This window comes from Sminthopsis crassicaudata, chromosome 1, assembly GCF_048593235.1.
Source record: "Sminthopsis crassicaudata isolate SCR6 chromosome 1, ASM4859323v1, whole genome shotgun sequence".
Lineage (NCBI taxonomy): Eukaryota > Metazoa > Chordata > Mammalia > Dasyuromorphia > Dasyuridae > Sminthopsis > Sminthopsis crassicaudata.
Genome location: NC_133617.1, coordinates 443788185 through 444076542, shown reverse-complemented (window position 1 = coordinate 444076542; position 288358 = coordinate 443788185). Strand labels below are relative to the sequence as shown.

General features: G+C 34.4%; 1 protein-coding gene and 3 pseudogenes across 8 annotated transcripts; 1 reads left to right on the top strand and 3 right to left on the bottom strand.

The window, feature by feature from the left end:
• Positions 1–39325: 39325 nt before the first annotated feature.
• LOC141550379 (nucleolar GTP-binding protein 2 pseudogene) lies at positions 39326–40997 on the bottom strand (annotated as a pseudogene).
• Positions 40998–46498: 5501 nt separating this feature from the next.
• On the bottom strand, positions 46499–47143 carry LOC141550374 (nucleolar GTP-binding protein 2 pseudogene; annotated as a pseudogene).
• Positions 47144–58186: 11043 nt separating this feature from the next.
• Positions 58187–280507, bottom strand: AUH (AU RNA binding methylglutaconyl-CoA hydratase). Of its 8 annotated transcripts, none has more exons than XR_012484554.1 (11): positions 280159–280464; positions 248019–248086; positions 247818–247905; positions 222464–222550; positions 163894–163986; positions 160549–160605; positions 105643–105830; positions 96499–96553; positions 95541–95591; positions 80584–80631; positions 77990–79450 (listed from the first exon to the last, which is right to left on the bottom strand). XR_012484554.1 is itself a non-coding variant. In XM_074280673.1 (10 exons), the coding sequence occupies exons 1-10, from the start codon at positions 280397–280399 to the stop codon at positions 79373–79375; spliced, it is 999 nt and encodes a 332-aa protein (XP_074136774.1). In that variant the 5' UTR covers positions 280400–280507; the 3' UTR covers positions 77990–79372. The 8 variants fall into 8 exon arrangements, 5 of the variants coding, with proteins under 5 accessions (XP_074136777.1, XP_074136774.1, XP_074136775.1 ...); XR_012484553.1 differs by lacking the exon at positions 96499–96553 and adding an exon at positions 93723–93773 and having other exon boundaries at positions 78892–79450; XM_074280673.1 differs by lacking the exon at positions 96499–96553 and having other exon boundaries at positions 280159–280507.
• LOC141550250 (general transcription factor IIF subunit 2 pseudogene) lies at positions 211136–212150 on the top strand (annotated as a pseudogene).
• Positions 280508–288358: the final 7851 nt, after the last annotated feature.

Sequence of the window (288358 nt, the reverse complement as noted above, 5' to 3'; positions counted from 1 at the left end):
TATTTCTTAGCTAATACCAAATGGTTTTGGTGACCACTGCTTTAAAATATAATTTTAGATCTGGTACAGCTAGGCCACCTTCATTTGATTTTTTTTCATTAGTTCCCTTGAAATTCTTGACCTTTTGTTCTTCCATATGAATTTTGTTGTTATTTTTTCTAGGTCATTAAAATAATTTCTTGGGAATCTGATTATTATAGCACTAAATAAATAAATTAGTTTAGGTAGTATTGTCATCTTTATTATATTCTCTTGACCTATTCAGGAGCACTTAATATCAAATAGATGATTTTTTTTAATGACCTATATATTAAAAATACTTATAGCCTCTTTTTTTAATCACCAAAAAACATGGAAATTAATAAGGTACCCATTAGTGGAGGAACTGCTGAACAATTCATGGCCTATGACTGCTATGTAATTTATATATCATGGATCCATAATAAATGACCAAAGAGTAACTTCCAAGGAGCCTAAGAACAGTTGTGTGAATTGATGTAGAGTGAAATGATTAGAATCAGGAAGACCATTTTTAAAAATAATAAAAAGAGTATATATAAAAATAATTTTGAAAAACCTAAGAATTTGGATCCTTGATCAAACATCACTCCACAGGACCAATGGTAAAATATGCTACCTTTTCTGATTGAGAAGTTCTATATTCAAGATAGGAAAGGTGTTTTTTGTGTTTATGCATATTTGTTACAAATTTTTTTAAAAACATTTTTTAATTGAGGGCAGGTTTCATTTCCTACCTCAAAACCTGGAACTATCTTCTATTCCTTTCTGAAGTCATATCAGTGGGCAGTTCTTTTATGAGAGTATTAGAACAATCTTTTCCCCTTCCTATTGGCTTTCTTTCTTTAATCTTTAAAATAATCTGATTTTTCTTTAAATATACTGTTTTTATATCACCCTGATTTCTAAATCTCATCTCTACTGATTCCTCAGCAAGCTATCCTTTATAACAAAGAATGGGAAAAAAAGAAGGGAAAAGCTTTTCAGCAATTTTAACCAACAAGGCAATTATGTTCTTGCTAACATTCTGTGAACTCCAAGTGTAAATTTCCAAAATTCCTTAAGTTTATTGAGTGCTTTTCACTTGAGAATTGTATTTGAATATCAAATTTTATTTCTTTCTTTCTTTCTTTTTTCCTGAGGCAATTAAGGTTAAGTGATTTGCCCAGGGTCACACAGGTAGGAAGTGTTAGGTGTCTGAGACCAATTTTGAACTCAGGTCCTCCTGACTTCAGGGCTGGTGCTCTATCCACTGCACCACCTAGCTGCCCCCTGAATATCAAATTTTCTATTCAGATTTCCATTTTCATCAGGAATGCTTGAAAGTTTTCTGTTTTTCCTTATATATCTATTTTTCTCTTGAAGTATTATACTCAATTTTATGAAGTAGGTAGTTTTGGTTGTAATGATAGTTCTTTTGCCTTCCAGAATATTATATTCTAAGCCCAAAACTCCTTTTATGTAGTTATTTAGTTTATGTATTTAACAAGTGTTAAATCTTGTAATATTATGCCCCAATTACATTCAAAATAAAATTATTTTTTACATTTGTTTTTTTCCTTTTTTTGAGTTCCAAGTTCTCTTCCTTATCCCCACCCATGATTAAGAAACTACATGTGAAGTTATGCAAAACATTTCCAAAATCAAGTTGTAAGAGAAAACATAGATCTCCTTCCTACTCGAATGAAAATATAAACCCCCAGATAATTTAATTTAAATAGAAAGAGAAAGAATGCTTTAATTTGTATTCAGACATAATTCAGTTCCTTCTCTAGAGGTGGATAGGAATTTTCATTATAAGTCCTTCAGAGTAGTCTTAGATCATTGTACTACTGAGAATAGCAGTCATTTACAGCTGGTCCTCAGAACATAGATATACTGTATACAGTACATTTCACTTTACTTGAGTTCATGGAGCACTATAAGATTTGTTGTTCCTGAGAACAGGGTACATCATTGTCTATAGAACAATAAATTCCATCACAAACACATTGCACAGTTTATTGAGTTGTTTCCCAGTTGATGGGCATCCCTCAATTTTTTTTTGCTCTAAAAAAAGAGCTGCTATGAATATTTTTGTACAGATAGGTCATTTTCCTTCCCCCCAAAACCTCTTTTGGTATTCACACCAAGTAGTGGTATTGTTAGGTCAAGGATATGCATTTGGGCACAGATCATATCTTTTGATCATTTATCAATTGGGGCAGGGCTCTTATTTTTTTTAAAATTTGATTCAGTTCCCTCTATGTTTGAGAAATGAGGTCTTATAGCGAAATTTGTTTCCAAATTTTTTTTTACAATTACTATTTTCCCCCCATTTATTCTCTCTCTCGTTTTTTCCCTATCCATGCTCAAAACTGTTTTGGTACTGACCACTCCCTCCCCCAATATGCCCTCTCTTTTATCACTTTCCCCCCTTCCCGTATCCTGTTCCCCTCCTATTTTCCTCCAGAGTAAAATAGATTTTGATACTCCTATTGAGAATTTATGTTATTTCCTCTTTGAGTCAATTCTGATGAGAGTAAGGTTCACTCATTCCCTCTCTCCTTCTCCCTTCCCCTCCACTATAAAAGCTTTTTCTTGCCTCCTTTTTTTTTTTAATGGCAGGTAATTTGCACTATTCCACTTCTTCCTTTCCCTTTCTCCCAATACATTCCTCTCTCCTCCCTTAATTTCATCATTAAAAAAAGATATTATACCTTCATATTCAACTCTGCCATAATAATAAGAGAGTCTAATGAGTTACAAGTATCATCCTCTTATGTAGGAATGTAGACAGATAAATGTTAAGTCCCCTATGATATCGTTTTTCTGATTACCTAATCATGTTTTTCTAGAATCCTATATTTGAAAATCAAATCTTTCATTCAGTTCTGGTCTTTCCATCACAAATGCTTGAAGTCCTCTATTTCATTAAATAACTACATTTTCCTCTGAAAGGTTATATCAGTTTTGTTAGGTAGGTGATTCTTGGTTGAAATCCTGGTCTACTGATCTTCAGATTATCATATTCCAAGCTCTCTGATTTTTTAATGTTGAAGTTGCTAAATCTTGTGTTATCCTGACTGTGGCTCTACTGTACTGCAGGGGTACAGCCTTGGCAGGGGGTCCAGGGGGTTGAGCAGGAAGAATAGGGTCAGTGTCAAAGGAAGACAGGAGTCATGGGGTACTTTGAATGAGGAACTGATGGAAGTGATGCTCCCACTTCTCTCAGGCTCCTTCAGGCTTTATTTTATACTCTTTCATGATCATATACTTTCCTTTAGATCAACATAGTCTTCAGACATGTGTCTGACTTATTGACCTTTATATGTTACATTTGACATTTAATATTTGAGTAAGTTTTTTATGGCTGTGTTAATTATGGATTACATTACACAAAGCGAATAATGAAAGGTAAATGTTATACAAGGTTAAATGTCAGTGAATTTTGTTAGTTTACTTATGTCTTCTTTGTCAATTCTATTGGTTGTTTGATTCCTCTGACTTGAAACCATATACATAGGCATTTAGGGCAATTCTTAATAATACTTTAACCATCTTTTGGTTCCTAGATATACTGATCTTTTCTAAGTTGGTAAACACCATTATTTCTTGGACCTTTAGATTCTCTCCAATAGTGACAATGCTTTCCATGATGTTCTCTCCTTTATCATTTGTCTCAATGAGAGTTTAGTTTTATTAGGACAAAATATGTATGTGGAATCATTTTTAGTTAACTTGCCCGAATTCCCCTCGGCATCAGATTTTTTAGATAACGTTTTAGTGCCAATTAAGCCAATTTTAGTAGTCCACTAATGAGAATCATAGAAAGAAATGTTGTTCCTGCATGAGTGCTGTGCACATTTGATTTCAGTGCCGGGCTTTGCCAATCAGTTTAGAGACTGCAGCTTCAAATACTGTACTTAAATTGTTTCTTCCTGGATGGCTATAATATTTGCTCCTTGACCTGGGAGTTTTGGAATTTGGCTATAATATTTTCATTTTGTTTTCATTTTGAGATCTCTTTCCGAAGGTGATCAATGGATTCTTTCCATTTATATTTTACCCTCTGGTTCTAGAATATCAGGACAATTTTCCTTGATAATTTCTTGAAAGATGATATCCAGGCTCTTTTTTAAAAATCACAACTTTCAGGTAGATCAATAATTTTTAAATTATCTCTCCTGGATTTTGCAGGTCAGTTTTTTATTCCAATGAGATATTTCATATTTTTCCTTTTTTTTTTTTCATTTTGGGGGTTTTGCTTTTGCAGATCAGTTGTTTTTACAATGGGATATTTCATATTTTTTCTATTTTTTTTTATTTGGGGGGTTTTGCTTGACTATCTAGATTTCTCATAAAGTCGTTAGCTTCCATTTGCTCAATTCTATTTTTTCTGGTCCTAGGGATTTTTTCTTAGGGAGTTGATGAATAGCTTGTTCTATTTCTTTTTCTAAAATGGGACTGTTTAACCAATTTACTTCTTCCTCTGTTAATCTGGGCAAGCTATATTTTTGAAGGTATTCTTACATTTCATTTAAGTTATCAAATTTATTGGCATAAAGTTGGGCAAAGTAACTTCTAATTATTGCTTTAATTTCCTCTTCATTAGTGGTGAGTTCTCCCTTTTCATTTTTAAGACTAACAATTTGATTTTTCTCTTTCCTTTTTTTAATCAAATATACTAAAGGTTTATCTATTTCATTGGTTTTTTTTCATAAAATCAACTCTTAGTTTTATTTATTAATTCAATAGTTTTTTACTTTAAATTTTATTAATCTCTCCTTTTATTTTTAGAATTTCAAGTTTAGTGTTTGACTGGGGGTTTTTAATTTGTTCCTTTTCTAGCTTTTTTAGTTGTAAGCAATTGACCTTTTCTTTCTCTATTTTATGCAAACAGGCCTCTAAAGATATAAAATTTCCCCTTATTACCACTTTGGCTGTATCCCATACATTTTGGTATAACGTCTCATTATTGTCATTTTCTTGGGTGAAAATAATAATGTCTATAATTTTCTGCTTCACCCATTCTTTAGGATGAGATTATTTAGTTTCCAATTATTTTTTGATCTATTTTCCCCTGGCTGTTTATTGAATGTAACTTATTACATCATGATCTGAAAAGGATGCATTTACTATTTCTGCCTTCCTGCATTTGAATTTGAGATCTTTATGTCCTAATATGTGGTCAATTTTTGTATGGGTTCCATGAACTGCTGAGAAGAAAGTATACTTCTTTCGGTCTCCATTCAATTCCAAAGATCTATCATACCTAACTTTTCTAGTATTCTATTTACTTCTTTGACTTCTTTCTTATTTATTTTGTGATTTGATTTATCTAATTCTGAAAGTGCAAGATTGAGACCTCCCACTATTATAGTTTTTCTGTCTATTTCTTCTTGCAGATCTCTTAATTTCTCTTTTAAGAATTTAGATACTACACCACTTGGTGCATATATGTTTAATACTGATATTGCTTCATTGTCTATGTTACCCTTTAGCAAGATATAGTGCCCTTATCTCTTTAATTAGATCAATTTTTGCTTTTGCTTAATTTGAGATCAAAAATTTTGGTTTTGTTTTTGTTTTTTTTTTACTTCACCTAAAGCATAATAGATTCTGTTCCAGTCTTTTAACTTTACCCTATGTATTGCCCTGCTTCAAGTGTGTTTCTTGTAAAGAATATATTGTAGGATTCTGGCTTTTTAATCCCGTCTGCTATCCACTTCCGCTTTATGGGGGAGTTTACCCCATTCATATTTATGGTTAAAATTACCAATTCTGCATTTCTTGCTATCTTGTTAAGCTCTGCTTATGCTTTTCTCCTTTCCTTCCCCTTTCTCCCTTCCCCAGCATTAAACTTGCAAGCACTGCTTGCCTCTCACAGCCCTCCCTTTTTAGGATCCCTCCTCCCACCTTAGACTTCCTCCCCTTTTCTTACCCCTTTTCCTCACAATTCTGCATTCCCTTCTGCTTCCCTTTTCACTTTTCCCCTCCCACTTTTCCATGAGGTGGAAGAAGTTTTTCTGTAAATTGACAATATCTAATATTTTTTCTCTTTATGCCAATTCTGATGAGAATAAGATACACACTATGTTCATCCCCCTCCCTTTTTTCCCCTCAGGTTTTCTTTGTGAGATGTAGTTCTCCAACTTTATCTTTTTTCTGGTACAATTTCCTTTCCACTTTTAGTTTCTTTTTTATATTACAATTGTAAAACCAAATTATACATGTGTTCTTTATGTATATTCATAACAGAAATATAATTCCCAAGATTTCTTTTTACCTTTTTATGTTTCTCTTGAGTCCTATATTTGGATATTTAGTCCGTATTTCTTCATCAGAAATAGATGAAATTCACCTATTTCATTGAATGTCCATCCTCTTCCATGGAAAAAAATGCTCATTTTTGCTGGGTAAGTTATTCTTGGCTGCATACCAAGTTCCTTAACCTTTCAGAATATCAGATTCTAGGCCCTTCAATCCTTTAATGTGAACACTGTTAGAACCTGAGTAATCCTTATTGTGGCTCCTTTTTATTTGAATTGCTTTTATCTAGCTGCTTGTAGTATTTTTTCTTGGCCTGATAGTTCTGGAATTTAGTCACAATATTTCTTGGAGTTTTGATTTGGGGTCTCTTTCAGTAGATGATCAATGAATTCTTTCAATGTCTGTTTTACCCTCTGTTTCTATAACATCTGGGCAGTTCTCTATGATGATTTCCTGGAAAATAGTATCTAGGCTCTATTTTTAATCATAATTTTCAGGAAGTCCAATAATTCTCAGATTATCTCATCTGATCCATTTTCCATGTCTGTTGTTTTCCCAAGTATGTATTTAACATTTTTCTCCATTGTTTCATTTTTTTTTTTTTTTGGTTTTGCTTGACTTGGTGTTTCCTCAAGTCATTCATTTCCATTTGTTCAATTCTGATTTTCAATTAATTATTTTCTCCTTTTACTTTTTTATTTCTTTTTTTGTAATTGTCCAATTGAGTTTTTAAGTGAGTTGTTTTATTCTATGTAATGTTTTTCCATTTCACTAATTTTATTTTTTAGAGAGCTATTTTCTTTTTCCAATTCACAAATTCTGTTTTCTTTGGAATTGTTTACCTTTTCCAGTTTACTAATTCTGGTTTTCAGGGATTTGTTTTCTTCATCCACTCTATCTTTAAATGAGTGGGTTGATTTATCCAGAGCCTCTTGCCAAGCTTCCCTTTCCTTTCTCCATTTTTCTTCTAACTCTCTTGTAAGAGCCTTTTTAATTTCTTCTATAAGAGTCTTGTGTGGTGGGGACCAGATCATATTCCCCTTTGGGGATTCATCTGGACACACTCTGTTTTTAGTTTCCTCAAGGTTTGAAGTCTGTTCTCTATCTGTATAGAAGCTATCTATAGTTTGAGTGCGTGTTAATTTTTTGCTCATTTTGACAAAAAAGAATCAAAGAAAACAAACAAAAGCCAAATGGGGTATGCTTTTTGGGCAATTTGGTATTACCAAGCTTCCTCTATAAACTATTGGAGGTAGCAATGAAGCAGAAGTGGAACATAAATGGCTGTGCTGCCTGCACAGTGGCCACTCTCTGAGACTCTGAGAGTGTGCTGAGTCACTCTGGGTGTTGGGTGGGTGTGGTCATGTTCTGAGAGACCCCAGTGTTTTGGGATTGAAGTCTTGACCTCCTGTGTTTATCAGCTTCTCTGCTGATCTACTGGCTTGCTGCCAGGGCAAAGAAATTCACAGTGGATAAAGTTCTCCCCACAAATTTCTGAGGGTTGTGACTACACCCCACCCTTCTCCAGTCTGCTCAGTGTGAGCTGCCTTCTGTGCTCTTGCTGCCTGCCTGCAGTCTACATCTGGTCTAATCATCCCCACCCGGGAGCAAAAACAGACCTTATCTGGGGAATTTCAAGGATATCTTCTGTTGGTAATGTATTCGTGGGTTTTTTCAGTCAAACACTAATTTTGAGGCCATATCATGAAAAAAAAAAAGTATTCTTAGGGCAGGAAAGAGCTTAGATGGATGTGTGTGTCCTCTCCACCATCTTGGTCAGAAGTCTCAATTCTAATTTTTAAGGAATTATTTTCCTCAATGAACTTTTAGACCTCCTCTCCCAATTGGCCAATTTTGCTTTTTTAAGATATTCTGTCATTGGTTTTTTGTAATTCTTTTTTCACCACTCTCAATTCTTTCCCTAATTTTTCCTCTATCTCTCTTACTTGATTTTCATGATCTGAGCCCAATTCTTATTTTTCTTGGAGGCATTTGATGTAAAAGCTTGGATTTACTTATCATCTTCTGAATGTGTGTTTTGATCTTCCTTGTCACCATAATAACTTTCAGTGATCACAAATTTGTTTTTGTTGTCTACTCATTTTCCTAGCTTATTACTCAGCTTTTAACTCTTTGTTAAAGAAGGGGTCTGTTTTCAGGGTGGAGGGTTCACTGTCCTAAGCTTCAGGGCTTTTGTGCAGCTGCTTTTAGAAATCCTTCTAGGAACTTGACCACAAGCACTTTTTTCTGCCCAGGAGCTGTTAGTAGTGTCCCTTCCCTACTATATCTGTAATATTTAGTATAATAAAAAGAACAGTCCTGCTTTGTTCAAGGGCTGGGGCCAAGGGTGGAGCTATGCTGGCACAAGCTATGCCAGTACTGTATACCAGACTCCCATCCTGTTGCCATAGTCCCTTCCTGCTGAGTCCTCCATAGTGTCCCCAGGCTTAGAGGTCTAGAAGCCTCCAGCATTGCTACTGATTCAGATGTTCTACCCCATGAAATTGGAGTCCAGGCTGGGCTGAGACCAGGATTGTATGTATTGGTTCCAATAGACCTTTTCTGCTGATCTTCCAGGTCCTCTTTGTGTTTCTGGGCTGAGAAGTCTTGAAGTCATCAGTACTGCTTCTGATTCAAAAGTCAGACTGGGGTCAGGTCCAGATCCAGGACTAGGGTTGTTCCAGGGCTATGCTGGCCCAGCTGCACTGGGACTGCATGGTGGTCTCCCACCCTGATGTCATAGAGCTTATCTGCTGACCTTCTAGGTTGTCTTTGGCTGGAAAATGTTCTACTTCCTTTTTGAGTGTTCTGATGCTTTAAAATTTGTTTAGAGTCATTATTTAAAGGCATTTGAAGTGGTTTGAGGAGAGTTGGGTGAGTTCCTGCCTTTACTCCCCCATCTTTGGCTCTGCCTCCTGCTCCAGAATGCCCTTGATAATGTCTTGAAAGATGATATTTAGGATCTTTTTCTTAATGATGTCTTTCAGAAATGACTTCTCGAAACTCCAATATTTCTTAAATTATCTCTCTTCAATTTATTTTCTATGTTAGTTTTTTCTAATGAAATGTTTCACTTCCCCCCACCATTCTTTTGATTTTGTTTGTTTCTTTATGCCACCTGGAGTCATGAATTTCCTTTTTTTCCAGTTTTAATTTTTAGGGAATTATTTTCTTTAGTTTGTCTCATTGTTATCATTTCATTTAATGAAAATATTGATTTGTTCTTTAACCCATTTATTCTTTTTTATGAATTAAGCTGTTTCTTTATTACTGAATTGGGAAGTTAGGGCTAGGAAGGTGAGAGTCTCCCTCAGGCAGTAGTTTCAAAGCACATCTTATGTTACCAGCTTTGTCCCATGGGGGTGAGGTTGGGCTAGGGCTGAGGATCCAGGTGGTCACCAAGCATTTCACTTGAAATTACCCAACACATAAAGTAGGAGCCAGAGTGTGGCTTCCAGCAATACAATTACCATTCTCCAATACAAATCCTGTCAGCATTATTTATTCTTCTATGACTTTGCAGTGGTCCTCAAACTTTTTTAATAGGAGGCCAGTTCACTGTCCCTAAGACTGGGAGGGCCGGACTATAGTAAAAAAAAAAACCCACACTCTGTCTCCCACTCAGCACAATGACAGTCAGCAGGAGGGCTGGAGGTCATAATAGATTCTTGTTGTTGTTGTTGTTGTTGGGGCTGTGCTCTCCTAATACATGGGATTGCCCAAGAAAATGGAAAATGGAAACTTTGTACTGCTACTATTTTGTTGTCTCTTTTCTCCTTTTACTCATTTAACTTTTCTTCTAAAATTTAGATGCTATGCAGTAGATGCATATATATTTAGTACTGATATTACTTCATTTTCTATGGTACCTTTTAGCAAAAGATGTAATTTCCTTCTTTATCTCTTTTAATTAGATCTATTGTGCTTTTGCTTTTTCTGAGATTATGATTTTTATTCCTGTTTCTTTTTTGGGTCAACTGAAGAATAATAGATTCTGCTCTAGCCCCTTATCTTTACTCTGTATGTATCTTAATTGTGTTTATAAATTGTAATTGTAAATAGCATATTGTAGGATTTTGATTTTTAATCCATTCTGCTATACACTTCTATTTTGTGGATAAGTTCATCCCTTTCACATTTATAGTTATGATAGCTAACTCTATATTTCCCCCTTTCTAAGTATACTCCTAATTGCCCTTATAGTTAGAAAGTTCTTAATAGTTACAAATGTAAATAGTTTAACTTTATTGAGCCCCTTAAGTTTTCTCTTTTACTTTTTTATGTTTCTCTTGAACCTTGTATTTTAAGGTCTTTTTTTTTTTTTTAAAGTTCTAATCTTTTAATAAGGTATGCAGGAAAGTTCTTTATTTCATTGACAGAACTTTTAATAAAGTTCTCTATTTCAATTCATTCCACTTTTCCCTCCAGAGGATTACATTCACTACTGCAGGGTGAATTCTTGGTTGTATTGCTACCTCTTTTGCCATCCAGAATATTATATTTCCAAGACCTCTCATTCTTTAATGTAGAACCTATTAATTCCTTAATTAGGAATAGTTCCTTCTGACTATAGTTCCTTAATATTTGAATTGCCTCTTTCTGACTGCTTGCAGTATTTCCTCTTTGACTTGGGAATTCTGAAATTTGACTATGATATTCCTGGGAATTTTCATTTTAGGATCCCTTTTAAGAGATGATTTATGATTTTTTTTCAATTTCTATTTTGCCCTCTTATATCAAAATTGTTTTCCATGATAATTTCTTGAAATGCAGTATCCAGGATTTTTTCAATTATAATTTGTAGACAGTCCAATAATTCTCAAATTATCTATTATTTGTAAAATTTTCTATTCAATCTGTTTTCCAGCTTACTTGCTTTTCTAATGAGAAATTTCATGCCTTTTTTTTTTCAATTTTTTTCCCTCTTTTGATTTTATTTTATCATTTCTTGACACCTCATGGAGCCACTAGCTTTCACTTGCCCAATTGTAATATATGTGGAATTATTTTTTTTTTAGTGAGATTTTGAATCTCTTTTTCATTTGATCAATTCTATTTTTTTCTTTCTTTCTTTTTTTTTTTCTTTTTGCTGAGGCAGCTAGGATTAAATGACTTATCCAGAGTCACACAGCTAGGAAGTGTTAAGTGTCTAAGACCAGATTTGAATTCAGGTCTAGCTAACTTCAGGACTGATGTTCTAACCACTGCACCACCTAGCTGCCTTGGTCAATTATATTGTTAAGTAGTTATTTTCTTTGGTATATATATTTTTAATAGAACCCATGTTTTTTTGGTTTCTTTTACCAAGATGTTGATGCTTGCTCTCTTTTTTTTCATTTTCTCTTGCAATTGCCCTGCTTTCTTTTTCTAAATTTTTTTTTTCTAATTCTCTTATTTGCTTTTTTGAAATCCTTTTTAACACCTTTTAGGAATTCTTTTTGAGCCTGAGATTAATTTACATTATTCTTTAAAACTTTGCATGTAATGTAACATTGTTGTTCTAGTTTAAGCTTATGCCTTATTCTTCCCTATCACTATAATAACTTTCTATAGTGATGTTTTTTATGTCTTTTGCTCAATTTATTTTTTGACTTTTCTTTATGATTTTGTATTGTTATATGAGAACTAGGCTCTGCTCCTGCACTATCACAAAGGTTCTTCAGGGAGGGCTTCCATGGCCTAGCTGCTTACTTACACTGTATGTTCTCTGCTGGCATCTACTAGAGATAGCTCCTCCCTGTTGGTATGCTCTGGGAGTGAGACTTAACTGATTGTTTGTTATGGAGACAAGATTTTTTTGCTGGCTGTTTTCAGAGTAGATTCCCTCTGCTGGTCAGTAATGGGTATGGGTCTTGCTAGTGCCCTGCCCTGGGATGGAGCCAGGCTGTCCTGCTAGTCTAGGATTGCTAGCTTTCCTCTTGGGCTACTAGTTTGCATGCTGAAGGATTACTCTGTGGCTCAGAGTTGTACCTTCCTGCTTTCAGAATAGTTCCCCATCCACCCTAGTGAAACAGACTTCCTGCTGTGCTGGTAAGGTGATTCCTGCTCTTAAATTGGTTCTTATATGTTTTTAAAAGGCTATTTGGAGGAGAATTAGGAGATCATTAGGGAATTTCTTCATTTTGCTATTTTTGGCATCAGGCTAGTTCTTGGATTCTACAAGTTTTTGGTACTTCCAAAGTGGTGTGATCTTGGGAGAGGTATGGTCATTGGTCTTCAGTCTGGTTGGGGGAGGGGGGGGTTATTTATTCTTTTTTTTTTTTTTTTAAATAAGAATTGGTTCCTGGTCTGCTACAGCTGTTAGAACTCCTCTCTGCTTTGGTTTTGTGACAAGGGTCCTTGCTCTTTTGTCACTGATCATCAACATTCCTCTCTGCCTTGGAATTGCAATCTATTGTTGCCAATCATATCCTGTGCCCTCAAAGGATCCCCTGTAATCAATCTCTTCTGAGCAGTTGTTGAACTCCTTTGCTGTCTCTGGGCTGAGAACTCCCAAAGCTGCTGCTGCTGCTGTTAAAGCTACTGGTTGTATGGGTTCTGGATGGACCTCCACCAGATCTCAGTTCTGGAATTACAAACTTCTCCCATCTAACTTTTAAGTTTCCTTAGACCAGAAAAAAATATCTCAAATTTTTTGTTGGCACTGCTGCTCCAAAAGTTGATTTGAGGAGCGATTTGAATGTGAATTTGGGAGAGTTCAACTGGGTAGTTCCCCCTATTCCACCATCTTGGCTCCATCTCTTTGGTTTATTTTATTATATTTACAATAATTAAATTTAGTTTAATTCAAATAATGTTTTTAGAGTACTTTGTTTTCTCCCAATTGGCAAAGGAGTAGAACAGTTCTATTATAATTGAAGGATTTTATTTTTGCCAGTACAGACTTCACAAAGGAAGTAGTATATTATTTATACATGTCTCTGATTCATATAAACAAGGCAGAAGAATATTTCATCTACTTACATGCCACATAAACCTGCAAACTCCAAGATTTTTGAAAACGGTCTCAGTGTTTCTATACCAGAAGCCAAAGCTCTGCAACACAGACATTGGCTACATATAGAATATGGTAGATGAGTAAATTCACAAGCTGAACTTTTACACCAATAATAATCTCAAAAATCTTGCAAATATCATTTAATAACTACATTCGCTTAAGCATATCCTGAAATATTTCTTTAGTTAGGATGGATGTGATTCATATAATTTAAATAGTTTAAAATTTGAGATTTGATTTTATTTGTTTCATTAGCTTGTCATTTTTTTAATGTGTAAAATACAGGAGTCTTATGGCCATAGGGCATTCCAGGTAATGATTTGAGAATTATTATCTATAGATATCATTATATTCATTTAGTTACAAACAAAACAATAAAAGTATTTTACAGATTTCACCCTTCAATGTCATTCCACAAAATACATTTTTTAAGCGATGCTCCCTGTATTACAATCATTTTACATTCTTCTCACATATGAAGGCTGAATTTTTATTTTTTTACTTCATTTTAATTACTGAATGGACTGTTGCCTCAGTCAAACTGAGACTTGTTAAAGAGTTTAGTTTAAAAAAAATGTCCAAGGTCTCCCACTGCATCCAGGGTTATCTTCAATAGTCTTGATCTATATCTGGCCATGAGATCCAGATGAATCTGAAGGAGAAAATGAGGCTAGTAGTCTGTGCAAGGCCACAAGGCCCTCCCTCACTCAATTCTAATTTATTTGAATGTCAGGGCATTACCTCCTTGATGTCATAGCCATCTTCGAGAATGAAGGACAAACAGCAGATACTGTAAGAACTACTGGAATTTGAACCTAATGGCCTAGAGAAGAAGGAAATGAAATGTCTCTTCAATATATGATTCAGAATTTCAATGACAACAAATTATATAATTAGAAATTAAATAATGCAATGGGAGAAATCTAGAGAGCTTTCCAGAATTAAGAACTGCAGATAATTCATTGCAATTTATATAAGATCATTACAGATAAAAGGAAGAACTGTGGCCATGTTAGTTGTTGGAAGGGATTTAGTGTTCTCATGTAAAGTGCCACTTGTTTGTTTGTTTTTTTTTTCTATCATCTACCATGTAGCCAAAGAATATGATATATTAAATTAAAGTATTTATAATTTAAGCTTTAGATATATTTTTATTGACACAATGATAGTTACACTATCCATCTGGACATATATGACTGGGAATCAATGTATTATATGTATAATTTGTATATGTTAAGAAAATTTATAGATTCCTGATAACATATACAAAATCCTTACCAAATCAGACATAGCTTTACATGGGGGAAAAATCAGACTATAGGTATTCATTAAGCATATGATCACTATTTGATATATTTATTTATGAATAAAGTACTTTCCTAATTCTTTTTGGTATAGTATAGCAAAAGCATTAGATTTAAAGTTGGAAGCATTAAGTTTGACTGACTCTGCCTCTTACTATCTGTGTAACCTTCCACATTCACGAGATGAGAGTGATGAATAGATATTCACTAAGGTTCCTCCCAGGTATAAGTTCTATGATTTGGGGAACTTCTAGGGATTGAGAGAGCAAATTTCTGGGTACTTAGTAATGAACAGAAATCAGGTAAGAAACTTAGACTTTGTGACTGACTTTTTTAAAACATATGGTTTTGAGGATATTTGTAATGTTTCTGTTTCTTCCATACAAGACTTTAAGCTATTTGAGAATAGGAAACATGTCTTTTATTTCTTTTTAAACTCACACAAATCACTATGTGGAATATTACACATAGTGGAGTTAAATAAAAGTTTGAAGGAATCTTTTGCTATTATGGCATCCTTTCATTTTATTCTGATCTGTTGATAGTTTTATAAAGTAATTAATACTATTTCCAATTGGCTGACTTTATGTCACCTTTCTTTCTGAAGAAAGGTGATGGATTATAGGCAGGTACTACTTTATTTTTTTTTTCCACTCTGGTTTCTATATTGGATGATTTTGTTTTATTGTTCTTGAGGTGGTTATAGTTATTGATGTGAAAAAGGAAAGATGGTATGCATAAATAGCTAGCATTGGAGTCAAAAACACTTGGATTCAAGTCCTGCCTTTATCACAGTCAACTTAATTCAACAAATATTTGTTAAGTGCCCACTGTAAGCCAATAAAAGCTAACATTAGCTTCATGAGCACTTAACTTCTCAATGTTCCCAGCAACTCTCCAAGACTATGAGTAATGAGTGAATTATTAGTTTGTGTTAATGAAAGGAGTTTCCATATTGAAAGTTCACAACTCCAATAAAATTACATTTGTGCTGCCTCTCCTGAAAGTGAGGGTATTACAGGTATAGATTACTGAGAAGTGATTGTAGCATTAAAAAACATAAATAAAGCATTTCAAAATAAAAAAAAACTAACAACATGATTAAGAATGGAGTTCTGAGCACAAGAAGTTTTTTTGGACTTTTTAAATATTAAATATTAAATTTCCTTCCCTTTATGGATTATTTTCAATTTATGCTAGATATAGCTTGTTTATTAATTATTTCCACGTTGTTTCCCCCATTAGACTGTAAGTTCTTTGAGAGCAGAGACTGTTTGTTGCTTTTCTTTGTATCTCCAGAACCTATTGCAGTGCCTAGGATGTAGTGATATTTAATAAATGATTTTTGACTGATAGTTTATGAAAGGCAAAAAAACCCAAAATGCCAAGTGCTGGTGTGAAAAAAAATTAATGATGCTTAAATAATTTAGGTAGTGTATGATCTGAATCTGAAATACTTGATTCCAGCATCATAGCAATTATATACATTTTATATTTTTACTCTGTTGTTGAATTTTCAGAGTTATAGCAGGGACCAACTTTGGAGGTTCAGAAAATGCACTATTTAGTGCAGGATCTAGGTGACTTCACTCTTTTATCAAGTTTCCCAGTTTCATAATTGTAGTCTTCCAGATATTAAAGAGCCAGGATGAGTATAAGACTGTTAAAATGGCTTAAGAAGGTAAAAGGCCAACTACAGGAAACTTCGTGTCCTGGATATATGAGATGATCAGTTCAGAACAGGATTGCTTTCCTTTGCAAGTCATTTGAGAAATAAATTGGCCATTATTTAAGAAAAAACAAACATACAAACAAAAAATACCCAAGTCCCAACCAAAACAATAACAATAATAAAATCTTTAAACCTCCATAGGATCAGAACAGTTTGAGCTCCTAACAATAAGAGAAGGCATTTAAGGATATAGTAAATATATCGCATTTCTAGATAACACTTGTTTTACCTGTTGCCAGAAAACTATGTCACAAATGTGAATTTCATTTTGAACAATATAGAGTGACATAGTCCTTTCTATTTTGCATTGGATTAAAATACTGCTTCAAAGTTGCAGAAAATGAAATTAGATTTGAATTTTCTCCTTGTTTGGTCTAAATATTTCAATACTGGATGCTAGCAAACTGCATCAGCTCACAGTAACTTAAGAAATTTAACCAACTGTCAAGTTTCTGTAACTAGCAGTTCAAAGTCCTGCTTCCCTTTATTTATTTGGTTGGTTATAAAGGTTTTTTTATTGTTGATTTTATTGTTTTGGTTTTTTGACATGGGTCGGTCACAATGATATCAGTTTTAAGTATTTATTTATTTAAATTTTCAGGAAGACTATTACCATTGATTCTGTCACTTAGTTCCTCATAAGCATCTTTGGTGTTTTATTTCTAAGAAATCATAGAACTAGTTATTCATAACACATGATAGCTGGCAGACCAAGCTTAAACTACTCCTAAGATACCCATTCCCTAGTAATGACACAGTATCTGCTTGAATTGAAAACAAAACTACAAATAATTACCTTTTAATAGAATTCAATTCAACTAAACAAACATTTAACAAGCATTTATTAAGTATAAATCCATACTATCATAAAATTGACATTCTATTAGACTCTGTACTTCTTGAAGAATAATAGAATTTAATCATTTTGAGTCCAAAGACTATTTATTTTTGTCTTTATATCCGCAGATGCTAGTATGCTATTTTTTGCATTCCTTAATACTTAAATTAATTTATGATACCAAAGATGTGACTTCAAGCTAAGATTTGATTTTAATGATTTAATGAATCAAAAAATCAATAAAGAAAAATGTATATACATAATACATATTTATTTGTGCATATACATGTACATATGGATGCTGCATAAATATACATATATGCATATTTTGAAAAGTACCTTATTATTATAATACTTTATAATAATATATATTACATATATATTATAATACCTTATAAGTATCTAGCCTAACCTCATTTTATAGAAGAGGAAATCAAGGCCCAAAGATTTGCTTATGGTCCTATCATCAGCAAGTGACAGAATTGAAATGTCAACACATTTATTGTTAATGCACTCTATTTAATATATATAATATATGTATTTTTTGCATAGCAGTTATATATGCCTGCTCTGTATCCTTTCAATAGAATACAAGTTCCTTGAGAGCAGAAATCATTCCATTTTTGTTTCTGTCATTTTAATAACTAGTATATTTAATAAATATTTGTTGAACTGAGTGCATTTCATGGTTGTCTTGGTATTTCATATGTTTTTATTTAACATAAATGACCTGCTTCATTAAAATGAAATATCTATAGAATTCTATTATTTCATATTATATCATGTTATATTATGTCTGTTGATTATAACCATATTATATCATATCACATAACATTAATTATATTATGGTGTCTCAGTTTTAAAACCAGAACAAAGGTCATGGAAAAAATACAAAGATCATAATTTTATTTAGATATTTGATCATTATAGTACAAAAAGCATTTTGTGAAGTTGGATGGATCCAAACTAGAGTTAGGAAATTGGTAGGTTGTATTTAGTGCTTGAAAAGGACCAAATGACATCACTATGTCAGGGTCAAAGTACAGTGTATCCAACTATGGCCAATCAGATTAATACAACCTCAGAAAAATCTACCAAAGTTTAGGCATAAATAGTCTACATGAACATTTGAAGTGGTGATGTAAATAAATTTGGGCATTTCATGTTTATTTTGAGATGCTACAATTTTCTTCACTCATAGAGCTTAGCAGTCTTTGATTCAGGCACACCATGTGGGGAGGTACTATGTTAGTATCTTTCATGCATCACAATTGATTCCAAAGTTCTTCAGAGAGACTCTGAGGCTATCCTTATATCACTTCTGATCTCCATGTGACCACTTGCCTTGTGTGCATTCTTCAGGCAAACATACATTTGACATTTGAACAATGTGGTCAACCACTGAATTTCACTCTCTGAAATAGAGTTTGACTACTTGGCAGTTCAGCTCCAGAAAGGACTTCAATGTCTAATATTTTATCTTGCCAGGTGACCTTCAGGATCTTTCCAGGATAATTCAAATGGAAATGATTTAGTTTCCTGGCACAGTACTTGGTAGACTGTCCATGTTTCACAAGCATACAACAATGAAGTCAGCACAATAGCTCCATAGGCCTTAAGTTTGATAGTCAATCTTATGCCTCTTCTCTTCCACACTTTACTTTGGAGTGTCCCAAACACTGAACTAAATTTGGCAATGCGTGTATGTTTTTGGAAAATATATTTTCAAGGTAAGTGAACTAATCCATAGCATTCAAAATTTCTCCATTTGCTTAAATCAATGGTTCCATGCCATGTAGGGATGGTATGATGCTGGCTGGTGAAGAATCTTTGTTTTCTTGTTGTTAATTATCAGACCAAAATTAGCACAACCACAATAACATTCTCTGTTGCTTCTTAGCTTAAAAGAAGCTTCGTTGATTGCATAACCAACTGAAAACCAAAAATAATGCACCAATCAATTCTCCCTCCACTTTAGTTTTGCCTTGTAGCCTATTCAAATTCAAAAATTATTATCAGTGCAATAAATGATCTTGATGCTATTTTTTATTTTGTTGAAGGCATCTTACAATATTACTGAAAACATTACTCTAAAAAGCATGGGAACCATGTTGACTAAGATGACAGGAAAAGATAATGATAAATGTTGGAGGAAATATGGGAAAGCTGAGACATTGATGATAAACTGATCCAACCATTAAACAATTTGGAACTATGTCCAAAGGTCTATCAAACTGTGCATATCCTTTGATCCAATAGTGTCTCGACTGGGGATGTATCCCAAAGAGATCATAAAAAAGAGAAAAGAATCCACCCACATATGCAAAAATATTTGTAGCAGCTTTTTTTAGTGACTTGGAAATCCCCATCATGAATTGGAGAATGTCTGAATAAGTTATGGTATATGAATGTAATGGAATATTATCGTTCTTATGAAACAATCAGCAAGATGATTTCTGAAAGGCCTAGAGAGATTTACATAAATTAATGCTAAGTGAAGTAAGTAGAATCAAGAGAACATTGTACACAACAGCAATGATATTGTATGATGATCTATGGAAACTAAATGTGGATCACAACATAGTATTTTCACTTTGTTGCTGTTGTTGTAGTTTGCTTGTTTGTTTTCTTTCTCATTTCTTCCCTTTTGATCTGATTTTTCTTGTGCAGCATGATACAGGTAGAAATATGTTTAGAAAAATTGCATATGTTTACCCTATTTTATTCCTTGCTGTTTAAGGGAAGGAGAACAGGGAGCAAGAGGAAAAGATTTTGCAAGGGTGGATATTGAAAACTATCTTTCCATGTATTCTGAAAAATAAAAAGCTGTTATTAATTTTTTAAAAAGAACTATTTAAAATAAGCAATAAGAAGATCCAAAAAGGAATCAACAATAATAAAAATTTAGTCATCAAAAACAAACAAACCAAAAAAAAACCTATATCAGATTGCTACCTGCCTTGGGAAGGGGAGGAGGAATAGTAGAGAGGAAAATATATGGAACTTAATAATTTACATTGAATATATTGAATTATGCAAATATTAAAAACTATCTTTATATGTAATTGGGAAAAAGTACTAGTTAAAAGAAACAAAAAAGATCATTTAATCACTAAAAGGAGGATTAATTAGAATGGGAGAAACTTGAGGCAAGCAGGCTTTTGCTATGGTTCAAGCATTAGAGAAAACCTGCAGTAGTAAAATGGTAGCAGTATCAGGGTAAGAAGGAGGCATATTAGGGTGATATGGTAGAATTATATAAACTGATCTTAGCAATAGATTAGATACTGGCAGTGGAGCTGAGGATTAAGAAATTGTGAGGAGTCCAACCATGATTTCTAGGTTGCAAGTCTTTGGGACTGGGGGGATGGCGTTGCCCTCTATTGTTTATCTTTCATTTTCAAAGATGACCAAAGATGTCATTGGTCATCATTTTGTAGTAATTTGGTACTGAGACACTATTCTTTCCACTTCTTTTCATTATTTCCCTTAAGATCTTAGATATTCATTTCTTCTATGAATTAGTTTTTTTAAATGAAATATTCTTTTGGGAGTTTTAATCAAGCAATAAATAAGTTTAGGTGATATTGCCATTTTAATTATATTGACTCAATCAGCCAATGAACAATTAATGTTTGCCTGTTTAAGCCTTTTTCTGAAAAAAAAAAAAAAAAAAAAAAAAGTTTTATTATTTGTATATTTGAACCTTGGATGATATATTTCCAAGTATCTTACAGTTTCTGCAATTATTTTGAATAGAATTTTTCTTTCTGCTAAGTTTTTTAATTAGATAAAGGAATGCTGATTATTTCAACTTTCTTTTTTTAATAATAGCTTTTTATTTTCAAAATACACATACTGAAGCAAACAAACATAGTAGCGCAGTACTTGTCAAAACTAAAGATCCCAGGTGCTATGGGAAGGACTCACTATATGAGGAAAACCTCTAAGAAAACTGAGTGGCAATTTGGCAGGATTTGGATCCAAAAAGTCACATTATAGAAACATTTAGAAAGGAAAGGAAAAATTTACCATTAGAATTTATACACTAGGGATAAGTGGAGGAGGGGGGAAAGTGGAGATACCTTATCTTTTTTTCTCTCTTCCTACTTAATGATAGTGTATTTCTATATTAAATTCTGTGTGTTTGGGAACTTGAACAATTCCTCCAATTGGAGCTCATTGAGGGAACAAATATTAAGGCAACTCTGTTCTGGGGAAGAAATAAGGAAGTATCAGAGAGGACCAGCCTGAGCTATATCCAAAACAAGCTATCAAGAAACCACTGGACAAGACATAATTTCCCCTTTTCAGGATAGCATGGATTTGTCACAGGCATTTGAGATTAGACATTTGGGGTGGACTTGTTAAGTTGTTTCTATACTGAAGTAGTTTGACATTTCCTTCCCCAGTTCATTTTAAAACTCATTTATAATTCATTTTTCAGTTCATGTTACCTCTAGCAACTGAGGCAAAAAGAGTTAAATGACATGTTCAGGAATCAGGGTCTAACTAAAAAATGTCTGAGGCCAGATTTCAATTCAAGAAGATGAATGAGTCTTTCTGTTTCCAGGCTTGGCATTTTATATATTGAGCCACCTAATTGGCATGAAATAATGATGGAACTGTTAATCAATAAATCTCTTTATTCTGATATGGTAGGTATGATCTAACTTTAGGGAAAATCACTTCAGTACCTGAATGGGGGGTACACTGGACCAGGCTACTATGGTAATATAAGCCCAAGTTGATGAAAGAAAGAATGAAGACTTTAGGATGAATCCTAGGTTGTGAGCCTGAGGACCTAGGGGGACAATGTCACCCTCTACAGTAAAAGGGAGGATAGAGATGGGGGTTATTTTAAGGGAAAGAAAAGGAAAGAAAATACTTGCCTATATGAACTACCTGATACCTCTTTAGGAAGATCCTAAGAGAACATGCAGAAAGGCTGAAAAAAAGTATTGTATCAAATGAAAATGACTTAAAACTTTGTCAAGTGCTAACTTGTTAGCTTCAAATATGGATCAACAAGATATGAGCTTAACCAAGAGAAGTCAGAAACACTCCTGACTAGAATATATAATTAGAGGATTTTCAAGTATTCCTGATGGAAAGAGAGCCGAATAGAAAATCTGACATTCAAACACAAGATTCAAGAGAAGAATAAACAGGTAAGCTTGAAAGAGCAATCAAAGAAATGGTTTACATTTCTATGTGGAAAGATGATACATTTAACTCCTGAGAATTTTATTATTATTAAGACAGAAAGGAGTCTACATAGACAGAGGGCATGCATTCATACCCTGAAATGATTTTGTGGGAATAATCCAAAAAGAAAAAACTTTCAATAATTTTAATTCCAACTTTTTCCAGCCTAGTATTTCAATATTGTGGCAATATACAGTTTTATTATACTTTTTTTATAAATCTTAAACAAATCAGGTGTTCCATGTTCAGTGCTAATTGTTGCTTCTTGACTTGCATTTAGGTTCCTTTAGAGACAAGTAAAATGATCTGGTACTTCCACCTCTTTGATAACTTGCCAACATTTTGTTGTGATCCACACAAAATTTTTAGTATATTCATTGAAGCCAAAGTAGACATTTTTCTGTAATGATTAATTTGGTTTCTAGTTTTTCTGCCTCTGAAAATCAGCCTGCTTTCTTGGTGAATTATCATTTCACATATTATTGAAGCATAACTTGCACATTCTTAAGAATAACCCAGGTGGTGTGTCAAATAAGTTCAATAATTTGATCATTCCTTGACATTGTCTTTCCTTAGGACTAGGATATAAACCGATCTTTTCCAATCTAGTGACTCTTGTTGAGTTTTCCAAATTTGCTGGCATATCAAGTGGCTGGCATACACGTGAACAGCATCATCTTTCAGGATTTTAAATTACTCATCTAATTTCTTCACCTCCACTAGCTTTATTGTTAGCAATGCTTCCTAAGGCCCTCTAGACTTCATTCTCCAAGATCTCACTACAGATTAGTCACCACTTTATTATGGTTATTGTATAGTTGTCTTAGGCTCAAGACAACTTGAGCTGGTTCTGCTGCTCCAGAATTCTGTTTGATATATTTTTAAGGTTTCTTAGAAAGGAATGTTGGAAGAACTCAGTTTGAATGCTCCCTCCACTCTTTTTTTCCACATTTTTGTTTTGAACTATCCAAACAAAAAAAAAAAAAAAAAAAAAAGTTTTTCTTGTCATTCCATGACCTCTGAGGAATTCATAGGAATTACCATTTCTCATTTGTCACTATTGGTTTTCTTTAGATTTTTAAAAAAAGAGCTTTGAATGCTTCTTGATGTTTTATTTATTCTTCCTTATAGTTTCAGGATTCTTTATATTAATTTGTGGATGCACTGTTTTTAATTTTGTTTTTTTTCTTTTGACATGTTTGACATTTCAGTCTTTGTTTTTGTTATAATGTTCCATCACTCTCTTGTTCTTTCTTCTTTTTTGTTTCTTTCAGGATCCCAAGGCTAAACTGTAGATTTCACAGCCTGAATTCCTGCTTTTATTAACCTCTAGGGAGACACAACTGGCCCTAACCAGTTCCCTTTATTTTAGACAGTGTATCTGCCCACACTGATATTCTACCCAGTTGTTACCTTTCTCTTTTCCTTTGTTGTTACTCTTCCTCTTTTCCTGGGCAAAGTCAGTTCTATTTCTTTTTGATTGAGAGTACAGACAGTGGGGGATGGTCGTCAGAGGGGGAGAGAGAGAAATATATTGGGGGCAAAATTACTGCTGAAGCAGAAAACTTTAAAATAAGGCTTTCATAAGTCTATAAGTTTGTTTAGCTTTATGGTGCAGCAGATACATTTGTAGCTTATGGGGAAATGAGCATTGTGAAAATTTTAGTGCTCATTCAATAAAGGGTTTTACATTGTTGAGCATTTGATCTTCTATGTAGTTAGTTGTGCTTACAAGTGGGACATAATTCCTTTTTGGGGAGTTATAATATTGAAGAGATTTAGAAAAAATGATAAATCCTTTATTTTTCTGGTCATGTGGGGGCACTGTTAAAGATGAATAAATAAAAATAATAAGCCCAGTGAATCATCATTTTGAAAACTTCTGTAATCCACACTCCAATCTTATTTACACAGTAACATTCCTTCTCTGTGTGAAGATGACACTCTTCATTTTTCTTCATTATGGATTCTTATTAATAGCTACATTAATACAATGGAATTTAGCTTTCTCAGAGACTCTCATTTTACAGCTATTAAGCAATGCCAGTCTTTACTTCCTCCTAGCATACATAACTACATAGTTTGTTTACCACAGTACTCAGATTATTTAGTCTCATTTAGAAGACCAGGTTTAATTCAAATAGGGTTAATTTAAGAACCTAAAAGTCCCACTGTTTGATATATCTTTTCCCTGACCCTTTTGAGCTTTTGTTCAAAAATTTGAAAGCTGCTTATTAACAAGTGATTTGTTTCCATTAGAACATGCCTTATTCCAGCAATGCGGGACCATTTTGTACTTAGAGCTTTATAACCATCACGTTTCAACATTCCTAAATTCCCAAAGAGGATCTCAAAATAGAATAAGAAATGAGAATTTAAATTAGAAGCAACAGTCCTTTATATTTTTATAGTAGAAAGTATCTTTGCCTGGTCCACTCTCCTCATACTGCCCCTTTTCACAGATTTGTAAACTTTGTTTTCTACACTATTTTGGAGAGCTATATATGGAAATTCTGTTCACTCAACTATTTATAGTACCTTATTTTAAATTAAATTTTTATCCCTTTATAGGGGTGAGGATTTCTACTTTGTTCACACAGGAATTTACAATTTATTTGCTACATCTTCCCATATTCTAACTATAAAGGGAAATGTGGAGAACCAAAGGAAATAAATATGACTTGTATTTAAAGATGTAAAATTTGTAGACTTGGTTTAGTGTTGGAGTTTTTTTTAAGTGATTTAAGCATTTAGAGAAAGCACCAGATGGGCAGTCTTGGAGAATGAAATCATCTCCAGGAAAGAGAGTGGGAGACAAAACTAAAATGCAGTTATTTTTTAAAATTGAAGATAGGATAGAAAAATAAACACACAGGAATCCACTGTTGCTTAATAGTTTAAATTTACTTCCCTGTGAGACTTAAAAATTGTGAAAGTTTTTAAAAATTGTACTCTATCTTCTGATAATATAATTAAATAGCCTTGAAAAGAGGTAGCATAGTATAATGAGAAGTATGATAGATTTGAAGTTAATGGACTTAGGTTCAAATTCTGGCTTTATTAATTATTGTCCCTATGACCTCAGGAAAGTCAGCTTAATTTCTCTGGGCTTTAATTCTTTATGTTAAAATGAAATGGTATCTGAAGTAATCTTCCTTTTCCAAATCTATGATCATTGGTAGTGATCAAAAAGGAGAAGAGAAGAAAGTAAGGACCTGAAGAACTTAAATATTAATAATTTGACTTCAAATCAGCATTAATCTCTAAGATCTATTTAGCTACATCCCAATGGGATGAAGATACATCTAGGATAGAAGAATAGAGAAAATTTTTCCTAAAATGGTACTCACTCTTTTTGGATTTTGGATTTGGGTTTAGTTTCCTAAGCAATTATTTTATGACCTGTAAAAGTGAATGCAACATTAATGATGGTTTTTTGGAACAATAGGCACAGAAGAGACATATTAGGCCTCCCAGCACAATTGTTCATTTTTGAATAAGCAATTTTCATCTTACTTATTGAACACTACTCTGCAACAAATTATTGACATAATGCAAAACCTCTTGTAGCAAAAAGTATTTATTCAAAGCATTTGCAACAATTTCTGATACTCTTTAATTATCACAATGAACTCATGAAATCCTTTATGAGTATTAAAAAAGTTCTTGGCAGTTGCCAAGACATTTAGTTTAGTTGCCTGAGACATTTAAAGGTTACATGATGTGCCAAGGTAACTCATCTATTAAGTTTCAAAAAAACTTTAAGTCTTCCTGTTACAGAAATGGAAAGTTGGAAGGAGCTTGAGCAGCCATTTAATCTTACTCATACTGTTTCATGTTTTCTTGGATACAAATGAAAGCTCTCCAGAGAAGTTTTCAGATTTAATTAGTCAAATCCCAGATGGCTAAGTGGAGCTAATTTTCAGATTTATATAATATTCCTGTTGAAATAGGTTGACTTGTGTTATTAGATATTTCTTCAGTTTATGTTTAATCATGTTTATTATTCCAGGGCCTTTGACAGAATGAAGATGCCTTGCATATCCAAACTGCTTATGGACAAATCAACTTGCCTTTCTTTGTCACAATTCTCTCAACTGTAAAATGATAATAGTATCTCAGGGTTGTAATGAAGATGAAATGAAATAATACTTTAAAAATGCTTAGCATGCTGTAGGTGCTTAATCAAAAACTGGTTTCCTTTCCTCCAAATAAAAATGTTTTATTTGAAAACAGCAAGTGAAGCTTCTTGAGGAAGAAGAAATGCAATCAGCGATCACTTTGATAGCTGTAAGAGAATTGATTCAATGAAAACAATTTAGGCTATTGCAGTGTTAAAGAAAAAGAGATTGATAATCCTGAACTAGTATGGTAATTATGTGAGTACAGAGAAGGGAATGAAGATATTGTAGAGGTAGAATCACTAAAAATTTTTTTAAAAAAGTAGAGTATGACTGAGATTGTGAACATGTTTGAAAAGAATAATAGACTTCTTTGATACAAAAGTGTTGGTGAGTAGGCATGTGTGGTAGAGATAAATTTTGTTTTGAACATATTAAATTTGAGATGTCTATGGAGCATCCAGTTTAATATTTACAGTAAGTGATTGGTGATGTGGGACTAGAAGTCAGGAGATCTGGTAGTCATCTATCTAGTTAGTCAACAAGTATTTATTAAGCCCTTACTATTTACCAGTTACTAGACTAAATTCTAGGGATACAAATGAAGTAAAAACAATCCTTACCTTCCGAGAAAGCTCATGTTTCAAAGAGGGTGACAAATATGAAAGTGATTAAATACATAAAAAATAAATACACAATAGTTTAAGGATAATTTCAACTGGAAAGTACTAGTTTGTAGGAAGAGTGGGAAAGGACAAAAAAGTAAGAGGTAAGCTGTCTTAGTCAGGATAGCTAAAAAGCAAAGATAATGACATGAGAATACGAATGGTTGCTCTCCTTTGTTCTCTAAGCGAACCAAAATGACATCCCCATGTTAGAGCCAAGTTACAGTGTATCAGACTGATCAGAGCTCAGAATGCTCTGTCACAGGTTTGATCCAAATAGTCCTTATGAATATTTGGGGTGGATTTTCTAACTTTGCACATCTCATGGTTTGTTTTTTGGTTTTTGTTGTTGTTGTGGTGGTGGTGGTTGTTGTGGTTGTTGTTGTTGTTGTTTTTCTGAGCTAATTCATTTCTGCTTTGCTTCTGCTTCTTTGCATGAGGGCACCTTCTATGATGAGGGCATGTTATACTGGACAGTCCTGTATCAGGGTCTCCCATGTCATGCAATTGATTCTAAAGTTCTTAAGAGAGACCTTGAGAGTATCCTTTTATCACTTTTTCTGATCACCTTGTGAGCGCTTGCAGTACAAGGAACAACAAATGGACCAGTGTAGTTTGACAACAATAATATATCATGAAATGCTTATTATGTGATATGACTGTTTTCTTATAAATATTTTTCTTTAATCTTTACAAAAAGTCTGTCAGGTAAATGCTATTATTATCATCATTTTACATATTAGGAAACTGAGGCAAACAGAGGTCAAGTAATTTGCCCAAGGACACACTTCTAGTAAATGTTTGAGACTGGATTTCAACTCAACTCCTCCTGAATCCAGATCTAGCTACTGTACCACTCCATTACATGGAAAGTACATGGCAAGGAATAAAATATAAGAAGGTTAGGTCTTGTTGTGAAGAACCTGAAGGAGCACCACAGTGAGAATGTGAGACATGAATCCAGAAGAGATCCTTAAATATTTGAAGTATTTGGATACCCTAGAGGCAGATTTGCTAAAAGTACCTTACTTTCTTAGAATACTAACCTATAGTTTAAGAACTAAACTATGTTTTAGGTAGATAAAGGAAAAGGATATTGTAATATTCTCTTTAAAATTTAATATTCTCTGTTGAGATTTTCTTGGGGTCTATGGAAGCAGCCTTTGTTTCAGTTCAGTAATCATTGTATCCTTCAAAATCTTATCTCCTTCACTTGAGACTTGGCTAGTTTTCTGGAGCCTTCCAGATCTTGTTTTTAGTGGTGAAGTGAAGGAGGAGAGCCTGCCACCATGGTCTCTGTCTTCCCTAGTTCTGATTCTGGGTAAGTTTATCTGAGCTCATATGCTCTCTTATCATAGGTGCAGAATCTTGTGGAACTCATATTGTGGAACTATATTAAGTACTAAGTACATGTACTGAACTAGAGAACTGTTAAGCACCATGCTAAATAATCATTGTCTCTATCAATTCCACCTTGTAAGAATCCTTATTTCAAATTCAGAGTTCTGGCCCATAACAGGATATGGGTTTTTTGGACAATATAGGGCCAATATGAAGATGAATTGTGTTTTTTTCAATCCCCAAATATTTATCCTTTATGGTAATATCACAGCATTTTTGTGGGAACACTATAGAGGAATAAGTATAAGAAAACTAGAAAGACAGAAAAAGACTATGTTGTCAAACAGCATATTTCTTAATTGTTCCTGGAGATAAGAGGGAAGCATTAAAGATTATTAAATAGGAGGGTGAAATGGTTAGTCATATATTTCAGAAAAGTCACTGGGGACTAGAAGGGGAGAATGGAAGCAAGGTGTTGGCATTTCTGCTGAATTTTTCCCTACCCTTTAAACAAATTTTTAAAAATGTGTCAAGTCAAAATCTGAGCATAGGTTTTCCCCCCCCCAAAGTCATGGACTTTCAATTTTTCTGCAGAAGACAAATCAGGACAAAAAAAAATGTCCAGACACTGGGGTTGGGGCTGGCTGGCAGCGCAGTATAGTAGAGCAGTGCCAGCTGTGAGATCTGGACACAGAGGTGACAAGGACAGCAGTGTCACCAGAAGTGTTCAGCACCCAAGAATGGCAGATACTTGATCAGAAAAATATTGCAGGAGACCCTTATACTAGGACTGGGCATAGGGTCCAGCGCCATTTGGCAGCTCATTACCAAAATAGTTCCAAAGCAGAGAAAAACAGTTATGCTCTGCAGTTGCAGGGATGAAAGAGTATAAGGCCAGAACTCTCCTCAGATTATATAACTTTGGAAGCACAGAAAATCTATAGGTCTCTAGATCTAGACAAAAAAGCTCGGGCTAGTCATTCCCCACTCCCACCAAAGGTAAGCAGGGCCCAATTCTAACAAAAAATCTAAAATCAAGAAATAGGCTGGGGGGAAAAATGAGGAAACAACAAAAAAAGTAAAGCCTTCACAAAAAATGTAGATGGAACACAAGCCCAACAAGAATTCCCAGAACAACTAAAAAAAATTCTTTTAAAGAGCAAATGAGACAGAAGGCAAAGCCAAGATGGCCAAGTAAGAAACTTGCCTGAGCTTTCTCAAATTTCCCTCCAAATAGTTTTAAAATAATGCTGCTAAATAATTTCTTTCCCAATGAAAAGATGGGACAAAATAATTTTCCAGCCCAAGACAACTTGGAAAGTCAACAAGAAAGATCTATCTCACTGAGGTGAGAGTGAAGCATAGAGAAGTGCAAGCCAGTAGCAGATCACATTCCAGCAAGTCAGGAGCAAGACCCCACACCTTAGCACACGTCTGCAATGAGGTCTTGTGGGCAAGTGAATCATCAGAAGGGACTTCCCAGAGATCTTACACCATAGATGGTGTGGGAACTGGACAACTAGTCAGAAGGAGATTATAGGGGATACTTTATTAGCACTATTTGCAGAAGTCTGCTGCAGTGTCCATGTGGTCATGGTTATAGAGCACAGAACGAGGCTCAGGGCAAGAGTGAGGAGGATCATTAGCACACTAGATCATGCAGCCAAAGCGAAGAAAAGAGTGCTTGTTGTCTCTGACAGACCAAACAAAAGTCTAGGAGAGCTCTACAAATCATATTACCTTGAAAAGAGCTGAAAACTTACAGGAATATAGAATTAATTTTGAAAATAAGAAACAAAAAACATCTAAAGACTAGGACAGTGTTCCCTCCACCAAAGAGTCAGAGCCCAATTTTAACAGTGCTAGAAAAATGACAGTGGGAAAGAGGACAAGAACCTGACAAAAGAAAATTTATAAAGGATTTTTAAAAATCAAATTAGAGAATTAGACAAAAATTTGGAAAAGAAATGAGGGTGACATAGTAGAATCATGAAAACAAAACCAACAACTTGGTAAAAGAAGCACAAAAAAAGAGGCGAGGGGAGAAGTACAAAATTCAATAAAGAAAACAAACCCTTAAAAAGTGGATATGTTCAAATGGAAGAGGAGGTACAAAAACTCACTGAAGAAATGCTTTTAAAAAAAAATTAGAATTTGGCAAGTCAGAGAAAATGACTCCATGAGATATCAAGAAACAAACAAAATCAAAAGAATGAAAAAAAATTAATGTGAAAAATCTCATTGGAAAAGAAATTGATCTGGAAAACAGACTGAGGACAGTTGATTTAATAATAATTCCAAAAGACTATATCTGGAAGGCATGCTTTTTTTTTAATTTATAATTTTTTTTCACAGTATATATGCATGAGTAATTTTTTTATAATATTATCCCTTGTATTCATTTTTCCAAATTATCCCCTCCCTCCCCTTGATGACAGGCAATCCCATACATTTTACATATGTTACAGTATAACCTAGATATAATATATGTGTGTAAATACCATTTTCTTGTTGCACATTAAGTATTAGATTCCGAAGGTATAAGTAACCTGGGTAGATAGACAGTAGTGCTAACAATTTACATTCACTTCCCAGTGTTCCTTCTCTGGGTGTAGTTGTTTCTGTCCATCATTGATCAACTGGAAGTGAGTTGGATCTTCTTTATGTTGAAGATATCCACTTCCATCAGAATACATCCTCATACAGTATTGTTATTGAAGTATACAGAGATCTTCTGGTTCTGCTCATTTCACTCAGCATCAGTTCATGTAAGTCTCTCCAAGTCTCTCTGTATTCCTCCTGCTGGTCATTTCTTACAGAGCAATAATATTCTATAACATTCATATACCATAATTTACTCAACCATTCTCCAATTGATGGACATCCATTCATCTTCCAGTTTCTAGCTACTACAAAAAGAGCTGCCGCAAACATTTTGGCACATCCAGGTCCCTTTCCCCTTCTCAGTATTTCTTTGGGATATAAGCCCAATAGCTGCAATGCTGGATCAAAGGGTATGCACAGTTTGATAACTTTTGGGGCATAGTTCCAAATTGCTCTCCAGAATGGCTGGATTCTTTCACAACTCCACCAGCAATGTATCAGTGTCCCAGTTTTCCCACATCCCCACCAACATTCATCATTATTTGTTCCTGTCATCTTAGCCAATCTGACAGGTGTGTAGTGGTATCTCAGAGTTGTCTTAATTTGCATTTCTCTGATCAGTAGTGATTTGGAACACTCTTTCATATGAGTGGATATAGTTTCAATTTCATCATCTGAGAATTGTCTGTTCATATCCTTTGACCATTTATCAATTGGAGAATGGTTTGATTTCTTATAAATTAGGGTCAGTTCTCTATATAGGAAATGAGACCTTTGTCAGAATCTTTAACTTTAAAAATATTTTCCCAATTTGTTACTTCCCTTCTAATCTTGTTTGCATTAGTATTGTTTGTACAGAAACTTTTTAGTTTGATGTAATCAAAATCTTCTATTTTCTGATTGATAATGATCTCTAGTTTTCCTCTGGTCATAAATTCCTCCTCCTCCACAGGTCTGAGAGGTAGACTATCCTCTGTTCCTCTAATCTATTTATTATCTCATTCTTTAAGGCATGCTTTTTAGAAAAAAAAAAAAAAAAGAATCTGGATATTATCTTTCAAGAAATTATAAAAAAAAAAAAAAAAAAAAAAAAGAAATTATCAAAAAAAATTTTCCTGGATCTCCCAAAAACAGAAAATAAAATAAAAATGGAAAGAATCCATTGATAACCTCTAAAAAGAGATCCCAAATGAAAAGTCTTAGGAATATTATCAGCAATTTCCAGAGCTCCCAGATCAAGGACAAAAAGACTGCAAGCACTCAGAAAGAAAAAATTCAACAGTAGAGATAACACAAGATTTAGAAGTTTCTACATGAAAAACTTGGAATATGATATTCTGGAGTACAAAGGAACTAGGATTACATTACATTAAAGGAAAAAATGGAACTTATTGAAATAGAGATAATATGTACAGTGTGGGTTGTAAGGGGCCTTTAAATGGGTGCCACAGCAAATCGGGAGATTGAGTGGTCCGGAAATAATTTCTGTGGATTAATATCTGCCCTTGGGTGGGATCCTGGCCATATTGAGATAGCTTCGTAATGGGTGACTCTCTCGCTGATTGGCTGTGTGTGTGACCTCACAGGCCCATGTAAGCCCACTGCAGGCAGCAATTGCTCTCTTTAACCTGGCTTCCTAGCCTGGGTGGCCAAGCCAAGATGGATAGCCAAAAGAGGTAAGGATTTTGGTAGTGAACACGTGGGTCTTCTGACCAGGTGTTCACTAGGGAACCAACAAGTCAGGGCATCAGTCAGGGCATTATGTGAGTAGGTATAATAAAGGCTTTTAAGATTACACGTGGCTGTTCTTGAGTGCGCTACCGGTTATTAAGCTATAGATTCAAGAGATTGTGGACAGAGACCTTAGAAGGCCTCAGAGGAGGCGAGCTGGGTAGAGTTCACACTGCAAAGGACAGTGGTCAAAGGTACTCTGGTGGGTCTAGGACAGACTAGTAATAGTAACTGCCAGGAGAGCACGTTACAGTGGGTTGACACAAAATACAAGAGAAGAAGAAATGAGACATTTTACAGAAGGAATATTGAACTGAGTGATGAAGAGATTTTCTAGTCTACAAGTTTGGATACTGATGCTATTGACTTTCCTTATGATTGATAACTAATTGGTGGCCCAAAATGACTCTGGACTTACATAGACCTGAGTTCATACTTAAAAGGTTTCATAATAACAATGATAATAATGTAATGTGCCCCAATCAGAGACTGTCCTGAGAATATCTGGATTTGGCTCCTTTAGCAATCTTTCTTATTTACTCACCTTTTTTTTTTTTTTTTTTTCTTAAAGCAAAACAGAAACTTTATTACAATGCATTTGAAGAATGAACAATGGCTCTGGATTCAGAAGATTTGGAGTAAAATCCTGATCCTGATACTCATTACCCATGAAATCATGATTGAACTACTAGATGTCACTGGCCTGCCTCAATTATTTCATGGGTAAAATGGAGTTGCAGCAGATAGCTTTTGAAGTCTCTTCTAACTCTAAATCGGTTAGACATGAGTTCAAGTGATTTTCTTACTTTCAATTTTCTCAACCTCTCGTTTGATTTCCAGGATCTTTAATTTGGTTTTAAATGGAAACTTTAAAAATATGTTCCTTTTCTAGGGTTTTTTTAATTGCATGTTCAATTCATTGATCAACTCTTTCTCTATTTTACTGATATGTTTAGAGATATAAATTTTGCCCTAAATTTTTAACTGCATTCCATAAATTTTGGTATATTATCTTACTGTTGTCATTTTTATTTAATTAAATCAATGATTGATTCTATAATTTGTTCTTTGTTCCACCTATTCTTTAGGAATATTTAGTTTCCAATTAATTTTTAATATATCTTTCTATGATCCTTTATTTTTATTTTATCTTTTTTTTAAAAATTTCAGTTTCTTTTTTATAATAGCTTTTTATTTTCAAAATATATGCAAAGATAGTTTTCAACATTCATCCTTGCAAAACTTTGTTACAAATTTTTCCCTCCCTTTTTTCTATCCCTTCCCTAAGATGGCAAGTAATACAATATATGTTAAACATGTGTAATTCTTCCATATTTATCATGCTGCACAAGAAGAATCATATCAAAAAGAAAAAAATGAGAAAAAAAATCAAGCAAACAACAACAAAAAAAGTAAAAATACTATGTTATAATCCATGTTCATTCAATCCTCACAGTCCTCTTCCTAGATGCAGAGGGTTCTCTCTATACAAGTCTATTAGAATTGGCCTGGCCCTTTATTTTATTTTTATTGCATAATTATCTCAAAAAGATGCATTTAATAGGTTTTTTTTTTCTGCCTTGGATTGTGGGGTTTTTATGTTCTGGTTAATTTTTGTATTGATGCCAAGGGAAAATGTTATATTCCTTGCTTTTTTACAATTCATTTTTTTTCAGAGGTCTATCATATCTAAATTTTCTGAAATTCTATCCACCTCCTTAACTACTTTCCCATTTATAATTTGGTACATTATCTTAATTTGTATTTCTCTAATCAATAGTGATTTAAAGCATTTTTTCATATGACTAGAAAATGTTTTAATTTCTCCATATGAAAATTATCTGTTTATATCCTTTGACCACTTATCAATTGAAGAATGGCCAAGCCATCTTTTTTGTCACACATTCCAGTCACATTCTTTTTAAGTTATCCACTTCTTTTCCATTTCCTTTTTAGGTCACTACCATCTTCTGCTGACTGCAGTAAGCTCTGGGTCATATCTTTATACCTCTTTAGTTTACTAGAGAAGTCCCCAATCTAGTTCTGTCAGTATTGTCAGGATCTTCATATAATTTAGTGATACACACTTGTGTGTGTTGATAATGAGATTTTTAATTTGCTTCTGGATCTCCCAACTACCTAATCTGAAACCCAAACCTCAAACTCAAACTTAAATGAAGCAACAGCCTACTGAATTTCAGCCTCCTCAAGTTATATGACCATGGATGTCACTTAAATATTTTTGAGTTTCTCAGATTTCTTCCAGATGTAAAATTTGTGTGCCTTTTAGGTCTTTTGATTATGAAGTTTGGCAGTATTTATTATGTTTATGCCTGTTTTTTTGTATAAAGACATAGAAATGGAACTTAAAAAGATAAGGCTAGATTCTTGATTTTCTTCCCAGGTTATTTTTACCTTCTGAATCCAATTCTTCCTGTGCAACAAGAGAACTGTTTGCTTCTGCACACATATATTGTATCTAAAATATACTATAACATATTTAACATGTATAAGATTGCCTGCCATCTAGAAGAGGGGGTGGAAGGAGGGAAGGGAAAAGTCGGAACAGAAGTGAGTGCAAGGGATAATGTTGTAAAAAATTACCCATGCATATGTACTGTCAATAAAAAGTTATTTAAAAAAAAAAAAAAAAAAAGGTAAGGCTAGGAAGATGTAGAGGGCTGTGCTGAGCACTAGGGACACAAAAAATAGTTTTTACACTTAAGGAACTCACAATTACATGGGGGAGACAACAACCAACTATATATAAATAAGTGATATACAGAATAAATAAGAAATATAATAGAAGGAAAGGCCTAGAATTAAGAGGCATTGGGAAATGCTTTCTGTAGGAGGTGGAATTTTTGTTATTTAAAGGAAGTCAGGGAAACTAACAAACCAAGATAAGTAGGGAAGGCATTTCAGATTGGGAACCAGCCAGAGGAAACACTTGCAGATGAAAGACGATATCTAGTTCACAGAACACCAGTGTACTAGATCAAAGAATGGAGTAAGAAGACTGAAAATAAAGATAGTAGAGGATCAAGTTAAAGACTTTGAACTCCATAGGATTTTGTATTTTATCCTGGAGGTGATTGGGAGCCACTGGAGTTTATTGATTATAGAAGGTGACATAGTTGTGATGGGCCCCTACCTTTGTCCCCAGAAATTCCTCTCCCCAAAGACAGAAAGGGGCGAGTTGATGAGTCAGACTCAAGGGTCTACTCAAAATTGCACACCTAGTTAAGGAATGTGGAGCAATAAAAGCTCTTATCTATTGTTCTTTATTTGTCTTCTGGGGAGAAAAGAAACACATCTTTTCTGATTGACAATACCTTGCTAAAAGAAATCCTATGTCCTTACCTAGATAAAAAGACATCTTGGCTCCTTATCTCTCTTTTACAATTTGCAACCTTGTAGATTGTTAGCTTGCCAGCTAAGCTCCAAATTTTTAGTATATAAAACTCTCCCCAAACTATTTCTAATTTGCTAAACAACCTTTAGAGAGTAGCCCATCATTTATGGAGTAGATAAATTCTTTTGTGACTTTAAAAGAATCTCTTAGAATTCTTTCAAACTATGAATCCTGACTCTCATACACTTCAGTTGGGCCTGTATTTTAGGAAAATAACTTGAAATAAATTGACTACCTCTCACTCCCAACAGGTTTTTACAGTAGTCTAGGTATGAGCAATAAGGGCTTACATCAGAGTGTTGCCAATGTCAGAGAACAAAAGGCAAGATGTGGGATGCATGAAATCAATAGGTCTTGGTAAAAGATTGGATGTGGAATACAAATAATAGTGTGAGTTCTCTGTGTAAGCCTGAGGAACTGAAAGGACAATAGTAATAGAGAAGGTAGAAGGAAGATATATATTTTTGGGGAAAGATAATTTTGTAGATGTTGAGATCAAGCTATTAGACTCTAATTCAAAGACAATTTTCAGATGAATAAATTAAAGCCATTTCTAGTCAAATTCTAGTCAATTCTAGTCAAATTCTCTAGATCACTATTGATTAGAGAAATGCAAATTAAGACAGCTCTGAGAAACCACTTCACATCTCTCAGATTGGCTAAGATGACAAGAAAAGACAATGTTAAATGTTGGAGGGATGTAGGAAAACTGGGACATTAGTGCATTGTTAGTGGAATTGTGAAATGAGCCACACATTTGTGTGAGCAGTTTGGAACTATGCCCAAAGGGCTATCAAACTGAATATCCTTTGATCCAGATTATCTCTACTGAGTCTTTATCTCAAAAAGATTGTAAAAGAGAGAAAAGGACTCTTAGGTGCCATAATATTTGTGGCAATCCTTTTTGTAGTAGCAAAGAATTGGAAATTGAGTGCATGTCCATCAGTTGAAGAATTGCTAAATAAGTTATAGTACATGAATGTAATGGAATATTATTGTTCTATAAGAAATGATGAGCAGGATGATTTCAGAAAGGCCTGAGAGACTTACATGAACTGATGCTGAGTAAAGTGAGAAGAACCAAGAAAACATTCACAATAATAACAAGATTATGTGATGATTTATTTGTGATGGACTTGGTTCTTTTCAACAATGAGGTGATTCAAAGCATTTTCAATAGACTTGTGATGGAAAGTGCTATCTGCATCCAGAGAAAAAATTATGGAGAATGAATATAGATCAGCTCATAGGAGTTTTACTTTTGTTTGTTTATTTCTTTCTTTCACATAGTTTTTTCCCTTTTTGATTTTGATTTTTTTTGCACAATATGACAAATCTGAAAACATGTTTAAAAGAATTGCATATGTTTAACCAATATTGGACTGCTTGATGTATTGGGGAACTGAGGGGGAAAGGGAGAAAAATTTGAAACACAAGATTTTGCAAAGATGAATGTTGACAACTATCTTTGAATTTATCTAGGAAAAAATAAAATACTATTAAAAGTTTTTTTAATCTAATTCAAGATGCCTGACAGGAAGTTGTAGACATGAAATTGGAGGTCAAAAAAGAGATTAAGGCAAAATAGGTAAATTTGAGAATCATCAGCATAAAAATGGCAATTAAATCCAGGGTAGCTGCTGAGATCACCAAGTGAAGTTTTATAGAGGGAGAAGAGAAAAGAACACAGGACAGAAACCTGAGGGAGTTATTTCCTCTTAGAAGTTGTGGTCTGGATGAAGATGCAACAAAGGAGTCTAAGAAGAGAACGAGGTAGGAGAACTAAGACTAATCTCCTAAAAACTTTGAGAAAAGAACGTATCAAGGAGGAGATGGTCATCAAAAGGGCCAAAGGCTGCAGATAAATCAAGAAAGATGAGGATTGAGAAAAGTTCACTGAATTTTTTTAAGGGGCAACTGGGGTTAAGTAACTTGCCCAGAGTCACATACCTAGTTGTCTGAGGCTGAATTTGGATTCAGGTCCTCCTGACTTCAAAGCCAATGTTCTGTCCACTGTGCCATCCAGCTGCCTCAAGTCCACTGAATTTGAATCATTTCGTCTGAAAAATTAATGTGCTGAACTGGCTAACAAGGCATTATCCCCTGGTTTACTACTGTGTGGAACTGAGTGAACATAATTCTATTGCCTACATCTTTCTTTTCTTTGTATCCCTTCTGATACTTCCCCCCATATGTCTACCTCAGAAGAAGCTTTTTAGATCATTAGCCAGGGCACTGTATTTGGATTAAGAAGATTTTCGTGCAAAATAGAGACAAAGCACTGATTTTTAAAGGGGAGAGAAAATATCCCTTCCCCTTTGTAAAGCAATACTAGGAATGCAAATGGAGGGAAATACAAGCCTAACTTTTGTTATGTGCGTGCTCGGGTGCATGTAGCTAAGTCTTCCTTTTTTCTGATTCAAAAAAAAAGTGAAGTGCGTGGGATACCCATTTTCCCCACCTTTTTCTCTATCGTTGACTGTTCTTAATCTCAATTATTTTAGATAGTGATTTCCCTCCTTTTTTCCTACAACAGTCTCCCATTTCAATTTTCTTCGAAAACATCAAAGCAAAGCAAAACTGCCCACAGGTCCTCTGTTTCCCCCCCCCTTTTTTTTTTTCCTCTATGACCCTTGTAGACATTAACAAGGCATTTCTTTTTTCTAAATTGCCATGAAAACAATCACCCCCTTATAGTCCTTTCCACCTGAACAAAGGTGTGCACTTTTCTATTTTTTTTTTAATTCCTGTATTTATATTTAAAAGTGTCTACTTAGCTTTGATCTTTTCATCAGAAATACATGCAAACTCTCTATCCTCTTCAAATGTCCATTTTCCTCCTACTCTAATAGTATTGATAAGTTTTTCTTGATTGTAAAATTTTTTGGCATCTGGAATATTTTCTCTCTTTTACCAGTGGCAACTGCCAAATCTTGAGTAATCTTGACTGTGGCCATTGGTTGAATTCTTTGATTTTAGCAACTTGCAATATTTTTTCCTTTAGTCTGAGAGATCTAGATACTAGCCACGATGTTGCCAGGAATTTTTATTTTGAGATTTTGTTCAGAAGACTGGAGAGTCTTTTCATTTTTCATCTGGTTCAAAGAGAACTGTATAGGTTTTGTTATAAATTTTAATAAACTAATTAAAAATTTACTGCTTCCATTTGAGCTTTGAGCTAATACATTTGTCCCCTTGAGTAATTGGTCTTTTTTTAGTTACTGTACTTGCTTTTTACATTGGGAGTGTCACAGTAGTGAATACAATCTTTTTGGCTCTCTTCTGCTGGTCTGCTCACCTTCACACCTTTAATGTAAGCTTTTGAGACTTATTTTTAGAATTCTCCTTTTCATGTATCTCTTTTTTCCTTTCTTGGTATGTCCTTTTTCTTCTACATCATTTTGCTCTCTGGATTTAGGCTCAGATTTGGATAGTACTTTTTCACTAAGTCCTTTGGGAATTCTAACTGCTGAAAATGTTCTGGCTTTAACTTTGTTTAAGAATTTCTTGTATTTAGCAATTTTTTCATCCAGAGCTTTAATAACTGCTATGGTGCCAATTTCCACATCTCCTTAGTTTGACTTAACATCAGATCCTTAGATTGTTCTTCCTCTACTTCTCTACCAGAGGAGTCATCACATTCTCTGTCACTATGTGAGATCTACAAAGGGACCAGATTTTCTCCTCTAAACTGAGCATTGATCTCACTACATAATTCTATCAAACATGTGCCAGAAGCTTTCTTATATCAACATTTGTATCATTGCTCTCTTCCTCCTTTTTTTTCAATTACAGGTGTGGCTTCTTGACATTTAGTTTCCTCCTCTTCCTCCTTGGTATCATGTGGTAATACTGTTGAAAGTAATTGATGAGGGTTCTGTATTATGGAACTTGACAAAGAAAGGGATTTGGCCCCTTTGCCAGTCATTGAGTATCATCTTGCCCACATCTGCAAGTCAGATTCTACACCTTTTAAAAGCTTTCCTGTTCTGAAGACTAGTTTTACCAGGGAGTCCAGCCTTTTCCATAAGCAATCTTATATGTCTTATGGATATATTCTGGCATTGCTGTTTTTAAGTATAGCTTTTATATGGTCTTCAGAACTCTCCATTTCTTTTTTCAACTTGAATCATTCCTTTCAACACAATGTCTGTTTCAGTCACCAGATGGCTAAATCACAACTATGTATACTATGCTCTAGAAAAGAGCCCCCATGCTGGGATGCCAAAATATATTGTCTGGACTAGCTCTCTGGAGGATCTCGGGACCAGCCCGAATCCTTGGTCTTGCTGGAGGAGTGAAGAAGGCGGGAGACCCATGTGGATAGTCAAAGATGGAGTCCTTTATTTCAAGTCCTCTCACCCTTTACATACCTTAGTATGATTATATCATTACAGCATACTAAGCATGTACCAACTAGAGAACCATCACCTCACATTGAGCAAGTGCTAACTACAGTAGCATTACATTACCACAGCACACAGTGCAAGTGCTAACTATAAGCACCCTGCTATTGATATGTAAATGCCTGTCTTTACTGTAAGTATCCCATGCTTCAAGTAGAACACAGGTGGTCATGCTGACCTTGACTTCTCAGGAAGGGTGAGAGCCCTTAAGGAAGGTGGGGAGCCAAACCAGACATTGTTAGCAGGTTCCCTCTGGGCTGAAGGGTCTTACACCTTACCCACAGTTCTCCCACTATCTGCAGACCTCTACATCTCCTGCTATCTTTTGTTTTAGTTGAAACCGGTATACATAAATCCAACAGCATGGGCCGTATTACATAAGCAAGTAGTAATATAACATAGGTAGTAATATAACATAGGCTAGTAGTAATGTAACAAACAATATGAATCAACACGAGGAATCACACATGCAAGTAATGATGTAACAAACACTATGAATCAGCATGAGAGGAATCACACAGGCAAATAGTGATGTAACAACAACAATATGAATCAACAAGGTATTATAAAAGATTTCCATGAGTCCTAGAAGGAGGATGTATAAATAACAACCATACATACACCTCCTTCAGCAGCCAAGAGGTAGTCCAAAACCAATCTATTGTCCATCACTTCATATGTCAGGGAATCTAATGATTCCTGTGGGTTTTGAAGTCCTGCATAAGTCTCATCATGTGTCAGGGATTCCTGCAGATTTTGAAATCCTGCAACAGTCTCATGAGCCAATTACCATACACATAGAGATAACTGTCATGCTCTTTCAGTGGCACATGTAGTCAGAGATGGAACTACTAGCTGTTTCTTGGGTCTTCTCCTTCATTTCGAGGGTCTTCTTCTTTTCTGTCTCTCTCCAATGGACAAGGCGAATACGGCTCATTGGTACCCATTTGATTCCTTCTCCTGTAGAGATACAAGCAAACCCTCTCCCCCTTCCATTCACCACTTTCTGGATCTCTCCACATCACCTGGCAATTATCTAAAGATATTAATATCAAATTGCATATCAGGAATATATATCAGGAGACCTGATGCTACTACTTCTCCCAGATGATAGATTACACATTGTCTACCTACATTAGTGACTAGGATATTAGCTACACATTCCCTAGTTTCCCAAATCAGTGCATGGATAGACACTGTTTTGTAAGCACTCTCAGAAGATGAAATGGTCAAGCCTACTGTGCCTGGAGGCAAGGGATTTATAAACCATACAGGGACAGATTTCAGCTCTCCAGGGGATATATCAGTAGTCCCAGCAGCATACAGCTCTATTCTCCCTAATTGCAATCCCCTTCCCCCATCAGGTTCCTTCTCAATTGACTGATCATATTGATGTACTGAACTTTTAAAGACTCTCTGGGTGTAATGGCAGCTGCCATCATGCCCCAAGTGTTGTTTTTTGTTGTTGTTGTTGTTGTTGTTGTTGTTGTTTTTGCCTGGGGCCCTGGAGCCCAGCCCTGCTTCTTATTTCCCCAAGTCACTGCATTCTGATGCCCAGTGGAAGTCCTTGTTCCATAATTTTGGACATAGGGTTTTGGTCTTGTTCTCTCACTCTGTTCTTTCATTTTATCTTTTTGCCAACATTGAGCTTTCAGATACCCTGCCTTACCACATTGAAAGCACCGCCAAGTTTCTTTGGAAGTCCCTTCCCAAAAGGCTCCCTGTCTTCCCATGTTCAGATCTTGAAAAGCCTGCATCATAGTCTGGGCTTAAAGATACTTGTGCCCACTATGGCATAGCATCTTATGAGGTCATCTAAAGGAGCATCCTTTTTTAGTCCTAGTATAATTCTTCTAAAATCCTTATTAGCATTTTCCTCAGACAGTTTCTTTTAATCATAATTTCTATTGCTACATTTTCTCCAATAGTTCGTATGGCAGCTGTCTGCAGATGTCCCACAAAATCAGCAAAGGGTTCATTTGGACCTTGCACTATTTTCGTGAAGGCTTCTCCTCTATATTGTCTTCCTGGGAAGGTGCCCCATGCTTCGATAGCAGCAGAAGCAATTTGTTCATATGCTGCTACAGGGTAATTAATCTTCACTAAAGTGTCAGCATAAGGGCTTATACCTGCTAGTTGGTCAAAGGTGACTGGTATATTAATTACAGGTTGCCTATTTTGTTGGGCTTGTATTCTACAGAATATTCACTATACTCAGAAATCCACAACAAGTTTTGTCCAGATTCTAAAAATGTCTTTGCTATAGATTTCCAATCATTAGGGGTTAAAATTTCATAAGCCAAATTCTCTAATAGCTTCTTAACATAAGATGATGTAAACTCATAAAGAGTGCAAGCCTTTTTTAGATCTTTAATAATTTCCAGATTAAAAGAGTGTATCTTCTTCTGACTTGACCTGAAGAGTCAAGCTCTTCAATCACAGCATATGCTTCTATTCTCAAATCAGATATATCCCGTCTTTCCTCTTTAGCTTTAACAAATGTCTTTTGTAATGCTGACTTGGGGGAAGAGAGGCAAAACTACTGCATGGGCAGTGCTGATGGTGTCACTGCCCCTCCCACTCCTCCTTCTCCCTCTCATGAAGGTGGAGTTGAGGGAAAAGGGTAAGGAGATAGGGAATACCCTAAGGGCACATGCTTGGGTGTAGGCAGAAGTGAAATTGAGCTGTGAAAGTGAAAAGCACCACATCCCTTAAGCTCATCAGCACTGTCCTTAAGATATTTAACTCTTCCCACCCAACTCTCCATGCCTTCTAGCTTCTTTGTCAGTACCATCCCCCTCCTGCTTTTTCTCCTCACACTTCCTTGGCTGGCTGTTCATATTAAAACTTGTGGGATTCTTTATTTTTTATTTTTTTTTCTGGTAGGTTAATTGTTTTTTTTTTTTTTTAATTAATTTTTATAATTATAACATTTTCTTTGACAGTACATATTCATAGGTAATTTTTTTTTTTTTTTACAACATTATCTGTTGTACTCCTTTCTGTTCCAAATTTTTCCCCTCCTTCCCTCCACCCCCTCCCCTAGATGGCAGGCATTCCCATACATATTAAATATTTTATAGTATATCCTAGGTACAATATATATGTGCAGAACCGAATTTTGTTGTTGTTGTTGCAAAGGAAAAATTGTATTCGGAAGCTAAAAATAATCTGGGAAGAAAAACAAAACAAAACAAAACAAAACAGTGCTCACAGTTTGTACTCATTTCCCAGTGTTCCTTTTCTGGATGTAGCTGATTCTGTCCATCACTGATCAATTGGAATTGGATTAGCTCTTCTCTATGTTGAAGATATCCACTTCCATCAGAATACATCCTCATACAGTATCATTGTTGAAGTGTATAATGACCTTCTGGTTCTGCTCGTTTCACTTAGCATCAGTTGATGTAAGTCTCTCCAAGCCTCTCTGTGTATTCCTCCTGTTGGTCATTTCTTACAGAACAATAATATTCCATAACATTCATATACCATAATTTACCCAACCATTCTCCAATTGATGGACATCCATTCATTTCTAGCCACTATGAAAAGGGTTGCCACAAACATTTTGGCACATACAGGTCCCTTTCTCTTCCTTGGGATATAAGCCCAGGAGTAGCACTGCTGGGTCAAAGGGTATGCACATTTTGATGACTTTTTGGGCATAATTCCAGATTCCTCTCCAGAATGGTTGGATTCTTTCACAACTCCACCAACAATGTATTAGTGTCCCAGTTTTCCCACATCCCCTCCAACATTCATCATTATTTGTTCCTGTCATCTTAGCCAATCTGACAGGTGTGTAATGATATCTCAGAGTTGTCTTAATTTGCATTTCTCTGATCAATAGTGATTTGGAACACTCTTTCATATGAGTGGAAATAGTTTCAATTTCATCATCTGAAAATTGTCTGTTCATATCCTTTGACCATTTATCAATTGGAGAATGGCTTGATTTCTTATAAATTAAAGTCAGTTCTCTGTATATTTTGGAGATGAGGCCTTTATCAGAACCTTTAACTGTAAAAATGTTTTCCCAATTTGTTACTTCCCTTCTAATCTTGTTTGCATTAGTTTTGTTTGTGCAGAAACTTTTTAATTTGGTGTAATCAAAATGTTCTATTTTGTGATCAATAATGGCCTCTAGTTCTCCCTTGAACACAAACTCCTTCCTCCTCCACAAGTTTGAGAGGTAGACTATCCCCTGTTCCTCCAATTTATTTATGATTTTGTTCTTTATGCCTAAATCTTGGATCCATTTTGATCTTATCTTAGTATGTGGTGTCAGATGTGGGTCCATGCCTAGTTTCTGCCATACTAATTTCCAGTTTTCCCAGCAGTTTTTGTCAAATAATGAATTCTTATCCCAAAAGTTGGGATCTTTGGGTTTGTCAAACACTAGATTGCTGTTTTTATTCACTATCTTGCCCTGTGAACCTAACCTATTTCACTGATCAACTAGTCTATTGCTTAGCCAGTACCAAATGGTATTGGTGACTGTTGCTTTATAATATAGTTCTAGATTAGGTACAGCTAGAGCACCTTCATTTAATTTTTTTTTCATTACTTCCCTTGAAATTCTCGACCTTTTGTTGTTCCATATGAATTCTGTTGTTATTTTTTCTAGGTCATTAAAATAGTTTCTTGGGAGTCTGATTGGTATAGCACTAAATAAATAGATTCATTTAGGGAGTATTGTCATCTTGGATTCGCTCGGCCTATCCAAGAGCACTTAATGTCTTTCCAATTATTTAAATCTGACTTTATTTTTGTGGCAAGTGTTTTGTAGTTTTGCTCATATAATTCCTGACTTTCCTCTGGTAGATATATTCCCAAATATTTTATACTATAGACCGTTATTTTGAATGGAATTTCTCTTTGTATCTCTTGCTGTTGGATTGTGTTGGTAATGTATAAAAATGCTGAGGATTTATGTGGATTTATTTTATATCCTGCAACTTTGCTAAAATTTGAATTATTTCTAATAGCTTTTTAGCAGAGTCTTTGGGGTTCTCTAAGTATACCATCATGTCATCTGTGGGATTCTTTAAAGTCAATTGTACTATATTGTACATGAGGAATGTGTCCTCAGGAGTTGAATCAGGACCCATAGCTTTGTAATATTTAATTAATTGCCCTCCCACTATTTTCCATATCTCTGCCTCTCATTTTTCTTTCTTAGAGAGCCAAGGAGACATGCACACTAATATATTTAAGAGTCCAGTGATCTGCTTCTGAGTTACCAACAAACCTTACTTCTCTATTAACCTAACTATTCATGCTTCATACTTCCCTCAGGGTGGGAGAGGTCCTTTTCTTAATATTTGCCTCATTTTGGCTGAAAAATGAAAGTAAACTAAACCCTTACTGAATCTTCTGCTTGCCTATTTTTATACTCACCCTATTTCTGGTCACAGGGACTTCTCCACTGAACTCACTGATGAAACTGCTAAGTGTAGGGCCTTACATCCAGGCCCTCACGTCTAGGCCCCACATTGAGGTGCTAAAATGTATTGTGCTTTCTAGAGCCTCCAAATTGGAGTGCCAAAATATATCTAGTTCTTTGGAGGATCTCAGGACCAGCCTGAGTCCTTGGTCTTAGTGGAAGAGTGAAGAAGGCAGGAGACCCACAAGGACAGTCAAAAATAGAATCCTTTATTTCAAGTCCTCTCAGCCCTTAAATATGATTACATTATTACAGGACACTAAGCATGTATCGATTAGAGAACCACTACATCACAGTACACTAAGCAAGTGCTAATTATAAGCAACATGTTATTAATATATAAATGCCTTTCTTTACTGTAAGTATTCCTTGCTTCAAATAGAACACAGGTAGTCATGCCCTCCTTGACTTTTCAGGAAGGGTAAGAGCCCTTAGGAGAGATGGAGAGCCAAACCAGATATTGTCAGCAGGTTCCCTCTGGGCTGAAAGGTCTTGTACCTTACCCAGAGTTCCCCCACTATCTGCAGCCCTCTACATAACTAGACAATCAGTAAAGAATATCTGATGCATTAAGGTGATGTATTGTCAGACTTTGATTTCTTCTGTAACGGGAGTCACATCACAAACTTTCTTGAAACAAAACGTTATTTATTTATCACAGAGTTCTTGCCAATGTTTGGATAGGCAATGAATCTACACTGACTTACTTTTTGTTAATGTACAATTTTCAAAAATGACATAAAAGCTATGTGAATACTCCCTTCCCAAAGGGGTTAATGAAAGGCATGAAAGGCAAGTTTTGGATAATCTTGGGAAAGGATCGCAACCCATCATGTTGTTGCCCAAATTAAGACAAAAATGAGATGTTTCCAGGGATTTGCATTTTTGAGATAAGTCTCAATGTGATGAAACTTCACTCCTCTTACCATTACCTTCTGTTTCCAGGTCACAATCTTTCTTTTGGTCATAAGTCTTAGTTGAGTTTTGCATTTTCTATAAAAGATTGCATGCTACTCACAAGAAGAATGGGTTTCTTTGTGACTTTGTGCCAAATGTTGTTTCAAAAGTTTTGTGTCAAGAAAATGAATTTTATAATATACATGTATAACCTATCAGATTGCTTGCTGACTTGGGGAGGAGAGAGGTAACAGAGAAAGGGAGAAAAAATTGAAATAAAAAATCTTACAAAAGTAAATGTTGGGGGCAGATAGATGACATAGTGGATAAAGCACCAGTCTTGAAGTCAGGAGGAACTGTGTTCAAATATGACTCTAGATATAATCACAATCTTCAATCATAGGATATGCTTCTCGTGCCATATATCTTTGTAACTCTGAGCACTTAACCCCAATTGCCTCACCAAAAATAAAATCTTTAAAAACTTAAAAATAAATAAATAAATGTTGGAAATTATCTTTATATGTATTTGTAAAAATAAAATATTATTGAGGGAATAAAAGAATATGAACTTTAGAATAATGAGGCTGGATTCTGTCATGGATGAGAGACATTGGTAATTTGCTTTGCTTTATGAACTTGGTATGGACTCTTTATAACTTGATCCATTTCTTCTTGTAATTCCTTCAATGATGACTGCTTAATCACATGGTGTTTTCAAACCATTTAATACTCAGTCACTGAGCCAGAACCATCAATGACTAATACTATAAAGGTTTAATTAGTTACCACAATGGTTTCTTCATTCTTTTTGTTGATACAAATCAAGATACCGAATTGTTGCATGGTCCTGCATGTTTTAATCCCCCCCGCTCCTTTTAGTCAATCCAGGTTTGCTTTGGAGTTGGATGGGTTGATGGAGCACTGTCCCTTGTAATTGGGCTTCACCATCCTGCTGGGAGTCAGGGACTCAAGGAGATTTGGGGTCTAAAATCTGAAAAGTCTGGGAGGCACCATGACATCTTTAATAGTATTTTGATATTCCTTTTTATTTTGTTTTAATATTCCTGGTTCTTTCATTAAATTGTTTTCATTTGACTCATCTAAATTTTCATGGAACTCAGTAATTCAGTAGGGTTTTCCATTTGTTCTAAGATATCAATACTACTTGACATTTTTTCCTCTTTAGCTGTTCCATATTTTCCTGTTTCATCCTGAAACATCTGTTTCACTTCTGCCAAGCTCTTTTGTACTGCCTATGATCAAATCAGTTTTTTCCATTGAAACTCCATTTGGATCTTACTCTCTTCTTACTTTTTAGATATATTCATTTCTGAGTTTACCACTTTAAGGTACTACTTATTTCAACCATTTCCTTGATTTGCTCCTATTATCGGCCTTATCTCAGTTAAAGAACTTCTGCATGAGTCAGCTTCCACTTTTGTACTTTAAACTCAATGAAAGCTTCCTTCTCCTCATTTCATTTTGAGGATGAGGAAAGCAAGGATACCAAAACTTTACTATTCTTATATGTTATCACTAAGTGTTTCTTATACCTACGAATGGTGGCAAGATTCCTTTACTTTGCTGATATCTCGTAATCACCTCTAATTGTGTTTTCCATGAGCAGTATTCCAAAGGTCTACTCAAATCTTTTCAAAATGGGTAAAATTAGTTCCTTATTTTGATGAGTTCCAACATGGACTCCCTCTCCTGTCCATATAACTTTCTTCAGGTTGTAGCTTTTATAATTATGTTAAACATGATGCTTATATGTTCTCTCTCCATTTTTTGAAGATTATTTAGATTTTTAAAGTCTAAGGGAAGATTATTGTTCCATAGAATCAGGCAGGGTGAATATCTCAACAATTTGCAGTATCTTTAATAGGATAGAAAGTAATTTTAAATTTTGTACTAATTCAGTTATGTACTTTAAAAAAAAAAAGCTTTCTCTAAAATAAAAGTATATGATTCTTCAATTCAAAGAAATTGATGACATATTTGTTATCTGCCCAATTGAGTAAAAAGAATCTGACTCAAACAAAAAATTTTTGTAGAGTATACTAAATGGGCTCTATTTTTAGCTTTTTCCCCCTTACAATGAATCAAAATAGTTTAAAAATCACCATCTTTTCCTAGCAACTGAAAAGTTTCCAAGAATTTTATGATAGCCATCCCCAAATGATAATAAGCATTGCTTTTTCAATAAAGAGGTTGTTTTTTTGTGTGTGTTTGTTTGTTTTGTTTTGTTTGTTTGATTAAACAATTGCTGAGGTAACTGGAGTTAAGTGACTTGCCCAGGATCACACAGCTAAGATGTATTAAGTGTCTGAGGCCAGATTTGAATTCAGGTCCTCCTGACTTCAGGGCCAGTGCTCTATCCACTGTGCCATCTAGCTGCCCCTCATAAAGAGGTTTGAAAAAATATAATCCAGTATTTATCTAAGTGATGACCCTGTAAAAGAGATTCAATTATCGTGTCTTTACTCCATTGAAAAGCAATTAATAATTCCAGTTACAAATTCAATTAAAACCATAAATTAAGAAACTTGAGAAAAAATAATGTCTAGGTTACCTCTTTTTAAAGTTAGAATTTTACAAGTTCATGTAAATTAACACAATCTGTTTTATCTTGGTTATCAAGATTTTTAAAAATAGTCAAAATAAAGGAAATTCTACCAAACTGTCAGGCTAAAGAATATTATGTTAAAATGAGAAAATAAGAAAGACATAAGTTCAAAGTTCCATGACCACAGAAAGTTATATCCTTTAATAATTATCATGGATTATATGATTCTCATATCTATAATGAGTCATTCTCTTCTATGGAAATTCAGGGAGTACATGAAGAGAAGCAGAACAATAAGAATCTGACTTGTGAATAATTGGGCAGTCAAGTATATATTAAAAACATTTCTTTGTTGTAGTACTTGTTGGGGAAAAAAAAAAAAAAAGAATGGCAATGGAAAGAACTACTTAGCATTTGCTTATTTGGTTCACTGCCAGAATATCTTGGTGGCTCATGAGGGGAAGGGCAGTTTCCCAAACAAAATCAGAAAGTCTGACCTAAGGATCTTTGAATTAGTCTTACTTGCTAGTCTGGCCAAACATAGCACTAAAATATTTTTTTTCTTCATTAAACTCGAAAGATTTCTGCTTATAAACATGACTAGTTAAGGAATTCTGTATGAGATCTTCAAATGTTTATACCTAAGATATTTCTGTCAAATAGAAAACTGGCCTGACTCCCATTGCTTTAGATTTTGTCATGAAAAACTGCCCTTATTTTATCCAGCTTAAAAGAATGGAAAAGCTTATTTCTTCTTTGATACAAACCATCTGTTTTAAAAAAAAAAATCTATAAAACCTCTGCCCTTTAAGCAGCATGACAGCTTGTTTGAAGTATCCCCTCCCTCTATTTTCACTGTTTCTTTCCTTTTTTTTTTTTTTTTTTACAAAACAACCACTACTACCACTAGCCACATCCCAAAACAAAGGGGAAAAACAAAACAAAACAAAACAAAACAATACAAGAAAAAAATATAACCCACAAAAGTGAGTCTGTCATTAAAGAAACCAAATCAAATTATGACAAAGAGTTTTGTAATCAGCAGTGAAGTTCACCGGAAACTTCAGCATAACAACTGGTCTCTTACCTTTATCTTATTACAGAAAAAAAAAAATGTATGGCATTTCATCATCATAACTAGAAGACTAGCTAGCTTCGCACATAGGCAGAAACAGAAAAAAGCCTCTTAACAATAATGAGACCATGCTGATAGCTAAGAGTCTGCTTCCTTTTTTTTTTCTTTTTTTTTTTTTCTTCTGCTCTATCATAAATGTTGGAAAACAGAAAAGAGCACCAATTAAAATGAACATACAAAAAGCCAATGTTTAACATTGTTTGCCCCCAGGGAAGACTATTTTATGACAAATGGAATATTTGAGTTGATAACATTTCTGAATTCCGTTCCCCAAAAGTGTATTAGTTTTGAATACTATTACTTATCCAAACATTTTACATGTTAAAGAAATTACATCTTTTTTTTATAGTTAATAAAAGAAAGAAAAGTTAGAATTACAATATGCTCAGTTCACGTGTAAGTGCAAGCAAATCTAGAAAAGAATTAAGGAAAAAAAATAGCAAAAAACTGATAATGAGAATCATGGCTTTACAGTGAACTTTAAATTACTTTTGAAGCAATTATAAGTCCCAAGAAAGTTTTTTTAAGGTTTATTGAGCTAGGAAGCAGAACAATTAATGTCAGGGGAAAGAGATTAGGGAGCAAGGAAGGAATTATGATAATATTTAATTTTTTTTTCTTTCAAGATCTTCTAATTGTAGAGCCAGGGCAAATCCATATTTGGAATACCCTACATTAATTATGGGTCCAGAATAAAATATAAAATATAAATTTTTTCCTTAATAAGTCTAATCATGAGAATGTGTTCACTAATAATAACTAAAAAATACCAGACATAGAAAACACGTATAGAGATATATTAACTGATCAAAAGGAAGGAAAAAAATCTACCACTATTCAAAAGTTGATGTTTGTTCTTCACTAAGCAGTTAAACAGCAAACATTTATCAAGGACTTTCTACATGCCAAATCCTCTGCTAGGACCAGGAATACTGAGACAAAGACTAAATGGCCCCTCTCCTCAAAAGTTAAATGAAAAGGGAACAATATGCACAAATATAGGTGTATACAATTATGTGTGTATACAAAACATATAAACTGCAGATGCAAAGGTAACTTTGCAAAATTGTCATGTAAAAAAGATAAAACTTCCACTAAGTCTTGAAGGAAACCAAAGATTCCATGAGACCTTGGTGAAGAGGGAGAATATTCTAGTTATATTCTAGTTATGATACTGCAAGGTAAAAGGTAAGGAAACAGGAAATGGTGTCAAGTGTAAGAAATAGCAAGGGAGTTGGCATAACTGAATTGCAGAGTGTATAGAGGCAAGTAATTACATATATATATACATAAATATATACATATATTTATTTCTGCAAAAGAAAAACTTATAGAAAAAAAAAAAAACCTGAAAACAGGAATAGGGAAGAATTGATGATTTCCTGCCAGATCATTTTGTAGCATAGTATATAATGCACAAATTTAATAGAAAGCTCTAAAACATAGAGGGTCAACAAAGAGAAATATAAACCTATTGGCTATTTTTGAGAAGCAATGAAAGAACCAAGAAGTGAAAGTGTAATTTTTTTAAACTAACCAACTACAATCTGCCATTGTATTTCTTTTCTTATGTTCAGAATTCTGTTTTCAGTATTTTTTTTTTATTTCAGTATGCCTTTTCAGAATATAAAATGAATAATCTCATTAAGAATTTTTCATGTGGGCACACATGTATGTCAAATAATTTCTAAGAAACATTGCAGACTCATTATTTAGCCCAGAGGTTAAGTTAGAAAATAATTGATATGACTACAGATTTATTCCTAGAGAGGAAATTAAGGGATCACTTAATCCAAGAAGTTAAATTATTTGACTAAGGTCACACAGATAATAAGCAGCCACAAAGTAAGGTTTTGAATGAAGGTGTTGTGCCTTGAAGTCCAGCATTTTCTAATATTCCTCTTGGCAATTAAGAATTTATATAGAAATGGAGGAATGAGAAAGGGGGATGTGAATAAGATTACCTGGTAAAACCCATTTTTACATGAAACTTTCACTCCTCAAATTAAATATTTTTTGTAATTCTCCCTAATAGATTTCTTTATTGTCCTCAGTGGCTTTAAAGCTATTGTTAAGAGCTGTATATAGTAAACAGTCACAATGTGGTTCTGTTATTTCAAAACACATGATTTTGAAGCAATGTTTCAATTGTTCATATTTATATGATTAGAACTATGTCACAAAGTTAATCATTTCCAGTATACTTGCATTTCAAGCTAATGAAAAACTTCTCATGCAAGCAATCATTAATCAGTGAGTATAATATTGCTTAATGCTTTTTGAAGCATGTGCTATGAGATCAGAGTACAAGGCTGCATAATACAGCCCCGTGTTGGTGCCATATGCTGACCTTTTCTGAAATAGAAGCCGAAGCATGTGATATACTTTCCTTGCCAATTGTTGCTTTTTGTCAATAATTAAGTTTGATGATATGGAGAAAGAGAAACTCCAATTCCTTTGGAATTTTAAAAAAGAAGGAACTTTGAAGTCCTTAGTTTCTGGCAAGGCATCCCCCTATTGGCTTGAATCTATTCCTGTTGTGTATTATAGGACCCACCCATTAAAACTGGAGTAAATGTTCTGTGTGAGTACTTTCTGGCATTTGTACAAGAAACAACAGATACATTACTACACTGAGATTATGTCAGCAGCCATAATATAAAGGTCAGAAGAGCTAGAAAACCAAAGGCATGTGCATTATCCCTTAAATCTCATTTGATCATGCTATTTGATGTTCTTGAGCAATAATGTGAGAGGGAAGCTATTACTTAATCTCTGTGCTAGTATTATCCAAAAAGAATACTTGTGAAATAGTTTTTAAAAACTATGTAGTAGTTATAACATGAACAAAGAGCTAGTCTATCATATGATATTTTTGTAATGAAAATATTAGTGGAATAGAGTAGCAATTATTCACTGGAACACAACTCCTTTTTAGAAATGTTTTAAGCAAAATAAAGGTAAAATATTATAGTTATAATAATTAAATGTTCTTAGATTCATGCACCTTTATCACAAACTCTGACTCTTCAAAAAGATGTATTCCATTTAATACTTCTTAAATCATACCTCAAAACTTTTTTAAAAGCTCTTTAGTGTACCTGGGGGGGAAAAAAGTAAGTATTCTATCAAATACAAAGAACATAGGTGTTTTTTCATTTGTAAAAAAAAATGGAAAATGTTGTGTTATCATCTGATTCCATATCAATTTAAAATGCTTTATCAGATTCCTAATATCCATCCAGGAACATAGTTTTGGAACAGTACATCTTTTTACAATACCGTATTGTAAAATACCACTGTATCCTTCCCTTAACCATTCTAGAAAAAAAGATTAAAGATGAGAAAAAAGAAAAAGAAAATGTGGACAAAATTCAGAAAATTAAAAATTGGATATCATATGCAAAGTTTCACACCCATGCACCCTCCTCCACTTTCACAACCAAAAAGGAACAGGGAAAAGTAAAAGGGAAAATTTTCATATTTCTTCTTTAGGGCCAAGTTTTTTCTTCATAATTTCACAGTATTCTTTTTTTTCTTTTAATAGATTAATAATACAGTATTTCACTAGGACTAAAATAGCAAAGTAAATAGCATAGAAAATTGATGAATAATGTTATCCTCAGCATCACCTTATATGTGAAAGGATAAAAATGTCCATCATGTTTCTTTGTCATTAGCAATATAACAACAGCTACCACTACTGCTGCTGCTGTTATTACTACTATTACTGTTACTAGCTAACATTTATATAATACTTACTATGTGTCAGATATTATATTAAATGCTTTACCAAGATTAACTGATTTAATCTTTACAACAGCAGAAGAAAATAAATGCTGTTATTAATTCTATTTTACAGATGAGGAAACTGAGACAAACAGAGGTTAAGTGACTTTCCTGGGTCATACAATTAATGTGTCTGAGGCTAATTTTGAACTCGTCTTTCTAAGTCCATACTGTGCCATGTAACTGCCCCAAAACAGACAATTCAAATTCTAAAGTTAAGAAAGTTTGTGTCATGGCTGAAACAAATCTCAAGATCTCATTTCCCAGGAATTGACTATGCTTCCTTACTTCTTGACTATCTTTCATTATTCCATTTTTAAGGGGTAAAATCCTGTTCATAATATTTTTTCCTTTTAAGTGGTGGTATGTTTTAACAGGGACAGAGGCACATTCTGTCAATACATTGCAATATTACATTACAATATATATTATACATATTTATTTCATTTATTCAATTTTGAGCATTTGACTAGGTAGTTTTTTTTAAATAAATGACTTTTTAAAAATGTTTATGTGTTTTTTATTTTTTATATCATATTCATTTCCCAATGTATCCCCCCTCTCTGTACACTCATGAATCTCATTTGCCCTGTCCTCGTAACTTTCCTTTAGAGGAAAAACTGTTCTTTTACAATATTTATTTTCAATTTTTAATGGTTATTCTTATTCTTTCCACTTATATTTTCAAGTTTATCCAAGAGTAGTTATTCAGTTCCAATATTTATGATTCTCACTTGTCTAGTCTATTCAATAACTACTGTACCATGTTCTATTTTTTTTACCAGTTTTGATTATTGTTATTTTATTAATATAACTTGAAATCTAGAAATTATGTTTCCTAATCATTTATACTTTTAAAAAAATTATTTGACTTGGCATCTTTTAACAGTTTAATTTTAGCTTTTCTCTTTAACATGTACAAACATGCCTTGTTATATTATAAATGTGGTCTAGAAACTTTAAAAATTAATTAAGTCAATTAAGTCATAAATAAAAAGTCAGATATTAAAAGAAACTTGCTAATTAAGGGAATGCTGAGGTGGGGGAAAATATCTATGCATTGGACATGCAATTTGCAATAATAATAAAAAGGGAAGGCAAACCCTTCCTATCTCTTTCTCCAACATGATTTTGATACCAAAACCAGAGAGATGCCAAAACCTGAAGATAATCTTCCTAATGAAAATTGATGCAAATATTTGAAACAAAGCATTAACAAGTAAGCTAAAACAATGTATTAGAAAGATTATATAATATGACCTTGGATTTATATCAAGAATGCATTAAAATTGCATATTAATATAAGAAATATTATATATTGATTATAAGTGCTGAAGAAACTTTATTTTAATAAAATTTAGCACTCTAAGATCATTGGAATAGTTGGGTCTTTTAATGCAAATATTATATGCAGTGGGAAAGGATTCTGGGAAGAAGACAGAGTAGGTCAGAAAATTTCAAACTCCAGTTTTCTCCCACAAAAAGAACAAAATTGTGCCTCTGGGTGAACATAAACCAATAGAAAAAAATAAGATTTGGGGCAGAACAAGGTGCTCCTAGTACAAACTAAGAAGACCTAAAGAAAGACCCTAAGATAAGATTTAATCTTTGGGAAGTGTAAACATATCTACATTAGCTCCTCAAAAACAGCCAGCAAGGAGCCCTGGAGTCAGCTGAGTTCAACTGGAGCCTAAGCTGAAAACACAAGAACTTTCACCTTCCAGATAGCATGGGAAGTCAGGGGAATGAGTCTGAGAAGCTCTGTTGATTAGGAATGCCACTGGCCCCAGCTGTGCTGCTGAGATGCTGCCTTGGTGAGAAGGAACCATACACCCCAGGTGAGTGCAGAAACAGTGGGCAGGGATGCTGCTGGCTGTGAGAACTTGTAGGAGGATGGAGCTTCAAGTTTAGGGTTCCAGATCAAAGGGGAGAGCTGCAGTAAAGCCAGAAACACCATTTCCCCCATCCCAGGATTAGAGGTGCTTACACTAATTAGTTCTCATCAAAAAAAAAAGATGAACAGGTAAAGAAGAAAGAACTCAACCATGGAAAATTACTGTGGAAATATGAAGACTGGGATTCATCTTCAGAGGAGAGTGAAGTACAAAACACTTCTTCTTTCCCAAATAGTATCATTAATGGCTAACTGCTCAGAAAGAATTTATAGAGCAATGCAAAAAAGACTTCAAAAATCAAATGAGAAGGGCAGTTAGATAGTGTAGTTGATAAAGCACTAACCCTGGAATCCAGAGAACCTGAGTTCAAATGTGACTCAGACACTTAACACTTCCTTGCTTTGTGACCCTGTACAAGTCACTTTGTCCAATTGCCTTGCAAAAGAAAAAAATAAATAAAACTCATAAAAAAAATCAAATGAGAGAGATTGAGAGGAAAAAAACTTTTTAAATTTGTTTGTTTTTTAAATAAGGACCATGCAGTCCTTTTTGTAGTGGCAAAAAACTGGAAATTGAGTGGATGTCCATCAATTGGAGACTGACCGAATAAATTATGGTATATGAATGCTACAGAATATTATTGTTCTGTAACAAATGACCAGCAAAATAATTTCAGAGAGGCTTGAAGAAACCTACATGAACTGATGCTAAGTGAAATGAATAGAACCAGGAGATTATACATGGCAACAAGACTACACAACACTCAATTCTGGTGGATGTGGCTCTCTTCAACAATGAGATGATTTAAACTAGTTCCATTTGTTCAGTGATGAGGAGAGCCATATACACCCAGAGAGAGAACCGTGGGAACAGAGTGTGGAACACAATGTAGCATTCTCACTCTCTCTGTTGTTATTTGCTTACATGTTGTTTGTTTTCCTCAGTTTTTCTTTTTCTTTCTTCCTGATCTGACTTTTTCTTGTGCAGAAAGATAACTGTATAAATATGTATACATATATTGGATTTAACATGTATTTACATGTATTGGACTAACTGCCAGCTAGGGGAAAGGTGAGAGGAAGAAGGGGAAAAATTTGGAACAAAAGGCTTTACAAGGATCAATGTTGGGAAAATTACCCATGAATATGTTTTGTAAATAAAAAACCAATAAAATCAAAGACAATAATTTAAAATGTTGAAAGCCCTAAATCTTAAATTATACTACAAAATAGTAATCATTGAAAGAATTTAGTACTGCTAAAGAGAAGGGATGTCTATAAGTGAAATACATTAGGCACACAATGTACAGAATCAAATAAACTAATAGCATAGTATTTGTTAAACTTTAATAGTTACTAGGAAGAAAACTCGCTACTTGACATAAGCTTTTGGGGACAATAGACAGAAATCTGGCATAAATTACGTTGAGACCAATCTCACACCATATACCAATATAAGTTCCAAATGGATACATTACTTGAATATAAACAATAACTTTACAACTAAATTAAAGATATAAGAAAGATATTATTATTTGGATTTATTAAGAATTCATGACTAAGGATAGTGAAAATCACATTGACAATTTCAATAAAGAATGAATATCCTACTCATGGAACAATAAATATTCCTATTATTTAAATCTGACTTTATTTGTATAAAAAGTTTTATGTTCATATAGTTCCTGTGTCTGTTTTGACTGTCATACTTATATTTTTACTATCTATTTTTATGATCTAAAACAACATTAAATTCCACCAACAATGTATTAGTGTCCCAGTTTTTCCCACATCCCTGCCAACATTCCTCATTATATTTACCTGTCATCTTAGCCAATCTGAGAGATGTGTAGTGGTATCTCAGATGAAGACCTGTATTTTCTTGGTGTTAGACCAAAATTATCACAAGCAGCAGAAAATTATTGCATATTTAGTTGCATCTCTGCTTTGGAGGCTACAAAAAAACAAAAAAAAATCATTTACCAACATTCCCTTCACTTTAATTTTGCCTTTTAGGCATTTGCTCATTTGGGTCAGAACCCTTGAAAACATCAAGACTGATATGATGAAAATGATGGGGAAATTCAGAAATTGCAAAATGAAAAATGAGAACTGCATTGGGTGTACCAGCAGGATAATTCTCTAACTATCCTAGGAAGAAATTGCTGACATATAGTGTAGTTTTTCTATTTTTCTCTCTTAATTAAATCCATTTTAGCTTTAACTTTGTCTGAGATCATGATTACTAGGTTTTTTTTACCATAATAAATTGTACTTTTATACTTAGGGTTTTTTTTTTTTTTAAAGAAAGAAATGAAGAGCAGGTTGGTTTTAAGAAAATATGGAAAGACTTGCTTGAAATAATTGAGAGTGAAATTAGCAGAAGAGAATATAAGCAATATTGTTCAAAGAGTAAGTAATTAAGCTATATATATATATATACATATATATATACATATATACATATATATATATATATATATATATATATATATATATATATATATATATATATATATATATATATATATATATATATGTTTGTGTTAAATGTTGGCTAGGAGGAAAACAGCAGCTTGGAATTCAAATGTACTCCCAAAAATATTTAAGGAAAAAAACAAGTTATTTATAATTAAATATTATAAAGTGTTAAAACAATGTTGAGATTTCACTTTGCATTAATCACAATGACAAAGAATCAAAAGAAGATAATAATAAGATAATGATAAATGTGGAAGAAATAATAAATTATAAAAATGGACTGTGACTGTGGGAAAATAGGCACTGCTAGTAGAGTTGTAAATCTGGCCCTACAATAATGGACTGCTTCAGCAATTTGGAACTCTGTTCAGAAAGTTTCCAAATTACCCTTTAGCCTCATTATACTATGTATACCCTAAGATATCAAAAGAAAGAAAATTATCCATATATATAGCAAAAAAAAGTTAGCAACTCTTTCCATGATAGCCAAAATTGGAAACTAAGGATTTATCCTCTTCTTTAAAAATGTCTAACCAAATTATTACACAAATGTAATAGAACATTGTGCAATAAGAAATGATGAAACACATAATTTAGGGAAGATGTGAAATAATGCATAGCAAAGTAAGTATGATTATAAAAATATATAATGATGAGATTATATGTATGTGTATGTATGTATATGATGATGATAATATAATAGAGGGGGGAAAAACCTTTAGAACTCTGACCAATGCCAGGAATTCCTAAATATGAATATGAGACACTTACCTTTTCATAGAGTGGTGATGAACTTGGAATATAGAAATATGTTCCTATAGAAATAGGCCTATATTTTTGGTCATGGCTAATGTGGGAATTGGTGTAGCTGTGTATTGAGGGTTTTATTTTTCAGGTTTGTATTTTCTATTTGCTCAGTTTGGCAAGAAAGGGAAGGAGGGGAGAGAAGACTAATAGAAGGGACAAATTCACTTTAAATTGCATGTTAATGGAAAAATAAAAAATAACTTGACTGTTTATAGATGAACAAAATCTGTTTTTGAAATTCTCAATGTTGTTTTGTTAAGTGATGCTACATATGTTTTTACTAAATCTCGTTTTTAAGAGAAAGTATAACACTTCTTGATTACCAAAACAATCTCAACAGCACTTGTGGATTGGGTTCCCAGGTTCTAGAGATATTCCAGGAGTCTAGGATACAAACACTGAAGGTCATAAGCCCTAATTAGTGCACTTCTCATTTAAGACACTTAATTTGCTCTTAATGGAAGCATTTATTCAGATTACATAATAGCCACAAAACATTCCCCCTTAAACCTGCTGTACACTTTCTAACAAATATCCATAATGTCCAGAAGAAGAGTTGATTCAAACTTACTATATAATGATACACTAGTAGGATACATGTTTGTATTCCCATTCCATTTTCCATCTGATCCTCTGTTTGGTTTCAATTCAAAGGAATTTCTTCCAGGATAAAATCTCACCACTTTGCTGCTAACACTAACCTTTATTGATACCTCATCCTTCAGCATCTTCTATTCTCTAATTTGAGAGCTCAATGGTAGAATATCAAAGTACTGCTAATGTTTTGTTGGGGGGTTTTTTTGATGGTGAGAAGAAATTGTACTCAAGTAACACTACTTTGCATTTGCCATTTTGTCTAGTTTCTACTCTACAAGTTCACCAAAGTGTCAGTCTCTTTCCCCTGCTTTCTTGCCTCCTTTTGTTTGTTGTTTGCTCTTATTGGTTTTTAAATTTTTATTTTTGACATTTTTTTCTTTTAAACTTTGAATTCTCAAATCTCTTCTCCTTCCCAAGTTAAAAAGCAAACAAAATATCAATTATATATGCAAAATCATGAAAACCATATTTTCATATTAGCCATATTACAAAAAAAGTAAAAAGTAAAATAAAATGAAAAAATTATAGTTCAATTTGCACTATGAGTATATCAATTTACCTCTGGAGGTAAACAACATTTTATTGTTTGTGAATCCTTTGGAATTATCTTGAATCTTTTGTATTGATCAGAGTAGTCAAGTATTTGATTGATCATTATTACATTATTGTTACTGATGCTTCACTTCTTTTCATTTCACTTTTGTATCAGCTCATAGAGGTCTTGTAAGGTTTTTTTCTCCTAAAACTCCCTCCCCCCCAATCATTCTTATAGTAATCATACTTCACCACAATCATATGTCACTTTATGTTCAATTGAATTCCATACCCACTGTTTTCCATTCTGTGCCACCCCAAAAAAGAGCTGCTATAAATATTTTTGTACATATAGGTCTGTTCTTTTCTTTGACCTCTTTGAGGTACAAACTTAGTAGCAACATTGCAAGATGAAAGGGTCTGCATAATTTTATAGCACTTTGGACTTAATGCCAAATTATTCATCAGAATGATTGGACCAATTCACAATTCCAACAACAATGCAATTGTGTCCCTACTTCCTTTCATTCCCTCCAATATTTGTCATTTCTAATAGGTATGAAGTGGTATCTCAGAGTTGTTCTAGTTTCTCTAATTTCTGTGTTCCATATTGGTTTGGAACATTTTTTTCATGGCTTATAGATTTCTTCTTACCAATTAATATAGATTTCTTCTGATGAAAATTGCCTATTCATATCCTTTGACCATTTATCACTGGAGGAATGACTTTTATTTGTATAAATTTTCCTTAGCTTCTTATATATTTGAGAAATCAGGTTTTTGTCACAGAAACTTGCTATAAATTTTCCCCTATTACTTCATTGTCTTTTAGCAAAATGCAATTTCCCTGATTATCTCTTTTAACTCTTTTTGCTTTTGCATATTTGAAATCATTATTGCTACTACTGTCTTTTTTAACTTCTGCTGCTGTTAAATCATTTCAATCATATCCAACTCTTCATGATCCCATTTGGGATTTTCTTTCTTTCTTTCTTTTTTAGTTATTATAATACTAAGTTTATTCATAGTCAATTACCTTTTTATGTTAAAATATATGTTAAATCCAATATATGTATACATATTTATACAGTTATCTTGCTGCACAAGAAAATTCAGATCAAGAAGGAAGAAAAATACAGAAAAAAAATGCAAGCAATCAATAACAGAGAGAGTGGTCTACCCTCAGTTCCCATGGTCTTCTTTCTGGGTATAGATGGTTCTCTTCATCACTGAACTGCACTGGTTTGAATCATCTCATTGTTGAAGAGAGTCACATCATAGAAATGATCGTTGCTGTGTATAATGATCTCCTAGTTCTGCTTATTTCATTTAGCATCAGTACATTTAAATCTCTCCAGGCCTCTCTGAAATCATTCTGGTGGCCGTTTCTTACAGAAAAATAATATTCCATAACATTCATATACTATAACTTATTCAGCCATTCTCCAAATGATGGGCATCCACTCAGTTTTCAGTTTCTTGTCTCTACAAAAAGGGCTGCTACAAATGTTTTTGCACATGTGAGTCCCTTGCTGGATCAAAGGGGTATGCACAGTATGATAACTTTTTGAGCATAGTTCCAAATTGCTCTTCAGAATGGTTAGATCCATTCACAGTTCCACAACAATGTATCTATGTCCCATTTTTTCCCACATCCCTTCCAACATTGGCCTTTACAATCTGACAAGTGTGTAGTGGTATCTCAGAGTTCTCTAAATTTGCATTTCTCTGATTTGGAGTTATCTGATCCATCTACTATAGCAATTCCTGATCTGATTGATGGTGGTGTTGACTGGAGTATAGCTTCCAGGGGAAACAGTACTAAAGAAGTTCCCCCCGCCCCAATGTTAAGAGTGTTTCTGTTCTAACAATCAATGATTCTAAAGTCTTCTGGCCTTAGTATTCTAGGTCCTACAAACATTACTGACTAAAAGACAGATAATTTATTCTCTGTGAAGGCAGAGAAATGCACCAAACAAAGGCTGGAAGCCTAAAAAGCTCTGGATTCTGGGAGAGAAGACTCTTGAGCTGTAACAACTTCCCTCAGGGCTATTTTAGGTTTCCAAATAGCCCCTACTCTGTCTATGTTAAATGTTCTGTTTAATGTTGTAATTATGTCATAACACTGCTTTATAATATAGTTTTAGATCAGGTACGCTAGGCCACCCTCATTTGATTTTTTTTTTTCATTAGTTCCCTTGAAATTCTTGACCATTTCTTCTTCCATATGAATTTTGTTATTTTTTCTAGATCATTAAAATAGTTTTTTGGGAGTCTGATTGGTATAGCACTAAATAAATAGATTAGTTTAGGGAGTATTGTCATCTTTATTATATTCTCTCGGTCTATCCAAGAGCACTTAATATTTTTCCAATTGTTTAAACCTGACTTTATTTGTGTGGAAATTGTTTTGTAGTTTTGCTCATATAATTCCTGACTTTCCCAAATATTTTATGCTAACAGTTATTTTGAATGGAATTTCTCTTTGTATCTCTTGCTATCAGATTTTGTTGGTGATATACAAAAATGCTATTTTTGAACTTATTGTGGATTTATTTTGTATCCTGCAACTTTGCTAAAGTTGTGGATTATTTCTTTTTTTTTTCTTCAATAGTTTTTTATTTATCAGATATATGCATGCATAATTTTACAACACTGACAACTGCCAAACCTTTTGTTCTAATTTTTCCCCTCCTTCACCCCCCTCCAGATGGCAGGTTGACCAATACATGTTAAATATGTTAAAGTATAAATTAAATACAGTATATGTATACATGTCCAAACAGTTGTTTTGCTGTACAAAAAGAATCAGACTTTGAAATAGTGTACCATTATCCTGTGAAGGAAATCCAAAATGCAGGCGGACAAAAATAGAGGGATTGGGAATTCTACATAATGGTTCATAGTCATCTCCCAGAGTTCTTTTGCTGGGTGTAGCTGGTTCAGTTCAATACTGCTCTATTGGAACTGATTTGGTTCATCTCATTGTTGAAAATGACCACATCCATCAGAATTAATCATCATAATATTGTTGTTGAGGTATACAATGATCTCCTGGTCCTACTCATTTCACTCAGCATCAGTTCATGCAAGTCTCTCCAGGCCTCTCTGAAATCATCTTGTTGGTCATTTCTTACAGAACAATGATATTCCATAATATTCATATATTGTGAATTATTTCTAATAGCTTTTTAGTAGAATGTCTGGGGTTCTCTATGTATAGCATCATATCATCTGCAAAGGGTCATAATTTGATTTCCTCATTACCTGCTCTAATTCCTTTAATCTCTTTCTCAACTCTTATTGCTGAAGCTAGCATTTCTAATACAATATTGAATGGTAATGGCTATAGTGGGCAGCCTTGTTTCACTCCTGATCTTATTGGGAATGGTTTAAGTTTATCCCCATTACATATGATCCTTACTGATGGTTTTAAATAGATGCACCTGACTATTTTAAGGAAAAGTCTATTTATTCCTATAGTCTCAAGTATTTTTATTAGGAATGGATGTTGGATTTTATCAAATGCTTTTTCTGCATCAATTGAGATTATCATATGGTTTTTGTTAATTTGGTTATTGGTATAGTCAATTATGTTAATAGTTTTCCTAATATTGAACCAGCCATGCATTCCTGGTGTATCATCCTGGGGATGATTTTCTGTAATCTTTTTGATAATATTTTATTTAAGATTCTTGCATCAATATTCATCAGGGAGATTGGTCTAAAACTTTCTTTCTCTGTTTTCAACCTACGTGGTTTAGGTATTAGTACATGTCTGTCTCATAAAAGGAATTTGGCAGTACTCCTTCAATCCCTATTTTTTCAAATAGTTTATACAGCATTGAAGTTAATTGTTCTTTAAATGTTTGGTAGAATTCCCATATAAATCCATCTGGTCCTGGGGATTTTTTCTTATACACTTGATTGATAGATTGTTCTATTTTTTTTTTTTTTTTCAAAAATGGGACTGTTTAACCAATTTACTTCTTCCTCTGTTAATCTGGGCAAGCTATATTTTTGAAGGTATTCTTCCATTTCACTTAAATTATAGAATTTATTGGCATAAAGTTGGGCAAAGTAATTCCTAATTATTGCTCTAATTTCCTCTTCATTAGTGGTGAGTTCTCCCTTTTCATTTTTAAGACTAACAATTTGATTTTCCTCTTTCCTTTTTTAAATCAAATCTATTTTGTTGTTTTTTTCATAAAATCAACTCTTAGTTTTATTAATTCAATAGTTATTTTTACTTACAATTTTATTAATTTCTCCTTTTATTTTGAGAATTTTAGTTTAGTTTAGTGTTTGCCTGGGGGTTTTTACTTTGTTCCTTTTCTAGGTTTTTTAGTTGCAAGTTGCATTCATTGACCTTCTCTTTCTCTATTTTATGCAAATAGGCCTCTAGAAATATAAAATTTCCCCTTATTACCACTTTGGCTGTATCCCATATATTTTGGTATAACGTCTCATTATTGTCATTTTCTTGGGTGAAAATACTAATGTCTATAATTTTCTGCTTCACCCATTCTTTAGGATGAGATTATTTAGTTTCTAATTATTCTTTGGTCTATTTTCCCCTGGCTTTTTATTGAATGTAATTTTCATTGCATCATGATCTGAAAAGGATGCATTTACTATTTCTGCCTTTCTGCATTTGAATTTGAGGTTTTTGTATCCTGATATATGGTCAATTTTTGTATAGGTTCTATGAATTGCTGAGAAGAAAGTATACTCCTTTCTGTTTCCATTTAGTTTTCTCCAAAGATTTATCATACCTAACTTTTCTAGTGTTCTACTTACCTCTGACTTCTTTCTTATTTGTTTTGTGGTTTCATTTATTTAATTCTGGCAATGCAAAGTTGAGATCTCCCACTCTTATAGTTTTGCTGTCTATTTCTTCTTGCAACTCTCTTAACTTCTGTTTTAAGAAGTTAGATGGTATACTACTTGGTGCATATATGTTTAATATTGATATTGCTTCATTATCTATGTTACTCTTTAGGAAGATATAATTTCCTTCCTTATCTGTTTTAATTAGATTAATTTTGCTTTTGCTTGATCTGAGATCAGGATGGCTACCCCTGCTTTTTTTTTTTTATTTCACCTGAAGTATAGTAGATTCTGCTCTAGCCTTTTATCTTTACTCTGTGTGTGCCATCCTGCTTCAAGTGTATTTCCGGTAAATAATATATTGTAGGATTCTGTCTTTTAAACCAATCTGCTAACTGCTTCCTCTTTATGGGGGAGTTTACCCCATTCACATTTATGGTTAAAATGAATAATTCTGTATTTTTTGCCATCATGTTAACCCCTGCTTAGGCTTTTCTCCTTTATTTTGCCTTACCCTACTTCCCAGTATCAAATTTGTAAGCACCACTTGCTTCTCACAGCCCTCCCTTTTTGGGATCCCTCCCCCCACCTTAAAGTTCTTCCCTTTTTCATATTCCTTTTCCGCACAATTTCTGTGTTCCCTTCCATGTAGCTAACTCCTTCCCTTTTCACTTTTTCTCCACCACTTTTCAATGATGTGGCAGAAGTTTCTCTGTAAATCAAATATGTCTAATATTTTTCTCTTTTAGCCAATTCTGATGAGAGTAAGATACACATTATGTTCATCCCCCTCCCCTTCTTTCCCTCAGATATAATAGGTTTTCTTTGCCTCTTTGTGAGATGTAGCACCCCCACTTTACCTTTTTTCTGGTACAATTTCCTTTCCACTTCTAGTCTCTTTTTTATATTATAACTACAAAACCAAATTATATATGTGTTCTTTATATAGATTCATAACAGAAATATAGTTCCCAAGATTTCTTTTTACCTTTTTATGTTTCTCTTGAGTCCTGTAATTTGGAGATCAAACTTTTTGTTTAGTCCCGGTTTTTTCATAAGAAATAGATGAAATTCAACTATTTCATTGAATGTCCATCTTCTTCCCTGGAAAAAAAATGCTCATTTCGGCTGGGTAAGTTATTATTGTCTGCATAGCAAGTTACTTAGCCTTTCAGATTCCAGGCCCTTCAATCCTTTAATGTGGATGCAGCTAGATTCTGAGTAATCCTGATTGTGGCTCTTTTATATTTGAATTGATTTTTTTTTTTTTTTTTAGCAGCTTATAGTATTTTTTTCTTAGTCTGGTAGTTCTAGAAGTTAGCTATAGTATTTCTTGGAATTTTGATTTTGGGGTCTCTTTCAGTAGATGATCAATGAATTCTTTCAATGTCCTATTATACTCTCTGTTTCTATAAGATCTGGGCAGTTCATTTTTCATCATAATTTTCAGGAAGTCCAATAATTCTCAGATTATCTCTCCTAGATCTAGTTTCCAGATCTGTTGTTTTCCCAAGTAGGTATTTAACATTTTTCTCCATTGTTTCATTTTTTTTAGTTTTGCTTGACTGATTCTCGAGTCATTCATTTCCATTTGTTCAATTCTGATTTTTAATGAATTATTTTCTGCACTTTTTAAAAATTTCTTTTTGTAATTGTCCAATTGAATTTTTAAGTGAGTTTTATTGTATGGAATTTTTTTTCCATTTCACCAATTTTATTTTTTAGAGAGCTTTTTTTTTTTTTTTTTTTTTTTTTTTACCAAATTCACTAATTCTGTTTTCCTTGGAATTGTTTCCCTTTTCCAGTTCACTAATTCTGGTTTTTAGGGATTTGATTTCTTCATCCACTCTATCTTTAAATGAGTTGGATGATTTATCTAAACTTTCTTGCCCTTCCCTTCCCTTTCCCCATTTTTCTTCTAACTCTCTTGTAAGAGCCTTTTTAATTTCTTCTATGAGAGTCTTGTGTTGTGGGGACCAGATCATATCCTCCTTTGGGGATGCATCTGGATACACTGTTTTTATTCTCCTCAGGGTTTGAAGTCTGCTCTCTATTTGTATAGAAGCTACCTATAGTTAGAGTGCTCTTTAATTTTTTGCTCATTTTGACAAAAAATGAATCAAAGAAAACAAACAAACAAAAAGCAAATGCCACCTGCCTTTTGGGCAGTATGTTATTCCCAAGCATCCTCTACAGACTACAGGAGGTAGCAATGAAGTAGCAGTGGAACAGCCATGGCCGGGCTGAGTCTGCACAGCTGTTACTCTCTGAGACTCTGAGAGTGTGCTGAGTCACTTTGGTTGTTGGGTGGGTGTGGTCAGGTCCTGAGAGACCCCAGTGTTTTGGGATTGAAGTCTTTATCCCCTGTGTTTGTGGCTTTTCTGCTGATCTACTGGCTTGCTGCCAGGGCAAAGAAGTTCACACTGGGTAAAATTTTCCAAGGGCTGAGCCAAACTCTGTCCCCTCTAGTCTGCTCAGTGTGAGCTGCCTTCTGTGCTCTTGCTGCCTGCCTGCAGTCTGTGCCTGGTGTAACAGTCCCTGCCTGCAAGCAAAAACAGCCCTTTTCTGGTGATTTTTGAGGATATCTTCTGTTGGTAATGTATTTGTGGGTTTTTTCAGTCAAGCACTAATTTAAAGGCTGTATCATGGGAAAAAAAAAAGAAAAAGTATTCTGAGGGCAATGAAAAGCTTAGATAAATGCATGCGTCCTCTCTACCATCCTGAGTGGAAGTCATGAGTACTGAACTTTTAAAGGCTCTTTGGATATAACATCAGCTGCCGTCATGACCCAAGTGTTTTTTGGCCTCGGGCCCCAGAGGTGGGCCTTGCTTTCTGTTTCTCTGAGTCATTCTACATTCAAATGCCCAGTGTAAGCCTCTGTTAGATTTTGGACATAGAGTTTTGGGTCTCGTTTTCTCACCCTGCCTTCTATGGCAACATTGAGCTTTCAGATGCCCTACTTTACCACATTGAAAGCATTGGCAAGTCTCTTTGGAAGTCCCTTGCCTAAAGGGCCTCTGTCTTTCCATGTCCAGATCTTGAGAAGTCTCCATCATAGCCTGTGTATAAAAGGCATTTGTGCTCACTGGGGCACAGTGTCTTATGATCTCCTTTAAAGGAGCATCCTTGTGTAATCCCAATATAATTCTTCTACAAAATCTCATTAGCATTTTCTCTAGCAAGTTGTCTTATAATTTCTGTTGCTACATTTTCACCAATAATTTGTAGAACAGCTGTCTGCTGTCCCACAAAATCAGCAAAGGATTCATTTGGACCTTGTACTATTTTCGTGAAGGCTTCCCCTCTACCTTTTTTCCCTGGGAGGGTGCTGCATACTTTGATAGCAGCAGAAGCAATTTGCTCATATGTTGCCAAAAGGTAATCAATATGTGTTAAAGTGTCTGCATAAGTCCCTATACCTGCTAGTTGTTCAAAGGTGACTGTTATATTAACTCTAGGTTGCCTATTTTGCTGGGCTTGTGTTCTACAGAGTTCACTATCCTCAGAAAGCCACAACAAGTTTTGTCCAGGTTTTAAACATGTCTTTGCCATAGATTTCCAATCCTAAATTCACTTTCTTTAAGAAGGGTCTCCAAGCTAAGAGAGAGTATCTGAACTTGTGACTAGTCTGTCTAAATTTATAAGTTTCAGAGTACTCAAATTCTATTAAAAATTATATGGCCATAATTTTAACTTTTTATTCACAAGTTATTCTTTCCTCTCCATTTTTTTTTCATTTTGTTAAGATCCGAAAGATTCAGCAGTGGAATTGCTAAATCCTTATTTTCAGCCAACTAGTCACCTCACTAATTTTAAAACTTCTTGTTGGCAGTATTAAAAAAGAGTCTTTTCCTCTTTGAATTATTTTAACAAGGAGTAATTAAATCATTTTTGTCATTAGTGGGGAAATTTCTTAAATTTGTTGAGAGGGAACTTTCAGTGGCTCATAGCAGGGTAAGAAAACCATCCTAGGATCAGCCCCTTGATAGGTAGGATTTAGGAGAAAGATTCCCCAACTCAAGTGCTCTACTACCAGAGTGAGAGATCAGCAATTTGGCTAGAACCAACAGCCTTGGGGAAGAGATTCCCCACCTCAACAATGAGCTGTCAAGATATATAATCATCCAGGAAACAATCCTGCCTTCTAATGACCTGAGAAAAAGGCTCATTTTAGTTTTACAGAGATGAGGAAAGGAAATTTTAATTTTGCTTTTATTTGTTTAGGATTAAATCAATCATTGATAATCAGAACTAAATTTTCAGGAAGTTTTAAAGTTAGTAGGTATAAATTTTGCTGAAAGTTCCCTTATAAAAGATTTTTAGACCAGTCTTAGGACCCTAGAGAGTTAGAATTGAAAGAGAATTTGCACCACCCACCTCTTCCCCTCTCCAAAAAAATAATCCTTGAATTTTACTGTCCTATGATAAAGTCACTCATGTAGAAGAGTCTCAGATGGGTAGGAAATTACCCCCTTTGCTTCATATTTGAAGGAGGTAATCTCCAGAACCTTCAATTTAGGAACTTCTCAGAAGGAATAGACAATAGGGAGGGGGTCCTTGGGAATCTAGTCCAATTCTCTTTCAGGAAGTTCTTCCAAAGAAGTGTGGCTCTTGGTCAGGGATACCTACAGGAAAATGGGGTCAGGCATAAGAGGAGAAATGCATCTTATAGGATCCATTTGGGACAGAAATGGACTCCTTGTCTAAGGGTGAGAAAGGACTATTAAGCTGTGCAAAATGTGGTCTGAAAATACAAAGGATTAGGGAATTGTTGTGGTCAAAAGCATGGAATTTTTGATTACTTAGGGAATTATAGAATTTTATTGAACAATTTCTCAAAATCCACTTAGGACAAATGAACTACTAACATTGCTATATTCTTCATCATTTTCAGCTTTTCTGATTACATTTTTGCAAAAAGTCTAGAAGAATAAAAATTTAACAAGTTTTTCTGCTTATTAGGACTTATTCTAAATAAAAAGTTCACTTAAATGGATTAAATTACATGTTTTATTGATAAGATTCTAAAAGCATTAACATAATTAACAAAAAGACGGATTATTTTAGACTGAAAGAAGGACCCCAGGTACAAGTTAGTCATAAGTTCTATATGAAATAGAGGAGGCAATTGGGGATCTTGACTTCAAAATCTCCTTTAGAAAAAGAGAACTTCAGGCCTGATTTAATGTTGTTCATTGTTTATATGTTCTATGCGTGCAGTTTTATAAATGACAAAATTAGGTTTAGGTATTGAGGGTTTGTTACACATCAGATAGAAGGAACCTTATACAATCAGGAAAATCTTTAAGAAAATGAGAAATATGTGTCTATTTTGTCTGTGCTATTTGTGCTTTGTGCTAACTCATAGCTAGCAGATGTTTTACTTATGCCTTTTCTCTAGACATGAACAACCTAAAGAAACAGACTATTAAAAAATAAACTTTCAAAACAAAAGGTTTAAAAAAGGACAAACTTTTCTTTTTTCTCTGTTTCCAACACTAGTCATATTAGAGATTATTGAGATGAAAGAGAGATGTAAAAACTAATTGAAAACTAAGACACAAAAAAATGGAAATCAAATGTATAAAAAAAGGAAGAGGATGAATAATCAAATTTTTTCTTTTTAAAATTATAATTTGGATGTCTTTATAGAGTATTTTGATGACTTCATGGGATATTACTAAATTCTGTGGAGTTTAATGAAAACAACAACAAAAATTCATGGATCAGTTATTCCTTAATGAGATCTTTTAAATTACTAGAGATTGATTTACATTTTAAGAATTGTCTTACTAATCATTAGATGTGTTCAGGAAAGATTCAGTGAAATAGGAAAAATTTAAGAAATAGTATAAGAGAAACTAAATTTAAAATCCCGTGAGCTTAAATAATTTCACAACTCAGAATTCAAAAAGAAAACATTAAACATAGAAAAGTTTCACCTAAGCCATTCTCTATATCTGAACTTTTGGGATATCAAAATATAAAAGAAGTTTTAATTTTATGTAGAATAAAGTTATACTTAAAGTTAGTATAAGTTTGGTATAGGAAAGAATTTTTATTATTAGAAGACAGAACAAGGAAATTTTGAACCATTTTCAAAAAAATATAAAAATCAGTAGAATTAGATTTTATTTATCCTTCATTTACCTTTTCAGTCTGAGGGCACCAAAAAAGACAGATATAGAAATAAACTCAGTGCAAACTAATGGAGGATACCCAGATTAGAAAAGATAAATTAAGTTGAGCATGAGATTTATAAAAATTAAAAAATGCTGACATTTTGAGAGGGAAAAAGAAAACTTGCAAAATTATTTAACAAAATAAGTACACTTAATTTTGAGTGATTTAAAAGGAAAAAGAAAAAGTCATTCCTTGAACCCTTCAGAAAAATACACTCTATCAGATAGTTTTTCAATAGTGCAATTCCTGTTACATTCCTGTGTCAAAGTTGAGCTTTGGGTGATCCCCTTGTGCACTGACAAAAAAGTTAGATGAATGCTTTTCAAGCATAAAAAAAGGTTAACTTTGGGGGAGATAGAGGTTTTCTTCTCTAAAGTCATCTTGCTTGCTAAAACTGTGACATACTACAATGAGAAACTTATGTTGAGTTGTTTTTGAGTTTATTTGCCAATCACTTACAAAACAAAAAACAACTGAAAAACCAAACCACTACCACCAACATCTATGTGTGATGGTAATCAATTCTAATTCCTCAAAAGTCCTTAAAGAAATTGGCATAAATTTTGTATTTGTAACCACTAAAGAACTAAAAAGGGGTTTACTAGAATAATTAAGTTAGTAAAAGACAGAGTAATGTTGCATAAGGAAATAAGACAAGTTAAAGATGAGTAGATAAAGAAAATTGGGAGTTGTTTGCAATTTCAGCATAAATATTGAAAAGGAAATTTCAGAGGTCTTAATCCCATGAAAGAGAAAAGATTTAGGAATATCCTTTTTTTTTTTTCCTGAGGCAATTGGGGTCAAATGACTTACCCATGGTCTAGAAAATGTCAAGTTTGGAAATGTCAAGTGTCCCAGATGAGATTTGAACTCGGGTCCTCCAGACTTCAGGACTGGTACACTATCCACTGTGCCTCCTTAGCTGCCCTGATTTAGGAATATTCTTAAGCAATAGCCCTTTGACAGTTCCTGCATGTTTTTCTTTTCCAATCAATAAAAGCTACAAAATATGCTTCTTAAAATGTATGCTTATTAATTGATTGAAAGGATTATCTTTGTGCTCTAGTTCCAATAGTTATGTTAAAGGATTAGTAATTTAGAAAATTGAAAGGAATTGGTTTGGCTCTTTGGGTAAATCAAAGAATGTAATGGGAAATAGGGAGTGTTACCGTGAAAAAAATTTTTTTTAAATATAAGCCATCTAAAATGATGTTTAAAATTTAATTATTTACCAGTAGTTATTAGCACTAGTGATTATAAATCAAAATTGATTGGATTGGAGATATTTTATTTTCATGTTCATTTATTTATTTTTTTGAGTTGGAGATGCTAAAATACTAATAAATGAGGTAATCTAATCAGTTTGCACCTATCTCACAGGGTTATTGGGAGAAACCCACAATTGTTGAAGTACTAAACATAGTGCCTGGTTTGTGTAAAGATGAGTACTATAGTGCTCAACCTTGTAGGAATTGTAGGAACAATTGAGCAAAATGTTATCCTATTTATAGTGAAATAGATGCCAACCTGCTTATGCACCCCTGAGACCGTGAGAGTATTATTTTGGTTTCAGCTCTGTTTGCAGTTAGAACTATGTTGCCAGCTCTTCATTCCAATTGCAGGCACACACAGCCCCCAGATGTGCCACCTTAACACCTTGACAATTTGACAAATATAAAACTTAAAGAAATATTGCCTCCTTGTTAACCCTTGCCGTCTGTCTGGGAATGGAATTTTTAGTGTGATAAATATTTCAGAGCATTCTTTTGTGGATTTTTTTTTTCTTTAAATATGTGTCTCTGAAACTGCTCTATGCTGACTCCCCTAGTTTGGTTCTGGGGGGCTCAGTTGCTGGCCAGCTAGTAATAAATGCTCTTAAATTTACATTATTTTGACTGTTCTGTATTTTCTCTCGCCCGGTATTTCAATAGGTACTTTTCCTAACTGGCAAGGAATGTTAATAATATCAGGAAAGTATAGACTGAACATTTTGAAGTATTACTAAAAATAGGCTTAAGCAAGTTATAAGGAACAGAAAAACCTGGCACATGTTGGGCACTACATAAATTATTGCGATTAACATGAAAATTCCTGGGGTAATAAGATAAATTATTTTGTATAATTGATAAGTTTGAAAGTTATTTAACTAAATTATTATCTATTAAAGCAAATTTCTTCCTCTTTTTAATCTAGATACTGTTACATTATTAAAAATTCTATTTAAAGCCTCAGTTTCTCTGAATTGTTCTGCCTCAAGTATCCCTGAGTAGAATTGTTGTGGCCACCCCCCTTCCTTGCCCCATTGGGACTGAAAGAATTGGGGCCTCAAAGCTCTGGCCACTCTCACATTCCAAAGAGTCATAAAACTCCAGATGGCTTATCTCAAATGCCTGGATATTTCCTGTCTCAGACCTCTATCTCCTGCTCAACTACCTTCTTGACCCCCAACCTGTCAGAATTAAAAGTTATAGTTCTTTCCTGGAATTTCCATTTACCCATTGCTCTGCCCCATCTTGTCTTTGTTTCTTTAATAGATGGAGCCCTATAAAAGTCTCTGAAATTACTTGCTGGGTGCTAGATGCTTTGAGACAAGAGTTCCATTCAGCCAGTGAGGGGTCGAACATCTTTTGGACATGAGACCTGTTCAATCGATAGTCTAAATTCTCCACTTACTAAAATATTAAAAATCTAATCTATCTTCCCTCAGTTTCAACAACATTACAATGATTGTTAGAATATATTTTAAAAAACTAGAATAACAATAGTAAACTACTTATTGATGGGAGAAAAACAGGGTAAAATCCTCTTAGGAGATCTTTGTAAAGTTTCTTGAGATAAGCTCTACTTAGGGGGACTGTGAAACTCTAGTACTGCCAATCGAGGACCTCTCCCACTAAAAGTGAACAAATGAAACTTCTTAATAATTAGTGGGTGCCATTTGGGATCATTAGGAAACTCATATAATTGTATCTTCTGATGTCATTATTTTGGACCAACTATTCACTGTGTTCATATGAACTTGTGGTAAAAGAAGTATACAAAACAACTACACAAATACAAATAGCTTTCTGAAGAAAAATAATCTGAATGATTGAAATAGGTAAGACATTCTTTCTCAAATAAACCTTTTTAGTTCATAAGCAAGATCAGTATGGCACACAAGGGATAGTAGATTCATTCAAGCAAGGGTGAATTACTACAGACATTACTACATTGGCAACTTACATGAAAGTAATTTAACCACCTTGTGTAGTTTTTAATCAACTTATGTTTCAAGTTATATTGATAGTCTGCTAGCTTGTATCCCCTCTTTGAGCACTTACAGCGATTGTTGTGCATAAGTTAGTCTTTGACCAAAGTTGAACTAGTTCTAAAGTATCAGTTCCCTTTAATACCATAGCTTTCACTTAGTAAATTTTGCCCAGTTATGACCCACTTGATTTATATGGAGTCTATTGGAGAATCTAATATCATTCTCATCCCTTTGGCTTTATCTGCAAACTCAAGGCAGGGGATAATGATAGCAAATGGATGAAAATTGTTAATAATTTTAAAATTCTAAATAAAATTTTGAGGTCAATATATGAGAAAAAAATTATGTATCAGCTATTAGTGAAATTTTGCTTCAATTTGCTATTCTAGGATATAAATGGACTGCCATAGGTGGATATCTGTCCCTGGGAAAGTTGAAAGAATGACCTTGCAAAAGTAAAGAGAGTGTTCTTTTGACCTATCTCCATCTTGATAAATTTTCCACCTGAATAATTCTGGCTATGATATTGTGTCATAAAATTGACTGCCTATGACTCATATGATAGGATATATACTTGGATGTAAAAGAAGATAAACCCTACTGGTAATTTTTAATTAAGTAATCAATCCTAGTAGTGAGGAATAATTTTGAATTGTCAAGTTGAATTACAGATAAGAGACTTTTTAACCTTCTTTCATCATGATAATATGATTAAATAGGAGATGTGACAAATTTCAAAAAATATTAAGATATTCATTTTCCAATTCAAGTCCAGATAATGCAACAAAATTAAAAATCTCTTAAATTTAAAATGAAATGTGTACTTTTAAAATACTAATTCTTACTATACCTCTATTTTATATTGAGTTTTTATTAAGAAGCAGCTCTAAAAGGAAAAAGCCCCTTCAGAGCTAATCTGAGAATATAGCTTGTTTTAGAAATAAAAAATAAAATACCTCATATTTTTTAATCTATATCAAGGATCTGTGATCCTTAAAGGTAACTGAATCCACCTAAACCTATGAAGTTATGAATAGTGGAACTTGTTAGATCCCATGGGACTGAAATTGATATTATTCTGGGTCTAATTCTGGGTATGATCTTCAAGGAATGATATAAAGCCATTGATCCATGATGCCAGTTTGTAATTATTTGGGGCTGACATTCATGAATTACAGGTGGAATTCTCATGGGGAAGGCTGGAAGAACCCCTCTTGGCATGAGCTGGGATTGGTTTCTCCTGACTTGCTTTACCCAATAGGACATTTCCTAAAAGGTAGAAACCTTTTAAGTCTGGTACAATAAATTGTTTATCCATATGACTCTAGTCTGGAATTTACATGAAGTTTGGGAAGCATTTTTCCCTTACTCTATAATGTCCCTATTTTTTTTTCAATTCAAATCATGGCAGATTTTCAAAATAAATATCAAATCTTTATTTCACACTGGAGCATATCTGAGCTATTACAGTAAGATACAGTTTATGGGACCAAATTGTTCTATTAATTATTTAGCAGAAAACATCTTTTTAAAAAAAGAATGATAGAATATCTTGTTTTACACAAATGGGAAAAGCCAACTTAATTTGGATTTATTATTACTATCTGAATGTTGAGCATGTTTTGAAAGGTAAACTTTTTTATTATAAATAAATTATATCTGCCAATAAAAAGATCCAGGGCTTTTAGCCTTGGTGGGTATCTGAGATACAGAGTATCCTGATGAATGCCTGACCAGCATCTTTCCAGATGGAAAAAAGGGGATGTTTCCAGAGAAACGAAGAGCCACTGTATCCTGACTGTATATACTTTTAACATATTTTTTACTATGTTGGCAAAGTAAAACTCATCTTTTACTAAATGTTCGGTGACTCATGAGTACCTTATTTTGTCTCAGCATCAAACCTGAACAAAGAGGATTAAAATTGGACAAAACTTTAGGTCCTTAACAGCTCTAAACTTATGATCCTGTTAAAGAATTAGCATTCCAACATTTGAGAAGGGAAAAAAAGTCTTTTGATGTGGTATGACATCTTGAATGGCCTTTGGCAAGAGGAAAGGGAAAAACAAAGTCAAAGAAAGGAAATAAGCCAATAAATACAAAATACTTGGTCATCTAAAGAATATAGAGATGAAAATAAAAATTTAAGATATATAACTTTAAGAATATAGACTTCCCTAGTTCACAGTGGAAAACTGGGAAATTATTGTCTATTTGGATGACACTTGGGTTTCTTAAGCTTAGATACTGATTTTAAAAGTAGTCATTCACAATTATTTCACTACTTCAAATTTTTAAATGCCCATTTTCCTTGAGTATTTTATATATGTTATTTCCTTATTCCTTTCATGTATACTACAAAATCATCTGTCCATACTTTTCTTCTTTTCAGTTTGTCCTAGCCAGTGACAGGGTGGTATAGACATAATATCCCCTTTCTCCACTTATATATACACTTTTGGTAGCAACAAAGGTATGGTTTCAATAGGGATTAGAAAATGATGCTCTTTACTAGTTTATCTGCTTTTTGGAAGTGAGAATATATGAGGAGTGGGTAGGAATCTGAAAAGGAATAGTCTCGTCTGTTTTAACAAACAAAATATACAAAGTAAATTCTGTAGTAGAAGGAGACACTTTTTTTTTTTCTTTTACATATAAAACCAGTTCCATTTCTTATAGTAGCAAGTACTGGTACTTGATGTACTAGCTTGATGGTGCAGTGAATATAGTACTGGGTCAAGAAGAGTAAGCTTCCTTAGTTCAAATCTGGCTCAGACACTTACTAGCTGTGTGACACTGAGTAAATCACTTAACCCTGTTTGCCTTAGTTTCTTCATCTGAAAAATGAGCTGGAGAAGGAAATGGAAAATTACTCCATTATTTTTGCTAAGAAAATCCCAAATGAGGTCGTTGAAAAGTCAAATTCAACTGAAACAACTGAATAACAAGAAAAATTTTATTGTGCTATAACTGAATATGAAGAATATAGTGAAGCATAAGAAGACATAAACTGATGGAAGGTTGATTAAGTAGCCAGGAAAACATACACAATGACTAGAACAATATAAATGGAAACAAGAAACAACAAAACTGCATGCTGTATAATAATAACAACAACAATAATAATAATGACTGTGAAGGAAAGAAGAGGAACAGCATCTTCTTTGAAGAGACTATTGACGGTGGAGGGTGCTATGGATGGGTAACATTGCATAGATTGTGAGACTGGTTATGCTATTTTTACCAAACTTTTTAACTTTGCTTCCTCATGCAATTCCCTCTTCCAATTTTCTTCCTCTTCCAATCTCCCTTGTATGCTTTGTTATAAGGGATGGTTTTCTGGGAAACGAAGGTGATGTGAAACCAAAATATATCAATGAAAAATGTGCATGCATGTGTATCTGTGTATTGTGGGAGGGGGGGAAGTATGCTACTTCTATGTTTCTAGAAACTTTAAAAACTTTGAACTTTTAGAAACTTTGCCTTTTGGCCTTTAGTGTTTGACATGTTAGTTTAATATTATTCAGCATACCATCATAGATCTAGAGAGGAAAAGTACCTCAGACACCATTTAGATGAGAAAAGTGAAGCAGAGAGCTTAACTGGCTTGACTAAAGTCATATAAGTATTAAGAAGGTACAATTTGAAACCAAGTTCTTGGATTCCAAATCATCTTGGACTTTGTCCACTGTAGCATATTGCTTTGATCATCCAGCCTGCAACTACTGCTAATTTTTTCTTCTGTTTTTCTATATTTACTTGATCTGTTTCAATTTATTTCTCTGAAAAGCTGACATGGAATGATTTAATCAAAAAATGAGACATTGATAATTTTAAGCAGATATAGCTTCATTTCATGAACTTTATTTATATTTTACAACTTACAAATTATCTTTTAATTTCTTCTGAATTATATGTATATTAATACATGTATATGAAATCTACATAAACCTTATTTGGTATGTCTCATATTTTTGGTGTATAGAAGTTCACCTTTTTTTTTTCAATGCAATATGACACATATTTAATGTATTTTAGGTTTGTTCTATAGGAATCATTACATTTTAAAAATTAGGAATGGGATATCTAATAACACATGAAATTAAAAAAATCTGGCTTTGAGTTAGTATATATAGCTATCTTCATAAATTCAAATGAACATAACAGTGTATATACTTATGGGCACATTCCAAATGCAGTCTATGAACAGCTTGTTTTTCATTTAGTGGTTATAAGTCCATTTATTTGCCTCAAGATAGATATACCAGGAAAATACTTCCAGAAGTAGAGAGATCATATTTGAATGACAAAGCTTCTATGTCTTTTTATTCTCCTTTGTAACGAGGGGGCCTTTTTTCTTTAAAAGCCAGAAGACCTTCAAGTCTGTCTTTAGTTGGAATAGTCTAAGAACAACAAAACAATGGGTAAGTGCTAGAATGACAGATCAGTGGGAAAATATATAAATTCTATGAAGGTTTTAAAACAAGTTTTAGATTACATAAATTATATGAGAAGAAAAGCAAAAGAAAAAATATCATAATTATTTTCAAAATTCTCTAAGTTATTTCCTCTTCAAGTTTAGTTTGATGGCTTTTCCTCCTTTGATATATGAAAATGTCTATTTCTAAATTGCTTTATTTAGGAAACAATAAGTAATCATTAAGCAGGTGGAAGCTACATTTTCAGAACAATATAAAAATATATTTTGCTTTTTTTAAGTAAATATAGAATGACCTAAAATGAATTTAAATTTTATGAAGAAAAATGATAAAAATTCATATGATTTATATACATTGTATCTATTTTTCACTGCTAAAATAAATGTACTTTTAAAAAATAAATTGGAAAAGGACTGAAAACTACAGTTCATTCAACTGAAATATTTAACAATTAGGAAGTTTAATATTAAATAGCTAGATAACTAATCAGAAAACTGAATTCTGCTCAAGGAACAATATTCTAATTTAATCTTGATATAAGACAGTGGTGTCAAACTCAATACAAAAAGATCTCTGACAGCTGCATCTTAATTTAGAAAACCACAAATTAACATTATCCATGTTTTATTTACTTTGTTAATTAAACATTTCCCAAATACATTTTATTTGATTAGTACCAGCACAGGGAATATAGGCTCCAGGTTCTTTTTGCCTTGAGTTTGACACTCTGGTGTATTTTAAAATCTACATTAGACCAAATTGCCAGATTATTGATATAAATATACACAACACAAATCTAGACATTTAAGAAGTTTTCATAATTAACATTTTAGTAAAAAAAAAAATTGGGGAGGGTAAAGGAATTCAATGGAAAACTAAAGAATTAACCTATCTCTATTTTATTCTCTTGCTGGTATTATTTATATTAAATCAACAAACAGTAATAAAAATAATTATGACCAAGAACTATACTAATTACTTAATAAAATTAAAACAGGAAAAAATAAAATTTCTTCCTTCTGGAAGCTTACACCCTATTATTATTAAATATTATTTTTAAAAAATTTATTGAAATATAATTTAACTTTAAAAATTACCTGAGCATAACAGGCTTCTTCTATTGCTAAACCTGTGACTAAGTCCACCTGGGGAAAAAGATATTATTTATTTTAGAAAGAAATAACTTAGAGTATAATCCAATTAATTATTTTATCCTCCCAGAATTAGAAGCATAATATTGGAACACAAGAAACATTTTTGAATCTTCAAATGTTGACGGTTTTGCAACCATTAGAAATTATATTTACTAAAATAATCTTTTAAAAGTAAGTTCAGATAAGTTATATGTCCTCTTAGTCCTAGAAGGAAAAGTATTTCTCTTCATCTCTTCCCATAATTTAATTCACAGTATATCCTGGTCAAACCAAAGGCTGCCTAAGGTGGGGTGGAGAAATAAGTCAAAGAAAGAAAGAAGACTGAGGAACTGAGTGATTAGTGTATTTGTCAGTGAGTCAGTGAGGTTTCCTATTATAAGGTTAGCAGTTGGAAAGAAGAGAAAAATGAGAGCCATGTAACAAGCTCATTGAGGAAGGAAGGAGAGAGACCTGGGGTCTGTAAACAATAGTTATCAGGATTTTGATTGGGTAGTAAATGTGAACAGCATAAATTTCAAAGTAAAAGAGGTTACTGAGTGATGGAGCCAGGGAGAAAATCTGGAAGTAGCAATGAGAAGCAAGGAGTATTACAACTGCCCCATCTCAACTTGTAAACAGAGGGGCACAAATGAAGGTAAATAAATAAAGGCAGTACTGGAAAGAGTGGCCATAGAATCAGTGCCATTAGTGGGAACCCTGATTTGACTAAGAGCTAGTAGATGAAAGAAGTGGGAATAGGCCTTCCAAATTGAATAATGAAAAGGTTTGATGGAGTTAGGTTGAAAATTTGGGGTGGGAGGGTTGAAAAGGATGAGAACAAATAATCAAATAGTGGGGGGGTTGGGTGGAGAAAGGAATTTAAGATGATGATCTACAGGAGTTATTGTTTGCTCCCCACTACCACTTTTAAGATTCTACCCTTGCTCAGTAACTTCTCTTCCTTTGAAGTTTAGGCTATTCAAGAGTCAATCTGATGTGAAAGGTATGGTCAGGTATGAAAATGGTCACTCAGAAGAGAGACCCAATTCCCAATTGAAAGAAATCTGAGTTTGGGTTGGATGGAGCTAAGTACAATATGAGAGAGGAGGCACATGATCAGATAGTCAGTCCTGCTTTTCAACTCCTCATCTCTTCAAAGAATATAAAGAAAGAAAAAGAGAAGGTTGGAAAATCAAGATCAATTTGCAAAGCAGGAGGAAGAAGTTTTGTGCTACACCAACATTTTTCTTTCCCTTTAAGAGACAAAGGGAGATGGAAAGTTTCTCATCAAAGGCAAAGATGTTCTTTGCACTGGAGGTGCTCCACATCTCAATTGGGAGACAGAACTAGCAGCAGGAGTTAAAAGTTGCCTTATGTTAACATAGATGGAAGTAGGCGCTTTAAAATAGTTGAGATAGGCCTCCATGCAGCCCTCCCTCAAGGGACACAAGTATTGTACAAATAACTCTTGTTTCTAAATATGAAAAAGATTCTATACAGGTACATATACTTTGTGTATGTATGTGTGAAATGAAACTTTTGATAGAGAAAGTTGAAGCAATGACTTCTTCCCAGTTTAAAATGTTTCTTTTCTAGTTTTAACAGTATTGGGTTTCTTTTGAGGGGAAAAGACTTAAAGAGTCAAAATTGTCCTTTTTAAATTCTATGTTTCTCTCCCTAGTGTGGTCATGCATTGTTCATACATCCAATTCCTTATATATTTCTTTCATTTAAAAAGTGCCTTTTTATATCTAGGACACATAACAATTTAGAGCTTATCTTCCTACATGGCATATGATGTATAGAACTAAAGCTAATTTCTGACAGACTGCTGCTGTTCAGCTTTTCTAGTAGGTTTTGTCAAATAATAATGAGTCCTTATTGCTGTAGCTAAAACCTTCGGGTTTATTGAATACTAAGATGCTAGACTGATTTGCTTCCATGTGTTATATGTATACCTAAACACAGATCCAAAATAAAAAATTGTTAAACAATGCCAAATTATTTTAATGATAATTGGTTATAGTATTGTTTGAGACCTGGTTATACTATGCCTTCTTCCTTCCTAACTAATTTCCTTTCTAACGTTTTATTTCTCTACATGAATTTTTTCCCTTTCCTTTCTTATCTTAAAAAATTCTACCAAGTGACCTTTTGGAAGTTTGAATTGTATAGTACTATATAAGTACAGTGATTTAGGTGGTATTACCCTCTTTATTACACTGGTTTGTTCAAACAAAGAACAAGTACTATTCCTCCAATTAGTTATGTCTCCATTTATATAATGAGGTTTTGTTGTTCTATTTATAAAGTTTCTATGTTAGTAGATAGACACTCAAATATTTTAGAAATTGTATTGATTCTTTAAATAAAATTTCTCTTCTTGCTGCTTCCTCTGGAGTTTTGTTAGTAAAGAAAAGCAATGAAGTATGTAGAGTTATTTTATGTCCTGTTATTTTGCTAAATTTATTATTTCCATTAATTTCTAATTAATCCATAGCATTATTTAAGCTATCATATCACTTTCAAAATTTAATAATTTTGAGGGTTTTTTTCCTAGATTGGATTATTTAAATCCTCCTTTTGTGTTTTTAAAATTTATATATAAATTATACATTTTAAAATATTCATCCATTTTATCAGTTTTATTGGCACACCCTTGAACAATTTTTCCATTCTGATTGTGACATCTTGTTACTGAGGCCCTTGTTTTCTTTTCCTTCCTGATCTTCAATAATTCCAATAAATCCAATAATTCCCAAATTAACTCTTTTTGATCTTTTTCTGAATTCACTTATTTATATATGATGTACCTTATATATTTTTTCTATAATCTTAGGGGGTCATTAACTTCTATATGGTCCATTCTAATTTTGGGGGAGTCTCATACTTGGTAAGAGTACTGTTATACTTCTTATGCTAAGTAGTTACTTTTTTTTTTTTCTCCACGTCTTTTCTCTGTAGTTCTTATTACTTTTCTATTTCTTTTTTCCCTCCTAGCTCTCTTTCATTTAAAATCTTTCATCTTAAAATTATTTTTTAAACTTTTGCTTCATTTTTTTCTAGGAATTCTAGTTTATTTTGTACCCTAATTATATTTTTCTTTAAGGGCTTACTCATAGGTGTATCTGGAATTATACACCTTTTCTGAGTTTCTGTCTTGGTTATCCCTAGTATCACAATATCTTTCTATTTCTTTTTCTTACTTATTTGGGGTTTTGTATTAAGGTCAAGTTAAGTACACTTCTGGTGGCCTGTTTTGATGTCTAAAGGTCCTGGCCTATCTGGTGTTCTGCTGTTGGAGATCAGAGGTAAGAGTGCTACTCCTGAAGATCTTCTAAGATCTTCTCCATAGTTTGGAGAGAAAATGCCATGACATTATTCTGATCCTGATAACTAATTCCATGACTCCCTCTCCCTTGGGTTACTAACTTACAGGGTCTAACAATGACTAGGTTTGAGGGACAGCATGGCAGCCCTGTTCTTTGCCTAGGGACTAAGCTAAAAGTCCCTTGAGAAAGAAGTATAGTCTCAGTACCCTGGAGTGAATATGAGATTCCAAACTTGATTATAGGGTCAGAGTATCAGCCCTTTCTTCTTTTGAGGTTTGGGAAACTAATCTCAGCACACACTAGTTCTACAATTCCTGCTTTGTGGTTTGAATTTTTTATTTTGTAATGAAAAAATGATCCACTGTGGTTTTTTCTTAATTTCTGATCACTACCTTAGTTAACTGCATGCTGAAGTTTTTGTTGCAATTGTAGAGGAATCTATGTTGCTCTTCTTCCTACTCCATGATCTTGGCAAGTTTCTCTAATACTTCTCCAGATAAATGTTTTCTAAGGTCTTGTTCATAGCCTTCATTTTTTTTTTCTTCTTTCTTCTAACATATACTTCCTTGATTGTAAATTTTATCCATTTCCTGATTTTGCTATCATCTCTTTGTATTTCATATCTCTGATACTGAGATCTGGGAAAGACCTTAGATTAAAAAGGCCAAGGTCTCCCATTGTATCTGGGGCCATCTCCATTCATGTTGAGGGATGTTTTGCCATTGGACTCCGATGACTCTGGAGAAGAGACTGAGGCTGATAAATTTGTACAGACCTGTACCACTTAAAGCCAATTCACTGTCCTAACTAGTCCAGATTTCTAAACTATTAAAATTACTTTCTTACCAAGGTTTTTGTTTAAGTACTCTCTTTTTTGGAAAAAAAAAAAAATTTTTTTTTCCTCAATTACATATAAAACAATTTTAAACATTTGGTTTTAAAATTTTTAGTTCAAGATTCCCTCCCTTCCTCTCTCCTTACCCCTACAATTGAAGGTACATGTGAAGTTATACAAAGCATTTCCATAAAAGTCATATTGCAAAAGAAAACACAGAATTTCCCTCCCCCCTGAAAAAAATTCAAGAAAAAATAAGTATGCTTCTATCTATAGTCAGACACAATCAGTTCTTTCTCTAGATATGGATAGCATTTTTCATCAAAAGTTCTTCACATTAGTCTTGGTCATTATATTGCTAAGAATAGCAAAGACATTCAAAGATGATCATCTTAAAATATTGCTATTACTTTATTCACAGTATATTTCACTTTGCATGAGCTCATAGAAGTCTTTCCAGGTTTTTCTGACAGCATTCTACATTTCATGTAGCACAACGGTATTCCATTATAATTACATACCACAGTTTATCTAATTTTCCCCCAATGGATGTGCATCCCCTCAATTTCCAATTCTTTGCCCCCAGAAAAAAGCTGGTATAAATATTTTTGTACATAGAGGTCCTTTTCCTTTAAAAAAAAATCTCTTTCAGAATGTATGCCTACAAAAAATGAGATCATAAATAGATTAGAGGAACAGAGGATAGTCTATCTCTCAGACCTGTGGAGGAGGAAGGAATTTATGACGAGAGAAGAATTAGAGATCATTATTGATCACAAAATAGAAGATTTTGATTACATCAAACTAAAAAGTTTCTGTACAAACAATACTAATGCAAACAAGATTAGAAGGGAAGTATCAAATTGGGAAAATATTTTTATAGTTAAAGGTTCTGATAAAGGTCTCATTTCCAAAATATATAGAGAATTGACTTTAATTTATAAGAAATCAAGACATTCGCCAATTGATAAATGGTCAAAGGATATGAACAGACAATTCTCACATAATGAAATTGAAACTATATCCACTCATATGAAAATGTGTTCCAAATCACTACTGATCAGAGAAATGCAAATTAAGACAACTCTGAGATATCACTACACACCTGTCAGATTGGCTAAGATGACAGGAACAAATAATGATGAATGTTGGGGGGAATGTGGGAAAACTGGGACACTAATACATCGTTGGTGGAGTTGTGAAAGAATCCGGCCATTCTGGAGAGCAATTTGGAACTATGCCCAAAAAAGTTATCAAACTGTGCATACCCTTTGCTCCAGCAGTGCTACTACGAGGCTTATATCACAAAGAAATACTAAAGAGGGGAAAGGGACCTGTGTGTGCCAAAATGTTTGTAGCAGCTCTTTTCGTAGTGGCTAGAAATTGGAAGATGAATGGATGCCCATCAATTGGAGAATGGTTGGGTAAATTATGGTATATGAAGGTTATGGAATATTATTGCTCTGTAAGAAATGACCAGCAGGATGAATTCAGAAAGGCTTGGAGAGACTTGCATGAACTGATGCTGAGTGAAATGAGCAGAACCAGAAGATCACTATACACTTCAACAATACTGTATGAAGATGTATTCTGATGGAAGTGGATATCTTCAACATAAAGAAGATCCAACTCACTTCCAGCTGATCAATGATGGACAGAAACAAATACACCCACAGAAGGAATACTGGGAATTGAATGTAAACTGTTAGCACTACTGTCTATCTACCCAGGCTACTTATACCTTCGGAATCCAATAGTTAACGTGCAACAAGAAAATTGGATTTACACACATATATTGTATCTAGGTTATACTGTAATACATGTAAAATGTATGGGATTGCCTGTCATCTAGGGGAGGGAGTGGGGGGGAGAGGGGAAAATATGGAAAAATGAATACAAGGGATAAAGTTATAATTACTCATGCATATATACTGTCAAAAAAAATTTATAATTATAAAATTAATTTAAAAAAGAATGTATGCCTAGTAGTGGTATTATTAGGTTAAAGGATATTCAGATATTTATATTTAAAGGTTATTTGTAAAATGCTCTTTGGGCATAGTTCATATCTTTTGATCATTTCTCAATTGGGGAATAGCTTGTTTTTTGTTTGTTTGTTTTTGTTTTGTTTTTATAAATTTGACTTAATTATATGTTTAATAAATGAGGCCTTTACTTCAAAATTCTGTTCACAATTTCTACTGCCAACTATTCTCTCCCTTTTTTTACCCTTTCCCTCCTCAAAAGTGTTTTACTTCTGATTACCCCCTCCCTCAATACACTCTGCCTTCTATCACCCTCACTCTCTCATATCCCCTTCTCCTCTTATTTTTCTGTAGGATAAGATGACTTTCTATATCCATTTGAATGCTTATGTTATTCTTTCTTTGAGTCAATTCTGATGAGTAAGGTTCACTCTCTCCCTTTCCCCTCCCTCTACTGTAAAACCTTTTTCTTGCCTCTTTTATGGCAGATAATTTATGCCATTTCACCTCTCCCTTACCCCCAGGAATATTCCTCTCCCATCCTTTAATTTTAATTTTTTTAGACATTATCCCTTGATATTAAACTTATGCCTGTGCTCTGTCTAAATAAACTCCTCCTAGTTGCCCTAATAATAAAAAAGTTCTTATGAGTTTATAAGTATCAGCCTTCCATAAAGGAATGTAAACAGATGAACAAACATTATTAAGTCCTTTTTATGATATATCTTTCCTTATTACCTCCTTATGCTTCTCCTGCAGCCTATATTTAAAAAAATCAAATTTTCTATTCAGCTCTGGTCTTTTCATCATGAACACTTGAAAGTCTTCTATTTCACTGAATATTATTCACTTTTCCCCCTGAAGGATTATATTCAGTATTGTGGGGTAGTGATTCTTGGTGGTGATCCAAGCTCCTTTACTCTCTGAATATCATATTTCAAGCCCTCATATGCTTTAATGTAGAAGCTGCTAAATCTTGTGTTATCTTGATTGTGACTCCCTATTCTCCTTTATCTGAGAGTTCTGGAATTTGGTTATCATATTCCTGGGAATTTTCATCATGGTATTTCTTTCAAGAAGTGATCAATGAATTCTTTCAATTTCTATTTTACTCTCTGGTTCTAGAATATTAGAACAGTTTTCCTTTATAATTTTTGAAAGGTGATCTTAAAGACTTTGTTGATCATGGTTTTCAAGTAGTCCAATAATTTAAAAATTCTCTCTCCTGGATATATTTTCCAGGTCAGTTGTTTTTCCAATGAGTTATTTCCCATTGTTCTTGCCCACCCTCACTCCCCAGCTTTTTGTCTATGTTTTGTTTTTTGTTGTTGTTGTTGTTGTTTTTTTTTTTTGGTCTGGTTTCTTGATTTTTCATAAAATTAGTTTCTGTTGGCTCAATTCTAATTTTTAAAGAATTATTTTCCCCAATGAGCTTTTGGACTTCTTTTTCCATTTGGCTAATTTTGCTTTATAAAACATTCTTCTCTTCATTGTCTTTTTGTATTTCCTTTTGTGCCACTCTCATTTCTCTTCCCAGTTTTCTTTCTATCTCTTTTATTTGATTTTCCAAATCCCCTCTGAGTTCTTCCATGGATTGAGACCAATTATTATTTTTCTTAGAGACTTTGGATATAGGATTTTTGACTTTGTTATCTTCTTCTGAGTGTATTTTGATCTTCCTTGTAATGACAGTTTTCTATGATCCGTTATTTGCTCTTTTCTCAGCCTATTTCTTGACTTTTAACTTTGTTAAAAGTAGGACTCTGTTTCCAAGGTGAAGGGTGCAATGTCTCAAGCTTCAGGTGTTTTGTATAGCTATTTTTAGAGCTCCTGCAAGGGATATGTACATTTTTCAATTCTTTCAAGATGTTATGATCGAGGAAGAAGTGTTTTTACTACTCTCCTGACCTGTGTTTGGTCTGTGAGCAACCACAATCACTCTTTTCTGCCCTGGAACTCTGAGGTCTCCATTCCATTGTGGCTGTAAGTTCTACTGCTTCTCCTTGTCCTGGGACTGTAACTTAATGGGTTAAACAAAAGACTTGCTTCAGTGTTAGCAAAGAGACCTTTCCAATTTCCTCCTAACCATTTGTTTGACCTCCTTTCCATCTGTGGGCTGAGAGCTTTGGAAGCCATTGCTGCTGCTGATTCAGAAGCTCCCAAGGCATCTGGTTTGGTGGACCAGGGCTGTGGTGATGTGGCCTGAGCCCAAAGGGCTCCATTCTCAACTCTACTTCACTCAAACCTTTTCTGCTGACCTTCTAAGTTTGTCTTCAGCTAGAAAATTGCTTCACACTATCTTTTGTGGGTTCTGATGGTCTAGATCTAGAATTTGTTTAGTCATTAAAGGTTGGAGGGGTTTGGGGGAGAGTTCAAGCAAATCCCTGCCTTTTACTATGCCATCTTGGCTCCACCTCAAGAAAGCTTAAAAAATTATAAATATTTAAATCTTATTCTTCCCAAATATATGTAAAACAATTTTTAACATTCATTTTTTAAAAAAAAATTTTGAGTTCTCAATTCTCTCTCCTAGCCTCTCTTTACCCTTCATTGAGAAAGCAAGCAATTTGATATAGGTTATATGGGTGTAGTCAAGCAAAGTATATCATCATATTAGGTACCTACCTCCTTTACCCACCCCCAAATTCAAGAAGAATGAAGTTGGGGGGAAAAAAAGTATGTTTCTATCTACATTCAGATGCTATCAGTACTTCCTCTAGATATGGGTAGCAATTTTCTCAAGTCCTTCAGAATTGTATTGGATCTTGTATTATTGAGAATAGTTAAACCACTGTTAGCTGATCACTGTATAATATTGCTATTACAGTATATAATTTTCTCCTAGTTCTGCTTGTTTCATTTTGCATCAGTTTATGTAAGTTTTTTCAGGTTTTTCCTGCTCATCATCAGCAATATTCCATCACAATTAAATACCACAACTTGTTTTGCCATTCTCTAATTAACAGAAATCCCCTCAATTTCCAATTCTTGCCACCTTTAAAAAAAGCTATTTTATATATACTTTTGTACATATAGGTCCCTAGCAGTGATATTGCTGAGTAAAAGGGTATGCACAGTTTTATGGTCCTTTGGGAATAAATTCAAATTGCTCTCCAAAAATAGATGAATCAATTCCCAACTCTACCTAACATTGTATTAGTATTTCAATTGTCCCAGTTCTCCTCCAACATTTTCTGTTATAGTAGCCAATATGAGATATAAAGTTGTATCTCAGAGTTATTTTAAATTGCATCTGATTAATCAAAAGAGATTATCTTTTTCATATGATTATAGAACTTTAAATTTCTTTGTTTGAAAACTGCCTGTTCATATCCTTTGATGTTAGGATTACTAAGTGAGAACTCGGGTTGTCTGGATAGTTACAAGGTGAGAACTCAGGTTGACTTGATAGAGGGGACAAGCTCATTGGCTGGGGTGGTTCTTCCCAGAAGCCCTTGCATTATCCCACGCCCATTCTCTGGGAGGATAAAAGAGACAGCACTGGGCGCAGAGAGCAGATCGGCCTGGAGAAGGATAAGAGCTGGAGGAGATTCAGAGCCAGGATTCAAGAGAAAGACTCTGAATTGCATCAGGCTTGACGGGGCTCTCTGCAGGAAGGGAAGTCACTTCTTTGGACAAGAGTTAACAGCAACTGCCTGGAGACAACGGTTCGTTACAGGAAGAAGAATCTGTTGGAGAGATTTGAGTAGACACAGCAGATCTCTTCCCAGAGAGCGATCCAGCAGCTTCTGGAGACGACAGCTCGCTACATTTGGCGCCCAACGTGGGGCAAGGACATTTGCTTATCCTGACAAGAGGAGCTAGACCAGACCTTCGCACTTTGATCATTTATCAATTAGGGAATGGCTCTTCATATATATATATGTGTGTGTGTGTGTGTGTGTGTGTGTGTGTGTGTGTGTGTGTGTGTGTGTGTGTGTTTTTATTTGAGAAATAAGGCCTTATCAAAGAAACTTGCTTTAAAATATGTGAAATTTGCAAATATGAGAGGTATTATATTTGATGCACATAGCTTTTGAAACCAAAATCAATGTACTACCAAACACATTCACAAAATGGCATCTCCATGGCTTGAGTTTTTCTCAAAGAACAAATACTGTCTCACTATTTTAAAAATGTCACCTTTGTTGTATATGATGGATAAGAAACAAAAACAAAATAGCATCAATTAATAAATGGTCAAAGATAGTTCTCCATAGAAGAATCACAAATTACTAATATCCATTAATGTTCTGAATTATTAAATAAGAGGAATATAAATCAAAACAACTGCTGAGTGAAATGAGCAGAACCAGAAGATCACTATATACTTCAACAACAATATTGTATGTATTCTGATGGAAGTGGATATCTTCAACATAAAGAAGATCCAACTCACTTCCAGCTGATCAATGATGGACAGAAACAACTACACCCAGAGAAGGAACACTGGGAATTGAATGTAAAATATTAGTACTATTGTCTATCTACCCAGGTTACTTATACCTTCGGAATCCAACACTTAACGTGCAACAAGAAAATTGGATTTACACACATATATTGTATCTAGATAATACTGTAACACATGTAAAATATATGGGTTTGCCTGTCATCTAGGAGAAGGAGTAGAGGGGAAAATCTGGAAAAATGAATACAAGGGATAATGTTATAAAAAAATTACTCATGCATATATACTGTCAAAAAAATGTATAATTATAAAATTAATAAAAAAAATAAATAAATCAATCAAAGCAACTTTGATGTTTTCACTTCACACCAAGCAAACTGGCAAGGATGGTCAATAATGTTGGAGAAGTTATGGGAAAAGAAGCACATTAATATATCACTGGTGGAGCTCTGTTAGTCTAACCATTTTTCAAAGTAATTTGGAATTATTCTACGATAACTGATTCATATTCATACTCTCTGACTCAGCGATCCTATGGTTCAGCACATACCCAAAAGAAAGGAATAATATAAATAATGAAAAAAAACACTTAAAAATAAATATCTTGTATTTACATTAATTATATTTTATAATATATCTTTTTTCCTCTCCCTCCCACAGAGAACCATTTCCTATACAAGTTAAAAGGAAAATAAGAATTTAGCAAAATCAACATAGTATCTATCTACTTATGAATGTTCCATAGTCATAATATCCCTTTCTCTGCAAAGAAGGGAGGGAAATGCAGTCTTATCTCCAAGACCAAACTTGATCTTAATTTCAGACCAGGATAAATTTATTAAAAAGAATTATTATTCTAAACTTAACAAACACCAACAAACTTGAACTTTTCGAATACAAAGAACAGGAAAAGATGGATGATCTCATTACGTACCCACTTTTTAAAAAAGCATATATTAAATTCAGTAAGTTAGTTTGAAAAATTGGTCCACTTGTCTTTGAATCCCATTTTATTCACTTTTCTTTTAAAAAAAAAATGCTCATTGGGGCAGCTTGATGGCACAGTGGATAGAGTGCTGGCCCTGAAATCAGGAGGACCTGAGTACAAATCTGGCCTCAGACACTTAATACTTCCTAGCTGTAAGACTCTGGGCAAGCCACTTAACCCCAAGTACCTCAGGGGGAAAAAAACCAAACCAAAACAAAACAAAACAAAAACTAATTTCTTATCTTTCTTTCTCTCTGTCCCCCCACCCTCTTTTCCCTGTTTTGCTGGGTAGCTTCCCTCTCTTCCAAGGGAGAACCCAATTAAAAAGAAAATTTAAAAATTTTCTTCCCACTCCAAACACCCTTCTGTAAAATAATATAGTTTAAATAAAGCAAGAGATATACATATTGGCAATGTTTAACAATGTATGTCTCATAGTTTACTTTGAAGCAGTAAAGAATTTGAAACAATAGGTACCTGTTCAAAGTATCTCAAAAGAATACTGCACATTAATGTATTGGAACATTATTGTACTATAAGAAAGAAATATGGAAAATACAGAGAAGCAGTGGAAAACTTACATGAACTGGTGCAAAGTTCTAAACTAGAAGAGTAACACACAGGAATTATAACAATGGACATGGAAAGAGCAACCAAAATGAAACTAAATGCTATGTATTTTAATGACCAAACTTGGTCTCAAAGGAAAGATGAGAATGTAAATTTTTTATTTGGAGAGGCAGGTAACAATGAATGTAGAATATGATTGAACTTGATTAATGTATTGGTTAGTTTTGTTTAATTGTGTTTTTTCTCTCTTCTTTTTAAATAAAAGAAATGGCTTTTTTTTTTTAAACAAAGAATGGTTGAGTAGGCGATGAGAGGATATCCAAAGACGATATGAAAATTTAAAAAAACCAACAAAAATTATAAATGTCATTTTTACCTTATTGAACAGATTAAGTATGTTTAATGAGAATATATGCTGATTAGAATACTATTATAACTTCAAAATAGAAAAGGTAATCAAAAACTTGCCTTTTAAAAAAGAGAAACATAACATTTTGATGCTCAACAATACTTTTATGGATTTCACCTGCAGGAAATCAGCAAGCCACTGTGTTGAGATAATGCTAGCATATGTGATCATTTAAGGGTTAGAGTTTTTGAAAGTTTGTTATTCTTGTAGCTTCTGCTATATAAATTCTTCATGGCAAGATATTTACTTTTTTCTAATCCTTGAGTCTAGAAATATGATGCATATCTCTTCTCATATTTAAAAAATATATCTCTCTTCATTTTCCTATGACTCATTTCATAAATTTGAGGACTTGGCTAAATTTGTGGGTGCTGAAACCAAGTAAATAAATCTCCTAAATATGTAAATCAACATGCAATCTAATAGATTTGAGAATTTCCTCCAAGCATTTAAATGCTTACTATGTATAAGAAATTATGCTAGGTCTAGGTCTAATTATGCTAGGGAAAAAAAAAAAAAAGAAAAGTAACAGTACAGTAGACTATGGAAGACTTGGGTTCAAATTAAGATACTTACTAGCTATGTGACTCTGGGCAAGTCATTTAACTTCTTCAGCATTAATATCCTCTGTAAAATAAGTGTGATTAGACTTAATAATTTCTAAAGCCCCTTCCAACTTTAAATATATAATTCTAGAAACTTATGAATGAATCCCTGCCCTTAAATACAACAGGGCAATTTTGAGAAGGAAAGCATTTGGAAATGGGATGATAGAGTAGTAGCTTCATTTAGAACATGATTCTTAAACTGAGTCATGAAGGAAACTAAGGATTTTAAAGGGGCAAGGGCAAAGGGGAAGACATAGGGATAGCCAATGCAAAGGCAAAGAGAATGGAGTACTGTCACCTGTGAGGAATATTAAGGAGGTCAGGAATAAGGAAATCAATTTATCTGAAATTTAGAGTGCACAAAGCAGAGCAATGTCTAATAATAATCAGAAAGATACATTGGGTCCCCAGACTGTGAAGTTCTTATATATGATGCCAGAATCAATACAATGAGCAACATAATCTGATCTTCACTTTAAGAAATTTTGTTTTTGTGGCCGTTTGGAGGATGTAGGGAGAAACTTTGAAGAGGAAGATCCATTAAAAAGAAAATTATTGCATTAATCCAGAGGAGAGGTAATGAGATGAGGGCCTGGATTAGAATGAAATCTTTGTAAATAGATAAAGATGAGAGATCCAGATATCAAAGATAAGAGACATCAAAGTAGAAATAATAAGACACTGTCAAGTCAGTAGATATGTGAAGTCAGTGGGAGGGAAGAATAGAGGGTAACAGGGATGTTAAGAACCTACAAGATTGGTAGAACTTTTATAAAGAATTTTCAGAAGAGAGGCGAGTTTAGAAAAACGATATCTACATCGTGATTCACTCTGTTGGATTACTCACTGGCCATTACTTAGAAACCCAGTTATCCAAAGGTGATCATCACAGCCTCTGTGGCCAGTGTTTGAGTGAGAATAAAGGTACTTACTTTGGGTGCTTGAGAACTGATTAGATTATACTTACTCTGAATAGCTGAGGGCCTGATACAAAAGAGAAGAGAATGGAAGTTTTCATGGTCTCTAGGGGATAAGTTCATTAAGTGTTTACTATATGACCAAAACTATGTTGCAAAAATAGTCCTTGATTTATCAAGGAACTTACTGAGAGAGACAACATGGAAATATTTAGGTAAATACAATATATGCAGAGTAGATGGGAGGTAATCTTAGAGGGAATGACACTAGAAACTTGAGGGTAAATAACACAAACAAGAAGTCTCCCACAAATTGAGCTGAATCTTAAAGGAAATGAAAGAAAACAAGAGGTCGTAGAGGTAAGGAGGAAGATATCACTGTGTTAAGAGTATGATTGCTGATGTTTGTTATTACTAAATTAAAAATTATAACCATAATCTAAAAAGAATAAAATTAACAATAAAAAAATAAAAGCCATGTATTTTTTTATTTAGAAACTTCTATTTCTATTTATGACTTTTTCCCCACAACCTCTGCATGATATTACTTCCCAAGAAAAGTTTAGATTAAATTGCCTAATATGATCACAATGATTATATCTAATAGTTCATGTTGTTATTCACTTTTCTGGTTTAATAGCATGTAATAAAAAAGAAATATGTGTACTATATTTTTCATATTTCAGAATCAACATATATTTGACCTCAATTTTGTAGTCAGACATCTTTTCAAAAGATGTCTTTCAAAAGATATATATATATATATATATATATATATATATATAAAACTTATAGATCTTAAAACACATTGTATTTTTAAATTCTCACTAAATCCTTTCCCATAACAACAGAGATTACAATGAACTTACCTCCATGCCTTGATTGATGGCTAGTTTTGCCACTCTCATTGCTACAGGTCCCTAAAATTTATAAGGAAGAAAAAGAAATTTTGGATGCATATTTATGTAATGATTCTGTTGCATTCCTAGTATAATGCAGAATTCCTTTTAATCAAATCCAAGTCACACTCAACAATAATACCTTTGAGGTGCTATACGTAGATTATAGATTTCTTTGATTTTAATATGCACAAGGGTCTAATTAAAAAAAAAAAAAAAAAAAAAAAAAAAAAAACACTGATCCAAATCTAAGGTTAGAATTTAGATGTAATGTTATTGCTATATTAAATAAAAAAAAAAAAAAAACTGGTTCCAATAAAAATTTAGAAAGGAGATGGAATGTATGCATACTATAACTGTAATAGCTCACTTTTATTTAGCATTTTTCCTATTATCATAAATACATTAAATTAGGTATTTAATAAAAATAAATACTATCACCACACATTGTCCTGACATAAATAAGTTGGTAAGATAAAAAATGGAGAATGGTTGGATATGCTCTCTTAAAGCACTAAGAGTATTATTATACTCTTTAAGAAAATGAAATTTGCTAACTTATCATGCAAATACAATTTGCCCTTGGGAAATACCCCATGTGTGTTCATTTTTTTCTAATAGATTAAAGACTATTTATAAATGATCAAATAACTTGTGGTCTACTTATATCTTTTGTGAATTTTAAAAAATTCACTAGAAAAGGCATTTTTGCCTTCTAGAAAGTCTTCTTAATCATCTGTTAAATGTTGTACTAATTGTGTTCTCTTAAAATATCAAATACCTAAAACAATTTTTCAAAGCTTATTTCTAGTTGCAATATTATTTTGATAAGAAGCAGATTTGGGAAGACAACCAACATTCAAATTCCACCTCTGACTAGGGCAAACCCCTTAATTTTCTGAACTTCATTCTGACAACTAAGACTTACCTAACAATTTAGAGATGAGGTGCTATTCTGCATTAGATGGAGAGAATTCCCACACCTGCAAAATCAGATTCTTGGTTGTAGTTACAAGTTGGCTACAACTTGCATGGGTATCTGTTAGATATAGTTCTTATGAATAGGATTTATGATTTTAAAGAGATACATGCTAAGGATATTAGTAACTCAAATCACTTTTCCAGGAATGGTTTAATAATTATATATCCTTATTTTAGAACAAAACAAAAGGAAAATAATTTTTATTTCCTTTGATCATCCCTTCCTTATGTCATTGGCAAAGCTTTTAAATCTTTCTAGTAAAACATTTTTGTTTAAAAAAATAAAAGCTTTAAAAAATGTGCCTTGAAATCATGCCTGATTTAATTTCCATCATAAGTAAACCTGAACTTCTTATATATTCTTCTCTCTTCTCAAGAGTAAGTTGAGAATTTTTAAACACTTTGAGTTCTTTCGATATAAAAATAAAATAGATGAAATAATCCCATGTTAAAATTTTTTTCTATTATTTAAAAGAATAATCATAAAGAATAAACTATAGGCTCTCTATATTCCATCTCAAGTTTTATTTGGTAATATTCATAAATACAATCTTCTTTATAAATTTAAAAAAATTTGAAAGTCTTTTTTTTTTTTTTTTTAATTTAGTCTTTCATGAAACTTAAGTCTTGCAAGGCAACTTTTCAAAAAACAAAGAAAACTACAAAACAGCCTAAATCTGAAAACACCCCTTTACTTTCTATAGTTTCAAAATGGCAAAAAATGGGGATAATTGTAGGAATTATGTAATTTTTAGATTGTCTATAAATATTATTTGCTCATATTTCTAAACATGAGATTTTTTTTTGTTTACTTATAAACAAATGTATTACAGGAAACACTGAATATAAACTGACATTTTTAATATAAATGGAACCAGTATTCATGAGGAAACTAAATGGAAGAATATTTTACCCCTTCTTCATAAAGGAAAACAAAAGAATTGGCATACTAGGTTTCATCATGCAACCAAGAAATTTTATTTTATGGCACATTTGGTCATCTTTTGTCCAGGGCTCATAACAAACTTAGGCAAAAGAAAGCTTCCATGCTGCAGTTTAAACATCAATATTTATTGAAGAAAATATGGGAGTAGAGAAATTCTATAAGGCACAGGAGTTGATGAGCATAAAATAACTTAATAAAAATAAAACTACTTGTATTTTATTAAGTAGTAAATAACTAATGATATAAGCGTCATTTTAAAGTCAGTTGTGTGTCTTTATTAGCCCATTGATCTTCTAGAGCCAATATCAAAATTAATTCCAAATGAGAAGATAAATGGCAATTCCAAATGGATCTATTTAACAAGTTTTTAATGCCAAAAAAAAGTGAGATATATCAAAAAATGGACATCAAAAGAGATTATCACCACTTTCTAAACAATTCAATTGATGACTACAATGAGGAAAGCAAATGATTCTAGAAATTGTCTCTTGTGGCTAATGCTTTATTTCCTAGCTAAGTAGAAAATCACAGCAGACAAAAGTAACAAGTTTAGAATATAAATTTAGGGGCAACTAGGTGGCGCAGCGGATAGAGCATCAGCCCTGAATTCAGGAGGACCTGAGTTCAAATCTGGTCTCAGACACTTAACACTTACTAGCTGTGTGATCCTGGGCAAGTCACTTAACCCCAGCCTCAAAAAAAAAAAAAAATTTATATAGACTTAATTCAGAAAATCTTTTGGAGAAAAATTGTTAGGCTTCCTCTAAGGAAAAAACTTCCTTAAAAAAAAAAATGAATTGGGGTAGCTAGGTGGCACAGTGGATAAAGTACCACTCCTGATGTCAGGTGGACCTGAATTCAAATTTGGCCTCAGACACTTAACATGTCCTACCTGTGTGACCCTGGGCAAGTCACTTAACCCCAAATGCTTCAGCGAAAAAAAGAAAAGAAAAGAAAAGAAAAGAAAAGAAAAGAAAAGAAAAGAAAAGAAAAGAAAAGAAAAGAAAAGAAAAGAAAAGAAAAGAAAAGAAAAGAAAAGAAAAGAAAAGAAAAGAAAAGAAAAGAAAAGAAAAGAAAATTTGAATTATCCAAAAATACAATAAGCTGCTTCATGAAGTTATAGATTCTCTCATCACTGGAAGGCTTTGAGCAAAGGCTAGATGTGACCACTTGTACAGTATGGTTTTTTTTGACCAATGAATTTATTTCCAACTGTGAAATGTTTTATGTGAAGATTATGAACAAAATAGTCTTAAAAAGGACAAGCAGTAATAAAGAGAAAAAGCAACTTTGCAGAAAGTTCAGAGAAATAAATAATTAAATTATTCTGAGGGTCCAATTTAATCCTTATATTAATCTAATAAGAGCAACAAATGAAATGTGGGACAAATCTATAAAGATTTTTATTACAAGTTTTCATCACAAAAAAACAATGGAACTATCACATTTAGATTTTAATATCAGTTTTCTTTTTAGTATAAGAAAGTAAGAATACCAATAAGAAAACAGAGATGGGAAGAAAATGATGAACTGGATCAAGTATAATATAAATTTAAAGGGTTTTTTTTTGTTGTTATTGAGGTGAATTGTCAAAATATATGAAGGATCAGAAGATAAAAATATCTGGGGAAAATCACCTTAATGTTATTAAAAAAAAAAAAAAGTCTCTGATTCTCTCTCTGTATACATATACATAGATATACTTAATAATTCTTATATATATATATAAAATCACAGATAACTGTAAACACATACATATCTATATCCCAATAACTACTAGTTCATATGACTATTTTCCTTCTTCTATAAACTGTGCATAAAAATACTTTGTACATGACTTTTGAAGGTATGAGGAAGAAATAGATGGGCCTTTGCAAATTGATAGCTATTAACAAACCATACATCTTTAGAGTTACAAAAGCATTTCATCTGGTAAAGTGAGATGCCTTAAAGATTCTTCTTCAACAAAGTATTTCCTGTGAAAATGTTAAAAACATATAAGATTCTCTGAAAGTTTGAAAGATCACTCTAAAAGAGTACAACTATCCTTTAATTACTAAAATCATGTAAGGCATAAAACAGTGTGATATATACTCATGAAACAGACCTAATACTGTTATAGAGGGTGTCCATTTGGAAGAGGGATTCATTCTAGATATTTGTGAAGGTGGGCTTTTAAAGACTTTCATAACCTGAACCCGTCTTAATTTTGAATCTTTTTACACCTTACCCCCCCACACATATACACACATTCTGCAATTCTATAATACTGACTTTTTTGATGTTCTTCCAAAAGTAAAGATTTAAAAGGAGGAGCAGAAAACCTTTTTAAGTATGGAAGTTAATCAAAGCTATTAATCAATATTTTATATTAAGACAGATGTAATTAACTTTGTAGAATGTTCTTGGAAACCAATGCATAATGGAGATTTTTATCTGAAATGTACTGAGTGATCATTAAAAAAAACTTATAGTAAATCTTTTTGTAATGTGAACATAATATGTTAAATCCCACCCTCAAGTCATTTAAATGTCTCTTATTAGGGATTTTGCTTGTACTGTACTGTTTTTTTCTCAAGGTTGGAATTTTGAAGAAATTTTAAATATTTTCACAAGGGGAACTCATTAGTCATATAAACTTCAGTTAAAAACATTTTTAGATATCTTTTAATTTCCAAATAATTCATTCATTTGTCATGGTATTTATAACTTCTACAGTTACAGCCATATATACCTTTGGAGGTTGTGACAAAATCAGCACCATGTATTAGGATCATTATACCTATATTTCAACTATGAGAGGATATGTTGGTCAACATTTCAAAGTGATGTTAAAAGCTGGTGAATTACTAAACTACCATGAGGTTATACTATTATTTTTTCCTTTTGCAGTAAAAAAAAAAAAAAAAAATTAAAAATGGCTTGAAGTCTTCTCTTTTTTCCCCTCTATTTTCATGTTACTGAAGAAGAAACATTTGAAAATGGGAAAGAGTGGTATTCTCATTTAGTTCATTTATTTTTCATTAAAATAATGAAAAATTAAATTATTTTATATAAAAATATTATGAACATATATAAATTATAATTACATATTCACTTAAATGTTTATATAATGAAAAATTAGTAAGACATTAATCCTTTGAATTCAATACAATTGTAAGTTAGAAGAGAAAAAACATGTGATGTTGTGTTCCAAGGTTTATAGACTTTTAAACAAAATCTTCATAGAGGGTGTAATTTTTAAGTTGGGCCATTAAAGGGCAGTATTTTTAAGAGGATAGAATATAATTGAAGACAATCCATTAAGACAATAAGATGTAATTGAAGACAGTCCATTAAGATGGCATAGTATATATAGAATAATCAAGTTTGAGCTGTAGGTTAAAATTCTACCCCCGATATTTATTAGCTATATGACTATCGGTTTTAACCTTTTTGAGTCTATTTCTTCATTTGTAAAATGTGAATAATAGTATTGTAGAAGTATTTACACCCTTCATCCCCCCCCTCCAAAAAAAATGACACAGAGGCTGAAAAAATCCAGAGTCAGCAACATTTGGAATTTAATCCTAACTCTGATGTGGGATTCTGAGACTCTGAACAAATAAGTCATTAATCTCTTTGTCCCAAGCAACTCTTTATGACATTCCTCTCCAGGCTAATTAATCTCCCCAGATGTTTCTCTATTATGACATGGAAATCTCTTTAATCTAGAAGCTACTTCATTCCTGGACTATTTCTTTCACTAAAAGTACTTTATTCCTTGACGCCTCCTTCTTAGCCCCCAAATTAAGGGGCAAAGATGTATTATAAGTGTATGCCAACCAAAGCTAGCTAAAGTTCCAAAGGAATCTAGCAGAGGCTTCCTTTTTTTATCGGCTGTTTCCTCCCATAAACTCCAATTTAAGGAGGAGAGCTAGGGCAAAGAAGTCTTCATCTCTCTCTGGACTACACTGCTGCCTCATTGCCCCAGTACTCTCTCAACCAGGCTTCTGAACAGAGTATCTTTGCCTTCAATTCTCTTTATGTATTATCTTCCAACATTAAAATATAAGCTCTTTGAGAGCAGGAACTGTCTTTCTGCTTATGTTTGTAGTATTTAGCATAGTGCCTGCCACATAATCAGCACTTAATAAATGCTTGTTAACTGAGTAAGTAGACTCAAAGAGGAAGTATGTTTGAGTGAAAATCACTCAAATCTGGTATGAACAACCTTCAGTCCCTCCACAATAAGTTTTCTACCTCACAGGATTGGTGAGGTTTAAAAGAAATGGTTTAAGAAAAACACTTTTTAATGAGGTGAAAGAAGTTTCTCTGTAAACCAAATATGTCTAATATTTTCTCTTTCAGTCAAATCTGATGAAAGTAAGATTCACACAATGAGTTGTGTGAACCCCCTACCTTAATTCCCTCAGATATGATAGGTTTCCTTTGCCTGTTCATGAGATGTAATTTCCCCTTTTTTATCTCCACTTTTCCCTTTTTCTAATACAATCCTCTTTCCATTTCTAATTCCCTTTTTTTTAAAATAGTATAATAGTAAAATCAAATTATACAAGCGCTTTTTATGTATGCCCTTAACAGAAATATAGTTCTCAAGAATTCTTTTTATCTTTTTATGCTTCTCTTGAGTCCTATATTTGCAGGTCAATTTTTTTGTTTAGTTCTGTTTTTTTCATTAGGAATAAATGGAATTCACCTGTTTCATTGAATGTCCATCTTCTTGTTTGGAAGAAAATGCTCAGTTTAGGTGGGTAGTTTATTCTTGGCTGTATTCCAAATTTTTTTGCTTTTTGGAATATATAGACCAATCTCCCTAACGAATATTGATGCAAAAATCTTAAATAAAATATTAGCAAAAAGATTACAGAAAATCATCCCCAGGATAATATACCATAACCAAGTAGGATTTATACCAGGAATGCAGGGCTGGTTCAATATTAGGAAAACTATTAGCATAACTGACTATATCAATAATCAAATTAACAAAAAACATATGATCATCTCAATGTAAGCTGAAAAATCATTTGATAAAATCCAACATCCATTCCTATTAAAAACACTTGAGAGTTTAGGAATAAATGGACTTTTTCTTAAAATAGCTAGGAGCATCTATTTAAAACTGTCAGTAAGCATAATATGTAATGGGGATAAACTGGAACCATTGCCAGTAAGATAAGGAGTGAAACAAGGCTGCCTACTATCACCAGTTCTATTCAATATTGTATTAGAAATGCTAGCTTCGGCAATAAGAGTTGAGAAAGAGATTAAAGGAATTAGAGTAGGTAATGAGGAAACCAAATTATCACTCTTTGCAGATGATATACTTAGAGAATATATGATATGATACACTTAGAGAACTTAGAGATGATATACTTAGAGAACTCCAGATATTCTACTAAAAAGTTATTAGAAATAATTCACAATTTTAGGAAAGATGCATGAATCATCTTCATTCTTATACATCACTAACAAAATACAACAGCTAGAGATACAAAGAGAAATTCCATTTAAAGTAACTGCTGATAGTATAAAATATTTGGGAATCTATCTGCCAAGGAAAATCAGGAAATATATGAGCAAAACTGCAAAACACTTTCCACACAAATAAAGTCAGATCTAACCAATTGGAAAAATATTAAATGCTTCTGGATAGGTCTAGTAAATATAATAAAGATGACAGTACTACCTAAGTAATCTATTTATTTAGCGCTATAACAGTCAGACTCCCAAGAAACTATTTTAGAAAAAATAACAACAAAATTTATGTGGATGAAAAAAAGGTCAAGACTTTCAAGGGAACTAATGAAAAAAAAAAAAAATCAAATAAAGGTAGCCTAGTTGTACCAGATCTAAAACTATATTATAAAGCAGCAGTCACCAAAACCATTTGGTATTCGCTAAGAAATAGACTAGTTGATCAGTGGAATAGGTTAGGTTCACAGGACAAAATAGTGTACAAGTGTAGCAATTTAGTGTTTGACAAACCCAAAAATCCCAAATTTTGGGATAAGAATTCATTATTTGACAAAAACTGCTGGGAAAATTGGAAATTAGTATGGCAGAAACTAGGCATTGACTCACATTTAACACTGTATATCAAGATATGGTCAAAATGGGTTCATGATCTAGGCATAAAGAATGAGATTATAAATAAATTAGAAGAACATAGGATCATTTACTTCTCAGACTTATGGAGAAGGAAGGAATTTGTGACCAATGAAGAACTAGAGATCATTATTGATCACAAAATAGAAAATTTTGATTATATCAAATTGAAGAATTTTGTACAAACAAAACTAATGCAGACAAGATTAGAAAGGAAGGCAATAAACTGGGAAAACATTTTTACAAGCAAAGGTTCTAATAAAGGCCTCATTTCCAAAATATATAGAGAACTGACTCTAATTTATAAAGAAATCAAGCCATTCTCCAATTGATAAATGGTCAAAGGATAAGGATGGACAATTTTTGGATGAAGAAATGGAAACTATTTCTAGCCATATGAAAAGATGCTCCAAATCATTATTAATTAGAGAAATGCAAATTAAGACAACTCTGAGATACCACTACACACCTGTCAGATTGGCTAGGATGACAGGAAAAGATAATGCTGAGTGTTGGAGGAGATGTGGGAAAACTGGGACACTGATACATTGTTGGGAATTGTGAATGCATCCAACCATTCTGGAGAACAATTTGGAACTATGCTCAAAAAGTTATCAAACTGTGCATACCCTTTGATCTAGCAGTGTTACTACTGGGCTTATATACCAAGAGATCTTAAAGGGGGAAAGGGACCTGTATGTGCAAAAATGTTTGTGGTAGCCCTTTTTGTAGTGGCTAGAAACTGGAAATTGAATGGATGCCCATCAATTGGAGTATGGCTGAATAAGTTGTGGTATATGAATGTTATGGAATATTATTGTTCTATAAGAAATGACCAGGAGGATGATTTCAGAAAGGCCTGGAGAGACTTACATGAATTGATGCTGAGTGAGATGAGCAGAACCAGGAGATCATTATACACTTCAACAACAATACTATATGATGATCACTTCTTTTGGACGTGGTTCTTTTCAATAATGAGATGAACCAAATCAGTTCCATTTGTTCAATAATGAAGAGAACCAGCTACACTCAGCAAAAGAACTATGAGAAATGAATGTAAACCACAACATACCATTTCCACTCCTGTTTTTGTCCACTTGCACTTATGATTTCCTTCTCAGGATTTTTACCTTATTTCTAAGTCTGGTTTTTCTTGTGCAGCAAAATAATTGTATGGTTATGTATACTACATATACATGTATACATATATTGTGTTTAACATAAACTTTAACATATTTAATATATTTTGGTCTACCTGCCATCTAGAGGAGGGGGTGTAGGAAAGGAGGGGAAAAGTTGGAACAGAAGGTTTTGCAGGGGTCAATGCTGAAAAATTACCCATGAATATATCTTGTAAATAAAAAGCTATAACAAAAAATTTAAGAAAAATCATTGCCATATCTACTAAATGCTTTCTATTTAGTGTCAGGTTTTGAACCAATTATAATTTCTCTGAACACAGATGAGAGTGGCAATTTTAGAAGGTGTGTCAGGATAGTGACTGTGTATAAACAAAGTTATATACTATAATAAATAAAAGAGACATATGTCTTTATTTTTAAAATTAAATAAAATGTTTGTAGATTTAATATTATTATTTGGAATATGATTCTAACAAATACAACTTCCAAAAACCAGTTAAAGAATTAATGAAAGTCATCACAGGTAGAAGAAGACAATCTATTTAAATATAAGTTCCTAAGTCTACTTTTATCTTAAATCTTACTAAAGTCATTTGTTCCAGTTATGAAAATGAAAACATTAAGATGTTAAAGGAAAGTCTAAAGCATGTACATTAAGATGTTAAAGGAAAGTCTAAAGCATGTACACTGAATAATGAAAGAAAAATGTACTCACAACAGAAAGAAATGAATTTTTTGTTTTGTTTTGTTAAATTGACACATCTTCTATTTCACAACTTAAAAGAAATTTTCTTTTAGGCAGTTCACATTACCAATAAATTTGCTGGATAGTTTTGTTAACCATCAATCTTATAAATGAACAATAGAAATAAAAAACTATAATCAGAAATACCTGAGGTAAAAATTCTCTTGCTAAGGCTAATGCTTTTCTGTAGGCAGCATCTCCCATTTCATTTTGTTCTAAAACATGGCTGATTAATCCTATTGATTTTGCTTCCTGGCCATCTAATACACGAGCAGAGAAGATCATTTCCTTTGCCAGAGCCATGCCAATGGCACGAGGTAATCTCTGTGTTCCTCCTGTAACATGAACAAAAACAGAAAATGAAAACATTTTTTGACACAAGTTTTTAAATATAAGATAATAAAACTCCAAGTTTTAATATGAAAATTTCATTGTTTTTTGTTTATTTGTTTCTAGATCTCCTTCATTGTCAAAATGTGCCTTCTATCTCTACTAAGACAAGTATCATTTTAAAGCCAAAACAAAGTTTTACAAAATTGATCAATACATCATGATTGAGATTAATGAAAAATTTCATATAAAGATGAGTAATGTGTATACTTTTTTATTATTCTTTAATAAATTTGGCAACAGGCATATTATAATAAAATTTTTAAAAATTCTTTTCAGATCTTTAACTGCTTTTTTTCTCCTTATCTTTGTCTAAATCTGAAAAGAGTACATTAAGTTTACCAGCAACTACAATTTCTCTCTGTAGTTTAATTAATATTTTGTATTTTTTCATTGATATTGTTTCATTAAAGAAGATGCCTTAAGGCATAATTTAATTTCCTTGTCTATCTTTTTTAATCATGAAATTTTTTACTCTTGCCTTATTTGAAACCATCATTATCACCTCTGTTTTTCTGGATTTACTTAAAGCATCTCAACTGACATTTGAGTTTCCTATAAATAACATGTTACTATTTCAAATACCTTTCTTCAATTTTGTAGGAGACTTTATTCCATTAACATTAACTACTTGTGATTTATAGTCATTTTTCTTTTTGAAATATATTATGATCACATTTTTTTCTCTTAAAGAATGGGAGGATCATAAGGAAGAGAGTTGTTCATGGTCAAAGGGCTAGTAAATGTTTGAGGGTAGATTTTGAACTCAGGCAGTATTCTTGCAACCATAGCTCTATCCACTGTGCCAACTAGCTATTCTCTCCCCTTTTTCTTCCTGCCCCCCCAAAAGAAGAGTGTAAAAAAATGATAGGCATCAACACCATATTTGGAGTAATATGAAATTTGGCACATAGAGCAGGCTAAAGAGGGGTTATATAGTTCTAGGCAGCATTCCAGCATCAGGAGGGATTGCCGTGTATGTATTGAATTGGAATAAGTTCAGAAGCAAATAATGGCTACATTGCTTTGACTGCAGGTCCTCAGCAGAGTCTCAATTATAGCTTTCAGTCTAGTATGAAACTTGCAAGGGAAAAACAAGGATAGGATTATCAGACCAAAAGGGAGACTGTAATTTTGTTACTTTAAACATCAGAGCATTCCAATTGGCTGATAGGGGCTATATCTATATCAATTTACTAGAACTTTCAATTAGGACAAGCCAATAAGAACATCATGCAGACCCAAATGAAAGTCAAAAAGTTGTAAAGTTCAGTTCAGGAAAACAGTGACCAGACTTTTTCATTGATCAGAATACTATGTAGAGCACTGAAATCTTGCATGTGACCAATATGACCTGTCCTTGGGATCCTGGAATAATGCAACACTCAAGCTGCCAAGAAATCAGAAGAAGGGCCTAAAGATAACAAATAACTCAATTCAGACATTCTTTTCAGAAGTAAAGCCCAGCTTTAACATAAAGGCCAAGGAAGAATATGCAAACAAAACTACTAAATAAATAAAAACCTTACCATGTCAAGCTATTATAGTGATAGACATTCAGGACACACACCCAGAAGAAATTATGACTCCAAAACAAAGCAAAGCCTCTAAAAGCAAAGCTTCAAAGAAAAAGATAGCTCAGATACCAGAACAATTAGAATTTCTGGGATAATGAAGTATGAATTGTATTTTTCCCCAGGTAAAAAATTATTTTAAAAGCTATCTCTAGAAAGGTTAACAACTTGGAATAAGAGATCTTAGAAAACTGAAACAACACTCTCCCTGCAAATAAATATGAACTAAATTGAAAATAATGACTCTATGAGACAATAAGAAATATTAAAACAAAAATAAAGTGAAAAATAGAAGAAAATATAAGGTATCCTACAGGAAAAAATAGTAAACTTGGAAAACAGGTCAGTTGGGTGATAGTTTGGGAACTGTTGAAATTTCTTGAAAATTATTCACCAAAAAAGAGTTTGCCCATATTTCAAGAAATCCTCAAATGAAACTGCTCAAATGTTTTACAATCAGAGGGCAAAGGAAAAATACAGAGTATACTAATTACCTCCTTTAAGAAACCCCAAAATGAAACTCCTTAGAATATTACAGTATCAAGTACTGAGGAGCTACGATAAGGATTACACAAGATTTGATAAGCACCAGATAAGATCAGATCAAAGAACTTGGAACAGGATATCACACAAAGTAAAAGTTATAGGCTTAGAATTTTAAAAAAACTTAGCCAGCAAAACAGTACAGGAGGGAAATAAGAGTATTTAAATAGAGGACTGAAATGAGGACTCCTATGCATTCCTGATAAATACATTCAAGTTGAATAGTAAATTTTCTTGTTTTATATGGTGGCAATGGAGGAAAACAAACAAAACAAATAAAAAACATTAGTTGGTTGTTGTCCTTCATTCTCAAAATGTACCAAAATGATATCACTATCTTGGAGTCAAAGTACAGTATGTCTGAGTGGCTGATAAGATTAATATGAGCTCAGAAGGCTCTACTACAGATTGGGCATAAATGGTCCACACAGAGTAGAAATGTTTAAATTTGCACTACAATTGTTTCTTTTGAGCTACTACAATTCTGCTTTGTTCACAGAACACAGTGCAGATATGCCATGCTAGGTACTCCTTTGCCAATGACTCCCATACACAATCAATTCCAGAGTTCTTCAAAGAAACTTTGAGTGTGTACTTGTATTGCTTCTTCTGAGCTCTGTGTTAGTATTCTGCCTTAAAAGAGTTCTCCATAAAAGTCTTTTAAGCAGATATACTTTTGGCATTCAAATCATGTGGCCAGCCCATTGGAGATGGGCTTTCTGCAGAAGGATCTAAGTGCTTGGCAGTCAACTCAAGAAAAGACCTCTGTGTCTGGTACCTTATCTTGTCAGCTGACTTTCAGGCTCTTCCTAAGACATTTCAAATGGAAGAAATTCAGTTAGCTAGCATGACTATTACACTGTCCAGGTTTCAGGCTCTTCCTAAGACATTTTAAATGGAAGCAATTCAGTTTTCTAGCATGGCTGTTCAGGTTTCAAAGGCATACAGCAATGAAGTCAACACAATGATTTTAGTTTTAGCTGGCAGTCTTAAATACCTCTTCTCTCCTATACTTTCCTTTGAAGACTCCAAGTAGCGAGCTGTCTCTGACAATAGATGCATCAATTTCATCATCTGTGTGTACATACATCCTTGGATAGCATTCAAAATTTCTCCATTTGCTTTATTCAGTGGTTCCACATACTGGATGGTGAAAACTTATGATTTCTTGGTGTCAATAATTAAACCAAAATAAGTACAAGCAACAGAGAACTGATTCAGACTTTGTTGCATAGAGGATGCACTGAATGCACAATATCTCCAAACAAAAAAACCCAATTCTCCCTCTACCATCTTTTCAATCTCCAAGACTTGAAAAGTTAAGTCAATTTTCACTCATCTAATCTAGTGAATTGTCATGTTCTATAAGTCCTATTATTAGTATGTCACTGAAGCATTCTGATATCTTCCTCATCTGCAAAATGGGCATTAACTAAACAATGTCAAAGCATGATTTCTGTGATAATAGCTTAGGTTATCAACAGCATAATTGTGAAACATAGTTATTTGGCGCAATGTTATCTGGGCTATGCTTATTCTTAATTTGTTAAAAATCCCAATTATGTTTTTTAACAAATGCTAAAAACAAATGTTATGTGAACAGGCTCCAAGGATTAATTATTTTTTGATAATGGTAAGTGACTTGTCTATAGTGCAGAATGGAGGACTCTTGATTTCAAGTGGCATTTTTTTGTGGAATAAATTAATTATACTGAATAGAGTGTGAATTCTACACAAATAAGAATATCTGATTTTGTAAAAGTTAGTATGGGCCAGAACTCTGAAACAAGAATTCTTACAAGGTGTTAAGTAAGTGGAATTCATAAGATAATGATTATCTAGTTTAGCAAATTGCTTAATAGTTTTCTAGTTCAGTACATGTACTTAGTACTTAATATAGTTCTACAAGATTCACACCTATGATAATGTAATAAGAGAGCATATAAGCTGGGACAAACTCAGCCAGAGTCAGAGCCAGAGAAGACAAAGGACTGAAGGTAGGAACTCAAGCTCTCAGAGCCAAGGAGAGCCAGATTTGTTCATCCCATCTCACCCCACTTTGATGGCAGGGCTCTCCTCCTTAGCTTCTACAGACTCCAGAAGGCCTCTAAGAAAGCTAACCCAGGCCCTAGGCAAAGAAACTCGATTGTGAAGGAGAAATAAAGAATTAGGACTTTAACATCTGGCTATTCTTGTGGTGATTACTCTGACTGAAATGAAAGCTGCTCCCAAGACCTCCAGAAAACCAAACAGAACACTACATTTTGACGCCCAACATGGAGCTAAGGATTTGAGTCCAGACTGACAAGATCTCCATGGAAAAGTCTCCAAGACCCAGAAATTAGGGTAAGTACAAAAATAGGCAAGAAGGAAACTTTGTAAAGGGCTAAAGTAATGTTTCAGTCAAAATGGGACAAATGTTTAGAAAGGAGTCTTTTCCACCTCAAGGAAAATGTGTAGAAAGCATGGTTAGACTGACAAAAAAACAAGGCTTGATTGTAACTTGGGAACAGATCATTGAATTTTTAGAAACAGTATAGTACAAATCTCCTTGGTTCTCAAAGGAAAAAGAATTAGATTCAGAGGAGTGGAAATTAGTAGGAGAGCAATTAAGTGAATATTACAATGATAATGGTACCAATTAAAGAAACACTCTATACATATAACTTAATACAATGGCTTTAAGGAATTATATAAATATTAGAATAAGGAAAAAGAAAAAAGTGCAGGAGGGGGAGGATACTGACAAACTAGGTGAAAAGGATAAAGTATTAGACAAGAATGGAGTTAAGTACAATTCTGATGAAATTAAGGAGTGTGGTACTTCACAGCAGGAGTCATAATTAGCCATTATTCCCCATCTTATGACCCTCCTTCCTCAATTAACCCTTCATGGGTAGAGGGAGGAGAAGGGGGAGGGGCACATATTGAAAAACAAAAGAACTGGGATTGAAGCCAAAAACATACAAAGTTAAGGATAATCTTGAACCACAACAAAAAGGATATTTGATAAACTGCCAGACTTTCAGGATTTTGATTCAAAAAGACAAGAACTTTTGGTGGAGTTGTGAAATAATACAATCATTCTGGAGAGCAATTTGGAACTATAGCTATAAGACTGTGCATACCTTTTGATAAAGCAGTGCCAATATTAGGATTGTATCCCAGAGAAATCATAAAAGAGGGAACAGGACCCCACCTATATAAAAATGTTTGTAGCAATTTTTTTTTTTTTTGTAATGGCAAGGAACTGGATATTGAGTGGATGCCCATCAGTTGGGGAATGGTTGAATAAGTTGTGGATTATGAATGGAATGAAATATTATTATTCTATAAGAAATAATGAATAAGCCAGTATAGCCAGGAAAAGCCTGGAAAGATTTGCATGAGCTGATGTTGAGTGAAATAAGCATAATCAGGAGAAATTATATAATGATCAACTGTGAAGAATTTGATTCTTCTCAGCAATGTGGTGATTCAAAGAAATATCAATAGACTTAGAATGGATATGCTTTTTCCCTTTGGGGTTGGAAATACCAAGGAGAGGAGCAGCTAAATGGCTCAGGGGAAAGAGCACCAGTCCTCAAGTCAGGAGGACCTGAGTTCAAATGTGGCCTTAAACACAACACTTCCAAATGCTTCAGGAAAAAAAAAGAAAGAAAGAAGGAAAGAAATTATCAATGAGACTAGTGTCTCTGGATCACAGAATATGTGGGGACAAGTTAGATTAAAGAGTTATTATAAAAGACAATAAATAAAATACAAAGTAAATAACTACAAAGACACTAGACCCACTTGATTTTGGAAATTATTGAGCAGAGTGGTAACAAGGAGACCTACATTTTAGGAAGATTACTTTGATAGCTAAACAGTGGACAGTCAAGATTTAGTAACAAACTTTTGAAAAACAATACAAAACTAGCAAACATTTAAGGAGAAAAGAGCAAAAGCTTGAGTAAAGAGTACAAGAAATAATTTTCCCATGTAGGAAATATAAGCTTACAACTATTTAGTAACACTTTTGAAAAACAAAACCAAACTGAACTTAAGGAGTAAAGAGTATAGAACATATTCCTAAGGGTAGAAAATATAAACTTACAACAAATAATAATTTACTCAGTAAAACTGAATGTAATTTTATAGGAGGAAAATGGACCTTTAATGAAATGCAGGGCTTTCAAACATTCCTGATGAAGACTGGAATTTAATAAATAATGAAATATAAATAGGAGCAAAGAAAAACATAAAAAAAAAGTACATAAAAGTTAGCAATCAGAAGTCTTTATAAGAATGAAGTAATTTGTCTTCTAAAAAGAGGGAAGTAGTATAAAGTATTTCTTGAGAACCATTATGTTAAAAGAATGACAACATGGGAAGTGCAACATGATGCAGGTTTGAGATTTATATTGCATATTGTTTATACTGTACTGGTATTAAAAAGAAGAAAGGAAAGGAAAGAGGTGAAATTAGGGAGATTGTTATTTCCTAACAATCTATACAGAAATGATCCATAGCAAAAGTCCATTCAAATAAAGAAGAGGTAAGAACAATGGATGTCACTTAAACCTCAGTTTGAAATATACAAAGTGAAGTGAGAAACAGAACAATTTATATCATAGCAATTACATTAATAACAATGAAATATTTTAAGAATAGTATGTCATTAAATGTATTTCACATAATATATCTGTGTTCTGCTTTCTAATCTGTTCCACTATACTTTTGTAATTTATGAATAAATTTATCTCATTCATGTTCAAGGTTATTAATAATTGTGTTATTTCCCTCCAATAACCCTTTCTTTGCCTATACTTCTTTATTAAAAAGATAGTGAAAGAAGAGTTTGCCTAACATGTGATTTAAAAGTGAAATTATTTGCTTCTTCTATCATATTTCCCATGTCCCATGGCTGTTATTTTTTGGAGATTTAATTTTGTAGTTTCAGAAGAAGACTAGAGGTTTTCTTCATTTTCATTTTGTACTCTGGATCTAAGACATATGAGTAATTTTCATTTATAATTTCTTTCAAGATTTTTTCTCATTTACTGGCTCTCTAGTGGGCTTTTTAAAATATCTAACAAACATTTTCTTCTGCTTCTTTTCAAATCTTTGATTTTGTTGTAATATTTCTTGTTATATAAGAATTGCTTTTTGCTTGCCAAATTTTAAAGAATCAAATTCTTAAATGAGGCTTATTATTATCTCTTGTAAGGTATTTAAATCTCCTTGCCATTTTTAGGTCTTATTTGCTTTCTTCCAGGTCTTTGTGACCAGAACATTCTTTCCTCCTTAAACGTATTTCAGATTTATTCTCTTTTTCTGGGTTTACCCCCTTGAGCTTTTCTCATTTATTGTATTCACTATTTTCTTCTTTGACTTGTATTTCCAGGCTTGTTTTCTAATTTAGGGACTCTTGCTTGAGTAGATTCTGCTCCTATATTCCTGATTTAAGTAGGTTCTGCTTATCTTGAATCTGAGAGCCAAGACTAAGTCCCATATTCCTTAGCCATCATCTAGTCTTACCTTTAAATATTGTTTGAGCACAGACTACCTGGATGCTAGATCTTGATGATAGCTAACTATGTTTCTTATAGCAAATGGGACTGTTCTGAACTGATAACTTCTCCTGCTTCAGCCTTCAATTCACCTTGTAGATAGTGCTGGTTTGGCTAGGATTGGACACCTGGGTATCACTTCTTATGGGTGGGAACTGGGCAATGGCTCCATTTCCTACTATCATACCTGGGCTGGCCCATGTTGGTTCCTTGTCTGTCCTATTGCAGATGGGAATGGGGCTTTGGGTTGTTTATACACACTTCTGTATTATTCTTTTTGATTGCAGTTTCATTTGAAATATTCATTTTTCCCCTGTACTTATTCTAGCTTGACTCCAATTCCATCATTGTTTAAGATATTATCAGTCTTTTTTGCAATCCTGAACTGGATTAATATGTCATTTGATGTTTATAACAAAAGGGCCAATGAACAGAGTTATCTATTCTAAGGAATTTTGAATGCTTCTGATTAACTGAGAGATATATTATTATAAAAAAGCTTTTGTGGAAACATTTTGTATTAAATCAAGCCTGTTTTCCATATTAAAAAAATGCATCACACATTTTTATCTCCTTCAATTATTTTTGAAAGTCTGATTGCGTCCTAAAATACTATCAAGGATACCTTCAATTCCTAGTTAATTCTGCTGTAACATTATATATGTGTTCCTATAATTCAACATGTTATGCAAAACACACATAGATTTTAAAAAAAAATAGGGCTTACATGAAAAAAGGGTTTAGAGGACAACATTCAAAAATTTCAGAATCTAATCAAATGATAAAACAATTTCATACATGTTAAACAATTAATTTATAAATACTACAATGATAACTACATTGTCTATGGCTTAGGTTGCTGGTAGAGGGCAGCCTCTGAAGACCTCGGAGCTATGACTTTAGTGGAAGGTGAGGATAAAGAGGACACACAATTAATTTACACTGGTTAATTGTCTGGATAAAAATTACTACAGTTAATGTCAATATTATTTCTGTAATCTATGTCCAATTTATGTTATCTGAATTCCTTGTTCATGATTGTTGCTTAATTGTCTATCTTTTTGATATTATTTTTTCCTTTTGTCTTTTACTAATCCTGGTCATACTCTTAACAATCAATGTTCTCACTATACAAAGAGCTAAATGATTTGGGAATAATCCCCAAAATAAAAATTTTAAAAAGTCCTAAACATGAAAATATCACTTTATTTTTTGTTATTTGCTACTTTTCAAATCCATTGCCTACCAATTCCGGTAGTGTTTCTTTTTTTAAATGGTTATGATACTTTCCTATGTATATTTTGCCTCATCCTCATCTTCCCCCCCTTAAAAGTAAAGTCACCAAATACTAAAATTCTATGCTGATTTAATTCAGAAGATATTTTCAGTTTTTTCATAAAAATTTTCTACTAGTTCTTCATCATGGTCTTTTTAATGCTTATTATTAGTATTATATAAAAAATTATGACCACATATTCCATGAAATAAAGTTTCTCATTGCTTTTTATATATAAGAAAACCTATTGTTCTCTCTCCTTATGTTCTTCTCTGAGGAATATTAAGATACACCTTCCTTAATTCATTTGTAGCAAGAATGACTTATTTTAACTCTTCTACTAATATGTCCCCTCTCACACTGGGTAATCAAGAATACTAATTATAGGTGAAAAGGGACTTATTCTTGAGCTTTTAATGTAACAGTACTTTCTTTTAAAGTTCTACATTTATTTTCTGTTCTTTTCATCCTGGTTATATTTTTTCTTGTTCTTTTTTTCTTCAGCCAATCAATAAACATTTATTAAGTGTTTACCATATGCCAGGAATGGTACAAAGAGGATACAAAGAAAAATAAAACTCAGTTCTGATTTCCAGAAAAATGAAGTCTTACTTGAGAAGCAACAAAGAAGCTACTAGAGAGAGAAAAGGGCACATAGAACAATTGTGGGAGACAACTACAATTAGATGTGACCTTAATGAAGATTCATTAAAAGAGAATAAGAAATGGTCAGACAGATAAGATAAAGACCAGAATAGTTAGAAAGGAAAATATTTGAAGGTTGAGAAAAGGCCATTATATCTGGTAATTAAGATATCATTAGTAACTCTGAAGAGAGCAGTTTCAGTTGAATTTTGAGGTTGAGAGTAAGAATTCATGAAGTTAAGAAAAAAACGAGAGAGGAAAAAATGGAGGTACTTCTTAGAGACAACCTTTTCAAATTTAGTCATATAGGAGAAGAAAATTATAACGTGATACTTAACAGGTATAGATGGACAAAATGAGGGTTTTTTGAAGATAGACATGCTTGCAGGCAGTAAAGAAGCAGCCTGAAAACAGGAAGAGATTTAAGATAAATGAGAGTGGGAATTGTAAAAAGAGCCAATATGTTGGAGAAAAAATGAAATGGACTCAGTCACAATGGAAAAAATAAGGCTCTGGTTTCTCTTACCGTAACTGCATTCCCTAGTCAATGCAAATATTCTCATGCATGCCAATGCTCTTCTTTTAAAGTATGCTGTCTACAACGAATATCTACAGGGAATACTGGCTGGGTGGAAAAATGTATTTTAATACTGTTACAAAACACTTTTATCTATAGTGTGGTTCATTTTCTGTGTTTTAGGAAAAAGGAAAACTATTTTATGTTTTGAATGAAAAATTTACTGTCTTTTAAAATAATGAGAATACACATTTCTTTGATTAACTTTTTTTTCATTTTAGTAAAAAAAAACAAAACATAAGCACATTTTCATAATGATGGACTCTGGAATTATTTTCAAAAGTAATTTTCTTTTAGCCTTCTTAAAACAACATTTAAGAGGGGCAAGAAAGGATTTTATTTCATATGAAAATATTTAATAAAGATTAGCAATATTGAGAATGTGAAATTGAATTTGCTGCTATTTTGAATTTTAGTCTTACACAAGTAGTTAAAAGGATTCTCATTTCCAGTTTGTGTGTTGCATTGTTTCATATTTTATATAGAAAGGCAGAAATATGAGTCATGGTGAAGTAGTTTTTTCTTTTTCATTTAAGAGCCAGAAATTAAATCTCATAAAGATTGTGAAGAAGGAGGCAGCTAGGTGGTGCAGTGGATAGGGCACCAGCCCTGAAATCAGGAAGACCTGAATTCAAATCTGGCTTCAGATACTTAATACTTCCTAGCTGTGTGACCCTGGGAAAGTCACTTTACCCCAACTGCCTCAGCAAAAGAAAAAAGAAAAAAAAAAAGACAATATTTTTAGAAATAAAATACAGAATACATTTTGTTCATATTAATTATTGGAACTATTGACATATATGAAAGATGAACTGATTTGAAATTATTTTAACATTCTTTTTTATTTTGAGTTCCAAATTCTCTCTCTCCAAGCCATATTTTACTCATTGAAAAGCAATGATACTCATTATACATGAAAAGTCATACAAAACACATGTCCATATTATCCATGTTGTTTTTTTAAAAAGCAAGAAAAATAAAGTGAAAACACGTTTGAATCTGTATTTAGAATTCATAATTCCTCTTCCTAAAGAAAGCATTTTTCATGAATCTTTTGGAATTGTCATGGATAAGGAGCACTGATCACAGTAGCCAAATTTTTCACAGTTGATTATGAACAATGTTCTTCTGATCCTATTCACTTTGTATCAGTTCATATAAGTCTTCTCAAGTTTATCTGGAACAATCCTCTTTGCCATTTCTTACAGAATAATACTATTCCATCCAAAGATATACTACAACTTGATCACCATTCACCAACTGGTAGATATCCTTTCAATTTTAAATCCTTTGCCATCACAACAAATAAACAAACAAACAAAACTATTATAAATATTTTTGTACATAAAGGTCCTTCTCCTTTTATCTCTTTGAGATACAAACTTAGTAATGGTATTACTGAGTGCATATATATTTGGATATATAGTTTGTTAGTCCTTTGGACATAACTCTAAATGGCTCTCCAGAATAATTAAACTGATTCATAATGCTACCACCAGTATATTAGTGTCCCAATTAATATGCTCTCCAGCATTTTTCCATTTTCCTTTTCTATCTTATTAGCCTATCCAATAGATATAAGGTAGTACCTCAGAGTTGCTTTAATTTGTACTTTCAGCATTACTTCATATGAATACTGGTAGCTTTGATTTCCTCTTCTAAAAACTGCTCTTTGACATTCATCAACAGGGAAATAAATAACCATTAATTATCAATGTGGCTCAATTCCCTACATATTTACAAAATGTGACTTTTTTCAAAGAAGCTAGCTATAAAAATCCTCCTCCCCCCACCATTTTCTTGCTTTCTGTGAGGATTAAAATTTGTCTAATCTACAATAAGAGAGATTGAGGCAGAGCTCTGAGCCAACGAGATTTTACCATGTGGTCCCCTCTAATGAAGTGTATCTGAGATTTTCTTCATAATCCAAGATGCTCTTTATTCCAGGGCCTTATTTTTTTAAGAACTGATACAAGATTTGATACCTGAACATTCTAAAGAGGCTATATACAAACTATATAACCCTATTGGTTGGTATATCTTGCTTCCATGGGTTAACAAATGATGCATCATCTTGGGTTGGATGAAGCATGGGGCATCTCCACTAAGTGGTCACAAAATGGTTATCTGCTCATGTGAGACAAAAAAAAAAAAAAGTAATTCAGACGTACAAAAATAAGTTGGAGGGTAAATGTTGAAAACTATGTATGCATATGTTTTGAAAATAAAAAGCTTTTAAAAAAATAAGTTAGAATCCTGTACATGTAATTGAGTCATCTCCATCATGCTGAACTTGGTCACCAAAATAAGGAAAAACAAGGTGGGTCTCTAGTTAGCTTACTATAATTAAGCAAGTAAATATATAATCTGTAGCTCACAGTTCTGGGGCCTAATGTAGAAAACTTATAATTACAATGCCTATGGAATCACAGCAAATTGATTAATATTAATTGGAATAGAGTAGAGATCAAAACGATTTCTCACATTTCTTTTTTATTTTGGTCACATTGGAGTTGTGTAAAAAATTTTCAACTTCATTATCACTTTTTAATAGGGTTTAAAATCTGTTTATTGGAAGGCCATATTTCTTTACTTTTTTCCATCAATTATCTTAATATTCTTAACCTTCTGGATGAATTTTTTCCTAGTTTTATAAAGTTATTCTTTGGTAGACAGTGAATAAACAAATTGTCATTTTGATTATATTAGCTTGGCCTATCCATAAACAATTAATATTTCTCCTATTTTTGCATCTAACTTTATTTGTGTGAAAAGTTTTGTAATTATGTTCTTGGGTATGATCCAGGTAGACAGACTAGTAGATAGACTGGTAGACAGATAGTATTTGATATTATATTGTTTTTTTAAATGGAATTTTTCTATTTCTTTTTGCACATTTTGCTGATACTATGCTGATATGTATGTATGTTGATGATTTGTGTAGATTTACTTCATATTCTGCAAGTCTGCTAAAGTTGCTAATTGGATCAACAAGAATTTTAATTGTTACTCCAGGGTTTTAAGTATACTATCACATCACCTGCAAAAAGTGATAGTTTTGTTCCCTTACTACCTATTTTTATTGCTTCCAATTCTTAGCCTTACTACCACAAGGAGCATTTTCAATACAATACTAAATAATAATAATGGTGTAATGGATATCTTAGCTTTATCTTCATCTTACCAGGAAGGTTTCTAGCTTATCTCCATTACAGATAATGCTTGTTCTTGGTTTTAAATACAACTTTATCATTTTAAGAAAAGCTCTATTGATTCCATTGCTTTCAGGTATTTTAAATAGAACAAGCATTCTATTTTGTAAACATCCTTTTTTAGTATTTCTTGAAATAAGCATATAATTTTTTTAACTGATATGATCAATTATGCTTATAGTTTTCCTACTATGAAGAAGTATAAATCCCAGTATATTCCCAGTATAAATTCTACCTGGTAGGATACCTAGCATATGATCTTTGTGATCATATTCATAAGGGAAACTGGTATTGACACATAATTGCACAAAATGCCTCTAAATAAATGCTTTAATTTCATCTTCATTAATGGTACATTAATCTTTATTTTTTAGGATTTAAAAAATCAAATTAATTGTTTATTTGTTACTAATTTTTTCCTGAAATCAGTTCCTAATTTAATTTTTAAGTTCAATGGTCTTTGTTTTCAATGTTATTAATCTTTTTTATGCTTTTTAAGGATTTTTGATATTTAATGTAGGATTTAAAATCTGTTCTTCTAAATTGTTTTAGTTGCATGCCCAATTCATTTGTTCTTTCTCCATTTTACTGACATAGGATATAAAATTTTCCCCAACTATTACTTTGGTTGTTTCCCATAAATTTTGGTTGTTTTCTTTTTCATTGATGTGATTTGGACTATAAGGAAAGCTGAGCAACACAGAATCTACATTTTTAAGTTGTGCTGGACAACTCTTTTAAGAATCTAACTACACAGCAAAGATGTAGGATCAGTCAACATTTAAAGAAATTAATTTAGGTTATGCGTTGGAAGCTCAAATCCTATGGCTACAAAATGAAAAGACAGGATTCATTAGAAAAGACTCTGATTTGGGGAAAGACTGATGACAAAGGGAGAATGGGATAGCAGGGGATGAAAAAGAGTCATGGGGATAAATGGTCTATGGAGTCAGAGAGTTGGATATGACTGAATAAGGAATCAGTGCTGTGATTATTTTTAGTGAATTATTTACTGAGTGTATAACTTCTTGTTTGATCCACTTATTCCTTTTTATTAAATGAATAAACAATAAATTTTATTAAATAAATGGAATTTTCCTAAATTAACTGATTTTATACAGAAACAGTAGCTCTATCTTTTAAAGCTACCATCTGAAAATCTTCCATAGATTACATGAGTTTCAGCCATGAACTGTACTCCATTACTGTCATTGTTTCCCATATTGCAAATAGCTAAATTTCCCCAGCTGTAAACCAAGTATCCTATAGAAACACTCTTAGACTATCACCTAAAATAATAACGACATATTATATTTAGTCATAATTTACAATTACAATAACTTGTATATGCATATACATTATCATCAAATGTAATAATCTCACAAACAGGTCATGGTCATAGTTAATATACTCATTTTTATAGGAGGAAATAGATTAAGTGACTTTCCCAGTGACCCACTTATTCTTTAAGATTAGAATATTTAGTTTACAATCTTTTAAAATCTCTACTGAATATCAATTTAATTGCATTATGGTCTAACAACAGTACATTTAATATTTCTACTTTTCTGCATTTTTTGGTAAGGTTTTTATGCCCTAATAGAAGGCCAATTTTTGTGAAGGTATTCTTCAGAAGCCTACTATATGTTTTTTTTCTTTGAACTCAATATTCCACCTACTGTGTACAAATCTCTGCAAAAGTTCTCCCCCAAATCAGGAATGTATATTACCCTAAATTCTTTCAAGGCTAATATGAAATTTCATAAGAAATTTCTAATTTTTCTGTCCTTGGTATTCTTCAAATTATCCTGTCAATGTACAGTCTGTTTCCTTTAGGGAAGTACTGATGAAGTCCGGGGTAGCTAAATAAGCTTTAGCAAAGAAAACTATAAATGTGGTTAGGATTATAATATTCCCAAAGGTGAACAGGAAGGACACTAATGGGATCCTTAAGTGAGGCTCTAGTTCTTAAATAGGCCATTTGTTCAAGTGGACTTTTGATTTCGATCCTACCCCAGAAGGGGGTTTCTAGAAATCCCACCTTTTTCTTAACCAATCAGAAAGCCAAATTATGTTATCAAAGCTCTGAGGTTATATTTCCCCTATTAAAGATCCAATCAGTATGTAGATCTTTGCTAAATCCTTTTTAGGTTTAGCCAGCCAAGGTATCCTGCCTTAAGGTATCTTTCTACTCACTTTTTCCCCTCCCCCATCTTATCCCTCCATTTCCACATGCTATCTTTCTCCTTTTTATAGCTAACTCTTTTAGGATACTAAATCCCTTTTAGGATTAGCCTTAAGGTTAGATTACAAAGGTATAATCCTCTAACCTTTTTAGAGATTAGTTGCCATATTCTCTTTCTTTTCCTCTTTCTTCTGGTTAATTGTGAATGTCACCAGGGGACTTGTCTTTTCTTTTGTTATCTGTTAAATCCTCTTTTCCTTCTCAACTCCTTGTTAATTCACTTAATAAATAGCATCCTCTGCACCTGTGATAAGATGTCACAAACTGAATCTCTATTAGCTATTTTTATATAATATTCAGTTTACAATCAATTGCTCTCCCAAATCTATTTCATATTTACCACTTCTGGTGCCTATTTTACCTCTTTAGTGCCATAGATTAGAGCTGTAAAGGATCTTTACAGATAAGGAGAATAAAGATCAGAGAGGTAAAAGGATTTATTTAAGGTACTAAGCAGAAGAACTGAAATTTGACACAGGGCATAGACAATTTATAGGTACTAAAGCAGAGTCAAGACTGAAACTGAGGAAACAAAACAGTATAGTTGGTGAAATCAAGATACATGACATAAGCAACAACTCATAAATAAGACTAAATTGATGTTCGACTGGGCTTCCTACCCAAGGAGCAGAAAAGTTCTATTGGCTGAGCCTAAGAGAAAACAACTATGAACAGCTAAATCTAGTAAATCAGCAGAAAAATACAAAAAGGAATCAAAAGACTTAGGGTAGAATTCTGGTTATATTACATTATAGGTACCTATCCTTCAAACTTTTTGAGATTTCCTCTTCCCTCATTAATTCTTACCAGCTCAAGTAACCATTTCTAGGCAGATGACCTGAAATCTACACATTAAGTCTTATTTTCTCTTCAGAATAATTACTATTTTTTTTTCTTTATATTTTCAGGCACTGAACCAATCTTTGATTGTTCTTTCAGACAAGCAATATTTGACTATTATTCAATGATAGTGTCAAATTGAATGTCTGACTTATTTATAATAGATTAAGACTATGATTTTTAATGTTTGGTATAGAGTGATTAGTTTAGATTTGGGGGGTTTTAAGCAAAAGTTTCCTCGAAAAACAAAAATCAAAAAATCTCCTGAAGAAAGGAATTTTCTCTTTTTCTAGTTCTTCTTGGTAAATGCTGAAAGATATTAGAATGACTTTTAAGCCTATGATGACTTTTCATTTGTCAGTTAAACATTAATTTACACATTGTGGTCTTTACTACTTACAAAGTAGTTGTTGGGTTTCTCATGTCAGAAAGTGAAGTTTCCCTTGAAATAAGCTCCAAATGGATCATAAATAGATTAGAGGAACAGAGGATAGTCTACCTATCAGACCTGTGGAGGAGGAAGGAATTTATGACCAGAGGAGAACTAGAGATCATTATTGATCACAAAATAGAAGATTTTGATTACATCAAACTAAAAAGTTTCTGTACAAACAATACTAATGCAAACAAGATTAGAAGGGAAGTAACAAATTGGGAAAATATTTTTTAAAGTAAAGGTTCTGACAAAGGTCTCATTTCCAAAATATATAGAGAACTGACCCTGATTTATAGGAAACCAAACCATTCTCCAATTGATAAATGGTCAAGGGATATGAACAGACAATTCTCAGATGATGAAATTGAAACTATTTCCACTCATATGAAAGAGTGTTCCAAATCACTACTGATCAGAGAAATGCAAATTAAGACAACTCTGAGATACCACTACACACCTGTCAGGTTGGCTAAGATGACAGGAACAAATAATGATGAATGTTGGAGGGGATGTGGGAAAACTGGGACACTGATACATTGTTGGTGGAGTTGTGAAAGAATCCAGCCATTCTGGAGAGCAATTTGGAACTATGCCCAAAAAGTTATCAAACTGTGCATACCCTTTGACCCAGAATTGCTGTTATTGGGATTATATCCCAAAGAAATACTAAAGAGTGGAAAGGGACCTGGATGTGCCAAAATGTTTGCGGCAGCTCTTTTTGTTGTAGCTAGAAACTGGAAGTTGAATGGATGTCCACCGATTGGAGAATGGTTGGGTAATATGAAGGTTATGGAATATTATTGCTCTGTAAGAAATGACCAGCAGGAGGAATACAGAGAGGCTTGGAGAGACTTAAATCAACTGTTGCTGAATGAAATGAGCAGAACCAGAAGATCACTATACACTTCAACAACAATACTGTATGAGGATGTATTCTGATGGAAGTGGAAATCTTCAACATAAAGAAGATCCAACTCACTTCCAGTTGATCAATGATGGACAGAAATAACTACACCCAGAGAAGGAACACTGGGAAGTGAATGTAAATTGTTAGCACTACTGTCTATCTAGCCAGGTTACTTATATCTTCGGAAGCTAATAATTAATGTGCAACAAGAACATGGTATTTACACACATATATTGTATCTAGGTTATATTGTAACACATGTAAAATGTATGGGATTACCTGTCATGGGGGGAGGGAGTGGAGGGAGGGAGGGGATAATTTGGAAAAATGAATAAAAAAAAAAAAAAAAAAAAAAAAATAGAGGGGGCGGAGCCAATATGGCGGAGAAGAAACACACGACTCAGTGAACGTCCTCACTCCCTCACAACCAATTAGATAAATTAAGTCTCAAAATTAGCTCAGGACTGATAGATACCACAAGGACTGGAAGCACGACTTACCAGCTGAAGAGAATCTGGAGTTTCAACAGGAAAGGTCAGTTCTCAGGGGAGGAATAAGAAAGACCAGCACAGACGGTGGGGTAGGGGCACACTGCGCCCATTGCGCTGGGAAGGGCTCTGGGATCAGAGAAGCCACTGAGGTAAAGGAATCTGGCACAGGCTGTTGGCTCTTCTCTGCTAATTATTTGGCAGTTCAGAAGAGAAAGCCAAAATATTTTAAAACTCAGATTAGATTTTCCCCGGACACTGGGGGTGACTCAGTAGACTCGGCACCAGGGGGTGTGGCCTCAGCTACCACCTGAGAATAGTTAAGAGATTGACAAGTGGGTGGATACGGCCCAAGGCAACACACTCTGCCTAGCTTAGCTGGAGGGAGTGGAACTCAGCTCCAGGAAGTCCCAGAGAAGCGGAACCTTTGAACTAGGGACCGAGGTTTCTGGCAGACACTTCCAGTTTGAGCGCAGGGGCTTCTCCCGTCACCTGCTGCAGACATCCACTCCCCACCCGGACACATAGGCTGGGCTTCGTGCTGTCTTCACTATTCTACGCCCTCAAAGCACAGCAGTGCTAATCACCTCTGAGGCACTTCCAGGGAGGGGGTGGGGAACTCTCTCCCAGAGCTCTCTCTTAGCTCGGGCTCAGGAGCCGCTGCATCCATCCGGTCTGGGAGGAAGCTGGTAAAGAAGTAAATAATTTCCTACCCCAGAGACAGACCCCAAAAGATTTTTTTAAGTATGAGCAAAAAAGCTAGAAAAACTATAGATTCCTTCTACACAGAGAAAGAGCGGGTGTCCAACCCCGAGGAAGTTGACAGCAGAGAGTCAGCAGACAACAGCCTAAAGGGGAACGATTCCTGCCCCCCATCACATAACTCTCTCCTAGAAGAAGCTCTTAAAAAATTGAGGGAGGTCGAAGAAAAATGGGGAAAAGAAAGGGAAGTTATGGTAGAGAATAACAACGTCCTGAAATTGGAGTTGGAAAAAATAAAGAATTCACAGGACATGAAGGGAAACAAAATTAGTGAATTAGAAAAGGTTAAAAAAACACAGGAAAGTAGGATTTCTGAATTGGAAAAGATAAAAAAGTCTCAAGAAAATAGAATTTCTGAATTGGAAAAAGAAAATAATTCTCAAAAAAAAAAAAATTAGGGAAATGGAAAAAAACTCAATAGAGCAAAATAATTCATTTAAAAACGAAATTGGGCATTTACAAAAAGAACTAAAAACTGTGAAAGAAGAAAATAACTCCTTAAAAGTCAGGATGGAACAAATAGAAATGAATGATTCACAGAGAACCCAAGAATCAGTCAAACAAAACAAAAAAAATGAGAAGCTGGAGAACAACGTCAAATACTTACTGGGAAAATCTATAGACCTGGAAAATAGATCTAGGAGAGATAATCTGCGGATTACTGGACTTCCAGAAAACTATGACCAAAAAAAGAGCCTAGATTCTATTTTACAGGAAATTATCAAAGAGAACTGTCCAGAGATAATAGAAACAGAAGGGAAAGTAGATGTGGAAAGAATTCATCGAACTCCTTCTGAAATAGACCCTAAAAAAAGAACACCACGGAATATTGTGGCTAAGCTGCAGAATTACCACACAAAGGAGAAAATCCTGCAAGCAGCTAGAAAAAAACAATTTAAATACCAAGGTGCCACAATAAGGGTCACCCAAGATCTGGCTGCCTCCACATTAAAAGATAGAAGGGCCTGGAACCTGATATTCCGAAAGGCAAAAGATCAAGGACTGCAACCAAGAATGAACTACCCAGCTAAGTTTAGCATCTTTTTCCATGGAAGAAGATGGTCATTCAATGAAACAGAGGAATTCTATATGTTTCTAAGAAAAAAACCAGACTTAAACAAAAAATTTGATCTACATCCACAAGACTGAAGAGAAACAGAAAAAGGTACACAGAACCCTTGAGAACTGTAACTCTGTTGTGGGTATATAAAAAATACTCAAGGATAATTTGATTTTACTGATATAAAAGAAAAAAAGGGGGTGTGGTAAAGGGAAGGAGGTCGGTTCAGAAAAAGGGGAAGGAGTGATAAAAAGAGGGAAACTACATCCCAGGAAGAGACATAGAAAATACACCATATCTGAGGGAACTTAGTGAGGGGGAGAATCATTGTGTGAATCTTACTCTCATCAGAAGAGGCTCAAAGAGTAAATAATTAACATATTTGTTTTTCAGAGAATTTTCTCTCACCTCATTAAAAGGGGGGAGAGGAAAAGGGGAAAGGAAAAGGAGAATAAGTGAAGGGACTTGGAGGGAGGGGGGAGGGATCCTAAAAAAAAAAAAAAAAAGAGGGAGGGTTGCGCGTCACAAGGGGGGTCTGTAAATTAAATATCGGGGAGGGGGATCAGGGGGGTCAAGGGAAAAAAGTATAATCTGGGGATAATACGATGGCAGGAAACACAGAATTAGTAATTTTAACTGTAAATGTAAATGGGATGAACGATCCCATCAAATGGAGACGGATAGCAGATTGGATCAAAAAGCAGAACCCTACAATATGTTGTCTACAGGAAACACACTTAAAGCAGGGAGATACATACAGAGTAAAGGTAAAAGGTTGGAACAGAGCCTATTATGCTTCAGGTAAAGCCAAAAAAGCAGGGGTAGCTATCCTTATCTCAGATCAAGCAAAAGCAGAAGTAGATCTCGTTAAAAAAGATAAGGAAGGAAACTATATCCTGCTGAAAGGTAGCATAAATAATGAAGCCATATCAATACTAAACATATATGCACCAAGTGGTATAGCATCTAACTTTCTAAAGGAAAAGTTAAGAGAACTGCAAGAAGAAATAGACAGTAAAACTATAATAGTGGGAGATCTCAACCTTGCACTCTCAGATTTAAACAAATCAAACCACAAAACAAACAAGAAAGAAATTAAAAAAGTAAATAGAACATTAGAAAAACTAGGTATGATAGACCTTTGGAGAAAACTGAATGGCAATAGGAAGGAATATACTTTCTTCTCAGCAGTTCATGGATCCTATACAAAAATTGACCATATATTAGGACATAAAGATCTCAAAATTAAATGTAGGAAGGCAGAAATAATAAATGCCTTCTTCTCAGATCACAATGCAATAAAAGCTACATTCAGTAAAAAGTTAGGGGTAAATAGACCAAAAAGTAATTGGAAACTGAATAATCTCATCTTAAAGAATGACTGGGTGAAAGAGCAAATTATAGAAACAATTAACAATTTCACCCAAGATAATGATAATGATGAGACATCATATCAAAATCTTTGGGATGCAGCTAAAGCAGTAATAAGGGGAAATTTTATATCTTTAGAGGCTTATTTGAAGAAAATTGAGAAAGAGAAGATTAACGAATTGGGCTTACAACTTAAAAGGCTAGAAAAAGACCAAATTATAAACCCCCAACCAAAAATTAAACTCGAAATACAAAAATTAAAAGGAGAAATCAATAAAATTGAAAGTAAAAAAACTATTGAATTAATAAATAAAACCAAGAGTTGGTTTTATGAAAAAGCCAATAAAATAGATAAACCTTTGGTAAATTTGATCAAAAAAAAGAAAGAGGAAAATCAAATTGATAGTCTTACAAATGAAAAGGGGGATCTTTCCACCAATGAAGAGGAAATTAGAGAAATAATAAGGAGTTACTTTGCCCAACTTTATGCCAATAAATTTGATAACTTAAGTGAAATGGATGACTTTCTCCAAAAATATAGGCTCCCTAGATTAACAGAGGAGGAGATAAATTGCTTAAATAGTCCCATTTCAGAAAAAGAAATAGAACAAGCTATTAATCAACTCCCCAGGAAAAAATCCCCAGGGCCAGATGGATTCACATGTGAATTCTACCAAACATTTAAAGAACAATTAGCCCCAATGTTATATAAATTATTTGAAAAAATAGGGGATGAAGGAGTCCTACCAAACTCCTTTTATGACACAGACATGGTACTGATACCTAAACCTGGTAGATCGAAAACTGAGAAAGAAAATTATAGACCAATCTCCTTAATGAATATTGATGCTAAAATCTTAAATAAGATATTAGCAAAAAGACTTCAGAAAATCATCTCCAAGATAATACACTATGATCAAGTAGGATTTATTCCAGGAATGCAGGGCTGGTTTAATATTAGGAAAACTATTAATATAATTGACCATATTAATAATCAAATTAATAAGAACCATATGATCATCTCAATAGATGCAGAAAAAGCATTTGACAAAATCCAACATCCATTCCTACTAAAAACTCTTGAGAGTATAGGAATAAATGGATTATTTCTTAGAATAATCAGGAGTATATATTTAAGACCGTCAGTAAGCATAATATGCAATAGAAATAAACTGCAACCTTTCCCAGTAAGATCAGGAGTGAAACAAGGTTGCCCACTATCACCATTACTATTCAATATAGTACTAGAAACGCTAGCCTCGGCAATAAGAGCCGAGAAAGAGATTCGAGGAATTAGAGTAGGAAATGAGGAAATTAAACTATCACTTTTTGCAGAGGACATGATGGTATACTTAGAGAACCCCAAAGACTCTGCTAAAAAGCTACTAGAAATAATTCAAAATTTCAGCAAAGTGGCAGGATACAAAATAAATCCACATAAATCCTTGGCATTTTTATATATCACTAACAAAATGCAACAGCAAGAGATACAAAGAGAAATTCCATTCCAAACAAATGTTGAGAGTATAAAATATTTGGGAATCCATCTACCAAAGAAAAGTCAGGAATTATATGAGAAAAATTACAAAACACTTGCCACAAAAATAAAATCAGATTTAAATAATTGGAAAGACATTCAGTGCTCTTGGATAGGCCGAGCGAATATAATAAAGATGACAATACTCCCCAAACTAATCTATTTATTTAGTGCTATACCAATCAGACTCCCAAGAAACTATTTTAATGACCTAGAAAAAATAACAACAAAATTCATATGGAAGAATAAAAGGTCAAGAATTGCAAGGGAACTAATGAAAAAAAACTCAGAGGAAGGTGGTCTAAGTGTACCTGATCTAAAGCTATATTATATAGCAGCAGTCACCAAAACCATTTGGTATTGGCTAAGAAATAGACCGGTAGATCAGTGGAACAGATTAGATACAAAGGACAAAAAAGGGTACATCTATAGCAATCTAATCTTTGACAAACCCAAAGATTCCAACATTAGGGATAAAAATTCATTATTCGGAAAAAACTGTTGGGAAAACTGGAAATTAGTATGGCAGAAATTAGATATGGATCCACACTTAACACCATATACCAAGATAAGATCAAAATGGGTCCATGATTTAGGCATAAAGAGGGAGATAATAAATAGATTAGAGGAACAGAGGATAATCTACCTCTCAGACTTGTGGAGGAGGAAGGAATTTATGACCAGAGGAGAACTAGAGATCATTATTGATCACAAAATAGAAGATTTTGATTACATCAAACTAAAAAGTTTCTGTACAAATAATACTAATGCAAACAAGATTAGAAGGGAAGTAACAAATTGGGAAAATATTTTTAAAAACAAAGGTTCTGACAAAGGTCTCATTTCCAAAATATATAGAGAACTGACCCTAATTTATAAGAAACCGAACCATTCTCCAATTGATAAATGGTCAAAGGATATGAACAGACAATTCTCAGAGGAAGAAATTGAAACTATATCCACTCACATGAAAGAGTGTTCCAAATCACTACTGATCAGAGAAATGCAAATTAAGACCACTCTGAGATACCACTACACACCTGTCAGATTGGCTAAGATGACAGGAACAAATAATGATGAATGTTGGAGGGGATGTGGGGAAATTGGGACACTAATACATTGCTGGTGGAGTTGTGAAAGAATCCAGCCATTCTGGAGAGCAATCTGGAATTATGCCCAAAAAGTTATCAAACTGTGCATACCCTTTGACCCAGCAGCACTACTACTGGGATTATATCCCAAAGAAATACTAAAGAGCGGAAAGAGACATATATGTGCCAAAATGTTTGTGGCAGCTCTTTTTGTTGTAGCTAGAAACTGGAAGATGAATGGATGTCCATCGGTTGGAGAATGGTTGAGTAAATTGTGGTATATGAAGGTTATGGAATATTATTGCTCGGTAAGAAATGACCAGCAGGAGGAATGTGGAGAGGCCTGGAGAGACTTACATCAACTGATGCTGAGTGAAATGAGCAGAACCAGAAGATCACTGTACACTTCAACAACAATACTGTATGGGGATGTATTCTGATGGAAGTGGAAATCTTCGGCATAAAGAGGATCCAACTCACTTCCAGTTGATCAATGATGGACAGGGGTAGCTGCACCCAGAGAAGAAACACTGGGAGGGGAATGAAAATTGTTAGCACTAATATCTGTCTGCCCAGGTTGCATGTACCTTCGGATTCTAATGTTTATTGTGCAACAAGAAAATGATATTTGCACACATGTATTGTACCTAGACTATATTGTAACACATGTAAAATGTATGGTATTGCCTGTCGTCGGGGGGAGGGAATAGAGGGAGGGGAGGTAATTTGGAAAAATGAATACAAGGGATAATATTATAAAATATATATATATATATATATATATATATATATATATAATTAAAAAAAAAATAAGCTCCAAATGAGCCTCTAAAAAAAAAAAAAAAAAAAAAGGAAAATGGGGGCTCTGACTTCTCATGAGTACTGAAATTATCATTTTTCTATTAATAACCAATTATTAAGTTAGCAGGGTTTGTTTTTTCTTTTTTCCCTATTTCCTCATCAGACACTGTGAAGAACAGGGCTGATAAAAAGACTGACCTAATCATCTGGGAATATTTTCCTCAATCTTGGGCAGGACCTCACCCAACTAGGAAAGAGTTAAAGTATAAATAAAGAATAATTAAAATCTAATCAAGGCTTACTCCAAAAATCCTATCATGGACTAAAAAAAAATGAATTCTTTTATCTAGAGAACTTGGAGGCAGAAATGGTCCAGGTGGAGATGGATACCTATGTCTAGATAACTGGAGAAATTTGAGTTTTATCAAGCCATTTCTCAGCAGAAAGAACAAAAATCTTTCAGCTTACCTTTTCATAGGTAAAGTACCTCCCTCAGAGTTGATCTCTGGTTGTCAGAGGTACTCACTTTTCTAAATTGACAATCTGTAGAGGGCCAGGAGGTAAGACTCCATTCCAGCTTTCCACGCTTACAGTAACTTGGCTCACCAAAACTCCCTTAATTAAATAATAAGAGACTGCTTGTCAATATAATAAATTAATAATCTAGCCACTGAAGCAAAATGCAAACACTATTCTTTGGATTAAAAGCTAAACCTTTGAATTTAGGACAGGAAAGAATGTCTACAAAGAGACTAAAGGTATTTGGAAGAAAGATACCTGAGATAAGGGTATAATAAACTTTACTCTGATGAGTATCTCAACTATTTACATCTCTGTCTAAATAACCTAGATCAGGGGCTTAGAGGGTTTAATCATTTACATCATAGTATATTTTGTAAGGCTTATAGGAATTTTAAAAGAGTGTACTTTGTATCAAACCTATGAGCATTTGAGGTATATATATTTGTCTCTCTGATCAATAAACTTTGAAGAGTCCATAATCAGGACTTCTTCACTGGCCCCTTCATCTCACTACAGGAGCTGGACTCCAATAACCATCAATTTTTTTTTTTTTAATTTGCTATCCTAATGAATAAGTTGACTACTAATTACCAGAAACTTTCTCTCAAACTTTTCCTTTCAGTATCCTTACTTAATTCTCCTATAGGAATCTTGTCAAATTTGAAAGAAGTACTACTGAATAAGTTAAAAATACCATTGAACCCTGCCATTTGCCTTGAAGTAGTAACCCTAGGGAACTTATAACAAAAACAACAATAAATGACAATAATAGCTAATTTATATAATATTTTAAGGTTTTCAATGCATTGTACTAATGTACATTTATTTGTATGTACATTTAATCTCATTTGATCCTCACAATTACTCTCAAAGGTAGGTGCTGTTATTAACCCCATATGAGGAAGCTGAATGAAGACTTGTCCAGAGTCTAGCACTAGTAAGAATATGAGATGGAGTTTTGAATTAGATTCAAGTTCAGCACTTTTATCTACTATGCCACCTAGCTAAGAAAATCGTGCAAATATAAATTGACTCCTTATAAATACTCTTACATTTTAATGATCCAACTAACTTGGTCAAGCTCCAAAAGCTGCTCAAGAATATTCTTTCCTTTTCTTATGATTTCATTTAACTTCATAACCTATAATCACTACAAATAGCTACTCAGATATCATCAGTGACTCTGAAGGTTGTGTTATAATCTCCAACTGTAGCAATGCTGACTGAAATCTAATTCCACTGGATAAATATGTGTGAGACATGGATGTCAGCAGAATGCCCAAAGAATAACAATATATACACATACATATAAATTCTGATGATCTCCCCCTCTTGGCTGCTTGTTAAAAAACAAACAAATAAAAAACTAGTTGTCTACTCCCTATCCAGTTCAATAATTACCCTTGCAATATTCCATTATAGATCTGCACCTTATACCATATGGAATGCTTGCTCTATAACTAACAAATATTCTTTGATCTTAAATACCTTCATTTGTCCTTCCTTCTAGAACTTACTGAAATCTAGAGCCTCCAAAAGAAGCTTGCTTTCCTGGCCACCCTTTCTAGAACTGCCCAACATTGTCTATCAATCTTCCCATTGTTTTGTCCATCCTTTTTGAAGAGGATCATGACATCAGGAAGGTGAAGCCATGACATGCAAGTGAAGTGAATTTAAGTAAGGGAGGGCTGTGCAAGGTCATCTGCCTCACCTTCTCCTCTAGAGCCATCTGGGTTCAGTGAACAAATATACACAAGACAACTGGAGATGCCTCTGGATGAAGCAGAAGACCTTGGCCTTTTTAAAGACCTAAGATGTATGAGAGGTCTCAGTTTGATGGAGGCCACATCCATTTAGTGATTAAAGGTAGGTAGCCATTGAGGCAAAGGGTCAAACTGAAGGGGGAGCTCAAATACTCCTGGTTCTTCTCCACTGCTTTCAAGCTCTTATCCCTATACCCCAATCACTCAGCAATCTCTTTTTCTTATTCACACTCACATTATTCAAATTTATCATTCTGGTAAAGGCAGAGCTCAAAAGCCCTCTTATTGCAACCATACTGTGTCATGGTAAAAGTCTTCTTTTTTTTTTTTTTTAAACTATTCCTTTGTACATAAGTCAAAGGAATATTAAAAAAAAAAAAAAAAGAAAAGAAGAAGAAGAAGAAGACTTTTACCATGACACCATGATTGCATAATCAAATAAACACTTAGATTCTCTGAACATAGACCTCTTCATCTGGAAACTCCTCTGGCCTGTTAGTCATCAAGCTACTCATATGATCTTAGGAATTCACCAAGTTTGAGAGGTTTGAAACTCAAATGGCCTTAAGTTAGGAAACTCTGTCAAAACAGCTGAGGTCAGTTAGGTTTTTGAAGGAGAAAGCTTCACCTGAGAAACACTACAAAAAGTGGGAAGGATGCTATGTCAGGATCAATGGAGAGGTATCAGGAAACTGATATTCCACCACATATCCAATCCAAATTCTAATTTGTTAATTACCAACTGCTTGGGAAATTATTCCTTTTTTCCTCACTGAATTCTGTACCTGGTTCACAAGTATTTCTCTTTCCTCAAATCCTGCCTTCTTCCTGGATTTCCAGGATCTGCCTGTTGATATCCCCTTAATTACATTCATTGACCTTACTTCCTTTTTATTTTTTTCACTATCTTCTCAATCTTCCCAATCTCAGTGGAATTACTCACTGATGATCCCAATCATCACACAATTGATGATCATCTTTCACAACTGAAATGGTTATTTCCAAATGTCACCAATGATCTCTTAATTATCAATCTAATGTCATTTTTTCTTCATTCTTTGTAACTTATCTGTAATATCTCACTGCTCACCACTTTGTGTGTGTGTGTGTGTGTGTGTGTGTGTGTGTGTGTGTGTGTTTGTATATTATTTTATTTTATTTTTAGTTTATGGAATAAAACAAGCTTTTCCATGACAGAGTATAATTAAAAAAATTTTTTTTTTAAATAATTGCACATGAAACTGTAAATCTATCTTGAACAATTTGCTATTACTTTTAAATACATATAATAAAGCTATGTAATTTTTTTCCCATCCCCACACCACCTCTACCCCCAACACAAGAGATGTCTAGCATTGGAAAAAAAATATGTGTGTGTGTATGTGTGTGTGTGTATATACACATACCACAACTTGTTCAGTCATTCCCCAAATAACAGGCATCTCAACAATTTCCAGTTTTTTGCCACCATTGCAAAGAGATCTGGTATAAATATTTGAGAACATATAGGTTCTTTTCCTTTTTCTCTAATTATCTTTAGGAAAAAAAACTAGCAGCATTGTAGGATCAGAGAATATAGGTAGTGTATATGCTCTTTGGGCATGATTCCAGATTTTTCTCTAAAATGATTGGATCAGTTCACAATTCCATCACAGTGAATTAATGTCCCAATTTTTCCACATACTCTCCAATATTTCTTCAGTCATTCCCCAACTTATAAATGATCAAAAGATATGAACAGGCAGTTTTCTGATGAAGAAATCAAAACTATTTAGATTTATATTTTTTAAAGTGCTCTAAATGAATATTGAGTAGAGAAATGCAAATTAAAACAACCTTGAGATAAAATTATAATCTTCCACCTATTAGACTGGCTAAAATGACTAAAGGAGAAAAAAACCACTTTTGTCTCTTCTTCACACTCTCCCATTTTCTAGAATTATATGACACTATCATCTTCAAATTCTTATAGCTCTCTGGCTAATCCTCAAGAGTCCTTTACTGACTTCCTTAGAGAATACATTTAACATTTAATACAGTAATCTCTGAATCAAAGTGTATGGACATTTTAATTTAAGGAAAAAAACCTAATTTAGCTTTTAATCAGAGCAAACAAAAAAAAATAAATATAAAATAAATAAACCAAATAAACCAAGACCCAAACAATGATCACTTGGAGCTTGGCCTGGGACCTAATATTGGCAAACCTATGAAAGTCAGAGTTGTTTTAAGTATGTTCCTTAAGAAAGAAATCTAGCTAGTAAATCCCAAGATATCTTGGGAGGGTTAAGAGATCTAAAAGAAAAAAAATAAGACTGGTAAAATCATCTGCAGATAATTGCATGATACTTCATGTGGACAGAGGAAGGGAAGGGAATGAGGAAAATGAAGGAAGAAGAAGAGAAAAAAAAAGAAGTGGGGAAAGGAGAGAGGGAGGGAGAAGGGAAAGGGATAAAAGAATGAAAAAAAGAAGAAAGGAAGAAAAAGAAAGAGTCAAGTAATATTTACAGCTAATATGTTAACAGATATTCATTGTACTGCATATGTAAATATCAAAATAAGACAATTCCCCTGTATAGTATACATATATAGTATACATTTTTCCCCTTAATGTCAAAACGATTTTAGCATTCATTTTTACAAGATTTTGAGCTCCAAATTTTTCTTTTCCCTCTCCTCTTCTGAAAATGGTAGACAATTTGATACAGGTTACACATGAGTTATCAAACATTTCCATATTAGTCACAGTTGAGAAAGAAATTAAAAGAAAAAAACGTAAACGAATAAAATGAAAATAATATCAATCCGCATTCAAAGTCCATCTTTGTTCTTGATGTGCATGTGTATGGCATTTTCTTTCATATGAGTCTTTCGTACTTGTTTGTGTTGCTGAATGGCAATGATTATCATTGCAAGTTGATAATATTGTATACAATACTCTCCTGGTACTACTCATTTCACTCTGCATTGAGTGGTACAAATCTTTCCAGGTTTTCTGAAACATACCTGCTCTTCATTTCTTATTGCACAATACAACTATCATTCATATACTACATCTTGTCTATCCATTGCCCCCTTGATGGAAATCCCCTTAATTTCCAATATTTTGCCCCCACAAAAAAAAAAGGCTTCTATAAATATTTTGGCACATGTATGTCCTTTTTGCTTTTTCATGGTTTCTTTGGGAATATCCACAGTTTAGTTGTCCTTTGGGCATAGTTTCAAATTGCCCTCCAGGAAGGCTAGATGAGTTCATAATTCCACCAACAATGCACTAATGTCCCAATTTTCCCACATCCTCTCCAACATTTATCATTTTCCTTTTTTGTTGTCTAATCTTATAGGTGAGGTGGTACCTATTTTTAAAATTTCTATAATGGAAAGTGATTTAGAGTACTTCTTCACATGCCCTTTCACAGCTTTGCCTATTTAGATCCTTAAATTATTTATCAATTGGAGAATGGATTCTATTCTTACAAATTTTCCAGAGTTCTCTGTATATTTGAGAAAAAAGGCCTTTATCAGACACATTTACTGTAAAGATTTGTGTCCCAGCTTTCTGCTTTCCTTCTAATCCTGGTTGCATTGGTTTCATTTGTACAAAAGTTTTTTTGTTTTTTTTTAATTTTCACATAATCAAAATTATCTATTTTACATTTTATAATGCTCAGTCTCGTTTGGTCATTAAAGCATTCTATTTCCTTATCTACTAATCTGGGTAATTTATATTTTCATAATATGCAATGATTTTGCCAGATTATCAGTTTTATTGACATATAATTAGGCAAAATATTTGTTTTAATTTCTTCTTAATTGGGGTGATTTTACCTTTCATTTTTGATATTGGATATTTGGTTTTATTTTTTTTTAACCAATTCAAATTTACAAATCTTTTTTTTTTTTTTTTCATAAAACCAGCTCCCAGATTTATTTAGTAGCTCAATAGCTTTTTTTTTTTTTTTTTTTTTTTTTTTTTTTAAACTTCAGTCTTATTAAACTCACCTTTCATTTTCAGGATTTCTAATTTGGTGCTCAATTGGAGATTTTTAATTTATACTTTTACTAGGTGTTTTTAGTTGCATGCCCAATTCCTTGACTTGGTTTTTTCCCCCCCATTTTATTGATGTAAGAATTCAGGGGCAGCTAGGTGGCACAGTGGATAGAGCACCAGCCTTGAATTCAGGAAGACCGGAGTTCAAATCAGATCTCAGACACTTAACACTTCCTAGCTGTGTGACTCTGGGCAAGTCAATTAACCCCAGCCTCAAAAAAAAAAAAAAAAAAAAATTTAGAAAGATATTTTCCCTAAATATTGCTTTGGCCACATTCCATATATTTTGATATACTGTCTCATCATTTTCTTTAATGAAATTACTGACAGTTCTAACTATGATTTGTTTGTTGAGTCACTTATTCTTTAGGATTAGATTTCATTCCAATTAATTTTTATTGTATTTTTCCCTCTCTCTTTATTAAATTTAATTTTTATTTCATCTTTATCTGAAAAGGATACTTTTAACACTTGTGTCTTATTACATTTGATTTTGAGGTTTTTATGACCTAATCCATAGCCAATTTTGTGTAAATGCTGATGCCCCTTGGGAAACATTGCTAATAATAAGATTAATGGAGGTGATAAAAATCTATCTGGAATCCTAAAAGATAATTAGCAATAACTAAGAATTACCAGAAAAGCAGGCTAGTTTTTCTAAGAGGCAGAGGAACCAGAAACCAAATTGAATTATAGAGAAAGTAAGGGAGTACCAAAAAAAAAATAAAATAAGAAAAAACCTACTTCTGCTTTGTTTGTGTGGATCACCATAAAATATGGCAAGTCCTTAAAGAGATGGAAGTATCATATCATCTTGTCTCCTAAGGATAGGGGAAGCCAACCAAGAAGCAATAGTCAGATCTAAAAATAGAGCAACTGACTGATTTGAGATTGGGAAAGGAATACAACAAATATACAATAATTTATTTAACATATATTCAGAGTATATCACGCGAAATGCCAGACTGGATGAATCAAAAGCTGGAATTCAGGTTGCTAGAAGAAATACCAACAATCTCACATACACAAACAATATTACTCTGATGGCAGAAAGTGAAAAGGAATTAAGAAACCTCTTGATGAAGGTGAAAGAAGAAAGAGTAAAAACTGATTTTGAAGCTCAATATGAAAAATACTAAAATCTTGGCAACTGATCCCTTCTTCTGAATAACAAATACTTATAGCAGTTATTTACTAATAAATTATTTACTAACAATAAAAATTATAAGGAAGAGAAGGAAAAGAAGGAGAAAGAGGAAGCAGTAGCAATAGCAGAAGTATCAATTTCTGCTCTGGACTACCAGAAAATTCAGATTTCAAAAGTATTTCAATTTGTAACAATAATAGGACACCTTATTCCTCAAGTACTCTCAAAATCCAGAGACTTTAATCTTTCCCATAACTGCTAAAGAGAAGGAACAAAAACAATTCCACTTGGATCAACTGAAGATGTATGAATAAGGAATCACTATGGTAAATAAAAGCTTATAATATCACAAGGATGTTTAAAAGGTAATAATAGAAACTTCAGAATTATAAAACATTTAAAAGTTTCCCCCTATTGCTCATACCATAAACCTACAAAAATATGTAATCACATCATGTAGAGGGAATCCAGAGCATCAGCCCTGGATTCATGAAGACCTGAGTTCAAATCTGGCCTGAGGCATTGACTATGTGACCCTGGTCACGTCCTATTTGCCTCAGTTTTCTCAGTAGTCTAGAGAAGGAAATCATAAACCACTCTAGAATCCTTGCCAAGAAAACCCCAATTAAAATCACAATGTAAAATAGGACCAGTGCTCAGAGCAATCTGATGCTATTTCACTTTGTTTAACATGTAAAATCTTATTTTGGTTTACATAATTAGCTTTCTTTCTTTTTAAATATTAACAAGCTCCTTATAGTAGATTTCTTTTTTCATCCTATTCTTAGTTCCCAGGGCTAGTATAGGAATGATCTATTCGAAGCAGTTCCTTCTGCTTAAGTTTTTGGGCCCCTTATGATCCCTGGGCCCTGGGCTGCTCCCCATCACTTAACCAAGGAATAGCCTAAAACAGCTTACTGCTTTTATGTCCACTTTCCTCTTTATGCTCTGGGTTGAAAAACTTATTGACTTTAACATTTGGTGGGGATGAGTGAGGTGGGAAGGGATGGGGTGGGGGTTTTTATTGCTCAGAGTTTCGTACATTTCATAGTTGGCTGTGGAAGACATTCTGGGGGAACTTAGGCAATGCTGTAAGCTCTCACTCTTCTATCTTTTGGGACTTTTGGAAGTACAGTGGGAAAGGCTCTCTGTGGTAAAGTTGTGAAAAGTATTCAAAGATGAAAAATAGCATTTATAATTATATAACCTAGAGGCAATGAGACACTGGATTTCAATAAGTAGAAAACCCATATGGTTAGATGTGCTATTTTCTAGAGTCTTAATTATTAAGCAGCATGGCATAATGGATTGAACGGTGGCCAAAGATACTGAGCTAGGATTCAAATCTCTAAAATATACTAGCTTTGTGTCCACAGAAAACTAACTTCTCAATGCCCCAGAGAACTATTTTAAGACCATAAATTACAGAGAAAGTATTAATATATTTGGTACTCCAAATATACAGGGAGTTTTCTTACAGCAATGAAATCATATGTCAATTTTTTAAAATCTCATCAAAAATTGTCCAAAAAGACAAGTTTTTCAGCTATATTAATTTTCAAAGACCACATATAAAGTTAGAAATGTCACAGATAAGTACCCCACTCAACAAAGATCCATTGTTGATATCTTTATGTGATCTCATTGGAGAATGGCTGAATAATTTATGATGTATGGAATATTTTTGTTCTATAACAAATGATCAGTAGGATGATTTCAGAGAGGCTTGGAGAGATTTAACATCAACTGATCCTAAGTGAAGTGATTAGAACCAGGAGATCATTGTACATGGCAAAAAACAAGATTATATAATGATCAATTCTGATGGATGTGGCTGTTTACAACAATGAGATGATTCAGGACAGTTCCAATGATTTTGTGAAGAGACACATGCAGATAGAGGACAGTGGGATCCATTAATGTGATGTATTTCAAAAAAATTTTAAGGAGATTTAAAAACAACATAGCACATTTTCTTGGTGTGTATAATATATTTTTTATTTAATATGTATAATAGATGATATATTTCATATATGCATCTAGTGAATGCACAGCTATGTTAAGATTATCAAGACAGCAATGTAATATAATAGAAATAGTCAAATTCTTCTTCAAACACTTATTGGCTATGTGACCTTGCACAAGTCACATGATTGTTCTCACCATTAGTTTCATCATTCTTAAAATGGGGACAATAATAGCACTTCCCTCACAGGTTTGTGATAAGGACTAAATGAAGGAATAAATGTAAACTACTCTGCAAATTTTAAAGCAATATTTAATGCCAGCTATTATAATTAAGAACATATATATACACACATATATATAATAGCATTGAATACACACAACACAATTTATAAATATTCAAATTAAATAAATATAATATATAAATACATTAAGAAATATGCTGTATTTCTGAGTTTTAAAAAATATTCCTAATAATTTCAAGTTTAATATACCAGCTGCAAACATAGTATAGCCCCCTTTTTTTAAATTTAAGATTTATTATAGCTTTTTATTTTCAAAACATATGCATAGATAATTGTCAACATTCAACCTTGCAAAACCTTGTATTCCAATTTTTTTTCCTCTTTTCTACCCATCCCTCCCCTAGAGAACTCCAATATATGTTAAACATATTCTTTTAGTATGTTTCCACTATTGTCATGCTGTACAAGAAAAACCATATCAAAAAGGAAAAAAAAAAACACGTGAGAAAGAAAACAAAATTCAATCAAATAGCAACAAAAAGAATGAAAATATTATGTTGTAATTCATACTCAGTTCCCACTGTCCTCTGTCTGCATGCAGATGGCTCTCTTCACAAAATCACTGGAACTGGCCTGAATTATCTCATTGTTGCAAACAGCCACATTCATCAGAATTGATTATTATATAACCTTGCTATTTGCCATGTACAATGATCTCCTGGTTCTACTCACTTCACTTAGCATCAGTTGATGTTAAATCTCTCCTGGCCTCTCTGAAATCATCCTACTGATCATTTTTTATAGAACAAAAATATTCCATAACATTTATACATCATAAATTATTCAGCCATTCTCTAAGTGATGGGAATCCACTCAGTTTCCAGTTCTTTGCCACTACAAAAAGGGCTTCCACAAACATTTTTGCATATATGGATCCCTTTGGGATACAAGTCTAGTAGAAACACAGCAGTGGTCAAAGGGTATGCATAGTTTGATAACTTTTTGAGCATAGTTCCTAATTGCTCTCCAGAATGGGTGGATCCATTTACAACTTCACCAACAATGTGTATTAGTGTCCCAGTTTTCTGTCATCTTAGCCAATCTGAGAGGGATGTAGTGGTACCTCAGAACTGTCTTAATTTGCATTTCTCTGATCAATAATGATAACATAGAAAGGGTCACTCATAGCAAGGGACTTCCAGAGAGACTCGCCAATGCTTTTAGTGTGGTAAAGTAGGACATTTGAAAGCTCAATGTTGGCATAGAGATCAATTAAGAAGAGAGAGAAACTAAGACCCCAAACCCCATGTCCAAAATGCAATAAGGGTTTCCATTGGACCTCAGAATGTAGACTGACCCAGGGAAATGAGAGACAGAGCCCAGCTTCAAGACCTCAAACAAAAAATGGATGGGGCATGATAGTAGCCAAGGTTACACCCAGAGAGTCTTCAGAAGTTCAGAACTCTAATATGATCAATCAGAAGAGAAGCAATCAGATGGCAGATTACAATTGGTGAGAATACAGGCTTTTTAACCCAACAGAAGGACAGTGTCCAGTATGATCAGCTCCAATATAATCACCTGGTGATGAAGAGAGATCCAGAAAGTGGCGAATGGAAGGGATCAGATAGTTAACTGCTTGGAGGAAAGCATCTCGACAGATGGAGAAGAAATCAGATGGGTGCCAAGGAGCTATATTTGCCTTGTCCATTGGAGAGAGACAGAAAAAGAGTAAAAAAACTTGAAACAAAGGAGGAGACCTAAGAAACAGCTGGTTAATAATGAGACTGATACAGGACTTCAAAATCTGTAGGAATCATTTATCAAGATGAGAGTATTGCAGAATTTCAAAACTTGCAGGAATTGTTAGATTCCTGACACATGAAGTAATGGACAATAGATTGGTTTTAGATTATTTCTAGGACTTATAGACATGTATAATTCCTCATGTTGATTCATATTGTTTGTTACATCACCTGTGTTACTATGTGCTTATGTAATACCTCCCATGTTGATGGATTTATGTATACCTGTTTCAAGTGAGACCCTTCAGAAACCTGCTAACCTGGTTTGATTCCCCATTTCCCTTTGGTGTTTTCATCTCTCTTCTTGAGACATCAGGGAAGATGTTGACCATCTCCTTTTTTAGTGGTTTTACCCCTTTTTCTGAGAAGTCTGGGAAGGTATGATCACCTCCTTTTTGGGATTCTTACCTCCCTGAGAAGTCAGCTGGTCCAGAGACCTCTAGAAAACCAACAAGAACATTACAGGTAGCTAATGATGAACAGATAAGGCACTTTCTTATTTGAGACATGACTGATGTGATAAGACTAACTCCCAGCATTTCCACATAATGATTAGATCTGGTGGTCCAGCTGTTCTTTTGCAAGGCAGTTAGGTAAAATAGTATACAGTATAGTTCTGTGTACTATTCCTGCCTAAAGTCAGGAAGATACATCTTGAATTCAAATATGGCTCAGAAATTTACTAGCAGTGTAACACTCCACTTAAGTGGTCAAGTCTTTTAACTCTGTTTGCTTCAGTTTCCTCATTTATAAGACATGGAGAAATATACTACTGTGTGCCTATAGGAAACTAACTTCTTGATGGAGAAGGAAATGGCAAACCATTCCAGTATCTTTGCCAAAAAGAAAAAAATCTCAAATGGGGTCATGAAGTGGTGGATGTGACTGAACAATAACCAATTTTCCTTTTTCAAAATAGAGTTATTTTCCCTAAAAGGAGAGAGAACTTTGTATGAAACCAAATTGGTCCTGGTTTTTGTGATACAGTTTTTTGGCCATCGAAGGGCATAAAAACTTCTAACAATGGAGTTCAAACCTCTAAAGATTGGTGACTACTTGAGACCCTGTCTATATGACATATTAACCAAATTCATTTCCATAAGGAGCCACAAGGGGATATATATCCCAGTTGCATATCCCTACCATGATGGGAAATAGATTTTTTAAAAATCTTATTAACTCTTAAATGATTTCATTTGATCCCCAAACTGAATCTCAAATAGGAGGGTATGAACATAAGGCAAACCTCTAACAATTTGAATTATACAATCCCTTATGACTCTTTTGTCTATTCATATTGTATAAATTCAGATATAATTTTAAAATAAAGACATTTAAAACAAGGTTTGGTAGAATAAGATTGGTGGAGACAAGAAGGTAGAGAAGGGAGCATTAAAGCGAAGCTCTTCTAATGTTCTCCTCCAAACTTAAAAATAATGCCTGAAATTGAATAAAGAACTTGCACAGCTAACAAAAGGTAAGTTTGAAACATTCTTCCAGTCCAAGACAATTTATGAGATTAGGAGAAGTCTATTAACACTGGTGTGGAGGCTGGCCCCCCATTATAAGAGGTAGCAACATTACCTGTAGGCCTTAGAGATAGTTGTAATGGCAACAACAGTTTCAGGAGTTCTCAGCTTAGAGATGGTAAAAGAATTAGAAAATTTGTCAGAAAAATATTACAGAGGAGCCATGCTAGCAATGAGCGCAACACCAACCACTGTCTGGCAATCCCACTGTCCATATCCAAATGAATATTCTGGATGTTCAAGGTTTCAGTTCCAGGAAGGTAGAGGCTTCAAGAAAGTAGACCTTATTACATGAGTAAGAACCAGAACCCAAAATAGAACAGCAATGACTATAGCTCTAAATGTACTATACCACCATGGAAGTACTGAAACTTATAAACCTCCAGAATGAATTTTAAAAGACTGAAGCTTGGGAGAGTGCAAATCTACCATGTATTCCCAAAAATACTACAGATAAGTAGAGCCCATCTTTAACAAAAAACTCAAAGACAAAAAAATAGGCTAGGAAAAAAAGAGCAAAGAAAGAAAAAGAATTTGACCACAAAAAATTATTTTGATAATAGGGAAGAAATAAACACAGGGAAAAAAAAAACAATTATGTGAAAACAGTTTCAAGCAAAAAAGAAAAATGCTAAATGAATACAAGCCCAATAAGAATCCCTGCAAGAACAAAAATAGGATTTTAAAAAAATCAAAAAAAGATTTGATTTTAGTGATTTTAAAAAAGAGCCCAGATATAACATTTCAAGAAATCATAAAAGAAAACTTCCAACATCTTAGAATAAGAGTATAAAATAGAAATAAATTATTGATTACATCCTGAGATGCCAAAATTAAACTTGCAGTAATATTGTACTCAAATTCCAGAGCTCCCAGGTCAAGGAGTCAGAAGAAAGATCACACTAAATCTAATAGCTACAATGCTAAAGGAACAGATTGTTCGGAATTTGATATTCTAGAAGGCAAAAGAAATTATTACAATCAAGCATAACCTACCAAGCAAAACTCAGTATAATCCTTCAGGGAAAAAAATGTGAAATAGATGATGTTCAAGTATTTGATTAAAAGAGCTAAGCCAAATAGAAAACTTCATATTCAAGCATAATACTTAAGAGAAGCATGAAAATGTAAATATGAAGGAGAAATCAAAAACAACTTAATATAGTTCAACTGTTTACCTTCCTATCTGGAAACCTGAGACATGTAACTCCTAAGAATGTTATCTTTGCTGGGGAAGTTAGATAGAAAGAGCATAAGTATGAGTTGATTAAATTGAGATGAACTTAAAAAAAAAAAAAAGGAACAGGGAAAGATAAGGAAAATGAAAATGAATACACTGGGAGAAAGGAAAAATAAGAATAGCAAAAATTATTTCACATTAAAGGAGATGCTTAAAGAAAAGGATTTATAGTAGGGAAAAAATGGGGGTAGGAAGGACTAATAATACCCAAATTTCATTCTCATCTGAACAGACTCAAAAAGGGAACACACACACAGAGATGGTACTGGAAATTTATCTAACCAAAAGGGAAAGTAGAAGGGAAGAGACTAAAAAGAAAGGGAGAGAGGTGATAAGAAGGAGGGTAGATTAAGATAAGTGGTGGTAAGAAACAAAACAAACTTTTAAGGAGAAATAGGGTAAAAAGAGAGAAAACAAGAGGGAATGAAAAAATATATATAAAGAGAAGAGGATAAACCAAAGAAAATAAAATAGGGAAAAAATACAGTTGGTAAACATAACTATAAATGTGAATGTATAACCTCACCCATGAAATGGAAACAGATAGAAAAATGAATTAGAAACCAGAATTAAAAAAAATTTTTTTTACAAAATAAATGTTGGAAATACACAATTAAAAGAGTATAATATATTATGCTTCCATTGGAGCAAACGAAGAACAAAAAAAGGAAGAAAGAAAGAGAGAGAGAGAGAGAGAGAGAGAGAGAGAGAGAGAGAGAGAGAGAGAGAGAGAGAGAGAAGAAAGAAAGAAAGAAAGAAAGAAAAGAAAGAAAGAAAGAAAGAAAGAAAGAAAGAAAGAAAGAAAGAAAGAAAGAAAGAAAGAAAGAAAGAAAGAAAGAAAGAAAGAAAGAAAGAAAGAGAAAGAAAGAAAGAAAGAAAGAAAGAAAGAAAGAAAGAAAGAAAGAAAGAAAGAAAGAAAGAAAGAAAGAAAGAAAGAAAGAAAGAAAGAAAGAAAGAAAGAAAAGAAAAGAAAAGCACAGGTAGCAATCATAAGCTCAAACAACCAGATTTAAGAACCTACATTTTAACAGGTAGCATAGATAATGAAGTAATATTAATTCTAAACATACATATCAAATAGCATTGCATTCAAATTATTAAAGAAAAAGCTAAATTAGTTACAGGAGGAAACAGAGAGTAAAATCCTACAAGTAGGGGACTTAACTCTACTCTCAAAACTAGATAAATCTAACCATAAAATAAACAAGTTAGTAAGACAAAAAGTTTTAGAAAAAAGTTAGAAATGATAGACTGGTGAAGAAAAGTGAATGGGAATAAAAAGGAATAAACCTTTCTTCTCAGCTATTCATGAAGCCATCATAAGAAATATCTGATTATGTATTAGGGCATAAAACTTCACAAATACAGAATATATATATATATATATATATATATATATATATATATATATATATATATATATGTAAGAAATATGAATTAGCTGAAAAAAGATAATGATAACAATGAGAAAGCATATAAAAATTTGTGTTATAAAACCAAAGCAGTACTTAGGGGAAATTGTATATCTCTCAAAGTGTAGAGAGAAAAACAGAGAAGAGATGAAGAGAGAGAGGAAGAGGAGACGGAGAGAAAATCTGGAGTGCAGATCAATGAAGTGGATATGCAAATTAAAAATCCCCAAGTAAAATGCCAAAACAGAAACTGTGAAAAATCCGACAGAGTTTAATAAAATGGAAGGTTTTTAAAAGGCCATTGAGGAAATAAATAAAAGGAGCTAGCTTCATTGAAAATAAATAAATCATTGGTTAATTTGATTTTTTAAAAAACTCCAAATTGTCAGTATCAAAAATGAAAAAGGTAAATACATTACCAATGAAGAAAAAATTAATTATGAGGAACTATTATGCCCAATTACATGCCAATAAAATAGACACTTTAAATGAAATGAATCAATATTTACAAAAATATAAATTGTCTAGATGAACACAAAATGAAACAGAACACTAATTTTAAAAAGAATAAGCTGCAAATATCTCCCAATGAAAAAATTCCTAACAGACAGATGTATTTACAAATGAATAACTATGAAATTTTTAAAGAAAAATTTTAAAAGAATTTTTAAAGAAAATTAATTCAAATGCTATAGAAAACTAATTTTTGAAATTTTTATTCATTTAAAACAATACAAAATAAGAAAAAAACAAAATAGAAGAGGACAGAAAATGAAAAACAAAAACCAAAAAATTTGTCATGTGCCCAGCAGAACATCAGGGAGAATTAAAAATATTTAAAATAAATTTCAATTTCAAGAAAACATATATAATAATAGTAGAGAGTATATAATCATGACTGTCCATCATTTCTTTGCTTCACAGTAGGTTATTTCTTTTTTATGAACTATTCACTTTTTGCTTTATACTTTTTTCCCTTTTCAACTCCCTGACCCTCTTCCCAAGCTGGCTACAGATAATCATGTGTGTGTGTGTGAACACACATACACACGCACCAATAACATATACTTATATCTATATCTATCTATAGATAGATAGATATACATAAGCACTTACATGCATGCATCTAAAACAATATTAATATGGATGATTTCTTTTTGCACTGGATTGTGAGGTTTTAATGCCCTAAATATGTGGTCAACTTTTGTGAAGGTATTTTGTACTGCTATGAAAAAGTACATTCCTTTCTAGTCCCACGCAGTTTTCTCTAGAGATGTATCAAATCTAACTTTTGCAGAATGCTATTCACCTCTTTAATATCTTTCTTATTTTTTGCTTAGGTTTATTTAATTCTTACAGCAAAATATGTTCAACTTGTCGTCAAAATTTACGATGTTATTCCATTTGGTACATATTACTTATTGTCTATTGTTATCTTTTCAGTATTTTTTCTTATTTCTTTTTATTAGACATATTTTTACTCCCATACACATACACAAAACCCACACACATCTTTTTCCTTATATAAAATGGATTTCTGTACACAATCAAGGGTATATGTTATTCCTTCTTTAAGCTGATTCTGATGGGAGTAAGGTTTCTAAGCTTCCTGACATCACTACCACCTTCCACCATATTCCCATCCATTATTATTATTATTGGCTTTTTTATGCTACTTTTATGAGAAATTATGTATCCCACTCTTCCCCTTCTTTCACCTAGTGCAATATTCTTTTTCATCTCTTTGTTGTTTTTTTTTTAATCATTTTATCAAAATAAGCTTATATCCACACTCTCTGTCTACTCCTAGTATATGCCTTCTAGTTGCCCTTACAGTAATATTATCTTGCCACATTTTAATATAAACAGTCTTACCTTACAAGTTTTATGTTTTCTCTTATTTATTTTTATTTTCCATTAAACCTTGTATTTGAAGGTCATTTTTTTATTCATTCCTGGTCTTTTAATTAAAATTCTCTTTTTAAATTAAATTTCATTTTATCTTAATTTAATTTAAATTCTCTTTCATTAAATATCCATTCCTTCCCTCCTCTGAAGGATTATCTTCATTTTTGATAGGTATGTGATTCTTGATTATAATCCTAACTCTTCTGCCTTCCAGAATATCATATTTCAAGTACTCCAGTTTTTTAGTGTGAAAATTGCTGAATTCTGTATAATGCTAATTGTAATTCTATGATATCTAAATTGTTTCTTTTTGGATACTTGTAGTACTTTCTCCCTTGTTAAGTCCAAGCTAGCTCCCTGGAGGCCTCGGGGCCAGCCAGAGTCAGGATAAATTCAAACTCCTTGGTCTTTAGGGGGAAAAGTGAAGGAGACAGATAAAATGCCCTTTGCTCACCACAATTGTATCCTTGATTCTCCAGTCCAAAGTCACCAACTTCTCTCTTCCTCATCCTACAGAAAAGCGAATCGTGGGCCTCTGTCACCCCACCCTCTAATCCTTGCCTACAATTATCTTAACATCAAACATTGAGCCAGCATCAACGGTGAGAAGAGCCATTTATCCAAAACATATACTAATAGTCATTGTCTCATATGGAATAGGTAATTAACCTTAGGTGCTCAGTTTTCTGATTCAAGCATGCCTTTTCATAGTTTCAGCCCTAGATATTCCTTGATCTGGAAGTTCTGGAATTTCTTTTAATTACTACTTTGCCCTCTGATTTTAGGATATCAGGACATTTTTCCTTAATAATTCCTTGAAAATTTTTATCCAGCCTTTTTTCTTTTCATCATGGTTTTTAAGGAAGTTCAACAATTCTGAAATTGGCTGTCCTGGATCTAATTTATCTGATCAGTTTTCTTTCCAATTAGAAATTTCATTTTCTTTTTTGTTTCATAATGCTTGTACTTGCCAAATTCTAATTTTTAATAAATTATTTTCTTTACTGAGATTTCCCCCTCCTTTTCTATCTAATCAATTCTACTATTTCTATGCTGTTGACATTTTTTCTTGTTTTGGGTTTGTTTTGTTTTGTTTTTTTGGATTATTCTAACTTTTTTTGGTTCATTTTTTCTATTTTGTGATTTGATACTTTGATAGGTGAGAGTGGTTAGCCTCTGATTCTGACTTTTGTCTGGGGTTCAGTATCTTTCTGCTGCTAGCTTTCACTGGACCTCGCTAACAATTTTAGAAAGTATGGTAAAATTATCCTTGGATGTGGAGGTGTATCTAGGAAGGTGAAGGAACTTAGCCTTTCTATTAAGAGGCTCATCTAATGAAAGTGATAATATCTGGATGATTTGGTAAAGGTAAAGAACAAGTTTAGTGCTTACATTTTTAAAAGATTATTATAGAGATGATTTTTTGTTTGATGCTAGAGAACAGAACAAGATAATTGTGACAAGGAAGCAGAATTATTTCAAAATATGGAAAAACTTCTCTGAAATTAGAGATATTCAAAGAATACTAAATTTCTTTAGGAGAAAATTAAATTCTTACCACTAGAAATCTTTAAAGCACAGGTTTTTATTGTGGATGATGTGATAAAAGTCAGGCCATATTGGCTTAACTTTTAGATTACAATCTGCATACAAACTGACAGTGGTATTCATTTTTCTGACTGCTATCAAATTTAAGTAAATGAAGCACAAGGACAATTCTGAAATCAAATAAGGGAAGAAAAACAGGAAGACAAAATGTTTTATAATGACATGATAAAGAGATGCTCACTGTTTCAATTATTTCAATTAAACAAGTACATATTTAATACCTTCTATATCTCAAGCACTAAATGAAATGCTGGGGATGTAAAACTAAAAAAGAAACTAACACCTACTCTCATAAAAGGTTACATTCTATTGATGGACATAATAATAATTGGACAAGCCTATGCAAATGAGTTCCATATTAAAGAATATAAACTTTGTGTTACCAAAAAATGTAAAAAATCAGGACATGCAAATAACCTTGAAAAGAATGGGGAGAATGGATTATTTAAAAATTACCTCCAAACTCCCCAGAAAACCTACTTATATTTCATTCAGAATCTTATTTCATATAAATTCAAACTTTACTATTTCAAATGATTTTTTTTTTGCGCATTAAACTGAAACAGAATTCTTTTCTAATTCATACTAAATATTAGATACCATTACATTAAAACAACGAAGAACCTTAGACATTTCAATTAAAAAGGATGCATGAATGTTTTTTTTTTAAATCATCATTTTCCCTTTTGTTCTGATGTATTTCAACAAATATTGCTCAAATTAAGATAAATTTAAACAGCCATTAGAGGCTGTTAACTTGCTATAATATTTATCAACTAAAAGTTGGTGATGTCTTACTTAAGTATTTCACTGCTTCTATAAATTGTGAATCTTTTCAAACCATGATTAAACATCCAACTAGTAGATTCAATATAAACTAATCACTTAATAAGGTGACCATGACCATTTCTGTTTTTTCTTTGATTTTGGAGAGTGAGAGACTAATATTAACAAGCTAAGAATAAATAAACTCCAAGACACTAGAAATTGTGTCAATGAAATAAAAGTTAACTTTTCAACTATACACTTAAAAACAGCAAATAAGTCCTGGAACATAAACACCTACTAAAACCAGGGACAGTTACTAAGTTTCAGTAGGATGAAGAAAACAAAACAAAAACAAAACACAATTTAAGTCCTTTGAGAAAAAGAATACAAAAATAATTTCCTAAAGAGAAGAGTTTTTTTTTTCTTCCCCCCTCCCCTGTAGTATTTAGAATGAAATAGAAAGAAAATTTAAAAAGAAAATTAAGGAATAATTTCTATTCATGAGTAGATTTCATATTCTGGAACAGATTAGGAATGAAATTTAATGTTAATTTTAATATTTCATTTAGAAAGTCTAATAAAAGATTTGAGTTTATGCAACTTTAAGGAAAAAGACTTAAGTGCAAAAAAAAAGTATCAACAGCTCTTTTTGTGGTAGAAAAGAACTGGAAACTAAATGCTCATTAATAAGGAAACAACTCTACAAATTGTGGTAGACTGCGATGGAATATTATTGCACTGCAAAAAGTGACAAAGGGAATGGTTTTATAAAGACTCAATAAATTAAAGCAAACTGAAATGAACAGAACCAAGAGAACACTATACATAGTAATGGCAAAGTTAATGAATACACTAATCCATGACAATGCAAAGAACTCACAAAGAAAAATGCTAACCCACTTCCAAAGAGAAAACTGAAGTCTGAGTGCGGAATGAAACATACCGCCCCTTTTTTTTTTGCTTTTTAAAAAAATGGCTAATATGGAAACATTTTTCATGACTTCACTTGTGTATAAGTGCCATCATATTGATTATCTCCTCAATTGGATAGGGAAGAAACTGGAGGAAGGGAAAAAACTAGAAATGTAAAAAATTTTTAAATGAATACTAAAACAAACTATTAAGCAAAGAAAAAAATGTACAATTTTACTAAGTAAGAATATTTGCCAATCATTACCCTAATCTAGCTAATACTAAAGGAATCTATTTCCATATGCTATTTTATATATTCTAGTACAGCAGCCTGGTGTTTTTTGTCTTGTCTGATAATATCCTCAACATCATCAGTGGGGAGAATAGAATTCCACTACTCAACTTTTACTTAATTTCCTAAAAAGAGAGTGAAAATTAAATAAAGACTGATAAGTTTCCCAGTCATATCAGATGAAGGATTTTACAATCACTAACTTAATAAATACAATTGTTATTTAGTGTTCTCAATTAAGAAAAACATTACTACAGAAAGCACAAGTACTTGTTTGTATGCTCTTAAAAGGAGAAAGAATGGAGCCTGTGCTACTTTTTCAACAATATAAATTTGTTATGCCAAATTCCTCACAATGATAGAATGCACATTTAACAAGGTTTTGAATCATCCATTTAATAATTTCATTTTTCAATTTTAACCTGTTATTTTCAAGCTATGAAATATTAACATTTTAAAATGTTCTCTAATAATTGTCCTTGTCTATGAGACAATTTTATCTTTATAATGCTACTTTACCCATCCATTAATCAAAGTATGCATTAGGAATCTAACTTTCTTTTCCAAGCAAAGATTTCACCTTTCTATAAAATTTTGTAAGTTATTTCTATACTCACAAATCACAATTAAGCATATTCATAAAATGTACAAGTTAAATTGTTTTTTCCTCAGTAGAAAGTTCACACAATGGTATTCAGGGAATAAAGCATATCATAAAGCAGTGGCAATATTGTGATATTTCCAATTTCCAAGCTCTTAATGGGAAGAGATGATCTTCTGAATTAATTATCACATGACATTTCAAATACAACTATACTCATTTATCCATTTAGTAATTTTTTAATATAGTTGTATAAATTGAAGAATTTATTTGTGCATTTCCCCCTTGAGTATTTGTTTCTATGATAACTCTGAAGCAGAAATATGCAAGCAGAAATTTCCATTATTCTCTCCCACATTTTTTCCTTCAACTATTTTATTTCTCCTTCCATTCTCCCTTTATTTGTCAGCAGAAGCAGAAGGTCTTATTCAGAGTAACTAAAAAGATACTGAGAATTGTTAAAGAAGTTTTATCTGTTACCATCAAACTTTTGAGAGAAACTATGTTCATTAATTTCTACAGATGAAAGCACTTTATTCACACAATTTTCTTCCTTTCCCTTCTATTTTAGAAATGTATATAGGCATCATTAAAGCCTGTAGGAACTTTATAGGTGATGTCTCTATAACAGCAAACAAAGATATATATGATGCATTTTGTAGTTGAATCACAACAATGGTTTTTCATGCCATAGGTTATGGTTAAAGTCCATACTAAAATTATTATGGAAATGATAATTATTTTTTTATTATCTCTGCTACTGATTTTCGGGTTTGTTGCTTTTGCTTCTAAACCGTCTCCGGTTTTTGGAGGTCTGGGGTTAGTATTAAGTGGGGGTGTAGGGTGCGCTATTGTTTTAAGCTTGAACAGTACTTTTTTAGGTTTGTTTTTTTAATTTATTTGGGTGGAATGTTGGTAGTATTTGGGGGGGAAAAACCAAAGGCAAATCTCATTGTTCTCCAACTCCATATTAGCAAATTTGCCTACAGAATTAAACTTCTGTTCGCCTCAGTTTCCTCATCTATAAAATGAGGATAACAATTGTATCTACTGGGCAGGATAATTTGCAGATTAAATGAGATAACAGTTGTAAAGTACTTAGCATAGAGTTTTAACATATGGTAATGATATAAATTGTGTCCAATTTAACTTTGGGGGTAGGCAAATGTAAACTGTGTCCCCTTTGGGGGGAATTCCTGAATCTCAAACCCTGGGAAGGGCACATCTTTCCCAGAAAACACCCTTCCCAAGATAAGTAATCACATTCAATTGGAGGTCGTGATTTGGGGCATAATCACCACCCTTTTTGAATTGGAGATTAGTCCCTGGAACTATTACCAGCTGGGGGGGAGAAGGGTGGGGAAGAAGAGCTAGGCAAACCCTGATAAAGCCTCAGAAGACTAATAAAAGGTGACTGTAAACCCCAAAACTTTGCTATTTGCCCTTCTGGAACTTAGCCCACTAATGCAGATATTTTCTTCTCAGTGTAAACCCATCCTTACAAGAGTCCTAACAGGACCCAGCCTACTAAGAAAGCTGTTTTCTTAGTGCAAATAAATCTCAGGTTTGTGAATTCTTTTGCAAGTAATCTGCCCAACATCAATCAGAAGGAATCTCTTATACTCAGTTTTCGCACCTCATCAATAAGTGCTGTATAAATGTTAGCTATTATTATTCACTAAAATGCATTTATAACCCTAAAAATCAATTCTGCTACTGCAGACATTCATGGTGATGAAAAATTTGAGTGACCCAAGCACATTTCCAGCTGATTTTGAACAAAGTGAATCTCTGCCTTCTTATTTCACCTCTCATATTATGAATAAGTAGACTTTTCACAATCTAATTTAGTGCCATGGTTTTTTTTTTTACATTTTTGTGCTATTTCTTGGTAGTTTTGCTTTTTAAAATGGCCCCCCAAATGTTGTCTAATACTCCTAAACATCAGAAGAATGAGATGCTTTCTCATTTTTTTCCCTTTTGGTCTGATTTTTCTTGTGCTTATGATAAATATAGAAATATGTTCATAAGAATTTGCACATGTTTAACCTATATTGAATTATTTGCTGTCTAGGTGAGAGGAAAAATGAGGAGGGAGGAAAAAAATTCAGAATACAAAGTTCTGCAAGAGTGGATGTTGAAAGCTATCTTTGCAAATATTTTGAAAAATAAAAAGCTATTATTATTATTTTTTTAAAAGAATGTTATGCTAAAGTAAATGTAACTGGAGGCTCTCAGAAATCTAACCCTGAATTTCCTCTAAGAGCAACAATCCAATATTATTAATTCAGTGTTCATCGTGATCTTAGAGAAAATAACCAGGAATGATGAGAATCAACTGTATATTGAAAATATACATCTAGGGGCAGCCAAGTGGTTAGAGCACCAGCCCTGAAGTCAGGAGGACTGGAGTTCAAATATGGTCTCAGACACTTAACACTTCCTGGCTGTGTGACCCTGGGCAAGTCACTTAACCCCAATTGCCTAAAAAAAAAAAAGAAAAAGAAAAAAAAAAGAAAAAAGAAAGAAAGAAAATATGCATTTATATATACCTGACAGCTCCTGCCTTAATCTCGTTAGTTCAATCTCCATTCATGTCAAACCTGCTAAACTATTAGGTGTTCCTTGTCTTCTCTGTCTATACTTCTAAATTTTACTTGATCTCATTAGTTTCCATAGGTTCAATCTCTACACAGAATCTCAGATCTAATGGATTAGTTTTAATCTCTCACCTGACTTGCAGTCTTGTGTTTTCAACTGACTGCTGATAGCTAAACCTGGATTTTTATAAAATTGGTCCTGGGGTCATGACAGTCTCCCCTTAGAAAAGGCTGTAATTTATAGAATACATGCATGGAAATCTTTGTTATAAGATTAGGTTTGATGGTCTTCCCTTAAGAGGCTGTAAGCTTATTGAAAATAAGCTGACAATATTTTTGAAGGTTAATATGGCTGTCACCCAAATGATATTTTGTTTACATCAGCTTGTTTTATTTCCTGATAACAAATCGCCTAATAATAATTGGCTTTGACCCTTTACATGCATATCAACCAGTTCCAGGGGGACCACCCAAAATAGGGGAATAAGAAATCCATTTTCAGAAAGGCCCTTTGGTGGACTTCTTTTCCTCTAGTTCCTTCCTGCTGAATGGAACTATGTGTCTCTGTTCTCCAACACTGTACTTACCCTTATACGAATTTTACTCTGCTAGTATGTATGCCTGAGTTATATGGCCTTCCTCTTCTCTATAGCCTTCCCTTTTTTCTCTATTGCTTATAATAATATCTTACATTATTTTACTGGTATTCTCAGCACTCAAACTGATTAAATGTTGTTTTCCTGATATCTCTGGCTGGCCCATAGACTATTCCTTAAACATAAACTAGATACTCAGACAAGGACCTATCAACAACCACACCTACATTGGGAGAATATGATACTGTGAATTCAGGTGCAGAAAGCAAAGTCAATAGGAGAATTCTAAGTCCTGCCAAGAGGATGTCCCTTATATTATAAAACTATCACAAAACATGCATGTCCTGCAAAGATCTTTAAATTAACATGTCCCAAACTAAAGTCTATCTTTTCCCTAAAAACCTTTCTTCTTATCTCATCCAGGTCTGTAAGAAAAATATCATGCTCAACTCCTCACTGTCTCATCTCTCAAATCCAATCTTTTGAGCACACCTATCTATATCTCTCATATGTAACCACTTCTCTACAACTAATTTCATCAATTTACTCTTGGTTGTTCACATCATGGTTAGTCTCCCTGCCTCAAATCTCTCCCTACTCTTTTATTAAACACCAAAGTGATCTTTCTAAATAAAACACAGGTCTGGTAATATCATCCTACCCACAAACTCCAGTATTTCCCTATAATGTCTAAGATCAAATATAAAATCATCTCTTTGGTTTTTAAATCCCTTCACAATCTGGTTCCTTTTTATCTTTCCAGTCTTCTCATATATTATTTGCCACCCACATACCCTATGATCTACTGAGACCAACATCCTTGCTATTTCTTCCTCAAAATATTTCTGACTCCAATATTTCTAATTCTCCTCTATGTCCAGAATTGTCTCCCTCCTCATGTCTTTCCTTCCTTGGCTTCTTTCAGGATCCAGCTAAACCCCTATATTCTTTCTACAAAAAGCCTTGCCCAGTCCCTTCAATGTTAGTATTTTTACTCTTAGTTTATCTCCAATTTATTTTGGCTATATCTTGTTCATACAAAGTATTTAGCATATCTCTAAAAGATTCTGTGTTCTTTGAAAAGCAAGAGCTGATTTTGCTTTTTTTGTATTTGGCTACAGGAGACATTTAATAAATGCTTGTTGACTTGACTTGAATGTTAAAAGTGGGGAAATCATGGTTAAGAATATTCTAAAAAATAAAAAAAATTTTTGTAGCCAAGAATAACTTACCCAGAAAAACATTAATATATGGGAGAGGAGAATAAACATTTTTTTAAATACTGTTTTTCCCCAATTAAATGTTAAAACAATTTTTGTTATAGCTTTTTTATTTACAAAACATATACATGGGTAAATTTTCAACACTGACTCTTGCAAAACTTTCTGTTCCAAATTTTCACCTCCTTCTCCCTACCCCCTCTCTCCTAGATGGCAGGTATTCCAATCAATACATGTTAAAATATATGTTAAATCCAATATATGTATACATATTCATACAGCTATCTTGCTGCACAAGAAAAATTAGATCTAGAAAGATAAAAAAAAAAAAAAGAAAGAAAACTAAGAAGGAAAACAAGAATGCACGCAAACAACAACAGAGTGAAAATGCTATGTTGTGGTCCACACTCAGCTCCCACAGTCCTCTCTCTGGATGTAGATGGCTCTCTTCATTACTGAACAATTAGAACTGGTCTGAATCAATTCATTATTGAAAAGAGCCATGTCCATCAGAATTGATTGTCATACAGTCTTGTTATTGCTGTGTATAATGATCTCCTGGTTCTGCTCATTTCACTTAGCATCAGTTCATGTAGGTCTCTCCAAGCCTCTCTGAAATCATCCTGTTGGTCATTTCTTACAGAAAAATAATATTCCATAACATTCATATACCACAATTTATTCAACCATTCTCCAATTGAGGGGCATCCACTCAGTTTCCAGTTTCTAGCCACTACACTTTGATGCCACTAACATTTTTGCACATACAGGTCCTAGATCATGAACCCATTTTGACCTTATTTTGGTATACAGTGTTAAGTGTGGGTCAATGCCTAATTTCTGCCATACTAGTTTCCAATTTTCCCAGCAATTTTGTCAAATACTGAATTTTTATCCCAAAAGCTGGGGTCTTTCAAACACTAGACTGCTACAGTTAATATTTTGTCCTGTGAACCTAACCTATTCCACTGATCAACTAGTCTAACTGATCAACTGATCATAGCCAGTACCAAATGGTTTTGAGGACCACTGCTTTATAATATAGTTTTAGATCTGATACAGCTAGGCCAACTTCATTTGATTTTTTTTTTTTCATTAGTTCCCTTGAAATTCTTGACCTTTTGTTCTTCCAGATGAATTTTGTTATTTTTTCTAGGTCAATAAAATAGATTCTTGGGAGTTTGATTGGTATAGCACTAAATAGATTAGTGAGTTTGATTGGTATAGCACTAAATAGATTAGTTTAGGTAGTATTGTCATATTTATTATATTCGCTTGAGCTGTCCAAGAAAATTTGATATTTTTCTAATTGTTTAAATCTGACTTTATTTGTGTGGAAAGTGTTTTGTAGTTTTGCTAATATAGTTCCTGATTTTCCCTTGGCAGATAAGATTCCCAAATATTTTATACTATCAACAGTTATTTTAAAAAGAATTTCTCTTTGTATCTATTGCTGTTGGATTTTGTTAGTGATGTATAAAAATGCTAATGATGTATGTGGATTTATTTTGTATCCTGCAACTTTGCTAAAGCTGGGGATTATTTCTAATAACTTTTTAGTTGATTCTCTGGGGTTCTCCAAGTATACTATCATATCAGTATATATGTGCAAAGAGTGATAATTTGGTTTCCTCGTTACCTACTCTAATTCTTTTAATCTCTTTTTCATCTCTTATTGCCAAAGTTACATTTCTAATACAATATTGAATATTAATAGTGATAGTGGGCAACCTTATTTCACCCCTGATCTTATTGGGAATGGTTCCAGTTTATCCTCATTATATATGAAGCTTACTGATGTTTTACTTTTTTTTTTTTAAGTTTTGAGTTCCAAATTTTATCCTTCACTATGACTGAGGTTATACATGCACAATTGTATTAATCATTGTGTCTAAGAAAAAAAATTTTTTAAAAGGGGAATAAAGTGAAAAACAGCCGTGAAGTGGGAGGATCTGAGTTCAAATTTGACCTTAACACTTCCTAGCTGTGGGACCCTAGGCAAGTCACTTAACCCCAATTGCCTCAGCAAAAAAATAAAAAATAAAAAGGAAAAGGGGTTATATAATATTATATCATATATATATTAAGGAAGAAAAGGACGAAAATGGAGGGGACTTAATTTCTCACATAATCAGGAGACAGTAGAAGAGTGCAGACAATGAGAGAGTGGGGAGAATGTCCTTTGAAACTCATTTTAATAAATGTTAAAAGAACAGAATCAGAAAAACAATTTATAAAATAATAGCATTGTAAAAAATGAACAATTCTGAACACTTATCTAACATTCCAGAATACTTACCAAGTCAATGATCAACTATTACTCCACAGGATGAGAGATTTCAAACAAAACTTCTTAAATTGTGGGTGTTAATCCCATATTGAGGGTTAAACAAAAATTGAGGGTTAAGTTGCAAGTGGGAAAAGTTTAAGGAGTCCTGATTTAAAATACTACCCAACTCCTGACATCATCTCTTATGAGATGATGACACTAAATATGCAGAGTCAGATATTCATTTTTGAACATAACTAATGTGGAAATGTGTTTTGCTTGACAATTGGCATTTGCTTCCATTGCACCCTACCAAAGGATAAAGTGAGAAGTACAACTGAGAGAAATCAAATGTTTATTAATTAAACAATAAATAAAATAAAATTTAATTTAAATTTGTTAAATTAAAAGTCATCTTTTGTTTCTTTTTTTTTTAACAGCACTATTTTTTTTACTAACTCTTGTGTTTAATTCCTCTTTGTTTTAAATACTATTTGGAAATAACAACATTATTCTTTAACTCATAAAGTACTAATTAGTATATTATTCAGTACAATATATATTACTGTGTATTCAATCTAAAAGTCTCCAATTTTACTGTATACTCTATATATTTTAACTTTTATCCATTTCTCAGAGAGGTAGAGAATTATCTTTATAAGATCTAAAAATGTTGAATGGTTTTCTGGAAAGGGGGAAGAGAAGAATTATTGACTTAAGTTTCTAAAATGCTAAAAACAAAAAATATTTTAAAAATCATTAAAAAAAAAGAAATATTGCTATGTTGCCTCCATTCATTTTCACAATCCCATGATTATTTCCCTTTATGTGACAAATGCACCAAAGAGTATGATTATACTATAACAAAAAGAGAATTAGAAGGGAACATAGGGAGCCACATTGTACAATTTTACCATTTACAGATGAAAAATTAAGGTGCTGAAAGGCTAAGTTATTTTGCCCAAGATTACACAGGCATTAATTAGCAAAATTAGGAAGTGAAACAATGTCCTTGGACTCAAAATCCAACACTTTTTCATTACATTACACTGCCTTCAGAAATACGTGGCATAACTTCTAGGATCAGTGGCAGCCACTTTTATAATTACAGTTAATATAAATGTATAAAGAGAAAAAACATTTTTCTTATATGAGCTCTTCAATAAAATTGACTGTATAGCTGAATTTCCTCCTCATATAAAAAAGCTGCTGCCTCTTTAAAAAAAAATATATATATATATATATATATACATATATATAAATAAATAAATGAAGCTACTAAATTCATACCTGCACCAGGAATGATAGCCAATTTTGTTTCAACCAAGCCCATTTTAGCAGAAGAGGCTATGAAACAAAAGAAAAACAAAATCTGAAGCAAATTTTTATTATGTTGAAAAGTTCATGCCAAAAGATTTTAGAACAATCTGCTAAGTAACTAAATATCTTATAATGACATAAAAGGCATCTGATTATGCAAATGTATCAGTGAATTTGCACATATTAAAAAACCCAAGCAATTCTCCCAATTGAGAATGATCCACCACTAAATAACTGTTATATACAAGATGACAGTGAAGTAAAATAAATTATCAGGCTAATAACTTGATGACAGAGAAATGAGACCAACTCTTACTTGTGATTCAGAAGGACTGTGAGCTTAGTAAGAGATCTGTTTTTAATGAGTATGTTTTAGAGTCAAACAATTTAATAAACTATTTATTTTTATCTTTGTAAAACTGTTCATGTTCTTTTATACTTAACTTTTGTACATTTTTTATTTTTACATAGCAAACGTAATGATTTTAAAATATAATTCAATGCATTTTAAAAAATATAAAGTGTATCCACTTTAGATCCTATACATTTAACACATCTTAAAAAATAAATCCCCATTCATTTATAGAAATATCAATACCAGTATTACTTCATCAAGACAATGCATTCAATTATAGACATACCCACATATGTATGTACATATAATAATATATACATCTATCTATCTATCTATATTTTTAAATAGCAAGTGGATCTAGTGTATTTTCATCATTCCAATCTGGCAATGTACTTCAATGCTAATGTTAACTCAGCACATCACTACAAAGAAATAAATTATATTGAAATAAATATATGTCATACAATAAATGTTTTTTGTTTTTTGTTCCTATTTGTTAAATTAATATCTTTTCTGTTGTAATTATCTCTCCTAATTGAGCAAATATTAAAACAAAACAAAATCTCAAAAATAAAGTCTTCAATACACATGTATAGTTTGGCCAAAACAAATTCCCCCACTGACCTTATCCAAAAATTGTATCCCTTTTTTTAATCACTGCTCTCTTAGAAATTGAATGACATGTTGTATACATTTTTTGGACTTAGTTTATCACTGAGCAGTTTTATAAAGTCTCTCCAAATTGTTCTTCTACATAATGTATTACTATATATATTGTAAATTGTGCTCCTACTTTCACTTATTTAATTAGCTCTGTATCATTACATATTCTGTACTTACCAGAATATTCCTCTAGGACCAAACAACTTAACTATTTCAAAGATATACTAAGAATTTCTCAGGATAAATTTCTACTTACTAACCAACAAATATTTTCTATAATTCTGAGAGCAGAATAACTCAAAGTTCCATTTTTCATGATCTATTGACACTTATTTTATAACATCTAAATTTTATTTAAAATACAAATGAAATTTAAATTTTATTTTATTTTATCCCCAAACAACCTATTTTTAGAATCTGTTTATTACAGATATTATAACCTATGTAGTTCCTTAAATGTTTCATTTCAAGAGTTAAAATCCTAAATTATTAAAGAAAATAACCAAACAAAATGAGTGCCAAAATAATAAGATGGGAGGAAAGTAGATTTTTTTTGAAGTTTTCTCTGAATCACCAACACAGCACATAGTACACATTTAATAAATGCTTGTAGAGTGACTAAACATAAAAAAGACATTATATAATATGAAAAAAGTGAATTCTATTTTCAATAAAGGCTGTTCAGAAATAGTAAAAACCAGAAAGGAAGGGGAAAAGGAAGAGAAAGACATTATGAATCAAAGTGAAGCAGTGGATAGAAAATTCATTAAGAACCGATTTTTATCAATAGAACTGATTTTTGTCAATTTCTAATAAAAGTATTGTTTCCCTTCATTTTCCATGTAAATTTAAAAGTTGTAAAGGAAACTATGATAAACAGGGGAGAGAAGCTTCACCAAGTCAAGAGGTGGTAAGAAGAACATAGCTACTGTCAAAATGAGGACAGGGACTGTGAATTATTTAGCATCTCTTACACAAGGCATAGTAAAGAAAGTTTATAAAGAATAGAAAATCAATAATTTTTTAAATAAAGCATAGATAAAAATGAAATAAGAAAAGAATGCTAAGATTATTAGTACTTGAAGTAAAAGTGATATTAAGAATATGTCTTTTTTCACAGATTTCAAGTAAGTCACTAATGCAAAAGAAAGCCTCCTCCTCCACCCCCATTGCAAAATATGATTGGCAGGACTGAAAACAAAGTAAATATTTAGTAGAAACAAAAGTAGATGTTTAAAGAAATGATGGTAATGAATGTAATGGGAAGTTATTGTGCTGTAAAAAACAATATCATAAAAAAAGGGCAGAGCAGATGGAAAGTTAAGTAAATATAGTTAAGAAAAAATGTATAATAAAAATAATGTAAATGGAAAAAGTAACCATAAAGCAATAAAAAATGAAAGTTGTAAATTACAAATAAGCATGACTCCAAAAAAGAGATATTAAAAGAAATCTTTCCCCATTCCTTTCCAGAGGTATGGAAGGCGACCCACAAAAGAATACTACATATATTGTCAAGATTTTTTCAAGGTATTGAAAGGTTTTCCTAAGTGTTTTCTTCTTCCCCTTTTTTCTTTTAAAAATTATTTTATATATGAGATGCTTTCTAGGATGGAGAAGGCAAAGGATAAAAGAGAAACTTAGACAATGTAAAGACAAAATATATGAATAATATTTATTTTATAAGAAAAAAGTAACAAGTAAAATTTCAAAAGCAGGCTGTCAATAGAAATTTGTAGCTTAATATATGAAATTCTCTCTTTTTTATGTTGTATTCTGTATATGGAAATATTTTCTTTGTGTTTGTATTAGTTAAAGAATTTTTTAAAATAAAAATTTAAAAAACTACAAAGCCTGAAAAAAAGTGGCTCAAGTTAATGGTCAATATTATCTTAGCTGGACTCCATGGTACACTTAAATCATCATCCTAATCCCAATAGGAAGCTGTAATTAATTTTGACTCAAATAAAAAAAAATTGAATGTAATATTTGATAAAATTCTATTTTAACAGACCATATTCCTACCTGCTAAAAGGAGAGTTACATAACAGACCTGGAATTAGGAAGACTCATCTTGAATTCAAATTTGGTTTCATACACTTACTAGTTGTATGAAGCCTGAGCAAGTTACTCAATACTGTTTGTCTTAGTTTCCTCATGTATAAAATGAGTTGGAAAAGGAAATAAAAAACTGCTCCAGTAACTCTGCCGAAAAAACTCAAAAAATCAATTTAGATTCTTAGTCAACGAATCAGATACAACTGAAATGAATGAACAACACCAATAACAATTCTTACCTGCTACTCTTATATCACACGCTAAAGCCAACTCAAGGCCACCACCCAAAGCGATCCCATCTATTGCTGCAATAGTTGGCACTGGAAGATTAGCTGCAAGAAAAAAAAGTAACATTCAACCTCCTCACAATAAATAAACAAGCAAACAAATAAGAAAAGATAAGTGAATCACATTACCTAAATATTTATTTAGCATTTCAATAAAAACACAGTTCCATGTTTACCATAAAGAACCAGAACAATTATATACAAAGTAATACAATGGGATATTGTCCTTTAGAAAAATGCAGCCTATTTAGCTACCATATTAAGAAATAGAATCAGACTTCCAGCCAAGATGGCGGAGAGGAGGCGCACAGTGCCTTGAGCTCAGCGTTTTCTCTCAGAATTTACTTCATGACAAGCCTCAGAATTAATACTTGATGGGAAAAGAAACCCATAAATAATCACCAACAGAAGAAATCCTTGAAATTCGCCAAAAAAGGTCTGTGTTTGCTCAGGGGAGTGGACTAACAGACTGGGCGCAGCCTGTGGGCAAGCAGCAAGAGCCAGGCAGGCAGCTCACACTATGCAGATCTGAGGGGGGGAGGGTTGCGATCTCTTCCAGTAGCAGAAATGACTTTTAACCCAGTGTGGATATTCCATCTTGGCAGCAAGCCAGGAGCAGCAGAGCAGATGTAAAAACTGGAGGTAAAGAATAAAACCCCGGAAAGCTAGCTTCTCTCCAGACCTGGCTATCCCCACCCCTACCCAGAGTGACTCAGCTCCTTATGAGAGCCCCAGAGGGTGGACCCAGCGAGCAGCCATCGCTGTCCTGCTAGAGCCTTGCTACTGTCTCCCGCAGTCTGTAGAGCAAGCCCCGGTAACACCATCCAAGCCCATTCTCTCTCCCCACCCCCCCAGAAACAGACCAATTGTTTCTCTTGTCAGTTTGTTTTCTTTGATTCCCACTCTGACAAAATGAACAAAAAATTTAAAAGGGCTCTAACCATTTACAGTTTCTGTATGGATAAAGAGCAGACTTCAAAGTCTGAGGAGACTAAAAGCAGACTGTCTCCAAAGGAATCCCCTAAGGGGGATATGATCTGCTCCTCAATACACAAAACTCTCATAGAGGAAATCAAAAAGGCTCTTACAAGAGAAATAAAAGAGAAATTGGAAGAGGAAAGGGAAGCTTGGCAAGAGAGTCTGGAGAAGTTTTCCCACGCATTTTAAGACAGAGTGGATAAAGAAAACAAATCATTGAGAAATAAAATTAGTGAGTTGGAAAAAGAAAACAGCTCTCTAAAAAATAAAATTGATGAAATGGGAAAAAAAATTCCATAGAAGATAAAAACTCAATTGGATAATTACAAAAAGATATAAAAAAAGTGAGTGAAGAAAACACATCATTGAAAATTAAACTCGACACTTCCGGCCAAGATGGCGGCATGGAGGCAGACAGCTGCTTGAGCTCCTCGTTTTCTGTCAGAACTTATTCATGACAAGCCTCAGAAAGAAATCCACAAATAATCACCAAGAGAAGACATCCTTGAAAGTCTCCAGAAAAGGTCTGTGTTTGCTCGGGGGTGGGTCAATCAGACTGGGCGCAGACTGAGGGCAGGCAAGCCAGAGCGAGACAGGCAGCTCACACAGCTCAGACCTGAGGGGGAGAGGGACAATCTCTGCCTTTTCTGCAAAAAGGCTTTTACCCCAGTGTGGATACTCCATCTCGGCAGCAAGCTAAGATCAGGGGAGAGAGTGTAAACATCGGAGGTGAAGATTAAAACCCTGGAAAGCTAGCGTCTCTCAGAACCCAGCCACCCCCCACCTGGACTGACTCAGCGCATTCTCAGAGCCTCAGAGCGCAGACTCAGGACAGTCATTGCTGTTCTGTTAGTGGCTCTCTGCTGCACTACCCCCAGTCTGTCGAGGAAGCCCATTAACACCATCCAGCACCATCCCCCCCAAAACAGACCAATTGTTTCTCTTGTCAATTTGTTTTCTTCGATTCCTACTCTGACAAAATGAACAAAAAATTCAAAAGGGCTCTAACCATTGACAGGTTTTGTATGGAGAGAGAGCAGACTTCAAATACTGAGGAGACTAAAAAAAGACTGTCCCCAGAGGAATCCCCTAAGAGGGATATGAGCTGCTCCTCAATACAAAAGAATCTCATAGAGGAAATCAAAAAGGCTCTCATAAGAGAGCTGGAAGAGAAATGGGAAAAGGAAAGGGAAGCTTGGCTAGAGAGCCTGGAGAAGTCATCCCATGCATTTAAAGACAGAGTGGATAAAGAAATCAAATCATTGAGAAATAAGATTAGTGAGCTGGAAAAGTAAACAACTCCAAGGAAAACAGGATTAGTGAGCTAGAAAAAGAAAACAGCTCTCTAAAAAATAAAATGGATAAAATGGGAAAAAATTCCATAGAAGATAAAAACTCAATTGGACAATTACAAAGAGATATAAAAAAAGTGAGTGAAGAAAATACATCATTGAAAATTAGACTCAAACAAGTAGAAATGAATGACTCAAGGAGAAACCAAGAGGTAGTCAAGCAAAACCAGAGAAATGAAACAATTGAAAAGAATGTCAAGTACCTTACTAGAAAGACAACAGACCTGGAAAACAGATCCAGGAGAGACAATTTGAGGATAATCGGACTCCCTGAAAAATGTGAGGAAAAAAAGAGCTTGAACACCATTTTAGAGGAAATTATCAAAGAGAACTGCCCAGACGTTCTGGAAACAGAGGGTAAAATAGACATTGAAAAAATTCATCGATCACCTACTGAAAGGGACCATAAAATCAAAACGCCAAGAAATATAGTGGCCAAGTTCAAGAATCATAAGACAAAGGAAAAGATATTGGAAGCTGCTAGAAAAAATCAATTCAGATATGGAGGATCCACAATAAGGATAACCCAGGATCTAGCAGTGTCCACATTAAAAGAACAAAGGGCCTGGAACATGATATTCTGAAAGGCTAAGGAACTTGGTATAAAGCCAAGAATAACTTACCCAGCAAGAATGAGCATTGTTTTCCAGGGAAGAAGATGGACATTTAATGAAATAAATGAATTCCATCTATTTTTGATGAAAAAACAAGACCTACATAAAATATTTGATTTTCAAATACAGAATTCAAGAGATTTCTAAAAAGGTAAAAAGAAATCTTGAGAACTATACTTCTGCCAAAAAAATATGTAAAGAACATATGTACAATTTGTCTTAGAAACTAGAGGTGGAAAGGAAATTATATCATAAAAAAGTGTAAAGTGGTGGTACTACATCTCATGAAGAGGCAAAGGTAACCTATTATATCTGAGAGAAAGAAAGGAGGGAGATGAACATAGTGTGTATCAATAAACATATTCGATTTATGATGAAACTTCTTCCACTTCATTGAAAAGTGAAAGGGAAGGAGTAAGCTAAGGGGAAGGGTATTACAGAAATTGTGATGAAAAGGGGTAAAATAAGGAGAGGAACTTTAAGGTGGGGAAGGGATCCTAAAAAGGGAGGGCTGTGAAAAGCAAGTGGTGTTCACAAGTTTAATACTGGGTAGGGGGTAAGAGGGAAGGAAAGGGGAAAAGAATAAGCAGGGGTTAATAGGATGGCAAGCAATATAGAATTAGTCCTTCTAACCATAAATGTGAATGGGGCAAACTGCCTCATAAAGAGGAAGCAGTTAGCAGACTGGATTAAAAGTCAGAATCCTACTATATGTTGTTTACAGGAAACACACCTGAAACAGGGTGAGACATTCAAACTAAAAGTAAAAGGGTGGAGCAGAATCTACTATGCTTCAGGCAAAGCCAAAAAAGCAGGAGTAGCCATCCTCATCTCAGATCAAGCAAAAACAAAAATTGATCTAATTTAATTAGAGATAAGGAAGGGCATTATATCCCGCTAAAGGGCAGCATCAATAATGAAGCAGTATCAATATTAAACATATATGCACCAAGTGGTGCAGCATCTAAATTCTTAAAAGAGAAATTAAGAGAGCTGCAAGAGGAAATAGATAGCAAAACTATAATAGTAGGAGATCTCAATCTTGCACTCTCAGAATTAGATAAATCAAATCACAAAATAAATAAGAAAGAAGTCAAAGAGGTAAATAGAATACTAGAAAAGTTTGATATGATAGATCTTTGGCGAAAGCTAAATGGAGACAGAAAGGAGTACACTTTCTTCTCAGCAGTTCATGGAACCCATACAAAAATTGACCATATACTAGGATATAAAAATCTCAAAATCAAATGCAGTAAGGCAGAAATAGTAAATGCATCCTTTTCAGACCACAATACAATCAAAATTACATTTAATAAAAAGTCAGGGGAAAATAGACCAAAAAAAAAAAAATGGAAACTAAATAATCTTATACTAAAGAATGATTGGGTAAAACAGCAAATCATAGACATAATTAATAACTTCACCCAAGAAAATGACAATAATGAGACATCATACCAAAATGTGTGGGATACAGACAAAGCAGTAATTAGGGGAAGTTTTATATCTCTACAGGCCTACTTGCATAAAATAGAGAAAGAGAGGGCCAACGAATTGGGCTTACAACTAAAATTGCTAGAAAAGGAACAAATTAAAAACCCCCAGACAAACACAAAACTTGAAATTCAAAAAATAAAAGGTGAGATGAATAAAATTGAAAGTAAAAAAACTATTGAATTAATAAAACTAAGAGTTGGTTCTATGAAAAAACCAACAAAATAGACAAACCCTTAGTAAACCTGATTAAAAAAAGGAAAGAGAAAAAGCAAATTGTTAGTCTTGAAAATGAAAAGGGTGAACTCACCACTAATGAAGAGGAAATCAGAACAATAGTTAGGAGCTACTTTGCTCAACTTTATGCCAATCTGTAATGAGCTGTCGTCTCTAGAAGCTGCCGGATCACTCTCTGGGAAGAGATCTGCTGTGTCTTCTACTCAAATCTCTTCAACAGATTCTTCTTCCTGTAATGAACCGTTGTCTCCAGGCAGTTGCTGTTAACTCTTGTCCAAAGAAGTGACTTCCCTTCCTGCAGAGAGCCCCATCAAGCCTGATGCAATTCAGAGTCTTCTTCTTGTATCCTGGCTCTGAATCTCCTCCAGCTCTTATCCTTCTCCAGGCCGATCTGCTCTCTGCGCCCAGTGCTGTCTCTTTTTATCCTCCCAGAGAATGGGCGTGGGATAATGCAAGGGCTTCTGGGAAGAACCACCCCAGCCAATGAGCTTGCCCCCTCTATCAAGTCAACCTGAGTTCTCACCTTGTAATTGTCCAGAAAACCTGAATTCTCACCTTGTCACCATCCAGACAACCTCAGTTCTCACCTAGTAATCCCAACACCAATCAATTCGATAACTTAAATGAAATGGAAGAATACCTTCAAAAATATAGCTTGCCCAGATTAACAGAGGAAGAGGAAGAAGTAAGTAGTCTAAATAGTCCCATCTCAGAAAAAGAAATAGACCAAGCTATTAACCAACTTCCTAAGAAAAAGTCTCCAGGACCAGATGGATTTACATGTGAATTCTACCAAACATTTAAAGAACAACTAACTCCAATGCTATATAAACTATTTGAAAAAAATAGGGATTGAAGGAGTCCTACCAAATTCCTTTTATGACATAGACATGGTACTGATACCTAAACGAGGTAGGCTGAAAACAGAGAAAGAAAATTATAGACCAGTCTCTCTAATGAATATTGATACTAAAATCTCAAATAAAATATTAGCAAAAAGATTATGGAAAATCATCCCCAGGATAATATATTATGATCAAGTAGGATTTATACCAGGAATGCAGGGCTGGTTCAATATTAAGAAAACTAATAGCATAATCGACTATATGAATAACCAAATCATCTCAATAGATGGAGAAAGCATTTGATAAAATCCAACATCCATTCCTACTAAAAACACTTGAGAGTATTGGAATAAATGGAGTGTTCCTTAAAATAATAAGGAGCATATATTTAAAACCGCCAGTAAGCATGATATATAATGGGGATAAACTGCAACCATTCCCAGTAAGATCAGGAATGAAACAAGGTTGCCCACTATCACCATTACTTTTTAATATAGTATTAGGCTAGCCTCAGCAATAAGAATCAAGAAAGAGATTAAAGGAATTAGAGTAGGTAATGAGGAAATCAAACTATCACTCTTTGCAGATGATATGATGGTGTACTTAGAGAACCCCAAAGACTCTGCTAAAAAGCTATTAGAAATAATTCAGAACTTTAGCAAAGTTGCAGGATACAAAATAAATCCACATAAATCTTCAGCATTTGTATATATTACCAACACAATCCAACAGCAAGAGATACAAAGAGAAATTCCATTCAAAATAACGGTCGATAGTATAAAATATTTGGGAATATATCTACCAAAGAAAAGTCAGGAATTATTTTTTAGAAAAATAAAGTCAGATTTAAATAATTGGAAAGACATTAAGTGGTCTTGGATAAGCTGAGCAAATATAATCAAGATGACAATACTCCCTAAACTAATCGATTTCTTTAGGGTTATACCAATCAGACTCCCAATAAACTATTTTAATGACCTAGAAAAAATAACAACAAAATTCATATGGAAGAACAAAAGGTCGAGAATTTCAAGGGAAGCAATGAAAAAAAAATTAAATTAAGGTGGCCTTGCTGTACCTGATCTAGAACTATATTATAAAGCAGCAGTCACCAAAACCATTTGGTATTGGCTAAGCAATAGACTAGTTGATCAGTGGAATAGGTTAGGTTGACAGGGCAAGATAGTGAATAAAAATAGCAATCTAGTGTTTGACAAACCCAAAGATCCCAACTTTTGGGATAAGAATTCATTTTTGAAAAAAACTGCTGGGAAAATTGGAAATTAGTATGGCAGAAACTAGGCATGGACCCACACTTAACACCACATACTAAGATAAGATCAAAATGGGTCCAAGATTTAGGCATAAAGAACGAAATCATAAATAAATTGGAGGAACATGGGATGGTTTACCTCTCAGACTTGTGGAGGAGGAAGGAGTTTGTGTCCAAGGGAGAACTAGAGACCATTATTGATCACAAAATAGAAAATTTTGATTACATCAAATTAAAAAGTTTCTGCACAAACAAAACTAATGCAAACAAGATTAGAAGGGAAGTAACAAATTGGGAAAACATTTTTACAGTTAAAGGTTCTCTTAAAGGCCTCATCTCCAAAATATACAGTGAATTGACTTTAATTTATAAGAAATCAAGACATTCTCCAATTGATAAATGGTCAAAGGATATGAACAATTTTCAGATGATGAAATTAAAACTATTTCCACTCATATGAAAGAGTGTTCCAAATCAGTATTGATCAGAGAAATGCAAATTAAGACAACTCTGAGATATCATTACACACCTGTCAGATTGGCTAAGATGATAGGAACAAATAACGATGAATGTTGGAGGGGCTGTGGGAAAACTGGGACACTGATGCATTGTTGGTGGAGTTGTGAAAGAATCCAACCATTCTGGAAAGCAATCTGGAATTATGTCCAAAAAGTTATCAAAATGTGCATACCCATTGATCCAGCAGTACTACTACTGGGCTTATATCCCAAGGAAATACTAAAAAAGGGAAAGGGACCTGTATGTGCCAAAATGTTTGTGGCAGCCCTTTTCATAGTGGCTAGAAGCTGGAAGATGAATGGATGCCCATCAATTGGAGAATGGTTGGGTAAATTATGGTATATGAAGATTACGTAATATTATTGTTCTGTAAGAAATGACAAGCAGGATGAATTCAAAAAGGCTTGGAGAGACTTACATCAACTGATGCTGAGTAAAATGAGCAGAACTAGGAGATCATTATACAATTCAGCAATGATACTGTATGAGGATGTATTCTGATGGAAGTGGATATCTTCAACATAGAGAAGAGCTAACCATTTCCAATTGATCAATGATGGACAGAATCAGCTACACTCAGAAAAGGAACACTGGGAAATGAGTGTAAACTGTTAGCATTTTTTGTTTTTCTCCCCAGGTTACCTTTCAAATCCAATTCTTCCTTTGCAACAACAACAACAAAAACAAAATTTGGTTCTGCACATATATACTGTACCTAGGATATAGTATAACATATTTAATATGTATGGGAATGCCTGTCATGTAGGGGAGGGGGTGGAGGGAAGGAGGGGAAAAATTCAGAACAGAAGGGAGTACAAAGGATAATGTTGTAAAAAATTACCTATGCATATGTACTGTCAAAAAAAGTTATAATTATAAAATTAAAAAAAAAAAGATCTAGAATCAAACTGAAGTAATTTTCTTTTCTTCTCTTTAAAAATTTTTTTATAGTCATCATTTTCCACAGGGAGCAATTGGTTTCTACACAGCAAACATGATTTGCAGATTTGTGCAAAGTTAGAGGGGGTAGAAAAAGACAAATGTTGGGGAGAAGGAAGAGAAAATAATAACATTAATGAACTATAGGTGGAGTTCTGAATGATTTTCATAGATTTAGTAACCTGTTTACTGTGACTCAGCAATACTAGTGGAGATCAAATAAAAAGAAGATGGCTCTGTGTGAAGACTGAGTTAGCATCCTGGATTGTAACGTGCTGTCGTCTCTAGAAGCTGCCGGATCGCTCTCTGGGAAGAGATCTGCTGTGTCTACTCAAATCTCTCAGACAGATTCTTCTTCCTGTAACGAACCGTTGTCTCCAGGCAGTTGCTGTTAACTCTTGTCCAAAGAAGTGACTTCCCTTCCTGCAGAGAGCCCCGTCAAGCCTGATGCAATTCAGAGTCTTCCTTCTTGAATCCTGGCTCTGAATCTCCTCCAGCTCTTATCCTTTTCCAGGCCGATCTGCTCTCCAGGCCCAATCTTTTATCCTCCCAGAGAATGGGCGTGGGATAATGCAAGGGCTTCTGGGAAAAACCACCCCAGCCAATGAGCTTGCCCCCTCTATCAAGTCAACCTGAGTTTTCACCTTGTAATTGTCCAGAAAACCTGAATTCTCACCTTGTCACTGTCCAGACAACCTGAGTTCTCACTTAGTAATCCTAACATCTCCCCCTTTCTTTTGATTTAGAACATAGGACAGTCATGACCTTGAAACATAAATCCATCAATATGGGAAGTATTACAGATAATTACATAAATTACATAAGCACATAGTAACATAGTAACATAACACATGCTAGAAGTATATAACATAATCATAAATTGAAAATTTATAAATGTCCATAAGTCCATTGTCCATTAGTCTCATCTTGTGTGAGGAAGTCCAATGATTCCTGCTGGTTCTAAAGTTATTTAACAGTCTTCTTATTATCCATGCTCTTTCAGTGTCAGATGTTTCTTAGATCTTCTCCTTTATTTTGAGGTCTTTCTCTTTTTCTGTCTCTCTCTGATGGATAAGGCGAATATGACTCGTTGGCACCCATCTGATTCCTTCTCCTGCTGAAGAAATACAAGCAAACCCTCTCTCCCAGGCAGTTAACCTATCTAATTTCCTTCTATTTACCACTTTCTAAATCTCTTCTCATCATCTGACAATTACATTGGAGTTGTTTGCACTGGGCACAGCCCTGTTGGTTTAAAAGGCCTGTATTCTCCCCAAGTGTAATCCATTTTTGCAATCTGATTGCCTTTTGGCTCACTTATCAGGTAATCCCTTTCTGCCATGTGATTGCTTTTCTGCTGGTTGATTACATCAGAGTCCTGACCTTCTAAAGGCTCTTTGGGTGTAACATCAGCTGCCATCATGCCCCAAGTCTTTTTTGCCTGGGGCCCTGGACCTGGGCCCCTCATCCCATTTCCCTGAATTATTCTACACTCTGATGCCCAATGGAGTCCTCTGTTGCATTTTGGACATGGGGTTTTAGGTCTTCTTTCACCCTGTCTTCTCCCTGTATCTCTATACCTACACTGAGCTCTTATATGTCCAACTTTTCCACATTGAAAACATCGCCGAGTTTCTCTAGAAGTCCCTTGCCAGGAGGGACCCCGCCTTTCCACATTCATCATTGTCTGGGTGTAAAAAGCATTTGTTCCCACTGTAGCACAGCGTCTTATGATCTCCTCTAAAGGAGCATCTTTGTCTAATCCCCATATAATTCTTTTGCAAATCTCATTGGCATTTTCCTTAGCCAGATGTCTGGTCATTATTTCTGTAGCTGAATTTTCTCCAATAGTTCTTTTGACAGCAGTTTGCAAACGTCCCACAAAATCTGCAAAAGGTTCATTGGGACCTTGCTGTATTTTAGTGAAAGCCTCTCCACGATCTTTCTGTCCAGGAAGGACACCCCAAGCTTTTATTGCAGCCTTAGCAATTTGTTCATATATTGTCATGGTATAATTAATCTGTTCCGAATTCTCTCCATACTGACCTTCACCAGCTAAGTGCTCAAAAGTGAATTGTGTGTTAACTCCTATTTCCAAATTGCATCTGACTTGAATTTTACATAATTCATGAAATTCCGCAAGCCATAATAAATTTTCTCCAGGTTCCAGACATGTCCTTGCTATGGATTTCCAATCATTCGGGGTTAGGACTTCATAAGACAAACCATCTAGTAACATTTTGACATAAGCTGATGTAGCCCCATAAAGGGTACAACCTTTTTTCAAATCCTTAATTTTATTCAAATCTAAAGGTGCATATCTTCTCCTTTTTTTACCTACAGAGTCAGTATTTTCAATCACAGGATATGCATGTATAAAATCACTTATATCCTGTCCTTCTCTCTTAGCTTTAACCAATGCTTTTTCTAATCTTGTCATAGGCTTAGGCTTCTTCACAGGCAATTCTGTTTGTGTTTCTGCCTCTTCCTCTCCTCCTTCTTGCTCCACCCCTGAAGGGTTAATTGAGGGAGGAGATGGGAGGTGCTTCTGTTGCTCAGAATTGTACTTAACTTCATTGTTATCTGATTCATCCTTTTCACCTAGTTTAGTTGACACCTCCCCATTTTGCTCCTTCATCTCTTCCTTTAGAATAACATTTTTTAAAGCCATTTGGATTAAATTGTAGGTATGAATTGTATCTTTGGAAACTGAGTTTGGTCTGGAACCAAAGGGTAAAATGTCACAAAGGTAATTGTACTGTTCACCTAATTGCTCTCCTACTAATTTCCACTCATCTGGATCCAATTCTTCTTCCAGAGAAAAAGAAGGACATATGACCTTCACAGTTCTTAAAAGTTCAGTAATCTCCTCTAAAATTATAATTAATCCTTGGCTTTTCATAACCTTGATGATGCTCTCTAAACATTTTCCCTGAACAGAAGGTGTTTGCCCCATTTCACTATAAGAGATTGCTGGTTTAGCCCTTAACAAGTTTCTTATTTATCTATTAGCACGCTCACTTAATCTTTAACAAAGTTTCCTCGTTACTCACGGTTCTGGGTCAGAGAGACTGAGATCTAGATTGGAAGCTTTTCCACTGGAATCAGGACCGTGTCTGTCCCTGTTCGGGCGCCAAATTGCGAAGGTCTGGTCTAGCTCCTCTTGTCAGGATAAGCAAAAGTCCTTGCCCCACGTGTGGACGCCAATTGTAACGTGCTGTCGTCTCTAGAAGCTGCCGGATCGCTCTCTGGGAAGAGATCTGCTGTGTCTACTCAAATCTCTCAGACAGATTCTTCTTCCTGTAATGAACCGTTGTCTCCAGGCAGTTGCTGTTAACTCTTGTCCAAAGAAGTGACTTCCCTTCCTGCAGAGAGCCCCGTCAAGCCTGATGCAATTCAGAGTCTTCCTTCTTGAATCCTGGCTCTGAATCTCCTCCAGCTCTTATCCTTCTCCAGGCCGATCTGCTCTCCAGGCCCAATCTTTTATCCTCCCAGAGAATGGGCGTGGGATAATGCAAGGGCTTCTGGGAAAAACCACCCCAGCCAATGAGCTTGCCCCCTCTATCAAGTCAACCTGAGTTTTCACCTTGTAATTGTCCAGAAAACCTGAATTCTCACCTTGTCACTGTCCAGACAACCTGAGTTCTCACTTAGTAATCCTAACACTGGATATCTTAGAATCAGCTGGAGTCAGGATAAGTAAAAGTCCTTGATCTTTACTATAGGTCTTTTTGGGTCGCCTTCAGGGGATAGATATAGGAATCTCCACACCTTCTTTCTCTCTGTCCACCACCAAAGAGTGATTCCTGTTTGTCTTACTTCACTCTCAGATGCCTCTTTTCATTCATTATATACAACCACAGATAGAGCCAACACAGGTTAGTGGGCCGGGTCATTCTCCAAGCATATGCTTATAGAGTATTGTCCAATTGGTAATTAGTCTCAAGAGTTTGGACCTCAGTGCAACTCAGAATTTCAGCCTTTTACAGCTAGGTCCAAATATAATTATAGCAGTTCCTTTTGGAATATAAAATAACTAGAAACTAAGGGGAGTAACTGAACATAACTGTAAATTAGGATAATGGAATAAAGAAATGATTAAAGGTGAATTTTTAAAATATAATCCTGATGCAGAATAAACGAGCAAAAAAGTGAATAATATATATACTAATAACATTATAATAAAAACAAATAATACTGAAGATTGAATTCTAACCAATGCAATGATCAGTCATTATTCTAGATTGGTGCAATGTTAAAAGTATCCATTCAACTGAAAGGTGAAAAATGCAAGGTGCACAATAGGACATTCATTTTTGGAAGTGACTAATATTGAAATTTGTTTTCTTTGACTAAGCACATGTGCTAAAAGATTTTTCCTGCTTTGTTCCCTTCTGAAGGGGAAAGGGGAGGTGGAAAGGTGGGGAGAATAATGTCTATTAATGTATAAAAACATGTAGAATATTAAAAAGTATGATTTGTATGCAAGAAATGTATTGAGGAAATATACAACAGGAAAATGAGTTGAATGAATCATCTAGTAAGTCCAAGTGTTGCATTTTTACAAAATACTAAATATTCAAGATTAAGAGCTTATTTTTTAAACAATAATAGCTTTTTATTTTTCAAAATACATGTAAAGATAGACCTCAACATTCACCCCTGCAAAACCTTGTGTTCCAAATCTCTCTCCCTCTCTCCCCATCTCCAATATAAGTCAAACATGGGTAATTCCTCTAAACATATCTCCATACTTATCATGCTACACACACACACACACACACACACACACACACACACACACACACACAATCAGAAGAAACAATAACAAAAAGTGAAAATACTATGTTGTGATGCACATTCACTCTCCATAGTCCTTTCTGGATGGAGATGGCTCTCTCCATCACAAGACTATGAAATTGCCCTGAATCACTCCATTGTTGAAAAGAGCTAAGTCTAACCCAGCTGACCAGACAATTTTGCTGTTACTGTCTAAAATGATCTCCTGGCTCCCCTTACTTCACTTAGCATCAGTTCACATAAGTCTCTCCAGGTCTTTCTGAAATCAACCTGCTGATCATTTCCTATAGAACAACAATATTCTACAATATTCATATCTATTCAGCATTCCCCAACTGTTGGGCATCCACTCAATATCTTGCCACTACTAAAAAAAAAAAAAAAAAAAGCCTGGACCTGCAGTCAGGATGACCTGAATTCAAATCTGACCTTAGACACTCCCTGTGTGACCCACAGCAAGTCACTTACTCCTGTTTGCCTCTGTTTCCCCATATGTAAAATGATCTGGAGAAGAAAATGGTAAGCTACTTCAGTGTCTTTGCCAAGAAAACCCCAAATGGAGTCACAGAGAGTGGGATGCCACAAGAAGGCACTGTGCTGGATCCCTGGGTGGGAGACAGACTCATCTGGGATAGTCCCAGACCTCAGGGAACTTAACAGTCTAAGAAAGGAATTATAATTGGAACACAGATTGCCATCCTACACATGTGGGTTCCCTTCCCTTTTCTATGATCTCTTTGGAACACAGACCCAGAAGAGACACTGCTGGATCAAAAGGCTTGCGTAGTTTTTCACAGGCCTTTGGGCATTGTTTTAAATTGCTCTCCACCATGATCCATCAACAAAGTATCAGTATCCCATTTTTTTCCCACATCCTCTCCAACATTTACCATTGTCTTTTCCATTCATTTTAGACAATCTGAGAGGTACCCCAGAGTTGTCTTAATTTGCATTTCTCTGATCAATAGTCAATATATGACTAGGGATGGCTTTAATCTCTTCATATGAAAATTGTTCATATCCTTTGACCATTTATCAACAGTATCCTTAAAAATTTGAGCCAATTCGAGTAGAGCATTTTGTGGGGGAGTGGAGGAGAGGTGGTTATTAATGTTTCCTACTGATTCTTTCTCAGCATAATGTTTTAAATGAATAAACTAAAATACAAAGAATTACAAAGGAAACAAGTTATATTTAAAAAGAGTAATCAATTAAAAAAACAAAACACAGATGCCCTGAAAACTATCCATAAATGCCACATCTGTTCTAGAAGAAGACCTGTAGTACCTTATCTTGTTGCTTTTATAATGTTTTTAATCTTGTAGTTTTTATGAATGATAGCTCTATGTCAATGTGATTGCCACTTGCAAAAAGCACTATGCCACTAATTATCCGTGTATATGTTTCCACCATGATGAAATCTGATGTGGTTAAAGAATAATTTTATAAAGACCTACATACCCTCATCATCAATGTTCCAAAAGAGGATAAGCTTATAATTCTGGGCGACTTCAAAGCAAGAGTGGGCAGACTACCAGACACAACAAGAAGTCCTTGGAAGGAAATGTCAGAAAGAGCAACAGTAATGTTTACTTACTGCTGAAGACGTATGCATCTCATGAACTTCTCATCAACAACATTGCCTTTTACAATCAAATCTAAACTAGTCAACAAACTTGTATACTTCCAAAAGAAATGACAGATGCATGATAATGAGACTGCCACTAGCAGGAAAGCACCATACCACTATCAACAGTGCAATTTGATCCCAACATGACAAAACATGATGCAGTGTTAAGAAAACCTTAAACCTAAAGAAACCTAAAGAAAACCTAAAGATCTTCATCATCGATGTGTTAGAAGAGAACAATTTATAATTCTGGGTGACTTTAATGCCAGACTAGGCAAAACTATTAGACATAGGAGGGTGTCCTTGGAAGGGATGGAGGCAGAAACAACAACAATAATATTTACAAACTACTTAAGATTAATGCATCTCATAACATTCTCATCATGAACAATGTCTTCTACTTACCTAAATGTAATAAAATTTCATAGACACATACTTGAAACAAACATTGGCATTTAATAGACTATGTTATTGTAAGGAGAAAAAAGTGAAAGTGACAAAGGTGATGTGTCAGAATGCTGGATTTGATCATAAAAGTTATCCTCTCCAAGCTTCATATTCAACAAAAGCTGTGGTCCCAAGGCAAGATAATTAATAAAAGACTTACTATCAATGTATTAGAGTGACAATTTGGAGGTAATTTGGAGGGATGGTTGTGCCAATACATAATTAATAACAGTGGAGAAGAAAAGGAATGGGCAGATTTCAAAGATTTATATACAGCAAACTTGTCGGGCCAAAAACTTATAAACATCAATAGTGGTTTGATGAAAATGATAAGGAAATCCAAAATCTGCTTAACAAAAAACAAGAACTCCACAGAGTTTTACCGCTAGTTCATCCATTTGTAAGAAAGCAGCATTTAATTCCACCAAAAGTAAAGTGCACATAAAGCTTAAAAAGATACAGAATTCTTGGCTCAGATTAGAAGGCAGATGAAATTCAATTTTACACTAATAGTCACAAATAAAAGACTTTTGTAATGCCCTCAAAGCTATTTATGGATCAAAGACCTATCTATCACCTACTCAGTACTACTGAGCCACACTGATCAAAAGTTGAGTACTCTCAACAAATCACCAGTCAAAGCTGAAGCTATTGACTATACCTCAGGCTGAAATCAATCCCTCTGTAAGTAAACTTCCAAATAAAGGAAAGGTTTTGAATACCATTAGGCTCCACTTGTATGGCAAAGAATCTGGTGCTGATTGTATTCCAGCACAGATTTACAAGGCAGAAAGCCCACTACTTATACAAAAACTGAATGAAAATTTCCAGATTATATGGCAAGAACTAATTCTTCAGTTCAATGATGCCTCTATTACCCAACTCTATAAAAGTAAAGGAAATAGACTATTTTATGACAATCATAAGATAGGAGACATGGGATCTTTCTTTTAAGTCACTACTGGCAAGATTCTTATCAGAGACCTCCTTAATAAACTGACCTTTTGATGGTCATCTACCTGAGAACCAATATGACTTTAGAGAAGACCAAGCAATGGTGATGGTATTTGCTACCTGATAACTCCAGGAGAAATGCCAGGAGCAAAACAGAGGTCTCTCTACACAATGGGAAAATTGTCAACTGTCAACGTCTCTGAAGAATTTAGCAATCAATTCTGAGACATTCTGTTATAGCATGGTCCAGTTTAGTTTGCCCACATCAAAAATAGTACTCTGCTCTATTAGAACAGCAGAATTGCAGTAGTTCAAAAGAAACATCAGATATATAATTTTAAAGACATTTTCCCTCCAAATGTTTATGGGAACTGACATGTCTTCTGTGCCGTTATTGGTCTGATCAACCACAGCTGGTCACAGTGGACCTTGACTCCAACAAAATGATGCCATTTTGGCCTTCTCTGAGAATAAAGGACAACCTCCAACCAAACTTTTAAAGATTAAACATTGCTTTCTAATAAATAGATTGGGGATTGAAAATGCCAATCACATTCAGAGAGATTACTATAGAAACTGAATATGGATCGAAGCACAGTGTTTATCTTTTTATTTGTTTCTTTTGGTCTGATATGTTTGTACACCATGACAAATATGGAGATATATTTAAAAGGATAGCACATAATTTAACTTATATCACATTGCTTGCTATCTTAAGGAGGGGAGAGGTGAAGGAAGGTGGGAGCAAAATTCGGAATACAAATTTTCACAAAAATGAATGCTGAAAACTAACTTTACATATATTTGGAAAAATAAAATACTATTAAAAATAAATATTGCTTTATTAATTGTGACACATATGTTTGTAAATTATGTATTATTTTCTTTACTGATTCAATGTTTTATTATATAGCACATTGTCCAATGAATGTCAATTGATTGACTGGAAGGTTATAAGGCAGAGCATGGACAATGCACATCATACAATATGAGATGGTATGGTGGGACTGTAAGTCACACTGATGATGAATTCACTGAAATACTGAAGTGTATCAAGTTTTCAGAGTCTTGTTTACAGTATGGTTTGATTAAATGAGAACTTTCAAAATCATTCTTCTAAATAACAGTTGTTGTAAAAGTTGAGGGAAAATGTGAAAGAAAAGATACTGGAATGAAGTTTAAAATGCATGTGTATAACAGAAATAAACTTCTAGAAAAAAGAAAACACATGCTGTCAATCATAATTCTCATTCCTTTACATTTTCTACATGGATTCTAAATCTACCATAAATACAGACACAGTTCTCTTAAGTTTCTAATTAAGTCATAATCAGTAAATCCATTATTATTTTCTCAGTACTGTTATTGACCTCTTAGTGACCAGCTCTACTTCTTGCTACTCTCTTCCCTTGGTACTTAACTTTTTCTCACTGATGGCTATTTTCTCTTTCTTTTACATATTCCCACTTCAAAAAAGCTGATCTCCAAAATGGCAAAAACCAGGCATAGACTAGTATCTCACATTACCTCAAGATAAGGTCAAAATGGATTCGTGATTTAGACATAAAGAGCGATTATTACAAACAAATTGGAAGAGCAAGGGATAGTTTTCCTGTCAGGTTCTTGGAGAAAGGAGGAATTTATGATCAAACAAAAAAATAGAAAAAATTAAGAAATGCAAAATGGATAACTTTAACTATACTAAATTAAAAATATTTTACACAAACAAAACCAATGTAGCAGAAAACTAGGAAACAATTTTTGTGGTCTGTGTTTTTTCTGATAAAGGCTTCATTTCTAAAATATATAAAGGAAAGAGTCAACTTTATAGGAATACAAGTCAGGGCAGAACCAGGAGGCTTCCCTCAAATCAACACCAGATCAAGCATCTAAGGAGTTTTTGACAGAACCTACAAATAACTGTAGTGTAACAAATTTCTAGCAGAAGATATTTTGGAAGAACTTCATGAAAAGTTTGTCTCATGCACAACACAGAGAGGTCCTGGCCAGAGAGACCTACATGTGCTGGGAGAATCTAATGGGAGGCTCTTGGCCAAAATCTAGCAGCATTGGCTACTCTGTCCTGATTCAGAAGCCAGTGGATCAGCAGACTATCTATGATACATCAACACAAATACAAAAGGCAAACGTGAGCCCCTGAAATCTAGCATAACAAGCAGGACTTGGCCACATCCACCCATGTGGAAGGAAGCTGGTAGCACCAGCCTCAAGGCAGTGTGAAGCCACTATTGTCTGTAGAGGAAGGTTAGGACAATCTCCCCTTTGCCCTAAGAGCAGATCTCAATCTTTAAAAATGAGTAAAAAAAAGCAGAAAGACCTCTGATCACACATAGCTATTATGGAAACTTCAAGCCCTAAGGACACTAAAGGAAAAAAAAAATCTCCTGACGAAGCCTCAAGTTGGCATAAGTTGGTCTACAACTCAAAAGGCTCTCTTGGAAAAATTCAAAAAGGATCTTAAAAGAGAATTAGAAGAAAAATGAGAAAATGAAATGAGAGCCTTGAAGAAGGAAATAGAAATTGAAGAAAACTACTCCTTAAAAAATAGAGTTGGTGAAATGAAAAGAGAAAACAACTTCTTGAAAAACATAATTTATGGAAAAAAGAAAAGTCCAATGAATAAAACAACTCATGTAAGTTTAATTGGCCAAATACAAAGAGAGTTAAAAAAGCTAACTGAAGAAAATAATTCACTAAAAATTGGAATTGAAAAACTGGAAGAGAATAACTTAATGAGACATCAAGAATTAGTCAAACAAAACCAAAGAAATGAAAAATAGAAGAAAATGTGAAATATCTTATCAAAAAACAAGTGACCTGAAAAATAGATCCAGGAAGACAATCTAAGAGTTACACTCTCTGAAAACCACAATGAAAAAGGGAAAAAAAAAAAAAAGCCAAGACAACATTTTTGCTCTGGGTGTCCTAGAACCAGAGAGTAAAAAATCCATTGAAAGAAACTACCAATTACCTTCTGAAAGACACTCCCAAATGAAAACTCCAAAGAATATTATAGCTAAATTCCGGAATTACCAGATCAAGGAAAAAATAGTGCAAACAGCCAGAAAGAAACAATTCAAATACTGAGGAGTCACAATTAGGATTACACAGGACCTAGCATCTTCCACTTTAAAGAATTAAATTGCTTGGAATGCAATATTCTAGAGGGCAAAGGATATTAGATTACAGCCAAGAATCAACTATCCCAGCAAAACTAAGCATTATCATTCAGGGGAAAAGATGAATATTCAATGAAATAGAGGATTTTCATTTATTTTTTATGAAAAGATCAGGGCTAAACAGAAAATATGACCTTCAAATACAGAACTCAAGAGAAGTACAAAAAAGTAAAAAAGGGAAGGCAAGAAATACTATGGTTTTTAAAGATTAAGAAGTTTACATCCCTATATGGGAAAATGATATGCTTAATTCTTGAGAACTGTATCTTTGTTAGGGGTATACTTAGAAGATGTAGGTATAATTTGACTTTACTGTGATGATACAAAAAAGAAACTATGAGTGGAAAAGGAAGAGGAAAGTAGAGGTAAAATGGGGTAAATTATATTACATGAAGAGGCAAAAAGATCTATTACAGTTGAGGCATAAAAGAGAAGGACATAAGCAATGTGTGAACTTTAATCTCATTAGATTTGGCTCAAACAGAATATTAAACATATTTACTTTGATATAGAAACTAGTCTCATCATGTAGGGAAATAAGAGGAAAAAGGGGAAAGAAACGAGGAAAGCTAATAGAACGAAAAACAGAAGGAGGAAAATAAGTCATACCTCAATTGACAAATGGTGAAAGGACATGAATAGACAACTTTCAGATGAATAAATTTAAGTCACCTCTAAATCACTATTGATCAGAGAAATGCAAAGTAAAACAACCCCATAGATTGGCTAAGATGACAGGAAAAGATAATAAATGTTGGAGAGGATGTGGCAAAAGTGGAATATTCTTGGTGGGGTTTGAACTAATCCAGCCATTTTGGAGAGCAATTTGGAACTATGCCCAAAGGTCTACAATACTGTACATATCCTTTGATCCATCAATGTCACAAGTGGGTCTGTATCCCCCCAAAAATCATAAAAGATGGGAAAGGATCCACATGTGCAAAAATATTTGTAGTAACTCTTTTAGTGGCAAGGAACTGGAAATCAAGTGAATGCCCATCAACTGGACAATAGCTGAATAAGTTATGGTATATAAATATTATGAAAAATTATTATTCTATAAGAAATGATCAGCAATATGATTTCAGAGAGATCTTACAACAGCAGACTTACATGAACTGATGCTGAGTGAAATGAGATGAACTGCAGGGATCCAGACTCTGCAAGGAATCCAGGGGGTTGAGCAGGAGGATTAGGGTCAGCATCAAAGGAATTCAAGAATCATGGGGTAGTATGAGTGAGGAACTGATGGAAGTGATGCTCCCACTTTTCTCAGGCTCCTTCAGGCTTTCTTTTTATACTATATTGTGATCATATATTTTTCTTTAGGTCAACATAGTCTTCAGACATATGTCTGACTTATTGACCTTTATATGTTACTACATTTAATGTTTAATATTTGAGTGAGTTTTTTTATGTTTAAGTGTCAATTATTGATTACATTACACGAAGCCAATAGTGAAATGTAAATGTTATACAAGGTTAAATGTCAGTGAATTTTGTTAGTTTACTTATGTCTTGTCTGTCAATTCTATGGATTGTTTGATTCCTCTATTCCCCTGACTTGATGTACATAGGCATTTAAGGCAATTCCTAATTATACTTTAACCATCTTTTGGTTCCTAGATATACTGATCTTTTCTAAGTTGGTAAACACCATTATTTCTTGGACCTTTGGATTCTCTCTGATAGTGACAATGCTTTCCATAATGTTCTCTCCTGTATAACTTGTCTCAGTGAGAGATTAGTTTTCTTAATACAGAATATGCCCGTGGAATAATTTCTAGTTAATTTGCCCAAATTTCCCTTGCCACCAGATTTTTTTAGATAATGTTTTAATGCCAATCAAGCCAATTATAAATAATATAGGAAATAGTAGTCCACTAATGAGAATCATAAAAGGAAATGTTCCTGCATGAGTGCTGTGCACATTTGATCTCAGTGCTGGGCTTTACCAATCAACTTAGAGATTGCAGCTTCCAACAATGAACCAGGAGATTGTACACAATACAGCAAGATTATGTGATAATCAACTATGACAAAACTTCGATCTTCTCAGCAATACATTGACCCAAGACAATTCCCAGAGATTTGGGATAGAAAATGCCATCTGCACCCAGAGAGACAATTATAGAGATGAATGTAGATCAAAGCATACTATTTTCACCTTTTTGTTTTGTTTGTTTGCTTGCTTTTTTTCCTTCATAGTTTTTCTCTTTTGCTCTGATTTTTTTTTTCACAACACAACTAATATGGAAATGTTTACAAAGATTGTACATGTATAATCTATACCAGATTCCTTTTCATCTTGGGGAGGGAGCTGGTAAGGAGGAGAGAGAAAAAAAAATTTGGAATTTAAAATCTTACAAAAATCAATGTAGAAAACTATAGAGGGCCAAATGTACTTGAAACAAGTAATCTTACAACAAGGTGTTATCAGTGGAACTGAGATAATGATTCTCTACTTTACATGTATCTAGTATTTAGTATAGTTCTACAAGTTGACACCTATTCTACAAGATCCATACCTATGATGATGTACTATAATAGAGTACATAAGAGCTAAGAGATCTGGGAGATCAAACAGAGGACTGGAGGCTGGAGGCTGAAGGATGGAGGCCAGACTAGAAGATAAAGACCTCATGGTGGCTGTCCTGTGGACATAAGGACACTTAGCAGTCCGACTGACACAATCGTGAGTTTAGTGGAAAAGTCCCAGTGACCCAGAAATAGGGTGAGTACAAAAATAGACAAGCAGGAAACTTTGGTAAGGGCTAAACTAGTGTTTCAGCTGAAATGGGACAAATGCTTAGAAAAAATCTTCCCCATCCTAAGGGAAGTGTGTAGAGTGCATAATTAAGCTAATAAAAATCAAGGTCGGATTGTAACTTGGAAGCAGATCACTGAATTCTTAGAAACATTACTTGGTTCTCTAAGAAAGAAAAATTAGAGCCAGATAAGTGAAAACTAGTGGGAGAGCAACTAATTGAATATTACAATGATAATTGTCCTGATTCAATTCCTAAAGAAACATTCTATATAGAAAACATAATACAATTGGCTATAGGGAATTACATAAGTTTTAGAATAAGGAAAAAGGAGAAAGAGAAAGAGGGGGATGGTAATGACAAAGAAGCTGAAAAGCATGAAGAATTAGACAAGAAAGAAGTACAGTATGGATGAAATTAAAAAGAGGGATGGTATTGAAAAATAACTGAAAAGCATGAAGAATTAGACCAGAAAGGAGTTAAGTACAGTGCTGAGAAATTAGGGAGGGTATGATCATCTATTGGGAGATGTAATGGGCCAGAACTCCGGAAAAAGATATTAACTCATTGGAATTGATAAGACAATGAAAGTTTAGCATTGTGATTAATAATTCTCTAATTCAGTATGATTGATTTAATCTTACAACAAATAATGTTTCCCTAGTGATATAATGATTGGTTTATACTCAGCATGATGAATTGATTTAATTGTAATATAGTATATAAACTGGGCACAAACAGCCACAGAAGAAGACTTAACCAGCCTCTAGTGGCTCTCCTGCCTTCATCACTTCTCCACTAAGATCAAGGACTCAGGCTAGTCCTGAGATCCTCCAGAGAGCTAGTCTAGACTCTATATTTTAATCCATCCCAATGTGGGGGCTCTAGAAAGCAGGACATTACACTGCAGGCTGCTAACTGGCTGAGACTGCTGACACAGACTAGAAGACTGAAGGAGACAATAAAGAATTTGGACTTTATCCGTGACTATTCTCATGGTGATTATTTTCTGAAACCAAAGCTAGTCCCAAGACCTTCAGAAAACTAGCCAGAACATTCCACCCAACATCAGGCCACAAACTTGTAGAGTCCAGATCTGGATCAGGCCATGTGGATAGCACTGAAAGCTTATAGATTCCCAACCTGAGCTATACACAATAACCCATGAAATTGTGTAGAACCCAGCCTAAACCTGAAGTCTAAATTCAAGAAATGAGCTGGAATAATGTACAAGCAAAAAAAGAATTACCATGCAAAAAAAGGTAGTAAGGTGACAGGGATTCTTAAGAAACAAACTCAGCAGAAGAAAATGACTCAAATAATTTACAAAATAAAGTCCTAAAGAAAAACACATTTGAGATATAAGTTCATCTAGAATTTCTAGAAAATATGAAGAGTGGGGCAAAATCAATAAAATGAGAATTCTCTAGCTAATAAAGAAATTGTGAAAGAAATGGGAAGCACAGAAGAAAAGAATACAAAGGGAATTAAAACTTTGAATAAACAGATATAGAACCTTACCTAAGTTTCAGGCTCCCTGAAAAGCAGAATCAACCAAATGGAAGATGATGCCTCTATTATTTAAGAACAGTAAACCAACATCAAAAGATTTTTAAAAGAAAACAAATGTGGGGTAGATCACAGCAAAAACAACTGAACAGATAAAGAAGGGGAAACAGATTAAGGAGGGGAAAAAATTAAAAATTACTGGATTATCTGAAGATCATGACACAAAAAGAGTTTAAGATTTCATTTCTTTTTTTCTTTTTTCTTTTTTTTTTTTTTTCTTCTCTGAGGCTGGGGTTAAGTTAAATTCACGCCCAGGGTCACACAGCTAGGAAATGTTAAGTGTCTGAGACCAGATTTGAACTCGAGTCCTCCTGACTTCAGGGCTGGTGCTCTATCCACTGCACCACCTAGCTGCCCCCAAGATTTCATATTTCAAAAAATCAAAAAACTACCCAAATCTCTTAAAAACAGAGAGCAAAGCAGAAAGAGAAATAAATCACTCATCATTTCCTAAAAGAAACCCCCAAATGAAAAGTTGCAGTAACATTACAGCAAAAATCCAGAGCAGCGAGGTATTCTTTACCTATCAAACAACCAGAAAGAAAGAATTCAAATAAACCAAAGTCAGGATTACAAGATTTAAAACTACAATTATAAAGGAGTGAAGACTTTGGAATAAAATATTCTAAAAGGTAAAGGACATAGGCTTATAGCTGAGAATAATTTCTCCATTAAATCTCAACTTATTCATTAAAATTCAACATAATGCTTAGGAGGTAGAGAGGGGGAAATAGATACTTATGTTCAAATATGTCCTCCTATGAACCCTAACATCATCAGAGGTTACATAGAGCATCCAATTAGATAAAAACCTAAGAGTGGTTATGTCATGTCATGGTTTTTTTTTTTAGTTATGTCTTAATTGAAAAACAAGTAAATAAGATGGAAAGGGAAGAAGGGAAATGATTAAGAGTAGAATTAATCCTAACCAAAACAAATATTAACTAAGGATTTTACAAAAACTTTTACATCTCTTTTCAAGATGATAAAAAATGGGAATCTCAGTAGGTGCTTCTAAACTGATGAAGGAACAATTATGTATGGCATATAAATTATTATGATGAATTTATATATGATATATAAATGTGATGGAATACTATTGTGCTAGAAAAAAAAAGCTTAAGAAATCATATGAATTGATGTAAACTGAAGTGAACAGAACACGGAGAATAATTTATAGAATGATAGCAATACAAAAAAGATCAAGACTGAAAGAATTAGGGATTTTGAAAAGAAAAACAATCACTCTTTTAATTTTCAGAAGTCTAATGATGACATATGTTACATTCTCCTGTCAGAGAGGTAAAAGAAAGTGAGTGAAGAATGAGACATGCATTTTTTGGTACACGATCAATGTAGACATTTATTTAGCTTTTTTTTTTTTTTTAATTATATTAAGTAAAAATATTTCATGGAAATACAAATTTCATCAGAGAAAATGACAATAATGAAGCAATAAATAAAAATTTCTCTATACAATTAAAATAACACAATTAAAGATGAAATAAATGAAAATATTAGAAACTATTTTACCCAATTATTTTGCATCAAAACTCATAATAAATGGAATGGATTAATTTTTATAATAATAAAATATCCCTAAGTTAAGAGAGTAATGGAATATTTAAATAATTCATTTCAGAAAAAGGAAATTACTTTACTTTTTATTTTTTATGAATCATTAAAAGGAAGGGTAGGAGGAAGTATTACCTAGGAACAACTGCACTTATAAGTAAATTCTATCTATTATGGAAAAAAAATAATTCCAATGTTACATAAAATATTTTGGAAAAATAAGAAAGGCATTCATCCAAAATATGATTTTGACATTTAAATGAGAAAGAAAAGCCCCAGGAAACCTATAGATTATGTCTGATGAATATTGCTGCAAATATATTAAATGAAATCTTAGCCAAGAGGCTACAATATTAAAAAGATTATACATTAATTTTTTTTCATTTTATCCCAGGAATATACGGCTGGTTTATTTAAGAGAATTGTTAAAAACAACAGACAATATGAAATAAAATTTTAAAATATCATTTCATCAATATAGCTGCAAAAAAAAAAATAAATAAAGCACCCATTTCTGTTAAAAAAAAAATTAGAAAAAAGAGTAAATGTACTAAAGAAGGGAAAGGGACTTATATGTGCCAAAATGTTTGTGCCAGGCCTTTTTGTAGTGGCTAGAAACTGGAAAATGAATGGATGCCCATCAATTGGAGAATGGTTGGGTAAATTATGGTCTATGAAGGTTATGGAATATTATTGTTCTGTAAGAAATGACCAACAGGATGAATACAGAGAGGCTTGGAGAGATTTACATCAACTGATGCTGAGTGAAATGAGCAGAACTAGGAGATCATTATACACTTCAACAACAATACTATATGAGGATATATTCCAATGGAAGTGGATATCTTCAACATAGAGAAGAGCTAATCCAATTCCAATTGATCAATGATGGACAGAATCAGCTACACCCAGAGAAGGAACACTGGGAAATGAGTGTAAACTGTTAGCATTATTTTTGTTTTTCTCCCCAGGTTATTTTTACCTTCTGAATCCAATTCTTCCTTTGCAACAACAACAACAACAACAAAATTCAGTTTTGCACATATATATTGTACCTAGGATATAGTATAACATATTGAATATGTATGGGAATGCCTGCCATGTAGGGGAGGGGGTGGAGGGAAGGAGGGGAAAAATTCAGAACAGAAGGAGTACAAGGGATAATGTTGTAAAAAAGCACCTATACATATGTACTGTCAAAAAATGTTATAATTATAAAATTAATTTTAAAAAAAAGGATAAACGGATAAATTTATAATATAAAAGAAAGTAGATAAATAATAAATTTTTCTAAGACACCAAATAATTATATAAACCTAATTATTAACATTATATAGAAAGAAACATCTATATTACTTTTTTAAATGCTAGCTATAGCAATGCAACAGAAGAAAAATAAAATGAAAATTACTTCATTTTGCTCAATTACACATTTCATATGTGAAAACTATCAGTACATCAATGTTACCCCCAAACCCATCACAAAATAATGGAGAAATTCCACTGAAAAGAAATGTAAAGAAAAGAGGGCAAAGAAAGATGGTAGTGGAAAGGCAAGGAACTCACTCAAGCTCTCCCCCAAACCCCTCCAAATCCCTTTAAGTGATGATTCTAAACAAATTCTAGAGTACTAGAACCCAGAAAATAAGGAAATGTCTACTGCATCAGGATGACAATAAAGCACAGTCCACTGCAGGCCACACAAGCACAGCACTAGCCTCAGCAAATCCAGAAGTAGGCCTTCGGAGCCACTAAATCAGCAGAAGCTGTTATCAAAGCTTTCAGCCCACAGACTGTTAAGGCTGTCAAACAATTGGTCAGAAAGAGATCACAGGGATCTCTTTGCTAGCATTAAGGTGGGATCTGTGGCTTTGCCCATACTCTGATCTTGATCACAATCCTGAGTCTCAAGGCAAAAAAGAGTGGTTGTGATAAGAGAACATGATAAGAGAGTAGTAAACACCTTTTTGTAGATCATATCACCTTGAAGAACTGAAAATTTATAGGTCCCTAGAAGTATCTCTGAAAAAAGCTATATAAAAATCCTGAAGCAAGCTTCAGTGCACTCCTGACCCTAGAAGCAGAACCTACTTTAAGAAAGAGTTAAAAGTCAACTAATTGGGTGTGAAAATAAGCAAACAACAGAAAATATGACCATAGAAAGTTATTATGGGGAGGATTGTGAGAAGATGAGGGAGGTCAGAAAATTGGAAGTGTTCTAAATTTCCCCCACAAATAAAAGAAAATTGCATTTCAGGGCTAATATAAACCCATGGGAAAAAGCAAGACAACTGGAGCAGCCCCAAAGAAAGACCACAGGACCAAGTGCAAACCCCAGCTAACAGGGTTTGGAGGTAACCTTAGCCCCAACCACAAGAACTTTCACCACCCAAACAATGGAGGCAGTTGTGGGGGAAAGAGGTCTGAGTCTGGGAAGAATGAGGTAACATCTTCTGATAGGGAATGCCACACCCAGCTGTGCTGCTGCTGAGATGTGGCTCTGGGTGAGAAGAAACCAACATATGCCTAATGAGTGCAGAAGCAGTGGAATATGGTGGCTGCAGGCTGTGGGCACTCAGAGGAAGGTGGAGTTCTTAATTTGGGCTTCCAGGTCAGAGGGGAGAACTAAATTGAAGTCAGAAGCATCATCCCCTCAGTTGCAGGATTAGAGGTGATCACACTAATAAGTTCTTATTTTTAAAAGTAACTTTCTTTGATTATATAATTTTTTTCTTTACCTGCTCTAGTCAAAGAAAGTTACTGCTGATTCACTGGTCTTCTGAAATAGGACAGAGTAGTCAATACACTTGTATTTTGGCTAAGAACTTCCCTTTTTTAATAGTCAAAGAAAGTGTAGGGAAGACCTGGGTTCATCTTCAGAGATCTCTCCTTCCCCAAAAAGTAAGAGATTAAATTAAATCACTATCTGCCCAAAAAGAATTTATAGAAGAACTCAAAAAAAGACTTTAAAAATCAAATGAGGGAGACATGTAGGTGGTGTCAGGGGCTGGCTGTGCAGTTCCCGTGGAAGGACATGAGACTAGAAGCAAACTGAGGGTCACAAGGAACAAACACTATGAGACTGACATGGTCTCAGAGATAAGGTTCCTTGTGTCCCATGCATTAGCTGTTCCAATAAGTGGCTCTGTTACCTGGAGAGAGCTCCAAAACTACCTCTGTAGGTTATTTTGCTTATCTCAGATTGTTGGTGCAGGCTTTTGTGACATCATGGTGGATGAGGGATAAAAGGAGGGGAACAGATAGAGAGAAGGAAGAGGAAAAATGTGATCTCTTACTTGAACATGCATTAATAAAGTATCTACAAATCTCATCTCTCCTGACTTGTGACTCCCTTTGTTGAACACACTAATATGTCAAGATATGCACTGAAGACCGAAAGAGGTAAGATCTGGTTGCCAGCAGGTGAAGAACCTGACAAGTGGCGCCCGAACATGGGACCTTGAGGGGCAGGAAAAGCACTGGGAGCCTATAAAAGGCAGGAAGACATTGGGAGTGCCCCGTAGATAGAAGTTTGGCGGGAAGATGGGCAATAAATTGCCTGTAATCAAGCCAGAGGAGAATGAGATCTGGGCTAGGTAGTTACATAAGGCAATAAAGAATCAGGCAATTATGCTCCTATTGAAAGATTTATGTACTTTTATCTCTAAAGTTGAAATTGTGTCTCCTTGGCTGGCAGACATCAACTTGGATAAAGCCAAATGGAAGGTAATGGTAGAACAAATGAGTAGTTATGAGAAAGTCAACCTGAGCTGTTAGAGGATAAAGATTTTATAATATTTAGTCTAGTAAGGGCTACGTTTGAAGGAGCTAGCCATCCACAGCTCACCTTTGCTGTGGAAAGCCAAACTGAAAGTAAAACAAGCTTCCACAAAATGGCCTCAGAAGAGCCTGAGAAACACTGGCCACCCCCACTATCCATAACACCTTCAAATAAACACCTGTAACCAGACCTGAGAGAGTTAGAAGCAAATGGAACAAATGAAGGAAAGAAAAAGACCTGTCCCAGCCCACCTCTCACCAAAGTAACAGCAAAAATAGAATTTACCAGTTTCGAGGGAAAATCAGGATTGGAGAAAGCTATAAAACAAGCATCTCCTGCCCAGTCTATCCCTGAACCGGGGCCCATTTTCTCTCTGAAGAAAGATAAATCATTATAGCAAGTTTATTTTCATGGAATTAGAGAGCAGAAAGTTTGAGAGGGCTTAAACTCAGGCAGGAGAACTGATAATTGTTTGTCTGCAACAGTTGATTAGAAATTTTGGGAACTTTATTTTAAAGAGGAAATAGGGAGAATGATATGCCTTCTGTGGCTCTAAAATAAGGAAAACCAGGTAAAAAAATAATCCCATTGGACAAGCCATTATGGAACATGCTAACTGCACCTTAAAGGTGATCCTCGCAAAACAAGAAAGGGGAAAGAAGTTGACTCAGGGTCACTTGGATAAGAGCATATATAAATACAATTTTTTACAACTTTTGCCTGCCTCAGACCTAACCACAGTCATGAGACATTTTGTCAGTCTAAAGTGCTCTTTGTGGGAGCCCAATCACCCCTCAACAGAGGGCACCGCTCAAGTTCTTTATCAGACCCTGGTGGGTAACTGGGAAGGCCCGTATTAGGTCTAATTTGGGGACCAGGGTTTGTTTGTATTTACACAAAAACTGGGAGCCAGTGGGTACAATTAGGCATATCTGAGTGATGTAAGATTCCAGTGCTGAAACACCACAGAAGAAGAAAGAGGAGCGGGAAAAGGAGGACAGAGGAATCTGAGACACAGGAAAACTATGGCAACTTTTGTTATGATTGCTGACAGCCCTTACTCTTGTACCAATGAATGAGGACATACGACAATGGGCCATACTCCCTAATCTGCCTTGACCTCAAATAGTTACCTAGAATGAGCAATTTCAGAAATTATTTTGGAAGGCAAGACATCACAATTGGTGGGGAAAGAGTTTGGTCTGAAAAAAACTGTGGAACAATGTTCCATCCATAGTGATCAATTTTACAGGACTAGCAACAGCCCCACCTATCTATTTTTCTGAAACTAAATATACGGACTGTGAACAGTTAAGGAATGTGTCCACTGACATGACACCTATAGGTAGACCCCGGGAGTACACAAACCTTGTACAGGATGGTTGTTTTCCACAATCATGCATTTTGTCACAATAGCAGTAATAATTTTGTTACTCTGTCTTTTACACCCTTATGTCATAAAACTTATTATGGAACAATGAAAAGTACTCTTGCCTCTTTGTATGCTTCCCCTCCTCGGCATCCTTTCCCCCAGAAGGAGTTGTAGGCACTCTGTGTTAAACAAGAAAGGGGACATATAAAGGGGCTGACTGTGCAGTTCCCTTGGAAGGACATGAGACCCAGAGCAAACTGAGGATCACAAGGAACAAACACTACGAGATTGGTATGGCCTCGGACGTAAGGTTCCATGCGTCAGTTGTTCCCAATAAGCAGCTCTGTTTCCAGGCGAGAACTCCAGAACTTCCTCTATAGGCTATACAAGTTTTATATTTCTTACCTCAGATTGTTGGCACAGGCTTTTGCAACATCTTGGTGGATGTGGGATAAAAGGAGGGGGACAGACAGAGAGAAGGAAGAGTAAAGATATGATCTCTTACTTGAAAATGGATCAATAAAGCGCCCACAAAACTCATCTCTCCTGGTTTGTGATTCCCTTTGTAGAACATGCTAGCATGTCAAGATGCACACCGAAGACTGTTACAGGTAAGACCCAATTGCCAGCAGATGAAGAACCTAACAAGTGGCACAGTGATAGAGTACCAGCCCTGAAGTCAGGAAGACCTGAGTTCAAATCTGATCTCAGATATTTAACATTTCCTAGCTGTGTGATCCTGAGCAAGTTACTTAACCCTAATTGCCTGACCAAAAAAAAAAAAAAAAAAAAAAAAAAAAATCAAATGAGATAAAGGAAAAATTTCATTTAAAAAATAAAAAGATCATGAAAACAAGGCAACCAAATAAAAAAGGATATCCAGAGTTTTGAAGAAGAAAATAAACTCTTTGAAATTTAGAATTGGACAAGGAAAAGCCAGTGAAGTTATGAGGCCAAGAAATAATAAAACAAAACATAAAGGATGAAAAACATAGAAGAAAATGAGAAACATCTTATTAAAACAAAACAACAGATCTTAGAAACATATTAAGAAGAGAAAACATGAAAATAACTGGACTAGCCAAAAGAAAAAAAATTATAAAAAGAACTCTGACAAAATAATACAAGAACTATTTTGCAGATATAGAACAAAAAAGTAGAGATAGAACAAAATCATTGTGATCAATTGTGATTTGCTTCTTTTCAAAAATAGTGATTCAAGGCAATTCCAAGAGAGTTGTGATAGAAAGTGTCATCCACATCCAGAGAGAGAATTAGAGAGATTGAATGTGGATCAAAACACAGTATTTTCACCTTTTTTTGTTTTTGTTTTTGTGGTTGCTTTTCTTTTTCCCCTTTTATGTAACTTTTTTCCCTTTTGACATTTTTTTTTTTGGTGCAGCATAACAAATATGGAAATATATTTAGACAAATTGTACAAATTTAATCTCTACTGACCTGCTATCTTGGGGAGATGGATGGAAGAAAGAGAGGAAGAAAAATCTGAAACATAAGATTTTGCAAAGGTGAATGTTGAAAATCATCTTTGCATATATTTGGAAAAGAAAAATTTCACTAAAAAAAGAAAATTTTCACTCAAAGAGGTCAACCACAAAGAAAACATATAGGAATATAACTGTTAAGTTTCAAAAACCCTAGATCAAACACAAAATTTTACAGCCATAATAACAATAACAACAAAAATCAATTCAAATATGCTGGAACTATAATAAGATTTCCCAGATCATAAGTTCGGGAATACTATATGACAACCACCAAAAGAACTAGAATTGTGGCTGAAAATATTATTTTCAATAAAATTAAATTTAATATTGAATTTTTTTTAATGGTCATTCAACAAACTGTCAAATTTTGAGAATTTTGTCTAAAACAAACCTGAACTTAATAGAACATTTAATATATAAGAGCCAAGGGGAGGAGGAAGGGAGGAGCTAAAATGGTGCCTGAACTCTTCCAAAATTCCCTCAGAATCAGCATAAGATAAAGCTCTGAACAGATTTTGTAGTGACAGAACCACAAAAATTCAGAGTGTAAAAATTTTCCATCTCAAGATATCTTGGAAGGACTTCAGGAAAGGTCTGTCACAATTGGGCAGGAGGGATTTCAGGCCAGGGCAGGCACAGCATCAGAATCTGTGAGGGGGAAGCTATAAGCGTGTGTTGATTACTCTGATCTGGTTCAGAAGGCCAGTAGATCAGCAGACCAGCTCTGAGATCACCAACACAATTACAGAAGACAAATTTTGAGCCTCTGAATCTTAGCATATTATATAGGCAGGCCTTGTGAGCCTAGGGATTCACTCAGCATAGTGGGGAAGATTACAGCATCACCAGCTCCAGCACAGTCAGTGAGAAGCCCCTGTCTTTCTGCAAAGCAAGCTCAGGACAATCTCCTCTATAACATGAAGCAGACTTCATTCTTTAAAATTGAGCAAAAAAGCAAAAAGATCTGACCATAAAGAGCTACTATGGAGACAGGAAGATCAGAATACAAAGCCAAAAAAGGACAGCAAAGGCAGAATGCCTTTAGGTAAAGCCACGATGAAAAACAAGGCCAGGAAATCATCTTTCAAGAAATCATTAACTTTAAATGTGTTTCTTGTAAACAACATATAAGATTCTGGCTTTTAATTCAGTCTGTCATCTGCTTCTCTATCCTTAGCTTCTCAAGGATACTTTACAAATCTTCCAACAACAACTATAACCGGTATCTCTCTTCAAAGAAAGGAAGGTTGAACTAAGTTACATATCAGCTTTTTCATCCAGAGAACAGGAATATGATTACAGAATATCACTTAAAGAATAAAATCAAATATAAATACAGGATTAAAAATTAATCATCTAGCAACAAAAGCCTGACTGTAAAGACAGTGGGGAAAAAAAGCCATATTTATCCCTCAAATGTCATGGTACCTAAAACTTTAAACATCTTCTAACTTACCCTCAGATATAGATAGATAGATAGATAGATAGATAGATAGATAGATAGATAGATAAACATATATATTTTTAATTAATAAATTTTGTTTGAATAGAGCAAATAAACTTAAAGTATATTACCCAAAATAGTTAATCAAAACAACAAAAAGAATGATAACATACACTTCTGAAATTTGTTATGCTAAAAGGAAAGGACTTACAGCTAAAAAGTCTGAGCGAATGGTCAAATCTAAGCCAATGGTCAAATCTAAGCACAGTTCTCCTTCATAACTTCAAAACAACAAGAAATGTGTCATATTTACCAAAAGAATGATAATAAAAAAAAGAGAGGAAAGGAAATAAATCCTTGTAAGGGACACTGCAAAAAGAAAAGAAAAAGGATACCAGAAAAATGACTAAACAGCAACAACAACAAAAAAGAGGTACTACTATAATAAACAAACAAAACAGGATAAAAGTATGTAAGAATTTTTTTCCAAAAAAATTAATCAAAAAAAAATTATCTAACTATGCTCCAAGTGTTATGCTAAGTGCTGTATATATAAAGGCAAAATTAAGACAGTCTTGCCATCAAGCAGGCAAAGGGGAAAAAACTGATATATACTGACAAATATCAGTATATTTACTGATTTAACTGAAGGAAAAAAACATGTGTGATAAATGAAGGCAAAAATTTACAAAATATTTCTGAGAGGAAATAATGTTAAACAAGAGAAAAAGTTGGTATAAAAAAAAGAGATTTACAGAAACATGAATGGCACATCTGTAATAGAGTAGATAAGGAGCTTAATAAAAGAATTGAATCTAGAGCTAAAAATCACAACTAGAATGCTTTTTAAAAATTCTTTATAAAGAAAACAAAAAAGTCATTAACTTTAAACAGCAGGAAAGTTTAATAAAATCATATACAGTCTGAAGAGAATGGTAGAGATGGAATTCAAAAATTCGGAGACAGAACAACAAATGTTAGAGCATATAGAAAAGATACCAAAATTGGAAGATCACTGGAGAATTACTCTAAAGATCTCCTAAATTATTTTGAAGATAGAGCTGAATGAATATAAGAATTGCTGACCATAAAGGAACAGTATGACATCATTTTAAGAAAGTATAGAAGAAAAATGCCCAAAAGTACTAGAAAAGTGGGCAAAATAAAGAATAAATATAAGCTATATGATGCTTTCAGAGAGAAGCCTCACTTTAACTCACCCAAAGTATTACCCACCAAGTTCCAAAGCTCTGGTATCAATAAAAGAACCCTGAAAACAGCCAAAAGGAGGCAGTTTATATCTGAAGGAATGCTAATTCAAATCACATAGGATTGTTCATCAACAACAAGAAAGGAAAATTTGATTTCCAAAAATCAAAAGAAAAGAATGTGTACCACAGGATAACAAGTTCTGCAAAGGTAAGTACAATTTCACTTAAATCTTACTTAACTGCAATTTAAGTAGGATGATATATGTCCAATCTTTCATTCAATAAAAAGCAGAAAGAAGACAAATGTGATAAACTGAAGAAACTAGTAAAAGTAAACAAGTCCACTTAGAATGAAACGGCTAGATGATGACCCAATATTTACATGCTGCAAAAAGGCTATTATTCTTTGGAAGTCTCACCTTGTCTGAGCTTCTTTGAAGTAACAAAGAGAGAACAGTTATGAGCTGTTCCCATGAAGAATAAGCAGACAGAAGTATCCTAAAGGAAGGAAGGAAGAAGGGGGAAAGAAATGAATTAGTAATCCTTAAAATTCAGGTGCCGCAGATGAAGGTTATTCAAACAAAGACCTATGAAGATTTGAGGACTCCTAGAACACAAGGCAAGATAATGAAAATGTAAATATCACTTAATCAAATTTTAAGTTACTACATGCCAGTTATTGTGTTATTAGTCAAAATATAAAAGGAAATCTGGGTCAGCAAAATAGTGGGAATGAAGTCTACTTATATTTAACCTGAATTTTGTTTCCCCATTTAGCCTTCACTCTTATGAAGTTCTTGTCAGTGTGTAAAAATTTTTTTTCTTCATTCTGTATCATGGCTTCTCATATTTTTCTTCGTACTGAACATTATCTATAAAACCATGATATCCATACATCGCAATTTCTTTTGATATTCTGTAACACTGGGCAGGTTTATGGCTAAAATTAGGTTTTGTTATTATGTACATTTCTTTATAAATATTTTTATACATGGTTCTTCTCTTTCTCAATAACAGATATAAATTTAGTAATAGCATGAATGGATCAAAGGGTATGAACAATTTTATAACTTTGAAGTATCATGTATGATGGTCAAATTCACAGTCCCATGCAGCAAAGTAGCATGCCTTTTTGTGAAGTTCAGGTTAGCCTCTGGAGGACCCAGAATCAGCTGGAGTCAGGATAAGCAAAAGTCTTTGGTCTTTAGAGGGAGAAGTGAAGGGGATTGACAAACTGCTAAATGCTCTCCACCAATCGACCTCCCTTCTTGTTGTCCTCCTCCAAAGTGACTCTGGCTTGTCTTACTCCACCTCCTAATCCCTCCTCCAATTATCTGTATACACCAAAAGATGGAGCCAGCACAGAATAGTGAGAAGGGCCATTTTCCAAGCATATGCTAATACAGTATAGTCTAATAGATAATTAGCCTTAAGTGCTCAGTTGTCTGATTCCAATGCACCTATTCAGAGTTTCAGCCCTTTATAACTCCCACTTTCTTTTGTTTTAGAACAAGGTGGTCACGCCATCCCTGACTTCTCCGGGAGGTGAGAACCCCAAAAAGGAAATGATCACACCCTCCCTGATTTCTCAGGAAAGGAGGTGAAAGCACTAAAAAGGAGATGATCATGCCCTCCCTGACTTCTCAGGAAGAAAGATGATAAACATCAAAGGGAAGTAGGGAGTCAAACCAGATATTGTTAGTGGGTTTCTGGGCTGAAGGATCTGACTAGAAACAGGTATGCACAAACCCATCAGCATGGGAAATATTACACAAGCACATAGCAATAAAGCACAGGCTAGCAGTGATGACTCTCCCCACAGTCAGTGCAAGCTCAATGTGGTGTAAGAAATATGAATTATATATGCAAGAAGTGATATAATAAACAATATAAATCAACATGGTGGTGTAAAAGATTTCCAGAAGTCCTAGAAGGAGGGTATGTAAACAACAATCACACATATACCTCCTTCAGCAGCCAAGAGATAGTCCAACACCAATTGTCAATTGCTTCACATGTCAGGGAATCCAATGATTCTTGCAAGATTTTGAAGTCTTATAGCACTCTTATCATTTCTCAGCGAATCCAATGATCCCTGCAGATTTTGAAGTCCTACAACAGTCTTATCATTTCTCAGAAAAATCCAATGATTCCTGAGGGTTTTCAAGTCCTACAGCAGTCTTATCACGTCTCAGAGAATCCAATGATTCCTGAGGGTTTTGAAGTCCTACAACAATCATTTCATGTCTCAGGGATTCCAATGATTCCTGAGGGTTTTGAAGTCCAACAATTTTTGATGTTCATGAGTCAAATGCCATAACTGCTATGCTCTTTCAGTGGTGGGTACAGTCAGCAACGGAACCACCCGATGTTTCTTGGGTCTTCTCCTTCATTTCAAAGATCTGTGCTGTCTCTCTCCAATGGACAAGGAAAATACAGCTCATTGGCACCCATCTGACTCCTTCGCCACCTGTAGAGATACAAGCAAATCCTCTCCTCCAAGAAGTTAACCTATCTAGTCCCTTCCATTCACCACTTTCTGGGTCTCTTCACATCATTCGGTGATTATAAAGATAGTGGAACTGCTCTCACTGGACACTGCCCTGTCTGCTGGAGCTAGTGTATCTTTGTCAAAAATCAAGAAGTTAATAGTTTTTTTTTAATTTTGTTTTTTATTAATTTTTATAATTATAACATTTTCTTTGACAGTACATATGCATAGGTAATTTTTTTTTTTTTTTACAACATTATACCTTGTACTCCCTTCTGTTCCGAGTTTTTCCCCTCCTTCCCTCCACCCCCTCCCCTACATGACAGGCATTCCCATACATATTAAATATGTTATACTATATCCTAGGTACAGTATATATGTGCAGAACCAAATTTTGTTTTTGTTGTTGTTGTTGCAAAGGAAGAATTGGATTTGAAAGGTAACCTGGGGAGAAAAACAAAAAATGCTAACAGTTTACACTCATTTCCCAGTGTTCCTTTTCTGAGTGTAGCTGATTCTGTCCATCATTGATCAATTGGAAATGGTTAGCTCTTCTCTATGTTGAAGATATCCACTTCCATCAGAATACATCCTCATACAGTATCATTGCTGAATTGTATAATGATCTCCTAGTTCTGCTCATTTTACTCAGCATCAGTTGATGTAAGTCTCTCCAAGCCTTTTTGAATTCATCCTGCTTGTCATTTCTTACAGAACAATAATATTACGTAATCTTCATATACCATAATTTACCCAACCATTCTCCAATTGATGGGCATCCATTCATCTTCCAGCTTCTAGCCACTATGAAAAGGGCTGCCACAAACATTTTGGCACATACAGGTCCCTTTCCCTTTTTTAGTATTTCCTTGGGATATAAGCCCAGTAGTAGTACTGCTGGATCAATGGGTATGCACATTTTGATAACTTTTTGGACATAATTCCAGATTGCTTTCCAGAATGGTTGGATTCTTTCACAACTCCACCAACAATGCATCAGTGTCCCAGTTTTCCCACAGCCCCTCCAACATTCATCGTTATTTGTTCCTGTCATCTTAGCCAGGTGTGTAGTGGTATCTCAGAGTTGTCTTAATTTGCATTTCTCTGATCAATAGTGATTTGGAACTCTTTCATATGAGTGGAAATAGTTTCAATTTCATCATCTGAAAATTGTCTGTTCATATCCTCTGACCATTTATCAATTGGAGAATGGCTTGATTTCTTATAAATTAAAGTCAGTTCTCTGTATATTTTGGAGATGAGGCATTTATCAGAACCTTTAACTGTAAAAATGTTTTCCCAATTTGTTACTTCCCTTCTAATCTTGTTTGCATTAGTTTTGTTTGTGCAGAAACTTTTTAATTTGGTGTAATCAAAATGTTCTATTTTGTGATCAATAATGGTCTCTAGTTATCCCTTGGACACAAACACCTTCCTCCTCCACAAGTCTGAGAGATAAACCATCCCATGTTCCTCCAATTTATCTATGATTTTGTTCTTTATGCCTAAATCTTGGACCCATTTTGATTTTATCTTAGTATGTGGTGTTAAATGTGGGTCCATGCCTAGTTTCTGCCATACTAATTTCCAGTTTTCCCAGCAGTTTTTGTCAAATAATGAATTCTTATCCCAAAATTTGAGATCTTTGGGTTTGTCAAACACTAGATTGCTATTTTTATTCACTATCTTGCCCTGTGAATCTAACCTACGCTCAACTAGTCTATTTCTTAGCCAATACCAAATGGTTTTGGTGACTGTTGCTTTATAATATAGTTCTAGATCAGGTACAGCTAGACCACCTTCATTTAACTTTTTTTTTCATTACTTCCCTTGAAATTCTCGGCCTTTTGTTGTTCCATGTGAATTCTGTTGTTATTTTTTCTAGGTCATTAAAATAGTTTCTTGGGAGTCTGATTGATATAGCACTAAATAAATAGATTAGTTTAGGGAGTATTGTCATCTTAATTATATTCGCTCGGCCTATCCAAGAGCGTTGAATGTCTTTCCAATTATTTAAATCTGACTTTATTTTTGTGGCAAGTGTTTTGTAGTTTTGCTCATATAATTCCTGACTTTCCTCTGGTAGATATATTCCCAAATATTTTATACTATCGACCGTTATTTTGAATGGAATTTCTCTTTGTATCTCTTGCTGTTGGATTGTGTTGATAATGTATAAAATGCTGAGGAATTATGTGGATTTATTTTGTATCCTACAACTTTGCTAAAATTCTGAATTGTTTCTAATAGCTTTTTAGCAGAGTCTTTGGGATTCTCTAAGTATACCATCATGTCATATGCAAGAGTGATCAAGAAGTTAATAGTATAAAGAGCTAGATTTAGAAGTTCTCTAGGGTTACCTGTGGCTCCCCCTTTCTTTTGTTTTTCAAGGAGCATCTTAATGTCCGTTTCTCCTCTCTACTATTGCCTGACCTTGAGGATTAAAAGGTATGCCAGTAGTGTGTAAAATCTTATACTGTGCACAAAAGTGTGCAAAATGTTTAGAAGTATATGCAGGTCCATTGTCTGTTTTTATTTCTATGGCCCACCCATAATTGCAAATAGTTCTTTCAACAATTTTTCCATCATTACCAAATGACAGGTAAAAGGTTTAAGTCTCTATTAATAACTTTTGTAGACTTTTTTCAGATGATTGCTGATAGTTTATATTTCTTAATTTGAAAAGTGTCTGCCTGTATCTCTTGGCCATGTATTTACAGGGGAGTAGCTTTTGGAGACAAATTTGTCAATTCTGTATATAGTTTTTTCATGTCAGACAGCCATTATTAAATGTTTAATTTTCAATGTTTTTTCAAAATTTGTATGTTTTCTTTTTATTCTATTTCCAGCCAAAAACAAACCACCCCCACTAAAAAAACAAAACAAAACAAAAAGACCCCCCAAAAAAAACCTCCTGAAAACAAAGAGGGATGCATAATCCATTTGGAAATGGCTGATCAAAATATATGGAGATGATGGGAAGCTACTTGCATCAAAACACCAATAAATACAGGCTAATACTTATAAACATCAATTTTTTATAATTTTTTTATAATGTGTTTGAGACCTTGAAAGTCACAAATGAGCTGCAGGCTAATACTTATAATACACCAACAAAGATGAAGACATGCTTACCAAATTTGTTCATGATCCCCCCTAAGGCTAATTCATTCTAAATAGGTACTATCAAACCTTCCAAATATTAGATGTACCAGTTCAAGAACATTCCATGCTAAATTCTGACTTAGGAGCCAAAATATGATTCTTTCTCTTTAATAAAACTAGAAGATTTGGTAGTTAACTAGCAAGGAAGAAGCAAAGAATCAAAGTCTTCTAGAGTTTCTAAAGAAATTCATCTACAATATCTACTAATGAGCTATTAGCCATAATTTTGAGATAATATGAAATGTTCCAGTTATTCAATAAAAAAAAGAAAAGAAAAAAAACCCACAGTTAAGACACTAAGTATTATAAGTATTAGCCTGCAGCTCATTTGTGACTTTCAAAGTCTCAAACACATTAGCATGACAAGTTTTTTAAATGTCTGAGTTATCACACTGTCATAATTAACTTAACCAACTGTTTGGACAAATAAGTCACCCTTCCCAATCTAACCTCCAATCTTTGGGGAGTTCAAACAACAGGCAAGCAGAGCAATTATGTGCTAGTAATGAGGAAAATGTCCTACTGAAGGAAATCCCCTTGAATGAGATAAACTGAGTGAAGCCTTTCTCATGGGAATGTGACCCTAAATTATGTCTTAATTGTGACTTGAGACTTTACAATAACAAGCTGAGCTATAGCTAAAAAGCTGCAGCTGTTCGATTGTTTTGGATGAACATTTCCCCTCCTGTTTAGCTCACCTCTTAATTAGCATTTAGTACTTCTTTTAAAGGGGGATGATGGCCTTGGGAATTCAGTTAACAGAATTCTCTCATCAAGAATAATAGCAGGTTCTCTGAAGAAATTTAAACTAAGTGTTTGTTATGTACTAATATTCTTTTGTTTCTGGGATAGATTTTCCTGTTTAGAATATAAGCCTGGTTTCCCCCAGACAATGGGAGAAAAAGTCAGGGAGGGGTAGGGATAGGGGATGGGACTTTTGCTTTTAGGGTCTATTTAATCTTGTGTTTTGTAGATTGTGCTTTGTACTCCTCCACTGACACCTTGTTTGTTAGGAGTTGCCCATTCTCAAGAAATGGTAATAATTTTTTTTTTTTTAAATCTTTATAGTCTCTGATTTTTACTTGGATAAGGGTCACTGTCCCACACATCCTGAAGTAAAAAGACAACTCCTACCTAGGGCATGAAAGTGGCAAAATAGAAAGATAGTTAATATTTAAATACTCAGCCAGGCCAACTACAGTATCTATGAGGCAAAAGAGCTAAAGAGGGATAAGTACTTTGAATCCAGAGCAAAGGGATTCTACCAAATATCAAAGAATTCAAATGCAAAGCATGCCATGGCATGGAACTGGAAAGTTTAAATCATCTTTTTATTGAAGACATTGTCACTCCTTATCTTGTTCTGAATGAGCCAGTTTCTCCAAAGCTCCCGATATATAACAAATAAAGACATAGATAAATTCAAAGAGAACAGAGTTTACTTAGCTACGTAAAAGGATACTGTAAACAAGAAGATATAAAGGCAGAATTACAATTCAAAAATGAGAAAGGCAAGGTTAGAGTCCAATACAGTAATGCTATCATTCCCCCATAAGCCCGGAAATAAATCCAAGAAAAGAAGAATCTACAGATCTAGATAGTTCTGAAGAACAAGTTCTTGGCCAGATGACAAATATCTGGCAAAAAATGACAGTGAGAGGTAGAGTAAAGACATCAACAATGTAACCTTACTCTAAATAGCCAATCATATTCCCAAATTGTTTTATTGTTTTACAGGAGTAAATGCAATGACAAAGAACTGAGTTGGAACAGGAGAAGGAAGCAAGTTGAATTTCTAATTATACCATAGTAAATCTTATAGGTTTCCTCTACTGTATATATATATACTTCTATAACTAAGTAGTTCTTAATTACACCTACCCAATGCTGTAGGAGAAATTGCCTACTCCAAAGAGTACTGACCTATATACTTTCACACTTTTTGTGAAAGTATACAAAAAGTGAACACTTTTTGTTCTCCATGCTCTCTATCCTGAGAGAATCTATCCTGTCTTCTTTATGACTGCTTATGGCCCTCAAAGGTGATGTCAAATAAAATCTGTATACAAGTATCCATGATTCTTCAACTTTAAATTAATTTTTACTCAATCCTCAGAACTTTCTATTTAGCTTATTTAAGTTATTCAAGAATCTAAGATTTTACTCATATGAATCCATCCTATGGTGACAAAGGACCATAAGCCCCCAATGATTAGCAGATGATTTTTACAAGTTGCCATGCCTCAAAAATTATTGATTCTGTTGCCAATGTGGTGACAAGCTTTACCAACAATAATAGAATTGGCTCTCATATAACATATAGAGATTCAATGAAGCTTTAAAAACTGAAACCCAGAGAAAACACAATAAAGTAGATATCTCTTATCTGTCACTGGAGTTATCCTGAAGATTCTTTGTGTAAACATAAAGAAAAGGAATTTGCATTTCAAATACTCTTATTGATTTATAAAAATCAGTCATTTTTAAACATAAAAAATTGCAAACAGAGGACATAGTTTTGAAATTAGTAAAATATAATATATACAGGGGCAGCTAGGTGGTGCAATGGATAAAGCACCAGCCCTGAACTCAGGAGGACCCCAGTTCAAATCTGGTCTCAGACACTTAACAGTTCCTAGCTGTGTGACCCTGGGCAAGCCACTTAACCCCAGCCTCAGGAAAAAAAATAGACAGATAGATAGATAGACAGACAGACATATCTATATATCTATATAGATATAGATATATATCTTGTTTATGTATGTGTGTGCGCGTATATATATATATATATATATATCCACATATATATTCATATGAACACATATAATCTCATTTGATCCTTAAAACAACTTATTGGATGTACTGTTATTATCACTCCTCATTTTATAGATAAGGAAACTTCTGCTGAAAGGAATGACCCTAGAATGTCCCCCAGTCCTAGAGCAGCTACTAAATAAGTGAATCAGAACTCTTACTCAGTTTCCTGACCTCAGTATTATATCCACCTATTCCACATAACAGCAAAGGGATGGACACTGTCATGCACTGGGATCATTACTATCTGCATTCTACAGAAGAATGAGATAACATTAATAATAACATTCACCATCCATTCAATTTTCATCACATTCTATTATTAGTAGCATCTTTTTATGGACAAGGAGGCTACAACATATATTAAGTTTAGTGACTTGCCCAGGGTCACACAGCTAAATAGTGTGGATGTAGGAGTCAAACACAGGTCTTCCAAAATCCAACTCCATCACTATATCATAGTACCCTTCATTTCAATAATAATCATAATAACTAACATTATTTTTAAAAACTTGAATAAATTACCTTATACTGTTCATCTCTTTGTGATGCCTACACACTTCCACCAGAAATTGTAAATTAGGCTACAATACTTCAAATCTGTTAATACATAGTACATAATATTTCACCTAAAAATAGTTGTTCATGGCACTCTCTAGAGAAACTGAAGAATGATCCCAACTAAAAACATATACAAAAAAAAGTTTCACTTGAGAGAACAGAAATAATTAAAATCAAATAAATCTCAAAATTACTGAGAGAATATACCATTCAATTTTTATTTTGAGTTCCATTTGGAAGGCAAACAATATGATATTCATTATACATTTGAAGTGAAACAAAACATTTCCATATTAGCTATATTACCAAACAAAGCAAGAAAAATAAAATGGAAAAAAAAAGTTACAATTTGCATTGACTGATATCACTTCTTTCTCTGGAAGCATTTCTCTGAGAGCATTTTTTAATCATGAGATCTTTGGAATTCTTGTGGATCATTGCAACAATTAAGTGTAGCTAAATTTTCACAGTTGATTATTGTTACAATATTGCTAATACTATGTTCTCCTAATTTTGCTCATTTCATTTAGCATCGGTTTATTTAAGTCTTCCCAGGTTTTTTCTGAAACCATTCCCGTCATTATTTTTTTTTTCCTGTCATTATTTCTTTTTTTTTTTTCCGTCATTATTTCTTGAAGCACAGTATTATGTCATTACAATTATAAGCCATGAATTACTGAACCATTCTCCAACTAATGGGCAGTCCCTCAATTTCCAATATTTTATCACAGCTTAAGATGCTATATATATAGTTCTGTATATATCCTTTCCTTTTTTCTTTGATCTCTTTGGGATACAGATCAAATAATAATATTGCTGAACCAAAGTGCATAATACAGTTTTACAGCCCTTTGGGTATAGTTTTTATATAGTTTTCATAGCTAATTGTCTAAGGGCCCAACATTCTATCCAAAGCAATCACTTGAGCCGCCTAATCACAGTGCTACTATAATGTCTCATTATGGCACAGTATTGACCTGGTTATCCCAAGGAAAAGCCTAAGTTCAAACCATGTCATTGCCATAAGAAGTTTACCAAGTTGACATTTATTTATTTATTTTTTGATATTTTGATATCATGTTTCTGATTGTCACTTGATGACAGTAGGTCATGAAAACTATCAATATGTCATATGAAGGCAACTTGGAAGGCTCTAGAGGAGCACAGCTCTGCCACACACACACACAAAAAACCAAACAAACAAAAAAAAACCTCAGCAAATATCTACACAAAGTAGAAAAGTTATCATGAAGGTCAACAAGAAAAACCTAGTTCAAACCTTCATCCTTAAGTGATTAATTTTCCCCTAAAAAGAGACTCTTCCTGGAATCTGGCTGCCCCTATGCCTCTTGATGCAACTCATCATCTAAGAATATAAAGAAGGTTCACTTGCATGAAATCTGGTTCTCTAACTTAGTGGAAAGCCTAAGATCCCACAAATCATCGTTACCTGCTCTACCTAATTATGTTTACCTTTCTGTAACGAGCTGTCGTCTCTAGAAGCTGCCGGATCACTCTCTGGGAAGAGATCTGCTGTATCTACTCAAATCTCTCGGACAGATTCTTCTTCCTGTAGTGAACCGTTGTCTCCAGGCAGTTGCTGTTAACTCTTGTCCTTAGAAGTGACTTCCCTTCCTGCAGAGAGCCCCGTCAAGCCTGATGCAATGCAGAGTCTTTTTTTTTATCTCTGGGAGTCCTCTCTTTTATTCTCCCAGAGAATGGGCGTGGGATAATGCAAGGGCTTCTGGGAAGAACCACCTCAGCCAATGAGCCTGCTCCTTCCATCAAGTCAACCTGAGTTCTCACCTTGTAATTGTCCAACCTGAATTCTCACCTTGTCACTATCCAGACAACCCGAGTTCTCACTTAGTAATCCTAACACCTTTCCTTTTAATTTTTGTATTAAAACATTTCCATAACATAGTATAATAAAGATTACTGCATATAAAACTGCAAATCTATTCTGTACAATGTTATTTCATATATAAGGTTATTAAGAAACATTTTAATGTTTCCAGAGATAAGGGTCTACCAAAACTACTATATTTCTGCTAAAATTATTTCTATATTATAGCTAAGCAAATCACTTTTCTTAGGACTTTTGAGTATCTCATTTCTTCCCAGCATTAAACTTAAATGGTACCAGCATCATATTTTACCCTTAAGAAATGAAGAGACTTCCATTGACACCCAGCAGCAATGAGCTCAGTGAGTATATGGAGGTGGCTGACAAGGAGAACTGTTTGTCCCCTAAAGTTTCTCAAGTGAAAATCAGAGTGCTTCTGTAATCTGTTTGTGGTCCTGTAAAACCAGTAGAACTGATATATCTGACATCCCTCTACTCTTTCTAAAACTTGGAGATATGGCTTCTAGATTAGGAAAAACTGAGCTTCTGGAGGGAAAATTCACCTTGGCTATAAGTCATCTCTAAGGTCCATTAAATCTAAATATAAGAAAGTTGAGTGGCCCAGCACTGCCAAATGGTATGAGAATCTTTGGAGAAGTTTTAAACTTGGAAGCTACAGGGCCCTTTGCACCTCTTCTGAACATTACAATACTGATGAATTGCTTTCTTGATAAACCTATTTCAAAAGGCATAATCAAAGTACCCAGTGGGAGTGGATGTTTGTAATGTCCGGGCTAGCTTTCTGGAAGACCTCAGGATCAACCTGAGTCCTTAGTCTTAGTGGAGAAGTGATGAAGGCAGGACAGCCACCATGAGGCTGGTCAAAGATGGAATGTACCCTTTCCAGTCCTTCTCAGCCCTTAAATACCTTGATATGATTACATCATTACAGCACACTTGTATTGTGAACTAGAGAATCATTACATCACCATGCTAAATACTAAGAATATGTATACTAAAGAACCATCATCTCATCAATTCCACTGAGTTAACACCTTGTTTCAAGTATACTTCTCCAGAGTTCTGGCCCTCTACAGATGTTATGCTTAATCTATCTCTCCAGTAACAGAGAAGAAAAAGGGTAGAGGAGTACTTAACTTATACCAACTTCCTTTACAATAAAATTTGTTGGCCAGTTAAAAAAAAAAAAGCAGATTGTGTCTTGTGTCTGTGTCTACAGCAGACAAGAGAAGAAAGCTGAAGTAACTGTCATGTCTACTATCTCTTACTCCCTCATATACAACCTGTTAGGATTACTAGGTGAGAACTCAGGTTGTCTGGACAGTGACAAGGTGAGAATTCAGGTTGTCTGGACAATTACAAGGTGAGAACTCAGGTTGACTTGATAGAAGGAGCAATCTCATTGGCTGAAGTGGTTCTTCCCAGAAGCCCCTGCATTATCCCACGCCCATTCTCTGGGAAGATAAAAGAGGACAGCACTCCAGGAAGAGGAGAAGACTGCACTACATCTGGCTTGACACAGCTCTCTGCAGGAAGAGAAGTCGGCTCTCTGCAGGAAGGGAAGTCACTTCTCTGGACAAGAGTTAACAGCAACTGCCTGGAGACAACGGTTCGTTACAGGAAGAAGAATCTGTCTGAGAGATTTGAGTAGACACAGCAGATCTCTTCCCAGAGAGCGATCCGGCAGATTCTGGAGACGACAGCTCGCTACATTTGGCGCCCAACGTGGGGCCACCATTATCCCCACGTTGTCCGGGAGTGGCGTGTTCCCCTCCCCCAAGATAGTCGCTTCCCGGCTTTGGAGCAACGCCGGTGACGCCGGCGTCGCGACCTCCGGACCTCCTTCTCCGAACCCACGCTCCCTTCTGCTCCCCGGGTAACGGCGTCGGCGTCGAGCCATGGCAGAGTGCAGGGAGCTCGACTTGACCAGCGCCAAACAAAACACCGGAGTGTGGCTCGTGAAGGTTCCTAAGTATTTGTCTCAGCAGTGGGCCAAAGCTTCAGGAAGAGGAGAAGTAGGAAAGCTGAGGATTGCAAAGAATCAAGGAAGGACTGAGGTATCTTTTACCTTGAATGAGGAACTTGCAAATATCCATGATATTGGTGGAAAACCTGCTTCTGTTAGTGCTCCCAGAGAACATCCGTTTCTCTTGCAGAGTGTGGGAGGACAAACATTGACAGTCTTTACAGAGAGCTCATCAGAAGGCCAGCCTGAAGAAAATTCTGAGAGCAGTAATAATGATAAACTTTCATTGGAAGGAATAGTGGTACAACGTGCTGAATGCAGACCTGCTGCCAGTGAAAACTATATGAGATTGAAGAGGTTACAAATAGAAGAATCTTCAAAACCTGTAAGATTATCACAGCAGCTGGACAAAGCTGTTACAACAAATTTTAAACCTGTGGCTAATCATCAGTACAATATTGAATATGAGAAGAAAAAGAAAGAAGATGGAAAGCGAGCTAGAGCTGATAAGCAACAGGTTTTGGACATGTTGTTTTCAGCTTTTGAAAAACATCAGTATTACAATATTAAGGATTTAGTGGACATCACCAAACAGCCTGTGATATACCTGAAGGAAATCTTGAGAGAAATAGGCATTTACAATGTTAAGGGGACCCACAAAAATACCTGGGAACTGAAGCCAGAGTACAGACATTACCAAGGAGAGGATAAGAGTGATTAGGAAGACCTCATCCATATGCCCACAAGAAGCTGATGATAGGGTGGGCTTGTGACTGTACTAAGCAAACCTGCAGCCGTACAAAACTTTGAGCAGTCTGTTAAAGAGAGTAAAGTGACGGGTACTTTTTAACAACCCATTGTCAATGCCTTTTCCTCCTTTGCAACATCTCTTAAACATATCTTTTCTCTCATCTGAAAGTACCAGCCCTCTAGTTGAATGCCCGGATCGCTTCACACCTGGATTACTACAATAGCCTACTGATAAATCAGTACTACTCAAGTCTCTCCCTTTCTAATCTACTAAAACAATTTTCCTACAATATAGATAGATCTGAACATGTCACTGGATCTCTATTGTCTCTAAAATAAAATATAAAATACTATGCTTGATATTCAAATTCTTTCATAATCTAGTCTACTACTACCACCTTTTCTCGATCTCCTTTACATACTACTATTCAATCCAGTGACACTGGCTCTCTTGAAAATTCTAGGAATAAGATAAACTCATTTCTCAACTCTGAGCATTTTCATGTCTGGAATGTTCTCCCTCCTCTGTTGTGCCTACTGACTTCCTTAGCTTCAAGTTTCAACTAAAATCTCTTCTTTTACTAAAAGTCTTTCCCAAACTCTCTTAAATTTTAGTGCCTTCCCTCTAATTGCTAATATTACTATTTCTCCATGCTTTGTATATATTTATTTGCATATTGTCTTCCCCCACAAAACTATAAACTTCTTTTGCCTCTTTTGGATCTCCAGCACAGTGCATAAGATATAAATATTTCAAAAGATTGACTCATGGAGGCATGTTAGGATTTATTTTACTCTCCCTAACTAATGCTAATCTGGGGGCAGCTAGGTGGCACAGTGGATAGAGCACCATCCTTGAATTCAGGAGGACCCGAGTTCAAATCTAGTCTCAGACACTTAACACTTCCTAGCTGTGTGACTCTGGGCAAGTCACTTAACCCCAGCCTCAGGGGAAAAAAAAACAAAACAAACAAACAAAAAAAAAAAGCTAATGCTAATCTGTTCTTATTCCTAGGCCTATCAGAGAAAAATCTGGTAAATATAGTATCATCAAAATTACCTCTATTTTGAGGTCCTCAGAATCCTCCAGCTACTATCTCATAGAAAGTAGTTGAAGTGTAACAGAGCACCTGAGAGTTTAAATGAGCAGCAATCTTAAACTTTATTCCCATAAATCACATCTACTCTATGACCTCCTGCACATACATTAGAAGTGATCTCCCAGTACAAGCTCCAGGTGGTGGTAAGAGGGGAAAAGGGAAAGAGGGGGAAAAAGGGAAGGGCGCTTCTTGTCTTGAGCTTATATAGGGTCAATGAGGCCATAGATACAAGCCAATCAACAATGAAGTCTACATCCCGAACTTGACCGAGACTTCAGAGTGAGATCTAGGTTTCCACCATGGGTGGAGGTCCCACCCACGAAGAAGCTCTTAAGTACTCAAGACTTAAGCACATCCAGGGATGAAGACCATTGGTCCACTTACAACATCTCAATTGAGCTTGCCTGACTTTTCTTTGAACCCTTACAGAGGCAGAAACACAGTAGTTAAGAGTTCTAGTCCAAGGTCAAGAAGACCTAAGACACTTACGTGTAACTCTGGGCAGGCAAGTCACCTAACCTCTATTTGCCTAGTTTCCCCATCTATAAAATGGGGATAATCACACTAATCCACCTCCCAGAATTATTATAAGAACCAAATGAAAAAAATATTTGTACAGTGCCTTGGCACATAGTAGATGCTATATAAATGTTACTTTTCCCCCATTCCTTTGCCTGTGAGGAACACTTAGGGAACAGTTTTCCTTTCTCTTATGAAGTCATTTTCCCCTGGCATGGAAGTACACCAGTGGTAACATAATGTTGACTATGAAGCTAGAGTAGGTAAGGTCCTGAATTGAATGGTAATCATATAAGGAACAAGGGATGGAAAGTAACCCATTAATTAATCAAAAATTAATTAAGTCAGGGTCTAACCTACTCAGTAGTTTTGAGCAGACAGGAAGAACCCAGATGATTTCAAAATACAATTCATAATAAAGGTCTGATGTAGAGCGCCACAGATAGTGAGGGAACTCTGGGTGAGGTATAAAGACCCTTCAGCCCAGAGGGAACCTGATGACAATGTCTGGTTTGGCTCCCTGTCTTCTCTTGGGGCGTCAAACCCCTCCTGAGAAATCAAGGTGGGCATGACCATCTGTGTTCTACCTGAAGCAAGGAATACTTACAGTAAAGATGCATTTATATATATCAATAGCAGGGTGCTTATAGTTAGCACTTCAGCAGTATGCTGTGGTGATGTAATGGTTCTATAGTTGGCACATGTAATTGGCATGATGCAATTGTACTAAAGAATTTAGAGGCTGAGAGGACTTGAAATAAACAGACTTCAGGACTCCATCTTTGACCAGCCTTGTGGGTCCTCTACTTCATCATTCCTCCACTAAGACCAAGGACTCAGGCTGGTCCCAAGATCCTCCAGAGAGCTAGTCTGGATAGTATATTTTGGCACCTCAGTGTGGGGGCTCTAGAAAGCATCGTACATTCTGGCACTCCAACTTGGGAGCTCTAGAAAGAAGTCTAACACTGAATTCCCTGCAACCCAAAAGGGCACCAAAATGCATACTGGTTTTTTAGGTTTTCAAGAATAGATATTCTTCACTTGAGTATTCTAATGAGCCCCCAATTACCAAAACATCTATAAATGTGCCTCAAGTGAGGTCCAGAACAGCCATAAAATACCTAAAATATCTACCAATCTCTCCTTCTAGTCCTAAAGTCTTTATAGGGCCCATGTTTTTAGAGACCCACAAAGATCGAGTAGTATGAGTCTTTGGTAGGTACCTAAGGATGGCCAGACCAAATGATTGTGAGGTTTCTAAAGATGAAAATTTCCCAAAGTAGACACTTAACTATACTGATTTTGCAAAGTAGTTATTCTCCTACTATGAGGCCCTAGTAACTATTACTAAATAATAAATAACCTTTCATTCAGAATTGCTTACTATGAATTGGGTGATACACCAGAAGACCTCTAACGAGTAGAGGGAAATGGATCTCCTGCTTCTTTATGGGTCCCATTGTATCACTACCTCTGATCAAAGGATCCATTTTACTAAAGAATCTGAGATTAGGCCTGCTGGGTTTTCAGGCAGACAATGATATTATGTGTTAGAATGAGTTTTTGAAAGCACATCTTTGTTGTCATGTCATTATCACAGTAGGGTACCCCACCTTCCCAAATGGCATATCCTTAAAAAACAATATTACCCCAGTTCAAGTTCAGCAGCTTTTTGATTGCAGTCTCTAAGAAAATGTATCTGAAAAGAATGGACTGTTTTTAGACACAGACTTCTGCATAACCTCAAGTTCCATGATCATGAGCAAAAAACTGCTTAAACTTCAAATACTTTGTTTTAGTGCGTACACAATCATCTGGGCTTATATGGCTCAGATAACTCTCAATTGGCAAATCTCTTCCTCATCAATGGTTAATATAACTTCTTTTCATAAAGAGGTTCAGGGACTACGAAATAAAATTGTTGGGAGCGGCTCCATTTCTAATGATATGGGAGAGATGAAAGTGTTACTTCAGGAGAGGCTTCTAATGGGGAAAATATTTTGTATCATCATCATTCTAACAGAGCCAGAAGAAGAGGTAGGTTTTAGAGGGTAATTTAGACAGGCAATACCAAGCAGCAGTACTTGGAAAGCCTTGGTATCGACTTAGATCACAGGTCAGGATGCATGCAAAAATCTGATAACCATGTCATAATCACTTTATTACTGATGAACTTGAAGTAAAAGGTGACATAAATTTGCAGGCTAGACAGAAATGTCTGTACTATGGCCCCAGTGCTCTTGACACAGCTGCAGTTCATCAATCACCACTTTGCATCAGGAAATCAGGATATATTTGGCAGAATCAGACTGCTGAGGCCTGAGATCTGATCATCTTGAATGTAGAAGGAAAAGTCTAGAATCTCTTGCTTTTGTTCTCCACATTTTTTTTCCTTATTATGACTCCTTCAGGGGAAAGAAATAATATCTTTTTCTTCTTTTTCCCTTTTCTCCTTAGTAGTGACCATTCAAGAAGTCTGTCCAATAAAAACCCTAAAAGCATTTTGGTAGCAAAGGGATTTCTAGAAGATTCTTAGGATCTTGTCACCCTGGGGCAGTCTATGACAATACTAATATAAACATAGGAGCCTTGGGGTACACTAAGCCTAGTGTTATCTATCTAGAAATGTGCTAGAAGAGCATCAACACATGTTCTTATAAATAGGCCCTGAGGCCAGCAGGATCTTAGTTCTGGCCTGTCAAACTATAAAGAGCAGACATAGCTAATCCTCCAAAAGTCACAAACTCAGAGAGACAGAACTTGGTAGTATATCCCTCAAAGTACATAGCACCACAGCAAGAGAAAAGATAACTTCAATAAACTGCTATTCACACAGAGGGAAGGCAGGAATTGGGGAACTGCAACATGATCTCCAAAATCTGATTGGCCCCTATGAGGGATACAGCAAAGACATCACCAATTTACATTTGAAGATTATGAAAAGAAGAAATGGAAGGGGAAGAAATAGGAGTGATACCAGCAAAGGGAGAGAGAGTGAAAAAGCACTGGATTTTGACATAAAAAGGGCTCTAGTATCGACCATTCCACCCACTGCTGATGTGACAAAAACATCTAGACTACAGAAAGAATGGGGTTTGTCCATCCCATAGCTAGATGGCACAGTGATAGGGGCTAGATAATAACAGACAGGGGTCTAGAGTCAGGAAGACTCATCTTCCTGAGTTCATTTCCATTCCTGAGCATTTCACTCAATCCTCTTTAACTTAGTTTTTCTCACATGTTAAATCAGCAGAAGGAAATGGCAAACTACTCCAGTATCTTTGCCAAGAAAAACCCAAATAGTCACAGAGTTAGTCACATCTGAAACAATTCAAGCTGGAAACTGAATGAAAACAACTTGAAGGTAAGTTATACATTTAGGTCTTTGAAGTATCTTATTCTTTCAAGACAATATGAGGATAATATATATCCTCAAAGAAGGTTGATAGGATAAAAGTCTTTCAATATTAACAGACTAGTAAACTTTACTTTGAAAAAGTAAAAAATTAGATTGTTTCTTCTAAGAAGTAGGATATATACTGTAAATATGTATGTATGTATGTGTGTGCATATGCACATATACACACACACATATATTTACTGTGTTTACTGAAAACATGTTATTGAATTCTGTTTTATAGGTAAATTCATCCTATTCACATTCTAAGATAAAATTACTTTTATGTTTTCCTCCTTCCTATTTTTCCTCAATATCATTCTTTCTCTATTTACCCTATCCCTTCCTCACTGTCAAATGTATTTCTATACACTTTATTGTTCTAACCTACCCATCCCTATCAGAGTCCCTCCTTTATCTCCTCCCCCCCCTCCCACTGTATCATCTTGATTTATTTCTTTTTAAATATAGAATACTTCTAGAAATGTTTGTTGTTCCTCCTTTAATCCATTTCTAATGAGTAAGGTTCCAGCACTACTCCCTCCAAATTACTTCTTCTATATCAATGTTTATTTTGACTCAATTGTGTTTTACTCCATCCTATTTCTTCCTAGAGTTTGCTTTTTAGAATATTCCATCATAATAGTTCAGCCCAAGCCCTTCTTTTAAATTACACAAATAATGACACTCATAAGAATACTAATAACATTTTCAAATATAAGTAAACAATGTAATTTCATTGAGGCCTTTATAATCGTTCTTTAATATTTACCTTATATCTTTCCTTGACTTTATCTGTCAAATTTTCCATTGAGTTCAGCTATTTTTGTCATAAATACCTGAAAATCTTTCCGTTCATTAAATAGTCTTTTTTTTTCTTTCAGAATCATACTTAACTTTGCTGGATAAGTTACCCTTAATTATAATCCCAGCTCCATAGAATATAGTATTTTTGCTCCATGAAATACAGTATTCCAAGACCCATTATCTTTCAACGTAGTAGTTGATAGGTCTCATGTAGATCTTTATTGTAGGTCCACAATATTTGGTTTATTTTCTTGTTGTTTATAATATTTTCTCCTTTACTTGAAAGTTTAGAAATTTGGCTTTGATATTGCTTTAAGTTTTTTCTCCTGGAATCTCTTTCAGGTAACGATAGGCAATTTTTTTTTTTTTTTTCTAGTTCTGCTTTGCCTTCTTGTTTTAGAAACTTCAGAGAAATTTTCCTTGATAATTTCTTGTAATGTTTTATCAAAATCTTTTTTAATTGTATTTTTCAGGGAGACCAACAATTCTTAAATTGTCTCTCCTCGATCCGTTCTCCAGATCAGTTGTTTTTTCTTATAAGGTGTTTCACATTCTCATCTATTTTTCATTCTTTTAATTTTGTTTATTATTTCTTGGTGTCTTGTAACATCAGTAACTTCCCTTCATCCAATTCTTGTTTTCAAAGAATTATTTTCTTCCTTGAGTTTCTCTATTTCTAGCTGGTGAAGTTTCTTTTCATAATTTTCTTGGTTTTCTTAGATTGATTTTTTTCCCTAAGTTTTCCTTGACCTTACTTGATTTTTAAAGTGCTTCTAAAAACTTTTTCTGTGCTTGAGACCATGTGATGTTTCTCACTGGGGCTTTTTTTTTTTTTTTAGCTCCACTATCTTCCTCTGAATATAAACCCAGATATTCACCGTCCACTTTTTCTTTGCTTATTCCTTTTTATTTTTATTGTTTTATCTTTAGCAGCTATTTATTATAATCAAGTTCTAGTCCTGAGGTGTGAGGAATGATGCCTCAAGTCTCAGGCCCTTTTTTATTGCCTGAGCTTTATCCTAAGGCCCAACATTAGACACTTCTCCCAATCCCTAAGCCATGTTGCTACCTCCAGCTATGCTCTTATTCCATGTGGTCTTTTGGTTGGGCTACAAAGTAAGTACAGCTGTCCTCTCTACCCTGGAATTGAAACTTCGAAGCCTGTGGATAAGGGTGTCTATATTAAGTATAAGGTTAACTTAAGAGATAGAAAGATTCTCTCAAGTTTTAAGAGAATAGTGGTTTCCCAATTTGATGTTCTAATAGCTCTGTTGTTAATCAGATTAACTCTATAAGGTTTGAGCTGGGTTTTACCACACAAAGTAACTACTGGAAAACCAAATTTAGGAGACTGTTCTAAATTGTGCTAAGTCCTGGTACTGAAAATATAGCATATTTAAATAGGTATCTCTGCCCATGACTTGGAATCAGATAAGAGGGTCTACTAGAAGGAGTTCCAGAGCTGCCCTGAGAATGAGGCTTATTTCAGAATTTCCAAAGAAAACTGTTTCCAGGGACTAAATGGCTACATGTGACAGCTAGGAACTCAAAAATGAAACATCCTGACTTAATGAACATTGGGAGTAGCTTACCAGGAGCAAGGAGATTTTGTTATTTAATATTAATAATCGTTATTGTATTCCTTTGGTTTTAATGTTCCATAGTGTTTATGTTTGACTTCAAGAGTGATCTGGCCAAATTCCTTTTATTTATTATTTGGGCTCTCCTGAAACTTTTTGGAAAAGCTTAAAGTTGAATGGTTGACCAAAAATTATTGGTCACCTAATCAAATGCTGACTTACAGAATAACGGTGTTAACTGTTTAACAGTTTCCTGATAAAAAAATAAAGGGGAGTGATTTGTTATTCTATTTAATTGAAGAGCAATTAGATGACACAGAATACTGGGTCTAAAGTCACAATTCTTCCTAACTTCAGATCTGACCTCAGACACTTACTAGCTGTGTGATCCTGGGCAAATTACTTAACTGTGTGCCTCAAATACTTATGTATAAAATGAGCTGGAGATGGAAATGGCAACCCCAAATAGGGTCCCAAAGAGACAGAACAGAAAAGACTAGACAGCAACAACTAAACACAATGTAATAACATCTTAACCAAATAGGTTCACAAAGAGACAGGACAGAAAAGACTAGACAGCAACCACTTAACACAATGTAATAACATCTTAACATAATTTAGTGAAAGAACTGGGAAACTAAGAGAATATTTCTATTAGGTTGAATTTTCTTATTTAGCTTAGTGACATATAAATCTCCCCTCTCAACAAGGCTATAGTGAATCCGCTAATGAAAATTGACTTAAATTTACCTATTGAGTCTGTTTAATGAAATCTGTTCTCCTTAAGACACACACACACACACACACACACACACACACATACACACACACACACACACACACACACACACACACACACACACACACAAAGTATAATCTCTATGTAGAAGAAACCTATAGACACTTGGAAGTAAAAATACAGGTGGCTATTTTTGTTTTTTGCAAAGACAATTGCTAAGAAACAAAGTGAGGGAACAATTAATTAGGTAGAGCAAAAAATGACTATTGTAACCCAAGTCTGAGAAACCCAAAGTTCCCAATTTGGAAGGTAAGGAAAAAGAACTCATTATCTGATAAGAACTACAAGGAAAACTGAAACTAGATATAGAAATAGACAAGATAAGGTCAAAATGGGATTTAGACATAAATGTGATATCATAAGCAAATTAGGGAAACGTGGAAAATTTTACCTTTCAGATCTATAAATAAGGGAAGAGATTAATGACCAATTTAGTGATAGAAAGAATCATGGGAAATAGAATGAATAACTTTGATTTTTATTATTTTCAGTTAATTATTTCAGTCATGTCTGGCTCTTTGTGACCCTGTCTGGGAGTATTTTTGGCAGAGATATTGGAGTGCTTTGCCATTTCCATCTTTACACAAACAAAACCAATGTAACCAAAATGAAAAGCATGAAAGTGTTTTGTTTTGTTTTTAAACCGCAAGTTTCTCTCATAAAGGCCTCATTTCTCAAATATATAGGGAACTAAGTCAAATTTATAAAAAATAAGAATCATTCCCCAATTGATAAATGTTCAAAGGACATAAACAATTTTCAAAAAAAAAGAGAGAAATCAAAGCTATCAAGTCATATAAATACACTCTAAATCATCATTTATTAGAGAAATACAAATTAAAACAACTCTGAGATGTCTCCTTACACCTAACAGAATGGCTAACATGAGAGAAAAGGAAAATAACAGATGCAAGAGGGATATTAATAAATAGGCAAACTAATATACTATTTATTGGTGTATTATGAACTTGTCTAACCATTCTGGAAAACAATTTAGAAGTATGTCTAAAGGGTTATAAAACTATGCCTATCCTTTGATCAGTAATATCACTAAGTTTATATCCCAAAAAGATAAAAGGGAAAGGATATATATTAAAAAATATATTTATAGAAGTTCTTTTAATGATGATGAAGAATTGAAAACTGAAGGAATGCCCATCATTTGGGGAATGGCTGAACAAGTTGTGGCACATGATTGTGATGGAATACTACTGTGCTAAAAAAAATAAAAAGCAGGGTGATTTCAGAAAAATGTGGAAAGATATATTAATATATAAGTTAAGTGAGCAGAACCAAGAGAACACTGGACACAGTAACAGCAATATTTTGATGATCAACTGTGAAAGACTTAGCTACTCTGATCAAAAGAAGTCCAAAGGAATCATAATGAAAAATACTGAGTGTAGAATAAAAATTACATTTTTTATTTTATTTTTCTTGCTCCCTCTCTATCAAAAAAAGGTAGCTAATACAAAAATGTTTTGCATAATTTCACATGTTTAGGGTTAGCATGCCAGTCAAGAGTGTAATCCCCTTACCTTGAAAACCTCTTTTTGGAATTAGTCTGCTGAACTCCTCTATGGATTTAGCCTACCAGTAAATGGCGTACTCCTAACTCATGGCATATTCCCTTTAATGGCATCTTACTTCTGGTTCCTTGTAAGTTCCAAAAGGGAACTTATCTTTCCCCTTGTTAATTGTTAAAACCCCTTTCCATGCTAACTCCTGTGTCTTAACTCACAAAATAAATAGCAATCCTTTGTAACTGTGATGGATGCCTAAAACATAATTTCTTCATATCATGAACTGAATCTCTATTATGCTATTTTTAAATAATTTATTAAAACAATCTATTACCATCCTGAATCTAGTTCATATTTATCACTCATGGTACTTGTTTTACTTAATTAAAAAGACAACAGATAGAGAGGCAAGTGTAGAGTCAAAGGATCTGGATTCAAATTCTGATTCTGCAATTCACTATCTTTATAACCCTCAGTGAGTACCTTAATTTCTGAGCCTCAATTTTCTCATCTCAGAATGAGGGGATTAGACAATCATCTTAAAAATCTTTCAACTTAATGCTATTATTCAATCTCTAAATAATTTAATTACAAATATGCCTCTGGCGAAACTCTTATGCACAAGCATTTATTCACATGTTTTGACACTTTTAATGTCATCTTCAATGAGTTTACTCACCCATTTCATTCATTAATGCTCTTGATTTGGAGACAAAAGAACCAACTTCTTTTAAATTCATTTGAGTTCTTTCCTTAAGGTCTGCACCTGCAAAAGACATACATACATATATATATATATATATATATATATATATATATATATATATATATATATATATATATACACACACACACACATATATATAGGCATAAATAAATTTATTATTATAATATTGTCCCATATTATTATCTACTTATTGCTGCTGATCCATAAGCCAAGACCTCCCTTTCCCTAGAAGCCCCATGAGAAGAGAAAGGGAATACAGAACTTTTTCCTGTGAACTAACTCAAAAGGCATTGCTATCTTTCTTGTGTGTGGACTGGTTATATACTTTCACTTTCCCAAAAAAAGCAAGTCTCCTCTCAACAATGCCACATCTTGGTCTCTGGGAAGGAATGATACAACTTCACATTATAGTAACTAATGGATTGCAGTGAACCTGCACTTTGCCTCTGAATGTGCCAATAATACCCTCTCTTCTGACAGTGATACTACAAGTGACATCTATACTTTTAGCCATTTCCTGCTGGGGACCTCTATTTATTTCCTAGTCTCAGGGTCTCATATTTTTTCCTGAACCCTCTTTCCCCAACTATCCAAGGTCTTTGTCTATGACTGCTTCTTCCCCTTACTACCAATCCAATAAATATTTCAATATAAGCATTTGTATAATGTGCCAGGAACTGTGCTAAGTTCTAGGGATAAAATTAATAAGAAAGATAGATAATATCTGTCCTCGAGAGGCTTACAATCTAATGGAGGAATACAACACACAAAATGAAGCAGAAAGATAAAGAAGACCAGGGAATACCCAATATAAGGGCATCTTGTTTCTTGGAGTTCTGACAGGCGAACAGTTTGAGATAATTGCTACAGAACTGATCCTTATTACACTGCTAATGCTGGCAACTGGTTTCATTTCATTATAGCAAAAATCTGTGCCTCCTCCTATTCATCAGGAACACTATGGGTTCTACTAAAGCCAGCCCTGACTTTATCCTTCTATTCTGAGGAAATAACACAAAGCTAAAAAACAACAAAGCCTGAGATTCCAATCTCCAATATCATTGTTGTTCAGGTATTTCTAGTTATAATTAACTCCATGTGACTGCATTTGGGATTTTTATGGTAAGGAAACTGGAATAATTTGCCATTTTCTTTTCCAGCTTATTTAATAAATGAGCAAACTGATTCAAAAAGGCTTTTCTAACTTACCCAGGGTTGCACAGCTACAAAGTATCTAATGGTAGACTTGAATTCAGGAAGAGTCCTTCTGACTCCAGGGCCAGCATTGTATTCAATATGCTGTTACACATGATCTATTTCTTATATGTAAAGAACAGCCATTTCTATTGGTCTGGAAAAATAAGGACCTAAGGTTTAAGCTAGTCAAGGACCCCTCAATAGAAGCTTCAGAAAGAAAGTTATAGTTCACAAAGTTGAGATATGGAATTTTTTAAAATGAAGTATCCCTAACTGTCCTATACTAATTAAGTGAGTATCAAACATGAGATTACTTTTGTCATTGCCTACCTACTTTGTATTGTGTAACCAATCTATTCCATTGATTTACCTCTCTACTTAGTTAATTTTATAGTTTGAGATCTGGCATTGCCATAATATCTTCTTTTGTAATTTTTTCCATTGATCCCCTTGGTATTCTTGATTTTTTGTTAGTTATTTTAAAAGGAATTTTTCTATCTCTTGCTGCTGAGCTTTGTTAGTGATATATAGAAATGCTGATGATTTATATGTATCTTATATCTGCAACTGTGCTAAAGTTGTTAATTATTTCAAGTAAATTTTAGTTGAAGCTCTAGCTTCTCTAAGTATACCATCAAATAGTCTACAAATGGTTTTCTTTTCTCACTGCCTATTCTAATTTCAATTTCATTCTCTCATTGCTAAAGCTAACATTTCTAGTATAGTGAATAACAGTGATATGACAATAACTATATTTACCCCTGATCTTTTTGGTAAAGTTTCTAGTTTATCCCCTTTACAAAAAATTCTTGTTGATAGTTGTAGGTAGATACTACTTGTCATTTTAAGGAATACTCCCTTCGTTTCCATGCTCTGTAGTGTTTTTAATAAGAATTAGTGCTGGGTTTTGTCAAAAACATTTTCAGCATCTATTAAGATAATGTGATTTCTTTTAGATTTGTTATTGATATAGTCAATTAGGATTGTTGGTTTTCCTAATATTGAACCAACTCTGGATGCTTAGTATAAAATCCTACCTGTGAATAGTGTATAATTCTTGTGATATATTGCCATAATCACCTTGCTAATATTTTGTTAAAAAATGTTTGTATCAGTATTCATTAGAGAATTTGGTCTATAATTTTTTTTAGCTCTTCCCAGTTTAGTTACCAGAACCATATTTGTGTCATAAAAGGAGTTTGGTTGGGTTTTTTCTTTGCCTATTTTCCCAAATACTTTATATAATACTAGAATTAATTATTCCCTTAAATTTTAGCAAAATTCACTCATGAATTCATCTAGCCCTGATAATTTTTCTCAGGGAATTCATTAATGATTTTTCCAATTTCTTTTTCCAAGATGTGATTATTTAGGCTTTCTATTTCCTGATTTGTTAATGTCTGTATTTTATATTTTCTTAAATATTCTTTAATTTTATTCAAATTATCCAATTTATTGGTATATAATTGAGCAAATTATTTCCTAATTATAGCTTTAATTTCTCATTGGTGGTTATTTAACTCTAATTTTTTAAATAATTTTTTTTTGGATATTGGCTATTTTATTTTCTTTTCTTTTTTATATATTAAATTAACCAATGACTTGTCTCTTATTGAGCTCATTATTACTTAGCACAACATAAATTACAATTAAATAGCTATAACTCAATAGCATTTCAAGAGCTAAATCTACTGCCTTTACATAATTACTAATTCATGTAAAAAGAAGAAAAAAAATTAATTGTTATCTTTTGGAGCTCAAGGCTGAGAATGAAATTTTTTCTAACCAATAAAAAACTGAATACTGAAAGACTTTGGAAATTCACTTTTGCTATAGACTGAATAATGTTGATTTAATCTGAAATTACAAGGCAAACTGGCACTTTTTAAATGGGAAGCATATTACATTAGTCAATTATTGAATGACAACTAATGTTGTCTGAATCACAAGTCATATTTTATACATGTTATATGCTGTCAAAAGTTGAAATTTGTAGCTGCTACATTTTCCAAACTCAAACTACAACTTCAGCAGTGTTTTTCAGATCTCAATGCAAGTGTAAAAGAAATTTTCATATTCCAAAAACACTTAATGATCCACTGAGGACTTCCATCTAACTTGCATTTGGAAATGATTACTTATTAATGAAATACTTATTAAAATGTCATGCTCATACAGACTGATATCAAGATTTGGCAATTATTGTGCTTAAAAGCATTAGAGATAATACAGCAATGCTAGTATTTAATATTTATGCACTGGAAAACATATATCTAAATCTTTAATGTAAAAGTCATGGTAATGAGGATGATAATAAGAAATTGTGGGGATTTCAATAAAACTCTTTCAGATCAACTAATAAATAAATCTAACAAGAAATAAACAAGATAATTTAAGAAACTGAACTGAAATTTAGAAAAATTAAATAAAATAAAATCTCTGTGATGGGAACCAAAATGAACTGAATTATTTTTCAGCCATGCATGGCATCTTTGCAAAAAGTGACCACATATTAGGACATAAAAGCATGACAAACAAAAGCAGAAATTCCTTGATTATGTGAGGGGCAGAGCCAAGATGGCAGAGAAGATACAAACGAAATTCTAAGCTCTTTCTTATCCTCAATACCAACTATTTAATTCAGCCTCAAAAATAACACTGGACTGGTAAAATTCATGAAGATTAGAAACACAACAACTTACCAGCTGAAGAGAATCTGCAACGTCATCAAAAAAATTAAAAACATAAAATATTTACTGGAAAAATCTATAGACTTGGAAAATAGATCTAGGAAAGATAGTCTGAGAATCGTTGGACTTCCCGAAAATTATGATGAAAAAAAGAGCCTAGATTCTATTTTACAGGAAATCATCAAAGAGAACTGTCCAGAGACAATAGAAACAGAAGGGAAAATAGGCATTAAAAGAATTCATTGAATATCTTCTGAAAAAGACCCCCACCCCCCCAAAAAAAAGTCTCCACGGAATATTGTGGCTAAGCTGCAGAACTATCAGACTAAAGAAAAACTATTGCAAGCACCCAAGAAAAAACAATTCAAAGATCGAGGTGCCACAATAAGGGTCACTCAAGATCTGGCTGCATCCACATTAAAGGAACAAAGGGCCTGGAATCTGATATTCCGAAAGGCAAAAGAACTTGGAATGCAGCCAAGAATAAACTACCCAGCTAAGTTTGGCATTTTCTTCCATGGAAGAAGATGGACATTTAATGAAATAGGAATTCCATTTGTTTCTAAGAAAAAAAACAGATCTAAACAAAAAATTTGATCTCCAACCACAAGACTCAAGAGAAGCAGAAAAAGGTAAAAGGAACTCTTGAGAACTGTATTTCTGTTGGGGATATACAGAAAGTGCACATGTATAATTTGATTTTACTGATATAACATTAAAAAAAAAAAGGAAGTAGAAAGGGAAAGGGGATAGTATCAGAAAATGGGAAAAGGGGAGATAAAAAGAGGGAAAATATATTCCAAGAAGAGTCAAAGAAAATTTACCAAATCTGAGGGAATTTAGAGAGAAGGAACACTGTGAATCTTACTCTCATCAGAGTAGGGTCAAAGAGTTAATAATTGACATATTTGTTTTTCAGAGAATTCTCTCTCATCTCATTAAAAGGGGGGAGAGGAAAGGGAAAAAGGAAAAGAGTAATAAGGGAAGGTACAAGAAAGGGGAAGGGATTTAAAAGGAGAGGGGAGGGATACTAAAAAGGGAGGGTTGCGTGACACAAGTGGGGCTCTTAAGTTTAATACTGGGGAAGGGGGCAGGGGGTACAAGGGGAAAAAAGCATAATCTGGGGATAATATGATGGCAGGAAATACAGAATTAGTAATTTTAAATGTAAATGGGAATGGGATGAACTCTCCCATTAAGCGGAGACAGATAACAGACTGGATCAAAAGTCAGAACCCTACCATATGTTGCTTACAGGAAACACAGTTGAAGCAGGGAAAGACTTACAGAGTAAAGGTAAAGGACTAGAACAGAATCTATTACACTTCAAGTGAAGTCAAAAAAGCAAAGGTGGCGATCCTTATCTCAGATCAAGCAAAAGCAGAAATTGAGCTAATTAAAAGAGATAAGGAAGGAAACTATATCCTGCTAAAGGGTAGAATAGACAATGAAGCAATATCAATATTAAACATATATGTTCCTAGTGATATAGCATCTAACTTCCTAAAGGAGAAGTTAAGAGAGTTGCAAGAAGAAATAGACAGCAAAACTATAATAGTGGGAGATCTCAATCTTGCACTCTCAGAACTATATAAATCAAACAACAAAACAAATAAGAAATTAAAAAGGTAAATAGAACATTAGAAAAATTAGGTATGATAGATCTTTGGACAAAACAGAATGGTGATACAAAGGAGTATACTTTCTTCTCAGCAGTTCAAGGAACCTATACAAAAACTGATCATATATTAGGCCATAAAGATCTCAAAATTAAACGTAGGAAGGCAGAAATAGTAAATGCTTTCTTCTCAGATCACGATGCCATAAAAACAACATTCAACAAGAAGTTAGGGGTAAATAGACCAAAAAGTAATTGGAAATTAAATAATCTCATCTTAAAAGAATGATTGGATGAAACAGCAAATTATAGAAACAATTAATTAATAATTTCACCCAAGATAATAACAACTATGAGACATCATACCAAAATTTGTGGGATGCAGCTAAAACAGTAATAAGGGGAAATTTTATATCTTTAGAGGCTTCCTTGAGTAAAATAGAGAAAGAGATGATCAATGAATTGGGCCTACAACTTAAAAAGATAGAAAGACCAAATTAAAAATCCCCAACCAAATATTAAACTTGAAATTCTAAAATTAAAAGGAGAAATCAATAATACTGAAAGTAAAAAAGCTATTTAATAAATAAATAAAACTAAGAATTGGTTTTATGAAAAAGCCAATACAATAAACAAACCTTTGGTAAATTTGATCAGAAAAAGGAAAGAGGAAAATCAAATTGTTAGTCTTAAAATTGAAAAGGGGGATCTTTCCACCAATGAAGAGGAAATTAGAACAATAATAAGGAGTTACTTTGCCCAACTTTATGCCAATAAATTTGATAACCTAAGTGAAATGGATGACTAACTCAAAAATATAGGCTCCCTAGATTAATAGAAGAGGAAGTAAATTGTTTAAATAGTTCCATTTCAGAAAAAGAAATAGAACAAGCTATTAATCAACTCCCCAAGAAAAAATCCCCAGGACCAGATGGATTTACATGTGAATTATACCAAACATTTAAAGCCCTGTATGAAAAAATAAGGGATGAAGGAGTCCTACCAAACTCTTTTATGACACAGACATGGTACTGATACCTAAACCAGGTAGGTTGAAAACTGAGAAAGAAAACTATAGACCAATCTCCTTAATGAATATTGATGCTAAAATCTTAAATAACATATTAGCAAAACGACTTCAGAAAATCATCCCCAGGATAATACACTATGATCAAGTAGGATTTATACCAGGAATGCAGGGCTGGTTTAATATTAGGAAAACTATTAGTATAATTGACCATATTAATAATCAACTTAATAAAAACCATATGACCATCTCAGTAGATGCAGAAAAAGCAGTTGATAAAATACAACATCAATTCCTACTAAAAACACTTGAGAGTATATTTAAAACCATCAGTAAGCATCATATGTAATGGGAATAAACTGGAACCTTTCCCAGTAAGATCAGGAGTGAAACAAGGTTGCCCACTATTACCATTACTATTCAATATAGTATTAGAAATGCTAGTCTTGGCAATAAGAGTCGAGAAAAAGATTAAAGGAATAAGAGTAGGTAATGAGGAAATCATACTATCACTCTTTGAAGATATGATGGTATACTTAGAGAACCCCAAAAATTCTACTAAAAAGTTATTAGAAATAATTCACAACTTTAGCAAAATTGCAGGATATAAAATCAATCCACATAAATTCTCAGCATTTTTATGCATCACCAACAAAATGCAACAGCAAGAGATACAAAGAGAAATTCCATTCAAAACAGCTGTCAAAAGTATAAAATATTTGGGAATCCCTCTAGTAAAGAAAAGTCAGGAATTATATGAGCAAAATTACAAAACACTTGCCACAAAAATAAGGTCAGATTTAAATAATTGGAAAGATATTAAGTGCTCCTGGATAGGCTGAGCGAATATAATAAAGATGACAATACTCCCTAAACTATTGTATTCATTTAGTGCTATACCAATCAGACTCCTAAGAAATTATTCTAATGACCTAGAAAAAATAACAACAAAATTCATATGGAAGAACAAAAGGTCGAGAATTTCAAGGAAATTCATGAAAAAAAAAAAATCAGATGAAGGTTGCCTAGCTGTACCTGAACTAAAACTATATTATAAAGCAGCAGTCACCAAAACCATTTGGTATTGGCTAAGAAATAGACTAGTTCATCAGTGGAACAGGTTTGGTTCACAGGACAAAACAGTGTACAACTATAGCAATCTAGTGTTTGACAAACCCAAAGATACCAACTTTTTGGATAAGAATTCATTATTTGAAAAAAACTGTTAGAAAAACTGGAAATTAGTATAGCAGAAATTAGATATGGACCCACACTTAACACCATACACCAAGATAAGATCAAGATTGGTCTATGATTTAGGCATAAAGAATGAGATCATAAATAGATTAGAGGAACATAGGATAGTTTATCTCTCAGACTTGTGGAGGAGGAAGGAATTTAAGACCAAAGGAGAACGAGAGATCATTATTGATCACAAAATAGAAGATTTTGATTACATCAAATTAAAAAGCTTTTGTACAAACAAAACTAAAGCAAACAAGATTAGAAGGGAAGTAACAAATTGGGAAAATATTTTTACAGTTAAAGGTTCTGATAAAGGCCTCATTTCCAAAATATATAGAGAATTGACTCTAATTTATAAGAAATCAAACTATTCTCCAATTGATAAAGGATATGAACAGACAATTTTCAGATGATGAAATTGAAACTATTTCCACTCATATGAAAGAGAAATACTAAAGAAGGGAAAGGGACCTGTATGTGCCAAAATGTTTGTGGCAGCTCTTTTTGTAGTGGCTAGAAACTGGAAAATGAATGGATGCCCATCAGTTGGAGAATGGTTGGGTAAATTATGGTATATAAATGTTATGGAATATTATGCTCTGTAAGAAATGACCAGCAGGATGAATACAGAGAGGCTTGGAGAGACTTACATGAACTGATGCTGAGTGAAATGAGCAGAACCAGGAGATCACTATACACTTCAACAATGATACTGTATGAAGGTATATTCTGATTGAAGTGGATATCTTCAAATAAAGAAGATCTAATTCAGTTCCAGTTTATCAATGATGGACAGAAACAGCTACACCCAGAGAAGGAACACTGGGAATTGAGTTAAAATATTTGCACTATTGTCTTTCTATCCAGGTTACTTTTATCTTCAGAATCTAATTCTTACCGTGCAACAAGAAATTTAGTTTTACATACATATATTGTATCTAGGATATATTGTAACACATTTAATATGTATAGGATTGCCTGTCATTGAGGGGAGGGAGGGGAGAATTTGGAAAAATGAATACACGGGATAATGTTGTAAAAAAAAAAATACCCATGCATATGTACTGTAAAAAAAAAATTATAATTACAAAATTAATTTTTAAAAAAAGTTACAAATCAAAACCACATTTTATCATTTCTGACTAATTCTGTCCTTTGTTTTGTTAAGAATGTTCTCCCTTAGAAGGGACAAATTTATGACCAAAGAAGAACTAGGGAACATTATGAAACACAAAATAGGTCATTCCGATTATATTAAATTTAAACAATTTTGTGCAAAGAAACCAATGTAACCAAGATGAGAAGGGAAGCAGAAATTTTTAAACGATAGAGAATTGACTCAAATTTATAAGAACACAAGCTATTTCCCTATTGATAAATGGTCAAAGGATATAAACAATTTTCAGAAGAAATTAAAGCTATTTCTAAAGATATCCAAAAAATGGTCTAAATCACTATTGTTTAGAGAAATGCAAATGAAGACATCTGAGGTACCACTCAGACAGATTGTCTAAAAAGACAGGAAAAGATAATCATAAATGCTGGAGGGGATGTGGGAAAAATAAGACAGGAATCCATTGTTGGTGGAGATGTGAATTATTCCTGAGAGGTATTTGTAACTATGCCTAAAGGCAAACTGCAGACTCTTTTGATTCAGCAATACCTCTACTATATCTGTATCCCAAAGCAATCAAAAAAAGGAGGAAAGAACCCATATGTGCAAAAATGTTTTGTAATAGGCAAGGAACTGGAAACTGAATGCATGCCCATCAGTTGGGGAATGGCTAAATAAATTATGGTATATGAATGTAATGGAATATTAATTTACTATGAGTGCCAAGCAGGCTAATTTCAGAAAACCCTGATAAGATTTACCTGAACTAAAGCTAAGTGAAGTGAGTAGAACACCCAGAGAACATTGTATACATAAACAAGATTATGTGATCAACTATTATACTCTTAGCTCTTTTCAATAATAAGATGATTCAAAGCAATTATAATAGACTTGTGATGGAAAATGCCATCCACATTCAGAGAGAGAGAATTATGAAGACTGAATATGGATCAAAGCACAGTATTTTCACCTTTTTGTTATTGATGTTTACTTGCTTTTTCCTCTTTTTTAAAATTTTAATTAATTTACTTAATCTAGGGAGCAGCTAGGTGGTGCAGTGGATAGAGCACCAGCCTTGAATTCAGGAGGACCAGAGTTCAAATCTGGTCTCAGATACTTAACACTTCCTAGCTGTGTGACCCTAGGCAAGTCACTTAATCCTAGCCTCAAAAAAAAAAAAAAAATTTACTTAATCTTTACAAAAATTTTATGCATAGGTAATTTTTTAGCACTGACAATTGCAAAACCTTTTGTTCCAACTTTTCCCCTCCTTCCCCCTACCCCTTCTCCCAGATAGCAGGTTGACCAATACATGTTAAATATGTTAAAGTATAAGATATATATTATATATATGTATACATGTCCAAACAGTTATTTGGCTGTACAAAAAGAATAGGATTTGAAACAGTGTACCATTAGCCTGTGAAGGAAATCAAAAATGTAGGCAGACAAAAATAGAGGTATTGGGAATTCTTTATAGTGGTTCATAGTCAACTCGCAGAGTTCTTTCGCTGGGTGTCTGCTTTTTCCTCTTATACTTTTTTTTTCCCCCTTTTGATATGATTTTTCTTGCACAGCATGACGAATATAGAAATATGTTCAGAAGAATTGAACATGTTTAACCTATAGTGAATTACTAGGGGAAGGGAAAAGGGAAGAGGAAAAAAATTGAAACACAAGATTTTGCAAGGGTGGATATGTCTATGTCTATCTATCTGTGTGCAGAATGTCTGTGTTGTGATTGTTCTGTGAGCTAGATTTTGTTATCTAGAAAGATTTAAAATGCAACCAGCAAAAAAACAAAAGCAAAAACAAAAAACGTCTATGGTATACTTAGGATGCTGGACTCCTATCTCAAAAAGCAAAAAGGCCTAACTTTTTCTAGTGGACCCCAGCTATGGCCAATCTGGAGGCTACAGAAATAAAGTTAGCTAATTAAAGTGAAAATAACACCTTAGCCAATTCTCAAAGTTCTCAGAGCAATGATTAACAAATTTGGCAATTAGTCATTTTAAATCTGCAAGAAAAATTCCTGAAATATTGGAGATATTCTAATATTTTGCCCCATTCTGAAAGAAAAAAAAACAAACTAGATAAATAGCTAACCCTTCCTTGACTCCTATCTTGTCTGGAGTCCCCTTCTGCTCCTTTGGGAAAGTATCCCACAGGTATTAAAGGACCCTTTCCACTCCATTCTCTGGAATCCTGAGGTATCTCAGTTGTGAGGATTGTTACCAAGATCAATATACCCCAAGTCCCTCTGTCTGCTAACCCTTCTTATTTCAGATCAGATTAAGAAAAGAGAATTCTAAGGAAATGTAGGAAAACTCAAATTCTACCTCACCTGTAGAAATAGGGGAAACAGAAACAGAGAGGAATCTCATGCAACTTTACCCAAACACCTCCCCAACCCAGTTTTGGGGAATGGGGATGGAGTAAGTTGGCATTCTCCGAGACCCAGCACCTAAAACTACCATCAAAGTGAGATCGTGGCGCCAGTCACCCCAGCCTTAAGCACCTTCCATTCCAGTTCTGTCCACCAACTGCCTGGGAAGAATCCAGGTGCTCCTGGCACCATCCAGAATGTGAGAGGTAAGAAAACCAGTCAGCCTCTTCATTTGGTAAGCCTACCATTCTCTGTTTCAGTTGTAGATATTTATTAGCTATGTAATTTATGGCAAATTATTTTATCTCTGTCCAGTTCTCTGATTTGTAAAGAGAAATAGTAATTAATGGTTCTTGTGAATATCACTTGACTGCAAAATTGCTCAGCATAAAACAACTGCTATATGAATGTTAAATGCTATATTGTATAAATTAAGGCTTCCTCAGGACTAAGAGGATAGTGCACAGAGCAAAAAAAGAATCTCTCTCTCTTCCCCCTTCTCTCCTTCCCTGACTGCAGCAAGGATACATAGAAGAAGGGGTGAGAGGGAGAGAAAGAAAATATGTTTAGTTTAGTGAAACTTGATATATTATAATAAATCCAGTTTTTTAAAGAGCTCTAATCAAAGCCCACTAAAGAGATATGTAAATTGTAATCTATTTGCATTGATTATTAACAGAAGATTTAAGAGTTTGGGAACTTTAGGAAAACAGAAAAGCAGTTCACTGCAACTTTAAAAACTCTGGCAACAAACAGACCTGTTTTCAATTATCAAGAGTCAGACATCTGATGACCTTATCAGTAAACCTCTCCTTTCCCCCCCCCCCCCCACTTCAACCCTTTCCCGGCTCACAAAAGAGAAATGGTTTCTAAGAATTGGAAAATAACCAAAACAATTATTCAGTTTTTTTGGAACATTTAATTAGAATTTAGGGAATTTCATTAAAGTTAAGTTAATTTTAAAATCTGTTCTATCTCAATTTTAAGAACTGTCTTGTTTTCTCCCTAAAACAAAAGGGAAACTAATAGAAATACTCCCCGAATGTAGAGGGTCAGAACTCTGGAGAAGTATACTTGAAAGAAAGTGTTAACTCTGTGGAATTGATGAGATGATGGTTCTCTAGTTCACATATATACTTAGTACTTAGTATAGTGATGTAATGGATCTCTAGTTCACACATATTCAGGAAGCTTTAATGATATAATTGTACTAAGGTATATAAGGACTGAGAAGGACTGTACATGAGACATTCCATTTTTTGACCATCCTCCTGGTGGCTCCCCTACCTCCTGCACTAAGATCAAGGCTGATCCCAAGATACTCCTGAAAGCTAGTCCAAACATTACATTTTGGCACCCAAACATGGACATAAGGACCTACACTCAGTAATTCGACTGACTCGAACAAAAGTTCAGTGGAGAAGTAGAAAGAGCAGGAGTACTGACAAAGCAGCGGAAAAGCATGAAGAAATGGACAAGAAAGGAGTCAAGTACAGTACTGATGAAATTCTCAATCAACATCACCTATGCAGCAGCTTTGTCCAACCCCTATGACATGATTACAAAAGGCATTAATTAAAGATAAAGATGAAGGATAGGATAATCTGATTTAAGAATAAAAGGATACCTGATTGAAAAGTTTGACTTTTCAGGTCAAGAAGGAAAAAGATACACTTCTTTTAATTTGAAAATTATCAAAGATAAGAAAAAGCTTGCACCCTTTATGGGTTTACATCTTCTTATGTTAAGATGTTATAAGACAATTTAGATTTTGAAATTTTAACCCCTAATGACTGGAAATCTATAGCAAGGACATGTTTAGAACCTAGACAAAACTTGTTGTGGCTTTCTGAGTATAATAAACACTGTAGAATACAAGCCCAACGAAATAGGCAACCTGGAATTAATATACCAGTCACCTTTGATCAACTAGCAGGTTTAAGTCTTCATGAAGACACGTTAGCACAGATTAGTTACCCTATAGCAGCTTATGAGCAAATTGCTACTGCTGCTATCAAAGCATGGGATACCCTCCCAGGAAGACAAGATAGAGGGGAAGCCTTCACAAAAATAGCACAAGATCCAAATGAATCCTTTGCTGATTTTGTGGGACAGAAGACAGCTGTCATACAAACTATTGGTGAAAATGTGGCAACAGAAATTATAAGACAATGTGCTAAAGAAATTGCTAATGATGTTTGTAGAAGAATTATACTAGGACTACACGAGGATGCTCCTGTAGAGGAGATCATAAAATGCTGTGCCAGAGTGGGCACAAATACCTTTTATACCCACGCTATGATGCAGACTTCTCAATATCTGATCATGGGAAGACAGGGTCCCTTTTGACAAGGGATTTCCAGAGAGACTCATCAATGCTTTCAATGTGGCAAAGTAGGGCATCTGAAAGCTTGCATATTGAAAGTTGGCATAGAACACAGGGTGGGAGAACAAGACCCAAAATCCTATGTCCAAAATGCAACAGAGACTTCCATTGGGCATCAGAATGTAGAGTGAGTCAGGGAAACGGGAAGTGGGGCCCATTTATAGGGCCCCAGGCAAAAAACACTTGGAGCATGATGGCAGTCAATGTTATACCCAGAAAGTTTTTAGAAATTCAATACTCCGAACATGATCAATCAGCCAAGAATGACCCTAATGGAAGAAAGAGATTACAATTGGGGAGGATAGAGTTGTAGGCAGCTGGGACTACTGAGATATGCCTTGGAAAGGTGAAATCTATCTCTGTCCTGTCTGTAGATCCTTTGCCTCCAGGCACAGTAGGTTTGACAACTTCATCTCTTGAGGGTGCTTACAAAAGTGTCCATTCATACACTGATTTGGGAAACTGGGGAATATGTAGCTAATATCCCTGTCACTAATACAGGTAGACAATGTGTAACTTATCACCCAGGAGAAAAAGTAGCCTCAGGTTTACTGACACACATTCCTTATAGGAAATCTGATGATATTTACCCAGATTTTGAATCCCAGTAGCTGAATCCAGGAATATTCTGGACTGCAGGTATTACAGCTGACTGTCCTATGTTCACTATGTAAATGGCATACCATTGAAAGGGTTGGTAGACACAGTTGCAGATCATACAGTCATTAAAGGTGACAACTAACCCAGTCATTGGGAAAAGATTAAGGCAGACACCAATATGTCTGGAATAGGAGGATCAATAGCAGCTGAAGTTTAGTACTGGCCCTTTGAGATAGATATTTGAATGTGAAACAGATTTTATTTCTCTTGTAGTACAAAAAAATCCCCATCAATCTATGTGGAAGAAATATCTTACAACAGTTAGGATTACAAATGAGTACTTGCTTTTTAGTCAAGGCTGCTGTTGAAGGCCTGCCTGAACTTATTATCACCTATTCCCATTCACTGGAAAACTGATACACCAGTGGCCCTTTGCAAGTGATAACAATCAGGCCTTATTAGATATAGTACAGGAGCTGAAGTGGAAGGACACCCTTCTGGACCATAAGAAACATAATGTTGAAATTCTATAGTTAGAAGTTTGTTATTAGCTCTTCACACCCTAATGTAGATGGTACTTTTACATTGCCAGATGTGCGGTCCTAAAAAACCTAAGACCTTGACAACTTGATAAATATAAAGAAATACTATCTTATCGGCTATCTGGGAATGGCACCCTTAGTGTGATAATCTTTGCCTCCTGTCTAGGATGAAATTCCTTTAGTATGACAAATGTATTAGGGAACTGTTATGTTTCTTCCTATAAATATGTGTCTGAAATCACTTGATACTGACTCCCCTGTTCTGGTGGGGTTCAGTCATTAGCTAGCAGTAAACACTCTTAAATTTACATTACTTTGGTTGTCCTGTATTTTCTCTCGTCTAGGCACTTCAGAGCAACTTGACTAAGGATACTTACAACCTTTTCTAAGTCCTTGGAATTACCCTGTATTTGTTGGAAAGGAAGGAAAGGAAGGGAAGGAAGGGAAGGAAGGGAAGGAAGGGAAGGAAGGGAAGGAAGGGAAGGAAGGGAAGGAAGGGAAGGAAGGGAAGGAAGGGAGGGAGGGAGGGAGGGAGGGAGGAGGGAGGAAGGGAGGAGGGAGGAAGGGAGGAAGGGAGGAAGGAAGAAAAGAACAGAAAAGAAAAAAAGAAACCTGGAAAATGGAGTATTGACTGATTTGAGAAAAGTAAATGAACAGATGGAAACTATGGGAACACTTCAGCTTGACCTTCCATCTCCTACTCAATTGCCTAGAGAATGGCCTCTTTGGGTTATAGATATTAAGGATTGTTTCTATTCTATCCCTCTAGATAAGGAGGATATGAAAAGATTTGCCTTTCAAGTACCCAGCATCAACTTAGCTGAGCCTTATAAAAGACATGAATGGAAAGTTTTGCCACAGGAAATGAAAACTAGCCCTTCTATGTGCCAAATGTATGTTGAGTAAGAAAAGCATTTCCAAAAGTTATATTATTACATTATGTGGATGATATCCATGTTAGAAGCATGTCTACTACAAATTGCATATAGCTCAAGAAAAAAATTCAAAGACACTATCCTTTTCAATATTTAGGATATGAAGTATATTCTAAGGTGCTTATAGTACAAAAACTGTCTTTAAGAACAGAGAAGTTGAATACTTTAAATGACTTTCAGGAACTGATAGGAGATATCCAATGGATGTGTCCAGTGTTAGGTTTAATCACCTATCAATTACAACCATGATATGACATTTTAAGAGGAGACACTACTTTAAACTCAGCACGTTCTGCTTACAAAAGAAGCTCAAGAGGCTTTAAGAGAAGTTGAACTGGCTTTATTCAATGTGGTTTGAAAGAGTCACTCAAAAATCCTTGGAAATATAAGTTTTTGCTACACAAGAGGCATCCACAGCAGTTCTTCATCAAGGAGATAGTGTAATAGAGTGGGTGACCCTCCCAGCACAACCAGAACAAAGCCTTATTCCTTACCCAGTGCTTGTGGCTAGAACTTTATTAAAGGCCATTAAGAGAGTAGTAAAATTATCTGGGATAAGTCCTGACAAGATATACACCTTTTATACTAATGCACAAATTAATGTATGCTGTGAAACCATGCCAGAGTGGCAAATTTTATTAGCCATGGCTCCAAATTTTGTACACAGGTCTCCATTAAATAAAAACCAGACTATTACATAATTGGCGATGGATTCTTGAAGAAAAGGTTTCTAAAGTTCCTCTTAAAGGACAAACTACCTTTACAGAAGCATCCAAACAAAACATTTGTGCTGTATACTCTCATAACTTAACTATAAAGAGAGTAGTCAGAACTCCTTTTCAGTCCACTCAGCAGAATGAATTGTATGTAACCATTTTAGCTCTTACTCATTATCTAGGAGATATAAATATAATATTTGATTTGGCCTATTCAGTAGGTATAGTACAAAGAATTGCCACAGTCCAAATAAAATGTATAGCCTCATATATATAAAATCAGCTCTTTAAGGAACTTCAAGAACAAGTGAGAAAGCATCTAGGTAAGATTTATATCTTACATGGCAACTCTCATAGTGGACTTCCAGGTCCTATTTTTTATGATAATTAGAAGGCAGATAACCTTCTAACCATATTGGCCTCCATTATTTCAGGCAGCCCAAGAATCTCATTCTAAATTTCATCAGGCTACTCCAGCTTTACATTTGCAATTTGGGATAACAAAAGAGGAAGCTAGGAGTGACAAGTGACCCAAAACTCTGAAAAATCTTTAAAGGAGAAAAGCTCCTTCTACTCTGCCTCAGGGAGGGGACTCCACCCCAAGCACAAACAGTTTCATCTTTGTTATCTGGGTGGGGACAGCTCAGTCCTGAAACCCAATGAATTCAATTCAAATTCTACCTTGACTGAAATCCAGCCAGGAGCCAACCTGAAATTCTACCCACAAGCCCCGTTAGCTAAATCTCTTATTATAAAAGAGCTAAGCTGGAGTCCTCTCTTTGCAGAGGATCTAAACATGCCATCACCATGCCTGGCACCAAAGACTCTCTGCCCACTGGAACCCTGGTTCTGGTGTACCTTCAACTTTACTTACTAGACTTTACTTCCAAACCCCATAATAAACCTCTTTTATCAATCTAGGTTTTCGGGTCTGTAAATTCCTTTACAGGGGACTCTGCCCTGCCACTAGACTTCATTAACTCTGTATCCTTGCGCCGAATACAAAGGGATTGCAGGGGAGCTCCATTAGACTCCCTATACCCCAAACCTGCCACTAGACCTCAATTAAACCCTAATTTCATTTAGTTACCCCATTTCTAAACCTCATCAGGAGCCTAGTAAAAGCCTGTACAGCTTGTCTTCCTTTCCATGCTCCTACGCTACCTCCAGGGAAAAACCCTTATAGTTTGAGACCCAGTGAAATTTAGCAAATGGATGTAACCCTTTATAAATCTTTTGGTTGTCTGTCTTTTATACATGTTGTAATAAATACCTTTTCAGGATATACTTTTGCAATACCAGCAGCAAAAGAGGCTGTCCAAGTAGTCAATGAATTCCTTATAAGAGCTTTTGCAATTATGGATGTGCTATAAGCAATAAAAACAGATAATGGATCTGCATATACTTCTAAACATTTTGCATACTTTTGTGCACAGTATAAGATTTTACACACCACTGGCATGCCTTTTAATCCTCAAGGACAGGCAATAGTAGAGAGGAAAAACAGAGACATCAAGATGTTCCTCCAAAAACAAAAGAAAGGAGGAGTCACAGGTAACCCTAAAGAATTTTAAAATTTATCTCTTTACACTATTTTTTTTTTTTTTTTTTTTTTTTTTTTGGATAAAGATGCACTGACTCTGGCAGAAAGATTTTATAACCTGCTGGAAGGGCAGTGTCCCGTGTGAGCAATTCCACTATCTTTAGATAACCACTAGGTGATATGGAATGATCCAGAACGTGGTGATTGCAAGGGACCAGATAGGTTAACTGCTTGGAGGAGAGGGTTTGCTTGTATCTCTACAGATGGAGAAGGAATCATGAGTGTCAACAAGTCATATTTATCTTGTCCATCGGAGAGAGACGGGAAAGACCCTTGAAAAAAAGAAAAAGACCCAAGAAACATCAGATGGTTCTATTTCTGACTACATGTGCCACTGAAAAAGCATAGCTGTTAACAACTGTCTCATTAACATCAAAAATTGTCAATGAGACTGTTTGCTGGACTTCAAAACTTGTAGGAATCATTGGATTCTCTGACATATGAAGTAATGTATAATTGGTTTTAGACTATCTCTTAGCTGCAGAAGGAGGTGTATGTGTAATTGTTATTTATATACACTCCTTCTAGGACTTATGGACATATATAAGTCTTTATGTTGATTCATATTGTTTGTTACATCACTACTAGCCTGTGTTATATTATCATGTGCTTGTGTAATACCTCCCATTCTGATGGATTTATGTATACCTGTTTCAAGTAAGACCCTTTCCAGAGGAAACATGCTAATTATATCTGGTTTGGTGTTCTCACCTCCCTGATAAGTCAGGGAGGATATGATCACCTCCTTTTTGGTGTTTTCACCTCTCTTCCTGAGAAGTCAGGGAGGGTGTGACCACCTGTGTTCTACAACAAAAGAAAGTGAGAGATGTAGAGGCTGGATTTTCGGAGAAGTATACTTGAAGCAAGGTGTTAATTCAGTGGAATTGATGAGATAATAGTTCTCTAGCTCACATATATACTTAGTACTTAGTATGGTGATGTAATGGATCTCTAGTTCACACATATTCAGGAAGCTTTAATGATGTAATTGTACTAAGGTATATAAGGACTGAGAAGGACTACATGAGACATTCCATTTTTTGACCATCCTCCCGGTGGCTCCCCTACCTCCTGCACTAAGATCAAGGTTGATCCTGAGGTCCTCCAGAAAGGTAGCCCAAATATTATACCTGAGAATTTCTAAAGCCACAATAACTGGGGAGAGAATAAATTGAATAAAAGAATGTGGAAAGTTTATTTAGCCTTTTTAATCTCATTTTATAACATTTTGTATATGTAATTTAGGAAATTAGATATTCTCGCCTTTGCTAGAAAATTAATTGCAAATTAAAATCTAAGGTGAAAATACCTAATTCCCTAAATTACATGTGCAAAATTACTTAGGCTATTATTTAGGAAAATTTTAAAACTGAAAACTAAGTTATTTGGAATTATTGTCATCATGTTAAATCTAAAATTGGTAATTACTGTGTGGGGAATAAAAGACTTGAGGTGAAAGTCTTATCAGTTCACCTCCAAGTATGAGGGTGTGTAGCACTTTTTTCTCCTTTCATAGAGTTGGGAGGAAGATGAAACAACAGCAAGCTCAGTTCTTTCTCTGCCCCTTAATTTTTAAGCTTGCCAGTTTTCTTGAAAACATCAAGGTAAGCAAAGCCATCAGCCCTGAGAAAAGAGCCTGTTTAGAATGTACAGCTTCTAAACAAGCAATGTGTTTAATAAGAATCTACATGCTAAATAAAATCTCCTATATGTGAAAGTCCTGGTAAACTTTTAAAAATAATGTTACCTACCCCTAAACTTCATTTAATAAAATTTGATATTAGAGATAAAATCTCTGGAGACTAACTAATATTCTTTTGAGTTTTGAAATTGATTGCCTATTCATTAAGTCAGTAATCCACCATTCAAGAAAAATGCTGTTAAGTTACTCAAAGGAATGCCTTCCTTAATTGTCATAGGTGAACATGATATCTGGGCAAAAGCTGGGAGGACAACCTTAGCCACTGCTCAAGGTCAGATCCTTTTGGCTCAGTTTCTCAGTTCTGCTTTCTTGTTCCCAACCTAATTATTCCTGAGCCTGGCTATGAGATGGAATTGTTACTGCATGATTTGTTTGTCAAATAGATCTAAGGTTGCTTTATCCTGTCATGTATGTGCTCTCAGACTGAAGAACTTGTTCTGATGCTATTATAATCATGTCCCTGCTTTTTCCTCTTATAGCAAATTTCTATTATCAGAGCAAATGACCATTTGCCATGAAGCCCATAAGCCCAATACAAGTATCCCAGGGGACACAATGGTTTTCTACCTTAGATCTTAAAGATGCTTTCTATTCCAAACCTTTGCATAAAGACACACAATTTCTTTTTACCTTTGAAGGGAGAAAACCCAGGTTAACATAATCCCCATCAATTAACATGGGCAGACACGTCTATAACATAGAAGGCTTTTGTGACAGTGCCTATATTTTTGGATAGGCACTGGCTATGTAGTATGTAGATGATTATCTTGATCTGCAGCCCCACCCAAGAGGATTCTCTGGCTGCAGCCGTAAAGACCCTTAACTTCCTAGCCTTCCAGGGCTATGAAGTTTCTTTGTCTAAAGGCCCACATTGCGCATTAATCTATTAAGTATTTGGACCTTCCTTTTATTCACATCAGAGAGGAAGCAGAACCTTCCTCAAAAAAGCAACTGTGTACTTTCCTGGCTATGGCTGGATTTTGTAGGATCTAGTTACCCATTTTGGGTTATTGCCAAGCCCCTCTATGATTCTATTCCAGCCCCTGACACAATTCCTCTGAAATGGGGCCCTGATCAGGACAAGGGTTTTTAAGACCTTGAAAGTTAAACTAATTTCTTCCCCAGTCTTAGCCCTGCCTAAATAGCCTTTTACTCTATGTTGATGAAAGACTGCGCCAGGTTCTAGAGGTCTTGACTCTTGAATCAATCCCTGGGACCTTAACCCAGACTTCTAGCTTACTTCTCAAAGAAACTTCGTGTCTTTAAGGTAACCCACACACCTTAGAGCAGTGGCTGCCATAGCCTGTAATGTTCTTCTCTAAAATAAAATGTTCTCTGGGAGCAGGTTTCTTAGGGGGCTTCTGGAAGCAGCCTTTGTTGCAGTTCAGATTAATAATCACCTCAAATGCAGTCAGCAATTAAAGTCCAGATCCTTTATTTTCTCTTTCCAAGTATTGTCTCCTTCCTTGGGCCCAGTTAGCTTTCTTAGAGGCCTATCTCTCTCCTTGGTTCCAAGAACTCTTGCCGCTAGTCCTTTGCCTCTGCCAGCTTCAGCCTCTCTTCCTCCAAATATCTCCAGCCAGCAAAAAGGTGGAAGTTGAAATGAATGTGTCTCCTCCTCTGAGAGTGGGCTTGTCCTTTAGTGGGCTCCTCCTTATGTATGTTTTCTTAAAGGTGTGAATCTTGTGGAACTCTAATAAATACTAAGTACATCTAGAGAACTGTTAAGCACCTTGCTAAACAACCATTGTCTCTATCAATTCCACTGACTTAGCATCTTGTAAGAATTCTAACAATAGCCCTTCTAATTGAGAAAGCCTCTGAGCTTATCCTAGGCTAATCATTGGAGATTCTAAATATCTACCAGGTTCAGAGCATTTTTGCCCTCATCACAGCTTTAGAATTGGGGAAAGGATTAAGAGTAAACATCTATATATCCATCCAAATATGTCTTTCATATTTTGCATGCTCATGAGGCTACATGGAAAGAAAAGGGAATTTTGACAGCCAAATATTCCCCTATTAAGTATGCAGGGTAACAATTACTGCAAGCTATCCATGCACCTAGAGAAGTTTCTGTTATATTAAGTATAGGACAACTGAGGGGCATTTACTTCAGGCCAAGGGAAACAGACTTGCAGATGGACTTACTGTCCATACTGCTGTCTATTTATCCCTCACCATGGCACCTTTAATTCCCCAGCTCCCGGCCTCCTTCACTGCATCATAGTTCAGGAACAAGTCCTTGATAAAGAAAGGAGGTACATACACCCTTTTCCCCTCTGGGTGGTTACAAATACCTTCTGGTCAATTTCTAACCCCAGAGGAAAGTCAATGGAAACTCTCTTTGTCCTACACCAAGCAACTCATTTGAAAAATAAATGCTTTCCAATCCCTTGTAAAATCCCTATTTTTACTGGTCACAAGCTAGGAGAAACAATTAATTCAACAGATCTATCAGAATTGCCCAGTTTGTGCCCAAGTAAATTCTGAAAGGGCTATTAAACCCTCTATCCTGAAACCTATCTGGAGGAGGGATACATATTAGGGGAAGACTGGCAGATAAATTTTATACATGAGAGGCTTCAAATTGCTTTTGTTGACACCTTTAATAATTGGGTAAAAGCCTTCCCTTGTAAGATTGAAAAGGCTCCAGTTTTTACTAAAGGAGATCAAAACCCATTTAAGATTAATTATTGTCTCCAATGTGCATGTCATCCTCTCTACCCAGTGATTAATGCCTTTTAAACATTACAGTGCTTGAACCTTAGGGCACCTGAGCATTCCTTTCACTATAATGCCACTATTCTACCCATTACTCCTACTCCTTTGAGGAAACAAAAGCAGGAAATGTTCCCTGGGATTTATCCTAAGAAAACTGAATAAGAGACATTCATGATAGCCTTATCTCACCCAATCTTTCTCTAGGCTATTGTCCCTATACTGACTTCATTTTTAGTTATTCTTTTTTTTGTTCATGTTTGGCCCTTCATTTTTAACCTACATGTGACATTTGTTTCCTCCAGACTCCAAGCTATGAACTTTCAACTACTTGTTCAATCTGAATATCATGGGCTAACAGCTCTACACTCCTTATCAACATGAAGCAGCTTCAGAAGATGAGATCTCAGTCACTTTGTCTCCAATAAATTTGGGATTCAAACTATTTTAGAGGGGAAAAATAATGGAGCATAGCTTCTAGGTCAAACATAGCAGTGAGGAGGTCACCTGACCTTAAGTGCTTCTGTTCTAACAATTTGTCAATGATTCTAAAGTCTTCTGGCCTTAGAATACCCTACAAACATTACTGATTGTCAGATAGATAATCTGTTAGTCAGTGATAACCAAGTTTCTGAGAGAATAGTAAATACTACTCCTCAAACCTACCTATCAGCCATAAAATTAGTAAATAATAGGAAGTTCTAATCTACCTTTGTCCTATAACCTTGGTTCTTAGCTAAAATCCTTTTGGAACTTAGCCAACTTCAATTGGCGTTACAATTACAATAAGTTTTGCCCTTTGATTTGGAGATGGGTTCAAGCCTACAAATTCTTTGAGACACCTTGCAACACTGACTAGTCTGTGATCCCCAACATTTTGAGGTCTCCCCTTTGAACTTGAACAAAATGACTCTTCTCCTTACCAAGATTTACCCTGCTATATGTACCTTTGATCTTTTCATCTCCTGTACTCTCCAATAAACTGCCTTTTCATTTACCTCAACTCTGTTTTTAATATTTAACCATACCCCAATGTTGTATATCCTCTTAAGATTTTAGTTCTTTATAAAGTTTTTTATTTTAATTTCACCTTCAGGTGAAACATCTTCCTCTCTTTTCTTGATTTTTATGTACTTCTACAACAGACTGATTTTTTTTTTCCAATTCTCCTTATTGCATTTCAGATAAGGGTGAATTTCATCTGATGCCCACTCTCCCAAGCCCTTTCTCAATATTTGTATGCTTTTTTTTTTTTTATTTTGCAAATCAATTATGAAAAATGACAAGTTCCACCACCTTTTTCCTCCTTCCAATTTGGTGTACTCTTTTTATCAACCTTTCTCTTTCCTCTTTAAAAAATTTGGATAGAAATAATAACTCCATAACATTCCCTTTTTAAATTTTAATTCCTTTAAGGTCATTTGAAGACATGAAAGATATGAAGGAACATTTATTTTTATTCTCCCTTACCCATTATTATTTGCCAACACAAATCATCATGCATTTTCTTCTGACTGAAAAAAAGTTTTACTATGTTGCACTTGACTTTTCTTTTTGTATTTTAATATTTTTCATTACCTCTGGCCTTTTAGAAATTCATAAAAATCCTCTATTCCATTAAAGATTGGGAGGAAAATATAATAAAAATGCCCAGCTTTGCAAGATAAATTATTCTTGGCTATAAGGTTATATTGTTTCCCTTCTGGATTACTGTATTCCAAGCTTTCCTCTCATTAAACAAGAAGCTGCTAGTGTAATTAATTCTAACTCTGGCTTTTTGGCATATAAAGTGTTTTTTTAAGATGTTTGCAGTATTTTTCTTTGACACAGAAGCTCTAGATGTTGGTTATGAAATTCTTGGGATAGTCCCTTTTATTAGGATTCTTTCAGGTGTTAAGTCAGTTCAAATTTTTTGAAATATGTTTAGGTTCTTTATTTTTTCCTATGGTTTTTAAAAACTTCAATGATTCTTAAATTATCTTTCCTTTTAATTGTTTTTCACATCATTTTTAATAGTAGATATGTGACATTTTCTTCTAGTGTTTCTTTCTGATCAAGTTGTTAATTTCTCTTAGATCTGATCATTGTGTTCCATTTGCTCTGGACTTTGCCTCCATAAGAATTTAAGTTCATTGAGGGCAGGGACTGGCTTTAGTAATCAGGGATGGTGGCCTAAGATCTGAAAAAGAATCCCTTTGGACTTTGCTCCTTAAAAATGTAAGCTCCTAGGGGGCAGGAGCTGGTTAGGTAATGAGACTAATGAGAAGTGGAGACTCATTCTGTAATTTCTCTAACACTCAATAAATGGAAAATGGGGGAGGGACCTGCATTTCGGGAAAGCAAATAAAAACTGCCTTTGTCTAATAACTAAGGCATCCATTTATGCAAGAATGTAAAATAAAATATTTCCTACATTCATCAGTGAGTCAGTGAAGTCTTTGCTAAACTTTGTTTTTTACAAAATTATCAAAAAATTATTTTACTAATTGGAAAAAAACAATAACAAAATTCATTTGGAAGAACAAAAAGTCAAGAATATGAAAGGAAATTATTTTTTAAAATGTAAAGCCACAGATTTAGCCACAGCAGATCTTAAACTACATTATGTAGCAGTAATTGCCAAAGCTATCTGATTCTATCTAAGAAACAGAAAGACAGTTCAATGAAATAGAGTAGACATTTCAGCATAAATTTAACAATTTCCTTCTCATAGATAAAGCACATGATACAGATATTTCTTCTTAAAATATCTAAGATTTGTTTGCAATTTGGACACTGCTTCTGTGTCAGTTTTCTAATTTTAGAACAAAATATATTTGCATACCAGCACAGAATACTCCAGGGACTTCACTTCTGACTATAACAGTCCGCACTTTCTTATCAGATTTCAAAGTATCCACGGCTTTTGATAGCTACAAAGAAATAAAGGAGGAAAGAAAGAAGAGAGAGAAAAAACATTTTCAGATTCAAGTCAGTATCATATCTTTACAATATAAGCAGCAAAAAGATTTATCTGTTTACTTACCATTTTTATAAGATTTTTACTGAGAGCATTTTTGGCAGAAGATCGGTTTATTCCAAGCACCACAATTCCTAATTTAAAAAATAAACAAACAAAAACACTTGAGTTAATATTTTAGAGAAGTTGCCAGGGGGAGGCTTAAAGATAAAAGAATGAAAAAGAAGTAAACACATAAGAACAAGACCATGAACACCTATTTAATGGAACATAAACCAAATATTTTTTATAGAATTAAGCTACATTCATTTGGAAGGGCCAGTGCTAAAAGGCAAACTAACAATTTCTTAAATCTAGATTACCTAGAGATTTAGTAAACAGATTGAGATTTAGAAAACTTTATTATTTAGTAGCAGTTAATTTTGAAAATACAGTAATTAAACATAGCATTACTCCTTTAAAAAAGAGTTTTCCTTTCTGACAGAAAGGGGAGCTGCCTGCTAAGTCCCTCCTTCTAGCAGGCAGAGAAAGGCTAGTCAGAGATTAAGTTCCTCTTTCCAAATTTAGTGAATATGCTCTATCAATATTGATCACAAGTGTCTCTTTCCTAGGCCATTTTCAGGATATATAAAAGGCATCACCGGCAGGAAAAGACTTCAGACATACAATTAATGAAGTCTAGGAAAAGCCAACTTGTTCAATTAAAATTAAATTCAAACAAGTTTCTGTCATTTTCTTATTTCTCTAATTTGTTAAAAAAAAAAAAAAAAAACCTCTGTGAATTAATTCCTAATCTCTAACCTCTGAGGAATCAGGTAACCTGATACAGTATGCAAATGCTAGCTTTCCAAATTAAATTATATATGTCAGTGACTGTCCTAAGTTTCCTCCCTGTCCCCAACAATCAATTTTAACATTAAATCAATGTCTTTATACACTATACACTATATACACTAGGAGAATGTTAGAATACCACGTTGTTTAGAGTTCTTAATATTTAAATTAAATTTATCCTACAGAAAGATATAATATTCATAACATATTTAAGAAGTCACAAAAGAAGGGATTTTTCGTATATTTAACATTTTTAGAATTAAAAGATTGGGGCAAGAGTGCTCTTTGGTCCTAGTTTTTCTCTTTTTATCCTCAACCATTTTTAACTATTTACTTTATTCTTGCTAAGTTTTACCTCAAAGTCAAGTTTTACTAATCACTGATAGCAAAGGGATTCTGATTTATTAAAAGGCCTTTGAAATCTTTAAAAGATATCCCATACAATGCTAAATGGAAATGAAGAGGGGACTCCAGAACTCTGAAAATCCTTGAAGGAGAAAATCTCCTTCACCTCCGCCTCAATAAGGGACACTGCCCCAAGTCTTTTTCTTTTAAAAGAATTTAAGTTTTGACTGCTTGAGGGGGGAATGAAGAGGACCCCAAAACTCTGAAAAACCCTCAAAGGAGAAAACCTCCTTTGATTCTGCCTCAGGGAGGGGACTCCATCCCAAGCACAAACAGCTTCATCCTTGTTATCTGGGTAGGGACAGTTCAGTCCCAAAACCCATTGAATTCAATTCAAATTCTAACCCAGGCTGAAACCCAGCCAGGAGCCACCTTGGGACTCTACCCACAAGCCCCCTTCAGCTTGTAGCCAAAGCCCCCCTATTATAAAAGAGCCAGACTGTAGTCCTCTCTTTGCAGAGGTCCCAAACATGGCAGCCTTATGCACCAAAGATCTCTGCCCACTGGAACACTGCTTCCGGTGCCCTCTTATCTTTCAACTTTACTACTTCCAAACCCCATAATAAACCTCTTTTACCAATCTAGGTTTTTGAATCTGTAAATTCCTTTACAGGGGACTCTTGTGCTGCTACTAGACCTCATTTAATTCCATATCCTTGCGCACTGAATCCAAAAGGGTTGAAAGGAAGGCTCCATTTGACTCCCTGTACCCCGAACCTGCCACTAGACCTCAATTAAACCCTAATTTCATTTAAGTACCCCAATTCTAGACCTCATCAGAAAGTTGCTGAATATGTACTGAGGTATCACTAATTAGTAGCTATTTGGGGAAAAAAAGGTATTTTTAATTAATATTTCAATGAAACACATTTATTATTTTCAGGTACTTTTAAAATCAGAAATAACAAATACAAATTTTACCCAATGCCATCTTGATATAAATTGTGTCCCTTTTGGGGAGGCCCTAAAACTATCTCCTTTAATCTGTGAGGGAAGGGTGATTTGGGGTCTCCAGATCTCCTCTAGGAGGGGCCACCCTCTTCCCAAGATAAGTAATCTCTTTTCAATTGGAAATCTCCACCAGGGAAATAGTCAGCATTGAGTGGCTCAAACTCCCAGTTAAGTAATCTCATTCAATTTTGAATTGAATTTAATTGAATTGAAAATCAGTCTCTCAGGAGTTGGCCCCCAGGTGGGGGCAAAGATCAAAGCAGCCCCAATAAATCTAGGGTTGTATACCTAGACATCTTTCAGAAGTCCTAACAGGATTTTCCCACTGCTGAAGATATTTTCTTCTCAGTGTTAACCCACCTTTACTATATTCCTAACAGGTCATTGCCCACTAAGAAAGCTGTCTTCCTAGCAAGCTTTCTTCTTAGTGCAAATAAATTCCCTTTTTCCCATAGACTTCAGGTTTGCGAATTCAGCAGGGACCAGAGGGGATCTCTTACCCTCAATTCTCTCACCTCATCAATCTCCTATTCTGCTAGATAGCCACAACACCAATAATGTATATCATTTACTCTTCTGACTTTACCTAACACCTCTATGAAAATTACTCCTAAATTTATATGTCCTAACCTGACCTGTCTCCTAATCTCCAATAATGAATACATTTTTTTAAAAAGCATTTTTAAATAATTTTGAACTTCATCAACATCAACAAGAATGCACATTTACATATAAAAAGAACAAAAAGTAGATTGTATATGAAATCATGAATCTCCAGTAGAATCATTTTAAGCTTACTTAAAGCATAATAAATTAAACTTATAAATTTCATCCATTTTATCTGTCTCTCTCTTAACTTCCCTTTTGTGCACGTAAAAAATGTTTCAGTGACCCTGTTTATTTTTGCTCAATCTACCCTTTCCACCAAATTCCCTTCCCATTTAAAAAAAATTAATCTCCTTGTTACTCCTTGTTATTGTAGTTGGAGAGATGTTTGATGTTAGCAGGAATTCCTCAAAGATGCTTCCTAAGTATAATTAAGTAAAACAAAGCCATGTATTAGCCATGATTAAAAATATTGGGTTATTTTATGCCTCAATTCCATTCGTTCACATAAATATGCTTCAACATCAGTTCTTTGGGATCATGTTTGATCAAGGTTCAGTCTTTCAAAATTGTTTATCTTTATATTGCTGTAGAAATTGCATAAAATACTCTCCTGAATCTAATCATTTGTCTCTGCATCAGTTTATATGGAGTCACCTCAAGTTTCTTTGAATCCCTAAGTGACAGAGGACTGAAGATTGTGCCTGGAATTAGAAAGATTTGACTTTTAAATCTGGTTGCAGACACTTACTAGCTGTATGATGGAGGGTAAATCAATGTGCCTGTCTCCTCAACTATAAATGGAGATACTCATACCTAACATATTAAGTACTTTAAAATATTTATTTCTTTCTATCACTTCTTAAGGTACAAAATTATTACATCACATTTACATACCATAACTTAGTCATTCTTTAAATGATTTTTGGTTTTTTATTACAACAAAAAAGTATTGCCATAGAATACTTAAATCTCTTAGCAAACTGCTGGATATTTTTACCCAGACTTCTAATAAACAAGACCATACTGAAATTGCTTCCAAAAGACTCCCTTTGAATATTTCTTGGCTATGATGTTGACATTCTTTCGGTCATTCCAGATTCAAAACTTTGGAATTATCTTTGATCTACATAATCAGTAAGTTCTCTCAATTCTTCCTGCAACTAGGTGGTTCAGTCCTTAAGTCAATCTAGTTTCAGACACTTAACAATCCCTAGCTGTGTGACCCTGGGTAAGTCACTTAACATCAATTGCCTGGGGGGGGGGGGGAGTCTAATATATACATTCTCTTCTATCCCCAATGCCACCATCTTGTCCAGTTTATTATCATGTCATGACTGAACCATCATAGTTTCCATATTTTCCAAATCCTCTTCCACACTACTGTAAGATTAATTTTCCCGAGAATACTTTTGTTTATATTTACAAACAAAAGCTCCTCTGAAATTAAAAAAAAAAAAAAACCTTCATCAATCAGAGATAAGTCTTTCAAAATTGCTTCTTTACAATATTAGTGTAAAATATTCTCCTGGATATAATCATTTGACTCTGCATCAGTTTATGAGTTTTCCTAGGGCTCTCGACTTTCACTGAGGCACCTAAACAGTTTTCCAATTGCCAACAGAATAAAGTACAAAATTCTAGCATTCAAAGATCTAAATAGAGTGACCCTAATATACCTCTCTAGTTTTCCCTCTTGCTCTATCTTTGTATGACACATCTTCCAACCTGGTGAAAGTGTTCCACTCATGCTCCCTAATTAATCATTCCTCCCCAGTAACACTATTAGAATAGCTTTATGACAGCAATTTGCTTACCCTTGCTTTTCCTGTATCTGAATTATATCCTCTATTTAAAATTCAAGTCAAAGTATTACCACTTTTTTGAAACCTTCACTTAATTGCCATACACAAGGTACCTTTTCCTCTCTTTTTTTACATTTTAAAGACTTCCTTTTGTATGCTCTACAATCCAGCCTTACTGTCCTTGTGTTCTTAATAACATCTCATTTCCCATCTCTGTGTATTTCCACTGACTATAACTCTCCTGCCTGAAATGTTCTGCCTCTCTCTATATTTCTCTTCCCTTTGAATTTCTCTAGTATTTACAATTTTATCAATTGTTCCAAACCTGGGTATCAAGGACTTAGTGCAAGGATATACAAACCTAAATATACACAAAGAAGCAAACATACCCTCTTCAGATTGAATTTGTATTTCAGATTTGATGTATACACAAACATATACATAGAAATGTATCATGTATGTAAACATCAAATATTTTTTCAAAAGTACATAAATGCTTACTAAATACTAAAATAATAAATCTTTAAAATATTGGATTCATGATAACTTTTTGTTATTTACATGCTTAACCTATAGCTTTTAAAAGTAGTAGTAGTAGTAGTTATTATAATAATGATATTGATAACAACTGACATTTGCTTAACATTTTCAAGTTTGCAAAGAATTTATCTTATTTGATTCTAAAACAACTCTGAGGTAAGTAATAGCATCTTATTCCTATTTTACAGAGAGAGAAATTGAATTCAAAGAAAGGAAATTATTACCCAAGGTACTAACTATAGCCTAATAAATATAAGAGGTGGGACATAGAAGTCTTTCCAGTTTCAAATCCAGCATTCTTATCTATTACACTATGTTGCCTTTCTAAATAAAAGTAGTACAATTTATGTAATATTAGGCATCTGAAAGAAAAAATTTTCATTAAAAATAGGACCTTATATTCAAAAATGTTGGAAATACTTACCTATATCATACATCTATACAATTCCACATAAAGCACATGTTCTTTTGGGAGAGAATATTCACACACACTACAATGAACAAGTTCAATAGGGATGTTTAGTAAACTAAATATTATTTTCATTCTTTTTATATATATAGTTTTAAATTGGGTGGGAAATGCATAAGAAAACTTACTAATGCATTAATTTCTATAACTAGAGATTCATCTCACTGGCAAAAATATTGCTCCCCAAATATGATAAAATTCACCCTTAGTATTCAGTGAATACACAAATAAACTCCAGTCAAAGTATATAAATTATGAATTAGTATAGCATACAGAAATGGAAAGATATCAGTTAGACAGCTCTGACCAGATTATTCAATTTAAAGCATCATTTATTAGCCGGCCAGTGACTGGGCCCAATAGACAAGCTAGTACAGATCAGCCCCGAACCTTTAGTGAAGTACACTTTTAAGCCCATTTGCCACATCCTGGTACAACCTTGTGGTTATAAATTTTGGGAATCACTGACACAGTTTCTCGTTTACAATGGGGAAGTGTCTGGATGAGAGTGAGCACACAACGGAACTTGTCGGCATGTTTTGAAATAGTGTCCTGACTCTGTTAGACACACACTTCTCAGAAAGTCTAGGGTCTCATGAACCGGGGGATGGGGCCCAGTCTGAACATAACACTTCCCTTAATTTAGTTTAAGCAACATTTTCTTATAAGTCTAAGGCCCCTTGACCCAGGGATGAAGGGGCCAGTCTTTTGTCCATTTCAATACTATAGTGAAAACAACAATGTATTCGTTTTAAAACTAGGTTCTAATCCTGGCTTTCTCATCTATACAAAAGTTTTGTAAGAATTTCCTATATAGGCATTAAGGATTTGCTTATAAAGAGGGATTTAGTAGAAAATAAGTAGGCTTTCAGCAATGAAACACATCTTTATCATTTTACAACTCAGTAAGAGATGTAAAAAATATAAAATCAGAAAGAAAATAATCAATCAATAAGCATTACAATGTCACAAACTAGGAACTGGAGATACAATAGCAAAAATTAAACAAATCCTAATCTCAAAGAGCTTTCCCTAATGGAAATTAGGGAAGAGAATATATACATAAAGAAGACAAAAAAATAAATATACACAATAAGTTTTTATTTTGTTTTGGTGAAGGCAGAGTATTCCCCCCTTTGGGAAGAAGGGAAGATGAAGGGGAGAATCAAGAAAAGCTTCATGTAGAAGATGGCATTTAAGAATGAAAGGAGGTATTTTATAAAAAAAAGTGAGGCATTAGAGGCATAAGGGGCAGTAAGTAGAAAGATATAGAAAGGGGAAGTGAGATATAATGTAATAAGAGCAAGAAAAAAGACACAGTTGGCTGGAGTACAGCAGTATGAAGGGAGTAAAGTAGAATAATAATCAAAAAATAATCCAAGACTAGAATGTAAAGGACATCAAAAGTCAAAGAGAAGAACTTATATTTGATCCTTAAGACAATAGTTCATAGGGGCAGCTTGGTGGCAGTTAGAGCACCAGCCCTGAAGTCAGGAGGACCTGAGTTCAAATCTGACCCTAGGTATTTAATACTTCCCAGCTATGTGACCCTGGGCAAGTCACTTATGCTCAACTGCCTCACCACCAACCACCATAAAAAGATAATAGTTCATGTAATCAAGAGTCATTAAGCATCTATTAAATGTTTACCATGAATATGAACATTATGGAATATTATTGTTTGATAAGAAATGACCAATAGGATGTTTTCAGAAAGGCCTGAAGAGACTTACATGAACTGATGCTGAATGAAATGAGTAGGACCAGGAGATCATTATATACTTCAACAACAATACTATATGATGATCAATTCTGATGGACAAGGCACTCTCCAACAATGAGATAAACCAAATCAGTTCCAATAGAGCAGTAATGAACTGAACCAGCTATACCCAGCGAAAGAACTCTAGGAGTTGACTATGAATCACTATATAGAATTCCCAATCCCTATATTTTTGTCTGTCTACATTTTGGATTTCCTTCACAGGCTAATCGTACACTGTTTCAAAGTCTAATTCTTTTTGTGCAGCTAAATAATTATTTGGATATATGTAGTATTTAACTTATGCTCTAACATATTTAACAAGTATTGGTCAACCTACCATCTGGGGTGTGTGGTACGGAAATGGTGAGGGGTCACCATTTAATAAAAAAGCTGAAAAGAGCTCTAGAGAAAATCAAAGTTTATTTTACATTCTCTCAAGAAGGGTGTCCCACCCTTTGAGCAGACAATCGAAGAGAAGAAGCACCTCCTGTGGGCAGGACACCCCCTCCCACCACTGACTCTCATCCTCATTGGCTGAGAGTCTTACATTCTAAACTCGAGATCTACCCACGAAATTGAACTTGACCAATAAGTACATAGTTGCCCATATTTGGCTGAAATAGGAAGGAAATGATATCATGAGAGGGGAACGCAATTATGCCATTGGCTCGATCTTCAGAATCCTTCAGGCCTACTCAAAATCAAAAGTAGATGAAACCTTACTTGATTTTCACGACTGTCTTGAAAGATCTCACCTTGTCTCATTCAGGGGGTAGGGATAGGGGGAAGGAAGGGAAAAGTTGAAACAAAAGGTTTTGTAATTGTCAATGCTGGAAAATTACCTATGCATAAAATTTTTGTAAAAATTAATTTTTTTAAGGGGGCAGAGCCAAGATGGCGGAGAAGATACACATGAATTTGTAAGCTCCCTTCTTTCCTCATTACCAATTAATTAAATCAGCCTCAAAAATAACACTGGACTGATAGAAACCACAAGGATTAAAAAGCACAAATTACCAGCTGAAGAGAATATGGAGTTTTAACAGAAAAGATCAGTTCCAAGGGGAGGAAGAAAAAAGGCCAGCACAGACAAAACTAGGTGCTAGCACACTGTGCCGATAAGGCTGGAGAGAACTCTGGGATCAGAGAAGCCACTGAGATAGAGGAATCTGACACAGGCTGTTAGCTCTTCTCTGCTTATAAAACAGCAGTTCAGAAGAGAAATCAAGCCACTTTAAAATATAAAGCCAGATCCTAAAACCACCCCAATCCGGAAGTGACCTAACAGATCTCTGCAGGGCTGTGAAGCCGCCTTCTGCTGTCCCAGGCTTCACCTTGGGGTAGTTAAGAGCCTGAACAGCTGGGACACAGCCTGAGGCAACATCTAATCCACATACCCTGAGGCAATGGAACTCTAGCAGCTCCGGAATTCTCAAAGAAGCAGAACCTTTGAAATAGGGACTGTTTCTGGGCAGACACGTCCAGCTTGAGCGCAGTGGGTTTTTCACGTCAGCTGCTGATATCCACGCCCCACGGGACGCATTGGCTGGGCTTTGTGTTGCCTTTACTGTTCAGTCTTAAATCTCAGGGCAGTTGCTAGGCCACACATTGAGGTCCTTCACTGGGCATCCCTCACAGCGCAGCCATATCACCTCTGAGGCATTTCCGGGTAGGGGGAGGGGAATTCTCTCCCAGAGCTCTCTCTTAGCTCAGGCACAGGAGCCGCTGCATCCATGAGGTCTGGGAGGAAGGTGGTAAATAAATAAATAAACTTCTTACCCAAAGGACAGACCCTAACAGATTTTTAACAATGAGTAAAAAGCTGAAGAGAACTATTGATTCCTTCTACACAGAGAAAGAGTGGGTATCCAACCCAGAGGAAGTTAACAGTAGAGAGTCGGCAGATAACAGCCTAAAGGGAAACGATACCTGCCCCCCTTAACATAACTCTCTCCTAGAAGAGACTATTAAAAAGTTAAGAGAGTTTGAAGAAAAATGGGGAAAGGAAAGAGAAGTTATGATAGAGGAAAGTAGGATTTCTGAATTGGAAAAAGAAAAATAACTCTTAAAAAAAAACATTTGGGAAATGGAAAAAATTTAATAGAGCAAAATAATTCATTTAAAAACTCAATTGGGCACATAAAAGAAGAACTAAAAAATGTGAATGAAGGAAATAACTCATTAAAAATTAGGATGGAACAAATAGAAATGAATGATTCATTGAGAACCCAAGAATCAGTCAAACAAAACAAAAAAAAAAATGGAAAGCTGGAGAATAACGTCAAATACTTACTGGGAAAATCTATAGACCTGGAAAACAGACCTAGGAGAGATAATCTGAGGATCATTGGACTAACCGGAAATTATGATCAAAAAAAGAGCCTAGATTCTATTTTACAGGAAATCATCAAAGAGAACTGTCCAGAGATAATAGAAACAGAAGGTGAAAAAAAATAGGCGTTGAAAGAATTCATTGAACACCTTCTGAAAAAGACCCTAAAAAAAGAACTCCACGGAACATTGTGGCTAAACTGTAGAACTACCAAACAAAGGAAAAAATATTGCAAGCAGCTAGAAAAAAACAATTCAAATATCAAGGTGCCACAATAAGGGTCACTCAAGATCTGGCTGCCTACACATTAAAGGATCGAAGGGCCTGGAACCTGATATTCCAAAAAGGCAAAAGAACAAGGATTGTAACCAAGAATAAACTACCCAGCTAAGTTTAGCATTTTCTTCCATGGAAGAAGATGGTCATTTAATGAAACAGAGGAATTCCATTTGTTTCTAAGAAAAAGAAACCAGACTTAAACAAAAATTTGATCTAAATCCACAAGACTGAAGAGAAGCAGAAAAAGGTAAAAAGAACTCTTGAGAACTGTATCTCTGTTGTGGATATACAGAAAGACCGCATGGATAATTTGATTTTACTGATATAAAAAAAAGGGGGGGAGTAGTAAAGGGAAGGGAGTAGTATCAGAAAAAGGGGAAGGAGTGATAAAAAAAGGGAAACTACATCCCAGGAAGAGGCATAGAAAATCTACCATATCTGAGGTAATTTAGACAGGGGGAGAAACATTGTGTGAATCTTACTCTCATCAGAGTAGGCTCAAAGAATAAATAATTGACATATTTGTTTTTCAGAGAATTCTCTCTCACCTCATTAAAAGGGGGGAGAGGAAAAGGGAAAAGGAAAAGGGGAATAAGGGAAGGGTACAAGAAAAGGGAAGGGATTTGGAAGGAGGGGGGGATACTAAAAAGGGAGGGCTGCTCGTCACAAGTGGGGTCTTTAAATTAAATATTGGGGAAGGGGTTCAGGGGGGTCAAGGGAAAAAAGCATAATTTGGGGACAATATGATGGCAGGAAATACAGAATTAGTAATTTTAACTGTAAATGTGAATGGGATGAACTCTCCCATCAAACGGAGACAGATAGCAGACTGGATCAAAAATCAGAACCCTACAATATGTTGTTTACAGAAAACACACTTAAAGCACGGAGATACATACACAGTAAAGGTAAAAAGGTTGGAGCAGAATCTATTATGCTTCAGGTAAAGCCAAAAAAGCAGGGGTAGCTATCCTTATCTCAGATCAAGCAAAAGCAGAAATTGATCTAATTAAAAGAGATAAGGAAGGAAACTATATCCTGCTAAAATTAGGTAGCATAAACAATGAAGCCATATCAATACTAAACATATATGTACCAAGTGGTATAGCATCTAACTTTCTAAAGGAAAAGTTAAGAGAGTTGCAAGAAGAAATAGACAGTAAAACTATAATAGTGGGAGATCTCAACCTTGCACTCTCAGATTTAGACAAATCAAACCACAAAACAAATAAGAAATTAAAAAAGTAAATATAACATTAGAAAAACTAGGTATAATAGACCTTTGAAGAAAACTGAATGGTGATAGAAAGGAATATACTTTCTTCTCAGCAGTTCATGGAACCTATACAAAAATGAATTAATGAAAAAAAAAAAAAAGACAGATGAAGGTTGTCTAGGTATACCTGATCTAAAGCTATATTATATAGCACCAGTCACCAAAACTATTTGGTATTGGCTAAGAAATAGACCGGTCGATCAGAGGAACAGATTAGGTACAAAGGACAAAAAAGGGTACAACTATAGCAATCTAGTGGTTGATAAACCCAAAGATATCAACATTAGGGATAAAAATTCATTATTTGAAAAAAACTGTTGGGAAAACTGGAAATAACACCATTTACCAAGATCAAAATGGGTCCATGATTTAGGCATAAAGAATGAGATCATAAATAGATTAGAGGAACAGAGGATAGTCTACCTCTCAGACCTGAGGAGGAGGAAGGAATTTGAAGAACTAGAGATCATTATTGATCACAAAATAGAAGATTTTGATTACATCAAACTAAAAAGTTTCTGTACAAACAATACTAATGCAAACAAGATTAGAAGAGAAGTAACAAATTGGAAAAATATTTTTACAGTTAAAGGTTCTGATAAAGGTCTCATTTCCAAAATATATAGAGAATTGATCCTAACTTATAAGAAATCAAGCCATTCTCCAATTGATAAATGGTCAAAGGATATGAACAGACAATTCTCAGATAATGAAATTGAAACTATATCCACTCACATGAAAGAATGTTCCAAATCACTACTGATCAGAGAAATGCAAATTAAGACAACTCTGAGATATCACTACACACCTGTCAGATTGGCTAAGATGACAGGAACAAATAATGATGAATGTTGGAGGGGATGTGGGAAAACTGGGACACTAATTCATTGTTGGTGGAGTTGTGAAAGAATCCGGCCATTCTGGAGAGCAATTTGGAACTATGCCCAAAAAGTTATCAAACTATGCACACCCTTTGATCCAGCAGTGCTACTACTGGCCTTATATCCCAAAGAAATATTAAAGAGGGGAAATGGTTGTAGCAGCTCTTTTCGTAGTGGCTAGAAACTGGAAGATGAATGGATGTCCATCAATTGGAGAATGGTTGGGTAAATTATGGTATGTGAAGGCTATGGAATATTATTGCTTTGTAAGAAATGACCAGCAGGATGAACTCAGAAAGGCTTGGAGAGACTTGCATGAACTGATGCTGAGTGAAATGAGCAGAACCAGAAGATCACTATATACTTCAACAACAATACTGTATGAAGATGTATTCTGATGGAAGTGGATATCTTCAACATAAAGAAGATCCAACTCACTTCCAGCTGATCAATGATGAATGGAACCAACTACACCCAGAGGAGGAACACTGGGAATTGAATGTAAAATATTAGCACTACTGTCTATCTACCCAGGTTACTTACACCTTCGGAATCCAACACTTAACATGCAACAAGAAAATTGGTTTACACACATATATTATATCTAGGTTATACTGTAACACATGTAAAATGTATGGGATTGCCTGTCATCTAGGGGAGGGAGTAAAGGGAGGGAGGGGAAAATCTGGAAAAAATGAATACAAGGGATAATGTTATAAAAAAAATTACTCATACATATATACTGTCAAAAAATTATAATTATAAAATTAATTTTTAAAAAAGAGATAAAAATTTAAAAATTAAAAAAAATTTTTTTTTAATGTTTACCATATACCAGAGATAGTGCTAACAGTGAGGACACATACACACAAAAATGGCATAAACAAGGTAATTGTCCTCAAGTAGTTCACATTCTAATGGGAGATAATGTGAAAATGACTGTATACACACAAGATATAATCAGGATGGGGATGTAATCTTATAGGGAAAAGTACTAGCAGTAAAGAAGAGAAGTTGAAATTTAACCAAGATAAGAATGCCAGATAATTAAGAGTAATAGAGAACAGGTAGCCATTATTCACTGAAAAGGCACTACTCACTGAAAAGCAAAGTAAGAAAACACTTCCTGGTTCTGTGACCCTGGGCAAGTCACTTAACCCCAATTGCCTCAGCAAAAGAAAGCAAGCAAGCAAGAAAGAAAGAAAACATGAAAGCCAGTGCTACTACTTTGGGGAAGCAGGTTTGGCAGGCAAGACTGGAAAGAGAGAGAGATCTTGTTTATGAAGATCATTAAAAGTTAAGAGCCAAAAAAAAAATTCAAGAGGAAATAAATAGAGCTTATTGAGTAGAATATTAACATGATCAAATCTGCTATTAAGGAAAATCACTTTGGAAACTATGCATAAGATACTCTGGAAAGAAGAAAAATTAAGAAACCAATTAAAGGTCATCCTCTCTAAAAATACCAATAAATTGTATTTATGTCTCTTTTTAACTCTTTATCCCTATCTACATGATTCCCTGAGATTATTGTTTAGCGATTGCAAGAAAAAAGAGTCTTTGATTTCTACAGAACACACTTTTTCAATAACATGTCTCTCAGTCATAACAGATGTTAAAAATTATTCAAGATTCCATATAGATATAACAAAACTAATACTACTACATCACAAACCATGAACAAAATACAAGCCATAAAACCAAGCTATGCTTTTGCCAAAGGTGTCTATTAACCTGATGGAAGAAATTGAGCACAGAAACGAAGTTGAAGAGGGATTCTCTGTGGATAATGAAGTCCTACAGATGCCCCAGGGTAAAAATATTGTTGAGGTTCAAGAATTGAAGACAAGAGATCCCCTCTGGTAGATGTCACAGATTACAAAGAATCTGAAAGAATTTACAGACCCAAAAAGGGGATTTATTTACACTAAGACAGTATGCTTTCTTATCAAGCAAACTCCAGATTAGGAATTTAGCAAAAATGGGTTGACAAATCTTAGGTTATTTCAGGTTAGTTCTGGCCTGCAGCTGGGGGAGCAGTTTGAACAACTCAACAGAGGACATTGACTATGCCCTAGGCAAGATTTCCAATTGAAGGAGATTACTTATCTGGGAGTTGTATGGGAAGGGTATGCCCCTCACAAAGGGTTAGAGAGTCAGGAGCACCCTTCCCCCAAAGGTTCCTTTTCTGTTAGGATTAATAGGTGAGAACTCAGGTTGTCTGGAGAGTGACAAGGTGAGAATTCAGGTTGTCTGGACAATTACAAGGTGAGAACTCAGGTTGATTTGACAGTTCTCTGGCTCAGACCTTTGGTTTGGGCCTTTAAAGGGAGTTTACACCTTAGGAATTCTAAGAGGAGCAAGCTCATTGGTTGGAGTACTTCTTCCCAGAAGCCCTTGCATTATCCCACGCCCATTCTCTGGGAGGATAAAAGAGGACAGCACTCCAGAGAGAGAGGTCTCTGGACAAGAGTTAACGGCAGCTGTCTGGAGACAACGGTTCTCTACAGGAAGAAGAATCTGTCCGAGAGATTTGAGTTGACACAGCAGATCTCCTCCCGGAGAGCGATCTGCAGCTTCTGGAGACAACAGCAAGTTACACTTTTCGACCCTTCACCCCAAAAGGGGGTACAGTTTACATCAGGACCCTCCCAAAGATTAAAGGAAACACAATTTATATCACTATCATAGTGATAATATTAAATCTAATAACACTGCAGAAATTCCTGCAGGAAATCTGCAATCATTCAAAAAACTGTGAAATGGCAAATCATATACAACAATACCAAATGAATGAAAATTATCTATTACCTATATTTCAACATGAATGTTGATGGATAATCTACAGAATGTGTGTCTATGAATTTCTGAAACAGGTCAGATAATATCATGCTGAGTATTACATCATTAACCAGAAAAGGAGACTGGATGGGATTATCTTTGGGAAGTTTCAAAGCTCTTTTATTGGCCCAAAAAAATCTATCTTTTTTAAAATAAACATTTTTAACAGTAGCTTTTTATTTTCAAAATACATGCAAAGATACTTTTCAATATTCACCCTTGCAAAACCTTGTGTTCCAAATTCTTCTCCCTTTCTTTCCTCCACCCCACTCCCCTAAATAGCAAGTAATCCAATACAGATAAAATAAACATTTAACCAATGCTTCTTTACATAAAAGCAAACAAGACATGGAAAAAAAACTGCAATCTAAGAATTAAAAATGGTTATCACACATCTCCTATTCTTTAGGAATAGAGAAGCACAAATAATCTGCTACAAACAATTAATAGAGACATGAAAGATTATTTGACCTAAATAAGCAAAAATACCTTCTGCAGACAGAAATACAGTTATGTATATTTTTCCAAATGTACATAAATGTTATAATATTTAGTAAAATAAAGTATTATTGGATTTTGTTAACTTTTTGTCATTTATATGCTCAATCTACAGATACTGATAGAAGTAGTAGTGATAGTGATTCTATTATAATCCTCATACACAAGCTTTTTTTTCCTTAATGAAGTTGTTGTTATTCTTCTGTGTGCAGAAGAATATTACTATAATAGCAGCCAAATATCCTTCTGGATATCAAGACATTTAAAATATTATAATTGATTTTAGAGGTCAAGAAAAAAAACTGAATGAAAAATAATTTGATAATGAATAGGATAAAGACTGGGTAAACAATTTGTAGTATGTAAATGTAATGGAATCTCATTGTGATAAAAGAAATTGTTTATCTATTCCTCAAATCAATTTGATTCTAATTCTTTTATACCACAAAGTGTTACCTCATCAATTATTTTACCTCATCAATTACACTTCACAAAGGAAAAAATCCTTTTGAACATTTTAGTTATTTTATATGTCTAATTCCTAATTACTTCCCCAAATAAACATTAATTTAAGCTAATTTAATTAGAATTAGATAATAATTTAAAACTATGCCTTGTTATATGAATGTACTAGAATATAAATGTTCTGTAAGAAATGATGAATAGGATGATTTCAGAAAAGACTGGGAAGACTTACATTAACTGATGTTAAGTAAGGCAAGAAGAACCAAGAAAACTTAATACATAGCAACAGCAAAATTGTGTGATTGACTATAACAGGATTTAGCTCTTCAACAATTCAATGACTCAAAAAATTCAAATAAACCTTGGATGGAAAATACTATCACATCCAGAGACTATGGAGATTGAATTTAAATTGAATCATTTCTACTTTTTTTTTTTTTTTTTTTTTTTTTTTTTGCTTTCTCATGGCTTTTCTTTTTTGTTCTGGTTTTTCTTTTCCAACATGGTGGATATGGAAATATGTTAAAAAATAAATTTACATGTATAACCTATAACAGATTGCTTACTAGGATGGGGAAGGGATAGGTAAGGGAAGGAGGGAGGAAAAAAAAATTTAGAACTCAGAATCTTACAAAAATTAAAGTTGAGCATCATTACATATAATTGGGAAAAATAACATGATTAAAGTTAAATTTAAAAAACTACACCTTGTAATTGTGTGGGACGGGTGTTAGACCCCCTTCCCTAAATTAACTGATCAGGCATCTTCAGGTACAAAGAGGTACATTTATTTAGTCTCTGCAAGAGAGGTCCAAGCACACATAGGAAACATCTCAGTTCCCAAAATGGGCTTGTCAACCTGACAAACTACAACCCAGAATACCCGATTAAATAGCAAAAGACCCAAGCCTTTTCATTGGATAGACTAAAAGGAAGTAACTATCATTGACTAATGGTCACCAATGTTGTCTGCTTCCTGTGGATCACATCACTTCCTGTAATTGCCTCTGACCTTTAGAAACCTCTAGGCCTTGAGATCATGTAACTTCCTGCAACCTAAGGCTCAAGGATGATCTTCCAGCTCTAATGACCTCTGGGAATGGGGAATTGCATTACTTAGATCTAGTCTCAGAAAAGAGAAAGCTTTACCTGTCTATCTCATTCACAATAATGCAGTAATAACTTCCTAATTTTCCTGACAACTACCACTATTAAGGTTTCAAAATCCTTTTCACAAATATCTCATCTGATCACAATATCTAGTCTGTTTCACTGATCTACTAGTTTTTTTTAAACCTATATAAAGTAGTTTTGTGGATTAATAATATACCTGAGACCTGGAAATTCTGTTTCTTCTTCAACATGAACTCTTTTCATTCTTTCCCTTAATATTCTATACCTTTTGTTTTCCCAAAATAATTTTAACATGTTCTAAAGAAATGCTGATAATCTGATTAATAAAACATAAAAAGCATAGATCCTTGTGCCACAGTTCTCTTTTAATGTCCTGACCCAGTTTCCTTAATTGTCCTACTCAGTTACTCTGCCTCAAGTTATAACCATTCCCTCTTAATGTTTGATAGGATAAAGGTCTTTATCCATTTTAGACATTGTTGAACATCAGGAGCCTCTCCAGTACCTACCTCCATTATGTCATCCCTAACCTAGATTCTTCCCCTCATTAGGTCATCCCCATCCAGGTACCTCCCCCATTGTGATAATGTTATTGTTACCGTATAAAAGAATCTTGTATAGGACATTCACTGCTAGATTTTTTGAGATGATAGTCTCATTCAACCCTGGGAACAAACCATGGATCCATTTGGTCCCAGAATATCTCTCCATTTAATAAACTATTAAATTATTCTCTAATCTGTATCTTCCTCAGTTTCTCCAGCATTACATTTTGGAGCTCCCCAGAGAGATGGTAGAAAATGAGCAGGATTAGAGATAAGAGACTTTAGGGTCTCTGCCTTGGGCCTCAGAGTGGCTGCAGATCTGAATTCTTGGCCTGGTGAGGCTGGCCTCCTGGATTTTTTTATCCAGAGTCTCCAGGAAAGAGAGCAGTTTCCAGCCACAACAGCCTGATGATAGACAAATCCCTTTTCAGCCACAGGAGAGGAAGTCTGTATGGATACCTTTTGGGGTACCATCTGGTTTAGTCTTAAGACCTGTTCTGTTCTGTTCTGTATGCTAGCATCTGGGTTCCCAGAATTATGAAATGCTGACAGGCATTAATTCTGGGAATAGGGTCTTCTGGAAGCTGGGGACCCACCTGTGCCAGTTGGCACAACTCTGGGCATTCCAGAGTATAAATCTGGGTGTCTCCGTTTGGATTATGGGAGGGAAGACTCTGGAGCCCACAACTATTCTTTCCAGATAGCCCCTGGTCTGTGTTAAATGTTTTGACTGCACAGTCTATATGTATTCTGTGTTGTGTGTGATTTGTCTTATTAATTTAAGAGCTTTGTTAAGTTTAAGAACAATGATCAAATTTTGGAATTGGTTATTTTAATGTTGCAACTGTACTTTGTATAATTCTGAATTCCAGCTTGAGAAGACATTTGATTAGGAATTTTAGGATTATTCTAAATTTGGGAAATAATTTTACTATTGCCTCTGCATGCCATTTGTTCTCAGTATTTTGGGCAGTTTTAAAATTGTGGGAAATAATTTTACTGTTGCCTATGCATGCTAGATTTAGTTGTCTTTTAAGTATAAGAACTTAAAAGAACAATAGCCTGTTAAAAGTGAAGTTCGGTTAAATTGCCAAAAAGGGGTCACATGCCTCTAATTAAGTAAAGTATGTAGCAAAAAGGATCTGACTTCTGAAGGCTTCAACTCAGGCCAACTTGGAGCTTAGAAGTCCACTGGGAATAATAGCCACATGGGGCTAGAGGGAGAGAAAAAAACTATGCTGTTTTATTATTTGAAATATGATAGGAAAAATAGTTTTATATTATTGGGAATTAAAGCTGTATTTTGGTTCAAAGTTTGTTACACCTATATTATAACATTGTAAGTTATGCTTTAAATCCAACTCTGCTGGACACATGGGTTTTATGGAATCTCCCCTCTCCTTCCCGCCCCTCCCACTGATTTCTGCTACTTTACAGGTTGGGTGGAGCAAGGATCTTTTGTCTTCAAAGGTGAAGATTTAAACTTACCCTCCCCCCCAGCCCTCTTTGTAGTGGCCAGAAACTGGAAACTAAGTGGATGCCCCATCAACTGGAGAATAGCTAAATAAATTGTAGTATATGAATATTATGGAATATTATTGTTCTGTAAGAAATGATGATTTCGGAAAGGCCTAGAGAGACTTACATGAACTGATGCTGAGTGAAATGAGCAGGACCAAGAGATCATTATATACTTCAACAACAATACTGTATGATGATCAATTCTGATGGATGTAGCCATTTTCAACAATGAGATGAATGAAATCAATTCCAACAGAGCAGTAATGAACTGAACCAGATACACCCTACAAAAGAACTCTGGGAGATGACTATGAACCACCCTCTATTTTTGATTTCCTTCACAGGCTAATTGTACACTATTTCAAAGTCTGATTCTTTTTGTACAGCAAAACAACTGTTTGGACATGTATACATATACTGTATTTAATTCATACTTTAACATATTTAACATGTATTGGTCAACCTGCCATAGGGAGGGGGGAGAGGGAAAAAATTGGAACAAAAGGTTTGACAATTGTCAATGCTGTAAAATTACCCGTGCATATATCTGGTAAATAAAAACTATAATTAATTTTAAAAATAAAAATTAAAAAAATAATAATCTTACCCTCCACTGCTCTCTGCTACTTCAGGTATGGACCATCTAGTTAGACTGGAGTGAAGCTTAGTTCAACTTCCCTCCCCCCTGCCTCTTTGGAAGGCGGCCATGAGGAATCCTCTCCTTCCTCCTTCCTCTAAACTGTTCCAGATTTTTTTTTTATCAAGTTGTAGCCACCTGGTTCTTGGCTAAAAGGAGCAAACTGATTTGTATAAATATCAGGTTATGGTAAATATCTGTTTAGGATTTATCCGAAACTTTGGTTAATAGGATTTGTTATCGGAGGTTAAATTTCTTAGGTTTGTATTGAATATATCACTGCATTTCTATAACTGAAACTGATTTCTATAATCAGAGCAATGGTCAATAAGAAACTGTTAATGCAATCCTATTATGTCATACCTTGCTTTTTCCAATCTGTTATATATTATACCTGGATATCTTTATATCCTAAATATATCCTAAATACTTGGACAAGTATTTAGTCTGTTCATCTATCAGTTACTAGATATTGTGCCTGTATATTCAAGTTTTTTTTTTGTTTTTTTTTTTTTTAAGGTTTATAACTAATGAGAGGCCACATCTTGTAGCAGTCCTTGTGAACCAGTCTTTCTATCTCAGACTGTTCTAACTTTTCTTTGTTAGATTTATTTTTGTTTCTAGATTTGGTCAAATTACAGATATCGACTTGCTTCTGGGATCTAGATCTGAGCTTTCATTGTCAATATGCCACAACACACCCATCCCCCCCTTCCCTGGACTGAGCATCTCCGCCTATCTTCAGCAGAAAGAAGTCTTTGAGAAAACCATCGCCCCTGCTCCTGATGTAATTTGGACTGATATGGGAGAGTGGGAAAGTGGTTGAATTATTAAAACATTACTGTGTTTAAGACTTGGGATAGAAATTGTTAAACTTGTGTAACTATTGCTGTTATGTTTGAGGCATTTTTAGTCTGTTATGTATATGTATAGGAATTTTGATTCGCTCTTGGGATTTATTATGTGGAATGGTTATTTGATAATTCATTTCCATAAGAAAAAAAGGGAGGAAGACATAGGAAATTGGGGAAACTGGCGTATTTTCTTAGGCACTTCTGTCCCATCCCCTATCTTACTAATTCAGGTTTAATTGGAATTCCTTTAAAGAGTCCTTTACTCCTTGCTTAAATTTACTGGACTGATTTGCACCAGTTATGTTTTAACTTTGAAATCCCTTATTCTGTTGGAATTGGCCTGGCAGACTCAAGTTTTTTGGATTCTTTTTTAGAAACAACCAGAAATCAGACACTTGTCTTGGGACTGGCAGTCTCTCTGATCTGTTTCTCCACTCCTGTTACTCCAGGTCCTCAATTAGTACTTCAGCATATTTAAAAGGACCTTGCAGTTTGGTATCAGGACTCTAAAAATTTGGGCTTGACTGGGCAACATAGGGAGTAGAGGACAATTTAACAATTTATTAAATGGAGAGATTTACTGGGACCAAATGGATCCATGGTTGGTCCCAGGGGCTGAAACGAGACTATTGTCTCAAATACTCCAGCCCCAATATCAGATACACAAGATTCTTTTATAGGGTAACAAGAACAATGACATAATGGGGGAGGTACCTGGAATGGGACTGACCTAATGGGGGGAGGAACCTAGGATGACATAATGGAGGGAGGTACTGGAGAGGCTCCTGATATTCTAATGATGTCTAAAATGGATCAAAAACCTTTAACCCATCAAACATTAAGAGGAAATAAGTATAGCCTACGTTAAGTCTGATCTAACCAATTGGAAAAATATTAAATGTTTCTTGGATAGAGTGAGCAAAATATAATAAAGATGACAACACTACCTAAACTAATCTATTTATTTAGTGCTATACTAATCAGACTCCCAAAAAACTATTTTAATGACCTAAAAAAAATAACAACAAAGTTCATATGGAAAAATAAAAGGTCAAGAATTTCAAAGAAATTAATGAAAAAAAAAAAAATCAAATGAAGGTGACCTAGCTGTACCAGATATAAAATTATATTATAAAGCAGTGGTTACTAAAACCAAAACCATTTGGTATTGGCTAGGAAAATAGACTAGTTGATCAGTGGAATAGGTTAGGTCCAAAAGACAAAATAATCTTTTTTTTTTTTTTTTTTTGAGGCTGGGGTTAAGTGACTTGCCCAGGGTCACACATCTGGGTAAATGTTAAGTGTCTGAGACCAGATTTGAACTCAGGTCCTCCTGAATTCAAGGCTGGTGCTCTATCCACTGCACCATCTAGCTGCCCCCAAAATAATCAATAACTTTAATAATCTAGTGTTTGACAAACCCAAGGACCCCAGCTTTTGGGATAAGAAACTCAATGGTTGACAAAAATTGCTGGGAAAATTAATATGGCAGAAACTAGGCATTGACTCACACTTAACACCGTATACCAAAGTCAGGTCAAAAATAGGTTCATGACCTAGACATAACGAATGAGATTATAAATAAATTAGAGGAACATAGGATAGTTTACCTCTCAGACCTGTGGAAGAATGAATTTATGTCCAAAGAAGAACTAGATCATTATTGATTACAAAGTAGAAAACTTTGATTATACCAAACTGAAAAGTGTACAAACAAAAATAATGCAGATAAGATTTAGAAGGGAAACAATAAACTAGGAAAACATTTTCAGTCAATAGTTCTGATAAAGGCTTTCATTTCCAAAATATATAGAGAATTGACTCTATAAGAAATCAAAACCATTCTCCAATTGATAAATGGTCAAAGGATATGAACAGACAATTCTCAGATGAAGAAATTGAAACTATTTCTAACCATATGAAAAGATGCTACAAGTAATTATTAATCAGAGAAATGCAAAATGAAGACCACTCTGAGATACCACTATACACGTGTCAGATTGTGTAGAGTGACAGGGAAAGATAATGCGCAATAATGGAGGAGATGTGGGAAAACAGGGACACTGATACATTGTTGGTGGAATTGTGAATACATAACTTTTTGAGCATAGTTTCAAATTGCTATCCAGCTATTGAGAGCAATTTAAAACTATGCTCAAAAAGTTATCAAGCCGTGCATACCCTTTGACCCAGCAGTGTTACTACTGGGCTTATATCCCAAAGAGATCTTAAAAAAGGGAAAGGGGACCCTGTATGTGCAAGAATGTTTGTGGCAGCCCTCTTTGTAGTGCCCAGAAATTGGAAACTAAGTAGATGCCTATCAATTGGAGAATGGCTGAATAAATTGTGGTATATGAATATTATGGAATATTTTTTGTTTCTGTAAGAATGACCAACAGGATGATTTCAGAAAGGCCCTGGAGAGACTTACATGAACTGATGCTAAATGAAATGAGCAGGACCAGGAGAGCATTGTATACTTCAATAACAATACTTATATGATGATCAATTCTGATGGACGTGGCCATTTTCAACAATGAGATGAACCAAATAAGTTTTCAATAGAGAAGTAATGAACTGAATCAGCTACACCCAGCAAAAAAAAACCCTGAAAGACGATGAACCACTACATAAAATTCCCAATCCCTCTATTTTTGTCTGGCTGCATTCTGGATTTCCTTCACAGGCTAATTGTACACTATTTCAAAATCTGATTCTTTTTGTACAGGCAAAACAACTGTTTTGGACATATATACATATATTGTATTTAATTTATACTTTAACATATTTAACATGTATTGGTCAACCTGCCATCTGGATGGGGGGGAAGGAGGGGAAAAATTAGAACAAAAGATTTGGCAATTGTCAATGTTGTAAAATTACCCATGCATATATCTGGTAAATAAAAACTATTCTTATTTAAAAAAAAAAAAAAAAAAAAAAAAAAAAGAGAGGGAATGGTTATAATCTGAGGCAGAGTAACTGAATAGGACAATTAGGGAAACTGGGTCAGGACATTAAAAGAGAACAGTGACACAACAATACAACTGTGTAGTGCTGGTCATTTGAAGGTGAATTGCTCAAAGCCTAGAAAACTAGAGAGAATTAGAGAGCATTAAGAACAGAACTCACATTCTTGGGAAGTGTACTTATACCTTGCCTGAAGATCATTCTTGCACTCCAGTGTGGAGCTCTCCCTACCCCAGTGATCCCAAATCATGAATATTTACTTAACTCTAGATATTCTAACATCCTGTTTCTTCCAGTTCTGTAAGAGAGGTATGTCCCAGGAACTCCCACTCTTTGATGCTATTAAATTCTTCATTTTACCTGTCTATCTGACACCTCGGATCCTGTAAGATGGCCCCAGATACCAAAGGAAATACTAGATAGTCCATGCTCTTTGGTTTGTGCACAGAGTTGCCTGACTGCTGCAGAATTTACTTTACTTCCTTTCCTGATTTCCTGGATTAATCAATGACTTTACCACTATGATCCAGGGTCTTGGACAGTCAATGAATCCCAAAGATGAGCTACAAGGTCGTTGAAATCAACAGGAAACATTTCCTCCTGTTTTGACAAGAATTCACTGCCAACTCATAATGTCTACATCCCAGACAGAGTCCCCATTTGTAAGAAACAAAATATCTTACCAAGAACTCCACAACTCACTGATGAATGCAGGAAAGATTTATTTTTCATTCTTGCAAGAATGGGTGCCTAGGTGAATAGAAACACCTTTGAAACTCCAAAAGCAGCATTTTAATTCCTATTCTGAAGCATAAGTTCCTGATTCCCCATAAACTGGATGTTACAGGAATTACAACACATAAATCTCCACTCCTCATTACATAACCAGTCCTTCTCCCAACAAAAGATTCTTTTCGGATCTCAGGTCACCACCCCAGACTACAAAAGCCAATTCCTGGCCTCAAGGAGATTACATTCTTCTGGGAAAAGATAACCTCCACCCTTGAATATTCTTTGATGTCCTAGTGGGTTTCAATGTAAGATATAAAACACAATACAAGTATATAAATATTTTAATTTGCAGCATCTTTTAACTCTTGCTTCCGGGGGCTAGAGTTTCTTTATCTAAAGGCCCCTTTTGTTCACTGAGAGAAAGCAAACAATCTTATCATGCCCAGATTAGGTGTTGATGGAAGGCGGGGCAGGTCCTTGGGATCTGGAACCCCAATCTTAGACCCATGACTTATCCAAGATCTATACTGACTTCAAATGAGTTTTTCATGTTTTGCATGATCATGGCAGGGGACTATATGGAAAGAAAGGGAATTTTTGACAACCAAACAATTCCACATTAAATAAGCAGAAAAAATGATTACTGTTTCATGGACCTAGAGAGGTTTCTGTTTCTTAAATGAAGGGGAATTCACTCTAGGTGAAGGAAAGCAGGCTGATTGTCCCTGGCCATGGCAATTTTAATTCCCCAATCCTGCATTGCCTCATATAGCTCCCAGGCAAGTAAATTCTGAAAAGGGCCCTTTGTAGGGACTTCAAACTGCTTTTGGTTTTATTAACACCTGTACTAATTGGGTAAAGCCTGGTAAGGCTCTAGGGTTTTTGCAGAGAGAGATAATAATCACTAAAGGGACCGGGTTCTCTACCCATTGCACCTACTCCTTTGAGGAAACAAAAGCAAGAATTTGGGAAAAAAAACATTTTTGGGGATCTATCCTGGGAAAACTGGATGAGAGGCATTTATGATAGCCTCATTCCCCTTCTCCCCAGCCTTCTTCTGGCTGGGGTTCCTGGTTACTGTCCCTAGTAACCTCTATATTAACTCTACTTTTGTTTATTCTTTATCTTTTGCTTATATTTAGTTCTTGTATTTTTAATATACTTGTGAGAGTAGCTTCTTCCAGACACCGAGCCATGAAATCCCTACCACTTGGTCAACCTGAAATCATCTGAGACCTGATTCTGACACGCGGCACAGGACACTGCTGTTGCTGCTTCAATTCACTCATCTCCCCATTTTCAGTCTGGACCCCACTGGGTAGGGTCAGCTATATACCCCTTGTCAGTCTGAAGAAGGTCCAGAAGATGAGACCTTCATCCCAAATTAATCTGGGTCTGCACTGCATGAGGTGGGAATGATGTGACAATAGACCTGAGGCCCCCAGGCCTCCAGAATGCTGTAGTTCTGTGGCTGCCAGATGCCAATGTGTTCTGGTTTCCAAGACAGATAGTGGGAGTTGGTGGAAGTGAGGTCTGATTCCTGGTCATTGTTTTAAGCAGCAATTTCCTGTCACCTGCTTGTTTATGTACATTAGAGTAGTTCAAGATTTAGCCAAGTTCAGGAGCAGCTAAACTGGTTCCACTGATATGCAGGTATTGGTTCTAAATGATAAAAGGCAGATTATAGTTATTACTGAAAAGGGACCAGCCAGAAGGCCTAAATCACAAAGATACTCTAGTGGAAGATATAGTTAGACAGACAGATAGATCGATATTTAGATAGATAGATGTCTATTTTATATATATATATATATATATATATGTATATATATTCAAACAGATGAAAAGAGGGGGGACTGAATGGGACAGATTAGATGAAGTATTTCTCAGTATTGAGTCACATGGTCCCTTTTCCCAGAGTTTCAACCCTGGGGGGAGGGGGAGTCCACATGATTTCTGGAGGGATGAACTTTGAACCCTGGGACAGAAAGTTGGTCAAGTGGCAGGAAATGATGTGACCTGTGGGGTAGGCAACATTGGTTACATCCTTTTAGTCTATCCAATGAGAAGGCTCAGATCTTTTGCTTTTAGGTCCTGAACAAGGCCAGGTTCAAGGAGCACATGGGGGAGTTGGGATGGCTCCCAGGTGTGTCTGGGCCTCTCTCTGAATTAACTAAATGCTTTCCCTTTGTATCTGAATATGTGTCTGATAACTTAATTTGGGAAAAGGGGGTCTTGTACCCATCCCACACAAATATGTTTCTATGCCCAAATATTTTTTTTCTTTACCATCTGTTTTATAAAATCTCTGGTTTCAAGCCCTAGTATGCTCCATCAGCTGCCCTAAGGAGTTATCATCCTCCCACTGAGGTTGTTCCTGGAAACTACCTCTCAGAGATAATGGTTTCTGTCTACATCAAACCCATTGTATTACTCTACCAAGATAAGTAGCTATCATTTATGGCTTTATACAATAGCTCTTTCCCCCACTGCTTTTTAATAGGACTCCCTACCACCAATTAACTGAGACTTGTCATCTTGTTTAAATGATTCACTCTGCCACTTCACCCTTTCTCCTTTAGATCCTCTTTTACTTTAGAACCTAAAGGAGTTATTTTTCTCTTCATTGTTTACTATTGCCTTGAGTGAGGTATATAATACTTTCACTTCTATTTTCTTCCTTGACTTTTTTCTTTTAAGGGTTCTTCTATTCTTCATGGGTTCCCTCAAAAAAGAATCCACCTATTGGTGGAGTCTTGGGAGTTTTAGTCCATACAATTACAGAGCTAATCTAGCACTTCTTTTCAATTTCTGTTTTCACTTTGTTCTCTTTGTTTTACTTTTAGACAGAAATTATTAAAGAGGGACCTTTGATAGTTTATGGTGGTTTTGTGGATGGTATTTTTAACGGCTAAGTGTCTTCCTCTTCCTATTTTTTTCCTCTTTTTTTCCCTCCAGACTAATTTATTTCTTGTGCTTTTCTGGGTTGAAGTATTTGCCTTATGTTTTCTAAAGAGTCTACAAAACAAACTTGTTTCTATCTCTCTCTGTGGAATCCTTCAGTCTGGTAAAGGACTTTCTTTTACTGAATTTTTAAAAATCGATTATGTTGAGATTTTTAATAGTAATCAATTACCCTGGCTTTTATATTGGGGTTCAATTTTTTTTTTGCTGGGTTCAGTTTGTTTCCCCAAATGATGATTGGCCTTAGCCGGATACTAATCTAAGGATTTTTAAAGGCCTAAAGGACATGGAAACAAACACATCCCATGTGAACAAAGCCCACAAAAGCTTTGCTCTGGTTCTTAGTTTTTAGGCTAAATGCATGCTAATACCCTAGGAAGAGCAAGTTTTCATTTAACATTGATCATTCATTTTCATTTAGTTCAACTTTCTCCAGGAATTGGATAGTAGAGGAGAGACACAAATTGTTCTGCCTGCTTCCTGCCATAAAATAATGAGGTAAGTTTATCTCTTACGCATAATTCTTATTTAGGAGAGGTTTGAGAAATCATGAGGATGAAAGAAAATACCTATCTTATTGTCACATATGCTGGAAGCTCTTTCAATACCTTACTAAAAACACAAAACAAAACCTAAGAGACAGAGCAAGATGACAAAGGAAGAAGCAGGACAATCAAAATCTGAAGAGTGCCAATTAATCATGAAATCCAATGAGAAAATACAGCATCACTTTTTCAGCCCAAGAAGCAGAGAACAAGAGTCAGATCTCTATTCCCAAAGCTCAGTTGCAGATGTAAAGATACTTTGGAGAGGACCAGAACCTAGAGCATACCTGGAGAGGTATGCCTCCTAAAGCAAGGTATGACTACAGATTCAGCAGGGACTGAACCTGACTGTTCAAGGAACAGAAACAGGAGCTAGTTGTATAGCTTGAATCTAGAGCTAGAATATGCAGACGTCAAAAGAGACTTGAAGCTATGCAAAAGCCAGCAACCTAATCTAAAAAAGTTGGAATAAAAATTTCAGACTGGATAGCTCTATTGGAATTTATAGGTCCTGAAGTGCCCCTGAGATCTTTAATGAACATTATTTTATGAACATTACATATATCTAGAAAAAGCAGCAGGAAGACCCAAAAGAAAACAGGAACCAAACTTACTTAAAGTAGAAAAATAACCAAAAAAAAAGAAAAAGAAAAGAAAAGAAAAATCCCCATGATAAAGAGTTATTATAGTGGTAATGTTCAAGACACAAACAAATAACTCCAAAAGACAAATATTCAAAGGAAAATGTAACTAGCTACAAGGTCCACTACAATTACTGGGAGAAATTAGGAGTTTAATAGTTTTATTACCCGTGAGGTATCAAGCTTGGTGCTATGAACTGGGAATACAAAGAGGCAAAAAACAGTCCCTGCCCTCAAGAAGTTTTCAATTTAATAAGAAGACAACATGTTCAAACAAACATACATACATACATATATATATATATAAATGAAATTCATAAAAATTTTCAAATTACCATGGAAATGCAAAACAATTTTAAGATTCCACTATGCTCATTAAATTGGCACAGATTATTATAAAATTATCAAATTCATTGAAATCAATGAATTCATTGATTAATTCATTAATAATGGCAGAGCTATGGAAAAATACTGATGGTGGCATTGAAGTCTTTCTCAATCACTATCTCTTGGGTCTCCTCCTGTCAGGGTATTGATTCTTATTCTAATTCACATTCTTCAAAAAACTTAAATCTTCCTCCATATTTATTTTAGTTTTGTTTTTATCTCTTTTCTAGTCACCAAGCTCCAAATCATGAAGTAATTTTAGCAAAGGGATTCTCTCTCCCTCAAATAATTTTATGTCCAAACACTTTTCATTTCCATATCCCTTCTAATTCCAAAATGTTATATCCTAATTCAGATAGTGAAAGATCACTTCCTATATTTTATGCTTACAAGTTTTCTCTATAATATATGTTCCACACAGCTGTCAATATTCTGAAAACAGATATCTGATCATGTTACTTCCCTTTCTCAAAAATTTTCGATAGTTGACAATCGTCTTTAAAAAGTATAAAATGTTTATTAACAGTGCAGCAGCAAGAGACACAAATTACACTGCAGACAATATAAATACTTGGGAATCTACCTGCTAAGACAAAGCCATATGAACACAACTGCAAAACATTTTCACATCAAGTCAAATCTAAAGAAAAAAACTAATTGCTCATGGGTAGACTGAGCCAATATAATAAAAATGACAATTCTAACCAAATTATTCTATTTCTTTAGTGCCATACCAAACTATCAAAAAATTACTTTATAGAGCTAGAAAAAAAAAATTCATTTGGAAAAACAAATTCAAGAATATCATCATAGAAAATCAATGAAAAAAAAAAAAAAATGAAGGTAGTCTAGCCAAACCGATTTCAAACTGTATTATAAAGCAATAATTATCAAAATCATCTGGCACTGGCTTAAAAATGATCTGTGGAATAGATTAGGTACATTAGACAAGTGTCTGATTTTGAGATAAAAACTCAACTATTTTATAAAAAACTACTAGAAAGCTGAAAAACAATAGGACACAAGCTAGATATAGACCAATATATCAGGTCAAGTACCAAGATAAGGTCAAAACAAAGTGTATAACTTAGATATAAAGGATGACACACTATAAGCAAATTAGAAAAGCAAATATCAGGGGCACTTCAGGATCTATAAATTTGTACAAAAATGTTTATACCAGTTTTTATGTGTGGTAATTCTAATTCTAAGAATCAGAAATCAAAGTAATGTCCATCAATTGGGGAATGGCTAATGCAAGGTCCCAAAGATTAATGATAAAGCTAACTATCTGCCTTCAGAGAAATAACTGATAGTGAATAAAGACTGAAGCATGCTATTATTCATGCTATTTTTCACTTTTTTTTGAGTCTTCTTATACAGAATTACCAATATGGAAATGTTTTATATAATTGCACATATATATATGTTTGTTTACCATCTCAGGGAAAGAGGAGGAGAGTCAAAAAGGGAAAAAGGGATAGAATTTAGATCTCAAAACAAATAGTATTTTATTTTTCCAAATACATATACAGTTTTCAAAATTCATTTTTGTAAGACTCTGTATTCCTATGCCCTAAAGGCTATAAAATTCTGCATACCCTTTGATTCAGCAGTGTCTCTAGTGAGTTTGTATCCCAGAACATAAATGAGGAAAAGAACCTACATGTACAAAAATGTTTGCAGCAGCCCTTTATGTAGTGGCAAGGGACTGGAAACTGAGTGAATGCCCATCAGTTGGGGAATAGCTAAATAGGTAATGCTATATAATCTAATGTAATGAATGGAATATTATTATCTGTATTGGTTTTATTTGTACAAAAAAAAATTTAACTTAAAATCAAAATTATCCATTTTGCATTTCATAATGTTCTCTAGTTCTTCTTTGGCCACAAATTCCTTCCTTCTCTACAGATCTGAGAAGTAAACTATCCTTTGTTCTAATTTGTTTTTTAAATCATTTAGTTACATTTATGTCACACTGTTTAGTCATGTTGAGGTTGCATTCAACTAAAATTGTAAATATATTTCATGTGAACTAAACTGTCTTCTCCAGGACTTTGGTACTTTTTTTTTTTTTAAGTTTCGGAAATTTAGATTTCTAGAATTATGAGTAGAGTTCTAGTGATGGCCTATATGCTTATTGCTTAATTCAGTTTAGCTAAGTTATAAGAAATTCATTACCAGGTTGGCTGTACAGCGGAAAAATCTTACACACAGCTTATCTTGAAAAGTATATACTTATAGAGAGGGTTTGCAATGTGTTTTCAATTCAATAAACATGTGTAAGGTTAATGCATCAATGAAAAGAGTACCCACATTCAGGGACTTAAGAATGTATTCTCAGACACAGTGAATGTGAATTTTTTTTACTGGTAGTTTTGTTATTTTAAAGGGAAGCAGAATAGTTTTATTACTACAATGTTAAATTTAACAGGCTTTTAAAAGTCTAAAATTCACATTTTCTTATTATCCCAATTTTTGTCCTTTGTGAGTTGAAATATTTACATTTGTTGATAATTAAGCTCATAATAAAAGTTGGCTTAAAAAAAAAGTATCCACATTGATGGAATTGTAATTAAGATCTTTGAATTAAAATACAAAATTTTACCCATGTTAAATTGAATTATATTAACTTTGGTCTTATACTAACATATCTCTGGATCATGATTTGATCATTCAACAAAATAATTAATCCTCTCGGCTTCACATAGTTTACAGATTTGAATATCAAAGTCTTCAAGTCACTTACAAAAAGGTTGGAAATATCAAAGTTTAGGCAGAGCCCCCACTTGTTTCAAGATATATCCTAAAATCAACACCTTCTAATGAATAAAAATAATTATATCATCTGGCCTACATTTCTCCACATTTTTCCTTCAATATTATTTTAGGAGTTTTTATCAAACTCATTGCTGAACTCCAAACCTAATTTTTATAACATTTACCTAATACACTAGTATAACAATTCAATAAGAATACTTCAAGGTTCTGATTTCATCAACAAAGTCTCTTCCTCCCTCAATTTAGCAAATCACAACTATACCTTAAAAAACAATCTCCATGGGCTGTTGTACTTAGAAAGTCTAATTTGACTATCTTTCAGTGGTGATTTTGCTATGGACAACAGAAACACAGGTCTAGACTCCGACCTAGAAAGTCTGATAGGTTCTCCCGGCGAATGCTTTCCACTGACAGTGACCTACAATCACTTCTTAGTCACTTTCTCAGTGAAATAATGGAATATTCTAACTCTATCAAAGAGAAGATATGGGAAAAGGTAAATGGTTCTCTCTCTTCCTTTTTCTCTCCCTCCTTCCCTCGATCACCTTTATTCTCTTCTTCCAGGTATCGGACTCTCAGTTCTTCTTCTCCTTTTGCCTCCGTACCGTAGGTTCTCCTGAGGCCTACCCCAGCATTCGAGGAAGTCCAGCAATGACGCCAGGACACCGAACTCATTCGCGGCCCCGAGCCGTCTGTCACCATCCCCTGACCCAAACGGGCAAAGTAAGCAGTCGCCAAGCGGACGCTGCATCCCTGCAAGACACCGAGACCACCAGCCGCAGCCATACTTTCTGTTTACAAGTCAGACCCCGCCCCTGTCGTCACCTTCGCCACTCCCAGCTGCACCACTGCCCTTGGACACGAGGGCTCCTCCTCTCCTCCGAAGTCCCTTCCGGGTCATGCGGCGGACAGCGGATGCAACAGGGAAGGCGCCCCGCCCGTTATGACGTCACTCCCTTCGCTACGACCTTATTATTCTCTTGCACTCTAGCTACTTTGTTACTTGGTGCCTTCTGCGGCTTTAAGATTCCTGCAGTAATTAAAATTTGTACGGATAAGAATTTTTGCCAGGTTGTAAACCGGGCCTGTGAATCTATAGCTGATAATTGGATGAGACCCTGAGAATGCAGTTATTTGCCCACAGTCATGTTTCTGCCTGTTCACCTATCCTCCAAAAACAATTAGTCCTCCATTCCCACCAAAACATTCCTAATTGCCCCTCAATTTTAAAAGCCTCCACAGATCCTTTAACCCTGGAGTAATGAGTTCATTCCTTCTCAGCTTATTGAGTATTGGTCATCAGTACTATCTGATAAAGTTCTTCCCATTCTTCTCCTTCAGGGACTTAAAAAGCATCCAGTCTCTTGTAATTACAAACTCCAAAGGTTTTATCTGGGTCAACAATTCTAGTTTCCCAGGGACTGAAAAGAATGAGGACACTGCCAGTAAATAATTCCTTTAAAACTTATTCTTTGTTTCCAAAGAAGGCATTTTCCTTTCCTCTCAAATAAGGTAAACCAAATAACAACATCTCATGGGGAAAGACACAGATCTCTTCTGGGGCAATTATAATTTTTTAACAAAGCAATAGACAAACATTTTGAATGAGATGGGTGAGATCTCTCAAGATAGCTGTGAAAATCGAGTAAGGCTTCATCTACTTCAGAGTTTGAGTAGGTCTGAAGGTCCTTGAGCATTGACTCGAGTATACCTAAGTCCCCTTCCTGCTATCCTCCTCTCCTCCCATAACATCATTTTCTCCCTACTTCTATCAAATATGGGCAGCTATGTACTTATTGACCAAGTTCAATTTCTTGGGTAGTTCTCCATTTAGAATGTAAGACCGTTAGCCAAAGAGGATGACGGTCAGTGGGGGGAGGGGTGTTCACATTAGGGACTATTTAAATGGTTAAAACCTGTCCCAAAAGGTGCCTCTAAAGCTGGAGGGAAAACTGTTCCCTTTACTGAAATTGTGTTCCTTTTAAGAAACTATATTTCCTTTTTACCTGTGATCCCTTTGAAGTCTCAGCCCTTCCTGGGGAAGGCATATTCCCCCAGATAAGTTAACTTTTCAGAATGTCAGAGCCTTTGATTCAATTAGAAAACCTGGTCAAAAATCACCCCTTTGAAGTGTTGTTAATTCCAATAGGAGATCCAGGTTGAAAACTGATAAAAATCTAAGTCTGGGAAACCTAGGCTCCAGAAGCCCCAAAATTCCATAGGTCTTTGCCACTACAGAAGTCAGTCCCCTTAAACTGATTTCTGTCCAACAATAAACTTTCATTTTGCAACTAATAATTCGGGAATAAGTGAATTCTTTCACTTATAAACCTGTAGCCGATTAAAGGGGATTTTTAACAACTTTCTTATTGCCACTAACCTCATGATCACCAGGAATTGAGGGCATACAACTTCATCACCTCCTTTGGATTGCTTGGTCAATGGGAGGGACGCCCGCTTCTCACAAGAACATACAATAAACTTTTGCTTTGCTCCTAGAGATCTCTCCAGCTTTTTATTAAATAGTGATCACTCACCATTCTGACCTACACAATTTGGTCCAAAGCAATTTAGTATCTAACATCAATTTCATATTCTGTTTCTTAAGAACCTGATTCATTCTTTTCACTTTCCCTGATGAGGGAAGATGCATTCAATTTGCAACCCCCCTCTCTTATTTCTTATAAAACCTTAAAGGAAATAAAGTATGTTCCATTATCAAAATTCAGTAGTCACTAGCAATGCATATCTAGTTATAATTTGTTCCAATGTTATTCTATAAACCCTTCTCAAGGTAGTAGAGCTCCCAGGAAAGCTCCCACCCATTCTATCAAATGAACCACTATAACCAATGAATACCTGTTTCCCTACAAGTGTCCTTTCAGTAAAATCTAATTTGAATATTGTGGAACCAGGCTCTCTCCCTCTGAAGGGACAGCTTCTCAATACTATCTTATTTGTATTTAGACATATTATATGCCTTTCAGATATTTGTTTTGCAATTGTACATATCCTTACACAGCCAAATTTTCTTAAAAGACATCACAGATTGCTTAAGCACCCCAATGGCTTTCTTAAATCCAGTTAAATTTCCCTAGTCCTGTCCTTATTCGACATTCTCCTGCCATCAGGTAATTGCCAATATCTTCAGGGAAGTTTTATTGATTTAATATCTTCTAAATATTTATATCCAATATCTGTTTGAAATAGACAAAGTGGGGATAAAGACAAACATACGTTCCCCACTCCTCCCTCTAGAAAGCCATTTCCTTTAAACATTTTCCTCCTCACTCCCTCAGGATTATTCCCTTCTGATGCTCTCTAACATGACACTATCTTGTTTAGTGCTCTAAGGTCTTGTATTAATCCTTAGTCTCAACTGATTTCTTAAAGATGAAATAAGAGTATTGAAAGAGGACATACAAAGTTCTAATCCTTCACAAATCCCTTTATTACTGATTGCAATCTTACTTTTCCCTTCAATGATATAGTGTATTTAACACATGCTACATCCTCTGGATTTTTCAGATTGATTTTAAGTGGGGATTTTTAAACCTTCCCTATTTCTGACATCCATGTTCTATTTAGAAGAGGGTGCATTTTAAATAACCTAATATTTCAACACCTTTAATTCCAATACCAATCTCTGCCTAACAAATTATTCCCCACCTCTGGGATTTGCACCTATCCTTTATTTTTTCTCATATGCAGAAGTGACTTCTATAATAGGTACACAGAAATATTTTCCTTTATCTATTAATAATTCTTGAAATTCGGGACTAATGTTCTTGTTGGTTTTCTGGAGGTCTTGAAGCAGCCTTCCTTTCAGTCAAGTAATCACCACAAGAATAGCCAGGTGTTAAAGTCTAAATCCTTTATTATCTCCTTCAAAGTCTAGTTTCCTTGCCTGGGACCCAGTTAACTTTCTTGAGAGCTTTTCAGACTGGCCTTGGTCTCAATGTGGGGGAGGAAGACAGGCCAGCCACCACGAGGCTGATGAAGATGGAATGAATCTCTCTTGAGTCTGAAAGCTTGTGCTTCAGCTTCCAGCCACCACAAAGGTAGAACATGGAATGAATCTGTCTCTCAGTCCCATCCTGGCTGAGTTTGTCCCAGTTTATATGCTCTATTCTAATTACATTATCATAAGTGTGAATCTTGTGGAACTATATTAAATACTAAGTATATGTACTGAACTAAAGAACTATTAATCACCATGCTAAACTAGATAACCATTGTCTCATTAATTCCACTGAGTAAGAATCCTTGTTTCAAGTACAAAAGTTCTGGCCCATAACACAGAGTAAAAATCTTTCCACTCCAGTGGCTGCTAAATCTCCTTTTTCCTCCCAACTAGTCACATCTTTCAAATTTATTAGGGGTTCCCAGTGATGTCTAGAAAGAAGGAATCCCAGGTGCCCCTAGTCCTCATTTTCCTCAAAAAATAAGTAAGAATGGCACTACCTTTTTCTCCTTTTTTATGCCTTCCTGAAGTGTCCAGTCTTTGCACAAAAATCACAGGTGATTGGACCACTGGGCCTTGAGATCTCTCTCTTTTTTTTTTTTTTAATTTCTACCCAAGTGACAATTTTGTTTCTTTTCTCCTTATATTCTTTAAATTTCATTTTCTTGAATTATTACTTTAGCTATCGTATCTATCTATCTATCTATCTATCTAGTAGTGGTGACAATGGATATGTTTCAGAGATAAAGCAATTTCAGTTTATTCCACGATCAAGGACCCCTAAAACCTAAGCAAGTAAAAAATGTAATGAATACACATGTACATATATATATTTATATATGTGTGTGTGTATACATATGCATACACATGCATATATTCACATATATTCTAACAAAGAAAAGGAAGATTCCTAACCTAATCTCTGACTCAACAACCTCTTTTTCACCAATTCTGATAGCCAGCCTTCACTGGAAGCAAGATGATAAAAGCACTTGCAAAAGAATCCACCCTAACCTTCCCCAATCCCTTCTCTTAGTGCTATGTAGATTCATAACACAGAGCTTAGCTCAAGTTGCAATAGTATCAAGAAATGGAAATAGTGAGGAAGAGGAGTACATTGTACCATAAAAAATTTCAGATAACTGAGGAGCAAAGGAAAATGGAGCAGGACAAATATATATGGGATTATTATGACACCTCAGTAAATCTGAGAAAAAGAGTTCAGCATCCAACGGAGACCAGCTGGTTCTGTTCCTCTAGAAGTCACTTGGGAAAGAAATCTGAGCTGACCAATTATGAACTGCATAGCATGAGGGGAGTTCTAGAGAGCTTTAAACTTCTAAAAAAATTGAGACCACAAAAACATAAGATTTAAAAAAAAAAAAAAAAAAAAAGGATGCTAGGACACCACCAAAATATCCATAGAACACTTCCCCCCCCCCCCAAATGTACAAAAGGAAACAAGTTTGAAAGCATTTGCCAAATAGAAATTGTGGTATAGAAACAAGACCAAAACACCATGAACCAAACCTCATAACACTTTGTATACAGGTGAATCAATGTTTTATGTAGGACTAAATTATAGGATGTTATAGGGAATAAAAAAAAGAGAGGATGAAGATAAAATGAATATGTGATATATCCTAATGAAGTAAAAAGGAAAATAACTAATATAGCCAAAGGAAGTTTATAGAAGAATTGGATAGGAAACCAAAGGGATGATTTAAAAGGGAGAAAGGAGAGAAAATCTTGCTTCCTATGGTAGGATATAATTTGTGAAGGCCTTAATGGCTCAATCAGTAAGTAAACATTAAGCACCTACTATGTAAACAGGCATTGTGCTAAGTGTTGGGAATGGAAAAAGAGCAAAAGATAATCTCTGCCCTCAAAAAACCTGATCATCTAATCAAGAACACAACCAACAAATGGACATGTACAAACTATATGCAGGATAAATAAGAAATGATTGTATATACACAAATACATTATACTTTGAATTTGTTTATTTTTAATCACCATTCCCAATCTTTCATTGTTTTTCAGCGTAATAACAGAAACATTTAATATAAAGATTTATTAAACTATGTAAATATCATTGTCATAGTAGAACTAAATTTAAAATCACTTTTATAAAGTGACTAATTAAAAAACTAATTTTTAAATGTATTATTTTCCTAATGATTATGAGTCAATTCTTTGAAGGATTACTTCACTATAACATAAGAACGTGGGCCTGCTTTCTTCCTTGATTCCCTTTACTGATAATACATGAAAATAAATTATTTTGGTCTGTGACAATGGCTTATTTCTATTAGCATTCATTTTTAATTTCATCAATGCAGCCTTTGTAATAGTTTCACCATTTTAAAAATCATTGCATCTTTCCTGATTGCTACTCCTTTCTTTGAATCTATGATATCTTTAACAAGCAGCCATATAAGTGAGTGCTTCCAGTTTTTTTCTTTTTTACATTCATGCTCTAATTCTGGTATCTCAAGCACATGTTTTGTTCATAGCAGGGACATAATGAGTGTTTATCCATCTTCAATTTTTCACTTTTTATGTCCACCTCAGGAAAGGTATTAAACTTCTACTTCTGTCCTCAAGATGGAATATTCCTGAATAGCCATTACACCCAACTTGGAGAAAATCTCTGTCTGTAGAACTCCATCTAAGTTGTGTGAGAAATTATTATTAATAACCAATATTTTGAGAAGAGTCAGAACTCCCTGCTTGTTCCAAAGCTCAGAGTTTAAGTCTAGTATTTCTTTTTTCTTTCTTTTTTGCTGAGGTAATTGGAGTTAAGTGACTTGCCCAGGATCACACAACTAGGAAGTATTAAGTATCTGAGACCATATTTGAACTCAAGTCCTCCTGACTTCAGGGCTGGTGCTCTATTCACTATGCCACCAATTCTAGTTTTTCTTGAAGGACATTAATAATGTCCTTATTGTATTGATTCTCCCAGCCTTGAAATAAATTGAATCTAAAGTGGGGAAGCCAATTGTGTTCTGCTCAGGCTTAGGTGGAATATATATTCTTTCAATTGATAGCCTAAGGTGGTATGGGGATATTTTCCCTATCCAACATATACTCAGCCCTTCATTTTAATATTCTCCAATAATACCTCCAATCACTTTAACCAATTAAATTTTGTTGCTATTTGATGAAGCAGCTAAGGATTATAAACTTTGAATGCCATGATTGCCTTTGGTCTAAGAAATCTAAATTACTACTGTCCTTTTATTAGTAACCTGCTGGCTTTATTAATAAAATGATTAAATTATCCAGAAGTATGTCTCTCAAATATTTTTAAAAGTCACAATTATGGTGAACACAAAGGTATCAGAACTTTTCACTTTATATTCTTAACAGGAAACTTCCCTCACCTGGGCCCAGGAGAGTTTTCTAATTAGGACTCTAATAGTGATCTAACTTTACCTTCTACCAGTAAACAAATCTTATATGGAAAGCCTATTTGTATCTATATGTCTGTTTTTAGTGTATGTGCTGCAGCTTTTTAAAAAAAATTTCACTTTCATATTATTATTCTGTAAGAAATGACCAACAGGATGATTTCAGAAAGGCCTGGAGAGACTTACATGAACTGATGCTGAGTGAAATGTGCAGGACATGGAGATCATTGTATACTTCAATAACAATACTATATGATGATCAATTCTGATGGATGTGGCCATTTTCAACAATGAGATGAACCAAATAAGTTCCAATAGAGCAGTAATGAACTGAACCAGCTATACCCAGCAAAAGAACTCTGGGAGATGACTATGAACCACTACATAAAATTCCCAATCCCTCTATTTTTGTCTGCCTGCATTCTGGATTTCCTTCACAGGCTAATTGTACACTATTTCAAAGTCTGATTCTTTTTGTACAGCAAAACAACTGTTTGGACATATATACATATATTGTATTTAATTTATACTTTAACATATTTAACATGTATTGGTCAACCTGCCATCTGGGTAGGGAGGAAGGAGGGGAAAATTAGAACAAAAGGTTTGGCAATTGTCAATGTTGTAAAATTACCCATGCAAATATCTGGTAAATAAAAACTATTAAAATATAAAATAAAATAAAATAAATGAGGTGATTAAAGACAACTCCAACAGAATTGGGATGGAAAAAGCCATCTACATTCTGAGAGAGAACTATGGAGACTGTAAATTGAAGCATAGTATTTTCACCTTTTTTTTTTTGTTATTTGTTTGCTTAGTTTTTTCCCCTTTTGATCTGATTTTCTTGTGTAGTATGACAAATCTGGAAATATGTTTTAAGAATTACACATATTTAACCTATATTGATTGGATAGCAATCTTGTGTGAGGAGGGGGAAAGGGAGGGACTGAAAAATGTAAAATATAAGATTTTACAAAGGTGAATGTTGAAAATTATCTTTGCATGCATTTGGAAAACTAAAAAGCTAGTAAAAATTTTTTAAAATTTTTTTCACTTTCACAGGGAGGTAATATCATTAAGTAGATGAGTCTACTTGAAAAAGAAATCTGAAGCTAGATGGGGATAAGAGAAAGAATACTTGTGTACAAAGTAAAGGCCCACCAGGTATTATGGATATTAAGTTTAAGAAAATAATGGCCTCAAAAGTACCAGCAATATATCCTGAATTTCTTGAAGATGTAGGATTTTAAAAAGTGAAATCCAGGCTAATCCTCTGAGAGAGTCTGTAAAGCATAAAAATGAAGAACTGTGTATGTTTGAGGGATGGGGCTATTCTTAGAATTTCAGATTGAAATATGTTTA

What these genes read in the sequence shown, in the direction of transcription:
- AUH (XM_074280673.1), bottom strand. Translation starts at nt 280,399, where the DNA reads ATGGCTGCGGCTGGTGGTCTCGGTGTCTTGCAGGGATGCAGCGTCCGC. An exon ending in CCCTGGAGTATTCTGTGCTG is followed by an intron (nt 222,551 to 247,817) that starts GTATGCAAATAT and finishes TGTCTTTTGCAG; the next exon opens with GTGCAGACCTTAAGGAAAGA. An exon ending in GGCTATCATTCCTGGTGCAG is followed by an intron (nt 105,831 to 160,548) that starts GTATGAATTTAG and finishes TTCATGTTACAG; the next exon opens with GAGGAACACAGAGATTACCT.